General features: G+C 48.4%; 1 protein-coding gene across 3 annotated transcripts; it reads left to right on the top strand.

Annotated features, from left to right (window-relative positions):
- Positions 1 to 5,524: 5,524 nt before the first annotated feature.
- LOC115480740 (scaffold attachment factor B2-like) lies at positions 5,525 to 211,067 on the top strand. 3 transcript variants are annotated; one of them, XR_003943860.1, is made up of 20 exons: positions 5,525 to 5,914; positions 20,567 to 20,654; positions 28,343 to 28,407; positions 28,489 to 28,737; positions 51,441 to 51,468; positions 52,407 to 52,899; positions 53,264 to 53,313; positions 68,577 to 68,665; positions 75,051 to 75,200; positions 75,467 to 75,573; positions 81,772 to 81,896; positions 104,786 to 104,877; positions 112,383 to 112,519; positions 124,967 to 125,254; positions 125,856 to 126,002; positions 142,715 to 142,739; positions 167,945 to 168,045; positions 169,032 to 169,095; positions 201,631 to 201,678; positions 210,707 to 210,737. XR_003943860.1 is itself a non-coding variant. In XM_030219611.1 (19 exons), exons 1-18 carry the CDS (start codon positions 5,729 to 5,731, stop codon positions 201,641 to 201,643), a joined length of 2,433 nt encoding a protein of 810 aa, XP_030075471.1. In that variant the 5' UTR covers positions 5,525 to 5,728; the 3' UTR covers positions 201,644 to 201,678; positions 210,707 to 210,792. The 3 variants fall into 3 exon arrangements, 2 of the variants coding, with proteins under 2 accessions (XP_030075471.1, XP_030075470.1); XM_030219611.1 differs by lacking the exon at positions 169,032 to 169,095 and having other exon boundaries at positions 210,707 to 210,792; XM_030219610.1 differs by lacking the exons at positions 169,032 to 169,095; positions 201,631 to 201,678 and having other exon boundaries at positions 5,526 to 5,914; positions 210,707 to 211,067.
- Positions 211,068 to 224,222: the final 13,155 nt, after the last annotated feature.

Raw genomic sequence — 224,222 nt, forward strand, 5'->3', positions numbered from 1 at the left:
CTACTACTATTAAACATTTCTATAGTGCTACTAGACTTACGCAGCGCTGTACAAATTAACATGAAAAGACAGTCCCTGCTCAACAGAGCTTACAATCTAAATTGGACAGACGAACAGACAGCTAGGGGTAGGTCCCACTCGATCTGCCCGGCCTATACCGCTGAGCCTCCCTAAACTATCCCCGAGGAACTAGTTCTGGCCCCTGCCTTGAACCGAAAATCTGGAAGCCATAGAACCTTGGTATCACTAAGACCTCACACTAACTGTCCAAATCTTCTCCAAAGAGCATAGCTCCCTTAAGTGGCAGAGACCCACAACCATAGCCATATTTTTTGTCTGAAGTACGCAACAAATCATAAAAGCCTCAGACAAAAAGGATGAACCCATGTCCAAGTTGGCTAACTCCTGACCCCCAGAAGAACCAACATCTACCGAATCATCCAGGAGCTTCTCGGCCCAATGAAAACATGCCCGAGCTACCAGAACCCCACAAACCGAGGCCTGCAGGGCTAGAGCCGACAAAACAAAACTACGCTAGAGAAAAGATCCCAACCTCCTATCCTGAGGATCACGGAGGGCCATTCCTCCATCAACCAGGATAGCCGTAGCTATAATTACTGCCGTCACTACTGCATCTACCGTGGGAGCCTTAAAGGAATCCCTATCGTCCTGAGGGAGGGGATAAAGCCTCGCCATTGCCTTTGCCACCTTACACGGCAAATCCCATTCCTGTCAAATCATCTCCCGGAGATCCTTGTTCATAGGGAAGGATCACGCCTGACGCTGAATGCCCTTCACCAACGGATCTTGGACAGTTTCCCCCAAAGCCACCTCAGGACCAAACTGAAGGGTGGATGACACCTGATCTGTGAGTTCTGACAGCTCATCTCTATGGAAAATCCGCACTACTGAAGGATCCTCTCCAGGAATCCAACAATCCTACTCCTGAGAGCCATCAATTCCATCTGACTCCCCCAGATCACTAAGTGCAGCTTCTGCAGCTACAGGAGAAAAACATTGCCTGTCCTCTGACCACTCTAACCGTGGTCTCTCAGCCAAGACGGAAACAGCCCCCTCTTCCAATTGGGGGGGGGGGGGTCCCGATCTCCAGGCCTGATACCGCGTCCAGACAAAATCTGGAGGAAAGCCCACCATTCCTGGACCGTCATTAGGCCCTTTTGTGCCAAAAACGGAGGCCGCAGGCCCAAAAACAGCTGGCTCCACGGGCCGCGTCGGACTCAAGATGGCGGCCGTTCCCGCCGAAACTGTTCCCACTGACAGCAGCCCTGCCTACGCTCCCGCTGACCCGGAGACTCCCGACACCATCGATCCCTCCGCGGTCAAGACGGGGGGAGCCGCAGCCACCTTTATAGGTGCACCGCAAAGCTACACTGAGCGCCCGGCGCCTCTACCCCTCGCCACAAGCACGCGCGACATCGGAGGAGCTGGGCCGCCATAAACCACGAGGGAAGGGAAAAGCTGTTCCGCAAACGCGCCAAACCAAAAACTCACTCACACTGCAAAAGCACTGAAGAAAGCGCTGCTCCCTCGTTCCAGCAAGGAATCGAAACCCCCATTCGGTCCGCTGAAAATAAAGAAATAAATGCCCTTAAAGGCACAGTACTCCAACTCTGGCAGCTGGAAATTGTAAGGCACTCAAGGCTACAATACTGAGACAGCAGCCGAGGCACAAAGCTGCCAAGCAAAACGAAATAGAATAACTGACCTTAAAGGCACAGTACTCTAATTCTGGCATCTGGAAATTGTAAGGCACTCAAGGCTACAATACTGAGAAAGCAGCCGAGGCACAAAGCTGGCAAGCAAAATGAAATAGAATAACTGACCTTAAAGGCACAGTACTCTAATTCTGGCATCTGGAAATTGTAAGGCACTCAAGGCTACAATACTGAGAAAGCAGCCGAGGCACAAAGCTGCCAAGCAAACAGAAATAGAGAGCAGCACAGGGGGAGGGACCCAAACATAGGTGTAACACCCCAGGGGGAAAAACTGGGCCCCACAGGACCCAGGGCCCCAAAGCACTTTTTTTTTTTTTTACACACACGTACAGGGTACTGCAACAGAATAAAGTTTGGAAGGAAAAAATCCTACGACCCAATGACAAACTACCTCACCAGACTATTGGAGACTGCACAGGCTGTCAACTGCTACCTCTGCTGAGACTGAGAAAATACTGGCTAGTGGAGGTTCTGCACAGGTTATATATACAGGCTTCAAAAGCTTAGTGTTTTCTCAGTCTCCCTCTGCTGGTAGGAGGACATAACCCACGCGTCTTGACCGGTCTGGAGGGTCGCTGAGGAAAAGGTTAATTATTGTTTCCTTATAGAGTTGTTATAGAGGTGTTAGGTTTCTCTTGTCAATACAACTATTGCTTTTGACTCCAGGGACCAGGGAGATAGTGTTTGAATTGTTCTAGGCAGAGAAGGAAATAAGGTGTTACCTGAATGTGGTTGTAAAAGGGTAATTCTGTCCTGGATACTAGCCTTACTTCCAAGGGCATGGGAAAGAATTCTGTCTCTTGGCCATATTCAAAAGGAGAGATTCTCCTCCTTCTGCAATAATATTTCTTATCCAGTCCTTACTATAGGATTTCTATCTCTCTCTCCTCTGTCAGCCCTGCCCCCTACACCTGGAACTTCCTTTGATCTGCATCCTAAAAGTCTCTCAAAGGCTAATACACACATTCATGTGAACAGCAAATGGACAACAAATGGCAGGAGCTCAGTCTTTCACTTGCTTGGTCAGAGGAAGGTGGGGGAAAGAGGTGGGGGTACTTGCTCCACCTGGCCTGCTTAATATCATTGTAATTTACAGAAAAAAAGAGAAATTTCCACTTCTCATCATCTGTACATTAATTCTTAGATATTAGATACTTAGCAGCACTGAAACTGCTTGGTTCAGGCCTTCATTAGTACAATGTACACCTCCACCAACAAAGCCCTGGAAACGGAGTCAAGGGAACAGACAGAGAGCAGCAGAATCAGATACTGGGCCAGCATGATCAGAGAAACAAAGTCACCAGACAACAAAGGTAGAAAAAATAATTTTATTTTCATTATAGTGTTGGAATATGTCCACTTTGAGAATCAGGTGCTGAACGTTAAAAGTTTATATTTATTTACTTATTTATGGCATTTTATCCCATATTAAACATGAATTAGATTGTAACCTGGGATCATTTTTTTTTTCCTGGAGAGAGTAATGTATTGCCCCCCCCCCCCCCCGGCTATAGCCAGCTCTGCAATTTTGGGGGGGGGGTGCAGAGGTGGATGGGGGGGGCGCAGTGGTGGATGGGGGGGGGGGGGCGCCGAGGTGGACCGGGGAGAGAGCCTGTTGTTAAAAATTTACCAGCACACCACTGCCTAGCCTACATCATGAACCTGACTTTTAGAGACTTGGCCATCGTCAGCCCTAATGCAGAGGCTAATACTGTGGAAGGCCTCGAGGACAACGTGGAGACATCCAATCTAAGGCAAAACAACTTGAACAACTTTTGTTGTTGTATTTGTTATCAGCATTTAACCTCATTGCAAGGATATCAGGTCTTCATGCTTCAGTTTACCTGACACCAAGACTTGGGGAGAGAGTATAAAAACCCTTACCTTTAAGGTATTATCAGCTACGGACCAACATGATTAGAAAAGAAAAATTACCAAACAAAGGTAGAATTTTTTTCTATTTATTGATTAGAATATGTCTGTTTTTGGAATGTACACATGCTAGAGCTTATTTAAAACATGGGCAGGGGCTCGTGAGCGAAATCTCACTCTTTGGCTTTAAATCTCCAGCTTTGGGATGGGCTACCCTTGGTGACTGTTTTTATCTGCCATCATCTACTATGTTATGCTATATATATGCATATCCTGGCTTTACAAAAACAGAACTTAGATGTTTATGCAAGATAAATGTTGAAGTGCCAGTTTAAGCACATATCAAATGTAAATCCAGTTTGTAAAATGCGGGCCACTATAAATTACCCCTTCCTGGACACAGTGAAGGAGCTTGCTCAGAACACACAGGCCCTCACAAGTTTTCAGGCTTTCTTCAGAACAGGAAACCTGTGTAGGAGGGGACCAGTAGCCAGCAACACACCAACTTATAGATCTCTCACTGATTTTTCATCCACTTGTTACTAGTGCTTGAAGATTTCTGTTTCTTGCTTTGCCTCCAGCACTGCTGAGGATGCTTGAGCAAAATGTTCACAGCTGTAAACCAGTACTTGCTTTAGAAAATACAATGTGCCCTAGATTGAGAAAACATTCTGCAATAAAAGAAAACGGTACATTAGCTTGCACAAAATCGGGAGCACTGTTGGTCTATGGAGGTGTAAGGTACTGATAGCTAACGTGCACACTCGCTGTCCAAGTAATTGGCTCCAATCTCCATTACACAGAACAAAAACACGAAGACAGAGTTGCCAGCAATGTGTACTGCAAGCAGAATTGGGCGTCTTTAAAAAAGAAAATCTTAGATTTCTTTCTTCAGTAGATTGCAGAAATTTGGGCTTCTCTGCAGACGCATGCACCGATACTGTGCATCTGCTTGTGGCATCACAGATAGCAACGGAATGGAAAACAGGGAGGAAGACAAGCTCCCATTTAATTTTTGCCTGTGTAGAAAATAGATTTTCGATGAACGGAGGGAGGGTCGGGACTCGTGACGGAAGGGTCAAAGAATGAATGTCATAGGGAGGTGGAGTTCATCATGAGGGGTATATGGGCAGTGGTGGGCATGGGCAGGCACGGCCGCGGCCACCACTAGGACTGTGAGGGACATGGTGGCCACGGTTTTAAAAGCAATGCTGAAAGAATAACTACGACTAGATGTGGTTTTGTTTTAAACCCTCGCAAATATGCTGCTGGTAAAAGAGGAAGATTATCTATAGAGCGTGATGTCCTTACTCTGAATGTTAAATAGTAGTAGTACTCTGTTGGATCTAAAAAGGTGGATAGCTGGGAGACATGAATGGATGGATGAAAGAAATAAATAAAGTCTGAGTTAAAAAAAACCCATGTGGAGATAAAGGGAGGAAAATAATATAGAAAATATCTGCAGGGAGAAAGATGTAACACTTAAGAGAAACGGGGGTCAACTTGGTAAACATCCCCCCCCCCCATTTTTTATGTTTAAAGGAAAAGTGTTTTAGTACGTAACGTGCTAGGAATAATTTGCAGGGTGCTAAGCAAATAGAAACGAGATTTGTTTTAATATGGCGACATCCCACTATGGAAAGTTCCAGTCTTACTAGTAAACCACCAGCCTCTCTCTCTTGGAAAATTCCCGCTCCCTCCCGTTTTCTCTCGTCACGTATGATGTATCGCGAGATAAAGAAGCGGGCGAGTGAGTTAGGAGGAGGATCAAGGAGTAACCTCCTTGGCTAGGATTTTAAGGAGGTTCTTATTAAACCTACCTCATTGTGTATAGCTCCCGCCGCAAACTCGCGCAAGCGCGACAAGTTACGTACAGTTTTCTCTCTCGCGCGCGCGAGATTAGGGGAGAGTGTGCGTAGGTTGGCGCTTTTTGCTCGAGCGCCATTTTGTGGTAGTGATAATCGCGTGCGGCTTGGGGTCGTCGGCGCTAGCGGAAAGTGAGATCTGAGGAGTATCCACTGGGAAACGATCTAGGAACCTTTTTTATTTTTAACTTTCGGGGCGCGAGTAAAAAGTTATTTACTGTTTCGTATCTTGAGCACGCTTTTGTGAAGGAGATTATGTCAGAGAACCAGGGCGCGGCGGAACAGGGGAGCGGGGCAGAAGCAACGAGCCCGACACAGGATGGCAGCCCGGAGACGCGAAAACTGAGCGATCTGCGGGTAATAGACTTAAGAGCAGAGCTGAAAAAAAGGGGCGCAGACAGTAGTGGTAACAAGAGCGCCTTGATGGAGCGACTCCGAAAGGTGAGCCCGTCTTTATCTCGTTATTACATAACTCCCCAAAGGGTTATGGTTTTTTTTTTTAACACTAAAGAGGGCCTATAGTCACCTTGTCTAATGTTGCGCAGAAGTAATGAAGAGAGCATTGAAATGGAGACGGGAAATGAAATTATAGGTTGTCCTTGTTGGTTTTGAAAACGTAGCGCGTTAATGGTGGCTCTAGAGGACACCACGTGGGTCGGGTTGTTACTTGTCTTATACAAGTAATAGCACTTTCACCCAAGACAAATGTGAAATAAAATATTTTTGTATTTATATTAAAATTTAGAATGGTAATAATTTTAGGTGTCTTCCCGGTAGGATGAGATGTCTGCCAACTGAGGCTGCTGTAAGGTGCGCTTGTTCTAGGCCTTCCATAGTCAGCGGCCAGAGAAAAAAGTGCTGTTTAACTTATGAGTGATAAGATGTAGGCTAGAACTTTAATTTTTATTTCACCATACATAGTTTAAAACCTTTTATGTATTTCGTTTATTTAGCAATATAACTTTTTTTGGAATCTTAAAATGCGATACGGAAAACTAATAACATGCAAGCCATCACTTTCGGTAGTCTGCTTATTCAGGATTTACTAAACCACACTAATCTTAAACTAGCAGGGCTAGGCGGTTTACAGCCTAAAAACGTAATTGCCGGAAAAGATCTAAGGGGGTCTTTACTAAAAATTAGCTCGAGTTATCTGCAGCAGGGCCCGTAGGAATAAAATGGGCTCTGCTGCATGTAGCTCGATCTAATTTTTAGTAAAAGACCCCCCCATAAGTTTAATGGAAAAGACAATTGACGTTGCGAAATAAAGTGATGTGGAAGCCGTGTTTAGTCCACTTTTAAAGATAATAAAAATAGAGAAAATTTTTTTTTTGTTCTATTTATTACCATATATAAAATAAATAATGGTAAGCAGTATGCTTTTTTTAATTTCCAATTTTTATTTTATGAGAGTAGTTGTACAGAAAAGTATCTACATTTCAGGAAATAGTTATATACATTCATATTTTCAATGTGAATTACTAAAGTCCACAATTAGGGCAAGGCACAAGGATTTATCTTCTGATACTTTTAGGAAAAATGAAGTATGTGGTTTTTAAAAATTGATAGTGCAGAAGAGCTATTCCTGTCCTTGTCGATTCCTGTAGCTTTTTGCATGTTCTCTCCATCTTCAGCTCTTCTGATCTCTTCAGCATTATTTTTGTGCAGGTCTGTAAAGTCCCCCTTTCCCGTTCCTATTATAGCCGTTGTTTCGATCTCTAAGTAGTCCCCGCATAGAATTTTTTCTGAGAGGTATACAGATTCTGCATAATCCTCTAGGAGTTGCTTATTGGGCATGTAATGTGGATGTAGTATAGAAACTTGCAGGGCCTTACGATCTCAGCATGGATATAGGTGTGAAGTCTTGATAACCTTCTTTGCTGCTGGTCCAGTTAGCAAAAGTAGGTTGACCTTTAGGCTTGTACATTCTGCTCCTTGGTGTTTTTGTTCTGTCATAGACCTTAGTCTGTGTTCAGTGCCACTCTAAGGTAAGGTCTCTTTCTATCTTTTCTGTACTTGCTTTACTCCATGGGGGAATTCTGTGAAAATTTTGAGCACAATATTAAATTCAGAAAAGTTCTGCGTTTGTAGTAGTTTTTTTTTTGTTTTGCACAAAATTTCCCCCTCATATGGACTGAAATTTCCCCCCTCGGGCTCCAGCCTCCCCAGTTCCATCTCACTTTAATTGCAGTTCTCTCTCCAGCCCCCTGCTAGACACACAACTTTGACTGAAGTCTTCTCTTGCATGCAATTTCCCCATCTCTCATTCTCTACCCCCACACCTCATTTTCTCCTCTCACAACTATCATTTCTTTTCATTGTCAACAGCAGATGAATCCAGAGACTTGTGGGTTGTGACCATCTACCAGCAGGTGGTGATAGCTTTAAACTGAGCTTTTGTCATAGTACATATGCTCCTAGGTCAGCCAGTATTCTCTATCTCCAGCTTGTGGATGGATGGTCTTCTCACAAGCTCCTGGTCTCATCTTTTGTTTTACTCTCGGGTTTCCTAGTTCATTTGAGTTTAGGGGCATCAAAGCTCAGTGTCTGCTTTTTCTAGGGGTACACCTGGTGGTGTCGGGTCCATCTTCCATCCCCTATCTCCTTCCTCCATCACAACACAACAATAACAAAAAAAAGGATATGGAAGAGAGCAGTTCTGCTGCGGCTTTGTGTGAGTGAGGAGTTTCCGTGCCCTTTGGCAGTGCTTCATTCAGCTGTGTATAGAATGGTGATGCTGAGGAGGTTGTACGCAGAGATATTGAGTACTGCCTTTTTTTCTCTACCCTTCATGTTTCTGGAACAAGTAATGATACTGTGGAAGGTAGTAAGGCGAGTCTCATGCCTATCACTTTCAGATTTGCTGCAGACGGGCAGGGACCATTCAGTACTACATAGGTATGTTTCGGCATGATTTTCCTGTGACAGCGGCCATTTTAGTTTCCTGCTTCTAGCCAAAAGTTGTGCCATGGGTCGTCTTCAGGATAGGTCCCACGACTCCTTTCTCTTCTGGGCCATTCCGTTCTGATCACGGTTGGCACCAGGAGCCGTAAGCTTACACATGGTCTTCTCGGAGTTTGGTCTCTGGCTGCCTTGTGGGCTCTGTGACACTAGGACCTTCTGGTGGCAGCTTATTTTAGTGGCTAGGCCTCCCTCGCCTTTATTCAGAACCTTTCAGTGGGTGTGCCAGAGTGGCTGTTTGGACAGTTAACGGGCAGCTATGTTTACTGACCCCGTTTGTCAAACGAAAAGCCTTTGAATACGGTGTCTGCTTACCTTCCAAGTGATCGGTTACTCTGTGGGCAGTTCTATGTCATGAAATTTGGCAGCTTTTTTTTGGTTACATTTGTATCCAATGCGGCTTACATGGTGCAATGGAGGGTTAAGTGACTTGCTTTGGGGTGATACTTTTGTTTCTTTAGATATTGAAGGCCTGAACCCCCCCCAAAAAAAAAAAAAAACCACCACTGAATACTGGTCAGGGCATATGTATTGCATTCCCATACTTGTTTCTGCTGCACCTCCCTCTTCTGGGAATCTTGAGGGCTGCATGTGACTTTCAGCGATTTATGCTATAGGCTTGTGTAATAAAATAAATTAATAGTGCGGTTATTCTATGTGATCTGCAGGCGAGCCGGGTACTATGGCTCGTGTTTTTCTGGCTTTCTTTTAGTAGTACTCAGGACCAGTAGTTGTTGGCACTTATTTGTGTCATTGGTCTTGAATCTGCAGTTTGTGGTACTGATAGTGTTTTGGTGACTTTAGGTCTAGCTGCGTTCAAGATCTTCCAGGCAGGAGGGTACTGCTCATACCTGACGATTGCCACATTCTCCTTATTAGGCGTCCCTGCATATCCGTCCCCGCAGGCCCCATCTTCAACCCCATCCCTGCCCTATCCCCTTGGGCTTTGATCTCATCTGCAGAAGCTTCGAACACTAATGATTTTATATTTAAATCTTTCTATTAAAGCATGAAAAGAAACATTCCTTATCGTCCCTCTGGACTGGTCCAGGAATTGACTGATAGGTTATGCACTCCTTCCAGCAGGTGGAGACTGAGAACTCTGATTCTAGAGAGCCAATAAGAGCCCTGGCCACCTAGCCCTAGACTCTAGTCTCCAGGAGGTGAGCCCTTTAGTCTCTTATAGGACTTTTCTTTTACTACCTTTTTTCTAGCTCTATTTGTTTAAAAAAAAAAAAGTTTTTTTTCTCGTTTCTTTCTGTGCCTCAGAGTTTTTTTTTTCTTGGCATTAGTGACTGGGTGCACTGCACACTTCAGTCAGCCGTTGGGGTGTTACACCTGTAGGCACTGGGTCCCTCCCCAGAATTTCCTCCTATATTCCCCCAGCAGTGTGTTTATCTTGCTATGCTGGGGAGGGCTCAGTCTCTCTGGTAGGAGAGCATTACAGCCTCAGGAGAAGGCAGCTGCTAAAACTTAAAAGGGGGGGGGGGGGGAAAGCGAACCACAGAAACCGTGGCTTTGTGTGCCTTTCCACATTTGGAGAGTCGGCGGCTGATTTTTGTTTTTGAGCGCGTGGGGGGGGGGGGGGGGGGGGGGCGGACATGCGGGGCAGCGCCATGACCGAAAAGCTATGCTGGTGTATAGTTTGTCAGCGTCAGGGGGGTTGGAGCCTCCGGCGCCTGTAAATACTGCACAGCGCTTGAGTTGGCTGCTCCTGTGGTTCCTGCGGTTTCAGTGCAGCTGGCTCGGATATCTGATGCTGTGCCGTCTCCCGTTTTGGCGGGACTGATGGCCATTTTGCCAGCTCCATCCAGCATGAAGGACAGGGCTTCCTCCTCTTCCTCAGCCCACTGATCGGGCTGCGGTTTACCTGCTCTGGGGGGGGGGGGGGGGGGGGAGATTCAGGAAGGTGGATTCCCTCCAGAGTTTGTGCTTCAGATGTATCAGGCCTTTTTACTGAAGCAGCCAGGTCCTTCTGCTGTTCCTTCCAGTGATGTTGCGTCACTTTCGAATGGAGACATTGATCAATCATCGCTTTGGTTCAGCCCTGAGAGTTTCTAACCACTCTCAATCTCAAAGAAGCCTGCCTACATTCCCATTTGGTCTCTCGACCAGCGTTTCTTATGATTTGTGGTGTTGGGGCAGCATTACCAATTCCAAGCCATTCCCTTTGGGCTGGCAACAGCGCCACAGAACTTCTCCAGGATCATGGTTGTTGTGATGACTTTCTTGTGAAAGCAGGGGATTCAGGTGCATCTGTATTTGGATGACTGGCTGATTCGTGCATCATCTCACAAGGAGAGTGCAACCGACAAGGTGCACAGTCTGCTGCTTGTTCTTGGCTGGATGGTCAACTTCAAGAAATGCAAGCTGACTCTGTTGCAGCGTGTAAAGTACCTAGGGTTGCTTTTCGACACTCAGAAGGGCAAAGTGTTCCTCCCGGAGCCCAGTGTCTCCAACAGACGGGCCAGAGTCCTGGCCCTCGGTGGAATCTGCATTGTCAGTCAACTGCCTGGAATTGTGAGCAATTCCGCTGGTCCTGCGAGCATTCGAGGCTCTCTTGGGATGGTTGCTTATGTCAACAGATGGGGGCACCTGGAGTGCAATGGTAGCAATCGAGGCTTCACTTCTCTGCCTCTGGGCGGACAGATATCTGCCCTTACTGTCAGCAGCTCACATTGCGGGAGGTCTGAACATTCAGGCAGACTTCCTTAGTCGCAATCAGCTGGAGCCGGGGCAATGGGAGCTCTCTTAGACAGCGTTCGATCAAATCGTGGTGCGCTGGGGAGTCCCGACAGTCGATTTGATGGTGCTCAAAACCAGCCTTTCTTCAGCAGAGGAGAGCTTGGATCAGAAGGGATCAATATACTACTTCAATCCTGGCCATGATCGCTCCGGTATGTGTTCTCTCCTTGGTCCATGGTGGGCTGTGTGGAGCATATTACGAGGCCCCCGGGGCCGGTGATTCTGGTGGCTCCAGATTGGCCCAGGCGGCCTTGGTATGCGGATATCGTCCAGTTGATGTCGGCCCCTGCAACTGATGTGCCGCTGTAGCCTGCTGTCTCGGGACCCATCCCTATGGGAGGATCCCTCCCCCTTTGGTCTTATGGCCTGGTTCTTGAAAGGGTGCGTTTGAGAAAAAAAGGGTTACCCCGATAAGGTGATCTCTGTTGTAGGCGTGGAAGCGCTCTACTTCCACAGCTTACATACGAGTGTGGTGCACTTTTGAGTCTTGGTGTTTGCCTCCAGGGTTGCAGTGGAGGCACTCGGTCCTAGCATTTTTGTAGGATGGTCTTTCCTTGAGCTCTTTGAAAGTGCAAGTGGCGGCATTGGCCTGCTTACGCAGCTGCCTGCAGGGCTGCTGTCTGGCTGCGTACCCAGATGTAGTATGCTTTTGGGGGGGGGGGGGGGTGTTAACCACCTGCAACCACCTAGGGTTCCAGTGGTACCAGCATAGAACCTTAATTTTGTATTGAAGGCCATGCAAAAAGTTCCATTTGAGCTCTTGATTAGGACTTCTCTGAAAGAGCTTACTCTGAAGACTGTGTTGTTTGTGGCCATGGCTTCAGTGAGACAAGTCTCAAAACTGCAGGCTGTGCCCTGCAGGGACCCATTCCTTTGTTTTACGGAGGCAGGGGTCTGTATTTGAATGGTTCCATCCTTTTTGCCCAAGGTAGTGTCTCATTTTAACCTGAATCAGTCACTCCTGGTGCCTGACTTTCGGCGGGAGGATTATCCAGCAGACTACAGGGCACTGCACTGTGTGGATGTGTGGCGCATTCTGCAGTATTTGGAGGCCACAAACAGCTTTCAGCTTTCTGATCAACTTTTTGTGTTTGCGGGGCACAATAAGGGGACTGTGGCCTCCAAAGCTGCCGTGGCCAGATGTTTCGGCCTACCTCGTCATGGCGAAGCAGCCTCCCCCCCCTTCAGGTGTGGGTTCATACTATGATGGCTCAAGCTACTTCATTTGCAGAGTCTAGTCTGGTTCTGTGGTCGACATTTGCAGGGCTGTAGGGTGAGTTTCCGTACATGATCTTGGGGAAAATCCACTTATTTCTGGGATAAGCAGCATAAAATGTTTTGTACTTTTTTGGGATCTTGCCAGGTATTTGTGACCTGGATTGGCCACTGTTGATAACAAGATGCTGGGCTTGATGGTACCTTTAATCTGTCCCAGTATGGCAATACTTATGTACTTATATATGCATTGTCTGGATGTGGCTGCACGCCAGGACACGGCCTTTGATGCATCAGTTCTGGCTTTGTCCCTACCCTACTTGAGGATTGCTTTGGTACATTCCACAAGTCTCTGGATTGATCTGTGGGACGCTGTGGAAGGTAAAATTAGTCCATACCTAATAATTTTCTTTCTGTTAGTCCCTACAAATCGATCCAGAGGCCTGCCCTTGTGTCTAATGCAGGTTTGTCTAGTACTCGTTCCAGTCAGGTTCCTTCATTTGGTTTGTTTATAAACAAAAACAAACAAAAAAACAGTGAAATGGAAGCAGCAACATAGTGAGATGACAGTCATGAAATAGCTGTGTCCGTGCCATGATGTTCTGGTGCACATTGCAGAAACAGGAGCGTTATTTCATGAGGACAGGTTGTTGACACTGCATTGATATCGTTCATACCGAGGTTGAGCTGTCTGTACATGACCACATATAGCAAACCTCATTCTCTGTATCTCCACCTGCTGGCAGAGGGACATAACCCACTTCCTTAGCGTCCCTCCGGACCGGCCCAGGATTGGACTGATGGGTTGTGCACGCCTACCAGCAGGTGGAGACTGAGAAAAAACTCTGACTCTAGAGAGCCAGTGAGAGCCCTGGTCATGTGACCCTAGCCTCAGTATTTTCTCAGTCTCCCAGCAGGTAGGACTTGAGCCTATTAGTCTCTCTTTTTGGTATTTGTATATATTTTTTTCCTATTCTCTTTATTGGTTCTTCTGTGCCCAGGAATTTTATTGAGGTCAATCCTGATACTAAGTGTCTTAGTTTTCAGCCTCTGGGGTGTTAAACTCGGGTGCCCCTATTTCCTCCCCATCTCCCTTCTGGTGTATCCTCAAAAAGCATTATTAATAACTAAGGGAAGGGCTACCCTTTCATTGTAAAGGAGTATTGCCTTTGGGAGAGGCAGCCAGTATTTAAAAAAAAAAAAAAAAAAAGACTGAACAGCTGAGTAAGCTATCTGTGTTCCCCGCTGACTTAACGAGCAGGCAGCTCTGTTTTCAACTCTGTGTGGGTTTTTCATCACCTGTTGAAAAAAAAAAAACGAGAAAGGGGAAACGAACGAAGGCAAGCCAGTCCGCTTTTATTTCCTTCTTGGTCCTGTCAGCCCTCGGTTTTTCGCTGCTATATAGTCTATTCAAAAAGGCGCAAACCGCGTTGCCGCTTTCTCGCGCATGCTCGCTTGTTTCCGCGATGGCGGAAAAGTTGAAAAGGTGTGCGGTCTGTCAGCGTCGGGGGGTTAATGCCTCCGGCGCCTGTAAATTTTGTACAGCGATTGACATCCCCGCCGTTTCTCTTCCTCCGCCAACTTTGGCTTCGGTTCCGTCGGGAGTTCCGATTTTGCCGTCGCGCTCCCTCGCTCCTAGTTCGGAGGTCTCTGGATTAGCTCTTGATGCGCCTGCGGCAAAAGTGGCGCGAACGGTGGCCATTTTGTCTCCTGCTCCTTTGACGTCGGGTGCCGCGTCTGGCCCTTTAAACTCCGCGATTTTGGGAGATTCCAGTACGGAGGTTCTGGTACATTCTGCAGCCACTCAGGGAGGGGGGGTTCCCCCCTGAGTTTGTTATTCAGATGTACCAGGCCTTCCTGATGCAGCGAGAGGGTTCAGCAGCGGGGCTGTCAGGGGCTACGGTCAGTTCTGTTCCTACTGCAGCAAAGCCTAGGACATGTGAGTTCTCTTCAGATCTGGTACCAGAGCATAGTTCAGACATGCCTTTTTTGCAGGAAGAGCTAGGAACAGCACTTAATGAGCTGGCTTGGGAGGATCCTTCCTCTTTAGATCCTGACACTGTTCCTTTGGGCCAGGGGGAAGATCCCTCGGTGGCTACAGTGTTTCATAAGGAAGATTTATAGGATCTTATTGCTATGGTGTCTACTACTTTAAATTTTGATGATCAGCCTTCAGCCTCACAAGTCCGTAAGGTTGATTTGTTGGTTAAGGGCTCTAGGGCTTCCAGCAAAACCTTTCCTATGCATGAGGACATTTGGGATGTCATTAAAGCGCAATGGGAGGTCCCGGACGCTGCTTTTCGGCCTACTAGATCTATGTCTCGTCTATATCCGGTGCCAGAAGCTGATAAAGCACTTCTTAAGCTTCCAGTGGTTGATACTGTGGTCTCTGCGGTTACTAAACGCAACACAGTCCCTGTAGATGGAGGAACGGCGCTTAAGGATGCACAAGACAGGCGTTTGGACTCTCTTTTGAAGCATAATTTTGAGGTTTCCTCTCTGGCAGTGCAGGCGGCCATTTGTGGATCTTTAGTGGCTAGGGCCTGTTTTCGTTGGGCGGAGAGAGTCCTGGATAGATCTTCGGATGACCTCGTAGCTATAGATGTCGAGGTGGCAAAGATTGAAATGGGCTCTGCTTTTCTAGCAGATGCTCTGTATGACCTTTTGCGGGCATCTTCTAAATCTTTGGCCCTGGGAGTTGCAGCTCGCCGCTCTCTTTGGTTGAAAGGTTGGTCGGCAGATGCGGCCTCCAAGTCTAAGTTAAGTAAATTTCCCTTTAGGGGTTCCTTTTTGTTTGGAGAGGATTTGGACAAATTGGTTCACTCCCTAGGAGACTCTAAAGTGCCTCGTCTCCCTGAAGATCGGCCTCGCCTGTCCAGTCGGGGTGCCTTGTTTGGACATGGTAGGCTAAGGTCTTTCCGTAGATTTCAGCCTGATGAAGCTTATCAGACTCAGAGATCGTGTTTCTTTACCAGGAACCAGTCCTTTCGAGGTTACTGCAGAGGAGGCAGATTCTCAAGCGGCAGTTTTCGCTCCCCTGCGCGTGCTTCCCAATGAAGGTGCGAGGGCCCCTTCTCTGGTACCTGTCGGAGCTCGGCTTTCTCAGTTTTATCAGAGGTGGGCCCACATTACATCAGATCAGTGGGTCTTGGAGGTTGTTCGAGATGGATATGCCTTAGAATTCGCAAGGCCTATTTCAGACGCCTTTCTGGAGTCTCCCTTTCGCTCTCCCCTCAAAGTGCGTGCGGTTCGGGAGACTGTTCAGAGGCTCTTAGATCTTCAGGCGATTTGTCCAGTTCCTCCTGCCGAGTACAAGCGAGGTCGGTATTCCATTTACTTTGTAGTGCCCAAAAAGGAGGACTCCTATCGTTCTATTCTAGACCTCAAAGCTGTCAATCGCGCTCTAAAGGTCACCAGTTTTCGTATGGAGACCCTTCGGTCAGTCATAGTGGCAGTTCGGAAGGGAGAGTATTTAATAGCCTTGGACCTGACGGAGGCCTATTTGCATATTCCCATTCGTCCTGCTCACCACAAGTTTTTGCGTTTTGCAATTCTAGGCCGGCATTATCAATTTCGCGCTCTGCCTTTCGGCCTGGCGACGGCGCCTCGCACATTTACCAAAGTGATGGTCGTGGTTGCAGCGGCTCTCAGGAAGGAAGGGATTCTGGTTCATCCCTACCTGGACGACTGGTTGATAAGGGCAAAGTCTTATCAAGAAAGTTGTCAAGTCACGGAGCGAGTAGTAACGTTCCTGCAGTCCCTAGGTTGGGTGGTGAACATAGCCAAGAGCCGTTTGGTTCCCTCTCAGTCTCTAGAGTATTTGGGGGTCACCTTCGATACTGCGAGGGGTCGAGTTTTTCTTCCGCAAGGCAGAATTCTAAAGCTCCGGTCTCAGATACTGAATTTGATGCATCTGAAGGTACCTTGTGCTCGAGACTATCTTCAGGTTCTCGGTTACATGGCTGCCACGATAGAAGTAGTTCCCTGGGCCACAGCTCACATGAGATCTCTTCTGGCCCGGTGGTCTGCTCAAACAGATTCCCTTCTGATGAGACTACCTTTGCGGCTCCGGGAGCGAATCTCTGTTTTGGTGGTTACGGATGCGGAATCTCACTGTGGGGATGCCGTTGGAGCCTCTGCGGTGGATACCTCTAACAGATGCCAGTCTCCGGGGCTGGGGGGCTCATTGCCTAGACAAGTGGACCCAGGGACTCTGGTCTCCGCTGGAAGCAGCTCAGTCCATCAACTTTCTGGAGACCAGGGCGATTCGGTTAGCTCTGCTGCACTTCGGTTCTCTTCTGGAGGGCAAAGCTGTGCGAGTTCTCTCGGACAACGCCTCGGCAGTAGCCTACATCAACCGCCAGGGAGGTACGAGGTGCCATCTCCTGTGTCGGGAAGCGGAGAGTCTCCTAGCGTGGGCGGAAATTCACCTCACGGCCATCTCAGCCTCACATGTAGCAGGAGTAGACAACGTGCAAGCAGACTTCCTCAGTCGTCACACTCTCGATCCCGGGGAATGGGCTCTCAGCGATCGCGTGTTTCAGTTGATAGTACAGCGCTGGGGTCTTCCAGTACTAGATCACTTCGCCTCCAGGCTCAACTCCAAAGTTCCTCGCTTCTTCAGTCGCCGAAAAGATGTAAGGGCGGCAGGGGTAGACACCCTCTTGCAGCAATGGCCCTCCGGCCTTCTTTACGTGTTTCCTCCATGGCCACTACAGAAGATTGAAGACCACGGGGGGCCGATCATTTTGGTGGCACCGGACTGGCCTCGGTGTCCCTGGTACGCGGATCTCCAACGTCGGTCCGTGGCGTCTCCTCTTCGTCTTCTGGCACACAAGGCTTTGCTGGTTCAAGGACCAGTTCCACATCCAGACCCAGCTCGATTTTGTCTTACGGCTTGGCTCTTGAACGAGCTCGTTTAGCTAAGCGAGGATTTTCAATTCCAGTGATTTCTACCATGCTGCAGTCTCGTCGCCGTTCCACTTCTCTAAACTATATTCGCACTTGTCTCTAAACTATATTCGCACTTGGAGAATTTTTGAGGATTGGTGTGCAGAAGCTGACATTGTTGCTTTTCGGGCGTCAGTACCTCAGATGTTAGACTTTTTACAGCGAGGTTTTGATAAGGGGCTCTCTCTTTCTTCGCTGAAGGTGCAGGCGGCAGCTCTGTCCTGTTTCAGAGGTAGAATAAGGGGTAAATCTTTGGCTAGTCTTCCCGAGGTGGCTCGTTTTTTGAAGGGGGTTAGCCTTCTTCGTCCTCCAGTCAGATCGGTTTTTCCATCTTGGGACCTTAATCTGGTGCTTTCGTCTCTGACAAAGCCTCCTTTTGAGCCTTTACAAGCATGTTCTCTGAAGGATTTAACGCTTAAGACAGTGTTTTTGGTGGCTATTGCGTCAGCTAGAAGAGTCTCAGAGTTGCAAGCTTTTTCCTGTAGATCTCCATTTCTGGAATTTTCTAAAGAGCGGGTGGTCCTTCGGCCGGTTCCTTCCTTTTTGCCTAAGGTACTATCTCGGTTTCATATGTCCCAGTCGTTTTTTCTTCCTATTCTGGGATCCTCCTCCGGAACGCAGGAGCAGCGAAAGTTGCATACTCTGGATGTTAGAGTGCTTAAACGGTATCTTGCGGTTACGGAGGACTTCCGTCGTTCGGACCGTCTCTTTCTTCTGTTTGCTGGTCACCGCAAGGACTTGTCAGCTTCTAAGCCTACTTTGTCTCGATGGATCAAAGAAATGATAGCGTCCGCTTATCTCTTGGCAGACAGACCAGTGCCTGCAGCCCTTAAAGCTCATTCTACCCGAGGGCAGGCAGCCTCGTGGGCGGAGTGCTCCTTGGTGCCTCCAGCGGAGATCTGTAAGGCAGCGACTTGGTCTTCACTTCATTCTTTCTCTAAGCATTACAGGCTAGATGTGCATTGTCGTCAGGAGGCCGTCTTTGCATCTCGCGTACTCACAGCGGGTTTGGTTTGCTGGGGTCCCTCCCTTAGGACTACTGCTTTGTTACGTCCCATCAGTCCAATCCTGGGCCGGTCCGGAGGGACGCTAAGGAAGGAGAAATTAGACCTTACCTGCTAATTTGCTTTCCTTTAGTCCCTCCGGACCGGCCCAGGTCCCTCCCGTGTTCTATGGTACTGAACTTTACTGTGTACAGATATGCAACTGTTGTCTACAGAGCTGTTCTGCTAGTTAGACAGTTAAAGGAAATACATTATGTTCTACAAGTTAAATGTTTTCAAAGTTCACTGGTAAATCAGTTCATAATATTATACAACTTACACAGTTTATGGGATACACATTTCTGTAGATAATTGGCCATGCCACGGCTCTGAACCGAGTTGTTGGTGCGCCCAGTGTCACGGCGAAGCCGTAGTTTAAGCACGTTTGTTTCTCTTGTGCTTCCTGGCTGCTTGAATTCCTCAGGGCACAGAATCTAGGTCCTTCTTTTCCTTTCTGCTTGGTTATTCAAATACTGAGGCTAGGGTCACATGACCAGGGCTCTCATTGGCTCTCTAGAGTCAGAGTTTTTTCTCAGTCTCCACCTGCTGGTAGGCGTGCACAACCCATCAGTCCAATCCTGGGCCGGTCCGGAGGGACTAAAGGAAAGCAAATTAGCAGGTAAGGTCTAATTTCTCCATGTGTCTCTAGATTGATTTGTTGGGACTAATAGAAAAAAGGACTCATTTTACCTTGTATACCGCCAATATCCCCTTTCCAGGGTTCAGTGCGGTTTATATTCTAGGTGAGACAAAAACATAGTGTTAGTGTGAGGTTGAGAAACATTAGTGACCCTTGGATAATGCATGAGACTAAAAACATTGTGGAAAGGATAATGGATGATACTAGGAGATTCAGGTCTCAAGATTACATGAATTCACCTGCACCTTTCAGCAGTTGCAGCTTATGTTGAAAAAATCAACAATCGACAAACCACAGTGTCTGAGGGGTTTCATTAATTTGTACCCTCCATACACAGCTTATTATCGTGGGACCTATTGTATTGGATCATTTGATGAAAGAACCTTTTGAACTGATGGGTCTTGCTTCCCTAAAGTATCACATACCCTTCGTTCTCTCAGCTCTTCTATCAGAGTAGTTTTTCGAATTCATCCAAAGTTTCTTATCAAGATTGCCACCTTCTTATTAAATGAGTTAATAGTACTACCAACTTTCTTCCCAGCACCTCATGCTTCATTAGCAGCAGCATCTCTCTCTACAACCTAGACTGCTGGCATGAGTTACTCTTATTTAAAGTATGCTTAGGTGATATGTAATACTACCCAACTCTGTTACTTTTAATTCTAACAGCCCTGGATTGCTGGTCTCTAAGTAAACCATATTTCTCTGGGTAGCACTGACCTTTGCTACAGAGAAACGGGCCTTCTAGTCTCAGGTCCAGTGTCTGCGTACAGGCTCGGAGCAACCAGTTCTACAGTTGCTTATCTCAGAAGCATGCCCCTACTAGACTTTTGCAAAGCAGCAATATAGACTTTTCCTCTCTTATTCACCAGACATTACTGCTTGGAAAGCTCCTGGGCACCGTACATGACATTTGGCCAGTTTGTTCTCTGGAACCTGTTCATTCGCCTACTGAGTTAATTACCAAACACCCATATATTATCAGCTTGGGATGTACCATCAAGTTTGCCTGCATATTTCCTGCATGTCTCTGGAGAATGCAAAGTTACTTGTAGCAGAGGAATGCAGCCACGCTTGCCCACCCTCCATCCCCTCCTCTTCTGGATAGCTATTGGACTAAACTAGACAGAGGGAGCTGCTTTGTATGCAGGAATCCCCATGCATGTTCACTAAAGCCTCAAAAGGCTTCTAAGCTAGGGGAGAGCACTGGCACCCAGGCTTTGTCAAGAGATTTCACTGGAAACAGAGAAACCCCCATTACAAGTAAGCAACTTCGCTTTCTGTTTGCTTTTCTGGCTGCCACCACACACTGAACAGATGATTTCAACATATTGTCCATGATGACACCAAGATCTTTCTTTGGTGATTACTCCTAATGTGGAACCCAACATCAAGTAACTATGATTTGGATTGTTCCTCTCAACGTGCATCACTTTGCATTTGTCCACACAGGATGTTTTTAGGAACAGACTGCATGGAATTTTTCCACCCTTGCTTTCTGTGCATTTTGCATTGTTAAATGTTGTGTTTTGCTTGTAGGCAATTGAGGAAGAAGGGGGAAATCCAGAAGAAATTGAGCTTGCTTCAGAAATGACTGGCAAGAAAACTCCAAAGAGAGGTGGCAAAGGTAAGATTTCCAAAGTCTTTCTATAGCCTATTTTTAAGTTATCTGGTGTGGGAGCGAGTGTTCTTAAAAAATTAGGTAGCAGAGTTAACAATTAATGTAGACCAGGCCTTGAAACTTCCTTTAACAGCGAGCAGCAGACTCCCCCTCCCACCACAGCGGGTGGGGGGGGGGGGGCAGAGAAGGAGGTAAGAGACACCATCTGAGGAGTGGGATGTACTCTACCTGGCAGGAGGAAGTCACAGTAGCATTTAGTCCTTCTATATCTAAGTTGTAGTTTCTTTAGACATGCATACCCATTCTGTGGCCTTCAGAGAAGGCATGCAAAGAAAGCAAGAGCGTTGCCCTGCCACTGTCTGAAGGAAAGATTCCAACTGCCTACAAAAGACTTTCTTGTCTGCATCATACTGACTGGCAAGTATTGTCCCTTCCTGTCAACAAAGGGAGGTACAGAAACTGATCTTTCCCAGTGATATCACTAGTATAGCATGTTGGTGCTAATAGGAAAGTTCCAGCATTTCTCCACCTCTGCTCATTTGCCTAACCCCCAGCAGTACAGGCCTTAATTTTTAAAGCTTGGTTGAGCATAAGGGTAGGCTTCAAGGTTTCTGGATACATGGACTGGACCTGGTTGTGTGTGGAGCTTGTGTCCTCTGCTCCCAATCATCTCCTGCAAGTAACCACTGGGTGAGGCTGATGACTTAGCTCCATGGGGCCATGCCATAGGGGGTGAAAATCCCCATCTCCCCCCCCCCCCCAACTTGCTGCCCTTGCAGTTTCTTGGGTTCTCCTTCAGTTTCAGGCAAATTGTCTGGGATTGCCTGGTTTAGCTTTTGTCCTGCCTAGGGAGTTGAGCTGTAACAAACGCTTCCTTTGCAGCCTCAGAGGGGGTGCCCACCCAGAGGAGCAAGCAGGGGGACAGAGGACAGCTGGAGTCTCGGGCCGCAGCTGACCCTTGCAGATCAGCAGGTCTCTGTGCACTGGCCACTTGGCCAAGCACAAAACCAAGTGCTATGTGACCTGCGGGAGTTGACCAGTTCTGTACAGCTGCCGGTTCCCTTTGCTGCTTCTTTGATGGACCCTTGCACAGAGACCTGCTGATCTGCAAGGGTCAGCTGCGGCCCGAGACTCCAGCTGTCCTCTGTCCCCCTGCTTGCTCCTCTGGGTGGGCACCCCCTCTGAGGCTGCAAAGGAAGCGTTTGTTACATTCTGCTATTTAAACATGCTTTTGCTGGGTCCCCCTCCATTTGAAGGAGTGGAGCTTCCTAGATGTCTGAAGGCCCCTTGCTAAAGTCCAATCGACACCTGGAGGTGGTGGCAGATTCTACTTTAGGGAATGTGGCCTACCTGTTGGACCATAAGCTTAATCCCTCCTCCAAATAGGAAGAGCGTTCCTCTGTTCGTCTTTTTCTGTGGAAAGACCTTTCCTGCTTGATTGGAAGGACCAAGGGCCTCTGACACTGAACCAAAGCCAAGGTGGCTGACCGCCAGAGGGTTTCTGGTAGGGCCGCCAAAACATTTTCCACTTCATAAAGCCCTTTCTTGGTAGAGTGGGGGTCCCAGATGGAGCTCCCAGGAGGTCCAGTGTTCTGGACTGGTTGTAGTCTTTCCACCTTCAGGAGGTGGATTGATACTGTAGGTACCCCAGCATGGTTGCCCTGGTCACAGCTGCAATGAGTGCTTAGCTGTCAAGGAACTTCATGAAAGGATGGTGGAGCTTAAGTTTAGCATTTCCACCGGTGCTAGTATACAGAGAAATGCTGAAACTGAAGGTTATACCAGGCCCCTCTATAAAGACAGTGAAGTCAGCTCTAAGCTTTTTTGTTTGACTCCATCTTCTGGTAGGGGGACATAGCCTACTTGTCTAGACTGATCTGGCATGGACAAAGAAGTAATACTCCATTAAGTAATAAATAGCATTCTCCGAGGACAAGCAGGCTGCTTGTTCTCACTGATGGGTGACGTCCACGGCAGCCCCAGGTCCAGAAAATCTTCCTATCAACAAAGCTTGATAGAGCCTTCGCGGGCGCGGCCATCTTCCCGCCTGTAGCGCGAGAGTTTTGCTTCAGTCTTCTTTTTTTTTTCTGTGGTCAGGAGCGGCTGTTTATGGCGGTTCTGTTGCCTCAGAAAAAGAAGAGCCTTCACTTAGCCGGCTTTTTCGTCGATTTTTCTTCATTTTTGTTCTTGTGCGGCTTGCGTTTGAGCTGTTCCGTTTTTTCTTTAAAAAAGAAAGTTTACTTTATTTTCCTTAGTTTATCCCTCAAGTAAGTTTCCTTTCGTCTGCGTGTGCGGCCATTTTGGCCGCTCGTACGGGTTTTTCCCTTTTTTTGTGCCCTTCTTTTGGCACCATCCTGAGTTTTGATTTTGCCGCTGCTATTTTTCCACATTGAGGATCGCCTGCGGCTTCAAGTGCACTCGGTGCAACCGGGCAGTCTCAGGCACTGACCCGCACGTGTGGTGTATCCAGTGCCTTGGGGCTGAACATTGCCCCGATGCGTTTAAGTTGTATCTTATTCTTAAAAAGTGGACACAAGCGTCGAGACAAGCTCAGCGAGAACATCTGTTTGGAGCTTTACCCGGTACTTCGACAGCGGTACTGAGGTCGGTGTTGGCACCGGAGAGTGCATCGACCTCAGGAGCGCAGATAATGGCTGTCCAGCAGTGAGCCATTGAGTGGGTCTCCATATGCCTCGAGGGCTCCTGCGGTACAGGCCCATCGGGACCGACCCCTTTTGGACCCGACCTTGAGGAGGCGTGTAGATTCCACTTCCTTGGTACTGAGGGGTACCGGTGACATGCCTTGAGCGAAGGCAAACAAGTACCGGCATTGGTCCCCTTCTCGTCACGGTACCGAGAGTGGGGCGTCGAGAGATTTGGCACCCTTGAAGCGTCGACGCCGGGAGGACCGCTCACCCTCCATACAAGAGGTGTCGATGCGCCAGTCTCCGGACAGCCTGGTACTGCCTCCTCGTCCTCAGCAGATTCTGGCTTTGACTCCTGCACCGATTCCACAGCCTTTCTCGACAGACACTCTTCAATGCTGCGTTCGGCACCTAACACTTATTTCAGTAAATCCAGACTGCCCCTATCGGACTGACCGTTCACTTGTCTATTAGATTGTAAGCTCTTTGAGCAGGGACTGTCCCTCTATGTTGAATTGTACAGCGCTGCATAACCCTAGTAGCGCTTTAGAAATGTTTAGTAGTAGTATGAGCGCCTCCGAGCCATTCTTTCAGGGATCCTGGAAGGGCTGCTGCGACAGTCTGTTCCGGTGTCGGTGGTGCTTGCACTTACGGTACCGTCGATCGATGGTGGCGGCTGGCTCCCCGCCTGTGGTGAGGCCTTCGACGTCGGTGCTGCTTGCGGCCTCGGCTGCCACCCAAGTTGACTCTCCGTCGACATCGATGGAGGGAGCTTCATCGCCGCAGGCACGGGAGTCAACTTCTCGACATTGCCATTGAGGACATAGCTCCTCGGGGTTGAGACGGGCTCGGCTTCGGACTGCAGTCAGAGAACTGTCCGATACCGAAGGAGAGGCCTCGTGGGAGGCAGAGGAAGATCCAAGCTATTTTTCTTCTGAGGAGTCTTGTGGCCTTCCCTCTGACCCTACTCCTTCGCCAGAGAGAAAGCTTTCTCCCCCTGAGAGTTTGTCTTTCTCATCCTTTGTGCGGGAAATGTCTACGGCCATTCCCTTCCCAGTGGTTACTGCGGATGAGCCCAGGGCCGAGATGTTCCTCTTTTGAGAGGAAGGCCTACCAGTCCTCTTTGCTCATCTCCAAAATTCAGTCTTACCAGCTCTACATGAGCATTCATTTGCGGAATAATGTGAAGCAACTGGCGGACTTGGTCGATCAGCTCCCTTCGGAGCAGGCCAAGCCTTTTCAGGAGGTGGTCAGGCAGCTGAAGGCGTGTCGTAAATTTCTGTCCAGGGGTACTTACGACTCTTTTGGTGTGGCGTCCAGAGCCACTGCTCAGGGTATAGTGATGCGTAGACTCTCATGGCTGCGTGCCTCTGACCTTGACAATCGGGTCCAGCAGCGGCTTGCGGATGTTCCTTGCCAGGGGTATAATATTTTCGGCGAGAAAGTTGAGCAGGTGGTAGAGCAGCTCCACCAGCGGGAAACCGCATTCGACAAACTCTCCCACCAGGCGCCTTCAGCATCTCTCATCAGGTAGATGTTTTTACGGGGGAAGGAGGAATGCTCCCTATGCTTCCAATAAGCGTAGGTACAGTTCACCTTCCCGCCAGCCTGCTCAGGCTCAACCCCAGCGCGCTCGTTCACGTCAACAGCATGCGCCTCGACAGGCCCCTTCAGCTCCCCAGCAAAAGCAAGGGACGGGCTTTTGACTTTCTCCAGGCGAGCATAGCTGCAATAAAAGTGTCCGTGCCGGACGATCTACCGTTCGATTGGGGGAGGGGGGGGGGAGGTTAAAATTTTTTCACCAAAGGTGGCCTCTTGTAACCTCCGCTTGGTGGGTTCTTCAAATAGTCCGGCGGGGATAATCCCTCAATTTGATCTCCAAATTGCCCACCGGGAGCTCAGTCCTTCAGCTTCCAGCACAGGCAGGTACTTGCAGAGGAACTCTCCGCTCTTCTCAGTGCCAATGCGGTCGAGCCCGTGCCACTGGGGCAAGAAGGGCTGGGATTCTGTTCCAGGTACTTCCTTGTGCAAAAGAAAACGGGGGGTGCATCCCATCCTAGACTTAAGGGCCCTGAACAAATATCTGGTCCGAGAAAAGTTCAGGATGCTTTCCTTGGGCACCCTTCTTCCCGTGATTCAGGAAAACGACTGGCTATGCTCCCTGGACTTAAAGGATGCTTATACACACATCCCGATACTTCCAGCTCACAGGCAGTATCTTCGATTCTGTCTGGGAACACAGCATTTTCAGTATTGTGTGCTGCCCTTTGGGCTCGCCTCTGCGCCCTGGGTGTTCACCAAATGCCTGGTGGTCGTTGTAGCGTCGCTACGCAGGCTGGGAGTGGAAGGGAGTCCCACCTTCCAGTTCAGAGACTAGAGTTCATTGGAGCCCTGCTGGACTCGCAGAATGCTCATGCCTACCTCCCCGAAGCAAGGGCAGACAATCTTCTGTCGCTGGTTTCCTTGGCCAGAGTGTCTCAGCAGATCACATCTCGACAGTTGTTGAGGCTCCTGGGCCATATGGCCTCCACAGTTCGTGACTCCCATGGCCCGTCTTCACATGAGATCAGCTCAATGGGCCCTAGCTTCCCAGTGGTATCAAGCTGCTGGGGGATCTAGAGGATGCAATCCAGTTGTCCACCGCTTTCCGCAATTCCCTGATACGATGGACAATTCGATCCAATTTGACCTTGGGACGTCCCTTCCAAATTCCTCATCCTCAAGTGCTGACGACGGAGGGAGCTCATGTAGATGGGCTCCACACTCACGGGGCTTGGTCCCTTCAGGAGTCAGATTTTCAGATCAATCTCCTGGAGTTGCGAGCGATCTGGAACGCTCTAAAGGCTTTCAGAGATCGACTGTCCAATCAAATTATCCAAATTCAGACAGACGACCAGGTTCCCATGTACTACGTCAACAAGCAGGGGGGCACCGGATCTTGCCCCCTGTGTCGGGAGCCGTCCAGATGTGGCTTTGGGCTCGCTGTCACGGCATGTTTCTCCAGGCTACGTATCTGGCAGGCGTAAACAACAGTCTGGCCGACAGGTTGAGCAGGATAATGCAACCTCACGAGTGGTCACTCAACAGGGCAGTTGTCCGCAAGATCTTCTGAGCATGGGGCACCCCCTCTGTGGATCTTTTTGCCACTCAACTCAATCACAAGGTCCCTCAGTTCTGTTCCATACTTCAGGCCCATGACAGACTAGTGTCCGATGCCTTTCTCCTTCATTGTGGAACAGGCCTGCTGTACACATATCCTCCCATACCTCTAGTAGGGAAGACTTTGCTGAAACTCAGGCAAGACCGGGGATCCATGATTCTGATTGCTCCCTTCTGGCCGCGTCAGATTTGGTTCCCTCTTTTTCTGGAGTTATCCTCCAAAGCACCATGGAGATTGAGGGTTGGAAAACACTCCAATCAGAACGAGGGGGCGCTTCTGCATCCCAGCCTCCAGACTCTGGCTCTCACGGCCTGGATGTTGAGAGCGTAGATTTCGCCTCCTTGGTTTTTTCTGAGGGTATCTCCCGAGTCTTGCTTCCAGAAAAGGTTCCACGAAAAAGTGTTATTCTTTTAAATGGAGGAGGTTTGCCGTCTGGTATGATAGCAGGGTCCAAGATCCTCGTTCTTGTCCTACACAGACCCTGCTTGAATACTTTCTGCACTTGTCAGAGTCTGGTCTTAAGACCAACTCCGTAAGGGTTCACTTTAGTGCTATTAGTGCTTATCATTATCGTGTGGAGGGTAAGCCTATCTCTGGACAGCCTTTAGTTCGATTCATGAGAGGTTTGCTTTTGTCAAAGTCCCCTGTCAAACTTCCTACAGTGTCATGGGATCTCAACGTTGTTCTCACCCAGCTGATCAAAGCTCCTCTTGAGCCACTGAATTCCTGCCATCTGAAGTACTTAACCTATTGGTGGCTGTTACTTCAGCTCGTAGAGTTAGTGAGCTTCAAGGCTTGGTAGCCCATGCTCCCTATACTAAATTTCATCATAACAGAGTAGTCCTCCGCACTCACCATAAGATCCTGCTGAAGGTGGTGTCGGAGTTCCATCTGAACCAGTCAATTGTCTTGCCAACATTTTTCCCTCGTCGTACCCGCCCTGCTGAACGTCAGTTGCACACATTGGACTGCAAGAGAGCATTGGCCTTCTACGTGGAGCGGACAAGCCCCTTCAGACAGTCTGCCCAAATGTTTTTCTTTTGACCCCAACAGAAGGGGCGTGGCTGTCGGGAAACGCACCATTTCCAATTGGCTAGCAGATTGCATTTCCTTCACTTACGCCCAAGCTGGGCTGACTCTTGAGGGTCATGTCAGCCACTATCGAAGAGATTTGCAAGGCTGCGACGTGGTCATCAGTCCATACATTTGCATCTCATTACTGGCTTCAGCAGGATAGCTGACGCGACAGTCGGTTTGGGCAGTTGGTGCTGCAGAATCTGTTTGGGGTTTAGAATCCAACTCAACCCCCCCCCCAGGCCCATTTTTATTCTGTTCCAGGCTGCACTCTCAGATGTTTATTCGTGGGTCAATCCTTATGTCCTCGCTGTTGCGAGGCCCAATTGACCTTCTTTCTTGTTTTGAGTGAGCCTGGGGGCTAAGGATACCCCATCAGTGAGAACAAGCAGCCTGCTTGTCCTCAGAGAAAGCGAAGTTACCTACATGTAGCAGGTATTGTCCGAGGACAGCAGGTTGATTGTTCTCACAAACCCGCCTGCCTCCCCTTTGGAGTTGTTCCTTTTCTTTGGTTTTACTTCATAAGTTGACTCCGCCTCCCCTTTGGGGTTGTTCCTTTTCTTTGGTTTTGCTTCATAAGTTGACTGAAGCGGGACTCTCGCACAATGGGCGGGAAGATGGCTGCGTGGTGCGTGTGCCTGTGTGCTCGAAGGCTCTAGCAAGCTTTGTTGCTAGGAAGATTTTCCGGACCTGGTGCTGCCTTGGACGTCACCCATCAGTGAGAAGAATCAGCCAGCTGTCCTTGGAGAATACCTGCTGCAGGTAAGTAACTTCTCTTTTTTAAATGTTAACTTTTTTTTTTTCTAATTCATTAGGGCGGAGAGCTGAAGAAGATGGTGGTGATGATAATGGATTGGAAGAGGACTCTGGAGATGGACAGGTAAATGTCAGATTTAAAGCGGGGATAGGTGGAGAATTCCATGATCAAGTTAACAATATTGCCTCTTTCTTTTCTTTACAGGAGGATATTGATGCTAGTCTGGATACCTTTCAAGATATTGACATGATGGATATTAGTGTTATAGATGAAACTGGCATGGATAATGACTCTAATATAGATTGTGCCCAGGAAAGCAATCCAGACTCGCCCTCTGATAAAGAAAATGGCGACGATGAAATGAGAGAAGTCTCAGAGCTGACTAGTGAAGAAAACTTGGAAACTTCAGAGTGTCCTGAAATTAAAGATAAATCTAGAACACTTAAAACAGCGGTATGCATATTTTAATTTGTATGCAGGTTGTAAATCTTTTGCATAGATAGGTACTTTAGCTGGCAGATGAACTGTGATTACTCTACAAGGGATACTTCTTAGCGTCTCTGTGAACCGACCCAGAATGTGACTGATGGGTTGTCCACACTTTCCAGCAGGTGGAGACTGAGAACGCTTGACTCTAGAGAGAGCCAGTAAGAGCCCCTGCCAGCTAGAGACAGATCCAGTATTCTCAGTCTCCAGCATGCGGAAGGTGGTGAGCCCTTCAGTCTCCTTATTTTCTGCTTTGTTTTTCTCTCTTTTCTATGTTGAAACAGCTGGTACTTTGAGGATAGCAGAGTTTGATTCTTCTCAGATGTATTTTCTTCTTCTTCTGTGCATTTGTTGTCTTTGCCCTGTTGTGCAGGCTGAAGCCCCTGGGAGTCTGTCAGTCTGGGCGGGGCAGGTTCTCACAGGTGGCCAGGTCCCTTGCACCAAGTCCTCCCTATTGTCAGTGAGGTGCTCCTTATTGTAATTGCCTCAGTCTCCAGGGAGGAGCAGATTAAAGCAGGGAGAGGCAACCGCTTAAAAAAAAAAAAAAAAAAACTTAGGTGCAAGTGAGGCAGTTCACTTGGGGTGGGAGGGGGGTAAAGGTTCGGGCGTTGGGAAGGATAAACTGCTGGCTCTAGTTTTGGCAGGAAACGCCGCCATCTTGCCTTCTGCGTCTATCATCAGATCGGCCTGCCTCTGCTGGTTCTTTCGGCACAGACAGATGGCAGGGAGGACCTTGCTGCTGAAGGTGAATTCGGGTCTTCTCTACCCAGTGAAGACCTGGCTATTAAGCGCAGGCGGTTGTCTTCTTTCTCTGACAGAGAATAGCCCCTATGTCGTCTCCTCCTTTGGTTTTGGCGGGATCTGGGAACTCTTCTAGACCTAAGCTTGAAGATGGGGAACTTCTGCTTGGGTAACAGGATGATCCGACTGTGATTTGAATTTTTCACCATGTGGAGCTGCCTGCATTTCTGAAGCTTTGGTAGCTGTGAATATTTTGGATCCTAAGGAACAATCTGCGGTTTCTGTGAATATTAAGATGGCAAGCACACGGAAGCCATCTAAAGCTTTCCCTATGCATGAATCCATTCATGAATTAATTTCCGCTCAGTGGTCTGACCCTGAGAGTACTTTGAAGGTGGCGAGGGTTATGACCTGTCTGTGGTCGCTGCTTCTACCCTGGACACCTCCTTACCTAAGGTGGACACTTTAGTGATGGCAGTTACTAAGACCACTCTTCCTGTGGAATGGTGTGTTACGCTTAAGAAAACAGAAGTAAAAGGAGTGGGAAAAGTGAACCAGGCTTGTCCAAATAACTGGAACCAAACAAATAATGATAAAATCAACACAGTTTATTAATATTTCCTTAGGAATGACAACACAATGCTGTGTTTTGGCCTGATGGCTTGCATCAGGAGTCTTATGTCTTAAGGAAAGACTAATGGTCTAATCTTGCATTTAGGTTGAAAAACAGAAGGCTTGAAATGGCAACATAAAGTTACGCTTAAGGACATGCAGAATAGGTGCCTTGAAGCCTCGCTTAAGTATTCTTTTGAAGTGGTGGCATTGACTTTACATGCATCCATTTGTAGTTCCTGTGCGGCCAGGGCTTGCCTTTCCTGGTTTCAGCAGGGCCTGTAGCAAGAGCAGGATTTGGCTTCTGTGCCCGGGACTGGTGCTTCGATGCAGTGGGCTCTAGCCCATTTAGCTAACGCCCTCTTAAGTGCTTTGGCCAAGCAGATGGCTTTAGCGGTTTCTGCCTGACGTCTTCTTTGGTTATGCCACTGGTCAGCTGGTATGGCCTCAATTTCTCACATTGTGATGTCGCAGGAGTTCCCACTTGAAGAAAAAAAGCAAAACAAACGAAGCTCCACTGGTGCTTCTTGGCGTCATGGCAGAGAAACTCCACTGCTGTGCATTGATCTGGGAGGGAGCAGATGCTGTAAATATTGCACCACATTAGAACTTTCGCTGGAGACAGGCCCCGTTCTTTCACTCTCATCGGTGGCCTCGAGGGGGGCGGGGGGGGGGGGGGGTGTAAAGATTTGGGCATTGAGAAGGATAAACTTCTGGCTCCAGTTTTTGGCGGGAAACGCCACCATCTTGCCTTTTCCATCTGTCATCAGATCAGTCTACCGATTCTTTCGGCTCAGCAGCATGCATGGAGTCTACCTGTTCTACAGACAAGTTCGGAAGGGGGTTTCCTCTTGAATTCGTCCTGCAAATGTACAAAGCCTTTTCTTTTACACAAGTCTGGCCCTCTTTCAGCTTCTTTGAGAAGGTCTATGGAGGGTCAGCTGGTCTCTGCTAAGCGACCCAGGGAGTCCTGGGATCTGGAGGAGGACCTAGGTTCTGACCTAGACCAGGAGATGCCCTCTTTTGAGGAACAAGATATTTTTTAAGTGAAGGACAGGTTGCTGAGGAAGAGAAGCCCCCTGCCGTAGAGGGGACTTAAGGTGGATCTCTAGGGAAAGGGAAATGGGACTTGATATACCGCCTTTCTGAGGTTTTTGCAACTACATTCAAAGCGGTTTAGATATATTCAGGTACTTATTTTGTACCAGAGGCAATGGAGGGTTAAGTGACTTCCCAGAGCTGCAGTGGGAATCAAACTCAGTTCCCCACGATCAAAGTACACTGCACTAACCACTAGGCTACTCCTCCACATTCAAAGTCCAGGTAAGACCTTTCCTATGCACCAGGATATTGGGGACGTCATTCAGGTACAGTGGTATGCCAGATTCTTCTTTTAGACTTGCTGAGTCTAGGGTTCATGTCTATCCGGTCACTGATTTGAACAACTCTCCTCTGAAGCCTCCGGTTGTGGATGTGGATGTGGTAGTCTCGGTGGTTACTAAAAGGAATACTGTTCCTGTGGATAGTGGCACTGTGCTTAAGGATGTTCAGAATCACGATATGGAGTCTTTGTTAAAGAGTAGTTTTGATGTTTGTGCTTTAGCATCTATTTGCGGTTCCTTGGTAGCTAGAGCTTGCTTTCACTGGTCTGAGAAGGTCCTGGATAGATCTTCGGATGGACGCCAAAGTGGCTAAGATTGAGATGGGATTGGTCTTTTTGGCTGATACTTTATATGATTTGCTGAGAACTTCAGCTAAATCTTTGGCCTTGGTTGTAGCTGCAAGACTGTCTCTTTGGCTACTAGGTTGGTCAGCAGATGTGGCTTCTAAGTCTATGCTCAGTAGATTTTCTTTTCGGGGTTCTCTGCTGATCACTTGGACAAGGTGGTCCGCAGTTTGGGAGATACTAAGGTATCAAGGCTGCCTGAGGACTTGATTTTCATCGCTATAGACCAGGTAGAGTGGCTCAAGTCCAGCAGTCTCAGTTCTTTCAAAGAAATCAGTCCTTTCGAGGAACTTGAGGGAGCAGAGACGCAGGAGCCTCTTTCCAGTCTACTGCTTGTCCTGTACAATGAAGGTTTTCGGGTCCAGCTTATCATTGCTGTGGGACCTCGCTTAGCGCAGTTTTATCGGTGGTGGGCCCACAGATTACCTCCGATCAGTGGGTACTTGAGGTTATTCAAGAAGGGTACACATTAGAATTAGTGTGACACCACCTTGGAGTCTCCTTGTCATTCTTGCCTCAAGGTGAATGTGGTCAGGGATACTCTAAAAAGGCTTCTCGACCTTCAGGCTATTTGTCTGGTTCCCTCTTCGGAGTTCTGGCAGGGTCGGTATTCCATTTACTTAGTTGTTCCAAAGAAATGGGGTTCTTTCAGACCAATTCTGGATCTCAAAGCGGTTAGTCAGGTGCTCAGAGTATCCAGTTTTCATATGGAGATTCTTCACTCGGTCATAGTGGCAGTTTGCTAGATCTAACAGAGGCCTATGTGCACATTCCGATTTGGCCCATGCATCGTTTTTGCGCTTTGCTTTGTTGGTAAGCATAATCCGTTTCGGGCACTGCCATTTGGCCTGGCTACAGCCCCTTGCAAGTTTATGAAGGTTATGGTGGGTGGTGGCAGTGGTTCTCGAGGAAAGAGGGAATCCTAGTTCATCCTTACCTGGACAATTGGCTGATCAGAGCAAAGTCGTATCAGAAGAGTATACAAGTCACGGGTCATGTGGTGGAGTTCCTGCAGTCCCTTGATTGGGTTGTCAACTCCCAAAAGAGTTGTCTATAGCTGCCTCAGTCACTGGATTATTTGGGGGTGTGCTTCAATACTTGGCAGGGTCGAGTGTTTTCTTCCCCAAGTCCGAATACTCAAGTTACAGTTGCAAATTCAACAATTTCTGTAGACATTGGGGCCGTGTGCAAGGCACTATCGTCAAGTGTTGGGCTCCATGGTAGTGACAATAGAGGCGGTGCCTTGGGCCAGAGCACATATTTCTGAAGTCCCTTCTCTTCAGGTGGTCACCACAGAGGAATTCGCTGCAGAGGAAATTATCACTGCCAATGCAGGATCGCAGCTGTCTGCTGGTGGCTTCGGACGACCAACCTATCCAAAGGGGGATGCCTCTGGATCCGCCGCAATGGATAGTAGTCATGACAGATGCCAGCCTCAAGGGCTGGGGAGCGGACTGTCGGGGCAGTATGCATCTGTTCGCTCTTTCAGCATCCCACATAGCGGTAACAGAGTAGTCAGGTATTCAGTCGCAACACTCTGGATCTTGGGGAGTGGGGGATTAGTGAGGTAGCGTTTTAGACAGTCTTGGGTCGCTGGGGGCTTCTTGTCATGGATCTCTTGGCCTTCGCGTTCAATGCTGTAGGGTTACCGAAAAGATCTCAAAGCACAAGGAGTGGATGCACTTCTTCAGTCTTGACCGGCAGGGCTTCTCTATGCATTTCTCCCATGGCCTCTTATAGGGTGTCTAATTCAGAAGTTCGAGGCGCACAGGGGCCAGGTGATCTTGGTGGTGCCGAATTGGCCCCGCAAGTCTTGGTATGCTGCTCTTCTCAAGTTTCCAGAGGCTCTCGGTCTTCTGGTCCAGGGTCCGGTAGCTTATCCAAACCCGGGTTGATTTTGTCTTACGGTTTGGCTCTTGAATGGGCGTAGTTGACCAAGAGTTACTCAGCGAGCGTGGTTGCCACGATGCTTCAGTCATGGTGTTTTATATCAGGACTTTTGAGATGTTGTGTGCTGATCTGAACATCTCTCCCTTTCATGCTTCGGTGGCACAGATCTTGGAGTTTTTACAAGGTTTTGATAAAGGCCTGGCGCTGGCCTCGCTAAATCGCGGGCTTGTTCTGTTTCCGTGGGTGCGTTCAGGACAAAGCCTTAGCTAGCCATCCAGATATTTCTCGGTTTTTACACGGGGCGAGTTGTACGTCCTTCCTCCCGGACTATCTTTCTTCTATGGGATCTTAATTTGGTTATCTTGGTTCTCACGAAGTCACCCTTTGAGCCTTTGGTGTCCTGTACTTGGAAGGATTTGATGCTCAAGGCGGTATTTTTGTTGGCCGTTGCCTCGGCTAGGATGGTGTCGGAGTTGGAGGCTCGCTCTTGTTGGCCTCTGTTTTTGGAATTTGCTAAAGACTGGGTGATGATGCACTCTGTCCCTTCCTTTCTCTGTAAGGTTTTGTCTTTTTCATTTGTCCCAGTCGGTGGTTTTGCCTGTGCTAGGTTCTTCAGGTTGGAGGATCATCGTCACTTGAAGTGTCTCATCAGGAGGGTCCTGAAGCACTAAGACTACGGAGGAATTTCGTCGGACGGATCATTTTTCTGTTTTGGAAGATCTCGTAAGGGGTTCATGGCTTCTAAACCCACCTTCTTTAGCGTCCCTCCGGCCCAGAATGCAACTGTGCATGCCTTCCAGCGGGTGGAGATTGAAAACTAGAGAGAGCCAATAAGAGCCCTGGCCAACTGTTACTAGCCTCAGTATTCAGTCTGCAGCAGGTGGAAGGTGATGAGCCCTTTCATTCTTTTTCTTTTTTTCCCTTAGCGAGTGGTTTTATTTTGTGCCATGTAGGCTGAGGTCCATGGGGGTCTCAAGCCTCAGGAGTGTCACACTCAGGTGGCTGGGCCCTGAGAATGGGAAATACTACTACTTACCACTACTACTTAACATTTCTAGAGCGCTACTAGGGTTACGCAGCGCTGTACAATTTAACAAAGAGACAGTCCCTGCTCAAAGAGCTTACAATCTAATAGACAAGTGAACGGTAGGTCCGAGAACACACCCCAAAACAGGCCCCTGCATTCTGCTTTTTCCTACTCCTCTAGGATTATTTTTAAATTGTTTTTCAAATATTGTATGGCATGACACTGGATTACATGCAGCCCTTAATAACTATTCCCTTATGCAATATAAGGGGACTACTACTTAGACCTCATCTTCCAGGTTGCAAGAGTGCGCTATAAGACGGTTCACTCGGCAGACTTGAGACTCCAAGGTGCTAAGTGGTGGAGCTCGCTGCCAATGGTAATCAGGGGTCAGCCTGATTACTTGGTATTTTGCAAAAGGCTGAAAACATTCCTCTTCCTCAGCAGCCATACAGACCGGTCAAGACGCTTGGGTTATGCATGCCTACCAGCAGAGGGAGACTGAAAACACTAACTTTTAACTGTGTACATATAACCTGTGCCTGGCCATATATATCCAGTATATCTCAGTCTCCAGCAGAGGGTAGACATGTAGACTGTGCAGCTTGTCTGGTCTGGTAGGATTTAGATATTTTTCTCGGGAGATTAGTTTAATTTTCTTCACTAGGGTAAAGAGGAAATCCCTGTGCCTGGTATACCTTGGTGTGCTAGGTGTTGGTGGGCCCGGTGGGGCCTGCCATTGTCCCCTCTGGGGTGTCACACCCGGGTGGCCGGGTCCCTCCCCCTGGCTGGCTCTCCCTTTTTGGACAGCTTTGTGCCTCTGCTGCAGTGGTAGTGCTGCAGCCTTGAGTGCCTGGTAGTCTTTAGCAGCGGGGCTCAAAGTTTTAGAGAAAAAAAAAAGACGAGCTGCACTCCGGTTTTATCCGGGGTTGGTTGAACTGCCTGGGAGAGCTGAGGCTCGCAGGGTCTCCAGGTAGGTTTTTATTGCCTTTATTGCTTTTAGTTTGGTTCAGCTGTGTTCTTACCTGCTCTGGGTCATGTTGAAGCTCCTTCGCTGTCAGTCTTGTGCTCGTCGGGGTTTAGACGTGGTGGGCAGGTTTTGTGGAGAGCTCAAGCCTCTGCGCCGCCTGTGTTAGCGGCGGAGGTTCCTGCGGCTGGTTTACATGAGGTTGAAGAACCTCAGGTGGGAGTTTCAGCGGCAGTCCCGATTTTTTGTGGGAACTGCAACCATCTTGGATTCGGCTCGAGCAGGAGCTGAGCCGATCTTGGCTTCACAGGGAATCCCTTTTGCGGGACAGTCTGCGGGGGGTGGAAGCCTCCGGAGGCATGGGTTTTCCTCTGGATTTTATATGGCGTATGTTTCAAGCCTGGAAGGCGGGTCCTCGAGCGGAGCCCCTTGGTCTAGAGATGGGGGGTGGGCTCGCTAAAAGGCCATATGTGGAGTGGTCTGAGGACATGGAGATTTTTTTTCTTTCCCAGATTCTGAGGGTGATTTTAGTGCGCTGGACGAGGGGTCTCTGGCAGGTCAAGATAAGGAGCTTGCGTTGCCAGGAGAGGACCCTTCGGCTGTTCGGATTTTTCACAGGGATGAATTATCCGAGCTTATTGATTAGGTGTCTGCTACCTTAAAATTTGATCCTGCGGAGGTCCCACTGGGGGATGGGAAGCAGGTGGATCCGTTGGTTAAAGGGATTAGGCGGGTTTCTTGCTCTTTTCCCATGATCGCAGACCTGAGAGACATGATAACGCAGGAGTGGCATTCCCCGGAGGCTCAGTGTAAAGTGGCTCGGGCCATGGCTAAGCTCTATCCTCTTCCCCAAGAGGACAGAGATTCTCTCAAGACCCTGGCCGTGGTGACGGCAGTGACTAAGGCTACAGCTATTCCGGTGGAAGGTGGGGCTGCGTTGCAAGATCCCCAGGATAGGAAGTTGGAGTCCTTTCTGAAGCGGAGTTTAGATTTGTCTGCTTTGGCGTTATAAGCATCTGTGGAGTTCTGGTAGCTCGTGCGTGTTTCCGCTGGGCTGAGAGGCTCCTGGATAGCCCGCGGTCTGATAGGGCTTGCTGGGTTCAGGATTTGGCAAAGTTGGAGATGGGGTCATCTTTTTTGGCGGATGCGCTATACGACTTGTTACAGGCATCGGCAAAGAACATGACCCTAGTGGTGGCAACTTTTCGGGCCCTGTGGTTGCAGGGCTGGGTTGTGGATGCTGCCTCTAAGGCAAAGGCAAAACTTTGTTCGCTCCCTTTTAAAGGTTCTTTGCTTTTTGGGGAGGAGTTGGATATTTTGGTGAGAGGGCTTGGTGATGCTAAGGTCCCTCTGCTTCTGGTGCTTCGTCCTAAGGTATCTAGGGGGCTGCAGTGCGCGGACGATTTCGAGAAGCTAGGCTGTATTGGCCAGGTAGGTCTTCTGGTGCGACTAGGGGTCGATTTTTTTCCAGAGAACCCAGTCCTTTCGGGGTGGAGGCCGTGATTCCTTTTTGGAAACGGCAGATATGATCCGTGCTTCTCAATGATGGTGTGGAGACCCAGTCTCTGTTGCGCGTCGATGCTCGGTTACACTTGTTTTACCAGAGGTTTGTCCAGATTACGTCAGACCAGTGGGTGCTGCAGGTAGTGCGAGACGGTTACGCGCTAGAGTTCAAAGGTTCTCTCTCTGATTTCTTCCTCGTGTCTCCTTGTCGTTTGCGACGCAAGGCGAGAGCAGCGCGAGATACTCTGTTGTGTCTGATCGATTTAGGAGCTGTAGTTCCTGTTCCTTCAGGGGAAAGCTGAACAGGTGGTTCCATTTATTTCATGGTACCCAAAAAAGAGGGATCATTTCGTCCAATTTTAGACATCGAGAGTCAATGCAGCGCTAAAGGTTCCCTCTTTTCGGATGGAGACTTTATGATCAGTAATTGTGGCGGTTCAGAAAGGGGAATTTCTTACTTGGTTGAACCTGACAGAGGCTTACTTGCACATTCCCATTCAGGCGGCGCATCAGCGTTTTCTGCGCTTTGTGGTCTTAGGGAGGCATTTCCAGTTTTGTGTGCTTCCCTTCGGTCTGGTGGCAGCTCTGCGGTTGCAGGGCATTTTGGTTCATCCTTATCTAGACGATTTGGTTGATTCAAGCCAAATCAAGGTCGGAGAGCGAGGGGGTCACCTCTCATGTCATAACCTTCTTGCAGTCGCTGGGCTGGGTTGTGAATCTGGCCAAGAGTCAGCTAGTACCTTCGTAGTCCCTAGACTATCTGGAGGTGCGTTTTGACATGAAGAAAGGCTGGGTGTTTCTGACAACTTCCCGCATTTACAAGTTGCAGGAGCAGATTTGGCAGCTCTGTGCACAGAGGGCGCCCTCGGCTCATGTGTGTCTTCAGGTCTTGGGTCTGATGGCGGCAGCAGTAGAGGTGGTTCCTTGGGCCAGAGCTCGTATGAGACAGTTGCAGGGAGCTCTCTAGGTGCTGGTCTCCTCAGTCTCAGTGTTTGGAGGAGAGACGACTTCTGCTGGAGGTCACTCGACGCAGTCTCCGCTGGTGGCTTCACACTCCGAATCTAGCGAAGGGCATGCTGCTAGACGATCCGAATTGGGTAGTGCTTACTACGGATGCGAGTCTGGGGGGGGCTCGTGTGGGTCAGGTAACCCAGGGATGTTGGAGGAAGCGCGATGGTCCATCAATCGCCTCGAGATGCGAGCAATTCGGTTGGCTCTGCAGTCCTTTCAGGGCAATGCCACGGCCGTCGCATGTGTAAATTGGCAGAGGGGAATGAGGAGCCAAGCACTAGCTGTAGAGGCAGCAAAGTTAATGTTTTGGTCAGAAACTCATCTTCATGGTCTCTCGGCGGTACACGTAGCAGGGGTGGACAATGAGCGTGGACTTACTGAGCAGGCACACGTTGGATCCTGGAGAGTGGCCTCTCCATACCCTCAGTCTTCAATTGTATAGTGTTGGAGTGGGGTCGTCCGGTGTTGGATCTCATGGCGTCGGCTGATAACGCTCATGTCCCTCGGTTTTCCAGTCGTCGACGGGATCCTCGAGCCAAGGGGATCGATGCGTTGGTGCTTCCGTGGCTGAATCAAGAGTTGCTCTATGTGTTCCCACCGTGGCCTCTGGTGGGGCGAGTAGTGCAGCGAATCGAGTGTCATTCGGGACCAGTGATACTGATAGCGCCCAATTGGCCACGTCGTCCGTGGTACGGCGATCTGGTACGTTTGATAGTGCAGGAGCTGATTCTGTTGGGGCCCGAGGTGAGGTTGGTTCAGGGTCCGATCGAGATGGCCGACCCCTCTCCATTCTCGCTTACGGCTTGGCTCTTGAGCGGCACAGATTAAGGAAGAAAGGTTTTTCTGCCAGGGTGATTGACACTATGTTGCGTTCTCGTAAGAGGACTTCTTCTTTGGCTTATGTGTGTGTGTGGCGGATTTTCGAGAATTGGTGCCAAGAGCAGGATTATCTACCTTTGCGTGTTTCGATAGCGGAAGTTTTGAAGTTTCTTTAGGACCGTTAAACAGGGGTCTCTCACTGTCTTCCCTTTGCAGCCTTGTCTTGTTTCAGAGGTAAAGTTCAGGGAGTACCCTTGGCAGCCTCTCCGTACGTGGGGCGGTTCTTGAAGGCAGTGTTGCTTCGGCCGCCACGTTGTCCGATGGTTCCTCCTTGGGATTTGAATCTAATTTGAGGCACTGGTAGGACCTCCGTTTGAACCATTGGCTTCCAGCACCTGTAAGGATCTTACTCTGAAAACAGTTTTTCTGGTGGCCATTTCTTCAGCGCGTAGAATTTTGGAACTTCAGGCTTTGTCTTGTAGGGAGCCCTTCTTATCTTTCCCTAGAGAGAAAGTTACTTTGCGGACGGTTCCTTCGTTCCTAAGATGGTGTCCTCTTTTCATGTAAATCAGGTAATTTCATTGCGAGTGTTGGGTGATCGGGTGATCATTCTCAATGTTGTTTGGCCAAGTTGGATGACAGACGCATTTTGCGTTCTTACTTAAGAGTCATTCCGTGTCAAGTGGACCAATTTTAAAGGTCGTCCCCACCTCACCATCTCAGATTTTGATGGAATTTGGTACATAGTTTCTTTATGATAAAAAACTAAGCTGTGCAAAATTTTAGTTCAAAAGACTAAAAATTGGAGGTTCTAGGGGACCTCAAGTAAAGGATTGCAATATGTCGCCTGAGCAAAAATGACATTTTGGGCCAACTTCCAGAAGCTGTAAAACTGGAAGTTTTAGTAGTACAAGGGGGATATTTGGAGAACCTGCACTACTTTTAGGGCTTAATGAACTGGCAAAACCCCATGTTCCTAGCCCTCTTACTTTTTGAATGGGTTAGGCTCAAACTTTGCCAAAAAAACGGCAAAAATCAATTTACAGCGATGTTGAGGCTGCTGTAGTTTCTAAACTAGTTGGCCTTTCAGGTTGATTTTGGTAGGTGTACTAAATGCACGGCTGTAATGAGGCATTCCAATTTGCAGCACTTTCCTTCAAGTGGTTGAAAAAGTATAAGCGTTCAAAGTTGGTATAAAAAGCATTTTTGCCCATTTTGGGCTATCTTTGATGCCCTTGATCTCCAGTGGGACAGCTTCAATATTCTTTCTTTTAGCACCATTAGAAAAAGCAGATTTCCTTCTATCAGAATATGTAGTTTTCAATTTGGAATCTCTCCATATAAGGATTGCAAAAAAAGTGTTTTTTGGCCAGTATTGTTGAATGATAGATGAAACGGATATAGGGCCCATCGATGTTTCTAATTGCTGTATAAGTCACTCAGTTGCTTTAAGCATGCGTTGGTCCATGGTGGCTACGCCACTACCAATTCAATAGGAAGTGGCAACCTCATCGCCAAGAGGTCACGCCCGATAGCCAGGCAAGCCCAGCCACTTGGCATAGGTTCCCAAGCCTGAAGGTGGGCATCTTACTTGAGGTTCCCAAGCCTCATTTGGTTGTCTTTGCCTAGTTTCTCAAGCCTAATGGGGGTGTCTTAATGGTTCCCAAGTAAAACCTCAGTGCTGAAGTGACAAGAATTTTTCACTGATAAGTTTCACTGCTGTTTCTGGAAATGTATATTGTCGTCCAAGTGCTGTAGTTGCTGGTACTGGAAGAACTGCTAGAATATGCTGTTCAGAAATCCAACAAGAATCTCTTCTGCTAGGCCAATGAAATGATCGTGCAGGCCCGCATGGATGCATAAAGTTGACCAAGGCATCGTGTTCTTCAAATGATGTCACAGACATTGCCAATCCACCATTTGTTGTCATAAACACAGGCAACATACTGCCCAGGCTGAAGTTGAGACACATTTATGCCAGGTACACTCACTGGGTCATCTGACTGACAAAGTTTGACAACAAATGAGGAGGAATCATTTGACACTCTACTGACTGAAATTTGGTTCAAGTCAATGGGAATAAACTGGTGATTTTCACGAGTTCCAGCAACTGTGGAAGCTTTACTGAATCTTTCCTCTTGTGCAGATCTTGAAGATTCAATTTCATCCTTGGAAACAAAAATAACTTGATTTTATTTATTTTTTGATCACAAAATTCAAACAAACCTTGTGCTGTGAGAATTTGGCTATTTTTAGGTCGTTGCAAACTAGCCTGAGCAGCTAGTCGCTTTGTTGTACCACCTATGGCATCACATGGTGACTTGCCATGGCTTGTGCCAAAGAAATTCCACTGTGCACTTAATTCCAAATTCTGTTTGATGATAGCACAAGTTGGCAAAATTTTTGAAGTTCTTGTATTGTGCAGCTGAGCCATCACTAAAGTATGTTACATATTTTATTTCTCCAATTTTGCTTTTCAAGAACGCGATTAATTTTTCCAAGAATGCATGTACAGCAACTGCATCATGCCGCAAGCTGTCACTTATTATGCAAACACTTATGCACTGAATTTCACTTGAAGCATCACGGAAGTACACACCAAATGGATGCAGTGTAGCTTGACTGTTTTCCCAGTGGAAACCTTGAACAGCATCTTGGACAATAAAGGAGTAGTTTTCAGCAAAGTCCAAGAGAACAACAATTTCACAAGGATTTAGGTTTTCTTTAACAGTTTTTAAGTATTGTCTAATGTTTGGAAATGTAATGGTGAATTGACAGGTTTGAAACTTTCAATGTAAGCTTAGATACAAAATCATCAACATACATCTGTTTGGTCTCCAGTGTGGTGCGATCTGTATGAACCCACTGCTTAAACTCGATTGTTTCACCTGGGTCAGCATCACTGAACACTTCTGTCAGGTAATTTTCAAGCACATCTTTAAGTGGACATATTTCACACCTGTGAAGCATGCATTCTTTGCATTCCAAATTGCACACAGTTTTAGCCATCAGTGCTTTGTAATCTTCGTTCAGCAGATGGCTTCCAGCAAGCATAAGCTTCACATTTTGATGAATGACACAAACACACACTGAATGCATACCAGATGAGCCAACAGTGACACACCATTTTGGCCTTAGCTCACAAAATTTGGAAAAACCCACTTCTGGCCCATTTCGAGTACGATTTGCAACATATATTTCTTTTAGATTGCTAAGCAGCAAGCGCTTTTGCATTTGAATTTTTTCAGTGCCACTTCTGACAGAGACAAAATCGTTTTTCCCTGAGCACAGTCTACTGAATTCATCATCTTAAAAAAAGCCAAGAATTTTTTTTTCTGTTTCTTCTGGTAAAACTTTACCTTTCTTCTTGTCTGGTTTTGCCAGAATTCCACAAACTGATTTCAGATTTCTTGCTTTTTTAACCATTCTAGTTGAAACCATGAATTCTGAGGCAGTTCTTTCAATAGAGCAGCTGTTTGGTGCTAAAGTTAGTATTTGCAGTTTTTCTGCATGATTTGCTGAAACTTGGACTTTGTTTTTCAACTCGTTTAGCAGGTCATCATAATCAGAACATTTGTCACATTTCTGACTGGTAGAAGGTTGAGTTTCAAACTCATGTAGGTCTAAGCCACCAGCAACTGCAAGATGATGACTCAAAGTATTTTGCACTCGCCTGATTTTGCGCTTGGTGTAGCCTCGTACATCACGCTTGCTGACTTTTTTGAACTTTAATGGAGAAATACCAAGAGATGTGAAACTTGTGTTCAACTTGCCAGAAATGTCACTGTGTTCATCATCTGCTGCTGTTGATGATGATAAAGAATCAGCAGCTCTGTTACTGACGTCTTTTCGACAAGATGGACATAGTTTCTGACCCGGCACAAATATTTTGCTTGTTAAGGCCTTTAGCTGGGCTGCTAGTGTGTCATCCAGCACTCTTAAGCCCCTTTTTGCATTATGACCACTTTTGGAAAATGGGTTACAGCAGGTTCTTTGCAAAAATTCAAACTTTTTCAACAGTAAGGATTCATGATGAAGGCAAATAGTTGATCCAGCATCGAAAAGTTGACCAGAACGCTCTTGTAACAACTTCTGTTGATCAGGCAGAAGCTCTTCAATTAATTTCAAACCTTTATTCCTTAGCGTCCCTCCGGACCGGACCAGGATTGGACTGATGGGTTGTGCTCGCCTACCAGCAGGTGGAGACTGAGAAAAAACTCTGACTCTAGAGAGCCAATAGGAGCCCTGGCCATGTGACCTTAGCCTCAGTATTTTCTCAGTCTCCCAGCAGGTAGGAAGTGAGCCCATTAGTCTCTCTCCTTTTCTCTTTAGATATTACAGATATTTGTGATAATTCTTCTGTGTCTGGAATCTTATTTAGAGGCTTGACAGGGTTTCCTTTCTCTTCTTTCTTTGACAGCCTCGGGGGTGTTAAACTCGGGTGTCTCGAGTCCACCCCCCTTCCTCCCCATCTCCCTGGCTTAGCAGGGAAGGGCCGTCCCTTTCTCTGGAAAGGTGTACCGTCTTTGGGAGAGGCAGCCACTTTTAACAGGCAGCTGCTTTAAAAGAATTAAATAAAAGGAAATTCAAAGAAGCAGACTTTCTTTCCCCAGACTTCTAACGAGCAGGCAGCTCCAGTGTTCTATTATGATTGAGGGGTTATAAAAAAAAAAAAAAAAAACCAGAAGAAAATAATTCAGTGTCTGTGACTTTAAACAGCGATTTTTCTCGTCAGATTTAATTTCCTCCATTTTCTTGCGTTTTGGCGGCGGCAGTTTAAACAAATGGAAAAAAAAAAAAAGAAAGGTGCGAACCGCGTAAGCGCGGCCACCTGTTTTTTCCGATATGGCTTAAAAGTTCAAACAGCTGCTGTCGGTCAGCGTCGCGCAGTTCACGCAGCCGGAACGTGTAAATTTTGCTCTCCCTTCAAGGTTTCTTCGGGTCCGGTGCTGCCTCCGGTTTTTTCGTGGCCTTTTTCGCCGGCTGTTGTTTCTTCGCCGTTCCACTGGGCTCCGCTTGTTCGGAGGTGTCGGGCGCGCTGTCGACGATCGCCACGGGGCCAGTGGCGCGAACGGCGGCCATTTTGTTTCTCCCTCCATCTTATCAGTCAGGGATCTCTCTGCTGAAGGTAAGGCTGCAGTTCATAGAGCAGTTCGGCTCCAAGATGTGTACACTTTTGTATGTGCTGAATGGCGTATTCTAAAATGCTCTTCACATCAGCAGGCAATATTTGGTTGAAAGGGGGCTCCTTTCATATATGGATATATAACAAGCTTTTCTTCTTTTAAATTTCTATGTATCACGGGGCTGTTAACACTAGTTTTTTCTGGTGCTCAGTCATTTTTCATTGCCTGGTGGAAAATCTACATCTTATCATAATATCATAATTCATTTCAAGCATTTTCCTCAATAGCTGTAGTATTATACAGTGTTTTAAGAACTTTAGAAACTTTCTCTATAGGCATAGAGTAAATTTCTGTCTTTCTCATTCCCTGGTGAATAGGACTACATTGTCTAAGAGTCAATTGATTGGTACTTTGCAATTCTGACCATAATATCTTAGTTCCTTTCAAGCATTTTACTCCATGCCTATGATGTTATATAGTGTTTTAAGAACTTAACAGACAATCACTCTCAATGGCTGTAGTGTTATACAGTGTTTTCTTTTTCCGACTTTAAGAAGCCTTCTCTAGAGGCATACAGTATATTGTTCAGATGCCATGGGGATATATCAGCTCTTTCATATTCTCTGAGGGACAGTCCTGTCTACCAAGCTCCCAATCACTCAGCTGCCTTAGCAGGCATGCTTTATTCATGTCTTCCCTTCTTTTCCAACTGCCTTGAAGCCTCTATTTCATTTTAGCTTTCTTCTGGTTTTTACAGGACATATGGTCACTTAGAGAATAAAGTCATCCTTTCACTTAAAGATAGTGGACGTTCCTCAAACCATCTACTCGTGTTTGTCTCTACTCTATCAGTTCAGCATTGGCAGATTATAAACATCCTGGTTTGGTCCAGTATGCCTATACATACCATCTGCTATCTCTTCCTCTTCCTTAGAGACCTGATGTTATATCAAGCTTTCTTGAATTCAGATACAGTCTTGTCTACACTGCCTTCACCAAGTGGCTGTGGCACAACTTCACTTTTTTCGTTACAGGTAATTTCCAAGTTTGTCCTTTCATTTTCATTCTATGCGCCTTCACTCCAGAGTGTTCTTTCAATTGGAAGGGGATTCACTCACTTCCTGTGTATTTATGCCATAGGTACATAAGTATGGTTATGCTGGGTAAGGCCTAAAGTCCATCAAGTCCAGCATTCATATCTAATGGGCATAGGTACATAAGTGTTGCCATTCTGGGGAAGCTCAAATGTCCACCTTTCTACAGCCAGAACAGCATTAAAAGAAGAAAAAAAAAAAAAACCTCTCACGAGAGTATCGAACAGAAATCTCTGCTCCAAAAGCAAGGCTTTGCAGTAATTCTGCAAACTAACACATACAATATTTGCCATGGCTGTTCACCACTAGGAACACTGGGGACCCTGGGCCTAGGTTCGGTGTTTTAACCTGAAACAAGCTCAACATTCATATCTATTGGGTGTGAGTCTGGTACTACTACTACTACTACTTAACATTTCTAGAGCGCTACTAGGGTTACGCAGTGCTGTACAAATTAACAAAGAAGGACGTTCCCTGCTCAAAGGAGCTTACAATCTACATCTCAGTGAGGGAGGACGCATGACCGTGGTACGTGGATTAGTGGTATGTGGATTAGGGAGATCCAAGAAATTACAGGCCGGTGAATCAGACGTTCATACAGGGACAATTTTTTCTGTCCGGAGCGTACTACCATAGCTGGTGGACTTCTATATTCAGAACTTACCCAACTATGGAACGCCATAGAGATAGGGTTGGAGTTTGTAGTCCTATTTAACTGGTGTCCTTGGTCACCCTTCCTCTTCTCCTCAGGATCCAGAGAATGGCTAGTTTTTTGCTTATGCATTAACTGGTCATTTTCAGCAGTACTCTCTCTTCCGTTCTTTTATAGATCTAAGAGGATGTTCATTGCGCTCTTAGGGTCATTTCATTCTTACCTAGACGACTGCCTAATTGGAGAAAGTCTTATCAGCAGAGTTCTCAGGTCACGCACCGGGTGTTGCATTTCTTACAGTCTCTAGGTTGGGTGGTGATTGTAGCCAGGCCTCTCATTTGATCTCTCATCAGATATCTCTGATTTTCTCTTTGTTTAGTCAGGTTGGCGCACAGTTTTTTGTCTCCTCTGCAAACATCCCAGTTTATATTTTTCTTGGTGACCTTGGGCCTTCGGCCATTTCCTCGCTCTATTCTGCAGAATGCAATTTTACTTTCTAATGCCCAAGAAGGAATTTTCCTTCATCCTATTGCGAATCTCAGGGTCATCAATTGCGCTATTTAAGTGTCATCTAGTTATCTCAAGAACCTTAGTTCTGTGATTGGGATGCTTCGTGCAGTACACTTTTTGGCAGAAGCTTGTTTGTATATATTTTTTTTCTGGGGGACCTCAGCAATTCGTTTTACCTTCGGGTGAATTTTGTTTTCCCTACTGACAAACAAGGCGGAGAGAGCTATGTTGGTCCTTGCCATGGCAATGGGTTATGTCATCCGCCAAGGAGGAGTTAAGAGTATACTCTTGAGTTTGTAGTCATTTTTTCTTAGTTGTCTCACCCTGCATTTAGGTGAATGGACTCTCATTTTTTCAGCCTTACTTCCTCACTGCGACACTTCAGGGCTATCTCTTTTTGCCTTCAGGCTCACGAACATTTCTTGCTTCTTCCGTTCAGCAACAGTCTTGACGGAGACAGGGACAGATGCCAACGTCCAGCAGGGGTTTTTCAACCTTTTTTATGCGTTTCTTCCGTCATCTCACTAGGTGTTTACTCAGAACCAAGGCACCCTTCTACATCCGGACCCCCAGTCACTCAAACTTATGGCGTGGTTACTGGGTCCGCAACATCTTTGATATTTTCGCAGGAAGTACTTCAAGTTTTAATTGCTTCCAGACAGAAATCTACATTAAAGTCCTATGAATCAAAGTGGCGACAGTTCACTCTGTGGTGCTCCTCTCGCCACTTCATTCCACAAACAGTATCCATTTTGCATGTTTTGGAATGTCTTCTGCATCTTGCGAAATCTTGTCTGTCTTACTCATCCATTAGAGTTCATTTGGCAGCTCTATCAGTGATGCATGATACTGTTGACAACCGCACGCTTATGCAGCATCCACTGTCAAAGCGGTTTCTTAAAGGAGTCCTGCACCTGTACCCCCCGCTTCGTCCACCAGCTAGGTGAACAGACTCTTAAAGTTCTGTTTTCTAGTAGCCATAACTTTTTCTATAAAGTTTTCCTCTTCAAGCAGTGTTTCCTAGTAACCATTGCAGCAAGTAGATCTATGTGTGGAATACTTCTACGGTTGGTAACTTCTTTTCGGTCTGCTGTAGTTTAAAGTTTTCACCTTTCCCAATCGGTTTTTTCTTATTGGTTTTGTCCTTCTAGCCAGTAGGCGTAAAAGTTTTTCATTGTTTCTAACCCGCTATATCGCGAAGGATCAAGGAAATGAGAATGTCTATTTCTCTTCTCGCTGAGAGGGCAGTTCCACAGCGTATTACAACATATTCCACAACTTCAGAAGCGGGCTCTATTCTTACTATGGCGATTTTTGGTGCTCTCGGTGCACATTGGTAAGTTGGCAACTTAGTCCTAGTTTCATTTTATTTTGCTCATTGGGACACACTACATGTTAGTTGTCGCCAGTGGCCTATGCAGCATGAACATTTCTCTGCAGTTTTCATAGGGTCCCTCCCTTCAGATTACTGCTTTGGTACTTCCCATCAGTCCAATCCTGGTCCGGTCCGGAGGGACGCTAAGGAAGGAGAAATTAGATCTTACCTGCTAATTTGCTTTCCTTTAGTCCCTCCGGACCGGACCAGGCCCCTCCCATGTTCTCTCTACTCTTTAGCTTCTTTTATTAAGTAGGAAGTGTATTCATTCCTTTACGATTCGTGGAACAATACTATATATATATACAGAACTTTACGTGGTCTATATCACTTCTCTGGTGGTTGCTGGTGAGCTCAATTGCTGGAATCTATCTATAAAACTTTAAATACGCCATACCACTTCTCTGGTGAGAGTTGTGGCTGAGCTCAGTTGCTGGAATATCTATAAAACCTTAAATATAATTTACCACTTTTCTGGTGAGAGTTGCTGGTAAGCTCAGTTGATGGAATATATATAAAATCTTAAGTGGGCCATACCACTTCTCTGGTGAGAGTTGCTGGTGAGCTATAAGACAAGTGAGCCATACCACTTCTCTGGTGAGAGTTGCGGGTGAGCTATATTATACGTGAGCCATACCACTTCTCTGGGGAGAGTTGCTGGTGAGCTATATTACATGTGAGCCATATCGCTTCTCTGGTGAGAGTTGCTGGTGAGCTATAGTACAAGTGAGCCATACCACTTCTCTGGTGAGAGTTGCTGGTGAGCTGTAATACATATCGGGCCATACCACTTCTCTGGTGAGAGTTGCTGGTGAGCTCTGATACTTGGCATTGCCGAGTGCTTTGTGGCTGCTAGGATTCCATACGGCACAGAAGGTCTTTCTTTCTTTCCTGCTTTGTTATTCAAATACTGAGGCTAAGGTCACATGGCCAGGGCTCCTATTGGCTCTCTAGAGTCAGAGTTTTTTCTCAGTCTCCACCTGCTGGTAGGCGAGCACAACCCATCAGTCCAATCCTGGTCCGGTCCGGAGGGTCTAAAGGAAAGCAAATTAGCAGGTAAGATCTAATTTCTCCTTTTTATTGTTTGTCAGTAAATGACACTCTGATGTACTTGAACAGCCAACTGAGCAAAGTGGGAATTCATCTGATCTTTCTGGATCCATTGATGACCATTAGCATCAGTTCAACAAACGCATTTATTCTTGCAATCAGGTTTTCAATGGGTAAAATTTTACTTCAGTCTAAAGTGATTAATATCTTCATTTGTGGCATTTAATTCAATATAAATGAGCCTGTCGGTGCAGGTGCGAGTTTCTTCAACAAGAAGTATGTATACAATGGTTTCCACCCTGTTTTTTTAGTTTACTTGAACACAGTTTTATAACATAACGTTTAAAGAAAACTTCTTTAGCCAGTTAGACTTCGCCAATTATGATTGGTGAACCCTGTTGCAAGGCAGAATTGTTTTTCATTGCCCAAATGTATACTTCTGGTACCTCCTGGCTCCTGAGTGTCTGTTGCTAGGCTTACTTTGATGCCTACAGTTCACTAAGAGGTCAAACTGTAGCAAGGGTGGAGAAACACCAGCAACAGACACTCAGACGCCTTGCAACAGGGTCCACCAATCATAATTGGCCAAGTCGGTCATCCTAACTGACTGCAGTTTTCTTTAAACCTGTTATGAAACCTGGCCTCATCCTTCCACATCCTAAAAAACATTCCTGTTTTTTAGTTTTCTTGAATACAGTTTTATAACATAATGTGTTCTTTATTTAAAAAAATTGGTGCTTTTTGAAAGAAGAATCACTTTTACTACACGTATCAAGGGTGTAGTGAAGAAATCACAGGCTTCTGCCCACAAACATTTGAGGGCATTTTTGCAATCCTTATATGAAGAGACTCCAAAATGAAAACTACATATTCTGATAGAAGGAAATCTGCTCTTTCTAATGGTGCTAAAAGAAAGAATATTGAAGCTGTCCCACTGGAGATCAAGGGCATCAAAGATAGCCCAAAATGGGCAAAAATGCTTTTTATACCAACTTTGAACGCTTGTAATTTTTCAACCACTTGAAGGAAAGTGCTGCAAATTGGAATGCCTCATTACAGCCATGCATTTAGTACACCTACCAAAAATCAACCTGAAAGGCCAACTAGTTTAGAAACTACAGCAGCCTCAACATCGCTGTAAATTGATTTTTGCCGGGTTTTTTTTTGGCAAAGTTTGAGCCTAAACCATTCAAAAAGTAAGAGGGCTAGGAACATGGGGTTTTGCCAGTTCATTAAGCCCTAAAAGTAGTGCAGGTTCTCCAAATATCCCCCTTGTACTACTAAAACTTCCAGCTTTACAGCTTCTGGAAGTTGGCCCAAAATTTCATTTTCGTTCAGGCGATATTTTGCAACCCTTTACTTGAGGTCCCCTAGAACCTCCAAGTTTTAGTCTTTTGAACTAAAATTTTGCACAGCTTAGTTTTGTATCATAAAGAAACTATGTACCAAATTTCATCAAAATCTGAGATGGTGAGGTGGGGACCCCTGGTCCACTTGACACGGACTGACTCTTAAGCAGAACACAGGATTTTCGAGCTTCTCATAGGTTCGTTTTGTTTGGAGGTCCCCAAGAAAGGTGAAGCGGCGTCCAAGGCAACTCTGGCTCGATGGTTGAAAGAAACTGTTGGTTCAGCTTATTTGTTGAAGTGACGTGTGGTGCCCGCGATGCTTAAGGCACATTCTACCCTGGGGGGGGGGGGGGGGCGGGGGGGGGGTGGGGGTAGCTGCTTCCTGGGTGGAGAGTAGTTTTGTTCCTCCGCAGGACATTTGTGGTCTTCCATTCATTCCTTTGCGAAGCATTATAGGATTGATGTTCAAGCAAGGGGCAATGCTGGTTTTGGAGCTGCTGTGTTTGACCTCTGGGTTTCGAGGGTCCTGCCCTTAATCTTATACTGCTTTGGTACTTCCAAAGCGTCTTGACCGGTCTGGAGGGTTGCTGCGGAAGGTGAAATTTGGCCTTTCCTGCTAATTTTCTTTCCTCTAGACCCACCAGACCGGTCAAGAGCCCATCCATTTTCTTGTCAGATATCTTTTTGAGCCCGTGTTCTGCTAGGGCTGTTTCTTTGATGTTTGAGTAAGGTCGGAGAATTTCTTTGACTCTAATATGCTACAGAACGGGGCGCTTTGCCGTTCCGTCTGTTTCGGCACACTATTGGTTTTTATCTATTGGGTTTCCAGGTACAGGGGTTTTGGGGTTTGCTGTTAGTGTTCTCAGTCTCCCTCTGCTGGTAGGTGTAATTAACCCAAGCGCCTTGATCGGTCTGGAGGGTCTAGAGGAAAGAAAATTAGCAGGTAAGGCCTAATTTCACCTTTGAGAGGTTTCTACCCATTGATGGAGTGTAAGATTGTAAATGGCCATCAGTGGTTTATTTCATTCTTATTTGTATCTTATTTGTGGTGTTCTGCTCTTGGTATTATGTTTATGGTATTATAAATCTTGTCGTTTTATTTATTGTAAAGCCATGTTGAACTCAAGTATGTTTAGGATAATGTAGGGTAAAAATGTCAAAATCTTGTGGTATTGGCTTGCTTCCTGTATTTTGATTTTAATCCTTTTTTCTTTGTAGGGCACTGAAGACAAACATTTGGAGCCAGGTACTGTTAAAGAATCTTGTATCTATTAAAAATGTGTCTCTCCGGCCAAACTTAAACTTTTTTTTTTCAAGCCAGATTTGTGTATATATATCTATATATATCTATATATCTATATATATATATATATGTATATATGTATCTTTTTAATTTACCATAGTGTTTTGTTTGCTAATAGTGGACAATCCAGGTGAAGCCAGGACTGTAGAGATTGGAAAGCCAGTTATATCACCAGATCTGCCTATTAGGGATTTTCAATTTCCAGTGAGAAGTTGTTTTCAATAGCATTTAACTTCCTAATTCACTTCAGTAGATCTGAGTTTCAGAAATGTTGCAGGCAAACAGATCTGGTGATATTGAAGTGCAGTGATGTAGTTTTGTATAGGGACCGCAAACGTTTGAGAAATTACTGTAGAGCGTAGGACGTAGACTGAACTGGATTGCAGAAAAGGAAGATCAACTTGACTTCATGGAAGTTACATTTAGATACTGCTTGATTTTCGGGACTGCAAAAAAAACAAAACACTGCATCATTGGAAGATGTTCTGGTTTACATATTGGACTGTTATGGGGTGAAAGTTTCACAGATTTGGACGCTGAATGATCGATGAATTAATGCTTTCATTTAAGCCACTGGGACCTTTGGAAACTGCATTTTGAAGAAGCAGTTAATGAATACCAACACCAAGAAGATCTGAGAATCCAGCCAGAAGCTTAATTGATTAAACTTTACCCTTTAGTTTTCAGGTTAAAGGGTTTTAAAATTTATTTTTAGAATGCACATAGTTGAAATAACCTTTAGTACTAAGCAGTTGGGTTTTCCAATCTCTATGAGACTAGAAAAATTGTTAGTTCGGCAGCCATGCCAGTTCCACATTTGTAATTGCTTGATTTCCCTGGTAATTAAATCTTGTGCCATTCTATTCCTGTTAAATCCATAGAAAATGAGAAAAAGCTCGACAATTTGGGGGAAACTTGTAAATCTGAACCACTTAAGGAAGAAACCTCCGAAGTGGAGCGTCCGAGTGCACAGGATTCAGCTAATGAAGTGCCTATCAAACAGAAAGCAGGAGGCAGCAAATCGGTCACTGGTCAGTCAGCGGACACTGCTTTAGATTTAGGTGACAAGTCATCTCAAGATACCGAAAAAGAAGCAAAATCTTTAAAGTTAGAAAACAGGGAGACGAATGAGCAGAAGATGGATGAACAGAAAGTGGACTCTAAACTAGCTGTAGAAACAACTGTGGATAAGAGTAGTCGACCAACTGAAGACGACTCAGCTCCTAGTGGAGAAGCCAAGGAAGTATCTGAGAAAGACGTTGAAGAAAAACCTGGTGATGAAGAAGCACAGGAAGCAGAAGAGAAGGCTAGTTCTGAAGAATCTCCAGCTACTAAAGGGTCCTCTGCCAATGAGGGTGGTGATCAGAAAATGAGGTTTGTCGTTTTCTCAGTTCTAGACCAAATGCTGTCCTTTTACATTGGTCTTTAAATGACACAGATAAGCTGTTTCCTTCAATTGGCCAGCAACACTGATGCTATTGTAGCTTTTTCCATAGAATCTTTCGTTCTTGTGCAGTTGTAACTATTGGTTTGAGTTCATTTGCATTTTCAACCTACCTTTGGTTGTTAAATTTATTCCTAATTTTCATCTACACTAAAACCATTTCCCCCTATTGGCATATTTTTTCAGTGTTAGGATGGTTTAGTTTACATCTATCTGGTAGGTATTCAAGCTTAGCAAGAAAATATTGTGATGCCCTTTTTCTCCTTGATCTACTGACATTAATTTTGTCTTTAGCTCTCTTGATGTGGACACAGATACTAAGACTTCATCAAAAGATGAAAAAGGTAGGTTAACACACAATTGCATTATATTGTTACTGGTTTGTTGTAAAATTAATGGCTGTCTTTTCTGTAAAAGACTTCATACCCTTGTTTATAGTGGGAGCTTCCAGTCAGTATGTTCAATACTTTTCTTGGTATAGTTCATTCAGACGCTTTGGTCCTGGCAGGCTCAGTTGGTACCCGCCTGTACTGTAAGCAGCAGCAGCAGCCCTGAAATAGGAAATCCCTTACCTTTGGTTGAGGGATTTCCCTGTAATGGAATTCCCTTAATTGACACCCCCAGAGAGCCTGGCATCCAGTTCCCCAGGCCAAAACAGGTTTGGGCAGCGTGTAAGGCCCTTGCCTTTTTGACATGTAACTGGGGATGCCCTCTGGGAAGCACTGCTCTGTGAGTAGGAAGCATGAGTCTTTCTGTACACAGTGTGATGGGCCGTTTGTAACCTTGGGAATCGCCTGGGGTGGCGGCCCTCCGGAGTTGATGGGTCCTTCCCACCGAGGCATCTGGATCTGCGATCCTGATTTTGACGGGGATGTGGCCATTTTGTCTCCCTTCGAGATTTAATCACCAGCTTCTCAGCAGCAGGAACTTTTCCACATCGGGAGTGGGGGATAGCTACCACTTTCACCCCCCTCGGCTCTGTTTTTTTTTTTTTTGGGAGGGGGGTCCCGATGGGGGTTGCTTAGGGCCCCTGGAGCTTTTTGGCTCCAGAGCTTGGCACAGTTGGTCTGATAGCAGTTGCACTGTCCTGTTTGGCTAGGCTCTGAAGGAGCTCCATAACAAGGTAGAGCATCTTCTCCGCCCTCTGTGGGTATTTCCAGTATTCAGGCTGCCATGTGTTGCTGTATGTGGCCAGGGCCATGTGATGGTTATAGGAGTCCCTTGGAGCTGACTCGCCTGGAGTCAGGAACAGCCTTTTACCTTAACGTCCCTCTGCACTGGCCCAGCAATTGACTGATGGGTTGTGCACGCCTTCCAGCAGGTGGAGACTGAGAATTCTGAGTCATCAGTATGAGCTCTTGCCAGGAATGGAAAGATCCAGTATCCTCAGTCTCCAGCAGGTGGAAGGTGGTGAGTAGAGACCTGCATGAGAATGGGATTCCCGCGGGGACGGAGGCAGTTCCTGCGGGGATCCCTTGGGGATGGAGGCAGTTCCTGTGGGGATCCCATGGGGATGGAAGCAGTTCCTGCAGGGATCCCATGGGGATGGAGGCAGTTCCTGCGGAGTTCCCATGGATGTGTACACTGCACTTGCGCTAGCCTCTCACCTACCGAGTACCAAGTTCTTTGAGTGCTGTCTTCTTGCTTTAACAGCATGGATGCGAAAAGTCTCCATTAAGGAGGTGGTAGAGATTCAAATGGTGATGAAATTCAAAAAGGCATGGGATTAACACAGAGGATCTGCTGATTAGAAAATGGAAGTTATTAAAAAAAAAAAAAAACCCTAAACTTAAATGTCTGCATGTGTGTGGACTTACCGAGTGACACTTAGATGGTGACTCTGGCTGTGATGAATTAGGGCTCATACCGGGAGACCTGTATGGTCTGTGTCTCATATATGGCAATCTGGTTTAGGATGGGCTGGAAAGGGCTTAGCAACTTTAGTGGCTGGAACATGAGAATAGTACTGGACAGACATTTTTACGTTCTGTCCCCCGCAAATGAAAAGATTGAGTAGATTGGAGTGGACTTCGAGGGCAACTCCAGCAGTTGGAACATAAGGATAGGGCCAGGCGGACTTCTATGGTCTATGTCCCAGAAACGCCACAGACCATAATCAAATATATAATATATTCATTGTTGATTTAATCATGAATTGATAATTATTGTGACTGGGACCATTCTGGTTTTATCTGATGTCATTTACTATGTTACTATTAATCCTCTCTGTTCCCGGGCTGATGCGCGGACCTTAGCTCTGACATAGGCATGAGCATCAGATGTCACCTGACCTACTGGTGCGTTCATGTGGCGATTTCTTTACACACAGTGCCAGTGAATCAGAGAAGTGTTACATGTGTGCACCAGAGTGTTCCAACTTCCGTTCCTTCCCTTCAGTGCTGCTGCTCAAACCCAGAGACAGAGAGCCAACAGGAATTTTTTTTATGTATCATTAAATTATTGCGGGACTGGGTGGGGACAGGTTAAATTCTTGCAGGGACGGGTTATATTCCCCATGGGGATGGACAGGGACGGGTTAGATTCCAGCAGGAACGTGTTGGATTTCTTCCCCATGCAACTCTGTCTAGTGGTGAGCCCTTTGTCTCACTTTTTTTTTTCTCTTTCCTTATTGTTGGTTTGCTTAAAAAAAAAATTAGGTTTTACTCAGCAATCCTCGACAGTTCAAGACGCTTGGGTTATGCACTCCTACCAGCAGAGGGAGACTGAGAACACTAAAACTTCTTATACAAGTAGCCTGTGCAGACCTTCTACTAACCAGTATTTTCTCAGTCTCAGTAAAGGGTAGATGTGTGCAGCCTGTGCAGTGTACTCTGGTAGGCCCGTTTGGGGTTTCTAGGTTGGGTTGTAAATGTTAGAGAACCCACACTTGGATCTCTATTACAGGATGTAAGTCCTAAGGGGCTTCTTATTCCCTGTGAGGTGTCACACCCGGGTGGCCGGGTTCCTCTCTCTGTGCTCTTCCTGTGGAGGACTGCTTGACCTCGGCTACAGACCTCATTCTGTATCCTTGAGGCGTTTAGGCATCAGCAACGAGGTTTAAAATATAAAAAAAATAAAAGTTTTTAAAAGGCAGCTATTTTGGCTGTTCTTGTGGCAGTACAGAGATAAAACGTCTTCAAGGGCGTTCTTGCCTTAGGCGGTTTTGCCTATTAGTCTGTCAGAGCACAAAGCAACTGTTTGTTTTTATTGTGTTCGCAGCCATTATGTCTAAGCTGGCGAGGTGTCGGTTTTGCGCAAAGTGTGGCGTTGAAAGGTAGCCAATGTAAATTTTGTGGGGAGCCTACGTTGTCAGTGCTCTTTCCCCCCATGCTTTCCCCTGAGTCGGAGGAGGTGTTGGGCGGCGATTTGACTGCACATTCCGGGCCGGCAACGGCGGGGCCAGTATTGGCGGGAAACGTGGCCATTTTGGCTGTGCGTTCCGGGTCGGCCTCGACGGAGCCGTTTTTGGCAGGAAGCATGGCCCTTTTGGCCGCGCATTCCGTACCTGCGCCGGGGGACCCGTGTGTGGCGGGAAGAGCGCCTAGTTTAGCCGTGGATCACGCGATGGACCTGTCGCCTCGGGAGCGAGGGGGGGTCCGTCGCGGAGACTGCGGGAAGTGTTGTTGGGGCTTCAGCAGCGTTTGGGGGGTCTGGCTTTCCTCCTGAGTTTGTTTGGTCTCTGTATAATGCCTGGAGAGCTGGCCCCTCTCAGGCTGTTTGTTCGCCGGAGGCTGCTAGCTCAGTGGGAGTTAAGCGCCCACGGGTGGATATTTTGGAGACTATGGAGATACTTTCTTCCTGGGTCGGACGTTTGGAGTGACCCAGGAGAGGAGGATCTCTTAGGTGTGTCTGAGGATCAGGATGGGCTAAGGCCTGAGGAAGATTCTTCAGTGGTTCGCATTTTTCATAAGGAGGGAACCCAGGTAGATCCCTTGGTTAAGGGGATTTGGAGAGCCTCCCATTCCTTTCCCATGAATTCAGTCATTAGGGACATGGTTTTTCAGGAATGATCTGTGCCGGAGGCTGCTTCTAAGGTGTCTGGGGCTATGTCGCGGCTGTATCCCTTGCCTCCGGAAGATTTGGCCCTGCCGAAACCACCTACTGTGGATGCGGTGGTTACGGCGGTTACTAAGGCTACGGCCATTCCGTTGGATGGCGTTACAGCCTTACGGGATCCTCAGGATAGGAAGCTAGAGTCCTTTCTGAAGCGCAGCTTTGATTTGTCGGCTTTGGCCTTGCAAGCCTCTGTGTGTGGGGGCTTGGTAGCCAGAGCTTGTTTCCGTTGGGAGGAGAAGCTCTTGGATGAGCCTGCGTTAGATAGGACTGGTTTGGTTCAGGACCTGGCCAAATTGGAGATGGGGTCTTAGTTTTTGGCAGACACCCTTTATGATTTGCTAAGGGCTTCGGCTAAGAATATGGCTCTGGCGGTGAATGCTAGCAGGGCTCTTTGACTTAGGGGCTGGGTGGCAGATGCGGCCTCTAAGGCAAAGTTGTGTTTTCTACCTTTCAAAGGTTCTATGTTGTTTGGAGAGGACTTGGATAAACTGATGAGTGGTCTTGGGGATACCAAGGTCTCACGGTTACCAGAGTTACTGCCTAAGGCGGCTAGTCGATGTGGTTCGGCTAGAGGTCGGTTTAAGGACGCGAGGCGGTACAGGCTGGGCAGATGTCTCCTTCTAAAAGCCAGTTTTTCTAGCGGACGCAGTCCTTTCGAGGGGGTCGTCGAGGTCGGATCTCCTCTAGAGGTGCCGGAAATGGTGGTAAGTTCTCCTTATGAAGGTGTGTGGGTCCAGCCTCTGGTGAAGGTCGAGGCGCGACTTCATCTGTTTTATCAGAGGTGGACCCAAATTACTTCAGATCAGTGGGTGCTGGAGGTTGTTCGCGACGGTTATGCGCGCGAGTTCGAGCACCCGCTGCCGGATCTCTTTCTTCCCTCTCCTTGTCACTCTCGAGACACGTTAAAGGCTATTCAAGAGACTCTGGGTCGCTTAATCCAGTTGGGAGCTGTGGTACCCGTTCCTCGGCACAAGCTGGGAATGGGTGGTTGTTCCATTTACTTTGTGGTGCCGAAGGAGGACCCGTTTCGACCCATTTTAGATCTCAAAGAGGGTCAGTGGGGCGCTCAAGGTGCCACATCCTTCCGCATGGAGAGACTGCGCTCGGTCATAGTGGCTGTTCGTCAGGGAGAATTTCTCACGTCACTGGATCTCACGGAAGCATATCTTTACGTGCCGATTCGAGAGGCCCATCAGCGCTTCCTTCGTTCTGCTGTTTTAGGGAGGCACTTTCAGTTCTGTGCTCTGCCTTTTGGTCTGGCAACGGCTCCACGCACCTTCTCCAAGATAATGGTGGTGGTAGCAGCGGCTTTGCGGAGGCAGGGAATTCTGGTGCATCCGTATCTGGACGACTGGTTGATCCGGGGCGAAGTCTCGGGCTCACAGTGTGGCAGTGACGGCTCAGGTGGTCGCGTTTTTGGAATCGCTCGGATGGGTAGTGAATGTCGTCAATAGTCAGTTGATCCCATCGCAGAGTCTGGAGTACTTGGGAGTGCGGTTCGACACGGCAGTCGGTTGTGTTTTTCTGCCGGATTCTGGGATCACCTCTCTTCAGCAGCAGGTCCGGCTGTTAATGTCTGTCCAGAGTCCGACAGTTCGAATGTACCTTCGGGTTCTGGGCCTCATGGCAGCGACAGTAGAGGTAGTACCATGGGCCAGGGCGCATATGCGTCAGCTTCAGGCATCTCTGTTGTCCCGGTGGTCTCCTCAGGTACACGGTTGCGGTTGCCATTGAGGGGGGCTCCTCGACGCAGTCTCCAGTGGTGGCTGTGCTCAGCCCATCTGAAAAAGGGCATGCCGTTGGAACCTCGGTGGATGATTCTGGTAACGGATGCCAGTCTGCTGGACTGGGGAGCTCAGTGTCTCGGTAGGTCTGCGCAGGGGCGGTGGTCGACGGAGGACGCTCAGTGGTCTATCAACTGGTTGGAGACGAGGGCAATTTGGCTAGCTCTGTTGGCGTTTCGCTCAAGTGTGGTCGGAAAGGCAGTAAGAGTCATGTCCGACAACGCAACAGCGGTAGCGTGTGTCAGCTGGCAGGGCGGTACAAAGAGTCCGCGGTTGGCAATCGAGATGGCTCTGCTAATGAGTTGGGTGGAAAGGCATCTAGTGCAGATTTTGGCAGCGCACGTGGCCGGGGTGGACAACGTGAACGCGGATTTTCTAAGCAGACACATGTTGGACCCCGGAGAATAGTTTCTGCACCGGTTGGTGTTCGACCAGATAGTTCTAAAGTGGGGAATGCCAGTAGTGGATCTTATGGCATCGGCACAGAATGCTCAGGTTCCTCGGTATTTCAGTCGGGATCCGCGAGCGGAAGGGATCGATGCGTTGGGTCCTTCCGTGGCCTCAGCGGGTATTGCTGTACGTGTTTCCCCCATGGCCCTTGATAGGTCGAGTCCTACAGAGGGTAGAATGTCATGCGGGTTCGGTGTTGGTGGCTCCGAATTGGCCGCGTTAGCCGCGGTTCGGGGATCTTATGCGCTTGTTAGAAGGCGAGCCTCTGCGGCTGGGGGGGGGGGGGGGGGGAGGCTCGGTGCTGTTGTGTCAGGATCCAATTGTCATGCCGGATCTGGATTGGTTCTCTCTTACGGTGTGGCCCTTGAGAGGGAACGGTTGAGAAGGAAAGGGTTTTCCCCTCAGGTGATTCAGACGATGCTGCAGTCTCGCAAACGTGCGACATCTTTGGCCTATGTGCGTGTGTGGCGCATATTTGAAGATGTGTGGGGACTGGGCATGTGTCCCTTCGACAGCTGCTGTGTCGTGCATTTTAGATTTCTTGTAGGATGGTTTTGAGAAGGGCCTTTCATTGTCATCTTTGAAGGTGCAGCTGGCTGCTTTGACGTGTTTTCGGGCTAAGTTGCAGGGCAGGTCGGTTGCATCTTCTCCGGATGTGGTCCGTTTTTTGAGGGGGGTGAAGTTGCTTCGTCCCTCTCAGCGGCCGGTAGTTCCTTAGTGGAATTTGGCAGGAGATTCAGAGCAGCGTCGTCTTGCAAAGTTAGATGTGCGGCTAGTTTTACGTTGGTTTCTGTCAAGAACTTGAGAGTTCAGAGCCTCAGATCGTTAGTTTGTTCTTCATGGTGGTCCTAGGAAGGGGGCAGCCGCTTCCAAGGCGACTATAGCCAGGTGGTTGAAGGAGGCGATTACATCTGCTTATTTATTGAAAGGTCGTGAGGTACCTAAGGTTTTTTTCAGCTCACTCCTCTAGGGGAGTGGCAGCTTCTTCGGTGGAAAATAGTATGATCCCTCCACTAGATATTTGTCGGGCGGTAGTTTGGTCTTCGTTGCATTCATTTGTTAAACATTATAGGATTGACGTTCATACAAAGGAAGAGGCAAGTTTTGGTGCAACAGTTTTGACCTCTGGCCTTCGTAGGTCCCGCCCATAGATACTTCTTTGGTACGTCCCACGCGTCTTGACCGGTCTGGAGGGTCGCTGAGGAAGGTGAAATTAGATCTTGCCTGCTAATTTTCTTTCCTCTAGATCCTCCAGACCGGTCAAGGGCCTGCCCTGCATATAGTTTAGGCGAGGAGGTCTTCTTTGAGTTTTGTTTGATATCTCTCGGCAGCTGATGATTTGTTGTTCAAATAGTTTCAGGCTGTACTTGCCAGATCCTGAGATTGGTATGAGTCTGATACAGGTGTGGCTTTGCTTGTGGCCTGCCTGTGGAAGCACAAATCTTTGTGGTCTGGAGTTACCACGTACAGGGTTCTGTATGGTGGTTGTTTTGTTTTCTCTGCTTCGTTAGTGTTATACTGGCTAGTTGGGGTGCTGCACAGGTTATATATACAGTATCAAAAGCTCAGTGTTTTCTCAGTCTGCCTCTGCTGGTAAGAGTACATAACCCATGTGTCTTGACCGGTCTGGAGGGTCTAGAGGAAAGAAAATTAGCAGGTAAGATCTAATTTCACCTTACGTATTGTGTTGACATTGTAAATAGTATTCCAGGCCATACATTGTATTGTTTTTGAATATTTTTTCTGCTGTAATTGTCTATTCCTCATGCTTGATCTATTCTTACTATACACCGCCTTGAGTGAATTCCTTCAAAAAGGCGGTAAATAAATCTTAATAAATTAATACTCGCACCTTTTCCAGTGGGCCAGCCCTTTTCTAATTGCTTTCTCTGTATTTTATGCTGTAAAAAAAGCATATCCTGTCTAATAGAAAAGATCCCCTTCTTGTAACTCCTATTCCTCCTCCCCTTCCTCAAAGAACTGTATTTCACCACTTCCACAGACTGGGATGCAGGTCAGTTTTATCCCACTGATACGATACCCCCTCCTTCCAATCTTCTCTATTACAGTGTAATGGTTACACTAGGGACCCCAAGGCTTTTTAACATCTTTTGCCACCTTCCTCCACAGTGCTAAAATGTCTTGCTACTGGGTTCATAAAATTTTTCCGTCAGAGTACCTGTTTCAACCATTGTCCCGAAAGAAACCATGTATCTTCTGTGAAACAGAGCAGTGATGCAATAGAACCAAAAGACCAAGAACTGGTATTCTAATCGCATTCAAAAGGAGTGATATAAAACAGCTTGTCACTCTACTACTAATTTGGTGGAATAGATCAAACTCCTGTGTTTTCAGTATTGATGCCTGCATCAGGTGTCATGTGATCTATTGTTGCTGTCACTCAGAAGTATAGTAATAATGAACGCAAACTACATGTCGGTGTGAAACCCATCAGCTTAGGAACTGGACCTTAAGACAGGAGTGGAGGAATAATAGCCTAGTGGTTAGTGCAGCAGACTTTGATTCTGGGGAACTGAGTTTGATTCCCACTGCAGTTCCTTGTGACTCCAATCAAGTCGCTTAACCCTCCATTGCCCCAGGTGCAAATAAAGGCGGTATATCAAGTCTTATTCCGTTTCCCTGTATCGAAGCAGTACCTCTCATACGATACTTGTAGATGCCGTTTCCCTTCCTTTCCTCTCTGCCAGTCCCACATATGCCTTAATTGAGCTGCCTCACAGTAATTTCTGTTATCTGAAAATCTTAACCCCCTTGCTTCCTTATGCCCCAGCATTCCTCCCCCCCCCCCCCCCCCCCGGCTTACCCTAGGCCTACCATTCTTTCAAATAAACGTCATCATCTGCTGCAGAAGCTCCACACTCCATCTTCAGTGGCTAGCCACCCAAGCCACAATATCTCCTGTCTCTCCTCTCCCCCCCCTCCCCCCCCAAAAATTGCTGCATATCCAGTCTCGGTTTAAATAAGGCGGATAATTGGTCGCATATAAGAGTCCCATAGTGCTGGTGGTATTAAACTCCTGTCCCCTCCCCCCCCCACCCAAGTATTTCAGTCCTGTAATCCACCTAAAAGGATTCTTCTCTTGCAATGTCTTCATTCTTGTGAAGGTTAACATTTAGAGCCTCTACGTTTGCAGTTTTAAACCCTACACCCATCCATATTGTCACAATTCTTTTAAGAGCACAGTAGTACATCATCCACAAATAGACTAACTTATTCCTGCTATATTCCCAGTATCTTGGATGTGTTGTGCCAGGGACTCCATCACCAACATGAGGTGATAGTAGGTAGCTCTGCCCAGTGAGAAGGCCTCAGGATAGACCCCATTCATCCTTGCTCTGAGAGTCGTATATAGTTTTATCTATCCACCCTCATTGACCTCAATCCCAGTCAACATGGCCTGCATAAAACCCCAGTAGACCCAATGAAAGGCTGCCTCTGCCTTCAAGCGATAGCCCAAAAACAGACTGGCAAGTGGCCTGCAAGTTTCAAAAGGAATGAAGACATAGGGGCAGACATGATGGTTAGAAAACAGGAGACTTAAAAAATTGTTTAAAAGGAATGTCTGACATGGCCATAAGTACATAAGTATTGCCATACTGGGGCAGACCGAAGGTTCATCCAGCCCAGCATCCTGCTTCCAACAGTGGCCAATCCAGGCAAGATCCCAAAACAATACAAAACATTTTATGCTGCTTATTCTAGAAATAAGCAGTGGATTTTCCCCAAGCCCATTTTAATACTGGTCTATGGACTTTTCCTTTAGGAAGCCAGCCAAACCTTTTTTTTAACCCCACGCTAAGCTAACTGCTTTTACCACATTCTCTGAGAACAAATTCCAGAGTTTAATTTCATGATGAGTGAAGAAATATTTTCTCCGATTCGTTTTACTACTTTCTAGCTTCATTGTGTGCCCCCTAGTCCTAGTGTTTTTGGAAAGAGTAAACAAGCGATTCACATCTACGTGTTCCACCCCACTCATTATTTTATAGACCTCGATCGTATCTCCCCTCTGCCATATTTTTTCCACACTGAAGAGCCCTAGCCGCTTTAGCCTTTCCAAATAGGGAAGTTGTCCCAGCCCCTTATGGTTTTTGTCGCCCTTTTCTGTACCTTTTCTAATTCCACTATATCTTTTTTTGAGATGCAGTGACCAGAATTGAACACAGTATTTGAGGTGTGGTTGCCCCATGGAGCGATACAAAGGCATTATAACATCCTCATTTTTGTTTTCTATTCCTTTCCTAATAATACCTAACATTCTATCTGCTTTCTTAACTGGCGCCGCACACTAAGCAGAGGGTTTCAACTTATCAGCTATGATGCCTAGATCCTTTTCCTGGTCTGTGAGTCGTAATGTGGAACCTTGCATTATGTAACTAAAATTTGGGTTCCTCTTTCCCACATGCATCTCTTTGCACTTGCTCACATTAAATGTTATCTGCTATTTAGATGCCCAGTCTCCCAGTCTTGTAAGGTTCTCTTGTAATTTTTCACAATCCTTTTGCGATTACCAACTTAGAATAACTGTCAGCAAATTTAGTTGCCTCACTAGTTAACTCCCATCTCTAGATCATTTATAAAAAGCATCGGTCCCAGCACAGACCCCTGGGGAACCCCACTATCTACTCCTCCTTTGAGAATACTGACCATTTAACTCTACTCTCTTCTATCTTTTAATCAGTGTTTTATCTGCAATAGGACACTACCTCCTATCTCATGATTTTCAGCTTTCCTCTGGAGCCTTTCATGAGGTACTATGCCTTTGGAAAATCCAGATAACACAATATCGACCGGCTCACCTTTATCCACATGTTTGTTCACCCCTTCAAAGAAAAGTTTTGCCCGGTGAATGCTGCTTCAGGCGATTTCCAGAGGATGAGGACGTGATTTTCGCCGTTTTCGGTCTGGGAGGGGGCTCCAATCCCAGAGGTCCCGGTTCTTCCAGAGATCTGTCTTCGCGGATCCCGTCGTGGGGGACGAGACTCCAGTACCTCTTTCCAGTCCCATTCTTCTCAATAAAGGTGCGTGGGACCCTCCTCTGTTGCCAGTGGGGGCTTGGCTCTGTTTCTTCCGAGGTGGGCCCAGATTGCCTCCGGCAATGGGTGTTAGAGGTTATTCGAGACGGGTATGCCTTAGAATTTGTGCAGCCCCTTGCAGATGCCTATTTGGAGTCCCCCTGCAGATTTAGTCTCAAAGTGAGTACAGTGCGGAACACTTTTAGACCTCCAGGCTATTTGCCCCGTGCTGTTGTCAGAGGTCAGACAGTGCTGTTATTCCATTTACTTTGTGGTCCCAAAGAAGGAATGTTCTTTTCGGACCATTTTAGATCTCAAGGTAGTCAATCGTGCCCTCAAAGCTTCCGGATGGAGACCCTTCGGTCTGTTGTCGCCGTCAGGGCAGGAGAGTTTCTGACAGCGTTGGATCTAACGGAGTTGTATCTTCATATTCCAATCTGGCCCCATTACCAGCAGTTCCTTCGATTTGCAGTGCTGGGGCAGCATTTTCAGTTTTGGGCGCTCCCGTTTGGTCTGGCTACAGCTCCTCGCACGTTTACCAAGGTAATGGTGGTTGTGGCTGCGGCTGCTCTTAGGAGGGCATTCTGATTCATCCTTACCTGGATGACTAGTTGATCCAGGCAAAGTCATATCAGAAGAGTGTGAGGGTCACGTCTCGTGTAGTTCAGGTCCTGCAGTCCCATCGGCTGGGTGAAAAATTTCGCCAACAGCCGTTTGGTTCCCTCTCAGCCCCTAGAGTATTTGGGAGTGTCCTTCAACATGGCACGAGGTCAGATATTTCTTCCCCCAAACAGAATTTTCAAGCTGCAGTCCTAGATTCAGAACTTGTTGCACCAGCCCGCTCCTTGTGGTTGGGATTATCTGCAGGTTCTGGGCTTCATGACAGCATCGATAGAAGTAGTCCTTTGGGCCATAGCCCACATGAAAATTCTTCAGTCTTCCCTCTTGTCTAGATGGTCTCCACAGACGGGACTCTCTGTGGAAGAAGCTGCGTCTACAGACCCAGGAGCGTGGCAGTCTCTTCTGGTGGCAGCGTATGAGCAATCTAACCCAAGGGGTTGCAGCTGGGGAGCCCACTGCATGGGACAGTTTGCTCAGGGTCTTTGGTCTACCTGAGAGGCCTCCCTATTTATTGATCAACTTGGGATTCGACTGGCACTAGAGGCTTTTTCTCCTGTGGTGAGTGGGGCTGCTGTGCGCCTTCTCTTGGACAACGCATTTTGGTGGCTCATGTCAATCATCAAGGAGGGACCAGAAGTCATCTCTTGCAGCAGGAGTCAGTGTAGCTTCAGAGCTGGATGGAGTGTCATCTGTCTGCTCTCTTCAGCATCTCGTAGTGGGGGTGGAGAATGTCCAGGCAGATTTTCTCAGCCGGTACGCCCTTGATCCGGGTGAGCAGTCTCTGTCAGCAGGCATTTCACTTGATAATGGGTGGCTGGGGGATTCCTCTCTTGGACCTGTTCGCCACAAGTCTCAATGCAAAGGTGCCTTGCTTCTTCAGTTGCAGAAAAGACGTCAAGGCAGAGGGCATAGATACTCTTCTTCAGCACTGGCCTCAAGGTCTTCTCTATGCATTCACTCTTTGGCCTCTTTTGGGGCGACTCAGGATCTAAGCGCACGGGGGTTCTGTGATCTTGGTGGCTTCGGATTGGCCTCGCAGGCCATGGTACTCGGATCTAATGTGTTTACAGCTGACTCCTCCGCTTTGGCTTCCAGATCAGGTCAGTCGTTTGGTTCAGGATCCAATACTTCATCCAGACCAGTCTTGATTTTGTCGGAGGGGTTACTCTTCTTAGATCATCTCCACCATGCTTTATTCGTGTCGTTGGTCGACGTCCCTGAATTATATCAGACCTTGGTGAGTTTTTGAAGACTGGTGTTCTGAGCGGGGTCTCTCTCCTCATCGTGCTTCCGTAGCGGAGATGCTGAACTTTTTGCAGCAGGGTTTTGATAAAGGATTGGCTTTAACTTTTCTTAAGATGCAGGTGGCAGTGTTACCCTGCTTTCGGGGAAAAGTGCAAGGTAAGTTTTTAACTTGTCATCCGGATGTGTCCCGTTTCTTGAAAGGGGTCGGTCTCATTCGCTGTCCGGTCGGACATTTTTCCAGCCTAGAACCTGAATTTAGTACTTTCTGTCCTCACTAGGACATCCTTAGAACCTTTGTCATCTTGTTCAAGGACTTAACTCTCAAGACTGTATTTATGGTAGCCATCATGTGGGTTTCAGAGTTGTAGACTTTTTCCTGTAGGTCTCCTTTCTTGGAGTTCTCAAGAGTGATTAATTTTATGTCGTGTGCCTTCATTTCTTCCTAAAGTTGTCTCACGTTTTCATATCTCTCAACTGGTGGTGTTGCCGGTTTTGGGCTCCTCCAGTTCGAAGGATCAGCGGAAATTTCGGACTCTGAATGTTAGGAGGTTTCTCAAAACATCTGAAAGTCACGGAAGACTTCAGGCGGTCGGACCGTCTGTTTTTGCTTTTTGGAGGTTCTCGCAAGGGGTTAGCGGCTTCCAAGCCCACTATTTTGAGGTGGCTTAAGGAGATGATAGCTTCCACTTACTTCTTGGCGGGAAAACAGGTCCCAGAAAGACTTAAGGTCAATTCTGTGAGAGGTCAAGTAGCTTCTTGGGCGGAGAGGTTTCTGTTACTGCCCATGGACATTTGTAAAGCTGTTACTTGAGCTTCCTTGTATTCCTTTTCTAAGCACTGCAGGCTAGATGTCTAATATTGTCAGGAAGTGGTTTTTGGGACTAGGGTCCTCAAGGCAGGTTTGCTGGGGTTCCCCCCTTAAGGGATTGCTTTGTTACATCCCATCAGTCCAATCCTGGTCTGGTCCGTAAGGAATGCTAAGGAAGGAGAAATTAGACCTTACCTTCTAATTTGCTTTCCTTTAGTCTCTCCAGACCGGCCCAGGTCCCTCCCATGATCTCAGCTCGATATATTCTTGTTTGTTCTGAAGAGTACTTCTAGCAATGTTCATTTGTTGTCTTGTTTAGTCAGAGGGTTCCAGTTCAGAGCTGCTCTGTGCGTTTCACTTTGGCGGTTGATGCCAAAAAAAGACAAAAAACACCAGAGAAATTCCTGGTTCTCAAACATCTTCCCCAGGGAGGGTTGTTTGCATGTAAGAGACGCAAAACTTTAGGCGTCTGTTTCAAGCACATTATTTTTGGTGCTTGTGTGGCTGCTCAGATTCTTGGTGACACAGAAGATAAGCCTTTTCTTTCCTGCTTTGTTAGATAAATACTGAGTAGGGTCACATGGCCGGGGCTCTTGTTGGATCCCAGAGTCAGTACTTCTCAGTCTCCACCTGCTGGAAGGAGTACACAACTCATCAGTCCAATCCTGGGCTTGTCCGGAGGGACTAAAGGAAAGCAAATTAGCAGATAAGGTCTAATTTTTCCTTACATTAGGGGCTTATATCCTGCTGTTAGCGGTATACAGATTTATTAAAGGGCAGAACATTTCTCTGAGAATTACATTGATAGCTTGTGGAATGATAAGAGATTAATTATAGTACATAATTCAAGTTTCTTTTCTTTTGGAACAAGAGGTATGGTTGTGAAGGAGAAAATGTCCTAGCAATTTCTTTTCAGAATCTGGATGCTTGTTAATGCTCAGTCTCATCCCTGAGATGAGTACATCAGCATACATAAAGAAGTTTCTTACGAAAAGGCTGCAAAGAACAAAACAAACATTCGGCAGAACCTCAAGGGGGGGGGGGGGTTGTCACTGTACAGACATTTGTTAATATGACTGGCGCTTCCTTTAACATTGGTGGGTCCCGTGACCTGCACTGCAGCACCTGGAAACAAATTTCCCACATTTACTTTTTCAATATAAGCTACATATGTTCATTAGCTGGTTAATGAAACCAGCTAAAAAATCCCTGTCATTGTATGCAGTTTATGCCCCATGTGTATTCTCTTTCTTTGTGATCTTGGGCAAGTTACCAAACCCTCCATTGTCTCAGGTACAAACTCAGATTGAGCCCTGTAGGGACCAAACAATGTACTGTACTTGAATATACACTGCTTTTGATATCTTTCAGATTTGCAGGCAGTCCTGTCCATATATTATAATTTTTTATTCACTAATTTGATGTTTTGTTGTTGTCTAAACATACACATATAAGAAATGAAATAAAAATAAGTCTGGCAAATTTGTCAGTATTTGATGACCATCGATTAAGTATTTTGGGAGGTTTCTATTGGTTTTCAGATTTAGTACCTTGGCTGTTAAACAAACTAAATATAAAATTTTACTTGTGGTACCCTTTTCCCTTAGGTCACCCTAGTAGGAATCTGTGGGTTAGTGGACTTTCTTCTACTACCAGAGCTACTGATTTGAAGAACCTTTTCAGTAAATATGGAAAAGTAAGTAATTTTCATCTTTTTCCTGCAAAACAGGCTGAAGGTAGAGAACAAATAGTTGTCTTTCCAGCAATGCTTTAAATTTGACATTGTATTCTATGTCTGAGATTTTTTTTTATCCATATCAGGTTTTTTAGTGTTAGTGGTAGCTTTATTTTGGAATCCTTAACCCTAGAACGCATATTGGGGGCCTTTTAGGCCCCCATGCTTACATTTTTGCTATTATCTGCAAAATTACTTTAGTTAGAATTTTGAAACTCAAGGTATTCCTCAAGTATGTCATTGTTGATAATATCCAGTTGTTCATATAATTTTTTTTCATAGGCATTATGGTGTAACAATGCTTGTTTGGTGAAAACTACATCTGTACGAATTGGGGGCCTTTTAGGCCCCCGCTGTTTTTATCATGTTCTCAGAAGTGTTTGTGTCTCAAGTTACTTTATTTGTACTCAGTAATGCTGGTGGAGGGGCCAGGGTGTGGATAATAACATGTGAGGATGTCATGTGATTTTTGGAGGGAGTGATAAGGCCATGACATCACCTCAGGTCCTCTGAACACTGAGGACAGTATACACTGTGAGCTAATTGCTGAAGGACCTGTGATAAGATAAGCTGTTGAGAGGAAATCTGTTTCATTTTCTAACATCTAGTCAGCAATGGCACAGTCTTCCTCCAAGTGTCTGACTGACCAAGAGATTGAAGCGATTATGTTTCAAAGCGATGATGAAAGTGAACTATCTTTGTCTGATGAAGAATATCTGCCACCAGCTAATCAAACATCCTCATCCAGTGATTCTTCTGATGATGAAGAAGTGAATCTAGTGGATCCTCAAGAAGTGATAAGTAGAACATCCAAAACGAATGTTTTTGGGACAGTAATCCTACATTAGTCGGACGTACTCCAATACACAATATTGTGAGACAGGCTCAAGGAGCTGTGGGAAGTCCCAGTTACTTTACCCCTAAAGATGTATTCTGTACTTATTTTTCTGACAATATTGCAGAAGAGGTCCTATTATGTTCAAACCTAGAAGGAAGATGTATCGCTTCAGCAAAAAAATAAGTCCTGGAAAAATATCTCAAAAGAGGAACTTTATGCATATATTGGACTTTTCCTGCTGGCAGGGAGTCAAAAATCGTATGATGTCCCAATACGAGAATTATTTCTGGACCCACTTTCTGATCCACACTATAAGGCGACAATGTCAGTGGGCAGATATGAGGAAATTAGAAGGATCATTCGCTTTGATGATAAGCGAACTCGTGCAGCGAGGTTTGAAACAGACAAATTAGCCCCTATCAGTTATATCTGGAACATATTTATCAAAAATTGCACAAAACTTTACAATCCTAGTACTAATGTTACTGTAGATGAGCAACTTGTACCGTTCAGAGGACGCTGCAAATTCATACAATACATGCCCAGCAAGCCAGCCAAGTACGGTATAAAAATCTTCTGGATGTGTGATTCTGCAAATTATTATGGCATAAATGGCGTAATCTACTGTGGCAAAGAGGTTGGTGCACCAGTACAGAAGGATCTGGGGTCTGAAATAGTCAAAACTCTTGCTGTTCCAATATTCAATTCAGGTAGAAACATCACCATGGACAATTATTTCACCAATGTTGAACTAGGCAATTTTCTGCTTGCAAAAGCTATTACACTTGTTGGTACTATAAAGCAAAACAGACGAGAAATTCCAGCAGCACTCAAACACAATCGTCAGCGAGCACTTTATGAGAGTGTCTTTGGATTCAATAACAAAGCGACTTTGGTATCTTACCAGGCAAAGAAGGAGAAATCTGTAATTTTACTCAGTACCATGCATCACGATTGCAGTGTTGACAGCAATAACCAAAAATTGAAACCAGAAATCATCCTGCATTACAATGCAACAAAAGGAGGTGTAGATAAAATGGATGAGATGGTGGGAGAATATTCGTGTAAGAGGCAAACAAAACGATGGCCTGTAGTACTATTTTCAAATATGCTTGATGTAGCAGCCCTAAATTCATTCATTATTTATACAGAAACTCATCCTGAATTTCATGCACAGAGGAAGGACAGGAGACGCTTATTCTTGAAGGACCTTTGTCATGAACTTGTAATACCTCACATGACAGAGCGAAGCGACTTGAAATGCTTGCCAAAGAAAACTAAAGAAGCAATGAAACGGTGTGGCGTACAGTTTCAGATTACTCCAGAGCCAGGAGAAAGAAAACGAAAGCGTTGTTTCATGTGTCCAAGAAACATAGAGAGGAAAACTGAGCGATATTGTTCCACTTGTAAGGAAACTGTTTGCAAAGAACACTCTTCTGAAAAAATAACATGTCAGAATTGTTTGGAAGACTAATATAATAGAAAAGAAAGTTAGAATAAAAATGTAGCTGCAGCTAATTTGCTATAGATTTCTATGCATTTTTGTGTGTTTTCATGTCTTTGCGTGAAATTTGGGAAAAAAAAGATTTTTTGGTGTTTTCTGTGAAAAATTATAATTAAAATGTTGTCCACTATTCATATTTTATTGAGCAATTTTGAAATAAACTTGTGAAAGTTATTTAAGTGTGTTTTTCTACATTATGTGCATGGGGGCCTAAAAGGCCCCCATGACGTTAATATGTATATTTTTAACGTCTTGCGTTCTAGGGTTAATTCAAAAAATTGTATTTATGAATTCAGCTGCCTATCATCAAATGGTCAGTGGCCTGTTAACTTTATGGATCATGAGCTATTTCTGCTTAATCTGCTCAAATGTTTGAACTCTTCTCTGGTCTGTTTATTCCTCAGCAACCTTCCAGACCGGTCAAGACGCTTGGATTGTGCATGCCTACCAGCAAAGGGAGACTGAGAACACCTAAGTTTGGATACTGTATATCCTGTGCATAACCCAACCAGCCAGTATTTCTCAGTCTTTAGCAGAGAGTAGATGTGCAGCCTGACCGGTCTGGTAGGACCAATTGGGGTGGGGTATTTTGGGTGCTCTGACTTTCTTGGGGGCTTTCTTATTTCTCTCTGTTGAGGTATTTAGAGAGAGAAAAACAAATACTGTGTGCTGGTCCTTTAGCAGTCCGGGAGGGCAAGGGTAGTTCATTGCTGGGCTCGGAGAGGGTTTTGCTGACTTTTGGTCGAGCTTCTTTCTTTTTTTGGCCCTTCAAGTCCTACGGAGATGTGTGCACCCAAGCTGTTGCGCTGCCGCTCACACTGGGGGATTGAGATGCCTGGGGTGCAGTGTTGGCTCTGTGGTGAGCCAAAGCTGGCTTTGGTGGTACTGCTTGACTTGGCCACAGAGCGGTTCTGTGATGGGGCAGATTCTGTTCTGCAGGCAGTGGTCCCGATTTCGGCGGGAACCGCCTCCATCTTGGATTCTTTCCGTGCTTCAGGGCCACCTCAGCTGCTGCAGAAGGCTTCTCTCTCAGGCCCCACTTCAGTGGGTGAGTGCTCAGGAGGGATGGCTTTGAAGGCAGGTAGTCTGGGGTGATGCTCCCATTGTGGGAGCTGCTCTGGTGGTGGGAAAAAGACCTCGTAGGGGCAGATTTGGCAGCGCCTGTCGGAGACAGGATCGGGCCACAGGAGCAATCTGCAGGTCCCTGGGCTTGATGGCAGAGGCTTTGGAAGTAATTCCGTGGGCCAGGGCTCACATGAGGCCATTGCAGCGAGCTGTTGCTCGCTGGTCTCCACAGAGACAAAGTTTGAAGGGGCATCTTCCCCTTTTGGGGACTCCCTGGCGCAGTCTGCAGTGGTGGCTTTGCACACCTCATCTGGAGAAGGACATGCCTCTGGAGTCGCCAGAGTGGGTAGTGGTCACCACAGAATGCCTGGCTTGGAGGCTTGTTGTCTTCGGCTTGTGGCTCAGGGTCGCTGGTTGATCAATCAGCTGGAGACACGAGCGATGGGTTAGCTCTGGAGTCCTGACCGCTCATAGTTGGCAGAGCCATGAGGTGACAATGCCACGGCTGTGGTCTGTGTAAATTGGCAGGATGATATGAAGAGTTGGGCAGTAGCAGAGGAGATGGTAGTGTTGGTGTTCTGGGCGGAAGCACATCATTAGGACCTCTCCGCTGTACATGTGGCTGGTGTGGACAAGATGTGAGCAGATTTTCTGAGCAGAAACACTCTAGATCCTGGCAAGTGGTCTCTCTGATTGGCTTTAGACTGCATTGTGTTGAGATGGGGTCTGCCTCAGATGGATCTCATGGAAATAGCTGACAATGCTCACTGCACTGTAGGCCATCTTCTGGAGTGTTCTGCCTGCACTGTTTGCCGCTCTGCCCAGCCGCTGATCCATGCTGGCCTGCGTTGTCAGTTGCCTTCTGCTGAGTGTCGCCAGCTGCTTTAAGTGAGGGAGGCGTCTTGAAGACTTTTGCTCATCGTGGGAATCTCACTTCTGTCTCCCCGTTTCCAGCCGTTGGCTTTCGCCTGCTTTGCCATTCCTGTTCGGCGATGTCCACTTTACAGTCAGCTGTTTTTGGCGGTTGAAGAGAGCTGCATTGCTACCATACTCGTCAGTGTTTCGCCACCTTCACAACATCAAATGGACAGACCATCTCCTCTTTTTTTTTTTCTTTTTCTCCCCTCTATTTCTCTGTTTACCTATTATATGTATATTTTTTCTGTTTGGCATTAACCTTTCCAGTCTCTTGTAAGCCACCTTGAGCCTGAATTCTGTGGGAAAAGGTGGGGTATAAGTACTCTAAATAAATAAAAATAAATAAAAATTTAATCATTGGAGGGATCCTCATTCCGAAGGGATGGATGCTTTGGTCCTTCCGTGACCGCATCAGGTGTTGCTTTGTGTTTCCACCGGGGTCCTGGTGGGTCTTTTCAGCCTTTGTGTGCTTTGATCGCAGAGATTTTGAAATTTCTGCAGGATGGTTTGGACAGAGGTGTGTCTCTGTCCGCCTTGAAAGTGCAGGTTGCAACTTTGGCTTGTTGGGTGAAGTTCAGGGGTTGTCCTTGGTTCTTCTCTGGGTGTGGTCTGTTTTCTTCATGGGGTGAAACTTCTTAGGCCTCTGTGGCATCCTTTGGTGCCTCCGTGGGATTTGAATCTCATCTTCGAGGTTCTGGTGGGTGCTCCTTTTTGAACCACTTGAGGTGAGCCACCTGTATGGATCTCACTTTGAAGACAGTGTTTTTGGTAGCAGCCTGAAGGATTTCGGCGTTTCAGGCTTTACTGTAGGGAATCCTTCTTGTCTTTTCCAGGGAGAAGGTTTCGCTATAAAGCCAGTTCCATCTTTTCTGCTCAAGGTTGTTTTGGACTTTCATATGGTTGGGGTTGTCTCCTTGCTGGTTCTGGGGGATAGAGCAGGGGATTCGGATTAGCGTTGCTTGGTGAGATTGGATGTGAAAATAGTGCAGCGTTGTCTGAGGAGGATGTAGGAAGTTGGTTGTTCTGTATGGAGGTTCGAAGAAGGAGGCCGTGTGCTCCAGGGTGACTGTAGCCTGGTGGCTGAAGGAGGCAATTGCTTCAGCTTGTTTGCTCAAGGGCAGCTATATGCTATTGGTACTTAAAGACGTATTCCATTCAGTGGGTGGCTACCACCTGAGCAGAGAGCAGTTTGATTCTGCCACAGGACATTTGCAGAACGGCAGGGTGGTCTTTGCATTCCTTTGTGAAGCATTACAGAATCTACGTACAGGTGAAAGAAGATGCTGGGACAATGGTTTTGACTTCTGGTTTCTGGTGGTCCCACCCTTAGTGGTTTACTGCTTTGATACTTCCCAAACGTCTTAACCTATCTGGAGGGTTGCTGAGGAAGGTGAAATTAGGCCTTACCTGCTAATTTTCTTTCCTCTAGACCTTTCAGATCGGTCAAGAACCCCATTTCTTGTTTGTTTGCTCGAGCTTGCTGTGGTTTGTTTACTAGTACACATGGCATGAAGACGATAAGAAGTGCTAGGTATGTTTCCTGGTTTTCGACTGGTGCAGGTCAGGTCACTAGTTATGGTCGGTCTGCAGAAGCACAGTTTTTATTGGGGGGGGGGGGGGAGGGCAGGTACAGGGCTCTATGGTGTTCTGTTTCTTCATTTCTCTGCTTTATCTGTGTACTGGCTGGTTGGGTTCTGCACAGGATAGGTATGCATTATCCAACCCCAGGGATTCTCAATCTCCCTCTAGTGGTACGTGTTCGTAACCTAAGCATCTTGACTGGTCTGGAGGTTCTAGATGAAAGAAAATAAGCAGATAAGGCCTAATTTCACAGTGAGGGGGGGGTGGACTTTAAATTCTCCTTCTTACTGGCATTGTTTTAATGTAATACACTTCTGAGTAGTATGAATGTATTCTCATTCAGGTAGCTAGATTGAAACATTGTATTAAAAAAATGTAATACTTTGTTGCCATCTTGTTTGCAGTATGTCATAAAATTACTATTTTTTTTTTCCTTGAAGGTGGTTGGTGCAAAAGTGGTAACTAATGCTCGAAGTCCTGGTGCTCGTTGCTATGGGTTTGTTACAATGTCATCATCTGAGGAGGCAACAAAATGTATTAATCATCTTCATCGAACTGAGTTGCATGGGAGAATGATCTCTGTAGAGCGAGTAAGTAATTAGGCTCCACTAATACTTATCAAATATGAATAAGATGGGATGTTTGTATGCGGTTTTGTATTGTTTTGTCTAAAGAAATTTACTAAAAACGGAAGTATTTTGATTCTCTGCCTCCCCCCCCCCCCCCCCATTTACTACTTTTGATAACTTTTCCCATCATTGCCAACTTTTAGTCCTGTAATGATTTGATGAGCTGCCCCCTCCCACCCCCACCCCCCATCCCAGCAAATTAACTATTTGTTAAAATTTGATTTCAGGCGAAAAATGAGCCAGCAGGACGAAAACCATCTGAAAAAGAAAATGATGTGAAAGAAAAATCAGTTGGCAGTGACAGGCATCACTCTACAGATTCAAAATCTGAAAAGTAATGTTCATTGCTGTTTCATTTTATTAGATAACGTATTGTTGGTTGAATTTTCTTTTTGAAAGAGAGCATAATTGCTTTGATTGAAGCTAGGCCTAAAACATTCAGAATTTTGGCTAATATTTTTGGGGAACATCAGTTCATTTTAGTGAGGCTTCAGATACATAAGAAATTTCTTATCGACCCATCAGACCAGTTCAGATGCTTTCTGGAGAAAATGGGTAGGGGTAATAGCCCTACAGCGAAGATTGAGGTTGCTGAGGGACCTCATCTGGAATATCTGTTCTGCCAGCTAACAGAATGATCCATCCTCTTGTACTGACATGGTAGGGGGCGAATAAGCATAGGGGTTGGCAGGGAGGAGGAGAACCTACGTGAGGGAGGGGGGAGGAATATGTTGAAAATGCACAGGGCAAGGTGGATCCACTAAGATTGTGCAAGTAGGAGAGACTGATGGATGGTTGAGGGGAAGGGCCCCTTTTGGATTCAGTATAGGTTTTCAATTTGTCCCTGGTGGTTTATAGGCAGATATGGTGTTACTGACCTCTTTCTGCCCATGTGCTATTTCCAGGGTTATCAGATGCTAGTTTTTACTTCTCCCTGCTGACTGAGCTGTGTCATGGTAGTCACATGCTGACCCCTGTGTGATCTGCAGAATATTTCTTACCACCCTATATGTGGGGTGGATGTAGAGCAGTAGGAACTGTGAGCCATGAGCTGCAGCTGATTGCCTGCCTGTGGAGGAGAAATTGCTGCTGTTTCAGTGGAAGGAGAGCGAGGAGTAATGCTAGTTGTCTTTCTTGTAACAGGGCTTGGAGGAGTGGGAACCACTGCAGCCATGCTGGGGAGGAAGTACATGGTAGACTAGATAGCTGTCCTACTGGTGCAGAGAGAAAAAGGTGCCCTGCAGTGTGAAGCTGTGCGACTATTGTGCTTGTATGTTCCTTGAAGTTGCTTACCTGTAATGATGGGTTCTCCATAGACAGGAAAATGCATCCACATTAGTTGGTGGTGTTATCGATGGAGCTGACTACCATGCCCTAGTTTTTGAAACTTTGTGTGTAGGCATGTGTGGGAGTTCTCATGCTGGATTAGGATGTACCATTGCTGGAATGCTGAATCATGCAGAAGAGAGGATTGTCGGCAGGGATGGCGAGTGTGGCTGCATTCCTCTGTTGTCTATGGAGGATACTCATTACATGTAAGCAACTTTGTGTTCTCCATAGACAAGTGGGGAAATGGCAAGCATGCTAATGAGTGACTCCCAAGATGTGGGCTACGGTTATCTTTGTCAAATGCAGCCCAACAAGCCCGTTCTGGCTGTAATCCCAAAACAATTGCTGCAACCAGCAGTCTTGAGACTGATGCTAGAAGTCACGGCAGTCATTTTGAATGAGGAAAATGGCAGGAGCAAGTGAGAATGGCTCTTGTTCTGACTCTCCACTATACTATCAGGGCGATATGGTAGACCCAGAAAGGGGGACTTCCTTTGGGGGGGGGGGGGGGGGTGACGAAGTGGGAGTTCTTTTAAAAAAAAAAAAAAGGGGGGGGGGTGTTCTTGGTATATATTGGGGGATATATATATATATATATATATATATATATATATATATATATATGTAGTAATGTAGGTCAGATGGATTTTGTGGACTTACGTGAAGCATATGAAAACTTTCGGGACCTTGTATAGGCTTTTTGGGAGCTCCTGAAAAGGCGAGGCAGCGTCCAAAGTACTGTGGCTAGATGGTTTAAGGAGGCGATTGCATTTCTTTATCCTCCACGATTTCCTGGTCTTTGACTTACTATGGACCCAGTTTTGTAGAAGTCTGTGTATTTCTGGGCTGAACACAGGCTTATTCCACCAAGTGAGATTTTCAAAGTAGCTACTTAAGTCTTGCTGCATTCCTTTACCTGTTACTACAAATTGGGTGTTTATGCTAGGAGGTGCAGTCTTGGAGGCAGGGCTGACCCTGTCCCACCCTAATTGAGCACTGCTTTACCTCCAGTGTGTCTGGACAGGTCTGTTGGGATGATAAAGAGTAAATTTAGATCTTAACATCAGAGATGGTTACTGTCACGAAACAACTAGCCATCCGCCTGGGGTTACCCGTGTTCACTTAGAGGGTCTAACCCCAGCACAGCTCAAGCCTCTCTGCACCTGCTTCTTGTGCTATATACTAGCACCCCTCTCCCACTGACTGGGTCCCCAACCGCCTCTGTGCGAGTCTCCCGCTCTCCAATTATCCCCAGAGATTTTTTTGGTTACAGGTGCCACAATCCCAGTGGTCTCCACAGTTCCTAGAAAGCACTCACAGACACACACAAACCACCAGGATTCTTAGTCCAGACAGGCAGAGGCAATAAACTAAAAATGTTTGTTGTCATGAACGACGAAGAGAAAATGTCCAATCAGCAAACAGTAACAACTGAAATATGGATCAATTATAATACATTTGTTTACAAATAGTACCTGGGGATATCAGGACATATAGTTTATCCACATTGCTGGGGTGCAAAATGTTCAGGCAGACTTCCAGAGCAGAAAAACTCTGGACGCAGGAGATTTGGAATTGACTGCAAGGGTGTTTCCATTCTTGGTCGATAGGTAGGGGACTCTGGCTTAGATCTTATGGTGATGCGTCGCAGTGCGAATGTTCCCTGATCCTTCCAAGAGTTGGGTTCTGAAGGTATTGATGCTGTTCTACAGCCCTGGCTGGAGACTGACCCACTTTACATCTTCCCCCTTAGCCGATCTGCAGAGTTCTGCACCCGATCCTTATTCACCCGGCTCAGGTGATACTAGTGGCTCTGGACTGGCCACGCAGACCTTTGTGCATGGATTTGATACAGCTTCTGGATAAGCCGTGCTGCCTCTGCTCCAGCCCTCATGGACTATCTATTTGATCTTATGGCCTGGGTCTTGAGCCACTGAGAGAGAGGTTATCCAGAGGACAATACCACCTTTTTATTGGTGTGAAAGCTTGCCATGTCTTCAGCATATGGTTGCATCTGGTGAGTCTTAGAGTCTTGATGTGCAGAGAGCTCTTTACACCTTTCAAATATTCCTTGTCCCTCCTTTTGGCCTTACAGGAAGTCTTTGAAAAAGGCCTGGCGTACAACACTTTATGGGCCCAATGGCCATCCTGGCCTGTTGTCATGGTGTGACTCGTTCATCTGGATGTTGTGCTGTTTCTTAGAGGTACTCCATCTTAAACCCCCCTCTACACTCGGTATGCACCCCCCCCCCCCCCCCCTCCGGGAATCTTAACCTGGTGCTCAAGGCTCTCCGGAAGCCTCCCTTTGAGCACATGAAAAGGGCTACAGTTAAGGATCTTATGTCCATTTCCTCGGCCAGGTGAATTTCAGAACGGCTGGCTTTGTCCCTTTGGACTCTTTTCCGTGCTTGGTGGCGGGAGTCACTATCTGTATGGTGCCTTCTTTTTTGCCTAAGATTATGGCTTGTTCTCGTATTGCCTTTGTTTCTTCCTGCCTTCAAAAAGGAAGACTAGACAACAGATTTTACCTTTTTGCATCATCTTGACGCGAGTCCGTCCGGGTGTTGAGACGGTACCTGGCAGTTACGAATTTCATCTTTCAGATCTTAGTTTGGTGTGGCAGCCTCTAAAGCGACTAGTGGATCGAGGAACCTAGTTTGGCTGCTCTTAATCCTGTTTGGTTAACCTCCTCCACCTTCTCTGCAGATGCACTCATCCAGAGCTCTTTTTACCTTGTGCATGGAATATTCTTTTTTTCTGGATGAGTTTTGGCAGTCCACCACGTGGTCTTCACTGCACACCTTTTCTAAGCGTTACCGTCTTGATGTGTCTGCCAGATCGGAGGCATCTTTCGGAGCATCTGTGCTGTCTGCTGGTATTTCTGTTGCCCTCTGAAGAAACATCTAGCTACCTGCCTGGGGCTACCCCACAGCCACTTGTCTCCCCAGCATAGCTCTGGTCCGCCTGCACCTGCCGCTTGTGCTGTACACTAGCACCCTCCACGCCATCGACTAGGTCTTAATCGCCTTTGGGCAAATCTCCCGCTCTCAGTGTGTTCCCCAGTGATTTCTAGGTTACTGCTGCCAAACTCCCAGTTCTCCCACAGTTCTAGAAAGCACTCACAGACCCAGCAAATAAACCACCAGGATTCTTTATCAGTCCAGACAGAGCAATAAACAAAAAAAAAAAAGAATTGAACAGTAAAACAGAAAAAGTGCAATCAGCAGAACAGTAACAGGTAACTGAAATAGGGATCAATTATAACACTAACTAAACATTTGTATACTGTCTAAGTAGTACCTGGGAAGATCAGGACATATAACTATTAGAGCCTCAGCAAAGATATCCTACTCTTTTTCTTCCTGGCTAAGACTGGAGCAAAAGCCAGTACGTTCTAGAGGACATTGAGCTCCTGGGCCAATCAGAGCTCATAAGTACTTAAGTATTGCCATACTGGGAAAGACCAAAGGTCCATCGAGCCCAGCATCCTGTTTCCAACAGTGGCCAATCCAGGTCACAAATACCCGGCAAGATCACAAAAATGTACAAAACATTTTATACTGCTTATCCCAGAAATAGTGGATTTTCCCCAAGTCATTTATTAACGGCCTATGAATTTCTCCTTCAGGAAGCCGTCCAAACCTTTTTTAAACTCCGCTAAGCTAACCTAGCCTTTACCACATTCTCTGGCAACAACAAGAAGCTTCAAAAGTATCTGGTCACATCACTGCAGATCTTCTCTCTGTAACAGCTTTAAACATAAACGTGCCACCTGCTGGCCAAACTAGAGAAATACACTTAAATACAAGTTACAGGCTTAAACCCACTGTTTTGTCACACCCTCCCTTACTGATCATTACTTTTGCTACATTCCACTGGTCTCTGGATTATCTGCTTTGATGATAAGGAATTTTCTTTCCTTGAATAATAGCAGATAAATCCAGAGGACTACCCTCAATACGTGTTTCATTCTGTATTTGCTCGTTTCACTGTTGCCATGCTCACTTCTGCTTTATCTGATGATACTGTTTGATCAGGCTACTTACTGTCCTGTATCGGAGACATAATTTCTCCTTCCTCAAGTTCACGCCACACCAGTCCAGTCCCCATCCTTAGTGAATATTGGCTGTGCAGAAGAACTTAAAAATGTAAGAGGGGTGGTATGTGTTGGGGGGGGGGGGGGGGTGAGTGTTTATCCTAAAAAAAAAAAAAAAACACTTGAGGGAGTAAGTGAAACAAGACTCAGGATAGTTTCTTAAAGGCCAGGTTTTTGTTGGTCTGTTCTGGGTTGCTAGTTCTCAGAGTAAATGCCTTATTGCTTTGTCTTGCAAATGCTAATTAGCCAAGAGGGCTGCACAAGGTTCTTAAGCTAGAACATCACAGCTAGTAATTCTCAATCTCCATCTTCTGTCAGAGAATAACTCTAACTTTTAGACTTTTGGTTGTCTTTAATTTTACTTCAAATAGACTACTGCAATGCAATATTAGTAGGCTTGTCGGAAGGCTTACGGAAAAAACTCCAGACACTTCAAAACAGAGTAACCAGACTGATCTGTAGTTGTCATTATGAATCTGCTGCCCCACTTTTTCAAAAAATTGCATTGGTTGCCTATGAGGGCATGAGCTGTGTTTAAATTGTGTACGATTACTGTTTCTATTTGAAATGTCTTTGCTCCTGCACATTTATCAGATCTTGTGATTCTTTCACGACATCATGGTGCCTTATTAGATTTGGCTTTCTTATTGCAGTATGCTAACCCTAAGTGTTATTTATAGGTCTGTTTATGATTTCACTTTTTTTCAGTCTATGAAATGGTGAAACTTCTTACCTTTGAATATTAGAACATTAGGCCAGACTAAATGTTTTAAACGCTCTTAAAACATATCTTTTCAAATTATGATAAATAATGCATTTTCAAATTGTGTAGCTTTCAAAGGAATGCCTTCTATATTTATCTTATGTTAACAGACCTCTTTCTGGGACTTTGTGGGCTTATAAGTGCCAGTGTAAATGTAAATGTCTGGTGGGGACTAGAGGAAAGAAAGGCAAGATCTAATTTACCCTTTTGTGTATCTGATTTAAAACCTGTTTTTAAATTTCAGTTGATGTACACAAAGACCATATATTATGTGGAAGGATTTTCTTTAGAATTTCAACCTTTCCATGCATTTGAAAAATCTTAAATTTGCTTTTGTTCTGTAGGTCATCATCTAAGAAAGATGAGAAGACAGATAAAAGTGAATCTACAAAATCTGAAGAAACAGAGAAGGATAAAGACAATGATGAGAAAAAAACTGATTCTGATAGATCCAGGACTACCAAATCAGGTGATTCTAAGATTTGTTTTAATGGAAGTTTTAAAATATGCATTATCCAGACTCATAACCAATATTGCATGTTATCCATAGTGAGGCTCAGAATCCATCTAGGAACTGTTGCTAAAACAAACAAAAAAAATTCTCCCATGACCACTTGGCAGAAATCCAAACAAGAGCCTCATTTGACATCTAGTGATTTTTCTTAAGTCCTTGCATTAGGATATGACAGTCCTCATTCCTTTCGTTGCTCCAGACCGGCTCAGAGAAGATTGAGTTGAGCTCACCTACCAGTAAGTGGAGACTGAGGATTCCTGATTATTGAGTGAGTCCATAAATACCATGTACTGATCCTCAAGAATCGGTGTTTCTCAGTCTCCAGCCAGATAGTGGACTTAATGTGCCATTGTCTCATTAGAACCTGCATCCATGGACCTTAGTGTCTGTGGTTCAACCCAGTGGTTTCTGTTCCTGCAGGTGATGGAGATGCACAGGCATCTGTGCCAGGCTGGGCTTCCCGTGGAATTCATTTTGGTGATGCTTATCCCTTTTGAGACAAAAGGCTTTGTACCCCAGTCAGATTTGTTTCCAGGCGCTTCCCGGGGAAATCCCTCAAGTGCCAGAGGGGCTCCTGGCAGGAGGAGGAGGAGTTTGCTCATGATGGTTCAGAAGATGTTATGGATTGAGTACCTTCTGGAAGGAGGTCATGGATCCTATGAAAGGACCTTGGTTGGATGACTTGCTCCTGGGTGAGGACCCTTCCGTAGTTAGGATTACTCACAGGAAGGAGTTACAGGATCTGATTTTCCTTAGGGTTTTACACTCTGAATTTTGAGGATGAACTGCCGTTCTGGAGGCACAGGAGGGTATCAAGAAGGGTGGCAGGTATTTTCCTATTCAGCAGGGTATTAGAGATGTTATTCGGGCTCATTGGGATGCCCCAGATGCTCTCTTCCGTTAGTGCAGTTCATGTTCAAGCTGTATCTGTTGCTGGGGTGGAGTAGGGCGATGCCTCCTATTGTAGTAGTTTCTGTGGTGACTAGAAAGACTGCTGTGCCCATGGATGGTGGCACGGCCTTGGTAGATCTCAGGATCATAGGATGCACTCTTCTGAGATGCAGTTTTGATGATTCTGCTTTTGGGTCACAGGCTGCCATCTGTTGAGGCTTGGTAGCCAGAGCACTTTTTAGATTTAGGAAAGTTGATGACTTGGTAATTGAACGTGAGGTTGCTAAGCTTGAGATGGGCTCTGCATTCTTAGCAGTTGCTTTGTATGATTTACTCAGGGCTTAAGCAAAATCCAAGGTCTTTAGGAGTCATGACCAAAACGTCCCTCTGGCTTAGCATTTGGTTGGCTAATGTTGCTTCTAAGTCCAAACTGAGTAAGTTTCCTTTTAGAGGCTCTTTGGTGTTTGTTGAGGAGCTGGATACGTTGCTGAGAACTCTCGGTGATAGTGCCTTGTTTGCCAGAATGTTGTCTTAAATCACTCAGGGTAGGCTTCGGCCGCTAGGAATTGTTCTCAATGTCTGGTATCACCCTGATAGGATAGGTGGCCATCGTGGTCAGTTTTTGCTGGTTCCTCACAGCAGGCCCACAGTTCCCAATGAAGGTGTTGGGGCTTACTCTCAAAAGGCCATGCCTTGGAATTTGCACACCCTCTTCCAGATGCCTTTCTTCAGACCCCTGTCGGTCTCCAGCAGAAGCGGTTAGGGACATTTAGAAAAGTTATGCAGCTATGGGCCTACTTCATTTATTTTGTAGTATTGAAAAAGGAGGGTTCTTCAGCTCATTTTGGATCTCAGAGTCAGTCGTTTGCTCAAAGCTCTAAGTTTTCATATGGAAACTCTTCACTCGCCATTGTGACAGTTCTTTACATTATAGAATCTGATGGAAACATACCTTCACATTCCAAATCGTCGGGCCCATCAGAGGTTCTTTCATATTGCTGTCTTGGGAAGGTATTACTAATTTTGTGCACTGTCTTATGGTCTGGCGACGGCCCTCAGGCATTTTTCAAGGTGATGGTGGTATAGCAGCGGTCTTCGCAGGAAGGGGATTTTGATGTGTCCAACCTGAACGATTGGTTAATCCGAATAGTCATAGCAGTTGTCGGGCCACTGCCCGGGTAGTGCAATTTCTGGGTTGGGTGATAATCTACTCAAGGCACTTGCACCCTCTCAGACTTTGGAATACCTAGGAGTGCATTTCAACACGCTTCAGGGCAGAGAGAATTCGGAAATTCGAAACCCAAATTCTGGTCATCTTTGTAGCAAATTTCCAAGTGCCAGGGATTACTTTCAGGTTCCGAGATCCATGGTGGCCACATTGGAGGTTAGTTCAGTAGGTCAGCGCTGATACGAGGCCCTAACAGTGGTCTTTCCTTTCCACATAGTGCCCTCAATCAGTCTTTTGAGATGAATGCCACTCGGGGCTCGAGAGAAGTCTATGCTGATGGTTGCAAACTCTGTCTCTCCAAGGGAGCTGGTTTGAGTCCTCCACAGTGATGACTACGGATGCTAGTCTTGATGGCTGGGGAGCCCGTTGTCTGTCTTCTGGCTCAGGGCCTCTGGTCCCAGGAGGGGGATATCTTGGTTGATCAACAGATGAAACCAGAACCATCCAGTTGGTACTTTGAGTTCTGAGCCCTCCTTCGTGGCAGGACTGAGCAGTCAGTTCTTTCCAGCAATTCCCTGGCAGTGGCATACATAAGTCATCACCACTTGAAGGAAAGTGCTGCAAATTGGAATGCCTCATTACAGCCGTGCATTTAGTACACCTATCAAAAATCAACCTGAAAGGCCAACTAGTTTAGAAACTACAGCAGCCTCAACATCGCTGTAAATTGATTTTTGCCGGTTTTTTTGGGCACAGTTTGAGCCTAAACCATTCAAAAAGTAAGAGGACTAGGAACATGGGGTTTTGCCAGTTCATTAAGCCCTAACAGTAGAGCGGGTTCTCCAAATATCTCCCTTGTACTTCTAAAACTTCCAGTTTTACAGCTTCTGGAAGTTGGCCCAAAATGTCATTTTTGCTCAGGCGACATTTTGCAACCCTTTACTTGAGGTCCACTAGAACCTCCAATTTTAGTCTTTGAACTAAAATTTTGCACAGCTTAGTTTTTTATCATACAGAAACTATGTACCAATTTCATCAAAATCTGAGATGGTGAGGTGAGGGGACCCCTGGTCCACTTGACACGGAATGACTCTTCATTCTTTTGTGAAGCATTTAGGATTGATGTACAAGCTAGAGAGGATGTGAGTTTTGGTGCGGCAGTTTTGACTTCTGGTTTTCGAGGATCCCACCCTTAGACTATTTACTGCTTTGGTACTTCCCAAGCGTCTTGACCGGTCTGGAGGGTTGCTGAGGAAGGTGAAATTCGGCCTTACCTGCTAATTTTCTTTCTTCTACACCCTCCAGACCGGTCAAGAACCCTCCCAGTATCTTTTATGTAGTATGGTCTACAGAGTAGTTTTGGGGTGGGCTATGGCTGACAGGTTTTTGTAACTTCTCGTTTGTTGAAGTTTGTTAGTTATTGCCTCTGGGTTGTCAGGGGTGGACCGCAGCACTTTGGCGTTCGGTCAACAGAAGCACATTTGTATTGTTTTTTCAGGTCTGAGTACAGGGTTCTGGGTTCTAAGTTTCTTCTCTTCTGCTTTTACTGTTTTACTGGCTGCTTGGGGGTTGGCAGGTGGCTTATACTTTCTGAAGTTTTAGTGTTTCTCAGTCTCCCTCTGCTGGTAGGCGTGCATAACCCAAGCGTCTTGACCGGTCTGGAGGGTCTAGAGGAAAGAAAATTAGCAGGCAAGGCCTGATTTCATCTTTAGTTCTGTGCTTTTATTTATGCTTTTGTCATAAAGCCATATGCTGTTGATGTTGCTTAATGAGTGGCTGTAGTTGAAAATGGAGGGGAGCACAGATGCAAGGTTCTGTTCACCTTGCTTTGGGAAGATAATTCTGGGCAATACAGGGTATTTATGGGCTCTCAATCAGTAATTTTGTCTCCACCTGCTCTTAGGTGTGCTCAACCCAGTTTTCTGTTGGCCAATCTGGAGAGACTAAAGGAAAAGCAAATTAGCGGGTAATACCTAATTTTTCCTTGAGGATGAACTTGAGGTGTACGTTATCTCGAGTAGAAATGTACAAGCTAATTCAGGAAGAAAATGAAATTTATTACATGGAAGTCCTATTACTCACATAACCCTGGTACTTAAGGCTCTTGCTATTCAAATATACTTCCCTTTGATCCCCTGCCCTATAGGCCCAAGTTCACTAGATCCCACCTCTCAGAAACTGGAAGCCTTCTGTCACATACATATGGTCTGCACGGTGTGGCTATTATGTGGTTAGACATTGTTGTATAAGGGATCAGAAGTGCTGACTTTTTAAGGTTGTGTTGATTAAGCTTCAGATAATAAAGGATGTCGTTTGTACATTCTTTAAAAGACTGAGCAGTTATGCGTACCAAAATGGCTTAGGCCAAAGTGCTGCACATTTTTTGTGGGGAATCTGTTTCCTCCTCAGACCTTTCCAGAGGAGTGGGTGTATATTCGCCTGCCAGCAGGTGAAGACTGAACGTCTTATCTCGGTCTTCAACATGTGGTAGATGTACTATACCAGGCAGTCTTGTTCTCTGAAGACAGAGAAGATACAGACACACTTGTTGGTAGTCTCTCTGATCTTGTGTGCCCTAGCTGTCCTCTAGCTAAGTAATCCTTTTGGCTTACTGGGAATGTAGGGAGTTTTTGCGCTTGGCAGAGCTTCTTGTCTCCACCCCTTCCCCCTTACACTCCTAGTTGTTACACTGCCTGGGGTTGTTACCCCATATTGGTACCACTGGTGGGGGTAACCAAGAGCACTTTGTGACCACCACTCTACCCTCCCAGAAGCAGCTCTCATATTGGTGGCGGGGAGCACATCTGATAGCCTTTTGATCATTGCTCCACCCCTGTCGTGCCACAGTCAGCTGCCAGGCTCATAGTCTTTCATGGGTCATGCATGAATTTGATAAGAGGCACACCTGCATACAGTGCTCTTGCATTTCTCCAAGTTAGCTGCTGCACAGATAAGGGCCAGCAGAAGCAAGAACACTAGTATCACGATGACACTGAGACCATCACTGACCAACTTGGTCACACAGAAATTCATGAACAGAGCCTTGCAAGCCCTCCAGGTGCTCAATCTCCATAGTGGGATGAGGGGGGCAAGGCCCTCCTTCCCCCTCTGCACTGTAGGCAGTGGCCCCTCCAATCAGTTGTGCTCCTCAATGTCTCTCCACCCCAGAGCCACTGCACACATGGTAGCAATGGCAAATGTCATTTTCCTTGTCAGCCTTCCAGACAGGTCCACCTGCTGACGCTTGGGTTATGCTCACTTACCAGCAGATGGGACTGAGAATGAACTCTGCTTAACAGCATTGTGCCACCTTTCAGCCAGCTAGGATGTTCCATCTCAAGCAGATGGTCAAGCAATCTGCAGCCAGTCTGGTAGGCCTGAAGGGGACAGGTTCTTAGGGGTTGATTTGGTTCCCCGGCCACTGGTAATTTAAAAAAATAAAACCCACACAAACAGCTCCAGTTTCTTGGCTGTGCTTTCCTCGTTGGGCCCTGTGTGGTTGGGGTCGTTTCTCACTGGGCCACAGTGACCCCCGGGGTATATATCTGGGTGGTTGGGTCCCTCCCCCCGCTTTTCCTGACTGCTGGGAGGACCTTCCTGCACTTAGCAGCAATTGTTTAAAAAAGAAAATAAATCTTCCCTGCAGCAGTCAGAATGTTCCTTCCTTCGGAGAGTTGTGGCTCCTCTTTAGTGTGGTGGAGTTCTCCATGTTCCAGGCCCATTGTGGTTGAGAGGGTAGTTCAGGAGCATTGATTCTCCACAGTTAATGTGCACCATGGTGGCACAGTTGTATTGCTGTCAGGCATGTGGGTGCAATGGTCTGGAGACTGGGCACATGCAGAAGATTGTGTGGGGAGGCTTCGGGCGGCTTGGCACTTCCCTGCTCAACTGCTGAAACCAGTTGGGGCGCTAAAGGCATTTTTGAATTTGGCAGTAAGGATACTATTGCTGACCCATCACACACTTCAGGCTGTCTGCCGCACTTAAGCCCGGCACATCCCCTGTTTGTTTCGGCCTTGGCTATGGGGGATAGGCAAGAGTTTGTTTTTTCTCCAGAACTTATTTGGGCCCTCTACAGGGCCTGTAAGTAACGGAGTCCCCTGGGGATTTCGTTGTCATCGGGGCTTGGCCATGGTCATATCCGTGACCCGGAGCTTCCGAAGTGGCCCAGGCTGGGGTGCAGAGAGAAGGAGGATCTTGTTTCTCTGCTTTCTGAGGGGGGGGGGTCTCAGTGATACGGAGGAGGAGGGTCTAGTTCTTACATGTTTTGGAGGGAATGGTATTCCTCCTGGTGAGGATACCTCTGTGGCTTGTATTTTTCACTGTGAGGAGTTCACGGAACTCATATCTCGGATTCATCAGTGCTCAGATTTGAGGACGAGTCTCGGGGGGGACGACACCCACAGGATTTTAGGTCCCTTGGTTCAATGCGTTCGCCTCTGAAGATGTTCCCTATGAATAAGGATCTCCAGGAGATGGCTCACACAGTGGGACTCTCCTGATACATCTTGAAAGGTGGTGAAGACAATGATAAACTTTACCCTATTCCTGCCTTGGGACAGGGAGTTGTTGCTGCCTCCCACTGTGGACGCTCTGGTCATGACGGTCTCCAAGAAAATCACGATCCCAGTGGATGGTGGTTCAGCTCTTAAGGATCTGCAGGATAGGAAAATGGACTCTTGAAGAGTTTTGACCTCTTGGCATTGGCCTTGCAGGTGGCGTTGTGTGGAGTCTGGTGGCTAAGGCCTTTTTCTTCTGGTCAGAGAGGGTTCTCCCATCTGGGGATCAAAACTGGTGGATCCGGAGGTGGCCAAATTGGAGATGGATTCCTTGTTCTTGGCAGATGCCCTTTATCTGCTTCGAGCTTTAGCCATGTTGGCTGCCCAGAGAGTGCTTTGGAGGATATGGCCTTTAAAGCTAAGCTTTGTTCCCTGCTCTTTGTTCCCTGTCTTGGAAGGGGGCAGGTTCTAGGGTGTTCTGCTGGGAGCAGGGGCATGATGGCCTCAACAGAAAAGGCTTGCTAGTGCATGGCCTGATCCACGTGGTCTTGGCGGCTATCAATCTTTGCTGGGATCGGTCATGGTTCTGCAGGCCAAGAGATCTCGAGTGGCTTTGCAGGAGGACCTGGAAGAAGTCTTCTTTGGGGTTGGAGCCCTTGGGGGGTGATTTGGAGAGAGGAGAGCCCTGGGATTTGGATGACTTGGAGTATGTTTCGGCAGTCGTCCTGGGTGAGGGACCCTTCTGTGGTCCACATTTTCAGAAGGCAGTCTTGTCTGAGGTGCACTTCAGATCTCTGAGGATTAGCTGCTAGTCCCTAGGAAACCCCTCACAGACCTTCGAAGATTTGCGGGAGCTGGTGGAGGCAGAGTGGCAGGCACCGGACTCAAAATTGTGGATTGGGCGGGCCATGACCTGGCTTGCCAACTTCCACAGGCAGACAGAGTTCTTTCTGTTGGCTAAGGTGTATGCTGGTTACAACAGTCACCTAGAAGATGAAGGGAGAGCAGCACAAAGATCCTTGGGATCACCGGATGGAGGCACTTTTGAAGCTCTCCTTTGAGGTTTCAGCCCTGGCCTTGCAGGCAGCCATCTGTGGTAGTTACGTTGCCCATGCTTGCTTTAGGTGGGCCGAACGCTTGCTGAATTCCCTGTCAGTGGATCCATCCCAGTCTTCTTCAGAGGTCATTAATATGGAGTTGTGTATGGCTGCCTTGGCAGATACCTTGTATGATTTGGTACATGCCTTTGAGAAATCTTTGGGGCTGCAAATGGCTAAGTGGCGTTCCTTGTTGCTTTGGAACTAGTTTGTGGATGTAGCATCTATATTGTGGCTGAGTCGTCTCCCTTTTTAAGGGTAAACTGTTCTTTGGGGAGAAGTTGGGGGACTAAGATTTCTCGGCTTTCTGAAGACAGGTTGTGGGCAGCCAGTAGGGGATGCCTGTGGGAGCTATAGAAGCATTGGCCAGGCAGGGGAGCTGGTCCTATGAGGAACCAGTTTTGGAATAGACCAACCCTTTTGAGGGGGTTACTGAGGAGGGCATGACAGTGCTCAAGGGAGCTCTGGAGTTTCCAATGAGGTGTTGGGAGCCCATTGTCTGGTTTGTCCCATCGGTGGCAGGTTGCAGCAGTTTTACCAGAGGTGGGCCCAGGTGACATCATTGGGATATGGTTGTTCTGGATTTCCGTTCTCTTCCAAATGCCTTTCTTGTGCCTCCCCGCAAGTCCCCAGTCAAGGTGGCGACTGTTCATCAGACCTTGCACGAGGTCCTGGCTTTGCCCTACAGTAGTTCTGTTCCTCGGGACGAAAGACGTTCTGGGAGGTATTCTGTTTGTTTTTGTGTCCAAGAAAGAGGTATCCTTTGGGTGCGTTGCCTTTTCAGATGGAAACTCCAAATGAAGGGGAGTTCCTCATGTTCTTGGATCTATAGGAGGTGTATCTGCACATTCCAGTCCTCCAGGATCATTGTCAATTTCTTCGTTATGCTGTCCTTGGGGGCTACTGCCAGTTCCGAGCTTTGCCTTTGGGCTATCTACAGTCCCTCTATCCTTCTCCAAGGTGATGATGGTTGTGGTGGCCTCCCTCAGCAGAAGGGTGTGCTGGTTCACCCTTATTTGAATGACTGATTTGAGCAGAGTCAGAGGCGAGTCATGCGGTGACAACCAAGTTGGCACAGCTCCTCTAGCATCTGGACTGGATGGTAAATTTGAGAAAGAGCTCTAGTTCTGAGCTGGTCTCTGGAGTACTTGGGAGTGTGCTTTGATACTCGGGTTGAAAGGGGGTTTCTTCTGAGTCTCGGGATTCTGAAGATCCTGTCTCGGATCTGGCCCCTCCTTCAGGCTCGGTGCCCCTCAGCGTGGGATGTTCTTCAGGTTTGGGGGTCCATGGCAGCCACCATAGAGGTGCTGTGTGTGCAACCCCACAGGCGGCCTTTTCAGGCGGCACTGTCAGTGCGGTGGTCTTCACAGTTGGATCCCTCTTGACGCCTGTGCTTGAGGCACCCGGTGCATCAGTCTTTGGTGGTGGCTTGACTGACAACATTTGAGCTGGGACATGCCCCAGACCCTCCAGATTGGATTCTGATGATCACGGATGCCAGCCTGTTGGGTTGGGGTGTCCAGTGCCTGGGACAGGAAGTGCAGTGGCGTTGGTCGGCAGAGTCATCTTGATGGTCCATTTGACTGGCTTTGTTGAAGTTTCAGGAGCTGGTGCATGGAAGAGATGTCTGTGTGATGTCTGACAGCACGGCAGTTGCTTATGTCGATTGGCAGTGGAGATTGAGTCTTCCGCTAGTATATGAGATGGCTGCTCTGGCTTTGGGCAGAGCAGCATCTGCAGTTAATGTCATCTGCGCATGCGGCAGGAGTCCACAATCTGAAGGTGGATTACCTAGGTTGTCATCTGTATGCAGGTGAGGGACCTGCTCCCTTCACTTTTCAGCTCATTGCCTGTCGGTGGGGCCCATCAGTCATAGACCTCATGACCATGGCTGGGAATGCCAAGGCGGCTCTAATCTTCAGCTGCAGAAGGGAACTCTTGGCGGAGGGGCTTTGACATATTGGCTCAGACTTGGCTGAAGCGTGGGCTGCTGTAGTCTTTCCTTCGTGGCCTCTCAGGCACATTCTGAAATGCATTCAGTTTTTTAGGGGACGTGTGGTGTTTGTGGCCCCAGACTGATCTTATTCGCTTGTGGTGGAGAGCCCCCTACTTCTTGTAGAGGGGATAGCCTGTTCCTCCAGGGTCCTGTTCAGATGCCAGATGTAGCTCAATTCAAACTTTTGGCATGACTGTTGAGCGGACTAGATTGCTGAAAAAAAGATATTCACCTGGTGTGGTTCACATACTGTTGAATTAGAGGAAGCATTCCATGTCCTTGATGTATGTCTGAGTTTAGTGGATTTTTGAGGCATGGTGCGATGAGCATGACATCCTTCCTCTTTGGGCTTCCATGGGCAACTTAGATTTTCCTTCAGTGTGGCTTGGAAAATGGTTGCCTTTCCCTTCACATGTATCTAGCTGTGCTGGCGTGTTTTGGGGGTCCAGTTCAGGGGCAATCACTTGCACTGTATCTGGATGTGTGTTGTGTTTTCTTCCAGGAGTTAAGCATTTGTGGCCTTCGTTTCGCCACATGGTTTCTATATGGGATTTGAATGTGGTGCTGTCGGCCTTGGTGAGGGCGACTTTTGAGCCCGTTGCGACAGGCTTTACTTAGACCTTTCACTGAAGGTGGTGTGTTTTGCCTTTCTTCTGCTAGGCATATCTTGGATTTGCAGGCTTTGTTGTGTAGGGAACCATTTCTGGTTTTCTCTAGGGAGAAGGTTTCTCTGTGGCCAGTTCTTTTTTCCTAAAGTGGTTGCTCATTGTATCAATCAATCTGTTTCTTTTCACTTCTTTTCGAGAGAGAAACCTCCACGGGAAATCTTGCTTCTCTAGCTTTGCAGTGCCTTGCAGACATTTCTAGAAGGAGTTTCGAAAGACAGATCAGCTGCTTGTTCTGTTTGAAGGGATGCATAAGGGGGAGGACTCGTCTAAGGTCTCTATTGCCCGTTGGATTAAGGAGGCTATTGCTTCTTCATAATTACTTGCTGGCAAGACAGCGCTACCAGCATTGAAGCCTCATTCCACATGGACACAGGCTTCTTCCTGGGCGGAGCAGTCTCTTATTCCTCCACTGGCTTTTTGAATTGTTGCCACTTGGTCGTCACTTCATTCGTTTGTGAAGCATTAAAGCTGGATGTTTAGGCATGGCAGGGCGTTTCTTTTGGAGTGTCTGTGTTAGCTAAAGGCATTTTTCACCCTCACTGCTTGAGAACTTCCCAATTTTCAGCAGTGGTCTTGAGTAGACGATAAAGGAGAAATTAGATCTTACCTGCCAATTTACTTAAGTCTCTCCAGACCATTCCTGAACCAAACCCCAGTATTTAAGTTTGTTTCGTGTCGGGGTGGTTCTGGAACTCCACTGGGTCTGGTCTCTGCTTACACTCAGGTTTTTTTTGCATTTGTCTCCAGACTAGCGGTTTTATCTGTATGGGTGCTCCCTATCCCTCTTTGGTCTTTGGGGGTTTGTGTTTCAGTTATGATCACAAATTCTTGGCTTTTTTCAAAATTCTGAGGGGGGAGGGTTGCACAGCTCTTTTGTAATGTCACTAATCAGTAGTTCTCAGTCTCCCTTTGCTGGTGGGAGTGCATGCTACCTATTAGTTGGGAATGGTCTGGAGAGGCGTGTAATCTAATTTCTCCGAGGACAAGCAGGCTGCTTGTTCTCACGACTGGGTGACGTCTGCGGCAGCCCCCACCAACCGGAAGAAGCTTCGCGGGCGGTTCGCACGCAGGGCACGCCCACTGCGCATGCGCGGCCGTCTTCCCGCCCGTGCGTGACCGTTCCCGCCAGTCTTTTCTTTTCCACGCCTGGAGAGAGTCGTGTTTACCGCTCTCAGCCCGGGAAAACCGTCGCGTTGTTCGCGAACCTTTGTTATTTTTCAGTTCCTTCGTTGCGTGTTCCCCAAAAGCTTTTTTCTTTTGTTAAAAAAAAAAAAAGAGAACGCGCTGTGTTTTTTCCCTGGTTTTCTAGCGGAGGCGTCGCGTTGCGGCCTTGTGGCCGCGCGGTCGAGTTGTTTTTCGAGGTGTGATTTTACCGCCACCATCGACGACTTTGATTTCGCTGACGCAATTTTTCCGTCGATGTCCTCGAAGGTCCCGAGTGGATTTAAGAAGTGTGGTCGGTGCGGCCGGCCTATCTCGCAGACCGACACCCACGCTTGGTGCCTCGGGCCGGAGCACGATACCAAGTCGTGTACTTTGTGTCTTGGTCTCCGGAAACGGACTCAAGTTGTGAGGCAAGTTCTTCGGGACCGTCTTTTTGGAACTTGCGCCGGCCCCTCGACGTCGACCTCGACGGCATCGGTATCGACGGCCGGCTCTTCGGTACCGGTATCGATGTCCGCGAAATCGGCACCGATGGCATCGACCCCAGGAGTGTAACTGCCTCTGCTGCTCCGGTGACGGTAGGGGTGAGAGGCCGCGTGGGCAGTTGGCCCCGGTCACTCCCTCTGCTCATGGCCCTCGGGACCGAACCCTGTCTGACCCGGCCCCTCGAGACCGAGGGGGATCGACCTCCTCCTCCTCCATTCCACCTGGCGCCGATGACGGGCACCGCAAAAAATCAAAGAAGCACCGTCATCGGTCGCCATCGATGCATCCGGCCCCCGGCGCCGGAGAGGAGGACGCCGAGTAAGCGTCAGCGTCGAGAGGAAAGGTCCCCCTCGGTAGTGGAGGTACCGACGCGTCAGGGTCCCAGCACTTCGGTGCAGTCTCCTGGACCCGAGCAGCTTCCGGCACCGACGCCTCTACCGGCCCCCCCGTCTTTCCCGGCAGCGGGCCTGGACGAGTGCCTCCGAGCCATCCTTCCGGGGATCCTGGAAGGGCTGATGCGCCAGGCTGTGCAGGCGCCGGGGGTGCTTGCGCCCTCGGCGCCGTTGACTGTGGCGCCGGCGAGCTCTAGCCCGGTGCCGAGGCCTTCGACGCCGCTTGCGGCGCCGGTCTCAACAGCCACGCAGGTGGAGTCCCCGTCGACGTTGATGGAGGGAGCTTCGTCCCCGCCTGCGCGGGAGTCCACCGCTCGACGACACCGAGGCCTCGGTGCCTCGACGTCGAGCCGGGCCCGGTTGAGGACTCAGCTGCATGAGCTTATGTCCGATACAGAGGAAGAGGCCTCGTGGGGGGGGGGAGGAGGACCCCAGATATTTCTCCTCAGAGGAGTCTGTGGGCCTTCCCTCCGACCCCACGCCTTCACCAGAGAGGAAGCTCTCGCCTCCTGAGAGCCTCTCCTTTGCCTCCTTCGTCTGGGATATGTCTATTTGCATTCCCTTTCCCGTGGTCTCTGTGGATGAGCCGAGGGCTGAGATGCTCGAGGTCCTCGACTATCCATCACCACCTAGAGAGTCCTCCACGGTGCCGTTGCACAATGTCCTCAGAGACACTGCTTCGGAACTGGATGCGACCATTATCTAATCCCACCATCCCCAAGAAAGCAGAGTCCCAGTACAGAATCCACTCAGACCCAGCGTTAATGCGGCCCCAATTGCCTCATGACTCGGCAGTCGTGGATTCTGCTCTCAAGAGGGCACGGAGTTCGAGGGATACCGCCTCGGCGCCCCCGGGGCGGGAGTCTCGCACTCTGGACTCGTTTGGGAGGAAGGCCTACCAATCTTCCATGCTCATGACCTGCATCCAGTCTTACCAGCTCTACACGAGCATCCACATGCGGAACAATGTGAAGCAACTGGCGGACCTGGTTGACAAGCTCCCGCCGGAGCAGTCCAGGCCTTTTCAGGAGGTGGTCAGGCAGCTGAAGGCGTGCAGAAAGTTCCTGTCCAGGGGTATATAGGACACCTGTGACGTGGCATCTCGTGCTGCGGCCCAAGGTATAGTGATGCGCAGGCTCTCATGGCTGCGTGCCTCTGACCTGGACAACCGCACCCAGCAGAGACTGGCCGACGTCCCTTGCCGGGGGGATAACATTTTTGGCGAGAAGGTCGAGCAGCTGGTGGACCAACTGCATCAGCGGGAAACCGCCCTCGACAAGCTCTCCCACCGGGCGCCTTCAGCATCCACCTCAGCAGGTGGACGTTTTTCCCGGGCCCGGCAGGCTGCGCCCTATGCTTTTACCAAGCGTAGGTACACCCAGCCGGCCCGAAGGCCTCGTCAGGCACAGGGACAGCCCCAGCGCGCTTGTTCTCGTCAACAGCGTGCGCCTAAGCAGCCCCCTGCGCCTCCACAGCAAAAGCCGGGGACGGGCTTTTGACTGGATCTATGGGAACATAGCCGCCCTCAAAGTGTCCGTACCGGACGATCTGCCGGTCGGAGGGAGGTTAAAATTTTTTCACCAAAGGTGTCCTCTCATAACCTCCGACCAGTGGGTTCTCCAAATAGTGCGGTGCGGATAAGCCCTGAATTTGGCCTCCCTGCCACCAAATTGTCCTCCGGGAGCTCAATCCTTCAGCTCCCACCACAAGCAGGTACTTGCAGAGGAACTCTCCGCCCTTCTCAGCGCCAGTGCGGTCGAGCCCGTGCCACCCGGGCAGGAGGGGCAGGGATTCTATTCCAGGTACTTCCTTGTGGAAAAGAAAACAGGGGGGATGCGTCCCATCCTAGACCTGAGAGGCCTGAACAAATTCCTGGTCAAAGAAAAGTTCAGGATGCTTTCCTTGGGCACCCTTCTGCCAATGATTCAGAAAAACGATTGGCTATGTTCCCTGGATTTAAAGGACGCATACACTCACATCCCGATACTGCCAGCTCACAGACAGTATCTCAGATTCCGCCTGGGCACACGGCACTTTCAGTATTGTGTGCTGCCCCTTGGGCTCGCCTCTGCCCCACGGGTGTTTACAAAGTGCCTCGTGGTGGTTGCGGCGTATCTACGCAAGCTGGGAGTGCACGTGTTCCCATATCTCGACGATTGGCTGGTCAAGAACACCTCAGAGGCAGGAGCTCTCCGGTCCATGCAGTGCACTATTCACCTCCTGGAGCTGCTGGGGTTTGTGATAAATTACCCAAAGTCCCATCTCCAGCCAGCCCAGTCTCTGGAATTCATAGGAGCTCTGCTGAATACTCAGACAGCTCAGGCCTTCCTTCCCGAAGCGAGGGCCAACACCTTGTCCCTGGCTTCCCAGACCAGAGCGTCTCAGTAGATCACAGCTCGGCAGATGTTGAGACTTCTGGGTCATATGGCCTCCTAGAACCTCGTTCTTGCCCTGCACAGAACCTGCTTGAATACCTTCTGCACTTATCAGAGTCTGGCCTCAAGACCAACTCAGTAAGGAATCACCTTATTGCGATTAGTGCTTACCATTATAGTGTGGAAGGTAAAGCCATCTCTGGAGAGCCTTTAGTCGTTCGATTCATGAGAGGCTTGCTTTTGACAAAGCCCCCTATCAAGCCTCCTGCAGTGTCATGGGATCTCAACGTCCTCACCCAGCTGATGAAACCTTTTGAGCACTGAATTCCTGCCATCTGAGGTACTTGACCTGGAAGGTCATTTTCTTGGTGGCAGTTACTTCAGCTCGTAGGGTCAGTGAGCTTCAAGCCCTGGTAGCTCATGCTCCATATACCAAATTTCATCACAACAGAGTAGTGCTCCGTACCCACCCAAATTTCCTGCCAAAGGTGGTGTCGGAGTTCCATCTTAACCAGTCAATTGTCTTGCCAACATTCTTTCCCAAACCGCATACCCGCCCTGCTGAACGTCAGTTGCACACATTGGACTGCAAGAGAGCATTGGCCTTCTATTTGGAGCGGACACAGCCCCACAGACAGTCCGCCCAATTGTTTGTTTCGACCCTAACAGGCTAGGGGTCGCTGTCGGGAAACGCACCATCTCCAATTGGCTAGCAGATTGCATTTCCTTCACTTACGCCCAGGCTGGGCTGGCTCTTGAGGGTCATGTCACGGCTCATAGTGTTAGAGCCATGGCAGCGGCAGTGGCCCACTTGAAGTCAGCCACTATTGAAGAGATTTGCAAGGCTGCGACATGGTCATCTGTCCACACATTCACATCACATTACTGCCTCCAGCAGGATACCCGACGCGACAGTCGGTTCGGAATCTGTTTGGGGTTTAAATCCAACTCCACCCTCCAGGACCCGAATTTATTCTGGTCAAACTGCACTCTCAGTTAGTTGTTCTTCGTAGGTCAATTTCTGTTGTTCCCTCGCCGTTGCGAGGTTAAATTGACCTGGGTTCTTGTTTTGAGTGAGCCTGAGAGCTAGGGATACCCCAGTCGTGAGAACAAGCAGCCTGCTTGTCCTCGGAGAAAGTGAATGATACATACCTGTAGCAGGTGTTCTCCGAGGACAGCAGGCTGATTGTTCTCACCTACCCTCCCTCCTCCCCTTTGGAGTTGCGTTTCATCATTTTTGCTTGTCATTCAACTGGCGGGAACGGTCAAGCACGGGCGGGAAGACGGCCGCGTATGCGCGGTGGGCGTGCCCTGCGTGCGGACCGCCCGCGAAGCTTCTTCCGGTTGGTGGGGGCTGCCGCGGACGTCACCCAGTCGTGAGAACAATCAGCCTGCTGTCCTCGGAGAACACCTGCTACAGGTATGTATCATTCACTTTCTCCTACTCTGAGAGAATGGTCATGCAAGAGTGGTCCTCCCCAGACTCTGTCTTCCTCTTGTCTTCTTCCCTGAAAGATCTCACGCTGAAGGCGGTGTTTCTGGTTGTAATTTCATCAGCATGCCCTATTTTGGAGGTGCAGGCGCTGTCCTGTAGGGAGCCTTTCTTGAAGGTGTGTAAGGACAAAGTGGTACTTCATCTGGTTCTCTCCTTTTTGCCCAAGGTGATCTCAGTATTCTCAGAGGACAAGCAGGCTGTATTAATCTCACAATTAGGTCGATCTGCACCGGCCCGGGAACCAGCATTCCAAATAGTAAAAAGTTTGCTGGAGCCTTGTGTGCTTGCACGTCTGTCTGTGCATGCGCTGAGTTCCTTGCCGCGCTCCTCAGTTTTTTCTTTTATGCAAGGAGCAACGGAATCTCTGTGGCTGCTCTGTGCCCAGGAACGAGCCTTGACCATATTTTTGCGAGTTTCTTCATATTTTTCTTAGTTTTTCATTAGTTAATTTTTTTGTAGTTTATATTCCATTGCGGCCGCTTTTAGGCTGCTCGGCCGGGTCCTTCTCTCATTTTGTACCTTTTTTCTTGACACAGTCGAGACTTTTAGCCGGTGCTGTCTTCCCTTTCATGTCATCGAAGATTCTCAGCAGCTTCAAACACTGTACTGGTGCAGCCGAACCATCCCAGGCACAGATACCCATTCGTGGTGTATCCAGTTCCTTGGGCCCTACCATAGCCCAGCTCGTTGCGCCCTTTGTCGTCGAGTGAAGAAAACTGGCTTGAGAATTTCAGAGAGAGAAACCTTTTTGGGCTCTGTCTGGTCCTTCGGCGTCTGCATTGACATTAGTACCGAGGTCAGCGGCGTTGACATCGAGGGACACATCGATGTCGAGAGTGGAGGTAGGCATGGCTGCTGAGAGGCTACGGCACAAAGTGGGAGCAGTGAGGCATCGAGCGGGTCTCCACCTGCCTCGAGGTCTCCTGCTGTGCACCCCCCCCCCCCCCGAACCGTCCATCATCGGACCCAACCCTGAGGCGATGTGGGGATTTGATGTCGGCACTGAGGAGCCTTGGTGAGATGCATCAAGTGAAGGCTAGGAAGCACAGACACTATTCCTTTTCGACGCATGGTGCTGGGAGCTCTGGAATGCTGACTGATTCAGCACCAGAGAAGCATCGCCGCTGGGAGGATTGCTCCCCCTCCATACAAGAGGTACTGATGCACTGGTCTCTCAGCAGTCTGGTTCCTGCTCCCGAACCCCAGGTGACGCTGCTACTGACTTCACCGGCCACACAGCCTTTTCCGATGGCAGCTCTCTATGAGCACATTCGGGCTTTGATTCCAGAGCTTTTGAAGGGACTGCTGCGTACGTCTGCATCAGGGTTGCTTGTGCCTTCCGCATCGCCTGCTGTCTCAGCCCTCCACCCGCGGTGAGGTCTCTGAGCTCTGTGCCGCTTGCGGCTCCGGTATGGGCTGCCACCCAGGTCAACTCTCGACGTCGATGAAGGAAGCTTCACCGCAGTCCATGTGGGGGTTGGCCCTTCGACATTGCCATCGAGACCATGGGTCTTCAGCATCGAAACAGGTTCAGTCTCGGAAGTTTCTGAGTGAAGTTCTTTCCGACACAGAGGAGGAGCGCTCGTGGGAGTCAGAGGAAGATCCCAGGTACTTCTCAGATGAGTCCTGTGGGATTCACTCTGAACCTTCCCCTCCACCTGAAAGGGACTCTCTTGAGAGCCTCTCCTCATTTTTTGTGCGGGAAATGGATCAGGCCATTCCATTCCTCGGAGACTTGGAGGATGAACCCAGGGCTGAGATGCTTGAGGTCCTGGATTACACCTCTTTACGAGCATCCACTTGCACAACTCTATGCAGCAGTTGTCAAACCCTTTCGCCATCTGGTCAGGCAGCAGAAGGCGTGTCATAAATTTCTGGCCAGAGGCGCATACACTTCTGCTGTAGGTATAGCAATGCGCTGGCTGTGTATTTCTGACCTGGAGGATCACTCGGTCCAGCAGAGAATAACGGATGTTCCTTGCTGGGAGGATAATCATTTTTGGAGAGAAGGTAGAAGATCTGGTTGACCAGATCAAGAAGCACACAGATACTATGGCTTCTCTGTCCCTCCAGGTGCCTTCTGCTACTACCTCATCAACTAGGAGTTATTTTGGTGGACCTCCTCAGTGCCCCCCCTATTCCAGGTACACTCCGGCGTCTCGTCTACCTACTCAGGCTCAGCCCCAGCGCGTTCATTCCAGTTGTGTGCACTCAAGGCCCCTGGTGCTCCCCAGCAAAAGCAAGGGACGGGCTTTAGACTAGCTCCAGGAAAGCATAGCCAAACTAAAAGTGTCTGTGCTGGATGACTTGCCGGGGGGGGGGGGGGGGGGGGGGTTAATGTTTTTTCACCAAAGGTGGCCTCTCATAATCTCTGACTGGTGGGTTCTTCAAATTGTCCAGTTAGGATACACCCTCAATCTGGAATCTAAGCCTCCCAGCACAGGCAGGTACTTGCAGAAGAACTCCCCACCCTTCTGAAGGCCCATACGGTCAAACCCATTCCACCAGGGAAAGAAGGGCTGGGATTCTATTCCAGGTACTTCCTTGTGCAGAAGAAAACGGGGATGCGTCCCATCCTAGACCTAAGGGCCCTGAACAAATTCCTACTCCCAAGAAAAGTTCAGGATAGTTTCCCTGGGCACCCTTCTTCCCATGATTCAGGAAAATGATTGCCTATGCTCTCTGGACTTGAAGGATGCATATACACACATCCTGATACTTCCAGCTCACGGGAAGTATGTTTGATTTCAGCTGGGAACGCAGCACTTTCGGTACCATGTACTGTCCTTTGGCCTACCCTCAGCTCCCAGAGTATTCACAAAATGCCTAGCAGTGGTTGTGGCATCGCTACGCCGGCTGGGAGTGCATGTGTTCCCTTATCTCGATGAATGGCTAGTGAAGAGCACCTTGGAGGACAGTGCTCAGGAGTCCATTCGGAGAACTGTTCAGGTGCTGGAACTATTAGGGTTCATAAGAAATTACCCCAAGTTCCATCTCACTCCGGTTCAAACATTGAAATTCATTGGAGCATTGCTCAACATGAAGTCAGTTTGAGCCTATCTCCCCTAGACCAGGGCAGACAAGCTTCTGTCCCTAGTCTCCAAGGTTCGAGTGTCTCGGCAGATCTTGAGACTATTGGGCCTTATGCCTCCACAGTTCATATTACGCCCATGGCACATCTGCTCAATGGACTCTGGCTTCCCAATGGCATCAAGCCACGGGGAGCTTAGAAGATGTCAACCAGGTGTCCACCGACTTTGCACATTCTCTGCAGTGGTGGATAATTCGATCCAATTTGACCATGGGGCGCCGGTGCCAAATTCCTTAGCCACGGAAGGTGCTGACGACGGATGCATCTCTCCTGTGGTGGGGGGGATCGTGTAGATGGGTTTCACACTCAGGGAGCGTGGTCCTCTCGGGAAACAGATCTTCAGATTAATCTCCTGGAGCTCCGAGCAATCTGGAACGTTCTAAGGGCTTTCATAGAACAGCTATCCAACCAAATTATCTTGATTCAAACAATCAGGTTGCGATGTACTACACCAACAAGCAGGGGGGCACCGGATCTCACCCCCTGTGTCAGGAAGCTGTCCAGATGTAGCTTTGTGCTCTCCGTCACAGCATGTTTCTTCAAGCCATTTATCTGGCAGGTGTAAATAACAGTCTGGCCGACAGACTGAGCAGAGTAATGCAACCTCACGAGTGGTCACTAAATATGGGTGTAGCCCGCATGAATTTCCTAGTGTGGGGCACCCCATCGATGGATCTTTTTGCCACTCAAACCAATCAAAAGGTCCCTCAGTTTTTTCAGGCTTCAGGCCCACAGCAAGCGTCAGATGCATTCCTCCTCCTTTAGGGGCCAGGTCTTCTATATGCGTATCCTCCCGTACCTCTGGTGGGGAGGACTTGCTTAAACTCAAGCAAGACCGCAGAACCATGGTCCTGATTGTGCCATCTTGGCTGCATCAGATTTGGTTCCCTCTTCTGGAATTGTCCTCCGAAGAACCGTGGAGATTGGAGTGTTTTCCGACCCTCAGAACAAGGGGTTGCTTCTACATACCAACCTCCAGTCTCTGGCTCTCACAGCCTGGATGTTGAGTGCATAGAATTCGCTTCCTTAGGTGTTGTGGAGGGTGTCTCCCGGGTCTGTCTTGCTTCCAGGAAAGATTCCACTAAAAGGTGTTACGCTTTTAAATGGAAGAGGTTTGTCTGGTGTGACAGCAAGTCCATAGATCCCCTTTCGTGTCTTACACATACCCTGCTTGAATACTTACCTATAAAAGAGTCTCCCTACACAAAATTGAACTTATCAGAGTCTGGTCTCCCTATACTTACCAGAGTCTGGTCTCAAGACTAACTCCGTAAAGGTTCACCTTAGTGCAATTAGTGTTTATCATCAGCTTGTGGAAGGTAAGCTTTTAGTTCGCTTTATGAGAGGTTTGCTGCTGTTAAAGCTCCCTGTCAAACCTCCGCCAGCGTCATGGGATCTCAACGTCATTCTCACCCAGCTGATGAAGCCTCCTTTTGAGCCACTGAATTCCTGCCATCTGAAGTACTTGACCTGGAAGGTCATTTTCTTGGTGGCTGTTACTTCAGCACGTACAGTCAGTGAGCTTCAAGCCCTGGTAGTGCATGCTCCTTATCTCAAGTTTCATCACAGCAGAGTACTACTACTACTACTATTTAACATTTCTAGAGCGCTACAAAGTGTACGCAGCGCTGTACAAACACAGAAGAAAGACAGTCCCTGCTCAAAGAGCTTACAATCTAACAGACAAAAAGTAAAGCATTTAAATTTAAAATATTTAAGCAGTCAAGCACAAGAGAACAGTCACAGAAGGACTGAAGATGTTGAAGGGTGGTCAGTGTGATTAGGTGTAACTCTGGTTGGAGTAGTGGGAGAAGGTGATAGAAGAATAGAAATGGGTGAGGTAAAGTAATGAGTGGGTTGATAGGGAGGTTATATAAGACATGTCACTCTAGGGGTGGGTGGGTAGAGGGGTAGGGTGGGCGGGATTAAGTCTAAAGCAGGAGAAGGTATTCTCTGCAGCCTATCTGTGAGATGGAAAATGCTCTCTGAAGCTGCTGCTATAAGTAGTCCTCCGCACGCACCCTAAGTTCTTGCTGAAGGTGGTGTCAGAGTTCCATCTGAACCAATCAATTGTCTTGCCAACATTCTTTCCCTGTCCTCATACCTGCCCTGCTGAACGTCAGTTGCACACCTTGGACTGCAAGAGAGCATTGGCCTTTTACGTGGAGTGGACAAGCCCCTTCAGACAGTCCGCCCAAATGTTTGTTTCTTTTGATCCCAACAGAAGGGGAGTCGCATTCGGGGAAATGCACCATTTCTAATTGGCTAGCAGATTGCATTTCCTTCACTTATGCCCAAGCTGGGCTGACTCTTGAGGGTCATGTCACGGCTCATAGTGTTAGAGCCATGGCGGCGTCGGTGGCTCAGTTGAAGTCAGCCACTATAGAAGAGATTTGCAAGGCTGCGACGTGGTCATCAATCCACACATTCACATCTCACTACTGCCTTCAGCAAGATACCCGACGCGACAGTCGGTTTGGGCAGTCGGTGCTGCAGAATCTGTTTGGGGTTTAGAATCCAACTCGACCCCCCCAGGCCCATTTTTATTCTGTTCCAGGCTACACTCTCAGATGTTCTGGTTTTTAGGTCAATCCTTATGTCCTCGCCGTTGCGAGGCCCAATTGACCTTTCTTTGTTGTTTTGAGTGAGCCTTGGTGCGAGGGATACCCCAAGTGTGAGAACAAGTAGCCTGCTTGTCCTCTGAGAAAGCGAAGATACATACCTGTAGCAGGTGTTCTCCGAGGACAGTAGGCTGATTGTTCTCACAAACCTGCCCACCTCCCCTTTGGAGGAGGAGTTCTTGTTTTTTGCTATTGGACATAACTTAAGTGGGAACACTCGCGCGACGGGCAGCCAGATGGCCACGCATGTGCGATGCACATGCCAGAAGGCTCTGGCAGAACTTTGTGAGAACAATCAGCCTGCTGTCCTTGGAGAACATCTGCTACAGGTATGTATCTTCGCTTTATGGGCTTACCACTGCGATGTCCAGTTGACCAGTGTTTCTTGTTTTGGGTGAGCCTGGATGCTAGGGATACCCCATCTGTGAGAATTGTCCTCGGAGAAAGCAAAGATACTTACCTGTAGCAGGTGTTCTATGAGGACAGTAGGCTGATTATTCCCACAAACCCGCCCACCTCCCCTTGCTTTTGGACTCTATATATCTATATATATCTATATATATATATATATATATATCATCAGAAAATTGCAAATCTGCCTAGGAGAATTTTGGGAGGGCACTTCTGAGAAACAGTGCTGCGTCTTCAGTTTTCAGGGTGCTAAATGTTTTGCACATTGAAATGCCTTATTCACTAAATCCTTTTTCTTGTTTCTTTACATTTGGATTATGACCTTGACACATTCGCTCCTAAGTACACTCAGTTTTTGTGCTGCTACTGTGCAGGAGGAGAAATAATTGCCTGTTATAAAATCAGCAAAGATATAATAGCGATACAATTGATCAGAATTCATTTTCCCTGTTTTCATGTTTGGTAACCTTGTGGAATGCCTTTTTTCCAGCAAGCCGAGGAACAGAAAGAACAGTTGTAATGGATAAATCCAAAGGGGAGCCTGTCATTAGTGTGAAAACCACTTCCAGGTCTAAAGAGAGAGTAAGTGTTACTAGATCTGTACCAATCATGTCGATCAGATAATTTGAATAACTGTATTTCCTGAGTCTGTGTTGTTGTGTTTCTACCAATACAGTAAATTATCTAGAGACCACGATCAGTATTAAATTTGTCTTTAAATTGGTAATCATGTGGCACCAGGAACCTTCAAGGCATATTGAATTACACTGTTAGTCTGAGGGAACTTTCAATTACATTGTGACTCAGGTTTTATAGAAATGCAGGATTGAAATTGTAGTAAAATGATTTAAGCTTGGGATTCCTTAGTAGCAATCCAGACCGGTCAAGACGTTTGGATTATGCATGCCTAACAGCAGATGGGAGATAGCACTGACTGTGAGGATTGTATAAGATCCCTGTGGAGTTCCCAGCCAGTCGGTATTTCTCAGTCTCCCAGCAGATGGTAGATGTGCAGTCTGAACCAGTCTGATAGGCCAGAGGTGGGGGGGGGGGGGGGGGGGGGGGTGCTCCTCAGCTCCTCATTCTGGAAGCCTTGAGTGGCTGATCTTTTTCTTTTTTTGCCTTTTGTGGGGGGGGGGGGGGGGGGGGGGGGGGGGGGGGGGGGGGTCCAAAAGCAGCAACAGCTTTAGCTTTGCCAAGGTGTATATCTGCTTGCTTCTCAGTAGGCCGGTGGTTCCTTGTCTTAGTAGTGCCTGAAGGGCTGTATGGTCTTTTTTTTTTTTTTTTTTTTTTTTTTTGTGGTTCTAGTTCGCATCGTGCTTTCCTTGTCCCTGTGTCTGGGCAGAGATGAACGTGGAGAGCCCGTGTCATTGCCGTGTGTGTGGAAAGCATAGTGTTGAAGCTGTGGGGGCTCCTTGTTGGCTCTCTGGAGAGCTGAAATTGGTGTTGGGATGGAATTGGGTGCCTCTCAGCCAGGGAGCTTGACCCATTCAACAGACACCCAGGAGACTGATGGCAGGTACCTCAGCGGCAGTCCCGATTTTGGCATGAACCGCTGCCATCTTGGACTCTGCCCGTTGGCTTGATTGCCTCCACAGTTGACCACAGAATGCTTCTTTCCTGCTTTTGCAGCTGCCGGGGATAGGGATGCTATGGGGAAACACCCCCACCCCCCCACACACACACACACACCATGTTCTGCTGAACGTCTCCAGGTGGACTTGGAGCAGGATATGATGGAGCTGGAGAAAAATTTTCTTGAGGACTTCTAGGACCCTGAGTAGGACCCTCTTCCAGAGGAAAAGTTCGTTGAGGACGGAGGACTTTCCCTGGGGTGGATTATACAGTGGTCTATATCTTTCATAGGGAAGAACTGAGCTCATTTCACTGTAATAAATTTTGAAGACTGGGTGGCGGTAGAGAGTGCAGCCAAAAAAGGTGGACTCTTCGGTGAAGGGTGTCTGGCTAGAACATTCCCCATTAATCAAGATATCCAGGACATGGCTCACATGTAGCGGAAGTCTCCTGACACTCTGTGTAGGGTTGTGAAACCTATGGGGAAGCTGTATCTTATCCCGGAAGGGGCAACGGATTCCCTTTTGCCATCCACGGTGGATGCTTTGATGGCTGTCACCAAGTAGACTACCATCCTGGTGGTTGGCAACACTGCTTTCAAAGATCTCCAGGACAGCAGATCGAGGCACTCCGCTGATGCAGTTTTTCTTTCTTTTCCGTATATGGGGGGTTTTGTTGCTAGGGCACTGGGCACAGTTCCTCTTGGATGCTTTGCCAACCAATCAGAGCGCTGGTTTGGGAAGTGGCAAAGCTGGAGATGGGCACTTTTTGGCAGATGCCTTGTACAATCTCTTATGGGCTTCTGTGAAAAATATGCTACTACTCGTGGTGGCCCGTCTAGCATTGTGACTTTGGGGCTGGGCTGCTGATGTAGCCTCCGGGTCCAAGCGCTGCACGCTTCCCTTCAAAAGTTCTGTGCTTTTTGGGAAAGAGTTCGATAAACTGGTGTGTGGGGATTCCCAGGGGAATGGGCATGGGTGTCTATGCATGGTTGTTTTCGTGAGTCTTGGTGATACTGTCCCGGTAAGTTCAGTGGTCTGCAGAGGAGTTTTTTTTTTTTTTTTTTTTTTTTAAAGGTCTCAATCTTTTCATGGAGGCCGTTGAGGGGGCAGAGAGTCTGAGGCGGGTGTTCAGGTCCAGCCTCTGGTGTCGTCGGCTCGCAGTTTTGGGATTTTTACCAAAGGTGAGCCCATGTAAATCTGTTCAGTAGGTGCTGGAAGACATTTGCAATGGTTACTCACTGGAGTTAGATCACTATCTGCCAGAGTGCCCCTGGAAAGCTGGGGCATTCAGGGACACCTTATGCATTCTGGTCAACTTGCATGCGATAGTTCCTATACTGTGTGGCCAAGGGCAGTTATTCCATTTATTTTGTGGTGCCCAAGAAGGGGAAGGGTCTTTTAGTCTGATTTTGGATCTCAAGGGGGTGAACAGTGCTTTCGAGGTGCCCAGTTTTCATATGGAGACTCCAGTCGGACATAGTCACTGTTTGGAATGGGATGTTCTCACCTTGGATCTCGGAGGCTTATTTGCATGTTCCCATATGTCCAACTTATCAGCAGTGTCTCAGTTTTCTGAGGCGGTATTTCCAGGTCTTTGCCTTACCTTTCTGGCAGGCGACTGTGCCCTGGACTTTTTCATAGTTCGTGGTGGTGATTGCAGCAGCCTTTCGCAGGAAGGGCATTCTGGTTCCACCCCAGTTTGTATTATTGGCTGGACAGAGCGAAGAGCACACCACTTGGGTGGTCCAGTTTCTCAAGCACCTGGGATGAGTTGTCATTTACTCCCTAAAAATCATCTTGTACTTTCAGACACTGACTTTCTGGAAATTCACTTTGATACTCGGTTGGGGCGAGTGTTTCTGCCACTGAGTGGATCCACAAGTTGCAAGCTTGTGTCCGTCGCCTCCTGTCCGAGGCTTTACCACTAGCATGAACTTCTGCAAGTTTTGGGGTCCATGGTGGTGATTCCTGAAGTGGTTCCATGGACCAGGGCTCATGTGTTCCCTGCAGCTGGCATTCCTGTCCAGTTGTCTCCATAGAACAATTTTGTGGAGAAGCAAGTGCCTCTGAAGGGGGAGGCCTGCTCCGGTAGTGGTTACAGACCACCAATTTAACCAAAGGTATGCTGTTAGGAATTCCGGACCAGATGTTGGTAACCACGGATGCCAGACTCTGTGGCTTGAGGGGACATTGGGTCAGGTGACCCAAGGGCAGTGGTCAGTCATCTGGAAGCCAAAGCGATCTGCCTCGCTCTGTAAATCTTTCAGCACTTGAAGGAATAGTAGTTCGGGCTCTGTCCTCCAACGCCATGGCTGTGGTGTATATAAATTGTCAAGGTGGGACTCGCAGCTGGACAGTGGCTGAAGAGGTCCCTCAGCTTTTACGGTGGGCTGAAAGCCAGCTCTATGCCACTTGTGTAACAGGAGTGGACAAGGTTAAGCAGATTTTCTGAGCAGTTACACATTGGATCTGGGGGAATGGTCCTCGACCTGGGAAGCTTTCTAGCTGGTGGCTTGCCGTTGAGGGAGTCCAGTGTTAGATTTGATGATGGCATGCAGTGCTCAGGTTCCTCCGTTCGTCAGTTGGTGGAGGGGGTCGATGCCCTGATTTCTCCCTGGCTAACTGCTTCTCTGCTGTATGTTTCCCCCTGGGCGGCTGGTCGCACCATTCAACTCAGTCGCATTCTGGCCTGGTGATCCTGATAGTGCTTGATTGGCCCTGGAGGCTGTGGTACGGGGATATCATTTGCCTCAAGATGGACAATCCCCTTCCTCTTGGGGGGGGGGGGGGTCTCAGCTTCCTGTTTCAAGGTCCAGTGCTGGATCTGTCTCCATTCTCGCTTATGGCATGACTCTTGAAAGGGCATGTTTGAGGAAGAAGGGTTACTCTGCTAAGGTGATCGTGACTGTTAGGTTCACCCAGACGTTCCATGTCCTTAGCGTATGTCCGTGTCTAGCGAGGATCGATTCTATGGCTTGCATCTTCGTGATTAACCACCCTCCCTTTCTACCTCCCTTGTCCAGTCTGACATCTCTTCCTCTCCTCCCAGATTGCCAGTGGCTTTCTCCTCCTAGTTTACCGTTTACCTTTTTGCAGTAAATCTTTGTCCTGTAGCAGCGTATTGAAACGCTGCCTTGGCCTGCACCAGGCCTTTCCTTCTGACCTGTCCCACCCCCTTCTGATGCAACTTCCTGCTTTCAGAAGGGGATGCGTCGGGTTAGAAAGAAAGGTCTGGTACAGGCCCAGGCAGCGTTTCAATACGCTGCCACTGCATAAGGTAAACCAGGAGGGGAGAGCCCCCGGCGGTCCAGGAGGGAGGGGAAGGAGAAGGGAATTGAGAGACCATGGGCGGGAGGGGAAAATTAAGGGAGTACGCAGGAGTGTAGGAATATTTGAAAGAGAATCAGTGGTAAGGGTGATGTTTCCTCTTCTGTTACTTTTTTATTTATTTTTTTGTGGTGTGAGAAGAGGGGAGAGCTGCGCCGGACCAGGAGTTGCTGAAGAAAAAACTGAAAGCAGGCAGAGGAGCACACTGGATGTGGGAACTCCCGCATATGCCCAGTGAGCCTAGTGGCTTACTATAGCTAGAGAAGAGCACAGACACACAGGATCAGTCTGAGGACTTTACCATAAAGTGTGCCTGCATGTCCCCTTCTTGTCTCCGGAGAAGGTTACTCGTTCATAGAGTTGCTGACATGTTGGCAATCAAGTAGACTGTTCCAAGAAGATGTTTTAGTAAGGTTATGCTGAGCAGACCAAAAGGGTGGCTCCACACACCATCCTAATTTCCTTTAGTTAATTGTTCTGCCAATACTTTCCCAAAACCTCACACCCATCCTTTGTGAAAGTGCATTGTACACCTTAGACTGTAAGCAAGCCTTAACCATTCATCTGGAGCAGATTAAAGCCTGTAGACAGTCCACCTGGCGCTTTGTTTCTTTTGACCCCCCCCCCCCCCCCAACAGGATGGGGGCAACCGTTGGTAAACACACTTTAACCTATTGGCTAGCAGATTGCATCTCCTTTTACTTGTGCCCAGGCTGAGCAGAGGGTCATGTTGGAGCAAACGTCTCTCTCCAATGGCGAACGAAAGACTCACCGAACAAACAAGAACGAAAAACCTATACCACGAGAGGAAAAATAGACCCGGTAATATTCTGGCAGCAGATCTACTACAACGGATGGACAATAAAGGCAGATACAAATCAATTCCTCCTAGAATGGGACAAGAGATGCAGATCCATATTAGACAATACTGCTCCAACCCAAACCAAGTGCCAGTGAACTAACCAACTATAGGCCAGTAGCATCCATTCCCTTAATAACCAAACTAACGGAAGGGATGGTGACCAAACAACTCACAAACTATTTAAATAAATTCTCAATACTCCATGACTCCCAGTCAGGATTTCGGTCTAACCACAGTACTGAAACAGTACTAGTTACACTCATGACTAAATTCAAACAAATGATTGCAACTGGAAAAAACATACTACTTCTACAATTTGACATGTCAAGCGCTTTTGACATGGTTGATCATGGAATACTACTACATATCCTTGAGTTCTTCGGAATTGGAAGTAACGTTCTCAATTGGTTCAAGGGATTCCTAACCACATGATCATACCAGGTGACATCTAACTCGACTACTTCAGCCACATGGATACCTGAATGCGGAGTCCCACAGGGATCCCCCCTCTCGCCGACTCTATTCAACTTAATGATGATACCCTTGGACAAACTATAATCAAACCAAAACCTCAACCCATACATATACGCAGACGTAACGATTTACATCCCATTTAAACAAGATTTAAAGGAAATTTCCAATGACATCAACCAAAGTCTCCATATCATGCATTCATGGGCGGATGCATTTCAGCTGAAACTTAATGCAGAAAAACCCCAATGCCTCATCCTCACCTCTCAACATAACACGAACAAATTTACCACCATTAACACACCAAATCTGAACCTTCCAATTTCGGACACCCTAAAAATTCTTGGAGTTACCATCGATCGACACCTAACACTTGAGAGCCACACAAAAAACACAACCAAGAAGATGTTCCACTCGTGTGGAAATTAAAAAGAGTAAGACCTTTCTTCCCAAGGACCGTCTTCCGTAACCTGGTACAATCAATGGTGCTCAGTCGTCTAGACTACTGCAACGCACTCTAAGCTGGCTGTAAAGAGCAAATAATCAAGAAACTTCAGACAGCCCAGAGCACTGCAGCTAGACTCATATTCGGTAAAACTAAACATGAAAGTGCTAAACCCCTACGAGAAAAGCTACACTGGCTCCCACTTAAAGAGCGAATCACGTTCAAAATATGCTCCCTAGTTCACAAAATCATTCACGGAGGTGCACCAGCCTACATGTCAGACCTGATAGACTTACCACTCAGGAATGCTAAAAGATCATCCCGCACATTTCTTAATCTGTACTTCCCCAACTGCAAAGGTCTAAAATACAAACTAATACATGCGTCAAACTTTACCTACTTGAGCACACAGTTTTATGGAACGCACTACCGCACAACTTAAAAATGATCTACTAACTAACCAACTTCCGCAAACTACTGAAGACCCATCTCTTTAATAAGGCATACCACAAAGATCAACAAATGTGAACATACACAACTCCTCCACATATATTCAGAACTGTCTTATATCTGCTTGTTATATTACTATCATGTTTTATCTTTGTTACCCAAGATCCTTCTGTAACACTAAATGTCTATTTTCTAATATATTTCTACCATTCATGATTTATTGTAAGCCACATTGAGCCTGCAAAGAGGTGGGAAAATGTGGGATACAAATACAATAAATAAATTTGAGATCAGCTTCTGTCGAGATTGCAAAACTTGCAATATGGTATTCTGTCCACACATTCACATCTCGCTACTTTCTTGAGCCAGATTCCCAATTTGACAGCTCGGTCAGTTTTGCAGAATTTGTTTGGAGTCTAGAGTGAATCTCCACCCTCCTAAGCCTATTTTTGTTCTGTTTCAGGCTGCACCCACACAACAGGAATGTAAATAAATTTATCTTAATTGGTTCCTTATTGGCTCTGCCTGTTGCAAGTCCTGATTGTCTGGTGTTTTGGTGAGCCTGGTAGCTAGGGATTTCCATATGTAGTAGTACTACTGTCATGCTTGTCTTTGGAGGTAGCGAAGATACTCACCTGTAGCATGTTCTCTGAGGACAGTAGGGCACACATTACCACATAGTTGTATACCTTAAGCTGTACTATACTACCGGTACTGTGCACTCACGTTGGGCGGGAAAGCACCCACCCATGCTGGGTATGGCATTGCCAAAGGCTTCAGAAGGATCCAGTACACTGGGTAGCATCCATGCTGGGCTCCATTGGATGATGTCGCACATAAGTGGTAATGTGTCCTGCTGTCCTTGGACAGTACTTGCTACAGGTGAGTAACTTTGCTGTCTCTTAAAGGTTTAGCATTCTAATTTATTTTTGGTTTTATATGTACTTTCTTGCAGAGTTCCAAAAGCCAGGACCGTAAGTCAGACAGCAAAGAGAAACGTGATATTTTGTCATTTGATAAAATCAAGGAGCAACGGGAGCGTGAACGTCAGAGGCAGAGAGAACGAGAAATCCGAGAAATGGAAAGGAGAAGGTGAGCAATTTTTGTTAATATGAATTGGGTGGGGGATTATTTGGAAAAACCATTCTCCCTAGTATGGAAAAAGACGGCCCCTAGCATTACAGTAATTTCCAGACAGTTCTTGAACATCAGGTCTGATTTTTTTATTTCAGGATGTTAATATTGCTGCTCTGTAACTTAACTAGGTTAATTTACATATCTTGGTTTTCTAAAACCAGATATGAATAAGGGTTTTACCTAGTTTTGGAGCCTATAATGAAATTTTAATCAAAATTATTGTTGCTGGGGGATTTTATTTTTTGCCCAGTAATCCCCCCCCCCCCCCCCCCAAGTTGGACTTTCAGCTCAGTCAGAATAGCCTTTTGCTAGCAACTGTCTAGGGCGAGGGATCCACCTTTATTAAATTTCCCTGTTCACCCTTTTCATTGAGCAGTTCAACAGCTCTACTTTTTTGTGTGGATTACTTCTTACCAGTAGCAGGGTTTTTTGTCATCAAGCAGGATAAACAGGCATGCCGCATACTGCAGTCACATGACCTTTAAAGACTCCTTGAATGTGAGCATGAACATGTATTTCTGCCCCTTACTACTCACCCAGCAAGATTTTCTACTTCATCCCAACAAGATGCTGGGTCTGATAGCATGGATTTTGAGAGGCAGCTATTTTTGCACACCCCTACTTTTCCAGAAGTGCAGGACATTCGTCTCCAGGAAACAGTCAACCAGAAAATCACTCATTTTGCATATTTAAGTATTCAGGAATCAAAAGCCAATCAGTTGCCCACTTCCTCAGCAACCCTCCAGACCGGTCAAGACGCTTGGGTTATGTACGCCTACCAGCAGAGGGAGACTGAGAACACTAACTTTAAACTGTGTACATCTAACCTGTGCCTAGTCATCTATAGTCAGTATTTTCTCAGTCTCAGCAGAGGGCAGACGTGCAGCCTGTGCAGCTTGTCCTTTGAGGCGGCCGCTCTTGAGTTTGCAAGCCTTGGTTTGCGGCTCCTATGTGGATAGGGCGTTCCTGACTGTTTTGCAGCGAGCTTCCCCCTCGGGATCCTTCCTGGAGGGCGGAATGGCCGACCCTGGAGTCTGGTTTGGCCTACTTGGCAGACTTGCTGTATGATGTTTTGAGAGCCTCGGCCAGAGGTATGGCCCAGACGGTCTCTGCGCGGCGGTGGCTCTGGCTTAAGCACTGGTCTGCTGACCATGTCTCTAAATCTCGCCTAGCCAGGTTGCCTTTTAAAGGCAAGCTGCTCTTTGGGGACGAGCTGGACAAGATCGTGACGGAGCTGGGCACGTCCAAGGGCAAGAGGTTGCCGGAGGTGAGGACTCGGGCCGGCAGTGCCCGTCCTGGTTCCTCTAAGGGCCGATTCGAGGAAGCCCGTCGGTATCGCCCAGGCAAGTTGGCCTCCTCTGCCTCCGCTTCCTTCAAACGGAACTTCTCCCCCAAGCAGCATTCCCTTCGTAGGGACCGCCGTCCCGGAGGTTCGTCCTCCGGCCCGCCCCCAGGGTCGCGTACCCAATGACGGGGACCTGGTCCATGGCCCAGTGCAGATAGGAGGAAGGTTGTCCTCGTTTCTGAGCGAGTGGACCAGGGTAACTTCAGATGCTTGGGTTCTGGAAGTCATTAGAGATGGCTACAAGATAGAGTTCTGCCGGCCCCTAAGAGACGGGTTTGTAAACTCTCCTTGCAAGTCCCAGGTCAAAGCAGCTGTTGTGCAGCAGACTTTGAACAACCTGATCCGCCTGGGTGCGGTGGTCCCGGTGCCAGTAGATCAGCTTGGCAAGAGGTGCTACTCCATTTACTTTGTGGTGCCAAAGAAAGAAGGTTCTGCTCGGCCTATTCTCGACCTCAAGGGAGTCAATCGGGCCTTGAAAGTTCGACATTTCCGGATGGAGACCCTCCGCTCCGTAATAGCTGCGGTGAAAAAGGGAGAATTCCTGGCCTCCCTGGACATCAAGGAAGCGGTGAAAAGGGGAGAATTCCTGGCCTCCCTGGACATCAAGGAAGCTTACCTACATATTCCCATCTGGACGCCTCATCAGCGCCTTCTGCGCTTTGAAGTACTGGGCCGACACTTCTAGTTCAGAGCCCTCCCGTTCGGGTTGGCTACGGCTCCGCGGACCTTCTCCAAAGTAATGGTGGTCATTGCGGCCTACCTCCGCAAGGAGGGAGTGCAAGTCCATCCCTATCTGGACGACTGGCTGATCCGAGCCCCTTCCTATGCGGAGTGCGAGAGAGCTACAGACAGGGTCATTGCTCTTCTGAGCTCCCTGGGATGGATCATCAACTGGGAGAAAAGTCAGCTGCGCCCTACTCAGTCCCTGGAGTATCTGGGAGTTCGATTCGACACCCAAGTGGGCAGAGTGTTCCTGCCGGACAACCAGAGCGTCAAGCTTCGGGCCCAGGTGGCCCAGTTCCTAGCCTCCTCTACTCTTCGAGCTTGGGACTATGTGCAGCTGTTGGGCTCCATGACGGCCACAATGGAGGTAGTGCCTTGGGCCAGGGCTCATATGAGACCACTACAGCACTCTCTTCTGCGGCGGTGGAATCCAGTCTCGGAGAATTACGCCGTACGCCTTCCTTTGGATCCAGCGGCGCGAAAGGCGCTGAGCTGGTGGCTGAGACCAGGCAAGCTGTCCGCAGGAATGCATCTTACGACCCCGGAGTGGGTTGTCGTCATGACGGACGCCTGCTTGACGGGCTGGGGAGCCCACTGCCTGGGTCAGACAGCGCAGGGGCTCTGGTCTCCTGCGGAGACAAAATGGTCCATCAACCTCCTGGAACTCAGAGCCATTCGTTTGGCGCTTCTAGAGTTTCTCCCGGTACTGGTGCTGAGGCCTGTGCGGGTCCTGTCGGACAATGCCACGGCTATGGCCTATGTCAATCGCCAGGGAGGTACCAGGAGCGCCCCTCTAGCCAAGGAGGCCATGAGGCATTGCCTGTGGGCGGAAGCGAATCTGGAACAGCTGTCGGCGGCCCACATTGCGGGAGTCATGAATGTCAAGGCGGACTTTATCAGTCGCCATACCTTGGATCCCGGAGAGTGGCAACTGTCTGCTCGGGCGTTATTGGACATCACGAAACGCTGGGGCCGGCCGAGCCTGGATCTGATGGCGTCTTCGGCCAAGTACCGCGTTTTTTCAGCAGAGGACGGGACCCTCGATCTCTGGGAGTCGATGCTCTTCTCCAGCAGTGGCCGGCACAGGAGCTCCTCTACGTGTTTCCGCCCTGGCCCATGATGGGCAGGGTGCTAGGCCGGGTGGCAAAGCATCCGGGCTGGGCGATCCTGGTGGGTCCGGATTGGCCCAGACGTCCATGGTATGCGGACTTAGTCAGACTCTCGGTTGACAGCCCTCTGCGGCTGCCAACTGAAGGCACACTCTACTAAGGCACAAGCAGCCTCGATGGCGGAGTCCAGATCTGTCTCCTTGGAAGAGATTTGCAGAGCGGCTACGTGGTTGTCAGCTCATACCTTCTCATGACATTATCGCTTGGATGTGGCTGCTCGGGCCGAGGCCCAGTTTGGGGCTTCAGTGTTGCGTTCAGGGATTTCCATGTCCCACCCTGGGTGAGTACTGCTTTGGTACATCCCAGCAGTCTATGGATTGATCGGCTTGATGATAGGGAAGGTAAAATTATGTATCATACCTGATTATTTTCTTTCCCTTAATCATAGCCGATCAATCCATAGCACCTCCCAGATAATCTGTATTGTTTGTGTTCTGGTTATATTTCAGGTTCAAGTTCAGTCTTCATTTCCTGTTCATGAGGACTTCGTGTTCAAGTTCTTCTAATTGAAGTCTCTTCGAGTTCAGACGATTTTGTGTTACAGAGAGCTGCTGCTCCCCCCCCCCTCCCCCCGTTTTGGCGGTGGCTGGATTGATAACTAAATTATGCCGGCGCTCCCTCCCGCTTTGTGCGGCTGTAGGATAGGTTTGTATCCCTCCCGCTTCGGCGGTGTTAGGGTAAGCCAGCTCCTCCCGCAGTTGCGGTAGGATAAGCCAGCTCCCCCTGCGTCGGCAGGTGTGGTTTCCCGCCCACCGCCCCGACGGTGGTGCGCTGGAATATTTCCCCTCCCCTGCTTCGGCGGTGGTGAGCTGGGCAGAGTGTCCCTTTGTGGGTGTAATTCTCTAAGTGCTGAGTCCTGCGGATGGATGGAGCTTTGATATCGACATACTGAGGAATTTCCGGCAGCACATGACCACATATAGGGAGGCAAAAGATCGCTCTCTATCTCCACCTGCTGGTAGATAGACACAACCCACCAGTCTACATACCAGTCTATGGATTGATTGGCTATGATTAAGGGAAAGAAAACTATCAGGTATGATACATAATTTTACCATGCTGCGGTTGCGTCGTCAAGCCATCTCTCTCTCTCTCATATTTGTTCTTTGTGTAGTTTTTTTGAAGCTTGTTGTTCACATGCTGGTTTTGATAAAGCATTTCTCTCTTTTGTCTTCTCCTGCAGGTTGCAGTTCTTTCCTGTTTCTCAGGTCAGATACGGGGTAACTTTTTGTCCTGTCTTTTTGGAGGTCTCTCGTTTTCCTTAAGGAACTTAATCTCTTTCTCCTACGTTCCGAGAAACTTTTTTTTTTTTTCATCTTGAAATCTCAATCTTATTCTCCTTTTGGGCTATTCTCTTCTTGTTTCCATTAAGGTTTCTCTCTTAAGACAGTGTTTTTAGTAGCCATTGCTTTGGAGCTGCAAGTTTTTCATGCGGGTCTCCGTTTTTTCTTTTTGGAATTTTTTCCAAGGAGCAAGTAGGTCTATGTCTGGAGTACTTCTACATCTGGTTCCTTTGTTTCTCTCTACCGTAGTTTCACGTTTTCTTGTTTCCCAATCAGTTTTTAGTTTTTCTTCCGGGTCTACGGTCTTCAGGCATGGAAGATCACTGGAAGTTAATTCTTTAGGTATTAAGAGAGCTCTTACATGTTAAGAGAACTGTTATATGCTATTTGGCAACTATTGAACATTTTCAGCGCTCGGATCCTCTTTTTGTTCTTCTAGCTAGTTGGCGTAAGGGTTTGTAGTTTCTGACCCACTATATCTCGATGGATTAAGGAAATGAGAACTTCTATTTGTCTTCTTTCCGGGGGAGCAGTTCCAGAGACTGTTAAACCATATTCCACAACTTGAGAAGCAGTTTTCTTCCTTGGCTGACCGATTTTTAGTGCCCTCGACGCACATTTATAAAGTGACATCATGGGCTTAGCTACATTCGTTGTCTGATTAATACAGACTACATGTTCATTGTCGCCAGGAGGCGGTCTTTTCAACTCAACAAGTATTCTCACCGGGTTTCCTCGGGTCCCTCCCTTAAGATTACTGCTTTGGTACTTCCAATCAGTCCAATCCTGGTCTGGAGGGACGTTAAGGAAGGAGAAATTAGATCTTACCTGCTAATTTGCTTTCCTTTAGTGCCTCCGGACTGGACCAGGCCCCTCCCATGTTTGCTCAACTATTCAGATTCCTTTCTTAGGTTTGGAAGTGAGTTCCTTTCTTTACCACACATGGCGTCATTAAATAAATAAAATAAAAAAAAGAAAAACAATTGCTGCTATATATATATATATAAATGGGCCATACCACATCTCTTGTGAGAGTCGCTGATGAGTTCAGATGCTGGTATATATATATATATATATTAACCTTTTACGTGGGCCATACCACTTCTCTAGTGAGAGCCGCTGGTGAGCTCAGATGCTGGTATATATATAAAACTTTCTCCGAAGACAAGCAGGCTGCTTGTTCTCACTGATGAGTGACGTCCACGGCAGCCCCTCCAATCGGAACACTTTTCTAGCAAAGTCCTTTGCTAGTCCTCGCGCGCCGATGCGCACCGCGCATGCGCGGCCGTCTTCCTGCCCGAACCGGCTCGTGCCGGCCAGTCTTTTGTCCGCGCTCGGTACGGTCGTGTTTCGCCGTTCGCGCCCCGAAAGTTGACCTCGCGTGTCGTTTTTCGACTTCGCTTTCAAAAAAAAAAAAAAAAGTGTCTGAAGAAGACCTTTTCGGTCTGCTCCCTTCCAGTACTTCTAGTTTTGCCCCGGTAAGTTTTCTTTCGTCGTCGGGGTAGGCCCTATTTAGGCCTCGGTTCAAAGTTTTTCTTCCCCCTCTTTTTGTGGTGCCATTTTCGCCATTTCGAGTTTTGATCTTGCCGGCGCGATTTTTCCGCCCATGACATCGAAGTCTTCCAGCGGCTTCAAGAAGTACACCCAGTGCGCCCGGGTCTCGCTCACTGACAGGCACGCGTCGTGTCTTCAGTGTCTGGGGGCTGGGCACCGCCCGCAGGCCTGTAGTCTGTGTTCTCTTTTGCAAAAGTGGACTCAGGTAGCGAGATTAGCCCAGTGGAACGTGTTGTTCTCGGGCTCTTCGTCGGCATCGGCACCGGGAGTATCGACTGCTTCGACGTTGTCGGCGCCCGGACCTTCATCCTCACCCCCGATTGCATCGAGGCATCGGCCCTCTGCATCGGGGCGACATCGGAGGGCTGCGTCGGCGTCGGTGGTATCGAGACCTCCTCGTCTGCTGATGTCGTCGGACGGTGGTGCTTCGTCTGGAGTGCAGGTGAGGGCTGTCCATTCCCCTGCTGGTGGCGGTGAGCCTTCGGGTGGGTCTCCCCCTACCCTGAGGGCTCCTGCGGTACAGCCCCCCCCCCCCCCCCCCCCCCCCGAGACCGACCTCCTTCGGCCTTGGCCCCGAGGAAGAAACGGCTGGATTCTACGTCCTCGTCGGTGCCGGGAAGCTCCGGTGACATGCTTCGTCCCAAAAAGTCGAAGAAGCATCGTCACCGGTCCCCTTCCCGTGTCGGCACCGAGAGCTCTGGGTCGCCGAGGGAGTCGGCACCCAGTAGGCATCGGCACCGAGAGGACCGCTCGCCCTCTGTTCAAGAGGTGTCGGTGCGCTCCCCTTTGGACAGCCCGGAACAGCCTCCACGCCCGGAACAGGTTCTGACATCGACTCCTGCATCGGCTTCCATGTCTTTTTCCACAGCCGCTCTGCACGAGAGCCTCCGGGCCGTTCTCCCAGAGATCATGGGAGAGCTGTTGCGCCCTACCCCTCCGGTACCGGGGGTGCTTGCGCCTCCGGTACCGTCGAGCGAGGCGCCGGCTGGCCCGTTGCCCGGGGTGAGGTCTCCGACATCGATGCCGCTTGCTGTACCGACTGCGGTAGCCTCCCAGGAAGGCTCCCCGACTACGTCAGCAGAGGGAGCTTCGCCGGTGCGGGCAAGGGAGTCTACCTCTCGACGCTCCCACTGTGGCCGTGGTTCCACGGAGTCGAGCCGGGCACGGCTGCAGACACAGGTCCGTGAACTTGTGTCTGACACCGATGGTGAGGCCTCGTGGGAAGAGGAAGAGGATATCAGATATTTCTCTGACGAGGAGTCTGAGGGTCTTCCTTCTGATCCCACTCCCTCTCCTGAAAGGCAGCTTTCTCCTCCTGAGAGTCTGTCTTTTGCGGCCTTTGTCCGGGAGATGTCTACGGCCATCCCCTTCCCGGTGGTTGTGGAGGACGAGCCCAGGGCTGAAATGTTTGAGCTCCTGGACTATCCTTCTCCACCTAAGGAAGCGTCCACAGTACCCATGCATCATGTCCTCAAAAAGACATTGCTGGCGAACTGGACCAAGCCTCTAACTAATCCCCACATTCCCAAGAAGATCGAGTCCCAGTACCGGATCCATGGGGACCCAGAGCTGATGCGCACTCAGTTGCCTCCCGACTCTGGAGTTGTGGATTTGGCCCTAAAGAAGGCCAAGAGTTCTAGGGAGCATGCTTCGGCGCCCCCGGGCAAGGACTCTAGAACCTTGGACTCCTTTGGGAGGAAGGCCTACCATTCTTCTATGCTCGTGGCCAAAATTCAGTCCTACCAGCTCTACACGAGCATACACATGCGGAACAATGTGCGGCAGTTGGCGGGCTTGGTGGACAAGCTCCCCCCTGAGCAAGCCAAGCCATTTCAGGAGGTGGTCAGGCAGCTAAAGGCGTGCAGAAAATTCCTGGCCAGAGGGGGGTGTATGACACCTTTGATGTTGCGTCCAGGGCCGCTGCTCAAGGTGTGGTGATGCGCAGACTCTCATGGCTGCGTGCCTCCGACCTGGAGAATAGGATCCAGCAGCGGATTGCGGACTCGCCTTGCCGTGCGGATAATATTTTTGGAGAGAAAGTCGAGCAGGTGGTAGAGCAGCTCCACCAGCGGGACACCTCTTTCGACAAGTTCTCCCGCCGGCAGCCTTCAGCCTCTACCTCTACAGGTAGAAGATTTTTTGCGGGAAGGAAGACTGTTCCCTACTCTTCTGACAAGCGTAGATACAATCCTCCTTCTCGACAGCCTGCGGCCCAGGCTAAGCCCCAGCGCGCTCGCTCTCGTCAGCAGCGTGCGACACAGCAAGGCCCCTCGGCTCCCCAGCAAAAGCAAGGGACGAGCTTTTGACTGGCTCCAGCAGAGCATAGCCGACATCCAAGTGTCAGTGCCAGGCGACCTGCCAGTCGGAGGGAGGTTGAAAGCTTTTCACCAAAGGCGGCCTCTCATAACCTCCGATCAGTGGGTTCTCCAAATAGTCCGGCAAGGATATACCCTCAATTTGGCCTCAAAACCTCCAAATTGTCCACCGGGAGCTCAGTCTTACAGCTTCCAGCACAAGCAGGTACTTGCAGAGGAACTCTCCGCCCTTCTCAGCGCCAATGCGGTCGAGCCCGTGCCATCCGGGCAAGAAGGGCTGGGATTCTATTCCAGGTACTTCCTTGTGGAAAAAAAAACAGGGGGGATGCGTCCCATCCTAGACCTAAGGGCCCTGAACAAATATCTGGTCAAAGAAAAGTTCAGGATGCTTTCCCTGGGCACCCTTCTCCCCATGATTCAGGAAAACGATTGACTATGCTCTCTGGACTTGAAGGACGCCTACACACACATCCCGATACTGCCAGCTCACAGACAGTACCTGCGATTTCAGCTGGGCACACGTCACTTCCAGTACTGTGTGCTACCCTTTGGGCTCGCCTCTGCGCCCAGAGTGTTCACGAAGTGCTTGGCTGTCGTAGCAGCGGCACTTCGCAGACTGGGGGTACACGTGTTCCCATATCTCGACGATTGGCTGGTGAAGAACACATCCGAGGCAGGAGCCCTGCAGTCCATGCAGATGACTATTCGCCTTTTGGAGCTACTGGGGTTTGTGATAAATTATCCAAAGTCCCACCTTCTCCCAGTGCAGAAACTCGAATTCATAGGAGCTCTGCTGGATTCTCGGACAGCTCGCGCTTATCTCCCAGAGACGAGGGCCAACAACTTGTTGTCCCTCGTCTCGCGGGTGCGGGCGTCTCAGCAGATCACAGCTCGGCAGATGTTGAGATTGCTGGGCCACATGGCCTCCACAGTTCATGTGACTCCCATGGCCCGCCTTCACATGAGATCTGCCCAATGGACCCTAGCTTCCCAGTGGTTTCAGGCTGCTGGGGATCTAGAAGACGTGATCCACATGTCCACGAGTTTTCTCAGATCTCTGTATTGGTGGACGATTTGGTCCAATTTGACTCTGGGACGTCCTTTCCAAATTCCTCAGCCTCAAAAAGTGCTGACCACGGATGCGTCTCTCCTGGGGTGGGGAGCTCATGTCGATGGGCTTCACACCCAAGGAAGCTGGTCCCTCCAGGAACGCGATCTGCAGATCAATCTTCTGGAGTTACGAACGGTCTGGAACGCTTTGAAGGCTTTCAGAGATCGGCTGTCCCACCAAATTATTCAAATTCAAATGGAAAACCAGGTTGCCATGTATTACATCAACAAGCAGGGGGGCACCGGATCTCGCCCCCTGTGTCAGGAAGCCGTCAGCATGTGGCTCTGGGCTCGCCGTCACAGCATGGTGCTCCAAGCCATATATCTGGCAGGCGTAAACAACAGCCTGGCCGACAGGTTGAGCAGGAATATGCAACCTCACGAGTGGTCGCTCAATTCCCGTGTAGTGCGACAGATCTTCCAGGTGTGGGGCACCCCCTTGGTAGATCTCTTCGCATCTCAAGCCAACCACAAAGTCCCTCAGTTCTGTTCCAGGCTTCAGGCCCACGGCAGACTGGCATCGGATGCCTTCCTCCTGGACTGGGGGGAGGGTCTGCTGTATGCTTATCCTCCCATACCTCTGGTGGGGAAGACTTTGTTGAAACTCAAGCAAGACCGAGGCACTATGATTATGATTGCTCCTTTTTGGCCGCGTCAGATCTGGTTCCCTCTTCTTCTGGAGTTGTCCTCCGAAAAACCGTGGAGATTGGAGTGTTTTCCGACCCTCATCACACAGGACGAAGGGGCGCTTCTGCATCCCAACCTCTGGTCCCTGGCTCTCACGGCCTGGATGTTGAGAGCGTAGACTTTGCCTCTTTGGGTCTGTCAGAGGGTGTCTCCCGCATCTTGCTTGCTTCCAGGAAAGATTCCACTAAGAGGAGTTACTTCTTTCTATGGAGGAGGTTTGCCGTCTGGTTTGACAGCAAGGCCCTAGATCCTTGCTCTTGTCCTACACAGACCCTGCTTGAATACCTTCTGCACTTGTCTGAGTCTGGTCTCAAGACCAACTCTGTAAGGGTTCACCTTAGTGCAATCAGTGCATACCATTACCGTGTGGAAGGTAAGCCGATCTCGGGACAGCCTTTAGTTGTTCGCTTCATGAGAGGTTTGCTTTTGTCAAAGCCCCCTGTCAAACCTCCTACGGTGTCATGGGATCTCAATGTCGTTCTCACCCAGCTGATGAAACCTCCTTTTGAGCCACTGAACTCCTGCCATCTGAAGTACTTGACCTGGAAGGTCATTTTCTTGGTGGCAGTTACTTCAGCTCGTAGAGTCAGTGAGCTGCAGGCCCTGGTAGCCCAGGCCCCTTACACCAAATTTCATCACAACAGAGTAGTCCTCCGCACTCACCCTAAGTTCTTGCCAAAGGTTGTGTCGGAGTTCCATCTGAACCAGTCAATTGTCTTGCCAACATTTTCCCCGTCCTCATTCCTGCCCTGCTGAACGTCAGCTGCACACATTGGACTGCAAGAGAGCATTGGCCTTCTATCTGGAGCGGACACAGCCCAACAGACAGTCCGCCCAATGGTTTGTTTCTTTTGATCCCAACAGGAGGGGAGTGGCTGTGGGGAAACGCACCATATCCAATTGGCTAGCAGATTGCATTTCGTTCACTTACGCCCAGGCTGGGCTGGCTCTTGAGGGTCATGTCACGGCTCATAATGTTAGAGCCATGGCAGCGTTAGTAGCCCACTTGAAGTCAGCCACTATTGAAGAGATTTGCAAAGCTGCGACGTGGTCATCTGTCCACACATTTACATCTCATTACTGCCTGCAGCAGGATACCCGACGCGACAGTCGGTTCGGGTAGTCAGTGCTTCAGAATCTGTTCGGGGTTTAGAATCCAACTCCACCCCCCTAGGCTCATGTTTATTCTGTTCCAGGCTGCACTCTCAGTTGGTAAATTTTTTTAGGTCAATCTCAGTTATGTCCTCGCCATTGCGAGGCCCAATTGACCATGTTTGTTGTTTTGAGTGAGCCTGGGGGCTAGGGATACCCCATCAGTGAGAACAAGCAGCCTGCTTGTCTTTGGAGAAAGCGAATGCTACATACCTGTAGAAGGTATTCTCCGAGGACAGCAGGCTGATTGTTCTCACAAACCCGCCCGCCTCCCCTTTGGAGTTGTGTCTTCCCTTCTCTTTGTCTTGCTACATATGAGACTGGCCGGCACGAGCCGGTTCGGGCGGGAAGACGGCCGCGCATGCGCGGTGCGCATGGGCGCGCGAGGACTAGCAAAGGACTTTGCTAGAAAAGTGTTCCGATTGGAGGGGCTGCCGTGGACGTCACCCATCAGTGAGAACAATCAGCCTGCTGTCCTCGGAGAATACCTTCTACAGGTATGTAGCATTCGCTTTACGTGGGCCATACCACTTCTCTGGTGAGAGTTGCTGGTGAGCTCTTATACACGGCATTGCCGTTGTTTAAGCACATTTATTGAGTGCTTTGTGGCTGCTTTGATTCCATGAGGCACAGAAGGGTGGTCTTTATTTCTTCCCTGCTTTGTTAGTCAAATACTGAGGCTAGGGTCATATGGCCAGGGCTCTCATTGGCTCTCTAGTCTTAGAATTTTCTCAGTCTCCACCTGCTGGTAGGTGTGCACAGCCCATCAGTCCATTCTTGGTCCGGTCCGGAGGGACTAAAGGAAAGCAAATTAGCAGGTAAGATCTAATTTCTCCTTCTCAACCTATAGTTTCACCCCCTCCCCCCAACCCCAGGTTGGATGCTTGTCTTAAGTCTCCTATATGACAGCACAGCCTGCCCATTTTCCATTTGTCGTGGCCCGGAAGGTTACTTCATGTAACTGAAGCATCAGCCCGTCTTTTATTTAATTATTGTTGCGTCAAAACGTACTTCAGTAGAAAATATAAATTGTGATTAGTTTATCAGAAATTTTGTTTAAACAGAGAGCGTGACCGGAGAGAGAGAGAGCGTATTCGGATTATACGTGAAAGAGAAGAACGAGATAGACTTCAAAGAGAACGTGAGCGACTCGAATTTGAAAGGCAGCGTCTTGATAGAGAACGAATGGAAAGGGAAAGACTGGAAAGGGAAAGGATGCGAATAGAGCAAGAAAGGAGACGAGAACAAGATCGCATCCAGCGGGAGAGGGAGGAGCTACGACGTCAACAAGAGCAACTGAGATATGAGCAGGAACGGAGGCCCTTGAGAAGACCGTATGATTTGGACAGAGGGTGAGAGCCTAACTTGTATGACAGGGTTTTGCCTCTGGGAATGTTAAGATGTCATAGTAGATAATATATTTGCATCTGACTGAATTGATAACTATCGCATATGCTTATGGAAAAATGCATTTTTTTTTTTGCCCTGATCATTTCCCCTTTATCTTTCTCTAGATCCTTTTTTTCCAAGTTTATTCCACCTATGATATTGTGTGTCCCAGGAAGGACTTTTTCTGTACTTAGCCCTGCCAGATTTGTGAAGTGTTACAGACCTCGTGCTCCTACCTAGCCTAAACTGGGATCTGTTTTTGTTTGGGGGTTTTTAAAACTGGGTTTACAGTTCAATAGGACCACCTGTTTAGAAGTTAGGTGTCTGCATGATTGACCTCAGTTAACACACTGTGCTGAGCAGTAGTTTTTAACCTAGTCCTCAAGATTTGCCCACCCTGTCATAATTTTAAGATATCTAGAAAGAATATGAAATGGTGGCAGTGCATGGAAATCTATCATGCAGAGTCCAGAAGGTAGGATTAGAGCTTGTGTCTGTAAGTGCCCAGGGTTGCTGTTTGTTGAGCCTTTTAGTCTTAGATTTAAAAGTGTAAATGTTTTGCAGACGAGATGACTTATACTGGCCCGAAGCAAAGCGGATGGCATTGGAAGATCGCTACCATTCAGAGCTTGGTCGTCCAGATCGTTTTCATGATTTCGATCACAGGGACCGTGGGCGCTACCCAGATGATCATTCTTTGCACTTAGACAGGTTAGTGACATTTTCATTAGTCATACTTTTCCTGATGAGCTTTCCATAGGCAAATGACACATTCAGTTGTCATATCCTTTCCCTATCGTAACAACTTCTTTGTAAATATTTGTAGAAAATAAATGTATTGAATTCTAGACATGATAATTAAAAAATTAATTTTAGGATGTATTAACCACTTTCATGAAGATTTACTCAGGTCTGTATACAACAAATAGGAGCACTGCACTTATAGTAAAATGCCTAAATTTCATTGTAAGATACAATTACAACAGTGAGGAACTTGGAAATAAGCAAACTATAGTAATAATAAGTGTCAGTAAAGCACACATTTAGAACAAAATATTTTAAGATAAATATACAATGCCAGTAACTCTCTCTAAATTGAGGGCAATATATATGCAGTCATAAGGTATGAGCAGCTGGTCTTGCGAGCTGTGCAGCAAACTAGCCCCTGATGCAGTGTGATTGGAATGTTAGTGGTCATGGGCATTAAAGGATTTAGGAGAAAAGCTAGGCTTTCACCTGCTTTTCTGAAGTAGAGGTAGTCTTGGGTTAGATGTTGATGTCTGGGAATGAGTTCCAAAATGTGTGGTTACTCCTGAGAAGGCTCACTGGCAGTTGTCACATTGTGTGATTTCAGGGGTTTAGGGATGTTCCTTGAGACCTCTAAGGTGTGTAGAATGTTAGCTTCCTCAGCAATCCTCCAGACCGTTCAAGACGTTTGGGTTATACTCGCCTACCAGCAGAGGGAGACTGAGAACACTAAAACTTTATTCAAGTAACCTGTGCATACCCTCTACTAAGCAGTATTTTCTCAGTCTCAGCAGAGGGTAGATGTGTGCAGCCTGTGCAGTGTATCCAGTCTGGTAGGCCTGTTTGGGGTTTCTAGGTTGGGTTGTAAATTTTAGAGAACCCACACTTGGATCTCTCTGACGGTGTAAGTCCTAGGGGGCTTCTTATTCCCTGTGGGGTGTCACACCCGGGTGACCTGGTCCCTCCCCCTGTGCTGAGATGTCTTCTATCTGAGTAAGCCTTTCATCTTATTGGACATGTGCAGGCATTCCCACCCTTGATACGGTTATCCCTGTTTTTTTTTTTTTTCTCTCTCTTCTTTCCACCCCCCCCCCCCCCCCCCCCCCCAAATATATAAGGTTGGTAGTAACTTTTTCAAGGCGTAGACAATTGATCAAGGTGATAAATCAGATGTTTCCTCAGCAACCCTCCAGACCGGTCAAGACGCTTGAGTTATGCACACCTTCCAACAGAGGGAGACTGAGAACACTTAACCTTAAACACTGTACTTCCTTTTGACCCTTCGGACCAGCCCAGAATGTGACGTGTTGTGCATGCCTTCCAGCTGTTGGAGACTGAGAACTCTTGACTCGTGTGAGCCAATAAGAGCCCTGGCCAGTTAGTGACATTCAGTATTCTCTGTCTCCAGCAGGTGGAAGGAGGTGAGCCCTTCAGTCTCTTTCTCATTTCTCCCTTTGACTTTAATTATTATTCCCTATCAATCCATAGACTGGTGGGTTGTGTCCATCTACCAGCAGGTGGAGATAGAGAGCAATCTTTTGCCTCCCTATATGAGGTCATGTGCTGCCGGAAATTCCCCAGTATGTTCTCTATCTCAGCAGGTGTGTGGTCACACAGCAGCAGCTCTGGCTAGGTCTCCAAGCCTGATTGTTTAGGTTTTGTTGAGTACCCTGGGGTTGAAGGCTCTTCGTGAGCAAGTGCAAACCTGGTGGTGCCAGGTCCCTCCTTTTCTCCCCCCTCCCGCTGGCTCCGTTAAACAAAAAACAAAAAAAAAAAAAATTTTTTTTAACGTTCAAAAACGACGTCCATTTGCAGCTGCTCACTGGAACAAGTCGTCGCTGCTTGGAGCAAGAAGCAGGTAATCTTTACCTTTTACTAGCGGGCAGGGGGTTCCCCGAACGGTCTCCACGTGGCTATAGCCTCGGATGGCAAGGGCGCGAAAAGACGCTCCCCGGAACGTCCACACGCCTAGTGGGGAAGCGGGGGATCGAAGGTAGAGTCGCCCTTTTTGGGCGCCCTTTCGGAGCCGGGAGAGTTCACCGGTTATTCCTCCAGCGCGGCGGCATTTCCCGCCTTAGGCGCCCATCCCCCGCTGGCCGCCCTCCCGGTCGTGACCAGCCACGCGGCTCGGTCGGCTTCTTCTTGGGCCGCCCTCGAGATGGGAGACGTTAACAGCTTGGTCGCCCTTGAATCGGGCGACAGTAAGAAGTCAGCAAAATTAAAACGCCCTTCTTCCCGCGTGGCTCCTTCTCGGAGTTTCGCGCCAGACGCCTCTCCCCCGCTACTGGGAGCGCAGATGGAGGGCGCCTTTGGGCCGCAGCACAGGCTGCAGAAATGCACAGATGGGGGGGGGGGGGTTTCTCCCCTGAGTTCATTTTGCTGCTGCATCAGGCCTTTCTTATGCAGAACACTGCCCCTGCCCACCTCTCTGATCGGGGTGATGAGGCCTCTATGCTTAAGTGCCCTCGGGTGGATCTTCCACCCTCGGGGGACTCGGTCTCCTCTGATGTGGATGACGGCAGCATGTCTGAGTTCTCCCAGAGATCCTTAGCGGAATCTATGGAAGAGACTGATCCTCGCTCGGATGGAGTGGACGGACCCCTCTGCAGCGCGGCTTTTTCGCTCAGAGTCTTTGCCCAACCTGCTTGTGCAGGCCATGAGCATTTTGAAGATTGCCTCTCCGGAGGAAGGCTCTCTCTCAGCCTCTACTGGCTCCGCCATTATGCTGGGAACAAAGCGCCCACCTAGAACCTTCCACGTTCATGAAGCCATGCAGACCCTAATTTCAGCGCAATGGGATGCCCCTGAGGCGAGCCTGAAAGTAGCCAGGGCTATGTCCCATCTGTACCCCTTACCTGAGGGGGAACGGGAAGCCTTTGTCTGGCCCACGGTAGATTCCTTAATCACTGCTGTGACTAAGAAAACGGCGCTGCTGGTGGAAGGTGGCACTGCCCTGAAGGACGCCCAAGACAGGAGAATGGAGGCGGCCTTAAAGTCGTCCTTTGAGGCGGCCACTCGAGTTTGCAAGCCTCGGTTTGCGGCTCCTACGTGGCTAGGGCGTGTCTGTTTTGCAGCGGGCTTCCCCCTCTGACCCTTCTGGAGGGCGGAATGGCCGACCCTGGAGTCGGGTTTGGCCTACTTGGCAGACTTGCTGTATGATGTTTTGAGAGCCTCGGCCAAGGGTATGGCTCAGACATTCTCTGCGTGGCGGTGGCTCTGGCTTAAGCACTAGTCTGCTGACCATGCCTCTAAATCTCGCCTAGCCAAGCTGCCTTTTAAAGGCAAGCTGCTCTTTGGGGACGAGCTGGACAAGATCGTGACGGAGCTGGGCACGTCCAAGAGCAAGAGGTTGCCGGAGGTGAGGACTCGGGCCGGCAGTGCCCGTCCTGGTTCCTCTAAGGGCCGATTCGATCAAGCCCGTCGGTATCGCCCAGGCAAGTCGGCCTCCTCTGCCTCCGCTTCCTTCAAACGGAACTTCTCCCCCAAGCAGCATTCCTTTCGTAGGGACCGCCGTCCAGGAGGTTCATCCTTCGGCCCGCCCCCAGGGTAGAGTACCCAATGACGGGGACCTGGTCCATGGCCCAGTGCAGATAGGAGGAAGGTTGTCTTCATTTCTGAGCGAGTGGACCAGGGTAACTTCAGACGCTTGGGTTCTGGAAGTCATCAGAGACGGCTACAAGCTAGAGTTCTGCCGACCCCTGAAGGACGGGTTTGTAAACTCTCCTTGCAAGTCTCAGGTCAAAGCAGCTGCCGTGCAGCAGACTTTGAACAACCTGATCCGCTTGGGCGCGGTGGTCCCGGTGCCAGTAGATCAGCTTGGCAAGGGGCGCTACTCCATTTACTTTGTGGTGCCAAAGAAAGAAGGCTCTGCTCGGCCTATTCTCGACCTCAAGGGAGTCAATCGGGACTTGAAAGTTCGGCACTTCCGGATGGAGACCCTCCGCTCCGTAATAGCTGCGGTGAAAAAGGGAGAATTCCTGGCCTCCCTGGACATCAAGGAAGCTTACCTACATATTCCCATCTGGCCGCCTCATCAGCGCCTTCTGCGCTTTGCAGTGCTGGGCCGACGCTTCCAGTTCAGAGCCCTCCCGTTCGGGTTGGCTACGGCTCCGCGGACCTTCTCCAATGGTGGTCATCGCGGCCTTCCTCCGCAAGGAGGGAGTGCAAGTCCATCCCTATCTGGACGACTGGCTGATCCGAGCCCCTTCCTATGCGGAGTGCGGGAGAGCTCTTCTGAGCTCCCTGGGATGGGGTCATCAACTGGGAGAAAAGCCAGCTGCGCCCGACTCAGTCCCTGGAGTATCTGGGAGTTCGATTCGACACCCAAGTGGGCAGAGTGTTCCTGCCGGATACCCGGAGCATCAAGCTTCGGACCCAGGTGGACCAGTTCCTAGCCTCCTCTACTTTTCGGGCTTGGGACTATGTGCAGCTGTTGGGCTCCATGACGGCCACGATGGAGGTAGTGCCCTGGGCCAGGGCTCATATGAGACCACTACAGCACTCTCTTCTGCGGCGGTGGACTCCAGTCTCGGAGGACTACGCCGTACGCCTTCCTTTGGATCCAGCGGTGCGAAAGGCGCAGAGCTGGTGGCTGAGGCCAGGCAAGCTGTCCGCAGGAATGCCTCTTACGACCACGGAGTGGGTTGTCATCACGACGGACGCCTGCTTGACGGGCTGGGGAGCCCACTGCCTGGGACGGACAGCGCAGGGGCTCTATTCTCCTGCAGAGACGAAATGGTCCATCAACCTCCTGGAACTCAGAGCCATTTGGTTGGCGCTTCTAGAGTTTCTCCCGGCACTGGTGCTGAGGCCTGTACGGGTCCTGTCGGACATTGCCACGGCTATGGCTTATGTCAATCGCCAGGGAGGTACCAGGAGAGTCCCTCTAGCCAAGGAGGACATGAAGCTATGCTTATGGGCGGAAGCAAATCTGGAACAGCTGTCGGCGGACCACATTGCAGGAGTCATGAATGTCAAGGCGGACTTTCTCAGTCGCCATACCTTGGATCCCGGAGAGTGGCAACTGTCTGCTCGGGCGTTCTTGGACATCACGAAACGCTGGGGCCGGCTGAGCCTGGATCTGATGGTGTCCTCGGCCAATTGCCAAGTGCCGCGTTTTTTTCAGCAGAGGACGGGACCCTCGATCTCTAGGAGTCGATGCTCTTCTCCAGCAGTGGCCGGCACAGGAGCTTCTTTACGTGTTCCCACCCTGGCCCATGATGGGCAGGGTGCTAGGCCGGGTGGCAAAGCATCCGGACCGGGTGATCCTGGTTGGTCCGAATTGGCCCAGATGTCCCTGGTATGCGGACTTAGACTCTCGGTGGGCGGCCCTCTGCGGCTGCCAGCGGAGCGGGGCCTCTTACATCAGGGTCCCGTGGTGATGGAGGACCTCTCCCCCTTTGGTCTTACGGCCTGGCTCTTGAGCGGAAGCGGCTGAGGAAGAAGGGCTTCTCGGACAAGGTCAATGCCACGATGCTGAGAGCAAGGAAGCGCTCTACTTCCACCACTTACGCCAGGGTTTGGCGTACCTTTGCGTCGTGGTGCGAGGCAGGCTCTATATCGCCCTTCACTGCTCCAATATCTTCAGTGTTGGCGTTCCTGCAAGAGGGGCTGGAGAAAGTCCTGTTGCTGAAAGTCCAGGTGGCGGCTCTAGCTTGCTTCAGGGGTCGTCTGAAGGGGGCTTCCCTGGCTTCACAGCCAGATGTGTATGCTTTCTCAAAGGAGTTAATCACCTGCGCCCCCCTCTGCACTCGATAGTGCCTACTCGATAGGCCATAACTGATCTGTTTCCCCTTTCTTATGGTTTGGCAATTATTCTTCCTTCCTGCATGTCTCTTAACTATCAGAGCCTTTTGGTTGTTCCACCATCTTCATATAAACCAGCCTAGGTTAATCCAGTTAACACTCCCTTCTCACTACTCTTTGCTTACCGTGGGGAGGACTGAAGCAAACTGCCTGTGCAGTTGCGGGGAGGTTGTCAGATTCTCTCTTGGAGCCTCCCTGTAGTTCATGTCTCAAAGTGGAAGTTGTCAGAGTTATTTACACAGTCTTCTCACCCTTCAAGCTGTTCGCATATTGCCTCTGACAGGTATTGGAACAGGGCGCTTCTCTGGTTTCTTCACAGTTTTAAAAAATAATGTCCTTTGGGCTGGTTTAGTTCTCCGTGTGGACAGCTAAACACTCAACTCAGGATCTCCTTTCTTGTGGAACTCTTCATTCCATCATAGTCATGCATTGTGGACTTTTTCACACCTCTGGGCTTATCTTAAGCCTGTCTTCAAGTCCCAAGTTGTCCATTTTATAAATGGTTTTCTTCTACTTCCAGTCTTGCATAAGCCTTATCTGTCTCCGGTTTTTGCCTTCCAGTCTTGCTACAATTCTTTGACCTTTCTCCAAGTTCATGATATTAGTAGCTGCAGCTCTCAGGTTTGAGGGCATTTTTGTTCTCCATCTGGATGACTGGTTAGGCTTTCCCTTCCCTCCTCCCTTTCCTGAGGTGATGTTGGCAGGGAAACTGTTCTGCTGCCATTTCTGCTCATGCCGGGATTAGACGCGCCGGTTGCACAATGCTGTTTCTGTGGGGAGCCAAAGCCGCCACCCTCTTCGCCTCCAGTGTTGTCCGCGGAGGTTCCCGCAGCCAGCTCTGTGTTAGCTGAGACGTCATTGCAGTCAGGTGTTGGCGCGGTGGTTCAGATGTTGGCAGGAGCTGCCACCATCTTAGATCCTTCCCGCCCTGCAGCACCGGCGCAGCCTTTGCATGATCCTTTGTGGCAGAATGCAGACTGGTCTTAGAACGCGGGAGGGATAGGATTCCCTCCTGATTTCATTTGGTCAATGTTTCAGGCGTGGAAATCGGGATCCCAACAGTCGGACCTTCCTAGGAGGTGGGTCCCTTGATAGCAAAGAGGCCTCGCCTGGATTGGTCAGAGGACCCTGAGTTTTTGTCTATTCAGCCCTCTGAGAAGGATTGCAGTGATCTCGGGGACGTTCTTTTGGACACCAGTCAAGAGGAGGAGGGTTCCTTGCCGGATGAGGACCCCTCGGTAGTTAGGATTTTTCATTGAGATGAATTGTCTGAGTTAATCAGGTTGCTGTGACGCTCAAGTTTGATTCCCCTGAGGCCCCGGGGGGATGTGACACAGGTGGACCTGTTAAGGGTATTCGATGGCCCTCCTGTTCTTTACCCATGAATAAAGACCTGAGAGAGATGGTCATGCAGGAGTGGTCGTCCCCAGATTCTCCCTGTAAGGTTTCTAGACACATGGCGAGGCTTTATTCTCTCACACAGGAGGATAGAGATTCCTTAAAGCTTCCTACGGCGGTCACTAAGGCCACAGCTATTCCTGTTGATGAGGGAAGGGCTGCTCTTCTGGATCCCCAAGATAGGAAGTTGGAATCCTTTCTTAAGTGCAGTTTTGATCTGTCGGCCCTGTCGCTGCAGGCCTCGGTGTATGGGGGAGTATTTGCTTGCGCTTGCTTCCACTGAGCTGAGAAGCTCCTGGATGATCCTGCTGTGGACAGAAATACCTGGGTACAGGAGCTGGCCATGCTGGAGATGGGATCGTCTTCCTTAGCGGATGCTCTTTACGACTTACTGTGAGCGTCAGCAAAAAAAATATGGCCTTGGTGGATGGAGCTCGTAGGGCTCTTTGGCTTTGGGGTTAGGTCGCAGATTCGGCCTCTAAGTTGTGCTTTCTTCTCTTCAAGGGTTCTGTGCTCTTTGGGGAAGAACTGGATGTTGGTGCGCGGTCTTGGGGATGCTAAGGTTCTGCACCTTCCAGAGATGCGTCCCAAATCGAGTGGTCGAGGGATGTTGGGTGTGGTCATCTTCAAGACGCTCAGTGGTACTGGCCGGGCAGATCCAATGGAGCGCCTAGAGGTTGGTTTTTTTTTTCAGCAGACATCTCTTTCGAGGAGACCACTGGGGAGGTCGTGACGCGGCTTCGACGGGTTCCGTCTCTGAGCATGCCACTCAATGAAGCTGCGAGGGTCTAGCCTCTGGTTCACGTGGGTGCTCGTTTACGTCAGTTTTACCAGAGGTGGACCCAGATCATGTCTGTTCAGTGGGTGCTCGAGGTGCTGCGCGAATGGTATGTGCTAGAGCTCGGCCCTCTCCCTGAGTTCTTTCTGGCATCTCCGTGTCGCTGTCTGCTCAAGGCCAGGACTGTGCGCCAAACTCTTCGTTTGATCGATCTGGGGGCTGTAGTTCTGTACCCATCTCAGAACAGGGGAGCGGGTTGTTACTCTATTTATTTCATGGTTCCCAAGCAGGAGGGCACCTTCCGGTCCATTTTAGAACTGAAAAGGGTCAATTGGGCACTGACGGTTCGCGCCATTCGGATGGAGACATTGCATTTGGTCATTGTTGCGGTTCAGACGGGGGAGTTCCTCACTTCCCTGATTCTCACGGAAGCCTATATACATATTCCTATCAGGGCAGCGCGTCAGCGTTTTCTTCGTTTTGCTGTCTTAGGGCAATTCTGTGCTCTGCCTTTTGGTCTCGCGACGGCACCCTGGACCTTTTTCAAGGTTATGGTGGTCGTGGCAGCAGCGTTGAGAAAGCAAGGTATCTTGGTCCATCCGTATCTCAATGATTGATTGATTTCGAGCCATGTCAAGGCAGGAGATTGCAGAGGTGACCACACAAGTAGTGAGTTTCTTGGAGTCGCTCCACTGAGTGGTGAACTTGGACAAGTCACCTCATCCTGTCGCAGTCCCAGGAGTATGTAGGGGTCCAGTTTGACACTTCGAAGGGGCGGGCGTTCCTACCTTCAGCTTGGAATGCTTTGCTCCGAGAGAATTCCTTCGGCTTGTTCTTATCTGCAGGTACTGGGTCTCATGGCGTCGTCGATAGAGGTAGTCCCATGGGCCAGGGCTCACATGCAACAGTTAACCACGGATGCCAGTCTTGGGGGGCTGGGGAACCCATTGTCTCGGACAGGTAGTTCAGGGCTGTTGGACGTTGGAGGAGGCTTGCTGGTCCATCTGGCCCTGCAGGCTTTTCAGTATCGCCTCGTCGGCAAGGCTGTGTCCGAGTCTTGTCTGACAATGCTGTTGCCTACATCAATCGTCAAGGGGGCACATAGAGTCCGGCGATTGCCGAGGAGGCAGTGGAGTTAATGCGCTAGGCACGTGGCCTGCGTGGACAACCTGAGCGCGGATTTTCTGAGCAGACACACATTGGATCCTAGGGGAGTGGTCGCTTCACCGTCCGCTGTTTCTTGGTCTCGTGTCCGAGTGGGACCTGCCTGTGATGGATCACAGTTTTTCAGTCGGCAGGATCCTCGGTCCAAACGGATCGACACACTGGTGCATCCGTGGTCTCCTTTGGAGTTGCTGTATGTGTTTCCTCCTTGGACCCTGGTGAGTCGCATAGCTCAGAGAATAGAGCGACACTCGGGGCTGGTAATTCTGGTGGCCCCAAACTGGCCCCGGTGACCGTGGTACGGGGATCTAGTGTGTCTAGCGGTACAGGGTCCGCTTCCTCTAGAGGAGTTGGTGCTGTTGGTTCAAGGCCCCATCGTGATGCCCGATCTGTCTCCATTCTCGCTTACGGCTTGGCTGTTGAGAGGAACATGTTGCGGAAGAAAGGGGTTTTGTCCAGAGTAATGGATACTATGTTAGTATTGTAAACGTTCCACTTCGTTTGCTTATGTACGCGTGTGGCAAATTTTTAAGAACTGCAGTTGAAAGCGTTCTTATTCCCCTTGGCGCGTTTCGGAAGTCCTGGAATTTTTGCAAGATGGTTTGGGTAGGGACCTCGCCCTGGCCTCTCTGAAGGTGGAGGTGGCAGCCTTGACTTGTTTCCAGGGGAAGGTTTAGGGCATGTCCTCAGCTGCTTCTCTGGATGTGGTCCGTTTTTTGTGGGGAGTGAAGTTGATTCGTCCCCTGCGGCGTCAGGTGTTTTTAGTGGCCATTGTTTCAGCCCGGAGGATTTCGGTGCTGCAGGCTTTGTCCTGTCAAGCTTTTTTCTTGTCATTTTCTAAGGAGAAGGTTTCTCTGAAGCCCGTGCCATCCTTTTTGACCAAGGTGGTTTCCTCTTTTCATGTGAATCAGGACATTTGGGTGATAGGGAGATTCGACTCAAGGCCATTTGGCTAAACTGAATGTTTGTCAGGTCTTGCATTCTTACTTGAGGGAGGACTCAGGATTTTCGTGCCTCGGATAGATTGTTTTGTATGGAGGACCTAAGAAGGGAGTTGCTGCTTCTAAAGCAACTATAGCTAGATGATTGAAGGAGGCAGTTTCTTCGGCCTACTTGCTCAAGGGGTGCAAGGTGCTATCGGTGCTGAAGGCACATTCTACTCGGGTGGGGGGGGGGGGGTGACTTCTTCCTGGGCAGAAAGTTTGATTCCCCCACAGGATATTTGCCGGGCTGCTGTGTGGTCCTCTCTGCATTCTTTTGTGAAGCATTATAGCATTTACATTCAGGTTAGAGAGGATGCAGGTTTTGGTGCGGCAGTTCTGACCTCTGGTTTTCGGGGGTCTCGCCCTTAGATAGCGTACTGCTTTGGTACTTTCCAATCGTCTTGACCGCTCTGGGGGGGGGGGGGGGGGTTGCTGAGGAAGGTGAAATTTGGCCTTACCTGCTAATTTTCTGTAGACCCTCCAGACTGGTCAAGAACCCACCCTGTTTGTTCTAGTGAGTGTTTCAGGGTTGTCTTGTTTTGAGCCTGAGTGTTGAAGTGGCTGATGAGTCTTTGTGGCTTGAATTCTGGTCTAGTGGTGACCAGGTGTGGTCCCTGGTGTTGACCGGGGCGGATGGAGCGCTGTTGGCGTTCAGTCGACAGAAGCACATTCATGTTTGAGTGGAGTTTCCTTGTACAGGGTTCTGTGAGTTTGGTTTTTCTTCTCTGCTTTGTCAGTTTGCTGACTGCTTGGGGTTTTGCAGGAGGCTTATACAGTGTTAAAGCTTTAGTGTTCTCAGCTCTCTTTGCTGGTAGGCGTGCATAATCCTTGGACTCCAGCACCTACAAGGATCTCACCCTGGAGATGGTCTTTTTGGTAGCTATTTCCTCTGGCTGTCGGATTTCGGAGTTGCAGGTTCTGTCATTTAGAATTCCATTTTTGTTTTCCAAGGAAAAGGTCTCGCATCTGGTGCCTTCCTTTTTGCTCAAAGTGATGTCTGCATTTCATGTGAATCAGGTAATTTCTTTGCTGGTGCTGAGAGACAAGGCGGGGGATTCTTCCCAATGGCGTCAGGCAAAGCTGGATGTTCAGCGAGTCTTGAGGTTTTATCAAAGAATGACGCAGGATTTTCGTACCTTAGACAGATTGTGCTGTATGGAGGGCCTAAGAAGGGAGCGGCCTTTTCAAAGGCAACTATAGCGAGGTGGCTAAAAGAGGCGATTGCTTCGGCTTACTTGCTTAAGGGTCGCAATGTGCCCTCGGTGCTCAAAGATTCCACTAGAGGAGTAGCTTCTTCCTGGGCGGAAAGCAGCTTTATTCCTCCATTGGACGTTTGCAGAGCAGCAGTTTTGCATTCCTTCATGAAGCATTATACAGTGGATGTGAAGGCGAAAGAGGGGTGCTAGGTTTGGAGCAGCAGTTTTGACCTCTGGGTTTCGGGGGCCTTTAGACTTTTACTGCTTTGCCCAAACGTCTTGACCGGTCTGGAGGGTTGCTGAGGAAGGTGAAATTAGGCCTCGCCTGCTAATTTTCTTTACTCTAGGTCCTCCAGAACGGTCAAGAACCTGCCCTGTATTTCAGTATTGTGTGTTTTGTTTGAACCGATGTTGCTGTGATTGCTGCAGGGTTCTGTACATTTCTGTGCTAGTAGGTTCCAGGAATTCTTCATGGTGCTTGCTTAAATCAGATTGGGACACTGGTTGTGCTTGATCTGCAGAAGCTTTCCCCTGTTTGGGGAAGAGTTCCAGGTACAGAGTTGTGAGATTTATTTTTTGTTCTCTGCTTGATTGTTGGTATACTGGCTGGTTGGGGTTCTGCACAGTTTATATGTACAGTGTGTAAGGTTGAGTTCTCAGTCCCTCTGCTGGTAGGCATGCATAACCCAAGCGTCTTGACCGGTCTGGAGGGTCTTGAGGAAAGAAAATTAGCAGGTAAGGCCTAATTTCACCATTGGGAGAGAGGCTTCATAGTTGCAGAGAAACCATTGGTGTGGATGAGCAGTCTCCAGGAATAATTTGAGATCATAATCTAGGTTATGAACTGATGAGACAGAGGATGAGAGTGTTATCCACAAAGATAGAGAATGGGGGGAAGAAGAGAGGTTGGTTTATGGGGGAAAGATAGATGAGACGCTGTCTTGGGCATGTTTAGTTTCAGATGGCGGTGAGACAGGCAGGCTGAGACATGGGCCAGGTTCCTGCTGAAATTTCTGGTGTGGAGAGGTAGATTTGGGAGTCATCAGTGTAAAGGTGATACTGAAAACCATGGGATGAGATCAAAATACCAAGGGAAGAAGTATAGATGGAAAAAAGAAGTCGTCCCAGGATAGATTCCTGAGTTATACTAAAAGTACGATGGGAGAGATGATAAGAAAACTAGGAAGGGAAATGGGACTTGATACACCGACTTTCTGAGGCTTTTGCAACTACATTCAAAGCGGTTTACATATATTCAGGTACTTATTTTGTACCAGGAGCAATGGAGGGTTAAGTGACTTGCCCAGAGTCCCAAGGAGCTACAGTGGGAATCGAACTCAGTTCCCCAGGGTCAAAGTCCACTGCGCTAACCACTAGGCTACTCCTCCACTCCAAAGAACAGAGTCCTGAAATCCAAGCGAGGACAGTGTATCAAGAAGTAGGCTGTGATCAACAGTGTCAAAAGCAGCAGATCGAGGAGGATTATGATAGACCTTTGGATCTGGCCAGAAACAGGTCATTGGAGACTTTAGCAAGAAGATCGACACAATGTATCATATCCACAGCACACCTGGTTTTGATAGGGGCCAGTTGTCTCACAATTCCATGTTGGTGAAATCGCTCTCGAGAGCCAGGAGTTCTAGAGACTTTGCCTCAGTGCCCCCAGGCAGAGAAGCCTAAGACCTCTTTTGGGAGGAAGATGTTCCAGGCTTCAATTCTAGTCCCGTATACAGTCTTACCAGCTCTTTGAGTCTGTACTTGCAGGACTATGTGCGTAAGTTGTTGGACTTGGCAGACTCTCTCCCACCAGAGGAGGCCGAGTCGGTATGCCAGTTGGACAAGCAGCAGAATGCGTGTCGTAAGTTCTTGGCCAGGGGCGCCTATGATATCTTTGACGTGGTATCCAAGATCTCTTCTCACAGTATAGCAATAGACAGATTCTCATGGATGCGTGTTTGTGACTTGGAGCAGTCTGTTCAGCAGAGGTTGGGTGAAAACCTTTTTGGAGAGGTTGAGAGTGCTGACCAAATAAAATAAAAACGCATACCATTTCTTCTCTCTCCTGCCAGGCGCTTTCTGCATCAGCCTCCTCTTCTAGGAGGTCTTCTGGCAAGTCTAGGAGGGATGCCTACTACCTGGAGAGATGTAGGTACATCACCTCGTCTCACCAGCCTGTTCAGGCTCAACCCCAGTGCGATAATTCTCGTCAACAGCGTACATCTAAGGCCCCTGCTGTTCCCCAGTCGAAACAAGGGATGAGCTTTTGACTAGCTTCAGCAGAGCTTAGCAACTGTCAGTGTCTGACCCAGATGACTTGCCGATCTGGGAGAGGCTCAAGTTTTTGTAAGAAAAGTGGCCCCTTGGACCTGTGTGTTTGTAAGATACTCTGACTCAGATATGTCTTATTTGGCTTCGAAAACCTCCAAATTGACCACCAAGAGCTCATTACTTCAGCTCTCAGCACAAGTAGGTACTTGCAGAGGAACTCTCCACCCTTCTGAAGAAGGCCCATGTGGTTGAACCTGTTCTATCAGGGGAAGGAGGGCAGGGATTCTATTCCAGGTACTTCCTCATGCAAAAGGGGGGGGGGGGGGGGGGGGGGAGTACATCCCATCCTAGACCTAAGTGCCCTGAACAAATATCTGGTCAAAGAAGTTCAGGATAGTTTCCCTGGGCACACTTCTTATGATTCAGGAAAACCATTGGCTGTGCTCTCTGTTTCATTTCATCTAGAGTGTGACTAAAACTGTGTTGTTTTTTTCTAGATTCAGCCAAAACCAAATCCAAGAGTGAAATTTAATGTATGGTTTTGGTCAAAGCTGAATCTGAAAATGGTACCTTTAGCAAAAATTGCCTTTTCAAAGATGGGCAATCTCTAGTCGCTCCTGCCCATGCTGGCTGTGCAGTTCAAATGGCTGCTGAGACTGCTGCTTGTGTTTGTGGAAGCCTTTTGGACTTCGGAGCCAGCATGGGCAGGAGCAATTAGGGATCACTCCTGCACTGTGGAGGCTGCTAGACAAATAGGGTTTGTAATGTAGGAAGGCGGGAGGGAGAGGGGGGCCTACCTTTGATTATGGGAAGGAGGAGGTTTGGTTTCAGCTGAAAATGCACTGGTGGTTTTGGCCAAAAGGAGGCAGAATTTGAATTTCAGGCTGGTTTCAGCAGCATAACCAAAATGTGGTCAGCCTCTAAGTTTTATGGCTTCACTTTCTTGGCAAAGATTTGTTCGTTAATTTTTTAATCTGTACTTTTCTTATCCCCTGTAGAATATATGTATTTAGGTGGGACTGTCAGTATCCTAGAACTTTCACAATGAACATTGTCTGATACCCAAAATGAAGCCATTTCCTTTTTGTCCATGCCAGTTGAGTGAGTTATGTACCCCTACCAGCTGATAGTGACACATAATTTTACAGCTAACTTTACTACCCATTACAGGGATCTGTTGCTGCCTTCAGCTTCTCTATTTTCTTGATTTACAGTAGACGTTGCAGACATTACTTCTGCCAGAATTCTGCACCAAAATTCACAAAAATATTCAAAATTCTGCAAGTTTGCCATAATTTAACCAATATTACAGCCCCCGTACACAAATACCATCTATTTTTTCCCAGCTCCCTTCACCTTTTTTTTACAGCCCCTCTCTACAAACCGACACACAGCATCCACTTTTTTTTTTTTACAGCACCCTCTCCACGCACCCATTTGCACATATATCTACCTCTTTTTATAGTTCCTGCACCCACAGGCTATCATTGTTTTTCAGCCCACACCTGCACTCACCCGTGAGGTAGGATCTGCATGGGAGTACCTCTTTGGGGCAGGAAAGAACCCCACTCTTTCCTGCCCATGTCGCTGGTCTGGGCTGGTGCCGCAAAAAGGTTAGAGGTGCCATTTTGAAAAAGCGGTGGCAGCAGGCAAGAAAGAGTAGGGCTCTTTCCTGCTCCTGAAGAGGTCACTAGACCACCAGGTAGGCCTGGGAGGGCAGCTTGGACCCAGCCTGCCTGCCTTTGCCTTGGGGGGGGGGGGGGGGGGGGGGGGTGCCAGCCAGCCAGCCTTGGATAGCAGATTCTGCGCAAAACTGGAATTCTATACAAATTCTGTGCGCAGTAGCACACAATTCCAGCAGGAGTAAGACATGCAGCTAGTGTGACTGCTAGGAGTGGTCTGTTATGGGTAGGCTATAGACCTAAGTTTCCAGTGGAGCATGGAGAAATCTAAAAGGAGGGGGATGCGAGTATGTTTGTATGGAGTGAGGCAGGAGGCATCATCGTACAGTAAGCTACTGTAGCTCAGCATCATCCAGGCTGATAAATCTGCAGACGGTTTGTAAAGTAAGTATTCATGTAGAATAATGGTTCTCAATCTAATCTTTAGTAAATTCCCAGAGTGATTCAGACTATCCACAATGAATGTCCAGAGATGCTTCTGCTGTATATTAATTATGTATATCCTGAAAACCAGATTGGTTGTTTGTACTCGGACTAGAATGTGAACTAGTGTAATTCCATTATACGTATGAGGAAGCAGAAGACAAGAAGTAGGGGGAGCTGGCTCTTAAACAACGGAGGAGACGTATTGATAAGAGTCTCTATTGCAAAATATCAAAACCGACTCGACACAGCAGCCATGTTTCGGCACCTAAGTGCCTGCCTCAGGAGTCTTATGATGTATGGCTGATTATGAAAAGAGAGATTCTTGTCAATCTAACCCGAAGTCGGAGAGGCAATCTCAGTAGACTGCCAAAACAGCTTCAATGAATATCTCTTTTCATAATCAGCCATACATCATAAGACTCCTGAGGCAGGCGCTTAGGCACCGAAAAATGGCTGCTGTGTCGAGTCTATTTTGATATTTATTTATTGCATTCGCATCCCACATTTTCCCACCTATTTGCAGGCTCAATGTGGCTTACATCTTGCCCGTCAGGGCGATCGCCTAGGCTGGTATGGAAACTTTTGCAATAAAGGCAACCACTCGCCTCCACCTACCTTCCTCTCCTCCCTGTACAAATTAATTAATTTGATTTGCTTGCTTTATTTTTTGTCTATTAGATTGTAAGCTCTTTGAGCAGGGACTGTCCTCTATGTTTGTGCAGCGCTGCGTACGCCTTGTAGCGCTATAGAAATGCTAAATAGTAGTAGTACTAAAGGCTCTTATCCATCAATACGTGTCATCTGTTTGAGAAGAGTCTACTCTTATTACTTCTTATCTTCTGTGACCTTCACATAGAGAATTGGCGCAGCTCCACCTTTTGCATGTTTTTTTTTCTTGTTCACGCGTGAGGGAAGGACAGTTTTAGTTCATTCTCTTCTTGATGTGTGAATTAACCATCTCCCTTTCTCTTTGCAGGAGGGAAAGTTCAAGAGATGGACAGGTAAGTTACCATCAACCTATGAAAGCAAGTAACTAGGGTTTTTAATTTAGCTAATAGCAGAGGTTACATTATTGATGTGACTGTCTTGCCTGCCTTTTGTTTACTGCGTAAAGTTAAGTTGACTTTTATGAAAGAAAATTGGGGGGGGGGGGGGGGGGGTGGAAAGCTTACCTGTTTAATTCAGGCATTTGCTAAACAGGGCAAAGTGGTTTGCACAATAATCAAATAACTAGAAATTAGAGGGAATGCAAAATTAAAATATGAAAGGCAGAAAAGCAGTACTGCCCTGCCATGGCCAAAGGAAGCAAGTGCCTATTTTTACTGAAGCCATTGCAGGACAGAGTAGATTGCAGTGTAACAAGCCAATAGTGTTCATATATGAGCTCATTCAGTAATCCAGAAACCTGGCTTCTAACCAGTGTACTGTAGTTTTCCTCATATTTACTGTTGTTGATGCTCACTGTAGCTATATTCTTGGGGGGGGGGGGGGGGATTCCTACTTCACATACATGCAGGCAGACTTGGTCATCCATAATGGATCTACTTTGCCAGAGCTTTCCAGCTGAAAGGAATCTTTTGGTTCTTCCTGAGCATGTGCTTTCCTTCCTCCCCTCAGTCTGAATTATCCTTGGTCCCTAATGATCACAGCTCTACTCCAAATGCTGTTCAAAAAGGGGAAGAAGAAAAAAAGTGTACATTACCATGCCACGGTTGGGTCAGCTTAGGTAGTACTCCCATCTCTGTGACTCCACTGCACGGTGCCTTCTCTTTATGGCCCCAGCCATGTTGTCCATGCTGCCAGCCAGTGCATGTTTCCATTCTCCAGCATGTCTGTCATGCCTCCTCTTCAGGCCAAGCTCAGGCACCTTCCCGGAAGATCAAGGCCTGTAGTGCTCCCAGCGCCTGTCTTGCTCCAGAGGCAGTCTCCCCTCTGCAGGTGGTAGAGGCAACTACAGCCCTAGTTTCACAGCTTTCAAGCCAGTGCGCCACCTTTACACTGCCCATATATCTGGCAGCTTCCAGTAGTCCTGCTCAGCATCCCACACAGCTGGCATGAGACCACCACAGCTCTGCCCACTCACCCACAGAACTATAGAAAGCAGAAACGGGGGCTTCTACCCAGCACCTTCCAGAAGCCAGTGACGAAGGGTCCTAGAAGAAAGCTAATGAGAAGGGTAACACATGCGCTGAGGCCTAAGGTCATTACTCTTATGAGGAAGCCCCCCCCCCCCCCCCCCCCAGGAGCAGCACAGCACATGCCGTTCTTCTCACCAGCATCCGTGGCACCCACTACAGTCTCAGAAGCCCCTCCCCCTCACTTTGGGGTTATTAGATGCACGTAGAGGCCCCCTTGTCCTGCCTCAGTAACTTGTTTAGGACACCACATTCTTCTTTGGTATACCACATCCATCCATCCAGGGCATGCCCCCAGCCTTGGACGTAACCTGGGAACCCTCACAAGCTAAACTTCCTCGCTGTCCCTCAAGGGCATCCCATCTCCCTCTCCTGAGACTCACTAAGCCTATTTCCCCCTCTTGCTTATCCATGCATGGTGGGGAAGCAACCTGGGATGAAGCAAATGAGGACTTTCTTGCCCTGGACAGCTCCCCCTTCCTCCAGGGAACAACACCACATAGCCAGCAGGAGAACTTCTCATGTCCTTTGCTTTTTTAGAAACTCATTGAAGCCCTAGACCTGGGCACTTCTCAGGCTCCTATGGATTACAGAGACTTCCTTGCCATCCCCAAACCTTGTAGGATGCTTTGATATGTTTGTACTGCCCCCATGCACCAGGACCTACAACTGAATACCTGGTAGACCTTTTCAGCGCAGCTCACCTCTCTGTGCCTAGCACTCAAATATAACGTGCAGAAAGCCCCAGACCATGACCATACCCAACTACATTGCTACTCTGTGGTCTGATTTCTCCACAATGCTGGAGGAACAGCCCAGAGCCATCAAATTTTGGCTGAAGAATGTATCAGTCTTGTATGCTGCCCTTAAAGATGGTTGCACATCATCTTCAGATCCTATACTACCAGCATTCCCTACTATGCCAGCTGGATGCTGCTGCTTTAGCCTTCAGGCCTGACCTGGATGATGGTTCTCAACTGTACGTTATCCTTCAGGAGCCTGCCTACCAGCTAATCTGTATGACATATCTATGATGCCTCTTCCCATGCATCAGCAGCAGTCATTCCATAGTGTCCCTACACAGGTTATGCACTCCTAACCAGCAGGTGGAGACTGAGAACCAGAGTTTCAGACATGGCTATAAGTGGGATGTGCAGTCCCATGAAAGTCAGTCTGTTCTCAGTGTCAGAAGATGGTAACAATGGTAAGCCTGTGCACTCCCGATCTGTTTGATGCCTTGGGGTGGTGGTTTCCTTTTATTCCTAGTTTTGGGCATTATTGGTGTTGGAGGAGAAAAAAAGGCTTTAAAAGAAAACAAAATACCAAACCCCTTCTCTGCTGCTGGACTGGGGTTGGGGCCCATGGGGGGGGGGGGTCTCTTCCCCTGGGGGTGTCACACTTGGGCAGCTGAGTCCCTCCTCCCCTTCCCCCACCTTGTATTGTAATTTTGGGGCCTTGACTGTCTTTCTCTACCTTCTGGTAGACAGGCAATCTTGACTGAGGGGTCTGCCCATAGGCTTCTGGTGTTTTAGTGAGAATGGCTGTACCTTTTCACCTGTTTCTCTGTTGTACTATGATAATAAATCTGTTAGTTTATTGATTCTGTTGTCCTGGACTGACTAAGGATCCTGGTGGTTTGTATGTTGGGTCTGTGGGTGCTTTCCAGGAACTGTGGGACCCCTGAGAATGTGGCCCCAGTAGCCTGGAAATCACCAGGGAATATCTTGAGTTGGAGCCTCAGCCAGAGATAAATGGGACCCAGTCAGTAGGAGGAGGCTACTAGTAGAGAGTATATGCCCAGGTGCAGGCGGGCCCGAGCAGTGCTAGGGACAGACCCTCCAGGTGGCTGCAGGATTAACCCCAGGCGGGGGCACTAGGGTCTTTGGTTTCTAGAGGAAGTGGGACATCAAAAAAAGCAGTGGAAGTCTTGCCTACGTCAATCACCAGGAGGGTCACAGGAAGAGTCCACAGGTGGCGCAGGAGGCGGTTTTCACATGGGCAGAGCTTGATCTTCTGATCTCTCGGTGGCACATGTTGATGGACGACGTCCAGGCCAGTTACCTCAGCAAGAATTCTCAGTCCTGGAGTTTGTCTGGCAGCCTTTTTCATAGTGGACAAATGGGGGAACTCCAGCATGGACTTGATGGTGACTTCTCACAATGCAAGGTTCCTCGGTTTTTCAGCAGAAAGGGAAAATGAGACTTGATATACCGCCTTTCTGAGGTTTTTGCAACTACATTCAAAGCAGTTTGCATATATTCAGGTTCTTATTTTGTACCAGGGGCAATGGAGGGTTAAGTGACTTGCCCAGAGTTCCAATGAGCTGCAGTGGGAATCGAATTCAGTTCCCCAGGATCAAAGTCCACTGCACTAACCACTAGGCTACTCCGAGTGGTTAATGCAGTGCAGAAGGAGAGACAGTGGAAGGTTTGAATGTTCTGATGCAGGTTTGGTGGTTGTTGGGGCTCCTCTGTCCCTGCCCCCCCCCCCCCCTCGATTCTCGTTGATCCGGATTGGCTGCACAGGCCATGGTATGGCGATCTGGTGCGTCTCCTGGTGGGTGATCCTCTTCAGTTGCCTCAGATGGAGGTCTTGCTGTCCCAGGGTCCATTGTGGCTCCTTGATCTGGCTAAGTTTTTGCTTACGGTTTGGCTCTTGAGAGGGTGCGGTTGAGGAAGAGAGGTGATTCTTCAGTTATCGCTACACCCCTATGTTCACAGAAGCAGTCTACTTCCCTTGCTTATGTGTGGATGTGGTGTGTTTTCAAGGATTGGTGTCTGGTAGCAACGCACAAGAGGAATGATCTTTTGGTTCACAGGTGCTAGATTTTTTTGCAGATGGGGCTGGACAAAGGGCTTGCCTTATCTTCACTTAAGGTGCGGGTAGCAGCTTTGTCTTGTTTTAGCTGCTTGGTCCATGGTAAATCCTTAGTGGTGCATCAGGATGTGGTGTGTTTGCTTCAGCTGCCTCCTTGGGACCTTAATCTTGTCAGCATTGGTGTCAGCGCCATTAAAGCCTTTATCCAGCTGTACTCTGAAGGATTTAACTTAAGTGTTGTTTTTGGTAGCCTTGACTTCAACTTGTCCGATTTCGGATTTGAAGACTCTTTTGTGTCGGGAGCCATTTCTCTTGTTCCGTAAGTATAAAGTGGAACGGTTGGTTCCTTTCTTCCTAAGGTGGTGTCGGCGTTTCATGTGAATCGGTCTGTCTCTCTGGCTGTGCTGGGAGATAGCGCTGGGTCAGAAGAGCAACGGAGGTTGCATTGTCTGGATTTGTGGAGGATCTTTTGTAGGTATTTGCGGGTTATGCAGGAGTTCATCTCTCCAATCACTTGTTTGTGCTCATTAGTGGCTATCTCGCTCAGTGGGTCAAGGAGGCTGTTACATCTGCTTACTTGCTTAAAGGCAGACCAGTTTGGCCTTTTTGCGGGCTTATACTGCTAGGGCTCAAGTGGCCTCGTGGGCGGAACATTCGTTGGTTTCACCGCTGGACATCTGCAAAGCAGCGGTGTGGTCTTCACTGCATTCCTTTGCATGTCATTATAGGTTGAATGTGCAAGCTAGTCAGGATATGGTGTTTGCAGCTAGTATGTTGGAAGCAGGGCTCTGGGGGTTTCACCCTTTTAATTTACTTTCCTTTAGTCTGTAGACTGGCACAGAACCCACTCTGGTTGTGTACTTGTCTGTTTTCTGTCTCTGGGGGTAGGGGTCGATGTGGACTTGGTGGTTACCATTTTTTCTGCCTAAGGTGTCTAATGCACAATGATAGATGGGGGGGGAGTGGAGAGAGAACAGAAAGACACACTTTATTAGATGGGGTAAAAAGAGAGAACGGAACGACACAAGGTAGCAATTGCCTGCGGTAACTGCCTCATCGGATCAGCTCTGTTGAGTCACCCTTTAGCGCTGGTATTACTTACAGTGCAGGGCAGCAGATGGTTTGGTTGTTGGCCGTTTCAAGTTTGTTACTTTGAGGGGTTTGGGTATAGTGTGGTTATTTCTTTTTTTTTTTTTCTTCTCTTTGGTAGTTCTGCTTGGCTATTCGTAGACTGACTTTCATGGGATTGCACAGCCCACTTATAGCTGTGTCTGAAACTTAGTAGTTCTCGGTATCCCTTTTCGGGTAGTGCATAACCCATCTGTGCCAGCTGCTGGGTCAGGTTCGGCACCGCTGCTGTGCTCCCAAGTGGTGTGGGGAAAGCAAGGAGGGTGACACACCTGCGACTTGGAAGTAACCATGGAGTCTGCGGTACTTCAGGTCCAGGGGAAGGCAGCAGCGGCTCTAGGCAGCAGCAGCAGCACTGGGGCACAGAAAAGAGAGCCTGAATCCAACCTGACCCTCTCGGACCTTCAAATTTGTCTTTAGCACTGCAGCGCTGAAAGGTGAAGGCATGCTGCTTCTTTCAGCGGTTAGAGGCGGCACTCCTAAACTCTGAATGCCCCCCTCCGTTCGTTCTGTCTCCCACTTTGGGAGAAAGGGGGAGAGAGAGAACAGATGGCTGGAAAAAGGGGATGGAAAAAAAATAAGGGAGATGGTGATCGTGGCGGGGAGGGGTATTTGGGGTGGGAAGGGAAAAGACAATGCCAATGGAGGGGAGATAAGAGACAGGAGGAGATGGTACCCAGTGAAAGGAAGAGAGGAGATGGTGCCATGAATGGAGGGGAATGGAAGAGATGGAAACTAGTCAGTTTTGCAAAGGAGAAAGAAACAGATGAAAGTTAAATGTGAAAGGAGAGGGGAAAAAAAAGAAAATGAATAGACAGAAGGCCCTGGTAGCAGAGTTCAGAGCACAGGGAATGAGATGATTGGAAAGACAAAATCACCATACAAGAATAAGAAATTTTATTTTTAGTTTAGTAATAGAAATATGTCTGTTTTGAAAATTTACATCTACTTTCTATGTATTGCACTGTACAGAAGGAAATGTGAGAGGGACGCATCATGCGATTAACCGTGCTTCCTTAGCGTCCCTCTGGATCAGCCCATAATGTGACTGATGAACCCAGCAGTGTACGCCTTCCAAAAGGTGGAGACAGAGAACTCTGACTCAAGAGAGAGCCAATAAGAGTCTGTCATCTAGAGACAGATCCAGTATTCAGTCTCCAGCAAGTGGAAAGTGTGTGAGCCTTTCTGGCTCATTCCTTGCTTTTTCTCTCTATTTCCTTTTTTGTTCTTTCTGTTAAGGTTTTAAGATTAGCAGAAGTTAACTCTGTTTAGGGTATTTCTTCCTTCTTTGCATCCCCCAGGGCATTTACTTGTTGGAGGCTGAGGCCAGTGGGGGGTCTCTAGCAGCCTCCGGGGGGGGGGGGGGGGGGGGAGTCACACTTGGGTGGCTGTGTCCCTCCCTCCATGCCCTCCCTAGCATCTGAGTGATTCCCTGTTCTTGGTTGTGCCTCGGTCTCTTCGGGGGAAGAGCTGTGTTGGCAGGGAGAGGCAGCCGCAAAATAAAAAAAAAAAAGAATTCAGATCAGCTGTTGCTTTGGTACAAGCTAGCAAGGCAGCTCCCTTCTCATTTGATTGTGTCTGGCCTTCCCTTTTTGTCAATTTTGACGCAGCAGCGGTTTAAAAAAAATAAACAGGCGCCGGTTCCCAGCGTCATGGCAGAGAAACTCTGCCGCTGTTGTGTCAGCGGCGGGGCCTGGGAGCGAACAGTTGCTGTACGTATTGTACCACAGTGAAAATCTTGCTGGGTGCAGGTGCTTCAAAGTTATTGGGGGAGGTTCCCAATTTGGGTGTTTCAAGAGATAGTCTGCTCTGTTTTTGGCAGGAAATGCCGCCATCTTGTCTCTTCAGTCTGTGTCTGCATCCCAGCCTGCTTCTTTGCCAGTTCCTCCAGCTTTGCAGCCTTCAGGGAGTCTTCCTTTTATGCTGGCAGGGACTGAAGGGGGTTTCCTCCCGAATTCGTCCTGCAGATGTATCAGGCCTTTCTGCTTCACAAGTCTAACCCTCCTGAAGCTTCTTTCAAAAGGCCTGTGAAAGGTTAGTTGGTCTCTGCTAAAAGACCTAGACACTCCTGGGATCTGGAGGAGGACTTGGCCTCTAATCCAGGCCAGGAGATGCCATCTCTTGAGGAGCCAGAATTTTTCAGTGAGGGGCAGCTTGCTGAAGATTAGGTTGATTCAGGAGCTGAAGCTCTTTCCCTGGGGGAGGACCCTTCAGTGGTGAGAATATTTCATAAGGAGGATTTACAGGAGCTAATTTCATTAGTTTCCACCACTTTGCATTTTGAGGAGCAGGAGTCCCTTACTGTAGAGGGATGGAAGGTTGACCACCTCATGAAGGGCATTCGAAGGCCAAGTAGGACCTTTCCTATGCACCAGGATATTAGGGACATTATTCAGGCGCAGTGGGATATGCTAGATTCTTCTTTTCATCCTGCTAAGTTTATGGTTCGTCTTTATCTTTACTCGGACAAATCTCTTCTGAAGCCGCTGGTGGTAGACACTGTAGTCCCTGCTGTTACTAAAAAGAATATGGTTCCAGTGGATGGCGGAATGGCCCTTAAGGATGTTCGGGGTCACTGTATACAGTCCTTGTTAAAGAGTAGCTTCCATATCATCAAGCTGATCAATCCATAGACTGGTGGGTTGTGTCCATCTACCAGCAGGTGGAGATAGAGAGCAAACTTTTGCCTCCCTATATGTGGTCATGTGCTGCCGGAAACTCCTCAGTATGTTCTCTATCTCAGCAGGTGGTGGTCACACACAGCAGCAGCTCTGGCTAGGCCTCCAAGCCTAATTCTTAGGTTTTGTTGAGTGCCTGGGGTTGAGGGCTCTTTTGAGCAAGTGCAAACCTGGTGGTGCCAGGTCCCTCCTTTTCTCCCCCCTCCCGCTGGCTCCGTTAAAAAAAAAAAAAAAAAAAAAAATTTTTGAACGGCCTTAAAGGCGTTTATTTCGACGTTTATTTAAACGTTTATTGCAGCTACTCACTGGGACACCAGGTCGTTACAGCTCGGAGCGGCAAGCAGGTAATTTTTACCTTTTTATAGCGGGCAGGGGGTTTCCCGATTCTTCTCCTCGTGGCATATGGCGTCGGAGGGCGAGGGCGCAAAGAGTCGCTCCCCGGATCGCTTGAGCGCTTCTAGAGGGGATGCGGGGGTCTTAAAGCCTGATTCGCCCTTGTTGGGTGACAGTTTCGTGACCGATGAATGTCCCGGTCCTTCCTCCGGCGTGGCGGTTTTTCCCGCCATAAACGCCCATCCCCCGCTCCTCGCCTCCGCCATCTTGGCCGGCCATGCGGCTCGGACGGCTTCTTCTTGGGCCGCCCTTGAGGTTGGAGACATTAATGCCATGAACGCCCTTAATTTGGGCGACGGCACAAAAGCGGCTAAAGTTAAGCGCCGTTCTTCCCGCGCAGCTCCTTCGCGGAGTGTCGCGCCGGACGCCATTTTGGATGCGCAGCATGTCTCTCCCCCGCTCTGGCGAGCGCCGGTTGAGGGTGCGTCTAGGGCTGTAGCCCAGGCTGCGGAAGTGCACAGTCTGGGGGGTTTCTCCCCCGAGTTTGTTTTGCTGCTGCATCAGGCCTTCCTTATGCAAAACGTTGCCCCTGCTCCCTCGTCTGGTAAAGAGGTTGAGGTTCCCAGAGGTAAACGCCCTCGGGTTGATTCCCAGGCCTTGGAGGACTTTGTCTCCTCCGATGTAGATGAGGGCAGTGTATCTGAGTTCTCCCAACGGTCCTTTGCGGATTCCTTGGAGGAGACGGATCCCCGCTCGGATGGAGCGGATGACCCCTCTGCAGCGCGGCTTTTTAGCTCAGAGGATTTGCCCAACCTGTTGATACAGGCCATGGACACTTTGAAGATTTCCTCTCCGGAGGACGTCTCTCCCTCAGCCCCTGTTGGCTCTGCCATTATGCTGGGGACGAAGCGCCCGCCTAGAACCTTCCACGTGCATGATGCCATGCACACCTTAATTTCGGCTCAATGGGATGTCCCTGAAGCGAGCCTAAAGTGGCTAGGGCTATGTCCCGCCTCTATCCTTTGACTGAAAGTGAACGTGAGGCCTATCTGTGGCCTACCGTGGATTCTTTAATCACTGCGGTGACTAAGAAAACGGCGTTGCCGGTGGAAGGTGGCACGGCCCTAAAGGACGCCCAAGACAGAAGATTGGAGGCGGCCTTAAGGTCGTCCTTTGAGGCGGCTGCTTTAAGTTTGCAGGCCTCAGTTTGCAGCTCCTATGTGGCCAGGGCGTGCCTGACTATGGTGCAGCGGGCTTCCCCCTCGGATCATTCCTTGAGGGCTGATTGGCCGGCCCTGGTATCGGGCTTAGCCTATTTGGCAGACTTGCTGTATGATGTCTTGAGGGCCTCAGTTAAAGGCATGGCTCAGACAATCTCTGCGCGGCGGTGGCTTTGGCTGAAACATTGGTCTGCTGACCACGCCTCTAAATCCCGCCTGGCTAGATTGCCTTTTAAAGGCAAGCTGCTCTTTGGGGTCGAGCTGGACAAAATCGTGACCGATCTCGGCACGTCTAAGGGCAAGAAGTTACCAGAGGTCAGGGCTCGGGCTAGTACTCGTCCCGGTACCTCCAGAGGACGGTTTCAGGAAGCCTGTCGGTACCGCCCGGGCAGGTCGGGTTCCTCTGCCCCCTCTTCCTTTAAGAGGAATTTCTCCCCCAAGCAGCATTCCTTTCGCAGAGACCGCCGTCCCGGAGGTGCTCCCTCCGGTCCTCCCCCAGGGTCTCGTACCCAATGACGGGGCCTTGGTCCACGCCCCAGTGCAGATTGGAGGACGGCTGTCCTCGTTTCTGGGCGAGTGGACCACAATAACTTCAGACGCTTGGGTGCTGGAAGTCATCAGAGACGGCTACAAGCTAGAGTTCTGCCGACCCTTAAGAGACGGGTTTGTACTCTCTCCCTGCAAGTCTCCGGTCAAAGCTGTGGCAGTGCAGCAGACTTTGGACAATCTGATCCGCCTGGGTGCGGTCGTTCCGGTGCCAGAAAGTCAGCTTGGCAAGGGGCGTTACTCCATTTACTTTGTGGTACCAAAGAAAGGAGGTTCTGTCCGGCCTATCCTCGACCTCAAAGGGGTCAATCGGGCCTTGAAAGTGCGGCACTTTCGCATGGAGACTCTCCGCTCTGTTATAGCGGCAGTGAGGGCAGGGGAGTACCTGGCATCCTTGGACATCAAGGAAGCGTACTTGCATATTCCCATCTGGCCTCCTCATCAACGCTTTCTGCGTTTTGCAGTCCTGGGCCGACACTTCCAGTTCAGAGCCCTCCCGTTCGGGTTGGCTACTGCTCCGCGGACCTTTTCCAAAGTAATGGTGGTCATCGCGGCCTTCCTGCGAAAGGAAGGAGTACAAGTCCATCCTTATCTGGACGACTGGTTGATCCGAGCCCCCTCTTATGCAGAGTGCGGCAAAGCTGTGGACCGGGTAGTTGCTCTTTTGAGCTCCCTGGGATGGATCATCAACTGGGAGAAAAGCCAGCTGCGCCCGACTCAGTCCCTGGAGTATCTGGGAGTTCGATTCGACACCCAAGTGGGCAGAGTGTTCCTGCCAGACAATCGGATTGTCAAGCTTCAGGCTCAGGTGGACCAGTTCCTAGTAGCCTCTCCTCTTCGGGCTTGGGACTATGTGCAGCTGTTGGGCTCTATGACGGCCACGATGGAAGTAGTGCCCTGGGCCAGGGCTCATATGAGACCACTACAACAATCTCTGCTACAGCGCTGGACTCCGATGTCGGAGGATTATGCTGTGCGCCTTCCCTTGGACCCAGCAGTGCGCAAGGCGCTGAGCTGGTGGATGCAGACAGACAAGTTGTCTGCGGGAATGCCTCTGGTGACCCCGGAGTGGATTGTCGTCACGACGGACGCCTCTTTGTCGGGCTGGGGAGCCCACTGCTTGGGAAGGACAGCGCAGGGGCTCTGGTCTCATGCAGAGGCAAAGTGGTCTATCAACCTCCTGGAACTCAGAGCCATTCGGTTGGCGCTTTTGGAGTTCATCCCGGTACTGGTGTTGAAGCCGGTACGGGTCCTGTCGGACAATGCCACGGCTGTGGCCTATGTCAACCGCCAGGGAGGTACCAAGAGCGCCCCTCTAGCCAAGGAGGCTATGAATCTTTGCCAGTGGGCAGAAGCGAACCTGGAGCAGCTGTCAGCGGCCCACATTGCCGGAGTCATGAATGTCAAGGCGGACTTTCTCAGTCGCCATACCTTGGAGCCCGGAGAGTGGCAGCTATCTGCTCAGGCGTTCTTGGGCATCACGAAGCGCTGGGGCCAGCCGAGCCTAGATCTGATGGCGTCATCGGCCAATTGCCAAGTGCCGCGCTTTTTCAGCAGAGGACGGGACCCTCGATCCCTGGGAGTAGATGCTCTTCTCCAACAGTGGCCGACTCAAGAGCTTCTCTATGTGTTCCCGCCCTGGCCCATGTTGGGCAGGGTGCTAGACCAGGTGGCAAAGCATCCCGGCAGGGTAATCCTGGTGGGTCCGGATTGGCCCAGACGTCCCTGGTATGCGGACTTGATCAGGCTCTCAGTCGACGATCCTCTGCGGTTGCCAGTGGAGCGGGGCCTGTTACATCAGGGTCCCGTGGTGATGGAGGATCCCTCCCCCTTTGGTCTTACGGCCTGGCTATTGAGCGGCAGCGTCTGAGAAAGAAGGGCTTCTCAGACAAGGTCATCGCCACTATGCTGAGAGCGAGGAAGCGCTCTACTTCTACTGCTTACGCCAGGGTTTGGCGTATATTTGCAGCGTGGTGTGAAGCAGGCTCACTTTCTCCCTTCACTGCTCCAATTTCTTCAGTGTTGGCGTTCCTGCAAGAAGGTCTGGAGAAAGGCCTGTCGCTCAGTTCCCTTAAAGTCCAGGTAGCTGCTTTGGCTTGCTTCAGGGGCCGCCTGAAGGGTGCTTCCCTGGCTTCGCAGCCAGATGTGGTGCGCTTTCTCAAGGGAGTTAATCACCTGCGCCCTCCTCTGCACTCAGTGGTGCCTGCGTGGAATCTCAACCTGGTGCTAAGAGCATTGCAGAAGCCGCCTTTTGAACCCTTGTCGAGGGCATCTCTGAAAGACCTGACGTTGAAAGCAGTCTTTTTGGTGGCTATCACTTCAGCCAGAAGAGTTTCCGAGCTCCAGGCGCTCTCATGTCGAGAGCCCTTTCTGCAGTTCACTGAGGCAGGAGTGTCTATTCGCACAGTGCCTTCCTTCCTGCCCAAGATTTTCTCGCTTCCATGTGAATCAGCAGCTCTGTCTCCCTTCCTTTCGTAGGGAGGACTACCCAGGGGAGTACTCTGCTCTTAAATATCTGGATGTGAGACGAGTCATCATCAGATACTTGGAAGTGACCAATGATTTCCGGAAATCGGATCATCTGTTTGTCCTGTTTGCAGGTCCTCGTAAGGGTCTGCAGGCTGCTAAGCCTACAGTGGCAAGATGGGTCAAGGAAGCCATTGCAGCGGCTTATGTGGCCGCGGGGAAGGTGCCGCCTATCCAGCTGAAGGCTCACTCCACTAGAGCTCAGGCGGCCTCGTTGGCAGAGGCCGGGTCCGTCTCCTTGGAAGAGATATGCAAGGCGGCAACTTGGGCTTCGGCTCATACATTCTCCAAGCATTACCGCTTGACTGTGGCTGCATGGGCGGAGGCCCGGTTTGGAGCTTCAGTGTTGAGGTCAGGGATTTCAATGTCCCGCCCTGGGTGAGTACTGCTTCGGTACATCCCACCAGTCTATGGATTGATCAGCTTGATGATATGGAAGGTAAAATTATGTATCATACCTGATAATTTTCTTTCCATTAATCATAGCTGATCAATCCATAGCCCCTCCCAGATATCTGTACTGTTTTTATTCTGGTTGCATTTCAGGTTCAAGTTTAGTCTTCAGTTACTTCAGAAAGACTTCGTGTTCAAGTTTTTTCACTTTGATTCTTCAAGAGTTGAGACGAGTTTGTGTTACAGTGAGCTGCTGCATTCCTCTCCCCTCCGTTTTACGGGGCTGGATTGAGATTTAAATTCTGCCGGCACTCCCTCCCGCTTCGTGCGGCTGTAGGGCAGCTTTGTACCCCTCCCGCTTCGGCAGTCAGCTCCTCCCGCGGTTGCGGTTGCAGGATAAGCCAGATCCCCCCGCATCGGCGGGTGTGGTGTCCCTCCCCCGCTCCACGGGGATGAGCTGGACGGATTCCCCTCCCCCACTTGTGTGGGGATGAGCTGGGTTAATTCCCCTCCCCCGTTTCGGCGGTGGTGAGCTGGGCAGAGTGTCCCTTCGTGGGTGTAATTCTCTAAGTGCTGAGTCCTGCGGATGGAGCTTTGATATCGACATACTGAGGAGTTTCCGGCAGCACATGACCACATATAGGGAGGCAAAAGTTTGCTCTCTATCTCCACCTGCTGGTAGATGGACACAACCCACCAGTCTATGGATTGATCAGCTATGATTAATGGAAAGAAAATTATCAGGTATGATATATAATTTTACCTTTGATGTCTCTGCTTTGGCAGTGCAGGCTGCTATAGAGATGGGTTCTGCCTTTTTGGCAGAGGCTTTGTATGATTTGCTGAGAGCCTTCGCTTAGTCTATGGCTTTAAGTGTGGTGGCACGTAGGTCTCTTTTGCTACAAGGTTGGTCAGTGGATGCGGTTTCTAAGTCTTAAGCTCAGTAGATTTCCTTTTAGGGGTTTTCTGATGATGAGCTGGACAAGTTGGTCTACAGTTTGGGAGGGACTAAGGTCCCGAGATTGCATGAGGATTGGCCTAGAGTGTCTGGAGGTGGTTTGTTCTTGAGCTGCGGTAGGGGCCATGATTTTCGTCACTATAGACCAGGTAGAGTGGCTGCGGTTCAGAGGTCCCAGCTTTTTTCAGAGGACTCTGTCCTTTTGATGTAATCGAAGAGGGGGAAGAGAAGCAGGTACCTCATTCCTGTCTTCCTCTCATCCTCCACAGTGAGGGTTTGTGGGCCCAGCCTCTGATTCCCATTGGAGCGCACTTAGCACACTTTTATTGGAGGTCGGCCCAGATTCCGACTAGTGGGTTCTAGAAGTTATTCAAGAAGGGTACGCCTTATAGTTTGTGTGTGTCAGATGTCCTTTTGGAGTCTCCCTGCTGTTCTTGCCTCAAGGCGATACTGGTCAGGGAAACTCTGCAGAGGCTTCTCGACCATCAAGCAATTTGTCCAGTTCCCTCTTCAGATCTCAGACAGGGTCGTTATTCCATTTACTTCCTTGTCCCAAAGAAAGAGGGTTCTTTCAGACTGATTCTAGATCTCGAAGCGATGAATCATGCTGTAAGTGTCGTCTTTTTGTATGGAGACTTTGGTCGGTCATTGTGGCGTTTTGGGTCAGAGAGTTTTTGACTTAGCTAGATCTGACAGAGTCCTATCCGCAAATTCCTATTTGGAGCGTGCATCAAAGTTGTCTGTGCTGTTCAGTGTTGGGCAGGCATTTTCTGTTTTGTGCCCGTCCCTTCGGTCTGGTGACCGCCCCTCACACATTTACCAAAGTTATAGTGATGGTGGCTGTCGGATCAGAGGGAATCCTAGTTCATCCTTACCTGGATGATGGCTGATAAGAGGAGAGTGTTCGTCACGAACAGAGTAGTAGGTTTCTTGCAATCCCTAGGTTGGGTAGTCAGTTCGCAGAAAAGTCGTCTGCATCCATCCCAGTCACTGGAGTATCTGGGGTGTGCTTCGACACTTGGCAGGGTCAGGTTCTTCTTTCCCCAGCCCACATCCTCAAATTGTCTCAGGTTCAGCTGTTCCAGGCCTCGATACTGTGTGCAAGGGATTATCTTCAGGTGTTGAGATCCATGGTTGCAGCGATAGAGGCAGTGCCTTGGGCGAGGGCACACATGAAATCTCTTCAGAAGTCTCTACTTTCCAGGTGGTCACCACAGAGGGATTCTCTGCTGAGGAAATTGCCCCTCCCAGCGCAGGTGAGGGGCAGTCTTCACTGGTGGCTTTGGAAGTCCCCTTCTGATTGGTAGCATTTCCAATACCAAAATTGAAATATGTCTAGCAGATTCACCCAAAGTAAAACCACAGCCCGTGAAATATGAATATATAAATATATTAGGATTTAAAAGTGTAAAGACAGATTGTTTTAATGGTTCAAAGGAACTGCAATGAGAGCACTTAATTTCTGGCAAATCGTTTGTCAGTCTCATTGCATAATTTAAATTCCAGTAGTAGTAATAAGTGTTCTGTAATGCCATATTTTAACATTGGTACATTGAGAAAATTCATGTCAATCAATTTCAAAATGCAGTCATAAAATATCAAACCTACTATGTCCTTAAACGACATTTTTTTTGTTGAAGTTCACTGTAAAACAAGCTAAGCTCCCTGAGAATGATATGCATGTCAGAAAGCAAAGTATGAATAATTAACCACCCAATCTTTGGTTCAATAGAATACTCTGGTTTCAAAGAATCCTTCAGGACCTGCTATCTCATGTCAGCAGACTGTGCCTCTTGATTGTCTTTAACAGCACATTCGGCCACTATGAGTCAGGGCGGACATGTTGTTGCAGGCGATTGAGAAGAATAACATTCTGGGCGTGGGAGGCTAGCTCATTCTTTTCGTATGGAGGAGACCCCTATCACTTTAGATCAGTGTGTTCTGGAGGTGATGGAGTGGTCAGAGTTATGCATTGGAGTTTGTGTCCCCAGTTCCTTTATGGTTCCCCCCCCCTCTCCCCCCACCAAACACACAAATGCAGAGGTCCTGCGGGGGGGGGAGGGGGGAGTTTTGCTACTTTACTTCGTGGTCCCCAAAAAGGGACGATCTTTCCATCCTATTCTAGACCTCAAGGGGGTCAGTGCAGACTTTTGAGTACCTCATTTCTGTATGGAGACCCTCCACTTGTTGATCATATTGGTCCGCTCAGGGAAGTTTCTCTCCTTTCTGGATCTGGCTGAGGCCTGCTTCCATATTTTCATTCATTTAGACCACATATGGTTTCTGATGTTCTGTGTGTTGGCAGGCACTTTTCAGTTCAGGGCCCTTCTGTTTAGCCTGGCTTCAGTGCTTTGGAGCTTTTCCAAGGTCATGTGGTGGTAGTTGCCTTCCTCTGCAAGGAGGGGGTGCATATGCATCCTTGTGTGGACAGACTGATTTCGGCATACTCTCGGGCAGCAACTTCTCGTGTCATCTGGCTGCTAGAGAATTTGGGCTGGGGGATCAACTACTTGAAAGCTACCTTGAGCTGATCCAAGGACCTAGAGTACCCGGGGGTTTGTTTGTTTTGAAACACCTGGAGTGAGCCCTTCTGACTCCTGAGAGCGTCTCCAGGTTTCGGAGGGGGGGGGGGGGGGGGGGGGGGGGGGGGGGGGGGGGGGGGGGGGGGGGGGGGGGGGGGGGGGGGGGGGGGGGGGGGGGGGGGGGGGGGGGGGGGGGGGGGGGGGGGGGGGGGGGGGGGGGAACAAATTTTTTATGCCCGTGACTCCCAGTGCTTAAGATTATCTCTGGTTGCTGGGGTTGATTGCCACCCTGGAAGTGGTTTCTTTGGGGGCAAACTCATGCCCCCTTCAGAGCACTGCTGGAACCCCCAAGTCTCCAGGACTTAGATGTGCATTTCCTCTTGCACTCTCCCTTTATCAAAAGCTAGCCTGAAGGTCTCACTTAACTTGTGTCCTTTAGTGGATGATTAACAGCCGTGTGAGCCATGGGGGCTGGAGGGCCCATTATCAGGGCAGCATGCTGTAAGGCATGTGGTCAGCGAAGGTGGCTTTCTTTCCATTGATCACCTAGAAGCTGTAGCAATTCACTTGGCTCTGCAGGACTTCTCTGCTATCATTTGGGGAAGGTGGTCCAAGTTTCCTTGGATAACATGACAGTATTGGATTATGTCAACAGGCAGTGTGAAACCAGGAGCAAGGTGGTGGTGCTGGAGATTTGCTGGCTGGGCAAAAGACAGGCTGTCCCCTTAATGGATTCCTGTATATGTTGCCTCCCTAAACCTTGGTGGGCTGGGTCTTGCACAGGATTGCACAGCACCTGTCCTTTGGGTCATCCTCGTGGTGCTAGACTGGCCAAGGCAATGATGATACACAGATCTGTTTTGGCTTCTGGTGGAGCAGCTGCTTCTGGGAACTACCAATACTGGGTACTTCCCTTCGACCTTTCCTCACCCCCAAGGGTATTCACAAAATGTGTCACTTCATCAGCTGCCCACCTGCGCAAGCTAAAGGGGTTTACGTTTTTCACTACTTGTGCGATTGGCTGATAGCAGGACCCTCCAGACAGGAGACCCCTACTCTGCAGTACAGAAAACCATCATCCCCCCTTCAGGTCCTTGGAGTTCATTGGAGCTGTCGTCAACAAAATGACCTCCAAGGCCTTCCTTCCGGCACAATCTATCTCAACCTTAAAGACCTCCACAGCCAGAACTTTTCTTTGCTCCTGGGACATCTTGCAGCCACTGTCTATATGACCCCACTCGCAAAACTATGCATGCACCCTACCCTCTCCAGTGGCATCTACGCAATCACTGGGAGCAGCACAGGCAGAATCCTCATTGATGCACCAATAACCAAAGCCATTTTGTGGTGGGCCAAGCAGGCACCACACCTCGCTGGAACACGTGTTTCATCAGCCTCGTCACCAGCTGACAGTAACGACCAATGCGTCCAAGAGTGGCTGGGGAGCCCATTTCCTCCAACTGCAGACAGGTGGCACATGCCCCCCTCCCCCAAAGCCCGCTAGCACATCAACCTCCTGGAACTGAAAGCAATAGGGAAGGCGTTGAAGGATCTCAGCATGCACCTAACAGGCAAGAACATTCTCATCCAGATGGACAACCAGGTCGCCATGTCGCCATCAACAGGATGGCACTGGCTCCCAGAGACTGTCAGGAAGCATGCAAAATCTGGCAATTCATAGTCTCCAGATGCCAACTTTATGCCACATACCTGCCTGGGGAGCTGAACATGCTCACAGACAACCTGAGCCAACAGTTGGACTCACAAACGGTTGCTTCATCACCAGGTCACAAAGGACTTGTTCCACTAATGGGGAACACCCAATATGGACCTTTTTGCCTCTGTCCGACACAAAATATGCCCTCTTTTGCTCCTAGCACAACTCATGTATGCTTTCCCCCAACACCTCTCATATCCAAAATTATACAGAAGATTCTCCAAGACAGCCTGACAGTAATCCTCATTGTCCCGTACTGGCCCAACAGCTCTGTTTCTTGTACCTGCAGCAATTTGCAACAAATTCACCATCAGGCTCCCACTGATCCTGAACCTCATCACCCAGCATGGGGAACCACCCTCCACACCACCTATGCATCCTGAACCTCACTGCCTGGATGTTGAGCGGCTCACCTTAGCAACCCTGAACTTAACCCTAGGAGGTCCTACTAGCAGCCAGACGTCCCTCCACCAGACGTTATGCCTTTAAATGGAAGAGGTTCCAATCCTGGTGTACTGCAACACAGCAAGATTGTCCTGTCAATACTTAGCCTATCATTTATTGTTTATTAAAATTTGCTATACCGCTTTCTCTGCAAGCAAATTAAAGTGGTTTACAGATAAAATAATAAAAATAAATAGGAAAAGAGTGCCAATTTAAGATGATAAAGACTTAACTGCCCTTGCCGTTCAAATAAGATTCAATCACACAAGATAAAATGGTTACATATAGTGGAGTGGGGCCTAAAATCAAGCTCTGTACAGATTCATCTGAGTTCCGTTGCAGCGTATCATGCACTCCTGGACAACGAGCCCACCTGCTTGCCTGCAGGTTCATGAAGGGTCTACTCAACCTGCACCCACCTGTCAGGCAACCACCACCAGCTTGGGACCTCAACGTAATACTTGACCAACTTACGCACCCATAATTTTAACCACTCGAGACAGCCTCAGTGGGACTACTCAGATGGAAAACAGTGTTCCTCATTGCCATCACTTCAGTGAGATGGATCGACGAGCTGCAAGTCCTGCTGGTCCCCCCCCCCCCCCCCCCCCCCAAAAAAAAAAAATACTCGGATCCAGCAAAACTGTGCCATCCTTCGGGCACACCTGAAGTTCCTCCCCAAGGTTGCGATCACATTCCACATCAACCAGTCGATTGTCTTGCCTGCCTTCCTCCCTGAGCTATATGCCAACGCAGAGGGAAGAGCGCCTTCACTCCCTGGACTGTACGTGCACACTGTATCTACCTTTGCAGGACTCGACCAATCCGCAGGGCATCACAGTTGTTTCTCTCCTATGACCCTAATGGACCTGGATACCCAGCCAACAAACAGGCACACTGGATATCGAATTGCATTGCCTTCAGATCTTTGTGTCATTCACCCCCCCCCCCCCCCCCCCCCCCCCCCGATTCAGGTGCACTTAGCTCATGATTAAAAGTTGATTCCACAAAGCAACCCCTTGCCTTGTCTATATATGCTGTGCTCTGTTCTAGAGGCCCTGAATCTCAATTCAGGCAGCTTCACCCTACCACAGCACACTATGGGTGATAGGGTGGCCACCTGTACTTAAATGCACTCCCTCTCAACCACCTAGGCCGCCCTAGTTGGGAGTTGCCTACACATTCCACCTGTACTCAAGTTGTACCCCTCTCGGCCACCCTAGCTTGGGAGTTGCCTACACATGGCTGACTCATCCTGCTTGTCCATGGAGAAAGTTACCTGTAGTGTGGGTTCTTTGTGGACAGTAGGATAAGTCAGCCACACATTCCCACCCACCATCCCCTTCTTGCTGAATCTGCCTAAGCTAGTAACCACTGAAGCAGGAAGTGACTCACTTGGGTGGGGGACTGCTCACACATGCTATGGGGAACCTTTCCAAAAGGTTGCCCTGAGCTCTGGGAGAGCAAATATCCATCCGTAAGTCTGGGCAGGAGAATAGCTGCAGGCACGTTTGAAGGAAAGCTGCAAGCAGGGAAAAGGAGAGAGACTAGGTCGGACCAGAGCAGCTGCAGCCTGGAGACCACAAGAAACATGCTGAGGAGAGAGAGAGAACAAGCTAGTGAACCCTGAGAAGTGCAGAGCACCAAAATAAGGAAGAGGAAGAAGAAATGGAGGCCCAGAGTGAACCTGGGGCAGAAGAGAAGCAGAGCTGCAGGGAAATTGGCAGGCTAGGGCCGAGAAGAGTAGTAGCGGAGGTCAGCCCAGATGGAGGGGGTGAGGCAGAGCAGAAGAGTGGGCCCATGCTGAGAGGCGGTGTAGCACTGGAATCAGTGCAGAGTTGTGCTGAGTTCATCATTGGCCATGAGGAGCTGAACAGTGCTAGGCGACACTGTGAAGTGGGCCAGGGCAGAAACTGGAAGTGAACAGCGTGGCTGGTGCCCCAAATCCCTGAGAAGTCAGGCCCAGGTGTCTGTGTGTGTGTAGAGTGCTAAATGTGATGTGCTTAGATTTTAGCAAAGCCTTTGATACATTCCTGCATAGAAATTTGGAAGACTGGGGCATCTAAATGGCAGATGAAATTTAATGTGATCAAATGCACAGTGGTGCACGTTGGGTAGAACAATCCAAATCGTAGTTACCTGATGCTAGGATCCACCTTGGAGTTCAGCACCCAAGAAAAAGATCTAGGTGTCGTAGATAATGTGTGGCTGTGGCCAAAAAAGCAAACAGGTTGCTAGGAATTATTAGGAAAGGAGTGGTAAATAAGACCGAGAATGCTATGCCTGTTTTGCTCCATTGTGCATCCTCACCTTGAGTATTGTGTCCAGTTCTGGTTGCCGTATTTATAAAAAAAAAAAAAAAAAAAAAATATATATATATATATATATATATATATATATATATATATATATATATATATATAGTGGAATTAGAAAAGGTTCAAAGAACAACCAAAATGATAAAGGGGATGGAACTCCTGTATGAGGAAAGGCTAAAGAGGTTAGAGCTCTTCAGCTTCGAAAAGAGATGGCTGAGGGAAGGGGGGTGTGAGTGAGGTCTCCTATCTCTCCCACCGCACCTTCAAAGTTCACTCTCTTGGATCTTCCTCCACCCCCATCCCCTTATCTGTTGGTGTTCCCCAGGGATCTGTCCTTGGACCCCTTCTCTTAATCTACACCTCTTCCCTTTTCTCCCTGATCTCATCTCATGGTTTCCAGTATCATCTCTATGCTGATGACACCCAACTGTATCTCTCCACACCAGACATCACCGCGGAGACCCAGGCAAAGGTATCGGCCTGCTTATCCGACATTGCTGCCTGAATGTCCAACCGCCACCTGAAACTGAACATGTCCAAGACCGAGCTTATCGTCTTTCCACCAAAACCCACTTCTCCTCTTCCTCCACTTTCTATCTCAGTTGATAACACCCTCATCCTCCCCGTCTCATCTGCCCGCAACCTCGGAGTCATCTTTGACTCCTCTCTCTCTCCTTCTCTGCGCATATCCAGCAGATAGCCAAGACCTGTCGTTTCTTCCTCTTTAACATCAGCAAAATTCGCCCTTTCCTCTCTGAACACACCACCCGAACTCTCGTCCACGCTCTCATTACCTCTCGCCTGGACTATTGCAACTTACTCCTCACCGGCCTCCCACTTAGCCATCTATCCCCCCTTCAATCTGTTCAGAACTCTGCTGCACATCTCATATTCCGCCAGAACCAATATACTCATATCACCCCTCTCCTCAGGTCACTTCACTGGGTTCCGATCAGATACCGCATTCAATTCAAGCTTCTCCTCCTTACCTACAAATGCACTCAGTCTGCTGCCCCTCACTATTTTTCTACCCTCATCTCCCCTTACGTTCCCGCCCGTAACCTCCGTTCACAGGATAAATCCCTCCTCTCAGTACCCTTCTCCACCACCGCCAACTCCAGGCTCCGCTCATTCTGCCTCGCCTCACCCTATGCTTGGAACAACCTTCCTGAGCCCTTACGCCAAGCCCCCTCCCTGCCCGTCTTCAAGTCTTTGCTTAAAGTCCACCTCTTCAATGCTGCGTTCGGCACCTAACCCTTACTGTTCAGTGAATCCAGACTGCCCCAATTTGACTGCCCCTATTGGACCGACCGTTCACTTGTCTTTGAGCAGGGACTGTCTCTCTCTCTCTGTTAAATTGTACAGCGCTGCGTAACCCTAGTAGCGCTCTAGAAATGTTAAGTAGTAGTAGTCTACAAAATCATGACTGGTATAGCACAAGTAGAAATGAATAGATTTTTTACTCTTCCAAAAAGTACAAAGACTAGTGGGACGCTCAATGAACTTACATGGAAATGCTTTTAAAACAAATAGGAGGAAACATTTTTTCACTCAACGAATAGTTAAGATCTGGAACTCTTCGCCGAAGATGTAGTAACAGTGGTTTGCATATCTAGGTTTAAGACAGACATGGAGAAGTCGCTGCTTGCCTTGGGATTGGTAGCATGGAATGTTTCTACTATTTGGGTTTCTGCTAGGTACTTGTGACCTGAATTGGGCACTGTTGGGAACAGGATACTGGGCTAGATGGACCATTTGACCAATATGGCTATTCTTATGTTCTTATGACTTATAAACTGAGTTCCCTCAGTATGGGACCTAAAGTTGACTGGGTTAGGAACTAGTTAATTGGAAGGTGACAGAGGCTGTTGGTAAATGGAGCTCACTCTGATGAATGGAATGTTGCAAGTGGTGTGCAAGGATCAGTTTTTGGTCCAGTGCGATGACAAAGGCCAGATGGATGCGTGGGTGCTTTGGGGGGAGAAGAAAGGCAAGCAGGAAGAAATGTCTCTGTATATGCCTCTAGTGAGACCTCAGGATGCTGTGTTGTGTTCTTGAGCCTGCATCTTGAAAAAGATTTAAACAGGTTGGAGTTGGTCCAGAATGCAGCTATTAAAATGGTCAGTGGTCTTCTTCATAAAGCCTATTGGGACAGGCTTAAAATCTCAATATGTATGCTTTGGAAGAAAGGTGAGAGAAGGGAGAGATGTTTTAAATACCTCCTGTGTATGCCATGGAAATGAGTCAATTAATTAAAAGGAAGTTCTGGATTGAGGGGCATAGGATAAAGTTTAAGGGACAGATTTAGGAGTACTGTAAAGAAATAACTGCTTAGGTGCTAAATCTGTGGAACAACCTCCCATTGGAGGTGGTGGAGACCTTGGTACTATATGAATTCAAAAAAGCTTGAGACAAGTACATAGGACCAAGGAAGAGGAAGGGATGGATGGGCAGACTGGATAGGCAACAAACAAAACAGTGAGGTGTGTCCAAATAAATGCTTTTGGGTGGGACAGTGTTTTAGCATAGGAAATTTGCAAAGCAGCAACTTGGTCCTCTCCTCATACTTTAGCTAAACATTTGCGTTTTTCTGCTAGAGAGGAAGCTGTGTTTGGTGCCTCAGTGATCACAGCAGGGGATTGTTTATTCAAAATGGGAGGGAAACAATCCCCTGCTGTGATCACTGAGGCACCAAACGTAAATGGGACTGACCCAGTGTTCAAGAAGTGAAAAGTTGGATAATATGGAAAATAGCAGTAACCCCTCAAACAATGCACTGAAAACATACGTTGTGCACAAAGAATAGGTGTATGGCATCTTGAATTAAAATATTCTTTATTAACACTAAACGGCAACAAAAAAATAAAAGAAATTGTACAAAAGGCAACAGCAAGGGAGCCCATATTTATGAACTTCATATAGAGAAATACAGAGCCAAGCAGATCCCCATTTCTCAAGATATCTGCATATTCGGCCTCACTTGAGTTGTCTTTTTCAGTCAATAACAGTACCATATGAAGCAGAAATCAAGACAGCAGAACCAAGCAGAGCTCCAAGACAGCAGAATTGGAAATCCTCCAGATCTAAGAACGAGAGTAAGATAGTGCTGTTAATGAACAAACTGGAATATACAATAGGTGTACATATACAGTACCATGATTTTATTTCTGCAAAAGTACGGCCTCTGATCAAAAATGGCAGGAAAAGCAGGCTCTGGGATCACACAGTGCAGGCCTTAAAATTACTGTAAAAGCAAGGTCTTTGATCAAAAATGGTTGCCTGGCAGGAAAGCAAGGTCTCTGCTTAAATATCTTTAATGTTCACTTGCTTTCTGCAAAAGTTTCTGCTGTATAGTCTTTTGCTCTTTCAACTGTCCAAAAATTGATGCCATGGTGTCAAAGCAAGATCTGGGCCCAAAACCTTTCAGCGGTTCCCTCGCTGCGCAAGCGGGGTTGCAGATTTAAAAAATTACTGCCATTCTATAATGTTATAAAAGCAAGGTCTCGGCTTAAAAGTTCCAGTGGTTCCCTCATTGCAAAAGCAGGGTTCCAGGTCCAAAAATTATGGTTGCCTTGCATAGAACCATGGTCTCAAAAAAAAAAAAAAATGCATGAAAGAAACTGTTCTCGTGCTGTAAAAGTGGGGTCCCAGATCCAAAGAGGAAGAGAAGCCAAATGCTTAACTCGGATGAGGGGTGCATGAAGAAGTATCAGCTGCAAAGCACGGCTCCCTTGTAGAGAAGCACGGTCTCTGCTCAAATATGGCTTAGAGATGACTTCCTTGCAGTGTGTTTAATCAGAAAACAGGAAGAGAAGCCATTCACTTCTTAATGGCAATACGATGACATCATGGGGGAGAATGGAAGTCTGTTGGATGGTCGGATTAGCGAAGGTCGGATAATATAGACTGTGCTGTACTGTTACATCTCACAAGTTCCTGGACTAGTCTGGTGCTGATACAGAGGAAGGAGAAATTAGATCTTGCCTGATAATTTTCTTTCCTTTAGTCACACCAGACCAGTCTGGCTACCTACCCACCTATATCTTTGTGTGTCCTGTGAGTTTTTCTTTGTGTTCTATCTTGAGTAAGTGTTTTCTGAGTTATTTTTGACAGAAAATGTTTCGTTCTCAAGTGTTCGTCATATTCCACTGCTTTGATAAATACTGAACTGTTTGAGCAATACGGTAAGCACAATTCTGTACTCTCCACCTTCTGGTTGATGGTAACACAAGCTCCTTAACTGGTCTGTTGCGAGTAAAGGAAAGAAAATTAGTAAGACTAATTTCTTTTTCACCATGCTGGCAAATATGCATACCGGTAAGTGAGCAAGCTTGAGAGATTTTGATAGTTAGGCCATTGGATGGTTGAGTACTATAATTTGGGAACCTTTTTATATAATTTTATCCAGCATGGAAGTTGATTTTTAAATAGATATTTACTAGGAATATTTGCATTCTTTTTTTCTTATCAGCATTATCCAGATGAGAGGCATGGGCGAGAGACTCGTGATGCCTGGAGTTATGGTCCTGATAAACGAGTTGATGGTAGAGCAGGAGTGCCGCCCCCTCCCAGGTTGGTAGACATAGTGGTTATATTTTTATTAGTGCTACCAGATAAATTTAGGTGACTAGAATTAATGCTTGCTTTAAAAAAAAAAAACCAGCTTGAGTTTGCCTGCATGGAAGACTTAAGATAGCCAAAGGTATGTTGCTTTTTCTTTTGAATCACTTTGTATAATTTCAAGAGTATAACTTCTTCTAGAAACATTTGTGCTTGCCATATTGATGCATTACTATGTCAGTGTGAGCTAAGTCATTTAAAAATATTTTGGATGCCTTGGTAGAAATTGGCTAGCGATGGAGGTTGGGAAGTGGCTAAATCCTGACAGATAAGATAGAAGGTCTTAAGGAGAGGTCTTAAGAAACCATGGCCAACAACAATATGTAACGTGATAACCTGGGATCCAAAAGGGGAGGAAATACTGGACATGAAGTGATATTCATTAGCTGTTGCCTTGTATGGGAATGAGCAAAGAGCTGTGCTACAAACAGCTTAACTTTTTACGCTTTGTATATAAATTATCAATTTTTCTTAAGGGTCAGCAATTTTTTTTTTTTTTTTTTTAACGCTTTGCTGGCCTGATGACAAAGGGAAAATCTATCCAGGTTTTTATCCCCTGACAGTAGATTAATCCTCCCCACAATCTTGTCGGCCATATAACAAATACACCATAGACTTCTTAGTTGAGTTACACTTTTTCCCCAACACTTGGTTCTTCCCCCCGCCCCCCCCCCCCCCTTTTTTTTTTTTTTTTTTTTTTTTTTAAGAGACGGCCGTTAGTGGGGAGGAGACCATAGTTGCAAGTTAGAGGGGCACCAGAATCGTTCATGGCTGCACAGTGTGGATGGAGGACTGTCAGCACGGGATACTGAACGATGGCAAGGTACACGTCTTGTGATGGAAGGATTTCTTATGGGCTTAGGTTTTGCTTAGTAAAATGTTGGGGGATGAGGGAGTAGGAAAGGCCTCTGTTTATTCGAATGGTATTATTCTCTTAGGTGGTGATAGAGGCATCCCTGGCCAGGCTGGACAAGCACCTGTGATGACTAGAGGAATGCCAGGGTAAGACACTTCAGTAGAACATCTTGTTTTTTTCCCGAACATGTGCCTCTCCTCAGTTAAATATGTCATCAGTCCCCCCTCCCCACTTTTTTCATTAAAAGATAAGAGGATGCCCATCGTTTTTGTACAAGGATCCCTCCCCATTTTGTTCTGTTAGTCTGTAGCAATGGGAGGGCTTCTGGGCATTATGGGGCATTGGGTTTTGGTTTTTTTTTTTCCCTGTCCATAGGAATGCCAGATTGATTTTTACCTTGTCATCCAGCAGGCTTAAACTAACAGTAGTTTGGAAAAAAAAATTGCTGACCTTTAAGAATCACTAACCTTTGCGTTCATTTTAAGGGAAAATCCAGCTCTAACTGGAGAGAGGCACACTTGAAAATGTACTTGCAAGCAGAGCTGACTTTAGAGCTTTGGATTCCCTCAAGCCTTTAGCTTAAAGTAAACCGAATGAGCATCTTGAAGCCTTTTATTTCACCTCTCCCACTTGCTGCTCTGCCTTTAAAGGTTTACAGTGTGTGTCTGAAAACTGATAAAATTGCTCACATCTGTGACCTTGAGGACTGTATTCACTGTTCACAGCACACTTAACTACATACAATTTGCTTTGAGATACAAACCCTTTTCTGTGATAATAGGGGTTTTTAGTTTTGGCTTCTGTATTATGTTCTGAACAGTAGATAACATTGACCAGAAATCATGTTCATGCCATTTCTTGTCAGTGGTACCAAAGTGGACATGTTTAAGAGTTGATTCAGATATGTAGCCAGTTTTGAAAAGATAGGTAGATAAGAATTTGCTGCTGCTGCTTATCAACCTTCCTAACATTACATGAAAATTTTCACAAAAATCAAAATTTGTAAATTAGATGTTTGCTTAACCACTAATTCCTATGTAAGAATTTTCAGAAACTTGTTTGCTACCTTAAATTAAATGTATGCAGTCAGTTAACACTTCTCTGCCTGGAAGTCTACAATGGGGCTTACAAAACAAAATTAAATAACTACAATATATAAACCTAACAAGTACATCAGTTTAAAAGAAGGCAATCAAATACTGTAATGAAAGCTGCCATAATCCACACCGGTCAAGTTGCTTGGGTTATGCACTCTTATCAGCAGATGGAGACTGAGAACACTGACAGAGAATTATGTAAGACCCTCTGTGCACTTCCCAGCCAGAATTTCTCAGTTTCCCAGCAGATGATAGATGTGCTGTCTGAGTTGGTTTGGTAGGCCTGGGGGAAGGTGAGTTTTATTTTCTTCAGGTTTAGGAAAAAAAAAGGGACCATAAGGTGTCTTGCTGTCCCTTTGCTTCTGCCGGCTGTTGGGTGTGCTGGTATGCAGGGGGCTGCTCATTCCCCTGGGGTGTTAACACCTTAAAGGCCAGGTTGCTCCCCTCCATGAACTGCTGACACACACGCACAACCTCCCCCCCCCCCAAGTGGGCTGCGTGTGTGCCTTGGCTCCAGGGGGCTGGAAGTCTTGAGTGCCTGGCCCCAGTACAGCTGCCGAGTTTCTCCAGGGGGGAAAAAGTAACAAAAAAGAAATCCCACAGGGAAATCAAACTGGGGAAACCGCAGCTCCAGCAATGGTGTCAGGTGCGTCCTGACCTTGTTGGCACCTACGGAGCTGTGCTTGGTCCTTTATTCTGGGGGTTCTTACCTTCAGGTGCTCCTGCTTTTGTCCCTGTGTCTTGCGATGAGTGTGGACAAGCTGCTCTGTGGTCGCACATGTGGCAAATGAGGTGTTGAAGTTTGGGAGGGGGCTCCTTGTCAGCTTTGTGGAGAGCCGAAGTCCACATCTGAGCTGGTACCGACAGTGGGTGCGGTGGAGAACTTGCTTTGTTTGGACACACAGGAGGCTGTGATGGTAGGGCCTCAGTGGCTGGCCTGATTTCTGAGAGAACGCCACTATCTTAGGTTCTGGCCACTGGGCAGATTTGCCACCACAGCTGATCCTGGAGGGCACTGGTCTACATCGGAGCTGGTTCTGGCTATGACTGCTGGAAAACTCTGCGTTTGGAAGCTCAGAAGGCTGTGATGGCAGACCCCTCAATGGCGGGCCTGATTTCGTCGAGAACCACCACCATCTTAGATTCTGCCCGCTGGGTGGATTTACCACCATATCTGATACTGGAGGGCCCTTTCCCTTGTTCCATGGCTGTTGGGGGGGGGGGGGGGGCGCTCTGGGGAACTTTGGGTTTAGGCCCTGTACTAGGCCTGACAGATGGGAGGGGTTTTCTCTGGGGAAGGCTATTGGCTACCAAATGTCCCTGGTTAGACTGGGAGCAGGATTTTCTTGAAGAGGACTTACGAGACCCTGGGGGGGGGGAGTTTGGTGATGATGGGGGAGGAGATCCTATGGTGGTTCATATTTTTCATAGGGAGGAGTTGTCTGAATTTATTTCTCTGGTGTCTGCAATTCTCAACTTTGAGGAGGAGGTGGCTTTCAGAGTTTGGCCAAAACAGTGGATTCGTTGGTGAGAGGCATCAGATGTCCACCTAGAATTCTTCCCATGAATCAAGGTAATTCAAGATATTCTCATGGAGTGGCCTGCCATCACAGCCTCCTGTGCTTCCACCAAATGCAGTTTTGTTTTTTTGTTACATTTGTACCCCGCGCTTTCCCACTCATGGCAGGCTCAGTGCGGCAGGCAATGGAGGGTTAAGTGACTTGCCCAGAGTCACAAGGAGCTGCCTGTGCCGGGAATCGAACTCAGTTCCTCAGGACCAAAGTCCAGTACCCTAACCACTAGGCCACTCCTCCACTCTCCGCTGGAGAGGATCCACACATGACATTTTCTGCAGGTCTTAAGATCCATGACGGCAATTCTGGAGGTGGTCCCATGAGCCAGGACTTGCATGCATCCTCTGCAGTGGGCCTTGCTGTCCAGTATGACGTGGAGAAGTGGGCCCCTTTGAAGGAGGCAGCCCACTCCAGTCTCCTGTGGTGGTTGAGGTCTGCCAATTTGACAGGTATGCTTTTGGAGACTCCAAAGTGAACCTTGGTAACAACAGAGCAGTGTCTGGATTGGAGGGGGAGGGGTGCATTGTATAGGTGCCAGTCAAAGCTGGAGGTGCAGTGGTCCATCAGTCGCCTGGAGTCCAAAGCGGTCCGCATTACTGTGGAGGCCTTTCAGCACTGCTCAAGGGAAAAGCGATGCGGGTGCTGTCTGCCACGGCCATATTGTGTGTAGCTTGGCTCTTCAACCAAGCCTTTAATGGAAGAAGTAACTAACTTGTTAGTCTAATGCACACACTCAAGGAGTGACTGGGGCTGCACATGCTGCAGGAGGACATGTTTATCCACTCCTACTCTAGCTGAGATAATATTTAACCATCTCTTTGACATCGGGTGCAACTTTCTTTAAATTAGTCACCTTACTTTCTAACTCTGCTTACTCTCCTACCTGTCTATATGTTACATCTTTGCTTTACCATTCACTATCAATTAAAATGTTCTATTACCGAGCTTCACTGGCTCCCTATCCGTTTTCGCATCCTGTTCAAACTTCTTCTACTAACCTATAAATGTACTCACTCTGCTGCTCCCTAGTATCTCTCCACACTCGTCCTTCCTTACATCCCTTCCCGTGCACTCCGCCCTGTGGATAAATCCTTATCTGTTCCCTTCTTCACTACTGCCAACTCCAGACTTTGCGCCTTCTGTCTCGCTGCACCCTACGCCTGGAATAAACTTCCTGAGCCCCTACGTCCTGCCCCATCCTTGGCCACCTTTAAATCTAGACTGAAAGCCCACCTCTTTAACATTGCTTTTGACTCGTAACCACTTGTAACCACTCGCCTCCACCTACTCTCCTCTCCTCCGTCCTGTACACATTAATTGATTTGATTTGTTTACTTTATTTTTTGTCTATTAGATTGTAAGCTCTTTGAGCAGGGACTGTCTTTCTTCTATGTTTGTGCAGCGCTGCGTACGCCTTGTAGCGCTATAGAAATGCTAAATAATATACCATGCCATACTTTATATTTGAATATTTTCACTGCTGTATTTGCCTATTGCTCATGTTCTATTCTTACTGTACATCGCCTTGAGTAAATTCCTTCAAAAAGACGGTAAATAAATCCTAATAAATCGGCACGGCAAGACTCGCAGCATGCCAGTGACTGAGGAGGCCGCTCAGCTTCTCTGGGGAGCAGAGCAGCATCGGTCAGCATTGTCTGTGGGCTGTGTGTACAACATTTAGGCAAACTTTCTCAACAGGTACATGTTAGATCTGGGGGAATGATCCCTATCTAGGGAGGCCTTCCAAGACAGTTGTTTGACACACTGTGTACAGTGTTGCAGTTGATGGCAAGGAATCCTCAAGTACCATGGTTTTTCAGTCTGGATCAGAGGGGGTTGATGCTCTGATACTTCCTTGGCCGTCCGATTCCCTACTACTGTTATGACTGGGGATGTGTGAGCCCTTGTGCCCCGACTGAGCACGGCGAAGATGGAGTGACACCGCACTTGGTCAGGCAGCCAGACAACACTTAGCTTCACCTGCACTTAGCCACTGCCCCCCAGGAGTTGAGCCCCTGGGTTTGAGTAGCCGGCAGGACTTCCAGAACCAGCGGGGTTGCACGACCACTGACCAGACAGGTGGGCAAACAAACATGGTCCAGAGCCCGTAAATGGCAGAGCAAAGAATAGTCAGTAAACAGTCCAAGGTCAAGGCAGGCAGCAACACAACGCGTGGTCAGTAAGCAATCCAAGGTCAGGAACACAGGAAAACACTGGAACAGATGAAGACCACAACCTCTACGCGAATAGAAGCCGAAGCATGGAAGGACTGGAAACAAGGCTTTAAATAGTGCAGGAATTAGGCTCAACCATGTGCAGCTGTTCCAAGATGGCCGCCCCATCAGAGGAGATGCTCTACGCCCAAATATGGGCTTCCTTCCTGAAGCTGCTCAAGATGGCTGCCACAAGCTGAGATGCCAACTCCAAGATGGCCATCCTATCCGGGAGATACCACATCCAAGATGGCCGCCGCATCCTCGCATGCCCATACCCTGCGTGAGCAGGCTGCACCTCTGGAGGAGTGTAGCAGAGCATAACAACTGTATGGCCCCTGATCAGTTGGACCATTCAGTGCGCCAAGTTGCATGCCAGCCGTGTGATCCTGATAGCACCAGATTGACCCCAAAGGCCTGGATCTCGTTAGTCTCCTGGTAGGAGACTCCCGGTCTCCTACATCAGGGTCCTATGTTGTTGCCAGACCCCTCTCCATTCTCATGGCGTGGCTCTTGAGAGGGCTTATTGAAGAAAGGTTATTATCCTTAAGTAATCACTAATGGTTTTGTGCAAGCATTCTACATACTTGGCATATGTGTATCCCAATAGCAGTTGCAAATGATCACTGTTGTCTACTGAGCAAGATGTAAAAAAAAATGCCAGAAGCCTAAGAAATAAGATGAGTTACAATATATTGCACTAAATGAAAAAAATTGATATAGTAGGCATCTCTCAGACCTGGTGGAAGGAGGATAACCAGTGGGACACTGTCATACCAGGGTACAAATTATATCAATGATAGAGTGCAGTGAATTGGTGGAGGGGTTAGCATTGTATGTTAAGGAAGGCCTTGACTCGTAGATCAAAAATTCTGCAGGACACAACACATCTTGTAATCCCTATAGATTAAAATTCCATGTGTTAAGGGGAAAAGGATAGTGATAGGAGTGTACTACTGTCCACCTGGCCAGGATGATCAGAGATGTAGAAATGTTATCAGAAATTAGGGAGGCTAGTAAATGGGGAGAACAATAATGGGTGATTTCAATTACCTCAAAATTGACTGGGTAAATGTAACAGGGCATGCTAGAGAGGTAAAATTTCTTAATGAAATCAACGACTGCTTTATGGAGCAGCTGGTACAGGAGCCAACAAGAGGAGAAAAAGTTCTAGACCTACTCCTTAGTGGAGCACATGATCTGGTGCAGAAGGTAATGATGTTGGGGATCTTCCATAATAGTGATCATAATATGATCAGATTTGATATCAGCTCTGGATTAAGTACACACAAGAAATCCAATATGTTATCATTTAACTTTAAAGGAGACTATGATAAAACGAGAACAGTGGGGGAAAAAAAAACTTAAGAGGAGCAGATGCGAAGGCCCAGGCCAGTTATATTCCATTTATTAAGAAAGGAGGAAGGAAGGCCAAGCGATAGCCGGCATGGTTAAAAAGTGAGGTGAAGGAAGCTATTATAGCTAAGAGGTAATCCTTCAGAAAATGGAAGAAGGACCTGACTAAAAATAATAAGAAATGGCATAAGGAATGTCAAGTCAAATGCAAAGCACTGATAAGGAAGGCAAAGTGGGACTTTGAAAAAACAAATTGCGTTCAAGGCAAAAATACATTGTAAAAACATTTTTAGGTATATCGAAAGCAAGAAGCCAGCAAAAGAATCATTTGGTCTGCTAGATGACCGAGGGGTAAAGGGGCACTCAGGGAAAACAAAGCCATAGCGGAGAGATTGAATGAATTTTTTGCTTTGGTCTCCACCGTGAAAGATGTGGGAGAGATACTGGTGCCAGAAATGGTATTCAAAGCTGACGAGTCAAAGAAACTGAATGAAATCTCTCTTTAAAATCAAGCATGGTGCTGGAAGATTGGAGGATGGCTAATGCCAATTAAAAAAAAGTTCCAGAGGTGATCTGGGAAATTATAGACCAGTGAGCCTGACATCGGTTCCGGGAAAATGCTAGATACTTTGAACAAAATTACAGAGCATATTCAAAAGCATGGATTAATGAGACAAAGCCAACACGAACTTTGGTGAGGCAAGATTTCCTTTTACTATCTATTACATTTCTTTGAAGGGGTAAACAAATGTGGATAAAGGTGAGCCAGTTGATATTGTGTATCTGGATTTTCAAAAGGCATTTGACAAAGTACCTTATGAAAGACTCCAGAGGAAATTGGAGAGTCATGGGATATGAGGTAGTGTTCTATTGTGTATTAGAAACTGGTTAAAATATAGAAAACAGAGAGTAGGGTTAAATGATCAGAATTCTCAATGGAGAAGGGTAGATAGTGGGGTTCTCCAGGGGTCTGTGCTGGGATTGCTGCTTTTTAACATTTATAAATGATTTAGTGATGGGGGTAATGAGGTCATTAAATTTGCTGTTAACACAGTTATTCAAAGTTGTTGAATCACATGAGGATTGTGAAAAATTACAAGAGGATCTTGGGGAAACTGGGCATCCAAATAACAGATGACATTTAATGTGAGCAAGTGCTACATCACTGATGCAAGTTCCACATTAGGAGTTATCAACCAGGAAAGGGATCTAAGTGTCATCATTGATACATTGAAACCCTTTGCTCAGTATGCGGTGGTGGCAAAGAAAGCAAATAGAATGTTAGGTATTATTGGAATGGAAAACAAAATTGAGGATGGAGTTTTGAACATTGATGCGCAGGCTTCTCAGCATGTGGGGTTTGGTGCTCAGCTGTTGATGTCGGGGCTTCAGAGATCCCACCCGTGAGATTACTACTTTGTGAGTGCATATGAGTTTGTGCCTTTGTAGGGCATGGGGAAGTGGGCGCTTGTCTCAGTTCTGGAACTGTTCAAGCAGCAGTACAGTGTAGAGTGCTGTTTGGTTGGAGGCAAAGGGGTTGACCCTTTAGGGGGTCTTTCATCTACCTTAAAGGAAATAACTGGCTGGTTGAGAACTGTACAGCTGTCTTCTACAATTCTCAGTCAGTGTTCTCTGTCTCCATCTGCTGATAGGAGTGCATAACCCAAGTGTCTTGAATGGTCTGGATGACTAAAGGAAAGAAAATTAGCAGGTAAGTCCTAATTTCTCCTTTCATCCAGCTAAACCAGTCCATTCTGGTGGGTGTTACCCCCGACCATCAGTTGAAGATGGGCAAAACAGTTTTTCCAGTGACAAGAAAGAGGTGCATCCTGGAGCTGTTCAGTACTTCTCTACCTCCAGCAGATAGTACAATTTTGGACTGGGGCAGCTGTGTAGTTTTTTTTTGTTTTGTTTTTAAGGCCTGATTTCCCACATCTACAAGGTCAGCCTGTGTGTATTGTTGTCTGGGAGGCCTATTCTTCCAGGGTTAGTGCTGTTCAGTCCTCCTTTCCTCAGTGATCCTCCAGACCGGTCAAGACGCGTGGGTTATGCTCGCCTACCAGCAGAGGGAGACTGAGAACACTAACTTCAAACTATGTACATATAACCTGTGCCCATCCCACAAAAGCCAGTATTTTCTCAGTCTCAGCAGAGGGTAGACAGGCAGCCTGTGCAGCTTGTCCGGTCTGGTAGGAGTCAGGGATTAATTGAGAGTTTTAGGTTGGTCTATTGATCATTTCTGTGGAGCATCCCTGTGCCTGGCCAAAACTCTGTGTGCTGGGGCTTGGTGGTCCGGTGGGGCCTGCCATTGTCCCCTCTGGGGTGTCACACCAGGGTGGCCGGGTCCCTCCCCTGAGGTAGCTCTCCCGTTTGGGCAGCTTTGTTCCTCTGCTGCAGTTCTTATATTGCAGCCTTGAGTGCCAGGGATTTGATAGCAGCAGCAGGGCTCAAATTGTGCTGCAATAAAGTTTAAAAAAAAAAAAAAGAAGACTAAAAGACCCAGACGGTGTGGAGAGCTGTGCAGCTGCACTCCAGAGTGCCGGAGCTGGTCAGCCATTCTAGGTGAGCTGTGAGTGGCTTGTTTTGGGTGAGTTCCTTTTTCCTTTACCTTGGATAGAGGATGTCCGTGAAGCCGCTTTGTCGTTTTTGCGCGCGTCGGGGGGGGGGGGGTGTCGACGCGATTGGCGGTTCCTGCCGCTTCTGCGGGGAACCGAAGACCCAGTCCTCCGCTCCGCCGGTGTTAGCGGCAGAGCTTCCCGCGCCGGCCTTGCAGGAGGTTGCAGGGGCTCCGGCTAGCGGTTCAGCGGCGGTCCCGATTTTGGCGGGAACCGCCGCCATCTTGGATTCGGCCCCGAGAATCCCGGACTTAGTCGGTGGATCTCAGGGCAGCCCGGTGGCTGGTGTTTCTGGAGGGGACGTTTCCCCCCGGAATTTGTTTGGTCCTTATTTCAGGCCTGGCAGGTGGGACTGTCGCGCACGGGAGCCCCTTAGTCTGGGGACGGGGGTCACGAGCACTAAGAGGCCACGTGTTGAGTGGGCCGAGGACTTGGACTGTTTTTCTCCTCCGGAGTCAGAGGGTGACTTTAGTCCCCTGGAAGAGGAGGAGGGGTCCTTGTCTGGGCCAGATAGAGAGACAGTGCCCGGGGAGGACCCTTCGGTGGTCCGCATTTTTCACAGGGAGGAGTTGGCGGATCTTATTGAGCAGGTGTCTGCTACGCTCAAATTTGATCCGGCAGAAGATCAGGCTCCATCCGAAAAGCAGGACCCGCTGGTTAAGGGGATCAGAAGGGTTTCTCGTACGTTTCCTATGAATGCGGACCTTAGAGAGATGGTAACGCAGGAATGGCTCTCGCCGGAGGCGCCGTGTAAAGTGGCACGGGCCATGGCTAAGCTCTATCCCCTTCCACAGGAGGATAGAGATTCTTTAAAGCCTCCGACCGTGGATGCCGTAGTGACGGCGGTGACTAAGGCTACGGCAATTCCTGTGGATGGAGGGCTGCCTTGCCGGACCCTCAGGACAGGAAATTGGAGACATTTCTGAAGCGAAGTTTTGATTTATCGGCGCTGGCTTTGCAAGCATCGGTTTGTGGAGGTCTGGTGGCTCGAGCATGTTTCCGCTGGGCTGAGCGGCTGCTAGATTCTCCGCAGGTTGATAGAGCCGCCTTAGTGCAGGATTTGGCAAAGTTGGAGATGGGTTCGTCCTTCTTGGCAGATGCGCTGTATGATTTATTGCGTGCATCGGCGAAGAACATGACCCTCGCAGTGGCGGCTCGAAGGGCCCTGTGGTTGCGGGGCTGGCTGGCAGATGCCGCGTCCAAGGCAAAGTTGTGTTCGCTTCCCTTTAAGGGCGCTTTGCTTTTTGGAGAAGAATTGGATAAGTTCGTTAGGGGTCTTGGTGATGCTAAGGTCCCTCGGCTTCCGGAGCTTCGGCCTAAGGCTTCTAGGGGGGCTGCGGTGCAAGGCCATTTTCGGGAAGCTAGACGGTATCGGCCAGGTAGGTCCTCGGGGGGGACCAGGGGTCGTTTTTTTCCGAGAACCCAGTCCTTTCGTGGTGGCCGCCGGGGGGGGGGGGGGGCCGGATGCCTCTTCGGGAACGGCCGGCATGTCCCGTGTGTCGCAATGATGGTTTGGGGGTCCAGCCTCTGGTTCGTGTGGGGGCTCATTTACGCTTGTTTTACCAGAGGTGGGCCCAAATCACGTCAGACCAGTGGGTGCTGCAGATAGTGCGAGACGGGTACGCGCTGGAGTTCGACGGTCCTCTGTCCGATTTCTTTCTCGTCTCTCCCTGTCACTCAAGGCGCAAGGCAAGGGCAGTGCGAGACACTCTGTCACGTCTGGTCGATTTAGGCGCTTTGGTGCCTGTTCCGCCAGGAGAACGAGGAACCAGTTGTTACTCCATTTACTTTGTGGTTCCAAAGAAAGAGGATTCTTTTCGGCCTATTTTAGATCTCAAGAGGGTCAATGCGGCTCTAAAGGTTCCTTCCTTTCGGATGGAAACGTTGCGCTCTGTCATTGTAGCGGTTCAGGAAGGGGAATTTCTGACTTCATTGGATTTGACAGAAGCTTGCTTACACATCCCCATCCTAGAGGTGCACCAGCGTTTTCTTCGTTTTGTGGTGTTAGGGAGTCACTTTCAGTTTTGTGCGCTCCCGTTCGGCCTGGCTACAGCTCCTCGCACTTTTTCCAAGGTGATGGTGGTTGTGGCAGCGGCTCTACGGTTGCAGGGCATTTTGGTTCATCTGTATCTCGACGACTGGTTAATTCGAGCCAAAACACGGTCGGAGAGCGAGGAGGCTACCGACAGAGTGGTGACCTTGTTGCAGTCGCTGGGTTGGGTTGTCAATCTGGCCAAGAGTCACCTAGTTCTGTCACAGTCTCTAGAATATCTGGGAGTCCGTTTCGACATGAAGAGAGGCCGGGTGTTTTTGACGGCTCCTCGCATTTCCAAACTGCAGGCTCAGATCTGTCAGCTCCGAGCTCAGAGGGCGCCTGCGGCGCGGGAGTATCTTCAGGTGTTAGGTCTGATAGCTGCGTCTATAGAGGTAGTACCTTGGGCCAGGGCCCACATGAGACAGTTGCAGGGTGCGTTGTTGTCTCGTTGGTCCCCTCAGTCCCAGTGTTTGGAGGAGAGGCTAGCGCTGCCGGAGATGGTTCGGCGCAGCCTTCGTTGGTGGCTCCACACTCCGAATCTAGCGAGGGGTATGCCGCTAGATTGCCGAATTGGGTGGTACTGACTACGGATGCGAGTCTGTTAGGCTGGGGGGGCGCATTGTCTAGGGCAGGTGGCCCAAGGGCGCTGGACGTTGGAAGAGGCGTCGTGGTCCATCAACCGCCTGGAGACTCGAGCAATTCGGTTGGCTCTTCGGTCCTTCCAGAGTCTGCTAGAGGGCAAGGCGGTCAGAGTTCTTTCCGACAATGCCACGGCCATCGCCTATGTAAATCGGCAGGGGGGGGACGAAGAGCCCAGGATTAGCTGTGGAGGCGGCGGAGTTGCTGGGGTGGGCAGAGGCTCATCTTCAGGCTCTTTCGGCAGGCCACGTAGCAGGAGTGGACAATGTGAACGCGGATTATCTGAGCAGGCACACTTTGGATCCCGGAGAGTGGGCTCTCCATCCCTCCGTGTTCGAGCGGATAGTGTTGCAGTGGGGCCGGCCAGTGTTGGATCTCATGGCGTCGGCCGACAATGCTCAGGTCGCTCGGTTCTTCAGTCGTTGAAGAGATGCTCGAGCCGAGGGTCTCGACGCGTTGGTGCTGCCGTGGCCGGCTCAACAGTTGCTCTGTGTTTCCGTCGTGGCCGCTGGTGGGCTGCGTGGTGCAGCGGATCGGTCGTCATCCCGGCTTAGTGATTCTGATAGCGCCCAATTGGCCTCGTCGGCCATGGTACGGAGATCTGATGCGTTTGCTAGTGCAGGATCCGTTTCCCCTGGGGCCTCGGGTGAGACTGGTGCAGGGGCTGATCGAGATGGCTGACCCCTCTCCATTCTTGCTTACGGCTTGGCTCTTGAAAGGCACAGATTGAGAAAGAAGGGTTTCTCGGCCAGGGTAATTGATTCGATGTTGCGATCACGTAAGAAGTCCACGTCATTGGCTTATGTGCGGGTGTGGCGCATCTTTGAGAGTTGGTGTCAAGAACGGAATTTTGTTCCTTTGCGGGCTTCGGTGATGGAGGTTTTGGAGTTTTTGCAGGATGGTCTGGACAGGGGGCTCTCGCTTTCTTCCCTGAAGGTACAGGTTTCCGCATTGTCTTGTTTCAGAGGTAAGATTCGAGGAGGCTCCTTGGCAGCTTCTCCGGACGTAGGGCGGTTCCTGAGGGCAGTGAAGTTGATTCGGCCGCCCCGTCGTCCGATGGTTCCGTCTTGGGATTTGAATTTGGTCTTGGAGACTCTGGTGGGTCCTCCGTTTGAACCATTGGCGTCCATCACATGTAAGGATCTTACGTTGAAGACTGTTTTTCTGGTGGCCATTGCTTCCGCTCGTAGAATTTCAGAGCTGCAGGCCTTGTCTTGTAGGGAGCCTTTTCTGTCCTTTGCGAAAGAGAAAGTGACTTTGCGTACGGTTCCTTCTTTTGTTCCTAAGGTGGTTTCGGCGTTCCATGTGAATCAAGTGATTTCGTTACCGGTGTTGGGGAATCGTTCGAGGGATATCTCTCAGCGTCGGTTGGCTAAGTTGGATGTTCGGCGCGCCTTGCGGTCCTATTTGAGCAGAACGAGAGAATTCCGGGCTTCGGATAGGTTGTTCGTTTTGTTTGGAGGTCCCAAAAAAGGGGCTGCGGCCTCCAAGGGGACTCTGGCTAGGTGGTTGAAGGAGGCTATTGCCTCGGCTTATTTGTTGAAGCGGCGTACGGTGCCCCCGCTACTTAAGGCGCATTCAACTCAGGGGGGTTGCTGCTTCCTGGGCGGAGAGTAGTTTTGTTCCTCCGCAGGATATTTGTAAGGCAGCGGCATGGTCGTCCATTCATTCCTTTGTGAAGCATTATAGGATTGATGTTCAGGCAAAAGAGGATGTGTGTTTTGGAGCGGCTGTGCTGTCTTCTGCTTTGCAAGGGTCCCACCCTTAAGTTTCTACTGCTTTGGTACTTCCCACGCGTCTTGACCGGTCTGGAGGGTCGCTGAGGAAGGTGAAATTAGGCCTTACCTGCTAATTTTCTTTCCTCTAGACCCTCCAGACCGGTCAAGAGCCCACCCTATTGAGTTTCAGAGATATTGGTAGTATCAGAAGTATTTGAGCCGTGTTCTGCTATGACTATTCCTTTACTTTCAGTGGGCCGGAGAGGTTTCTTCGCCCATAATACTGTACAGAGCGGGGCGCTTGACGTTCCATCTGTCTGAGCACACTGTTGGTGTTGACTATTGGTTTTCCAGGCACAGGGGGTTCTAGATTCAGAGTTACTGTTGCAGGGGGTTTCTCTGCTTTGCTAAGTGTATACTGGCTTTTGTGGGATGGGCACAGGTTATATGTACATAGTTTGAAGTTAGTGTTCTCAGTCTCCCTCTGCTGGTAGGTGAGCATAACCCACGCGTCTTGACCGGTCTGGAGGGTCTAGAGGAAAGAAAATTAGCAGGTAAGGCCTAATTTCACCTTGCTTAGAGCCCTCCTTGGCTGTGGGCTTGCTTTCCAAGAATGGGCTGGCATAGGCCCCAACGGGACCCCACATCATCATCATCAGGGTTCTGGGCCCCTACTGCCTCAAAGATAATTTGAAGAAGAAAAAATTTAAAAAATGCTGTTCGGCCAATAATGCTAATCTTTTGGGGAGGAGGTTGGAGTTTTGAACATTGGTAACCACCTCCAATTGGCACCAATATATATGGCTTTTGGTGAGAATGGTGGCCATCTTGAGCTTGAGCCTTTTCCCGGAAGGAGGGTGTTGGATGCTGCTGGGATTGGAGCCTAGCCTGGTGGAACACATAGAGGCCCTGAGATCTCACATGAATGACACCCCCCTTCCCCCCCCCCCCCCCCCCCCGAAGTGCCTCAGCTTTAAATGATTGTAGCTACCATTTCTGAAGGGGTCAGACAGCTCTGTTGCTATGGGGAGGACCTGCAGTGGTGAGTTTGGGGGGGGGGGGGGGTCTACCACTTCTCTCGAAGGACATACTTAGGGGACTTGTCACTCCTCAAAGACCAGCAGTTGGGAAGAGGAGGCCGTAGAGGGTCCATTCTTTGGCTCTTTCGAGCTGCTTGGAGTCAGATCAGATCTCCCCAGGCAAGGACAAGAAGTCTCCAGTCGTCTGCCTGTTTTTGGTGTTAGGAACTTCCCAGCCTTACTGATCAAGTGGCAGCAGGCTTGAAACTGGGAGAGGTGATGGTTCTTCTGAAGGGCCTCGAGAGGGGGGACTCTATTATGGAGGAGTATTGCAATCCCACCAACTTCATTCCCCTTCAAGTGCTATCAAATATATTTAAGGAATGGGAATTGGCTGGTATTGTACTACATGAATCCTAGCTTATGGGTAGGCTTTATCTATTTCCCAAGGAGGACCTAGAGAGGTTGTTTTCTCTCCAAGATTGACACCCCACCACAGCAGTGACAAAGAAGACAACCATTACAGTAGAGGGCAGCCCAGCCCTTAAGGACTCCTATGACAGGAAACTTGAAAGACTCTTGAAGTAGCTCTTCAGGTCCACTGCTTTAGGGGCTCAGATGGCCATCTGCTGTGGCTCAGACAGTACTCTCCTGGCTACAGCAGCAGCCAGTTTCCTCTAAGGTGGCTCAGCTGGAGTTGGGCATTTTTCTCACTGCCATGCTTTATGATCTGATGTGTGCCCAAAGTTTGTGGCCTCGGCTGTGGTTGTGTAGCTGTGATTCTGGCATTGGGCAGCATAATGTGGTCTCCAAGAACTGCCTCAGTAAGCTGCTTTTCTGGGGTGCTGTCTTATTCAGGGGGACCTTGGATAAGTTTGGAGAACTGGAGCACTCAAGGTTCTCTCCCCCCCCCCCCCCCCCCAAAGGACAAGTCTGAATGGTCAGTGAGGTCGGCAGGAGACAGGAGTTTGGCCTAAAGGCTCTTGGTGAAGCTCTGTGGGTGTCTCCCAATCTGGTACAGGTAGGTGGCCACCTCACACTATGTGCCTGGGAGTGCGCCCTCATAATCTTGGACAAGAGGGTCCTGGAGGTCATTTGCAGTGGTTACACTTTAGTTTGCAGATCCATTTCTGGTCCCTGTGTGGGTTCTCAGCTGCTTGATTCTCTTGGAGGCAATGGAAGTGGTCCTGTCCCCCCACCCCAAAGCAGTTCCTTGGGTTGTATTCTGTCTATTTTGTGGTCCCCAAGAAGGGAGGTTCCTTCTGCCTCCTTGCGAGTTGTGTGTTCCATATGAACAATGCTACACATGTTGAGGTCAGGGGGGTTCTTTTCCACACCAAATAGAGAGCCCTGTGCACTTCACACAGGAAAAAATGGTCAAGCTTCAGGCTCAGAAGAGGCAATTTTGTGAACAGTCATCCCCAGGGCTTTGATTATCTGCAGCTCCTGGATTTTTGATGACTTACCCTTGAGGTAGTCCCATGAGTGAGGGTACACATGAGACACCTTCATAGAGTGCTCATCTCACACTGGAGTCCATAAACAGGAATTCAAGGCCTGTCTTCTGCCATCGGTGATCCTCAAGTTCCAGTTAGGGTGGTAGGACCTCCAAACCCTTTATCTCTTTATCCCTTTGTATTGGCCAACCTGAAGTGAATTGTAGTAACCACCAATGCCAGCCTCAGGGGCTTGATAGCGAACTGCAAAGGGGATATGTCCTGCTCAGCTTCTGTTTAAACATAGGTTGCCTGGAGGCAAGGCCAGTTCTGGCCATGCAAGGATTCCTTCCTTCTGCTTCAGGGGAAAGTGGTAAGGATCATTTTGGACAGTGTAATAGCAATTGCTTATTTCAAGCGGGAAGGGGAAGCCAAGAGCAATGTGATGGCACAGGAGATCCATTCATTGGCTTTCCTGTTGTTCGGAGCACCATCTGTGTGATTTTGGCCCTGCACATAGGAGTGAATCAGGGCAATTATCCCAGCAGATCTTAATGCCAGTCCAACTAAAGAAATGTGAGCACTTCACATTCCCTGGGGTTGCTTTCAGATCAAACAAGACCACCCCCACCTGTCCATATTGAGCTGGAAGGCTGAGATAATTGCCCTGATTCAGGCCTTGCCCAGGGAGAAACCTCTATATATGTTTCTTTTGTGTCTCCTGATCAGCAATGTTGAGAATTGTAGCACATCTGATCTTGTTCATAGTGGTAGCTCCAGATTAGCCAAGGTGCCCCAGGTTTGATTCACCTAAAGGTGGTCCAACTCTCTTTTCCATACAAGGGGAAGCAAGTTTTTGGTTTGAAGCTTTGATCATCATAGAAGACCTGGATCCATACAGCCCAGCTCACAACAGGTGGCATTTTAAGATCTAGGGAATACCTTTCAACAGTAGTAGAGGCTCTTTGAAGGCTCAAAAGCTTTGCTTAACGTAAAGGTTTGAAGCACCTTCATGACCTGGTGTGCAAGGGCGGGCCATTTCCCCCTGGCGAACAGAGCACCCAGCAATTTTCATTTATTCAAGAAGGATTTTATCAGGGCTTCACCTTTGACTGTTGCAGGTGCAAGGAGCTGCTTTCACTTACTTCAGGGGCCAAGTAGAGAGGAGGCCCTTGTGGTTCAGCCATTTTTAGGATTCTTTTTTCCTGGGCTGAAACACTTTAGAGGCCTCTGCTTTAAGGGGGCTTGAGGGTAAATGGGACCTGAAGCTGGTTTTGAGGGCCTTGACAGGGCCTCCCTTTGAGCTGCTGAAGCATGCAACCTTAAATGAGCTGTTCCTTAAAGTGGCATTTTTGGTAGCAATTCGTTCTGCCTGGTGGATTTCAGAACTCCAGCCTCTCTCCTGCAGGGATCCTTATTTGTTGTTTGCAGATGACTTAGTTTCTCATTGTACATTGCTCTTACCACTGAAAGTAGTCGCATGCATGCCAATGAGGGCCTTCCTGCAAGCTCCAGCCAATATCGTAAGCTTGTAAGTAGGATATGCGCAGGGTTCTTCTGGTGGCCACTGATAACTTCAGGAAGTCAGATGTTTGTACTGGGTCACACAAGGGGAGATCGTCTCTAAGGCATCGATCCCTGCTGGATTATTGAGGCAGCCTACATTTTTAGTTCAGAAATTGGTCCTAGTAGGTCTTAAGGCCAACTCCATCAGGACACAGACAGTTTCTCATCTAACATCAGGGCAGTTGCTGCAGAGGATATTGCAAGGTAGCCATGTGGTCCTCACTGCATTCCTTTGGGAAGCGTAAATTGGATGTTTGGGTTACCGGCAACAGTGGTTTTGGCAGGGCAGCTGTGCAGGGAGCTTTGTATGAGGGGCTTCCCCCCCCCCCCCCCCCCCCCCCCGATAGAGCTCTGATACATTCTACTGGTATGGACTGGTCTAGCTGGACAAAAGGGAAAATGAAGTTTTAAGTACTGCTTGACCATTCCAGCATTCTTCCCCAGAAGACTAGGGATGTGGGAGATCCCCTTGGCTCCCTCTCCATTTTTCAGGAACTACGGACTGCTCAGTAAGTAATTGTTTCAGAATTTGTCTCTGAGACTTTGTTCCTAGCTTTGGAGATGTACAGTGCTCCTATCTTTAAGGTAGACTGTTCCAGGCTGCATCATCTTTTATACTGGTGATGTTGCTGGAAACTGTATTCTTTGCTGGTTTTGGGGGGGGGGGGGGGGGTATCCCACTGGTATGGACCATCAAGGAAAAGAAGTTAAGATTTAAATTTCACCTTAGTCCTGTAAACTGATGACATTCCAGTATGGTTGGCAAATAGACCCATGTGCTGAAATGTACGGCTTTTACTTTGGAGAAAGACATCTGTGTTGTCCCCCTCTGCCACATCAGATAAATTAGGATTACTATGATACATGCTATACTTTTTTTATTCATGATTTTCAGATGGCTCATGATTTACCCAGAGCTTTGCTGGGGGGGGGGGGGGGGGGGTGAGGGCGGGCAATTCAAAGGACATGCAACCTGATGTGAGCCGATTTCTGAATTTGGAAAGCCCTAATGCTTGATATCTTCAAGTTAGCGCCTTTATAAAAATGCAGGCAACTCCAAGACCCGGTAGGGGTCAATAGCAGGGAAGCAGGACCAGAATTTTAAAAAGTGTGGGACAGGCGGGTGAGATCACTTAGGAAAAGAGAGGGTTACTGAAGAAGGACAGACTAGATGGGCCATTTGTCCCTTATCTGCCATCTTGTTTCTAATAGTCTGGAGAGACTTGAGGAAATTAGCAGTAGGATCTAATTTCTTCTTGCTCCTGCCCCCACTGGCTATTTTGTGAAAATGGCGGCCACAGATTTCTGTGGCCACCGTTTCATAACGCAACCAGCAGGGGAAGGAACAACTTGGGATGTTCCTGCCACAGAGAGGCTGCTAGATCACCAGGGCTTTTAAAAAGTAGAGCCAGGGAGGGAATAGGTTTTCTGCCGGGGTGGGGAGGGAGCAGGGCCCTCGATTCTGGTTTCATTGGAAACCAACACCGCTGATTTCGGTCAGCTTCTAAATGCATAACTTAAATTCTGGGGCCAATAGACCACCAAGGCTTTTAAAAAGTAAAGCCAGGGAGGGAATAGGTTTTACCTATCATCAAGCCGATCAATCCATAGACTGGTGGGTTGTGTCCATCTACCAACAGGTGGAGATAGAGAGCAATCTTTTGCCTCCCTATATGTGGTCATGTGCTGCCGGAAATTGCCCAGTATGTTCTCTATCTCAGCAGGTGTGTGGTCACACAGCAGCAGCTCTGGCTAGGTCTCCAAGCCTAATTGTTTAGGTTTTGAGTGCCTGGGGTTGAGGGCTCTTCGTGAGCAAGTGCAAACCTGGTGGTGCCAGGTCCCTCCTTTTCTCCCCCTCCCGCTGGCTCCGTTAAACGAAATTTTTTTTTTTTTTTTTTAAACGTTCAAAAAGGACGTCCATTTGCAGCTGCTCACTGGAACAAGTCGTCACTGCTCGGAGCAAGAAGCAGGTAATTTTTACCTTTTACTAGCGGGCAGGGGGTTCCCCGAACGGTCCCCACGTGGCTATGGCCTCGGCAAGGGCGCGAAAAGACGCTCCCCGGAACGCGTTCGCGCGGGGAAGCGGGGGGGATCGAAGGAAGAGTTGCTCTTTTTGGGCGCCCTTTCGGAACCGGGAGAGTTCATTGGTTTTTCCTCCGGCACGGCGGCCTTTCCCGCCTTAGGCGCCCATCCCCCGCTGGCCGCACTCCCGGTTGTGACCGGCCACGCGGCTCGGTCGGCTTCTTCTTGGGCCACCCTCGAGATGGGAGACGTTAAAAGCTTGGTCGCCCTTGAATCGGGCGACAGTAAGAAGTTGGCAAAATGCCCTTCCCACTTGGCTCCTTCTCGGAGCTTCGCGCCGGACGCCATTTTGGATGCGCAACACGCCTCTCCCCCGCTACTGGAAGCGCAGATGGCGGGCGCCTCTAGGGCCGCGGCACAGGCTGCAGAAATGCACAGACTGGTGGGTTTCTGCCCTGAGTTCATTTTGCTGCTGCATCAAGCCTTTCTTATGCAGAACACTGCCCCTGCCCACCTCTCTGATCGGGGTGATGAGGCCTATATGCTTAAGCGCCCTCTCCACCCCTCGGGGGACTCTGTCTCCTCTGATGTGGATGACGGCAGCGTGTCTGAGTTCTCCCAGAGATCCTTAGCGGAATCTATGGAAGAGACTGATTCTCGCTTGGATGGAGCGGACGACCCCTCTGCAGCACGGCTTTTTCGCTCAGAGGATTTGCCCAACCTGCTTGTGCAGGCCATGAGCATTTTGAAGATTGCCTCTCCGGAGGAAGGCCCTCTCTCAGCCTCTACTGGCTCCGCCATTATGCTGGGAACGAAGCGCCCACCTAGAACCTTCCACGTTCATGAAGCCATGCAGACCTTAATTTCAGCGCAATGGGATGCCCCTGAGGAGAGCCTGAAAGTAGCCAGGGCTATGTCCCGTCTGTACCCCTTTCCTGAGGGGGAACGGGAAGCCTTTGTCTGGCCCACGGTAGATTCCTTAATCACTGCTGTGACTAAGAAAACGGCGCTGCTGGTGGAAGGTGGCACTGCCCTGAAGGACGCCCAAGACAGGAGAATGGAGGTGGCCTTAAAGTCGTCTTTTGAGGCGGCCGCTCTGAGTTTGCAAGCCTCGGTTTGCGGCTCCTACGTGGCTAGGGCGTGCCTGACTGTTTTGCAGCGGGCTTCCCCCTCAGACCCTTCCTGGAGGGCGGAGTGGCCGACCCTGGAGTCGGGTTTGGCCTACTTGGCAGACTTGCTGTATGATGTTTTGAGAGCCTCGGCCAAAGGCATGGCTCAGACAGTCTCTGCCCGGCGGTGGCTCTGGCTTAAGCACTAGTCTGCTGACCATGCCTCTAAATCTCGCCTAGCCAAGTTGCCTTTTAAAGGCAAGCTGCTCTTTGGGGATGAGCTGGACAAGATCGTGACGGAGCTGGGCACGTCCTTGGGCAAGAGGTTGCCGGAGGTGAGAACTCGGGCCGGCAGTGCCCGTCCTGGTTCCTCTAAGGGCCGATTCCAGGAAGCCCGTCAGTATCGCCCGGGCAAGTCGGCCTCCTCTGCCTCCGCTTCCTTCAAACGGAACTTCTCCCCCAAGCAGCATTCCTTTCGTAGGGACCGCCGTCCTGGAGGTTTGTCCTCCGGCCTGCCCCCAGGGTCGCGTACCCAATGACGGGGACCTGGTCCATGGCCCAGTGCAGATAGGAGGACGGTTGTCCTCGTTTCTGGGCGAGTGGACCAGGGTAACTTCAGATGCTTGGGTTCTGGAAGTCATCAGAGACGGCTACAAGCTAGAGTTCTGCCAACCCCTAAGAGACGGGTTTGTAAACTCTCCTTGCAAGTCTCAGGTCAAAGCAGCTGCCGTGCAGCAGACTTTGAGCAACCTGATCCGCCTGGGCGCGGTGGTCCCGGTGCCAGTAGATCTGCTTGGCAAGGGGCGCTACTCCATTTACTTTGTGGTGCCAAAGAAAGAAGGATCTGCTCGGCCTATTCTCGACCTCAAGGGAGTCAATCAGGCCTTGAAAGTTCGGCACTTCCGGATGGAGACCCTCCGCTCCGTAATAGCTGCAGTGAAAAAGGGAGAATTCCTGGCCTCCCTGGACATCAAGGAAGCTTACCTACATATTCCCATCTGGCCGCCTCATCAGCGCTTTCTGCGCTTTGCAGTGCTGGGCCGACACTTCCAGTTCAGAGCCCTCCCGTTCGGGTTGGCTACGGCTCCGCGGACCTTCTCCAAAGTAATGGTGGTCATTGCGGCCTTCCTCCGCAAGGAGGGAGTGCAAGTCCATCCCTATCTGGACGACTGGCTGATCCGAGCCCCTTCCTATGCGGAGTGCGGGAGAGCTACAGACAGGGTCATTGCTCTTCTGAGCTCCCTGGGATGGATCATCAACTGGGAGAAAAGCCAGCTGCGCATGACTCAGTCCGTGGAGTATCTGGGAGTTCGATTCGACACCCAAGTGGGCAGAGTGTTCCTGCCGGACAAACCGGAGCGTCAAGCTTCAGACCCAGGTGGGCCAGTTCCTAGCCTCCTCTACTCTTCGGGCTTGGGACTATGTGCAGCTGTTGGGCTCCATGACGGCCATGATGGAGGTAGTGCCCTGGGCCAGGGCTCATATGAGACCACTACAGCACTTTCTTCTGCGGCGGTGGACTCCAGTCTCGGAGGATTACGCCGTACACCTTCCTTTGGATCCAGCGGTGCGAAAGGCGCTGAGCTGGTGGCTGAGGCCAGGCAAAGCTGTCCGCAGGAATGCCTCTTATGACCCTGTAGTGGGTTGTCGTCACGACGGATGCCTGCTTGACGGGCTGGGGAGCCCACTGCCTGGGACGGACAGCGCAGGGGCTCTGGTCTCCTGCAGAGACGAAATGGTCCATCAACTTGCTGGAGCTCCGAGCCATTCGGTTAGCGCTTCTAGAGTTTCTCCTGGTACTGGTGCTGAGGCCGGTACGGGTCCTGTCGGACAATGCCATGGCTGTGGCCTATGTCAATCGCCAGGGAGGTACCAGGAGCGCCCCTCTAGCCAAGGAGGCCATGAAGCTATGCCTGTGGGCGGAAACGAATCTGGAACAGCTGTCGGCGGCCCACATTGCGGGAGTCATGAATGTCAAGGCGGACTTTCTCAGTCGCCATACCTTGGATCCCGGAGAGTGGCAACTGTCGGGCGTTCTTGGACATCACGAAACGCTGGGGCCGGCCGAGCCTGGATCTGATGGCGTCCTCGGCCAATTGCCAAGTGCCGCGTTTTTTCAGCAGAGGACGGGACCCTCGATCTCTGGGAGTCGATGCTCTTCTCCAGCAGTGGCCGGCACAGGAGCTTCTCTACGTGTTCCCACCCTGGCCCATGATGGGCAGGGTGCTAGGCCGGGTGGCAAAGCATCCGGGCCGGGTGATCCTGGTGGGTCCGGATTGGCCCAGACGTCCCTGGTATGCGGACTTAGACTCTCGGTGGACGGCCCTCTTTGGCTGCCAGCGGAGCGGGGTCTCTTACATCAGGGTCCCGTGGTGATGGAGGATCCCTCCCCCTTTGGTCTTATGGCCTGGCTATTGAGCGGAAGCGGCTGAAGAAGGGCTTCTCAGACAAGGTCATCGCCACTATGCTGAGAGCGAGGAAGCGTTCTTCTTCCACCACTTACGCCAGGGTTTGGCGTACCTTTGCGTCGTGGTGCGAGGCAGGCTCTATATCGCCCTTCACTGCTCCAATATCTTCAGTGTTGGCGTTCCTTCAAGAGGGGCTGGAGAAAGGCCTGTCGCTCAGTTCGCTGAAAGTCCAGGTGGCGGCTCTAGCTTGCTTCAGGGGTCGTCTGATAGGGGCTTCCCTGACTTCACAGCCGGATTTGGTACGCTTTCTCAAAGGAGTTAATCACCTGTGCCCCCTCTGCACTCGATAGTGCCTACGTGGAATCTCAATCTGGTACTACGGACCTTGCAGAAGCCGCCCCATCAGCCAGAAGAGTTTCCGAGCTCCAGGCACTCTCGTGTAGAGAACCGTTCCTGCAATTCACTGAGGCAGGAGTATCGATTCGCCCAGTGCCTTCCTGCCCAAGATTGTTTCTTGATTCCATGTGAATCAGCAGCTTTACCTACCCTCCTTTCGTAGGGAGGATTACCCAGAGGAGTACCCTGGACTCAAATACCTGGATGTTAGACGGGTCATCATCAGATACTTGGAAGTGACCAATGATTTCTGGAAGTCGGGTCATCTGTTCGTGCTGTTCGCAGGCCCTCGTAAGGGTCTGCAGGCATCTAAGCCTACAGTGGCACGTTGGGTCAAGGAGATGATCGCGTCAGCTTATGTGGCGGTGGGGAAGATTCCGCCTATTCAGCTGAAGGCACACTCTACTAGAGCACAAGCAGCCTCGATGGCAGAGTCCAGATCTGTCTCCTTGGAAGAGATTTGCAGAGCGGCTACTTGGTCGTTGGCTCATACCTTCTTACGACATTACCACTTGGATGTGGCTGATCGGGCCGAGGCCCAGTTTGGGGCTTCAGTGTTGTGTTCAGGGATTTCCATGTCCCGCCCTGGGTGAGTACTGCTTCAGTACATCCCACCAGTCTATGGATTGATCGGCTTGATAGGGAAGGTAAAATTATGTATCATACCTGATAATTTTCTTTCCCTTTAAATCATAGCCGATCAATCCATAGCCCTTCCCAGATATCTGTATTGTTTGTGTTCTGGTTATATTTCAGGTTCAAGTTCAGTCTTCATTTCCTGTTCACGAGGACTTCGTGTTCAAGTTGTTCCAATTGAAGTCTCTTCGAGTTGAGACGATTTTGTGTTACAGAGAGCTGCTGCTCCTCCTCCTTCCCCCCCCCCCCCCCCCCCCCCCCCCCGTTTTGGCGGTGGCTGGATTGATAACTAAATTATGCCGGCGCTCCCTCCCGCTTTGTGCGGCTGTAGGGTAGCTTTGTATCCCTCCCGCTTCGGCAGTGTTAGGGTAAGCCAGTTCCGGTAGCAGGATAAGCCAGTTCCCCCCCGCGTCCACCGCCCCAGTGGTGGTGCGCTGGAATATTTCCCCTCCCCCGCTTCGGCGGTGGTGAGCTGGGCAGAGTGCACCTTTGTGGGTGTAATTCTCTAAGTGCTGAGTCCTGCGGATGGAGCTTTGATATCAACATACTGGGGAATTTCCGGCAGCACATGGCCACATATAGCGAGGCAAAAGATTGCTCTCTATCTCCACCTGCTGGTAGATGGACACAACCTACCAGTCTATGGATTGATCGGCTATGGTTAAGGGAAAGAAAATTATCAGGTATGATACATAATTTTACCTTCTGCCGGAGAGGGGGCCTCTGTTCTGGTTTCAGCATAAACCAACACTGCTAATTTTGGTTGGCTTCTAAATGTATAACTTAAATACTGGTCATATCTTCAGAGTTCTGGTCTCCAAAGGGTGTATAGTGCTGTTCACCTTGTGGCAGTGATGTACTTTCAAGTCTCCCTTTATATTTCTTGAACCTACTTCTGGATACCTCTGCACCAGAACAAAGTCTAAAATCATCCAAATGGTGCATGTGTTCAGCCTTATTTATTGTAGTTAGCAGTTTATATATATATATAATGCTTTAGAAAGCAAAATGGTGTGTATGTGTGGGCTTTTTTTTCTTTCTAACTTTCAGTGTTTTGTAGTGTAATAGCAGTTCATGTCTTAAGGCAGTGATTTTCAACCCTTTTTGTCTCTCAACACGCTTAAAAAGTGCAAAACTTGTGAAGGCGCAGCACTGGAATCTTAACTCGCCCCCACCCATCCCTGCTAAGATCCAGTCCATCCCTGCCCATACCTGTAACCTTCAGAAGTGGTTATTTCATTTAATTATGCTACTGAAATACATTAGAGCACCAATATACCTTCTACTGGGAAACTGGAGCAGGACGGACTGTTACAGATTCCTGCACAGCCACCACATACCAACAGAATCCTTCAGATGCAAACATGACTCCCTGATACAAAATAGGAAACTGCAAAAACTGAGAGTGTACTCCGTCTTGCAACACCAGAAAAAATAGAAAGAAATGCATGTCCTCTGTACCGGGCAAAATTAAGCTGACCGATGTAAATTCTCAACACCAACATAATTCAGTTACTAAACTGAAAATAAAATCATTTTTCCTACCTTTGTAATCTGGGGATTTTATTATTCCAATTATCTTGTTCCCAATCTTTGGTTCTGCTTTCCTCTAAACTGTTTCCAGGGCCTTGTTTCCATTTGCAATTTTTTTTTCTCACCTAAAGCCCTGTGCCTGTTTAGCACTGATCTTTCGCATTCAGCTTTCATCAATTTCTCTGCCGCCTCCTCAAATCTATCTTGTTTTCCTTTTCCCTTCATATTCAGCTGCTCTCCCCGCTTCTCTTTTGTGCAGCCTGTCCCCCCCCCCCCCCCCCATTTTTTTTTAATTTTTTTTTTTTTTTTTGCAACTACATTCAACGTGGTTTACGTAGTATATACAGGTATTCTCCGAGGACAAGCAGGCTGCTTGTTCTCACTGATGGGTGACGTCCAACGGCAGCCCCAGGATCGGAAGATCTTCCTAGCAACAAAGTTTGCTAGCCCTCGCATGCACATGCGCGACCATCTTGCTACCCGTAGCGCAAGCGTGCTCCTCGGTCTCTTTTTTTTTTTTTCCCCGCGGCTCAGGGCAGCTGTTTTTTTTTTTTTTTTTTCGGTCATTCTGTGTCCCAGAGAGGCCCTCGCAGCGTTTCACCGATTTTTGGCTTGTTTCTGCATGAGTTCGCTCGTGTTTTTTCCGTCTTTTTTTTTTTTTTTTTTTTTTTTTAAAGTTCCTTTCCTCTACTTCTTTAGTTTTTGTTCTGTAAGTTTCCTTTCTTTGTTGTGAGCGGCCATTTTGGCTGCCCATACGGGTTTTTTCCTGTTTTGGTGTTTTCTTTTGGCACCATCGTGTATTTTGACCTCGCCGGCGCGATTTTTCCGCCCATGGTCTTGAAGCCTGCCAGCGGCTTCAAGAAGTGCACGTGGTGCAACCAGACAATCTCACTCACTGATAAGCACGTCTCGTGTCTTCAGTGTTTGGGAGCTGGTCATCGTCCCAACGCCTGCACGTTGTGTCTTCAGCTAAAAAAGAGGACTCAGGCGGCGAGATCGGCTCAGTGGAACCTTTTGTTTGGAGCCTCGTCCGGGACGTCGGCGGAGCCAGCGGTACCGAGGTCATCAACGGTATCGATGTCTGCATCAAAAGCTGCATCGACGTTCGGAGCGCAGGTGATGGCTGTCCAGAGATCCCACGCTAGTAGCAGTGAGCTATCGAGTGGGTCTCCACTTGCCTCGAGGGCTCCTGCGGGACGTTTTTAAGGGGGAAGGAGGAATGCTCCCTATGCTTATAATAAGCGTAGGTACAATCCACCTGCCCGCCAGCCTGCTCAGGCTAAGCCCCAGCACGCTCATTCACGTCAACAGCGTGCGCCTTAACAGGCCCCTGCAGCTCCCCAGCAAAAGCAAGGGACGGGCTTGTGACTGGCTCCAGGTAAGCATAGCCGAAATAAACGTGCCCGTGCCGGACGATCTGCAGGTAGGAGGGAGGTTAAAGTTTTTTCACCAACGGTGGCTTCTTGTAACCTCCGACCGGTGGGTTCTTCAAATAGTCTGGCTAGGATACTCCCTCAATTTGATCTCAAAACCTCCAAATTGCCCTCCGGGAGCTCAGTCCTTCAGCTTCCAGCACAAGCAGGTACTTGCAAAGGAACTCTCCTCCCTTCTTAGCGCCAATGCGGTCGAGCCCGTGCCACCGGGGCAAGAAGGGCTGGGATTTTATTCCAGGTACTTCTTGTGGAAAAGAAAACGGGGGATGTGTCCCATCTTAGATCTAAGGGCCCTGAACAAATATCTGGTCCGAGAAAACTTCAGGATGCTTTCCCTGGGCACCCTTCTTCCCATGATTCAGAAAAACGATTGGCTATGCTCTCTGGACTTAAAGGATGCTTATACTCAAATCCCGATACTGCCAGCTCACAGGCAGTATCTTCGAATCCGCCTGGGAACACGGCATTTTCAGTATTATGTGCTACCCTTTGATCTCGCCTCTGCGCCCAGAGTGTTTACAACATGCCTGGTGGCGGCGTCCCTTCGCAGACTGGGAGTGCATGTGTTCCCTTATCTCGACGATTGGCTGGTGAAGAACACCTCGGAGGCAGGAGCTCTACAGTCCATGCAAATAACTATTCGACTTCTGGAGCTACTAGGGTTTGTAATAAATTATCTAAAGTCCCACCTTCTTCCAGTTCAAAGACTCGAATTCATAGGAGCTCTGCTGGACTCCCAGAGAGCTCATGCCTACCTCCTCGAGGCGAGGGCAGACAACCTTCTGTCTCTTGTCTCCTCGGTACGAGTGTCTCAGAAGATCACAGCTCGGCAGATGTTGAGATTGCTCGGCCACATGGCCTTCACAGTTCAGGTGACTCCCGTGGCCTGTCTTCACATCATATCAGCTCACTGGACCCTAGCTTCCCAGTGGTACCAAGCTGTGGGGGGTCTAGAGGACGTGATCCAGCTGTCCACAGTTTTTCTCAAATCCCTACATTGGTGGACAATTTGCTCCAATTTGACTTTGGGACGTCCCTTTCAAATTCCTCAGCCACAAAAAGTGCTGACTATGAATGCGTCCCTCCTGGGGTAGGGAGCTCATGTCGATGGGCTCCACACCCAAGGATGTTGGTCCCTCCAGGAAGCAGGTTTTCAGATCAATCTCCAGGAGTTACGAGCGGTCTGGAACGCGCTGAAGGCTTTCAGAGATTGGCTGACTTATCAAATTATTCAAATTCAGACAGACAATCAGGTTGCTATGTACTACGTCAACAAGCAGGGGGGCACCGGATCTCGCCAGCATGGCATGTTTCTCCAAGCCACGTATCTGGCAGGCGTAAACAGTCTGGCCGACAGGTTGAGCAGGATAATGCAACCTCACGAGTGGTCTCAACTCGATAGTACGCAAGATCTTCCAAGCTTGGGGCACCCCCTTGGTTAGACCTTTTTGCCACTCAGATCAGTCACAAGGTCCCTCAGTTCTGTTCTAGACTTCAGGCCCACGGCAGACTAGCGTCAGAATCCTTTCTCCTTTATTGGGGGAAGGGCCTCCTGTATGCGTATCTTCCCATACTCTTGGTAGGGAAGACTTTGCTGAAACTCAAGCAGGATCTTGAAACCATGATTCTGATCGCTCCCTTCTGGCCGCGTCAGATCTGGTTCCCTCTTCTGGAGTTGTCCTCAGAAGAACTGTGGAGATTGGAGTGTTTTCCAACTCTCATCACTCAGAACGAGGGGGCACTTCTGCATCCCAACCTCCAGTCCCTGGCTCTCATGGCCTGGATGTTGAGAGCGTAGACTTTGCCTCCTTGGGTCTTTCTGAGGGTGTCTCTCGAGTCTTGCTTGCTTCCAGAAAAGATTCCACGAAGAGGTGTTATTCTTTCAAATGGAAGAGGTTTGCCATCTGATGTGACAGCAAGGCTCTAGATCCTCGTTCTTGTCCTACACAGACCCTGCTTGAATACCTTGTACACTTGTCTGGTCATAGTAACATAGTAGATGACAGCAGAAAAAGACCTGCGCGGTCCATCCAGTCTGCCCAACAAGATAACTCATATGTGCTACTTTTTGTGTATACCCTACTTTGATTTGTACCTGTGCTCTTCAGGGCACAGACCGTATAAGTCTGCCCAGCACTATCCCCGCCTCACAACCACTGGCTCTGGCACAGACCGTATAAGTCTGGCCAGCTCTATCCTCGCCTCCCAACCACCGGCTCTGGCACAGACTGTACAAGTCTGCCCAGCACTATCCCTGCCTCCCAACCACCAGTCCCGCTTCCCACCACCGGCTCTGGCACAGGCCTTACAAGTCTTCCCAGCACTATCCCCGCCTCTCTACCACCAGCCCCGCCTCCCGATCTTGACTAAGCTCCTGAGGATCCATTCTAACTCTGTAAGAGTTCACCTTAGCGCAATTAGTGCTTTTCATTACCGTGTAGAGGGTAAGCCTATCTCGGGACAGCCTTTAATTGTTCGCTTCATGAGGTTTGCTTTTGTCAAAGCCCCCTATCAAGCCTACAGTGTCATGGGATCTCAATGTCGTTCTCACCCAGCCGATGAAACCTCCTTTTGAGCCACTGAATTTCTGCCATCTGAAGTACTTGACCTGGAAGGTCATTTTCTTGGTGGCAGTCACTTCAACTTGTAGAGTCAGTGAGCTTCAAGCCTTGGTAGCTATTAAATTTCATCATAACAGAGTAGTCCTCCGCACTCACCCTAAGTTCTTGCCAAAGGTGGTGTCAGAGTTCCATCTGAACCAGTCAATTGTCTTACCGCCTTGCTGAACGTCAGTTACACACATTGGACTGCAAGCGAGCATTGGCCTTCTATCTGGAGCGGACAAGCCCATTCAGACAGTCCGCCCAAATGTTTGTTTCTTATGATCCCAACAGAAGGGGAGTGTCTGTCGGGAAACGCACCATCTCCAATTGGCTGATTACATATCCTTCACTTACGCCCAAGCTGGGCTGGCTCTTGAGGGTCATGTCAAGACCCTCATAGTGTTAGAGCCATGGCAGCATCAGTGGCCCACTTGAAGTCAGCCACTATAGGGAGAGGTGTGACCAGCAGAAGAAGGGAGGTTTTAATGCCCCTGTATAAGACGGTGGTGAGGCCCCACCTGGAGTACTGTGTTCAGTTTTGGAGGCCGTACCTTGCGAAGGATGTCAAAAAAATGGAAGCGGTGCAAAGAAAAGCTACGAGGATGGTATGGGATTTGCGTTCCAAAATGTATGAAGAGAGACTTGCTGACCTGAACATGTATACCCTGGAGGAAAGGAGGAACAGGGGTGATATGATACAGACATTCAAATATTTGAAAGGTATTAATCCGCAAACGAATCTTTTCCGGAGCTGGGAAGGCGGTAGAACGAGAGGACATGAAATGAGATTGAAGGGGGGCAGACTCAGGAAAGATGTCAGGAAGTATTTTTTCACGGAGAGGGTGGTGGATGCTTGGAATGCCCTCCCGCAGGAGGTGGTGGCGATGAAAACGGTAACGGAATTCAAACATGCGTGGGATGTGCATAAAGGAATCCTGTGCAGAAGGAATGGATCCTCAGAAGCTTAGCTACAATTGGGTGGCAGAGCAGGTGGGGGGAAGAGGGGTTGGTGGTTGGGAGGCGAGGATAGGGGAGGGCAGACTTATACGGTCTGTGCCAGAGCCGGTGATGGAAGGCGGGACAGGTGGTTGGGAGGCAGGAAAAACTGCTGGGCAGACTTATACGGTCTGTGCCCTGAGAAAGACAGGTACAAATCAAGGTAAGGTATACACATGAGTTTATCTTGGGCAGACTGGATGGACCGTGCAGGTCTTTTTCTGCCGTCATCTACTATGTTACTATGTAAGACATTTGCAAGGCTGCGACGTGGTCATCTGTCCACACATTTACATCTCATTACTGCCTGCAGCAGGATACCCGGCACGACAGTCTGTTCGGGCAGTAGGTGCTGCAGAATCTGTTTGGGGTTTAGAATCCAACTCCACCCCCCTAGGCCCAATTTTAATCTGTTCCAGGCTGCACTCTGTTGTTTCTGTTTAGGTCAATCTCAGTTATGTCCTTGCCATTGTGAGGCCCAGTTGACCCATGTTTGTTTTGAGTGAGCCTGGGGGCTAGGCATACCCCATCAGTGAGAACAAGCAGCCTGCTTGTCCTCAGAGAAAGCAAAATTACTTATCTACAGCAGGTTCTCGCAAACCTGCCCACCTCCCCTTTGGAGTTGTCTTCCCTTCTCTTTTGCTTTCTACTTGACTGAGGAGCACGCTCTTGCTACGGGAGGGAAGACTGTCGCGAATGCGCGGTTCACGCATGTGCACGCGAGGGCTAGCAAACTTTGTTGCTAGGAAGATCTTCCGATCCTGGGGCTGCCGTTCGACGTCACCCATCAGTGAGAACAATCAACCTGCTGTCCTTGGAGAATACCTGCTACAGGTAAGTAACTTTGCTTTATTTATACCTGGGGCAATGGAGGGGTTAAGTGACTTGCCCAGAGTCATAAAGAGCTGCATTGGGAATTGAACCCGGTTCCCCAGGATCAAAGTTTGCTGCACTAACCACTAGGTGGCGACTTCTCCCTTATATGCAGCATGTCTCCCCTCTTCCCTTCCCTTATGTGCAGCATGTCACTCATTTTCTGCTATGGTATTCTCTCCTCCTTTCCATGCAAGTTCTGGAAGCTCTCTCCCCCCACCCCCTCCAGTCCAGCACCTCTTTCCTTCTTCATGCCCCCTCTCTTCACTCGACTCCACTGGATCTCTCTCTTCTCTGACCTCCCTCCCTCCTTGCCCCTCATACAGAACCTCTCTCCTTCCTTTCCCAGGTTTGCTTTTCCATTTCTTCTTTCTTCTCTTTTTCTTTTCCTTCTCTATATTTGTCTGCCACTGATCAGTTTTTTTTTTCTACTCATTTTTAGCACCTGCCCACTGTGTTCCCACCTCTCCTCCTATGTACCTGCCCTTTCTACTGCCCAGCTTTTCCCCCTCATCCAAGGGCAGGCATCTGTTGATTTTCGTTTTCCATCTTTGGGTCCAGCAACTTTCCCACTCTTCTCTCTGCTCACCTGCCTTCTCTCTCTCTCTCTCTCTCTCTCTCTATTACTCCAATTTTTCTCCCACTCTCTCACTGAACTCTTTCCAGGTCACCTCCTCAGCATCTTTTCCTCCTTGCCTGGTGGTCATGCACCTTTGTTTTCCTGCCCAGTGCCCACCCTATACTGCTCTGCTCAGCTGATGGACAACATTTTTTCTCCCCTCCCTGAACCAGCATCTTCTGCCCATGCCCCTCCCCCAGCATCTTCCACCAGTTTGCCCCTCCTGAGAACAGCATCTTCCCCGCCCCTCCAAGGTCCAGCAACTATTTTTTAAGCCTTTCCCCCCTGATGCTCTTCTAACCTTCTTATTCAATGCCAGCAGCATGGGCAGTCCAGGCAGGCTCTTGAAGCTGTTTTTTGCAGTTCCCACCTATGCTGGAACAGGAAGTTGCTTCAGAGGTAGTGGGACTACAGAAAGAAAGCTTCCAGGATTGGCCTGCCTTCATTGCTGACACTGTTGGTACTTAATGAGAAGGTTGGAAGAGCACTGGGGAAGGAGGAAAGGAATAAAAGGTTGGCAGACCTTGTTGGGGGGGGGGGGGGGGGCTGTGGGTGAAAGATGCCTGTTCGGGTGGGGGGGGGGGGACATGGGTAAAAGATGTCAGCTTGGGCAGGGTGCATGAGGCAGGGGTGGCCTATCTGGGATTCCCAGGGCACACTGGTTGAAAAACACTGTCTTAAGGTTTTGAGCACATGTTCCTGTTTGACTTTTGACCTGGAATAGTCTTTAATGAGAATTTACACCTTTTGAACAGAGTCTTTAACACCTCTTTGTTGTTGCCCAGGACAAGCTCTTGACACACTAGCAGGTCATTGAGAGAACAATAGAGCAGGTAAAAGCCCTTTTATAACCCAGCCCTTTTTCTGTAAGGTGTTAAAGCAATTCAACTGCCTAAGGCCGGCTCAGCACTTGTTTGCATATGTTTTAAGACTTGCCATTTAGAAAGCTGATCAGAGTTGATTCACATTATATACCTGTGCATCTATTTAGAACATTATCATTTAAAAACTAATGTGGTGCAAAGTAGTCTTTGAATCATCTTTCCGAAAAATCTTCACTGGTTACTCCTGGATTATGCTAGTTGTACAAGGAATAGACTTTGCATTTGATCATGTCTATTTTGATTCTTTGAATTGTGTTCCCCATTTTTAAATCTGAGTAAAAAATAGAGAATCTTTGCCTTCATGATTAAGGGCATGGGGAGCAGTAGGTGTTTCTAAATACATTGTTTCAAAGAAGTCTGTCCATTTATATTGTTGCATTGCCATGGGCCCCAGTTGATCTGCCTTCTCCTTCTTCTTACAACTTTAATTTCTGTCGTGCTGCTATAGAAATATGCAGTGCTTACTATGCTGTTTTGAATAGTTAACATGTTTTTGTTATGGCTGAGAGTAAGTGATGCTATAGAAAGATAACAGCTGTTTAAAGTAGGGGGAGGACTTGATTTTATACTCAAGTGGGTTTCTTGGCTTATACTTAACATTTTTTGTAACAAAAGGTAGTCCAAGAGCATTAGCACCCTAGGTAAACATTGTCTTGCAAGTTCCCTCTTCCTGCGCCTCTCCCCCCCCCCCCCCCCCCCCCCCCCCCCCCAATGTGCATAAACAACTTTTCGACAGTGTTGTGCATTTTCTTTGAGGACAAGCAGGCCACTTTGTATTCTCACAGTTGGTGACATCTGACTGAGAAAATTGTAGCAGTTTCTAATAGTGTCCAACCGCACATATGCCAATACCTTCCTGCACAGGTTCCTTGGTCTTTTGTTTTTCCATGGAGCAGAGAGGACGTGTTGTTCTCGCTGTGTGTGTTCTAGTCGCAGTGCCTTCCTGTGTGGGTATTTTTTGCTTTTATTTTATCCTCCCTTGTTCTTTTCATAAGTTTGGGGTTTTTTCAGCCTTTGACGTTTCCTTTATTTTTCGCAAATCGCCAGAAGAAAAGTCCAAAGAAGTTGAGCACAAAACACTACAAGTAGAAACCCAACCAAAAAGAGTAGTCTAGTCGATGCAACTCTTTTGAGGAAGACAGAAGAATGGCATAGATGTTTCAAGTCTTTATAAAAGACCCACCATGGCACCGTGTTTCAGCTGTAGTGTCTGCCTCGGGAGTTTTGGTGGATAAATGCAGTGTAAAAATACAAGAATATTGTCCAAAATAACAATCACAAGCGATCCTTCTTACTTTCTATCCCCCCCCCCCCCCCCCCCCCCCCCCCCCCCCAATTGGAGGATTGCTTATACTTCAGCAATCTAATCTTTTTTTCTTTTTTTATTACACTATTTCTGCTTTTGTACCCCACATTTTCCAATCAGTTGTCGTTCGATGTGGCTTACAGTGTATTTGTTAGACATATTACATAGACGTTTAGAGTGAATGCACGCTTGTTGGTGGTCAAGTTACATGGTGTGTTTGGTCATCTTGACTGTGTAGGTTCATCGAATGAGAATTTTCTGAAGTGTGGTTTCAAGTGTTTTTGGAATGTCAGGTAGTCAGTTGTGCATTTTATGACTTTCAGTATTGTATTCCATATCTTGGGGCAGATGTATGTGAAGTTGGTAGAGTATGAAGATTTGTATTTTAGGCCCTGACATCCTCGGGGAGGAGCTGGCACAGATACTACAGATGCACACTCAGGCATTGAGGGTGATGGGCCAATTGTGGATCAGCCCCACATTTTTCCTGAGGCTTAATGCCTGTGGCGAGATCCTCAACATCTGTGTTTCGAAGGGTATGGACATCAACCCATGCAACTCAGCTCTTGACGTCTGGGGAGGGGGCACTTTCCAGGAGTCTAAAGGTAGGACTGCACCTCAAAGAGCGCCAGAGGTGCAGGCCTACCTTTAGACTCCTGGAAAGCTCCCTCTCCCCAGACGTCAAGAGCTGTTGCATGGGTTGATGTCCATACCCTTCGAAACACAGATGTAGGTCCACTGAGCTGGTCAGGCACAGATTTAGTAGGACTGTTCCACTGGTGCTCTTTGAGGTGTGAACGTGGTTCCACTGAGCTGGAGCAGGCACAGATTTAGTCAAATCTGAGCATAAAGAGGAGCCTGATTGCTCATAGGACTCAGAAGAAGACCCTTATTACCTCTCGGAGGAGTCGTCTTATGGGGTCCCTTCTGATTCCTCCCCATCTTGAGATGTAAATCTCTACCTGAGGGACTGTTTCACTGGTTTTGTCAAGGAGATGGCTAATAGTGCAGCAGGCTTTGATCCTGGTGACCTTGGTTGAATTCCCGCTGCAGCTCCTTGTGACCTTGGGCAAGTCACTTAACCTCCTTTGCCCCAGGTAGAGAAACCTAGATTGAGAGCCCTTTAACAAGGACAGAGAAAGTACCTGCATAAAATGTGTACAGCACTGTGTATGTCTAGTAGCGCTATAGAAATTAGTCGTACTAGTAACGTTTAGGTTGGAGATGGAGGAGAAGCCCAGGGCAGGTATGTTATCTGTTGTAGACTGAATCACCCCCTAAGGACCATTGCACCCTATCCTTAAAGATGCACTGATGAAGAACTGAGAATCTCCCCTCTACACCAATGAAGGTGTATGCACAATATGTCCAGAAGGCTCCCAGATTCAAGAGGGCCCAGCTGCCTCACCACTCTTTGGTGGTTGTATCCGCCCTCAAATGAGCTAGGACTCATGTCTCGGCTCCCCCAGGTAGAGAGACTCGGATAATAAACTTGTTTAGGAGGAAGATGTTTCAAGCTTCGATGCTTATTGCCCACATGCAGTACGCTAAGTCTCATGGATTCTCTTCCTCAGGAGCAGGCTACAGGAAGTATCTGACCTGGAGCACTTAAAGTTTATTTGATAGTGTCCAGATGTGCAGACCCACGGCTGTGCTCCTGACCTGGAACCACTGATTAAGGAGAGGTTGGTGAACATACTTTGCCAAGGAGGCAACCTTTTTGGGGAGAGGGTGGAGAAGGTAGCTGACCTCGTCAAGAAACATACTGATACCACCTAGTCCCTGTCCCTGCACCCTCTTCTAGGAGGTTTACAAGTGGCCTGGATGGCGACCCTACTACCCTCAAAAATGTAGGTTGCCGCTGCCTTCTTGCTCTTCCCAGAGCCTCCAGGCCCAGCATTTTGTTTCATCATTCCCAACCACAGAAGTCCAAGTTTGCTTCCCAGTCAAAGCAGGGGACAAGCTTTTGACTGGCTACAGGAGTGCATAGCTGCAGTAAAACTAACTGTCCCAGATGGCCTACCGATAGTTGGGAGGCTGATTTGTTTTACATTAAAGGTGGTCTCTTGTAACCTCTGACCAGTGGGTTCTTCAAATAGTCCATCTTGCTTACGCAGTACATTAGATTCGGGAGATCACCAATTTGCCCACCAAGAACATCTAACATCAGATCTCAGCACAGCAGGTACTTGTAGAGGAAATTTCTGCCCTTCTACAGACCAGTGCGGTCAAACCCATGCCACCTAGGAAAAAAGGGAAGGAGGGGTTCTATTCCAGGTACTTCCTTGTGCCCAAGAATGGGAGGATTTCATCCCATCCTAGACCTAAGGGCCCTGAACAAATTCCTGTTCAAAAAAAAAAGTTCAGGATGATTCAGGAACAAAATTGTATATGCTCTCTGGACTTAAAAGGATGCTTGAGCTCACTTTTTGATACTTCCCAGTCACAATACATATCTCAGATTTCGAATAGAAAAACACCTCTACTGGTGCCATGTTCTGCCATTTGGCCTCACGTTTGGCTCTATTGATAGTAGCAGCATATTTATGCAGACTGGGAGTCTGTGTTACCTTATCTGGACAATTGGCTAGTCAAGAGCACATCACAGGAGGGAGGGCAGCAGCCTATTCAGCTGCTAGGGTTTGTGATAAACTATTCCAAGTCCCACCTACTCCTGGTTTTGGATTGGAGTACATACAAGTCCTGCTAGATAAATTACAGGCTCAGGTTTTTCTTCCTCAAGCGAGAGCAGAGACCTTGATAAATCACTTTGCAGGTCTCAAACAGCAAACAGGTCACAGCTCTGCAAATGTTGAGATTAATGGACCATATGGCCTCAACAGTGCATGTCATTCCCATGGTACATCTCCATTTGAGAGGCCTAGTGGACACTAGCTAGTGGTCTCAGGTGGCTGGGAACCTAGTGGATGTCATCCAGATTCCTCCAGAGTTGACTTATGCTCTTCTCTGGTGAACAGTTGGTAAAATTTGACTATTGGACTACCATTCCAAATTCCACTGTCTCAGAAGGTGTGAGCAATGGATGCATCCAACTTGGGATGGAGGCAGTAGATGGGCGTCACGCCCAGGGAACATGTCTGCTCAGGAAAAGACTTGCTATATCAACTTCCTCAAGCTCAAGACCATTTGGAGCACTCTAAAGGCTTTCAGAGATAGCTATAGAACCAAATTATTCTCATTCAGATGGACAAACAGGTTGCAATGTTCTGTGTGAACAAGCTGGGGGGGGGGGGGGGGTTACAGAATACTATCCCCTTCTATCAGGTGGCAGTGAGCCCTCCTTAATGGAATGGTTCTTTGAGCTATGTACCTGGCAGGTTAAGAAGAACAGCCTGGCAAACAGACTGAGCAGCGTGTTAAAACCACATGAGTGGTCTCTCTACATGGGCATAGCCTGTAGGATCTTTCAAGAGTGGGGCACTCCCTTGGTGGATCTTTTTGCCACTCAGTCCCCCAGTTCTGTTCCAGGCTCAGATCCTTTCTCCTGCATGGGAGAGGGGGTCTTTTGTATTCATATCCTCCAGTACCTCTCATAGAGAAGATTTTGCTGAAACTTGGGCAAGACCAGAGAACTATGATCCTAATTACCTTTTATTGGCTGGGGCAGATCTGGTTTCCTCTTCCAGAGCTATCCTCTGAAGATCCGTGGTGTTTAGACTGTTTTCTGACCCTCATCACACAGGAAGGATCCCTTATGTAGCCCAACCTCCAGTCCCTGGCTCTTATGGCTTGGATGTTGGGCGTGTAGAATTTCTCTCGCATCTTGCTAGCTTCCAGAAAAGACTCCACTAAGAGGTGCTTCTCTTTTACGTGAAGAAGGTTTGCCATATGGTATGACAACACATTAGATCCCTTCACTTGCCCTACACAAAAACTGCTTGAGTACCTCCTGCACCTCTCTGAATCTGGTTTGAAAACCAACTTGAAATAAGGTTCATCTGAGCATAATTAGTGCTTATCAACATGTAGAAGGGAAGCCCATCTCTGTACAGCCTCTAGTTTGCTTCATTAGAGGGTTGCTATTGACAAAGCCCCCTGTCAAACCTCCTACTGTGTCATGGGATCTGAACTTTGTGCTCACCCAGCTCATGAAAGCTCCTTTTGAGCCACTTGATTCCTGTCATCTGAACTATTTGACCTGGAAAGTTGTGTTTTTTTTGATGGTTTTCACTTCGGTTTACGGTGTCAGTGAGCTTCAGGCTCTAATAGCGGGTCCACCTTACACTAAGTTTAATCACAATAGAGTAGTTCTCCGCATGCACCCTGTTCCTTCCTTAAGCTAGTGTCAGAGTTCCATCTTAGTCCTTCTACTAACATTTTTCCTGAAACCACATGCCTATCCTGGCAAAAATGTACTGCATACCTTAGATTGCAGGCAAGTCTTAGCCTTCTATCTGGAGCAGACTAAAGCCGATAGACAGATCATCCAGCTTTTTGTTTCAAACCAGATGGAGTAGCCATCGGCAAACACACAATTTCTAATTGGCTAGCAGATTGCATTGCCCAGGCTGGACTGACTCTAGAGAGTCATATCAAGGCTCATAATGTCGGAGCCATAGCGATGTTGGTAAGCCACTTGAGATCAGCCTCCATAGAAGAGATCTGCAAAGCTGTGATGTGGTCTAATGACCATACATTTATATCTCATTACTGCCTTGAGCAGGATACCCAACATGACAGATGGTTCGGTCAAACTTCTGCAGAATTTGGTCTGTAGAATCTAACTCTTCCACACCCCCCCCCCCCCCCCCCCCCCCCCCACAGCCCAGCTTTGCTCTGTTCCAGTCTGCACCTACACGACCAGAATGTATATAGTTTCAAGGCCTCAACCTTTCAAGTCCCTGTTGTCTTAGTATTGTTTTTCGTTAGCCTGGCAGCTAGGGATTCCTAACTGAAGACCACTGGCCTGCTTGTCTTAAGAGAAAGCAAAGTTACTCACCTGTAGAGGTGTTCTCCAAGAACAGCAGGCCAAGTATTCTCTTAAACCCTCCCACCAAACCTTGGAGTTGAATTCTTTGTGCATTGGGCAGGAAGGCACCAGGGCATGCGTGGTGTGATGCTGCTAGAAACTTCTACAATCTTCTTGCTAGTTAGCGATAATTATATATTTAAAATCATAGCAAATATTGGCATTCAAAATTAGTTTGCCTTTTGTATTTACATGCACTGCCATAGTGCCAGGCAGAAGAATTATTGCAAGCTCTGCTTAAAAGTACATTTGCAACCTATTTTGCAAACTTGCCCTGCTGGAAGGACACTAACCTCCTTGTCATGAAACGCCTAGCCACCCACTTGGGGTGGCCACTTAGAGGGTCTATCCCTAGCAGAGCTCAGGTCCACCTGCCACTTATGCTGTACAGTGGCACCCTTCTCCCAATGACTGGGTCACAACTGCCTCTGGGCGAGTCTCCCCCTTTCAAGTTAACCCAGTGATTTCTAGGTTACTGGGACCACAGTCCCAGAATGCAAATTAATCTTAATTTAGTAGTTTAATCCAATCTCTTGAGACTCGTGTTTCAATCAACACACTAGTATACTCCTACTGGGAAAACAGAATAAGCTGGGCTGTTGATATGCCTAAACAAACTATATGCATGCAGAGTACCTCACCATAGTTACATAAGCAGAATACAAGGCTTCAGCAGACAGTGACTAATTAGAAATACGAGGATGAAGTCAGTTTGCAAAATAGATTGTAAAACATACTTTTGGCTTGCCTTTCTATTTTAGTCTTTCTATTTCCATTTCATTCCTGTCTTACATCTGACATTGATAGACTGGATAGAGAAAAAAAAAGTTCATTCCCTCTCCCCACTCTGTTGCAACGTTCACCTCCCTATCTTAGCTGTTTCTCACTAGGTGCTTCCTTCCCTCTCTGACACCACTTCCTTCTCTTAAGCCGTTCCCTTCTTACTTTTCAACCATTCTTTTTACAGCCTTTCTTCGTGCCACTTTTCACTTTTTTTTTCTTGCACCCAGCCCTGTCTTTAGTCTTAAACTTTCATCTTCTGCATCTCACTTCTTACCCAGTTGTCCTGTCTAGTCCTTGATCTCCCTCTCCACCCCTTTTTAATTGACGTATTTTCATCAGAAAAATATAGATTAAAGGTAATATCAAGAATGGGAAACATTTATTAAGTTAAACTTGAACATATAATCCCATCAACTCTTGGTCCCTGCTCTTCCAATCACAACTTAGTTCCCTAGGCCCCTGCTTCTCTGTCCTTAGTTCCAGTCAACACCCACTCGGTGTAATGGGCCTGCCTGCCTCCTATTATGCTCCTCTTTGCCTTCAAGTCAGGTTGGAGGTAGAGGGCTGATGGTAGTCTAATTTTGCTGCTTCTGCAATGAGTACCTGCATGGTTTAAATAACTTGTTTTTAAACAGCATTGAATGGAGAGCAGAGGTACTGGATGGAAGGGCAAGTGGGTTAAAATGCTGAACTTGCTTTACTGTTCTTTTTTTGGGGGGGTGGGGGGAGGGCAGAAGGCAATAGTGCTTGTGGCCATTTTTATTCACTTTATATCTGTATAGTCCACTTTTGGCGTTCTCTTTTGGAGTTTTGGAGTAGCCTAGTGGTTAGTGCAGTGGACTTTGATCCTGGGGAACTGAGTTTGATTCCCACTGCAGCTCCTTGTGACTCTGGGCAAGTCATTTAACCTTCCATTGCCCCTGGTACAAAATAAGTACCTGAATATACTATGTAAACCGCAAAAACCTCAGAAAGGCAGTATATCAAGTCCCATTTCCCTTTCCCTCATGGGCAGCAGTGACCTCTGTTTCCAGCTGTCCCGCTCCCCACCCCCCCCCCCCCCCCCCCCCCCCCCCCCCCCCCCCCAAAATGCATATAGAAAATGATTACTTCTCAAATCAGAGCAAGAATCACAGATGTAACATGTCTGTAAATTTAATAACTATAAGCATCCAAATTGGAGAACTGAGGAGAGGGGCAGGCAAGGGTTATTAATCATTGAAGACTGTTGTAGTACAGGATCAACAAAGACAATTTCTCCCTTGTAAGTTCTGGAGATACTAGTAGGGGAGATTTCTGCTGGTATATTGAACCATTTTTTACATTTGGACACTTTAAATTCTGTTTGAAAATACATGTGCATATATTGGACACATGGCAGATACATTTGTCCCGTTTTAACTTGTGCCAGGTTGAAGCCTTGGAAATGGTATTGTTACTCACATGTTGCAGTCGTGCTCATTTAACAGTCTGTTTTGCCAGTCTTTTCTGATTGCAACATGCTTACATGATGAAGGCTTGTGGCTAAAAAAGCTTCTTAGGTCACTTGTACATGTTTTTCAAAGTGAGCATGGTTTTGTGCTTGTACCACAAGTCATCTAAGTAAAATTCTTTTCTAAAACATTTGTGTTGACATTAGTTTTGTCCATGGATGAATAATAAAATATCTACCAATTTTGTAGATTAATTATAAGCCAGGATACCACTTTAAGGTTAAGAGAAACACAACCAGGACATATGCAATGTTTGCTTGTCTTGTTGACCTAAAAAAATAACCTACCTGATCTATATTGTATCTTAAATAACTCATTTTGATAGAAGCTGCAGTTGCACAAAGTTTCAGCTGTTGGAAATGTAACATTGCGGTGAAACTTAAAAGAAATCTTTGTTTTTCCTAGGCATGGAGGCTTTGTGCAGGGTGGAAACTCCAGGGCCCATCAGTACCCATGGGTCGACCAGGACAAATAATGCAAGGTGGCATGCAAACAGGAGGATTTGGAGGACAGACTCGGCCTGTTGACCCTCGCTTTACACGCCGCTACTGACTATTTTAGATTTCTTGTTTTAATGTAAAACAGCAATGGTGGTGAATTCCTGTAGACTGCAGTGCTTTAGTTGTCTTTTTTTTTTTAACCTGCTGCTACTGTATAGCTTCAGAAATGTGAAAATTCCTTGGTTTTGTAATAAATGTGTTCATATAGTTCGTTTCTGTTAAAAGCATTCCATTTTCCATCAATAAAAGTTTCTTTGTTTTGGTTAGCTTTCCACATTCTGTAGAAGTGATGCTGCAGCCTACTCTGGTCTTTGCTGTATGCTAGACCTACTCTGATCCTATGGAGGGCACATTTAGATTCTGGTGTTGTATTTGAAGATGGTATAGAAATCAATGTAAAATGGCAAAGGCCCTTCATTTTCACTGTATCAGTTTTTATTTGAAACAATCAAAAAAAATGTACCTTTAAAAAAAATCCCCCCTCCCCCCCAAAAAAAATTATAGCACTAACAAATGTAAAAGTATTTCTGCTGTCATTACTGCTACAACTCCCTTAGTTGACAAGGGGGGTGACTGTGCATTTAGTCATTCTTTGCAGACAAAAAGGGGGAGACAACAGGCTCACTAGTTGGTGATATCACTGCTGGAGCTTGTGTGCTAGAACTCTCCCCTATCTTATAGTTCTTTGAAATTGTGTGGGCCTTCCTAATTCATGTGCCTCAACCCTTCCCCCCCCCCCTTCTCTCTGGAATTTAGAACCACACACCCCAAAAAAAAAAAAAACACCCACCCACTCTTCTATTGCTCTACCCAACCCCTTAGTGTGGTTTGCTGATATTTTTAGTAAAGAACACCACCAGCACAAACCTTCAGTTCCCCTCAACATAAGTCTTCAGCTATTACACCCCAACAGGGAGCGCACAGCCATTTTCTAGATCAGTTGTGCAGCCAAGCCTGTCGCTAAGATGCTGTCACAGCAACATTCCTCTTTAGAACCCAGGACTACAGCATTGGTGAATAATGGAAGTGTGCTGCAGCTCTCTCTTGTCAAAGCTTCTCCCTAGGACTTAAGTGTGTTGGTACTCTAGATTCTATGTAAACTTGTTACCAAGACTATCACCCTTTCCAGCATCCAGAACCCATGCAACCACTCCACATTACCCTGGTCTTCCTGCTGTCTAAAACTGAGTATCAGACCTGACTGGTCGCCAGCTTACCCATTATTTGGGAGAAGAACCTGGAGCCCAGCTAGACTCTAGGAAAGGAGTGTGCCTCCTTCCCAGAGCCTGAGGCTCCTCAGCAGGACCAGTAAGTACTTTTCCTACCATTGGTTTCTCCAAACAATTGAACATCTGCCATCCAGATGATCTCATAAGAGCCTTCAAATCTTGCAGCACCACCAAGGAGCGGTGCGTGTCCCCAGTGTCTTACAGGACCTTCAACAGCATGACTCTGTGCAGTTGTAGACCACACTTCCACTGTTACCCTGTTATTCAATGGACACTTAACTTTCAAGAAATCCAAATTTGCAGAATGCAACTTAACTGTCCACTAGGAAAAGAGCTTGGGCTCCTTGACTCTGTTGGTAGAAGAGCCTACTATACTAAGACTCCATGCCTTTTTAGTTGAAAAATGCTTTGCTGTCGGCATTCTTTCTTACTACAGTTGGAGGACTCCTTAATGGAACACCTTTAACACAATATGGCCCCCTTCATTCTGGCTCTCCAGGAGGCCACATACCACTTCATTTGTTTTACCTATAATACTCCAGGACTGCTGCAGTGCAGTTACTATAAACACTTGCTGCAGGGCTTGGTTGTGAGCATCTGACTGTCAACTTTCTGGTCTCTCCTGTGCCACAACCTTTTGGGAGACAAAGGATACAATGACCCAAATTGGACAACGCGACCATTTGCAAGCTTGCCTCTCAACCACAGGATCAGCCCACCCAGTCAAAAGATCATAGCAAACTCTCTACTAGTGTCAGTTCTGCAATTCTACTCATGCAGCCACTATTTAGTCCTATTCTAGGGTGTCAGAACCCACAAGCATTCTCCCAGAAATGGCACCCCCATGAGTGCAATCAGAACTCAACAACTAGCATGGCACCAGCAAAACTCTCCCTGGCTGCTTGCTGCCATCTTGCTTGGAGGGCCACCTGTAACCTCAGGTACTTCATAACAAGGCATTCAAGGAGAGATCTCGACCAAAGAAACCAAGAATTTTGCTCCTTGTGCCAAAGCAGTCTAGGGGCCTCAGACTCTTCCTAGATTGAGACCTGAATCTTCTCCTCTTAAAAAAAAAAAGTGCAGGAAGAAGTCCTTGGCCACAATCCTCCCACTCAGAACTTCTGGCTGCTATTATTGGCTCTGAAAGATGATGCACCCACTTTACCATCCATCCCTACCACTGGAAATACCTTTGCTAATCCAACAGCATGACTTCTAATACAGGGTCCCTCCTTAGCACCCAGGATACTCACAAAGTGTGAGTGGTGTTTGCCATCTGTGCCCCCAGGGGCACTTTCTGTATCCCTATCTCAACAGCTGGCTGATCACAGTGATCAAAATTCTAGCAATGCAGTCCAGCACACCATTGATCTACAACCACTGGGATTCCTAGTCGACTATGAGAAGTCCATCCTCAACCCTGAGCGGTTGCTGACCTTCATTGGGTTGGTCCTCCACATATCTTCTGCCATGGTCTTCCTCCTGCAGGGTCAGTGCTGTACCATAACCATTTTTGCTCTGATATCACTCAGACCAGTTTGGTATCAGTCAGGTCACCTAGCTGCACTAGTCTACATCAGTGGTTCCCAAACCTGGTCCTGGAGATAGCCATTCAGGTTTTCAGGATATCCACAAATGAATATTTCAGTGTAGGCAGTGTGTGCAAATCTCTCTCATCATATTCATTGTGGATATACTGAAAGCCTGACTAACTGTTGCTGCATTCCACAGTTTAGTCAATTAGAAGACTCTTCTCTCATCTCTTGGTTTCCAGGTTCATGAGAGGCCTCAAACTTTTATCTGCCCATGTATGAGCCACCTCCACCTTGCGACCACAATGTCATCTTCAGTGCACTAATGAAACCACCCTTTGAACCAGTGGGTGTTTTTATGTTGGGTGTTTTTATGTTGAAAAGCTCATTGGCGTGCAGTGACATTTGGGGATTCAGTAGATGTGCTAAAAATTTGTGCAATGCATAACCTTAACCTAAGGTTAATGTACTCACTGTTTGAGCTGAACAATGTTATGTCTTGGTCTCTTTCCATGAGTCACCTATAACGTTTGCCATTTCTCCTTTTGACTTTCGTGTTGATTTGAAGAAACAAGTTTTGGATCACCATCACTTTTCTGAAATCTATCCTTCAGAGTGGCACACAGATAGATGGATATCACTGTTCCCTTTCCTCACAAAAAGTTTTTAAAAAATAATACCCCCACAGGAGGTAGAATGGTGGGGCACTAGGCTAGAGTAGCACAGTAGCAGCAGGCAGAGGTAGCAGGAGACCGCTGATAAACTTGGAGGGAAGGAGAAGGGAAATATATTCTCACAAATACTGTGTGTTTCTTGGTTTGGCTCCCTAGGCAAACATAGTGGGGTCTCCTACCAGGGATCTGATCCCCCACTATTAATTCACTGCTCCAGAAGTTACAGCAAAAAGTACATTGCCTATCTGTGGCTATGATAGCATTATAGTTTGTGAGTGAGAATAGGGACAATGCAAGCACATGCTTAATGGTTAGTGCTGGAGAGTGTAGTAAATTTAAAACAAATCGGAGAAAGTTTTTCTTCACCCAACGTGTAATTAAACTCTGGAATTCGTTGCCGGAGAAAGTGGTGAAGGCGGTTAGCTTAGCAGAGTTTAAAAAGGGGTTGGACGGTTTCCTAAAGGACAAGTCCATAAACTGCTACTAAACGGACTTGGAAAAATCCAAAATTCCAGGAATAACATGTATAGAATGTTTGTACGTTTGGGAAGCTTGCCAGGTGCCCTTGGCCTGGATTGGCCGCTGTCGTGGACAGGATGCTGGGCTCGATGGACCCTTGGTCTTTTCCCAGTATGGCATTACTTATGTACTTATGAGAGCTGTCAAATTACCCAGTTCCAGGAGGCAAATTTTATGCCAGTCCTTGATTTCTGCAACCCTGAATTGGGATATAAGTTCCAAAATAGGCCTGACCAAAAAATTTCCCTCCTGGAGCTGGGTAACTTGGTAGCTCTACTATTAGGCTGAAAATTGGGGGGGGGGGGGGGGGCTGCAGAAGTCATATTTGCTTTATTGCCTCTGATACAAACTAGAGAGTCCAAGGATGGACTTCCAAAACAGTGACATTTAAGGGCAATGTGTCCAAGATACACATTTACAAAGATATATATGTGTAAAAGGTTCAGAAATGGAAAACACAAAATAAAATAGCTTTTTTTTATGCTTCTAAAGAATATAGGCAGAGTGGAAGCAGCATTAGGATAGTGTTCAAAGGAATTTGCACAGGTAATTTAATAGTTAACCAGGTAAATTTTATAGGTTGAAAATTTCACTGAACTACTTCACTCCAGCCCATATTGTCAAAGGGATACTATATGAGACTGTTTCTCAGCAGAGAGACAGAACATACACAAGTGCATTACCTTTCTAGCTCTTTTCTAGTGTTGTCCTGCTCATGTGCTCATTCAAGCAATGCTTTCCCATTCCACATTCATGTAAAATTCTGGCATTTGCTGCCAGTTGTTTTCCTCAGCTGCCAGACCCATCACATTTTCTCCTATTCATCAGTCCTACTCTTTTTCAACAGTCTTCCCCCAGCCTCAGAAAACTGATTCTCTTCTAAGACTCTGCAGAGCTCAGCTTCTCCATGGACAATGATCTGTCCAGCCATACAAATGGGTGATGCCACAGTACATCAGCTGGCCTGGATCAATTGTCCCAAGCTTAGAAGAGTCTCCTGCTCATGTGTGGGTATTCCCGCCACAATGTATTCCTTCACAGCTAAGCTGTTGCTCAGTTTATTTTCTGTGGTTGCAGTAAGACCCATTGGTAGTCCTCTCCATTCCTCATAATGGCGGCGATAGTATTTGCAATGTCTTAACAAAAACTGGGGTTTAAGCATTGCATAACATGTAAAGGCAAAATATCGCAACATGAATGCTAGAGCTCTCGAGAGTTAAAATTACTAGATTAATCTCAAGTTTCTTCTGTAGTGCCTCAACCTTTGCTTTCTCAGTCTGCAGTTCAAACCTCAGCCCCAACTGAGAAGTACCACACTACTTCTAAAAGAAGTGTCTAAACGTACTCGCCATGGGACACACCACCACCCAGCATTGCTGCAATTGCCCACAAACTCCTGCTATCCAGCAGTTAGATCAGGTTGTTTCTGTCCAGAATCAAATTGCTTTGCACTTACAAATGGCCCCGTCACAAGGCGCTGCATTGGAGTGGCATCAAATCTCTGGCACCAACATGCCATCATCACCTGTGATGCCAGGCATGGCTCCGTATGGACAGTCCATGACGTCTGCGCATCAACTTGGCACTGAAGCGTTTGTGCCCAGACGCTCATGAACGCCTGACCTCTCAAGAATCAACATCAAGACATTGGTGCCATACTTCTCAGGATACATGCAAGTCTCATCAGAGCTGACAGCATAGAGGTCATTCTAAATGGTCACTATTCACATATACATGCTTTATAAGACATCTCATGCTTATCGTTCACGACAAAGAGCTGAACAAATTCCTCTTCAGTGTCACCTATTTGTTTTAAATTTACTACACTAGGTTCATCGCATGCCCCTAGTCCTAGTATTTTTGGAAAGCATGAACAGATGCTTCACATCTACCTGTTCCACTCCACTCATTATTTTATATACCTCTATCATGTCTCCCCTCAGCCATCTCTTCTCCAAGCTGAAAAGCCCTAGCCTCCTTAGTATTTCTTCATAGGGAAGTCATCCCTATGTGGAGGAGTGGCCTAGTGGTTAGGGTGGTGGACTTTGGTCCTGCGGAACTGAGTTCGATTCCCACTTCAGGCACAGGCAGCTCCTTGTGACTCTGGGCAAGTCACTTAACCCTCCATTGCCCCAGGTACAAATAAGTACCTGTATACAATATGTAAGCCGCATTGAGCCTGCCATGAGTGGGAAAGTGCGGGGTACAAATGTAACAAAATAAATAAAAAATTCAATCCCCGCTATCATTTTTGTCGCCCTTCGCTGCACCTTTTCCAGTTCTATTATACTTTCTTGAGATGTGGCGACCAGAATTGAAAACAATACTCAAGGTGCGGTTGCACCATGGAGCGATACAGCGGCATTATAACATCCTCACACCTGTTCTCCATACCATTCCTAATAATACCCAACATTCTATTTGCTTTCCTAGCCGCAGCAGCACACTGAGCAGAAGGTTTCAGTGTATTATCAACGACGACCCCCAGATCCCTTTCTTGGTCCATAACTCCTAACGTAGAACCTTGCATGACGTAGCTATAATTCAGGTTCTTTTTTTCCACATGCATCGCCTTGCACTTGTTCACATTAAACGTCATCTGCCATTTAGCCGCCCAGTCTCGTAAGGTCCTTCTGCAATTTTTCACAATCCTGTCGCGAGTTAACAACTTTGAATAACATTGTGTCATCAGCAAATTTAATTACCTCGCTGGTTACTCCCATCTCTAAATCATTTATAAATATATTAAAAGGCAGCGTTCCTAGCACTGACCCCTCAGGAACCTGATGTTTCCTCCGATTTGTCTTGGGAAAAGATCACTATCAGGGCCAGATGCACTAAACTTTAATGAGCCTTTAACGAAGAAATTTTTAACCGTTGCGTGCACTAAAGCCCATTTTCCGATGACGGTAGCAGCTAACGAAAACGGAATGCAGATGAGCAGTTCATGTAGAAACCCTATTGTAACGAGATGCACTAACCTTTTCCGATTGGTTTAACGCAGGAAAACCGAACAAAACGCTGTGAAATCTAACGAGAGGTCTGGATCTTTCATTGTGGCTGTGCGGGCTTGGAAAAACAAACAAACCTTATAGGATGGCAAACTCGGTAGGGGCAAAGGCGCTCGTCAGCAGCGTCCTTCACGGACGGCCTTGCCCCGCCCGAGTTCGCCATTGCTCCCCGCTTCCCCCTGCATCAAAACAAAGATCAAAACTTAAAGCTGCCCCGGCCCCCCTCCCTTCCTCTCCCAGCTCCACCTCCCGCCATCCTCCGCCCCCATGCCCCCTGAGGTCGTCGCCGCCACTCCCCCCCATCCACCGGGCCCCTCTCCTTACCGGGCCCGCGCAGCGCCTCTCACCTCTGTGTGAAGGCGCTGCACGGGTAGAAAATACAGCCGATGCTTCTTCGCCCAGTGTTCGCGTCTCTCCTTTCCTCCTGGGCCCGCCCCCGTCTGACGTAGGTTACTTACATCAGACAAGGGCGGGCCCAAGAGGAAAGGAGAGACATGACTGGGTGAAGAGGCATCAGCTGTTCTTTCTGCCTGTGCAGCGCCTTCACACAGAGGTGAGAGGCGCTGCGCGGGCCCGGTAAGAAGGAGGGGGGCCCGGGGGAGCGGCAGCGACGACCTCAGGGGGCGGAGGATGGCGGGAGGCGTAGCTGGGAAAGAGAGGAAGGGAGGGGGGCCGGGGCAGCCTTAAGTTTTGATTTTTGTTTTGATGCAGGGGGAAGCGGGGAGCAGCGGCGAACTCGGGGGGGGGGCAAGGCCGTCCGTAAAGGACGCTCCTGACAAGCGCCTTTGCCCCCTCCCGATCCAACGTGTTTGTGTTTTGGTTTTCTTTTTTTTGGGTTGTTTTGACATTTGTGGCATGCGCAGAGCAGCCAGCATAATGCTTGGCTGCTCTGCGCATGCTTTAGGGGCCGATTACCGATGGGGATTACATCAGTTTGATGCATTCTACTTTACCGCACCGAACATGTGCGACTTGTTTTTTTGGTGCATTCTTCGTTTTTTTAAATTCGTTAAGGACTTTAAAACGTTTTAGATTTTTTAATGTTTGGTTGATGCATCTGGCCCTCAGTACGGAGTACTTCCATTTGGTCTAACATCAGCCCCAATGATTTTTACCAAATGTGTAGTTGCTGCAGTTGCTCACATTGTCAAGTGCTTCATGTATTTCCTTATCTGGATGACTGGTTGATAATGGCCCCTTCCCCAGCAGATCTAAACAATTCCATACGTTTGATATTATCCCTACACACCAGGCTTGGATTCCTCATCAATTATCAAAAATCCATACTCTGGTCAACACAGGAGCTCGAATACATTGGAGCCCTTTGTCGCGTTCCTCACCTGTGCCGCTCCTCCGTCGGTCGTGCCGCGCTTTCGGAGTGCCGCAGGGAGTGTTGGCCAGGAGAGGCGGTCGGGCGCCAGGCCCCTGCGTCACACCGCTGGAGTCCTGTCTGCGGTCTGGGCTGCTCCGGCCCTCCGGTCCGCTTCGGTGGCGGCGGGGAGACGTCGGCCAGGTGGACAGGGCCGGCGTTCCCCGAGAAAGGGATCCTTTGCAGGCGCGGAGCCTCAGAAGAATGAAGTCACTCCCCACAACGTCCGGATTGGCCGATCGCGGCTGACTCTGCCTCCTGCTTCTGGCCGGCCAATCCGGGGCTGTGAGTCACGATTGTTGGTGGCTCCGCCTCCTTTCAGCTGTTACCGGTCCTCCTGATGGGGAGGGCTATTTAGGAACAGCAAGTTAGAACTCTCATTGCTTCGGCTTCTACTATTGTGGATTCTGTGGCGTTGGGGTTTTCTCTCGGACTGTTACTGCCCTGAAACTTGCCTGGACCTGGACTCTGCTTTTGTTTGCCGCCTGCCCTGAAACTTGCCTGGACCTGGATTCTGCTTTTGTTTGCCGCCTGCCCTGAAACTTGCCTGGACCTGGACTCTGCTTTTGTTTGCCGCCTGCCCTGAAACCTTGCCTGGACCTGGACTTTGCTCTTGTTCGTCACCTGCCCTGAGACTTTGTCTGGTCTTGGACTTTGCTCCTGCTTTCCATCTGTCCTGGAAGTCTCGCCTGGGTCTACACGCCCCTGACCTCCTGAGGAGTTGCTGTTCCACTCTTCAGGTAAGATCAGGATTGTCCAGCTGCCAAACTCTGTTCGGCGCAGGGGCTCACATTCTGAGGGTTACTAGGCGTGACACCCTTCTCAATATCACCTTAGCATTAGCCTTTCTACCAATGCAGAGTGAACACCATCTGGTTTCTCATCTCTCATCCATTCAGGTCACAACAGCAAGAATAATTCTCATGCTTTTAGGGCATGTGATCGCAAAGGTACAAGTGGTCCTTCATGCAAGACTGAAAATGAGATTGCTTCAATGGTATCTCTGCATCAGGTGCTGCCAGACGATAACAACAGAAATCTTCTTAACAGAGGCAATCAAACAAGATCTTCAGTGGTGAACATACCCGCACAATGTGCAGGCAGGAGTTCCCTTTCAGAATCCACAGCCATCAGTGTGATTCTCACAACAGACACATCCCCAACATAGGCATTTCCCACAGGCATCTCCCACGCACAAGGCATGTGGTCTTTCCTCAAAGCCAGGAAAAATCAGTTTCCAGAATTCAGAGTGATTCATTTAGCTTTCCAAGCTTTTTCATCTCAGCTCAAGAATTCACGTAGTGCAAGTCCTAACGAACAATCAAGCTGCAATGTTCTGTATCAACAAACAAGGGGGAACAGGTTCTCATTCGCTATGCTGAAAAGCCCAATGGTTGTGGACTCTGGTTATTCACCATGGAGCAACTATCACTGCCTCATATCTTCCAGGCAAACAAAACATTATAGCAGATACTCTAAGCAGACATTTTCAGCCTCACAAATGGTCATTGAAGACCACAGTTATTCACTCTCTGTTCCAGAAGTGGGGCACTCCGATATTAGATTTATTTGCATTCCCTCAAAACAAGTGCAACAGATATTTCTAAAGGTATCCCTCGCAGAACAAAGAGACAGACGATGCCTTTCTCATCCCATGGAATTAATATCATCTCTATGCTTATCCACTGATACCACTAACACTTCAGAAAGTGAAAAAAGAGAATGCCCACATGATACTTATCACCCCTCACTGGCCAAGCCAACCGTGGTTGCCAGGGCTGCTGGTGATGTTGGTTCATCCACCTATTTTTCTGCCCCTTCATACAGATCTGATCACTCAAAATTCTGGCTCGATGTTGCATCTGAACCTGAAATCCCTCAAATTGGCAGCTTGGCTGAGCATCTTGTAAACCATTCACTCTGTGATCATATGGATCTAAATGGGGTCGTTTTCAACAATGGTGTCTTCAACAAACTTGATCCTGTCTCGTCCCATTTCACCACTTCTGGACTATTTACTTCATCTTCACAGAGAGGATTTTCATATAACTCAGTAAGGGTTCATCAGCAGTATCGGTTTTCCACAACCCTATTGACAAATCTCTATATATAAAAGGCACCACCAATGTTCTAAATGAAGCCTCCAGCCGGAAGTGTGAGGTGGCAGAGATATCCGGTTTCCCCATGAGTGTCTGCCCCACCCTCGCTCTCTCTGTAACACAAACAGTGAAGGAAAACACAGTACAGCATGAAATCGCTCTCTCAGTAACAGTGAAGGACTCAGAGGGGGGAGGGGAGAGAGGGCAAACCCCTCACTCTGTAACACAAACACAGCACAGCAGGAAACTTAACACTGAAGGACTCGACTCGGAGGGGGGAGGGGACAGATAGCACAGGGGAAGGGAGAGAGGGCAGGGACACACACACTCCCACATGCACACTCTGAAGAAAACCTTGCTAGCCCCCGTTTCATTTGCATCAGAAACGGGGCTTTTTTACTAGTATCAATATATTTAAGCATCCTATAGTGAAAAGATTTCTTCAAGGACTTCTACATTTGCATTCCCCCATATGTCCACCAACTCCATCATGAGACCTTAACCTGGTACTAAAGGCCTTAATGAAACAGCCTTTTGAGCATTTACCTACAATTCACTGAAATATCATTCTTGGAAAACTATCTTTTTAATAACTCTTACCTCTGCAAGACAAATTGAAGAGCTACAAGCTGTTAGTCTACTATCCACCTTATACCCAAGTGTTATATGACAAACAGGCTTATTTTCAAAAGAGAAGGGCGCCCATCTTTCGACAAATCGGGAGATGGGTGTCCTCTCAGGGTTGGCCAAATCGGAATAATCGAAAGCTGATTTTGGGCGTCCCCAACTGCTTCCCGTCGCGGGGACAACCAAAGTTCCCGGGGGCTTGTCGGAGGTGTAGCGAAGGCGGGAATGGGGCATGCCTAACAGATGGGCATCCTCGAGCGATAATGGAAAAAAGAAGGGTGTCCCTGACGAGCACTTAGCCAACTTTACTTGATCCATTTTTTTTCTTATGACAAAGCCTCAGAAAGGTGCCTGAACTGACCAGATGACCACCAGAGGGAATCGGGGATGACCTCCCCTAACTCCCCCAGTGGTGACTAACCCCCTCCCACCCTGAAAAAAACAACTTTAAAAACTTTTTTGCCAGCCTCAAATATACTCAGGTCCATCACAGCAGTATGCAGGTCCCTGTGGGGGAGGTATGTGTGTGTCAGCGGAGGCATAGCGAAGGCGTGGACGTCCTTTCAAACATTTTGGACGTCCTGAACTGCCCCTCCCCCCACAGTGACGGTCAAATTTCAAGGGAATGGAGTGGAGGAGTGGCCTAGTGGTTAGAGCACTGGTCTTGCAATCCAGAGGTGGCCAGTTCAAATCCCAGTGCTGCTACTTGTGATCCAAAATCCAAATAAAGGGGGTGCCATAGGCAAAGCAAAGGCATGGACATCCTTCTCACAGAAACATCCTCATTTTGGACGTCCTCAACTGCCCATCATAGTAACATAGTAGATGACGACAGAAAAAGACCTGCACGATCCATCCAGTCTGCCCAACAAGATAACTCATATTTGCTGCTTTTTGTGTATACCCTACTTTGATTTGTACCTGTGCTCTTCAGGGCACAGACCGTCTAAGTCTGCCCAGCACTATCCCCGCCTCCCAACCACCAGCCCTTCCTCCCAACCACCGGCTCTGGCACAGACCGTATAAGTCTGCCCAGCACTATCCTCACCTCCCAACCACCGGCTCTGGCACAGACCGTACAAGTCTGCCCAGCACTATCCCCGCCTCCCAACCACCAGCCCCTCCTCCCAACCACCGGCTCTGGCACAGACCGTATAAGTCTGCCCAGCACTATCCTCACCTCCCAACCACCGGCTCTGGCACAGACCGTACAAGTCTGTCCAGCACTATCCCTGCCTCCCAACCACCAGTCCCACTGCCCACCACCGGCTCTGGCACAGACCGTATAAGTCTGCCCAGCCCTATCCCTGCCTCCCAACCACCAGCCCCGCCTCCCGATCTTGACTAAGCTCCTGAGGATCCATTCCTTTGGCACAGGATTCCTTTATGCTTATCCCACGCATGTTTGAATTCCGTTACCGTTTTCATTTCCACCACCTCCCGCAGTAGGGCATTCCAAGCATCCACTACTCTCTCCGTGAAAAAATACTTCCTGACATTTTTCTTGAGTCTGCCCCCCTTCAATCTCATTTCATGTCCTCTTGTTCTACCACCTTCCCATCTCCGGAAAAGTTTTGTTTGCGGATTAATACCTTTCAAATATTTGAACGTCTGTATCATATCACCTTTCCTCCAGAGTATACATGTTTAGTTCAGCAAGTCTCTCCTCAGACGTCTTGTAACGCAAATCCCATACCATTCTCGTAGCTTTTCTTTGCACCGCTTCAATTCTTTTTACATCCTTAGCAAGATACAGCCTCCAAAACTGAACACAATACTCCAGGTGGGGCCTCACCAATGACTTATACAGGGGCATCAACACCCCCTTTCTTCTGCTGGTCACACCTCTCTCTATACAGCCTAACAACCTTCTAGCTACGGCCACCGCCTTGTCACACTGTTTCGTCGCCTTCAAATCCTCAGATACTATCACCCCAAGATCCCTCTCTCCGCCTGTACCTATCAGACTCTCCCCGCCTAACACATACGTCTCCCGTGGATTTCTACTCCCTAAGTGCATTACTTTGCATTTCTTCGCATTGAATTTTAATTGCCAAACCTTAGACCATTCCTCTAGCTTCCTCAGATCCTTTTTCATGTTTTCCACTCCCTCCCGGGTGTCCACTCTGTTAAAGATCTTAGTATCATCCGCAAATAGGCAAACTTTACCTTCTAACCCTTCGGCAATGTCACTCACAAATATATTGAACAGAATCGGCCCCAGCACCGATCCCTGAGGCACTCCACTACTCACCTTTCCTTCCTCCGAGCGAATTCCATTCACCACCATCCTCTAGCGTCTGTCCGTCAACCAGTTCCTAATCCAGTTCACCACTTCAGGTCCTATCTTCAGCTCCTCCA

Source organism: Microcaecilia unicolor, chromosome 11 (genome assembly GCF_901765095.1).
Source record: "Microcaecilia unicolor chromosome 11, aMicUni1.1, whole genome shotgun sequence".
NCBI lineage: Eukaryota > Metazoa > Chordata > Amphibia > Gymnophiona > Siphonopidae > Microcaecilia > Microcaecilia unicolor.

Excerpts from the sequence above, each read along its gene's own strand:
- LOC115480740 (XM_030219610.1), top strand. The coding sequence starts at position 5,729 with ATGTCAGAGAACCAGGGCGCGGCGGAACAGGGGAGCGGGGCAGAAGCA. Across the intron at positions 28,408-28,488 it reads AGGACTCTGGAGATGGACAG|GAGGATATTGATGCTAGTCT; the intron begins GTAAATGTCAGA and ends TTTTCTTTACAG. Across the intron at positions 28,738-51,440 it reads CTAGAACACTTAAAACAGCG|GGCACTGAAGACAAACATTT; the intron begins GTATGCATATTT and ends TTTTCTTTGTAG.